The sequence below is a fragment of the Cuculus canorus genome, chromosome 22, assembly GCF_017976375.1.
Source record: "Cuculus canorus isolate bCucCan1 chromosome 22, bCucCan1.pri, whole genome shotgun sequence".
NCBI classification, from domain to species: domain Eukaryota; kingdom Metazoa; phylum Chordata; class Aves; order Cuculiformes; family Cuculidae; genus Cuculus; species Cuculus canorus.
In genome coordinates this window covers 1,222,984-1,466,776 of record NC_071422.1, presented here as the reverse complement: position 1 = coordinate 1,466,776, position 243,793 = coordinate 1,222,984, and the positions used below count along the sequence as shown (strand labels likewise).

General features: G+C 48.3%; 2 protein-coding genes and 2 non-coding genes across 10 annotated transcripts; all 4 read left to right on the top strand.

Moving 5' to 3' along the window:
* Positions 1-1,563: 1,563 nt before the first annotated feature.
* PUM1 (pumilio RNA binding family member 1) lies at positions 1,564-81,286 on the top strand. Of its 7 annotated transcripts, none has more exons than XM_054086181.1 (22): positions 1,564-1,692; positions 6,079-6,452; positions 23,659-23,727; positions 34,264-34,369; positions 36,967-37,145; positions 39,178-39,344; positions 40,293-40,563; positions 46,513-46,606; positions 48,392-48,508; positions 54,224-54,375; positions 57,642-57,780; positions 59,291-59,434; positions 60,353-60,649; positions 62,772-63,008; positions 68,395-68,662; positions 69,188-69,317; positions 70,053-70,181; positions 71,767-71,904; positions 73,473-73,598; positions 74,613-74,734; positions 76,146-76,338; positions 79,526-81,286. In XM_054086181.1, exons 2-22 carry the CDS (start codon positions 6,090-6,092, stop codon positions 79,655-79,657), a joined length of 3,573 nt encoding a protein of 1,190 aa, XP_053942156.1. In that variant the 5' UTR covers positions 1,564-1,692; positions 6,079-6,089; the 3' UTR covers positions 79,658-81,286. The 7 variants fall into 7 exon arrangements, with proteins under 7 accessions (XP_053942156.1, XP_053942151.1, XP_053942155.1 ...); XM_054086176.1 differs by having other exon boundaries at positions 70,053-70,187; positions 79,526-81,285; XM_054086180.1 differs by having other exon boundaries at positions 34,261-34,369; positions 48,407-48,508; positions 79,526-81,285.
* LOC128854339 (small nucleolar RNA SNORD103/SNORD85) lies at positions 51,901-51,984 on the top strand. Its single transcript, XR_008453377.1, has one exon. It is a non-coding gene; the product is annotated as a small nucleolar RNA SNORD103/SNORD85 (small nucleolar RNA).
* Positions 76,673-76,749, top strand: LOC128854340 (small nucleolar RNA SNORD103/SNORD85). The gene has a single exon (XR_008453378.1). It is a non-coding gene; the product is annotated as a small nucleolar RNA SNORD103/SNORD85 (small nucleolar RNA).
* Positions 81,287-87,377: 6,091 nt separating the features above from the next.
* Positions 87,378-132,777, top strand: SDC3 (syndecan 3). The gene is made up of 5 exons (XM_054086276.1): positions 87,378-87,505; positions 124,308-124,425; positions 124,879-125,477; positions 127,139-127,409; positions 128,297-132,777. The coding sequence occupies exons 1-5, from the start codon at positions 87,431-87,433 to the stop codon at positions 128,461-128,463; spliced, it is 1,230 nt and encodes a 409-aa protein (XP_053942251.1). The 5' UTR covers positions 87,378-87,430; the 3' UTR covers positions 128,464-132,777.
* The last annotated feature ends 111,016 nt before the right edge of the window (positions 132,778-243,793 follow it).

Sequence of the window (243,793 nt, the reverse complement as noted above, 5' to 3'; positions counted from 1 at the left end):
TGGAGAGTTGATTTGCTGGCATTTTGGGTACCATGCATGAATGTAAAGGGGAAATATATTCTGTCTCACTGCACACGGGTGGCAGAGTTCACTTCCTCGTGTTGCCCAGGCCTGATAAAGGATGCTTGCTGTCTAAAATTCCAAAAAGATTCACAGAGAGATGATTTGTTGGCATTTTGGGTATCATGCATGCATATAAGTGGGACATACATTACGTCCCCAGCTCTTATGTTGCTGCACGAGTGACAGAGATCACTCCCTCATGTTGCCCAGGCCTGACTGAAGGATGCTTGCTTTCTAAAATGCCCAAACTAGTCTTTATTTGTGTTTATTTGCTGGCATTTTGGGTGCTGCATGTACATGGGAAATATATTCTGTAAGAAGCTCTTCTGTTGCTGCACGTCAGTGATGGAGATCACTCCTTCACATTTCCCAGGCCCGAATGAAGGGTGCTCGCTTTCTAAAACTCCAAAATGACTCTAAGAGAGTTTATTTGCTGGCATTTTGCGTATCACACGCTCATGTTAGGGGGAAATACATTCTGTCCCAAGCTCTTGTCTCGCTCCATGTGAGTGATGGAGATCACTCTCTCATGCTGCCTGGCCCTGATAAAGGATGCTCAATTTCTTAAACTCTGAAAGAACTCCTAGAGTGTTCATTTTGCTGGCAGTTTGGGTATCACATATCCATGTAAATAGGACATATATTCTGTCCTGAGCTCTTGTCTTGCTGTACGTGAGTGATGGAGATCACTCCCTCCTGTTGCCGAGGCCTAACAGCGTGCTCGCATTCTAAAACTGCAAAAGCACTCTTAGAGACTTGATTTCCAGCATTTTGGGCACCACACACGTGTACAAGTGGTAAATATATTGTGTCCCCAGCTCTTGTCTCTCTGCATGTGAGTGTTGGAGATCACTCTCTCATGCTGCCCAGCCCTGATAAAGGACGCTCACTCTCTGAAACTCCAAAAGCACTCTTGGAGAGTTGATTTCCCAGCATTTTGCTGGCATTTTGGGTATCACATATCCACGTAAATAGGAAATATATTCTGTTCTAAGCTCTCGTCTTGCTGTACGTAAGTGATGGAGATCACTCCCTCATGTTGCCCAGGCCTCATAAAGGGTCCTTGGTTTCTAAAACTCCAGAAGCACTCTTAGAGAATTGATTTCCTAGCATTTTGGGTATCACAAATCCTTGTAAATAGGAAATATATTGTGTCCCCAGCTCTTGTCTTGCAGCACACAGTTGATGGAGGTCACCCCCTCATGTTGCCCAGACCTGATAAAGGGTCCTTGCTTTCTAAAACTCCAAAAGCACTCTTAGGATTTCCCAGCAGTTTGGGTATCACATATCCATGTAAACAGGAAATATATAGTGTCCCCAGCTCTTGTGTTGTAGCACATGGTTATCGGAGATCACTCCCTCTCGTTGTCGAGCTCTAACAAAGGCTCCTCGCTGTCTCAAACCCCAAACCCACTCCTTGTCTCCCTGTCCCCTGTCCCCTGACCCCCGTCCCGGGCGGCAGCGCTGGGGCCCAGCCGGTCCTCCCGGCGCGGCCTCGCCTTCCCGGCGTGCCCCGCGGCGCCGTGCCCGCCGCGCCGCCATGTTGTCGGAGTGAAAGACAGGGGGAGAGGCGAGGCGGCGAGCGGCCTGGGGGGGGCCGGCATCCGTCTTCATCCTACCGCTCCGCCCGTGAGTATCGGTACCGGAACGGCCCCCGGCGCGCCGCGCACCTCGGCGGAGCCGCCCGTGGCGCCATATTGGCGTGGGGAGCGGGCGGAGGGGCGCCAGGCCGGCCCGAAGGCGGGCGGCGGCGGGGGCGCTGTGCCCAGCGCTGCAGCCCGGCGCCGTGTCGGGGGCCGGGGCCTGGCCCCTATTGTTACCGGGGAGGGGGGCGCGCTCGGCGCCTTCCCGGGAGCGGCCTCCGCCTGCCGCGAGCGGCTCCCGGGCTGTGGGGAAGAGAGTGTTACGTGGTGGGGGACACGCAGGGGCCGTAGGCCGTGCCGGGCGGCGCCCCCCGCCCCCCCCCGGCCGCGTTCTGCCGTGCGGGCCCAACCAGGGGAGTCGCTGGGCTGCCTCAGGCCTGGCCCTGCCGGGGGGCTGCGTTCCCACCTTTCAATGACTCAGTCATAGGAGACCTCGGCCCTGCCCTCCCTCCCCCCCCCCCCCCCCCCCCCCCCCCCCAAATTCCCCGGCCTTGGGGTCCTCGTTCCCCCTCCCTGAATTCCTTGGCTCTGGGGTCCCCCCCATTCCTTCGCTCTGGGGTCCCAGTGCTCCCGTCCCCCCTAGTTCCTTGGCTCTGGGGGTCGTCGTCCCTCTGCCTCTCTCTTCCCCAGCCCTGGGGGTCTCCGCTCCTCCCCTGCCCCACCCCCCCCGCAGTTCCTCGGCTCTGGAGGCTCCCCTTGTCCCCTTCCCTGGGGATTCCCCGTTGCTCCCCGCCCCGATCCTCTGCTTTAGGGGTCCCCATCCCCTCCCTCAGTTTCCCAGCTGTAGAGGTCCTCTTGTCCTTTCCCCCCTGTTCCCTAGCTCTGGGGGGTGTCGCGGGGTAGGAGGGCCCAGAGCCGGTGGGGAGAATGCACAGACAATGCTGAGGTGGAGGGCGATCCGGAGGTTGTGTTTAGGGTGTGTGTGGGGGTGCCCCTTGTTTTTATCTCCTTTTGCCATAATAACAGCATTTAGCCCTTGTTAATTGTAATTGTAAGATTCTCTCTGTGGCCCCAGCCTGAGAAACCCTCCCCATTTGTTATTTTTCCCCTGGTCAATGTTTAATAACTTTGTTCCTAGCAGAGATTTGATTCGACAGATCATGAGTAAGGAATTTCCTTTATTAAGAGCGAGGGAGATGGGGTAAAGGGGGAGCATTTGTCTCCCCCTGTTTTAATGCTGGTTGAAGCAGTTGGATGGGTGATCGATTTACCCGCTTCCTGCTGCCTCTCCCCAGTATTTCGGGAAAACACAAGGCTTAAACGTTAAAAGTTCCTGTAGGCCGCACAGCTCTCAAACAATGGCTCTGCTTTCATTTCCAGTCGAACTTTCAAAAAAACCCACCCTACCCAAACTCTTTTCTATCTTATGATTGAACTTTTTGAAACACCCATCTTGTGCCGGCTTAATCCTTTAATATTCGCTCTTATTTTTAGATGAATATTTTTTAAGAGCAAGAAGCTCTGAACGTGTAGCTGTGCTCGATGTGGATTAAAGCTGCCTTATTCAGTGTTGTCATCACTTCTAAGCTTAAAACTTGTGTGGAGATGTCTCTGGAGTTTTGTTGCTTGTGGAACATCCCCTAATCTGAAGTATTTTGGTTCTGATGATAACAGAGCAGTTTATTTACATGCTGTGTTTTTATTGAAAAGGAAAATTGTCCCTTTTGTTGCAGTGTATAAGCCTTTGTTTGTAAACACGAAACTATTCCCAGCAATGGTCTGCCTGAGAAAAGCTCATTTATTATATTTGCTAAGGAGTTTGGGAATGGCAAGGTCCTGGTAGCCTTTAGCAGAGGCAAGCCTAGCAGCTGCCAATTCCTAAATGAATGTGCGTTGTGTAGGTGACTGAACATATTTCTGATGCTCTGTGCGCTTTGAATGACAGGATTCAGCTGGCCGCTACATTTAACACGGCATTTCGATCAAAACACGTCTTGGAACTAAACTTGAACTACCCAGAATGCTCCTTTCCCCTTTGCTCCCATTCAAAATGTCGCTTTTGCCAAGTTTTTAGCTCGTGTTTGGAGCTGCCTCGTCTGTGTGAGATGAAAGAGGAAGCGCCCGAGAGCTGGAGGCACTTGTGCGGGCCTGCGGAGTACTTGAATGAAGATACTCGGGTCTTGAAGCATCCTAGTTTTTACAGTAACACAGTTATTAATGATCTGTGTGGAAATTAAACCAGAAATGAGTTTGTGCTGGTGAACAGAGGGGCCTTGCTGTCTGCTGCCTTTTGAGGGACGAGAGTGAGCTTGTGCCTGGGCTGCCTTCCCTCACTGCTTTGTACCTTGTGGTATTTCCAGGGGAAGCAGGGCTTGTCACAGTATAGCAATACTTAAAAGTTTTTGTAGATTCACAGTATCCTCATGGTTTTACAGGCTGCCCTGAGGGAACTCCTAAGGCCTTCTCGGAGGGGCCGCTCAGGTTTCATTGTCTGCAATTAGCACACACCCTGACTTGGTGAGATGTGAATTTCTGACCGGTAATTACCGAGTTATTTTTTTTCTTGTTGTGTAGAGGCCTTTATTGCTTCATTTCATGTTAGCAAAGGAGTTTGTTTATAATGTTTGTTAAAGGAAAGCTAAAGGAAAAATGCCATTGTCATAGCATTGTATTCTTCACAATCAGTGATAGTAGTAATACTGGACGTTGTCACAGTGATTTATGAAGAATTTGAGGCAGGTAGCAATTTCCAGACTTTTAAAAAGACATTGGGGGCTAGTTGTGTTCCGTGTTGCCTGTATTGAAATCCTGAAGGTCTTTGAACTATGAAATACCTTGCAGAGTTGTCTGTTTATGTGGCTATGGAGGCCGTGTGTGTTGACAATTGCGTGTTGTAGGTGCAATAAAGAGTCCTATCACCCCAGTTCTTATAGTCCTTTGCTTCTGGATATTAACACTGGTCTCAATTATTGGGGCAAACCTGGGCAAATTTGATCAAAGATATTACTTGGACCTTTTTTTTTTTGTGTGTGTGTCAACTTTCTCACTCCACTGTTAGAAAATTGTTCTTGGAAGTTGGTTGTAGTAGTTGACTGTTGTTCAAAACTACTACGATGAGCAGAGAGGAAACAGAGCTGCCTTTCAGGCCGCTGGAGCTGCTGGTAGGATCAGGGCCAAGGTTTGCAGCCACCGAGGTACAATAGTAAAAGCATTCTCATGCTGGTGTGCAGCTGTGGTGGAGTCCGGGAGGGCTGAATTCTCCCCCCTCGAGTTTCATACTTGTCACTCTGTGTGGTATTTGTGGGGTTGCAGGCCCTGAAGTCATGAACTAGCAATCTTTTTAAGTAATAATAATAATCCTTGCTATGCCATGCCTTTAAAAACAAATTTGATTTATGTGTGCACTCTGCATTGGCTGAGCATTACATAATGGGGGGCAAACACTTTTCTGTTCACACATGTAATGGCTTTATTGCTGTCAGGATCAGCTGATAAGTCTCTTGAAAGAACAGACCCCGTTGTGTTGTGTGGTTTTGGGGTGCTATCAGTATACTTGGGAGGCAGTAGATCAGTGAGTTGCTGTCAGCCTGGTCTGCTGAGTGCCCTCCTGCACTTTGGCTTTATGTGAAGCATTTGAGGTGTTTTTGGTGTCGGGTGGCTTCCACAACTTGTCCAGCTTTGCCCTGGTGCCATTGGTAGCAGGACTGGCACTGCTGGATGCTCTGGCTCTGGAAGGTTCTGCTAAGATCCCATGCACAGAGGTTAGCTGCTCCTTCTCCAGGGCATCTCGTACAAAACGTGCTGGTGTGCTTTACATCTCTTTTATGGAAGCCAGCTTGAGTTTGCAGGCAAAATGCACCTCGTTTGGGATGTAACTAACTGTATAAGCAGAAATCCAGTGTTTTAAGCTTGCATTTGAAAAAAAATGAACCTGTTGACTTGGTGTTTTGCATGACTGAGTGAACACATCCTGATACAGCGGGACTCTCGTATTGATTGAAGATCTGCCTACTTATTTGTCAGGTGTAAACAATGGCGGGCACTGAGGGTGTAATTTCCGTTGAGGTTTTCGAAGCCTTTTTTCCAGCAATTTTCTGTGGCAGCACTCCAGTTGGTGTTTTGTCCATCGCATAAATTGGCATTCTGATGTCAGTATAATGGGCACCTTACAGGAATCTTGCATATACTGATAACACTTTGCAGCACAAAATGTGGGAGTTTTAGCTAGCGTGCATTTTTATGCAATATTTTAGTTGCTAGGTTAATGGAGCAAATAACGGTGTTAAAAGGAGTCGAGTTTGCATCGTGATGTGTCCCTGCCACTCACAAGGTGGGTGTGTTGTTGAACATATAAAGCCAGAGCTGTAAGGATTTCATATTTTCTTTTCCTTTTTTCTCTCTTGCCGTCTCTCCCCCTCCCTCACCCCCATAGGTGTTGGTGGAATGAGCGTTGCGTGTGTGTTGAAGAGAAAAGCAGTACTCTGGCAGGACTCGTTCAGCCCCCACCTGAAACAGCACGCCCAAGACACAGCTAATCCCAACATGCCTGTTGTGTTGACATCTGGAGCAGGGTCCCAGGCTCAGCAACAGCCGGCTGCAAACCAGGCGCTTGCAGCAGGGACACACTCCAGCCCTGTTCCTGGATCCATAGGAGTTGCAGGCCGCTCCCAGGACGACGCTATGGTGGATTACTTCTTCCAGAGGCAGCATGGTGAGCAGCTTGGGGGAGGAGGAAGTGGCGGAGGCGGCTATAATAACAGCAAACATCGCTGGCCTACCGGGGATAACATTCATGCAGAACATCAGGTAAAAAAAGTTCCATGTTTCCAAACTCGGCACGTGAACGCATCGGGCTTATGATAGAGGCTTTTAATGGCACTTGTTAAAGCTTAAGCTGGTTATTGTGTGTTGGAAAGGCAACAGCTGTACTTTTTGTTTTCTCTTTTCAGGATTGCAGTGCTTTGGTAGCCAAGAGCTGAAACATTTCTGCTCTTGAGGGTGTTGAACTCCAGTCCACTCTGTGTGACAGTCAAATGCATGCTTGCGAGATTCATCGTTCCCTTTATCGATTTGTTTTTCTGATGTGTGAACCAGCGTAGCAGCGACTGCTGCTGCTTTTCAAATCTGTTGCTGTAGTTAAATAATTCTTATGTAATGGTATTACAAAACTGCCAATGCATGTAGGTTGGGCTTTTGCCATTTCCAATATTGAAAACACGGTTCTGGAAGTTGCTGGTAATGTCCTTTCCTGGGTTTCTTCGCTTTTTTGTTTTGGGTTTGGGTATTCGCGTTATGATTGGGAGGGGAAGGTGCTGTTAGTGTGCTTTGCTGAACTGAGAACAGCCTTAATGTCATGAAATAGTGCTTTTCAAAACACTGCTAAACTTCTTACAGCGACTTGCTGTTTCTGAGAGGGTGGTGGGCCAAAGCGTGTCTCATAGTAGTGTTTACTAGAAGGCTTCTCAGTCGTTGCATTGTCAGATGCGCTGCAAGTTGAGTGAGTGCATGACTCACACTGGCTTTCTGTCTGTGACCTGTAAGTAACTCGGCAGAGGAGGAGATGGATGTGCTTCCTCTGCTCTGGGAGCAGAACTTCAGCGTAAGCACATTGTAAAAATGGATGACTCCCACAAATATTGTCAGAGCAGCAGACACAAAGCTTTTGCAACCTTTATGATTATCTCCTGCCTTTAGATTTTCAGCTAAAAGTGGGCAGGCCCTTAGTCTGCTGCTGTGCTTCCCCGGGGGATGTACTGCCATCCGGACCATTTAAAAGCAAATATTGCGTTGGATTTTGCAACCTCGCTGAAGTCAGTGTATACATCAACAAAGAAGTAAACACTAGTGCCCTGTTAATTTGTTTTGGAAGAAACATCCCATAAAATACTGCTATAGGAACCGAGGAGCTACAAGAAGATTGTAGTCATTCCCTTATGTGGAAACATAGCATTTAGTTATCACTTTAAAGGAAATAACTGCATTGACATGGGATGTAATTTTTCTGTTAACTATCCCAGTTTTCAGTCACTAAATGTAAAACTCGTTTTGAGACGTCAGCGGAAGAGATCTTAATGTGCTTTAAGCTGTGTAAGAAACGGTAAACAAAAATCTCTTACTGAGAGGCTGCAGCTCTTGGGTTTTACAGATGAAAACTGTCCTGTGGTCTGCTGTGGAGGTGTTTAGGCAGGACCTGCTCTTCTTCGGACATTTTGTGAAATGACGACTTCATGAATTAAAATGAATGTCATAAAATTTCCAGTCCCTTTTTCCTCCAGCTCATACATTCATCTTCCTTTCTCTGAAAATCCCTAACAGCACAGACAACAAAACTCAGTGGAGGTAGAGGGTTGGGGGACGGTACAGGACACTTAAACCCTGCAGTCATTAGAAGCTGTGCTGTTGTTTGAGCTTTTGTACTGCCTTCTTCAGTAATTAGAAAATCTAAACTTTCACTCAAACAAAGAATCCTCCTTCTTCCAGAGGTTTGCCCTGATGTCAGCAGATGTACTGCTCTTCCTCAGCTTGATTTTTCTTTAGTACCTTCTTGAATGAAATGATGCTAATAAACGTGCCACTTACTGAAAGGGAAACTCATTAGCATATGCTAGTTTAAATGAAATTTAAAAAACAATGCATATATTCTTTGGAGGCAGAATACTTCTGAGAGGGCTGTATGGACACAATATTCCTGCAGGATTGAGTTTATAAGGTTGTGTGATGCTCTGTTTCTCCCTGTGTGTTCTGTGATCTGAAGCTCAAGAAATACCCACTATAATATCATTAACATTGGAGCCTTCTCTGTTCTGCTGCCTGCTGCCTTTCACATTGTCTGTAATGTGTTTGTCACCCAGTCCTTCTGTTCTGCATTCAGTGTGCATCTTTAAACCAATCTTTGTGTTTAATTTCTTCAAAGTCAGCTTTGAGATGAAGTAGGAACTCTTTTCTCCTGTGTCCTGTTTGCTACGGTGTACTCCAGTGATTGCTGGACAGTTTTATCTCTTTTTTTTTTTTTTTTTTAATTGCTTCAGCCTTTCTCAAGTGCCTCTTTTTGCATGGTTCTCCATTTGCCTCAGGATTTTACTCCTGGGAAGCAGAATGCAGGATATATGTAATCCTGATACTGCCATTCCTCTTGACTTTTTGGTCACCTCTGCATCTGCTTCTTGAATTATAAATTCCTTGGAGTAAGAACTAGCCTTATGCGTGCAAAATGATTTAGTTCTATTTGGGTTTAGCTGTGATAGAATTGAATTTGTCCTGCAAGAGTAGAAGTGGAAGGAAGTGCTGGGACTTGAGGAGCGGTGGGGGTCATTATGGGTGTCTGCAAAGTCTTGCTTTCTTATAGATGCACTTGTGTTGCTGTACTTTTGATTTTAGATTTTGGGATAATGCAGTGAGAGGCCCTTGCCTTGTTGCCTTGAAGACTGGTTTGGAAACTGAGTAGCTAAAAGATAATGGAAAGCTAGGAAAAATAATTATACGGTAATATAGGTTAATGCCTGCCTAGAGCTTGGAAGGTCGTAATTAAAGGTAGAGGGATTTTCTTAATTGTTGAATCCCTGTTTCTTCTTTGCTTGTGTAGACAGACATCTATCTCTGGTGATAATACTCCAGTGACTTTTACCAAATGAGAGCATTTCATCGTGTGTTATTAAGTAGCTGTGAGTGTTGTGAGTCAGAACTTATTTGTGGACTCCCTTGCTTTTCATGTTTTATTGTGCTGGCTGTTCCTCCTTGTCAGTTGTTCGTACCTTCACCAGCAGCCGCGAGGATTGAGCTGTGAGTGGCATCCATAGGGATGACTTCAGAAAAAGTTTTCCTGCTCCCAAGGAAGTAGTGCCCTTGTCTTGTGAACAGCAGGAAGATACTAGTTCTTTTTGTATCTTAACTAGAAACTTTCTTCTCCCTTTGCAATTTTCCCTTCTTCTCCAGAAGGCAGGATGTGCAAGTTTTTGTATAAATCCAGGCCATTAAAGATGCTTCTGTCTTTTTGCCTGTTTAGGTACTGGAGACAAGCCATCCACACAAACAAACATGTATTATAAATTCCTCTTTGTCCTTGCAGACACTGAAGTAATGGTGGAATTGGGCTTTTTTTCCTAGATTGGAATCTCTGCTCCTAAGCAAACTCCCAGCTGTCTGTAGCTACAAATACTTAATAGAATCATAGAATGGTTTGGATTGGAAGGGACTTCCTTAACCAGGTCTTGTTTATCCCCAGAAGGCAGCAAGATGAGGTTGAGTATTGATGTCCACTAGTAATTCTAAGATTAAAACTAAACAGGTTTAGGCCGTCATTGATCTACAATGCCTGATTACTTTCTGGGCTTTTTGGGCAGACAGTTACTATAGCGGCACTGGGGTGTTTGTGTGCTCTTTATCCTGCAAGAAATGGGTAAAGGTCAGAACGTCACTTTAAGTAGGTGAGTGAAGAGGTTCAAGGTGACTCCTGATGAGTAGTGTCCTAGGTTGGATTTGTCTTGGTTATTAAAAGTTGCATCTCTTTACAAGTCCCAACAGTCATCTCCTGCCCCTGAGGGGAGAGAAAAGACAGTTGAGATGTTCAGTGGGGAGAAGTTATGAACCCTGAGCACATTGTTAGGAAAATTGGCTGGGTTTTCTTGGATGGGATCTCTTGTGGCCTGTGCACGCACTTATGTTCGTGAACTGGAGAGAGGAGAGATTTTCTGTGGTGGTGGTCCCTTTGGAATAGCAGGGCATGGATATACTTAGAATGCCTGAATTGCAGTTAGGATACCGTGGGAGTTGCTTGGTAGAAGCAAATGATTTTAGGGATTTACTTTCTTTGAGAGCATGTTTAATTAATAATTTGAGACAATAGAACTCTGCAGGGATCGACTGGTTGAATGTGGAGAATTTTTCATGTATAGTTGGTGAAGAATAGCGAGAGCAACAGGGCTGGGACTGGATTTTCTGCTCAGTTTTGCCTTTTGGCAATGTGACTGTGCAACTACTTAACTGGGAACTTTGGAGACAAAAGGTAATTCTCCTGGCAACTGCCCTTCTAGAGCACAACTACTCATACTATGCTCCTTGCTGCTGTGAGAGTGCCTGAATTTAATGTTGTTTGACAATGTTTGGTGCCTGTTGGCAGGCACTATGACCAGAGTTTGTCTTAAAGTCATGGTAAGATCCTCTAAAAAGATCCTGGAAGCTAAGGAAGCAGAAGCTGTAGTGTTCGTTCTTCCAAAGTAAAATCCCATTTAAATGACAGTTAAGCTTCCTAGAGAAAAGGAGGCTGAGGGGAGAACTTACAACTGTCTACAACTGTCGAGAGAAGGTTGTACTGAGACAGGTGTTGGCCTCTTCTCCCAAGTAACAAGTGATAAGATGAGAGGGAATGACCTCAAGCTACACCAGGGTTGGTTCAGATTGGACATCAGGAAAAATTTCTTCATCAAAAGGGTTCTCGGGCAGCGGCAGAGGCTGCCCAGGGCAGTGGTGGAGTCACCATCCCTGGAGGGGTTCAAAAGATGGGTAGACAAGGTACTCAGGGATATGGTTTAGTAGTGGACAGGTACATTTGGGCTTGATGATCTCCAAGGTCTTTTCTAACCAAACAATTCTATGGTTCTATAAATTCCTGCAGACAGAGATTTCCTAATCTGCCTATGGAAAGCTCTGGGTGCATGAGGGCCACTGTGATCCAGATAACCTGGCTTGTTGTCTGTGCTAGTGTTGAAGGCATGGAGTGAACCCTTACTCCCATACACCTCGTTATAGCACACATGGCTCTGTTCTTGAAGATCATTTTCTGATGTGTTTCATTAAATCGGCTGGAATTTTCATGGGTACTTCCTTGTATCACAGCGAACTGGTTGGCTTTTCTTACATTGACACTGGTGACTTGATACCTGGATAATTTAGAACAGAATACCTTGCTGAAATGAAACATCTTGTTTGGCTGATTTGATTCACAGAGATTTCTCTGTAGTAAAGGGTTATCTTGGGAGGGGGGAATTGGAACATTTAATTTGGTTTTCTGCCTTACAATGCCCTTTGAAAATTCCTCTTGAGACAGAAGGAGCATGAGTAGACTGGCTGAGTTGAATATTTAAGGTTGGGTATTGGAAAATCCTTCTCTTCTATAGGGGAGAAAAAACGCCCTGGAATCTTGGAAAGTCAGTTTAAGAATCTGCTTCCTCTGAATCTGCAGATTTTACTATCCCTGCCAGGTAGTTCCAGGATACCTTGCTCTGTCTGGGATTGCAGAAGTGACCCGATGTGCTGGCTTTCGGATTTTGCTGTGGGATATCACTGTTGTAGTCTGCTTCATGGCTGTGATGCTTGCTCAGGAAGAGCAAAGATATTTTCACACTGTTGAGTTTGCAAATTTCAATGCTTCAAGAAGACTTAAAGTATTTCAGTTAATTCGTTGCAGCCAAGCATGTTTTGAATTGAGCTTCGTTAGAGCATAGCTTCTTATTTTCTTCCTCCCCTCTCTCCAGCTTATCAGCTCTCTTGTGGTTTGCTGGGTTGTTGTGACCTCTCTGTGCTGCTGTGGAGCGGGTTGTGATTCTCGGAGCTTTTCTGTAAGTGGGTGACACTTCCCATAAGATACACATGATAAAACCCATCCCCAGCAGCTTCCTCCTCACAAACTGGTATGGTGAATTTTGACTGCTGATTGGAAACCTCCTGAATAAAAAGCTTGCATCCAGGGCTGCCTGTGTCTGAAAACTGGCTTGTAGGTGCCTGCTGAGGCAGTTTTAAAGCTGTCTTCTCCGAATGATGATCTTGCTGGTCTGTGATGAACAAACTCGCCTTTGTGTGCGGATATCATGTGATGCTGCACTCCCTCCCGTCAAGCGATCTGCTCTCAGATATCATGTTACTCCCCTTCCTTTGTTAAGGATAACTGTTGTTCTCGGGCAGTGTTTTTGATTTGGGTCCATCTGGCTGCGTTGCCCTGTCCTGGAGTCGTGCTTCAGGCCTTGATTCTGCGCTGGGCTGAAACTTGGCTGTCATTGAACTCTCGGTTTAGCCCTTGGCCTTGCTGCCAACAGTGAGTGTGGCGTGGGGTTGCTTGCATCGTTCCTGACAGAAGTACTGAGCTTAGAACTGGAATGAGGCACTGCTGCATCCCTTTACATCATTTTCCCCTCAGAATTTGAACCTCGGAAAGTCAGAGCAGGGACGGTAATGACATGAAAAACCTTCCCAGGAGTCAAAGGAGGCAGATCTTAGTGTAGCTGTCAATGCTACATTGATCCTGACACATACATGGGAAGCGGTAGACTATTTTTCCCAAGGTTTTGGGAAATGAAGGTTGCTTCTGTGATCCAGTATTTTGGAAGTTTGCACCCCAACAATGTGTGCCTGAGACATCGCAGGGTAACCCAAATTCCACTTTAATAAAGCACTTCCCTCAGTGAATAAAACCTGAGGAATAACATGATCAGCTACCTAAGCCGAGCCGTGCTGAAAGGCTGCCTTTCTTGTGGTTATTTCTGTACCCTGAATCATTAATCATCTTGGCAAAATGCCACACAGAGCATTAGCCAATCTGCAGTTTCAATAGCTTTTTGCTTCGAATGCTAATGGCAGTAGTAATTCTAATGATGAATCCTTTACTACAAAAATAGTAGTTAAACCACCTAATCCTGTCTAATACTTGTGACTTCACATTCTTTCTTTACCAACTATTGTTACGGGAGAGAACTAAAAATAGGGCTGTAATCAGTTGATGGAATAACATGTTTTAACCCTGGATCTGTTTGGTAGTGCAGGCCTGTTGTTGACTGTGCAGTGTTTTTCTTATTGTCAGCTGGTGAATACTCTTCTTCCTCTCCCGGACGCTCTATCTGTGTGTGTGCACATCCAGGGTGGATGTTTGAACAGCCTGTGTAGCATGTTATTTAAAAAAATAAGACAAACATGGGCAATCTCCCCTGGCTGAGGAGGAGGCGTTTGTTTCGGTATTACATTTGTAAACCTTTAGTTAGTTTAAAAAGCTTTAACAACTTGTGAGTATATAAATCAAGCTCTACAAAGTATTTAGGCTGTTAAACCAGCTATATTTTTCTTTTCCTCTCAGTTCTAAAGATGATTGTTTTCAGGCAGCAACTTAAATGTTTTTGTTGTTCCTTGTTGTTGCTGTCTCAATCCTGGTATTAGTGTAGTAATGCTGACTTTTTTTTTTTTTAGGGGTGTTTTACTAGAAAATAAAGATTTAATTGTTTTATATTACAAATTGAGTAAGACTTAAAATGGGGAGGCCTGATGTGTGATTCTTTACACGACGCTTGCCTTTTCACATGGGCACATGAGCTAAAAATAAATATCCAAATAATAATCATACTTTTCGGGTGCTCTGGGTAAGCCCCCACAATATGTGTGTGCAAACAGGGAGAACTTGGGATTTTTATCTCTTGTCTTCTCACACAGATAAATGCTGTTCATCTTGGGATGAAACATAAGCGACAAATCACAACATGCTGGCTTATCCTGACAAAGTAGAACAGAAACATGATTTCCCCTGTTACTGAAAGGCAAAGCAAGTGGTCTTGTAATGAGATGGTCCTGTCCGGTAAAGCTTGTGTGTGGGGCTGACGTTATTCTAGGGCTCCCTCCAGGCTAGCTGGGAGCACAGTCAGTGTCTGCACAGACCAAGGAGTGAGCCCTCATGTAAGTTCATGGTCGCAGTGCCCAACCCTTACCTGTGCTTTTCTTTTCCAGGATGGCAAATAAATTTAGGGTGTTTGATCCAGAATTCCTCATGGTAGCATCTGTGGGATACTGTGGAGTTCATTTGCTTGGCTTGCAGGACTGCAGGCTGCAACGGGCCATGTAATTTACTATAGATCAAAGCAATGTTGAAAGCAGCCTTTTACATGTTCCAGCTTCACCAAATCCTGACTTTGCTGTGCCCATCCTGCCTCCGATTTAGCAAATGCTCTCCTGTGGGTTCTGCCTCCTGATAAGAAGTGGAATTGAGGGAGAGGAATGGTGGGAGAAAGAGCGCTGTAACCTCAGGAAGGGAGAGCTGGGGCTGGATGGGTCCTGGCATGAGAAAGCAGTGGGGAGGGAGAAAGGCAGCATCTGAAACAGTGCATGAAGAGGGGAAATGGAGGAACTGGGGAGCTGAAGTTCGCAGAAGCAGCCTTCTGGTTTGCTTTGGTTACCCTGTTTAACATAATTGGCTTAATAGAAATAGAGAGTTTAAATCCTCTTCAATTGCTGTTACCACTGATAAATGCAGATGTTTGATCTGTTTAATGTTGTCTAACATAAAAAAAAGAAAATAAAAATCATAAGCCCTCAGGCTTCCTGGTGCACTTACACAGTTTTTTAGCTACTCAGCTAGAATATTTCTCAGCTTCTTTTTCTCTAAAGGACTTTCTAGTTTGTTTATTTGCTTATTTTTTTCTCATGTATGTTTGGCGTTTTTCCTCTTTGTTTAATTCCACCTGTCCTTCCTCTTTCTGGGGAACATCACTCGCATGAGGAGGAAGAAAAAATCCTTTGTGATTAAGGGTGAAATTTAGCCTTTGATAGTTGTGCTGCGTGTCTATGTAGGTGAATATAAATTCTACATAACGAGGATTCCTTAATATAAAAGGCTGGTGTGCAATCCCCTGAGGTAACCACAGCCCATGAAATGCGATACAGTATTACACTTTGAATTTATATGTAAAGGTCATATTAGCAACCATATTTGCTTAATACAACGTGCAGTATTAACACTGATTATTGACATTAATATTTACTTAAAATTGCAATTCAGGTACTCTGCTAGAAACTATCAGTTTGGGCAAAATCCCTTGGATTATTCTAGAATAAAAAACATGATACTGGAAATCCAAAAGGTAAATATACTGTTGCTCTCCTTTTAATTTGTTAGGTCCTTCAAATCCCTGTTTAGTAATTTTACGGACAGTTCAGGGCCCCGTTCCTCTTAATGTAACCGACTGCAGAATTTCTTTTGACAGGTGCCATTTAGCCCTGTGGGCCTTGTTGTTTGCTAGGATAAAATGAATGAGAGCTCTCAGTACCAGCAGTGGGGCATGTACTGTCAGGTGTTGGGTTATTGCTACCTTCAGTGGGCATGCCGGTGCTTTTGCAGGTTTCTCTGCTTGTCCTTTGAGCGCAGGGAACATCAGGCCCCGTTTTGGGATGGTTTGGTAGAGGTGAAAGGGGAGAGGTTTGGTCCTAGTCTCTGTCTGCAAGTTGTCCCTTCCACTCTCAGGCGTGACTCAGCCCCTTGGGTCTTTGGCGATGCCTGGGATGAGTCTGTTTCGCGCTTCCTTAAGGGACAACTTCTGAAGCTTTTAAACACTGGCTGTGTTTGTGACAATGCGTGTTTTGGGAGACTCGGAGGCAGGGAATGTTGTCTGCCTGGGTGCGTGGTGTGACAGGTGAGCAGCAGGTCCAGCACCAAATGGTACCAGCAGATAGGACAGATGTAGCTGATGGATCTTCCTTTCCTTATTTCTGTTATAGCCGTATAAATTCAAGTGTTCCAGATACACACAAGAACTAGTGCCTGTGTAGCTTTGGCACCAGGAAAGCATTTGCTTCCGAGTTGCTGTCATTGAGTTTTGCAACAGTGAGGCCCTCTATTCTTATTTATTTTAAAAAATGTCATTGTCCTGTGTCCGATGGCTCCCTGGCATAAATCACCTGCGTACTGCTGTAGGGGCTGGAAGATCCATAGTGAGAGCATTTGATGCAAAGTTGCATTCTCAGCTCTTCTGCTGCATGGGAGGTTGAGTTTTGAAAGTAGCCATTGACCTAGAGAGCAGTTGGTTTGTATTTTTGCAATCTGTGCTAGGTGAGAGCAGAAAGCACCCCATGTTTTGTCTTGTTCTCTCTAAATTAAGCTGTGGGTGTCTGCTGTTGAAACTTGGAAGGGCCTTTGTGGCCTCGGTGTGTCTGAGGCCAAGCATTTTGATTCAGGAGATGGAAAATAAGATGTGGAGGTCTGCCCTGGAGTGATTGTAATGGGTGACACAGCTGCCACTTGCTTTATCACATGCTTTTGAGAAGAAAGGTGAAAACTGGTAAGAGGGCTTTTGAGAGGCTGAATGGACTCCAGCCTCAGCGAAGCAGTCCAGTGGGTTGACTGGCTTCTCGGTGTGACTTGTGCGTGCGCTGGGTGCATCCCCTCCAGGGTAAGAGCTTCCAGCGTGAAAGCAGGGAATTATTTATGAATCAGTGAAGTGGCTCTAAGCTGGAGTGTGTTATAGTGACATACATTCGTATATCAGTGTGCCTGGAAACTGCTCTTCTTGAATGAGATTCTCATTAATTTCAGTGAGATTTACATAATTCCTGAGTGCATACACAGTGTTTAATGAGAAGGGGAGGAATGTTCCTCTGCAATGATGTTGCTGTGTAACTCATTCAGTAGCAGTTGCTGATGTACAGAGCATGAATTTTGCTAAGTAGGCTTCCAAAGCAAGCCGGCTAGTTGTCTGCGCTATCAGAAAGAGCGAGTCCTTGATAGGAAGGTGTGGAGGTCTGCTCTGTAGTTGACGAGTGTGAGAGCTTTGTGTTTTGCTTTGCAGAGGCTGAAAAGGAAGGCAAGGCAACTGAGGGATGCTGTTGGCTGAGAGCAGGAGTCAGGTTTTGTTGCATCACTTATGAAGCAATTGGGAATACAGCTGACCTCTCTTTGCATGATTCCTGGTGTTTCTTGAGATCACCTCTTCCTCTAAGGAACCAGGTTGTCATGTTGTATCCAGATGTCAGGGCATCTCTTCCTTGTTGCGGCCAATTTATCTTGGCGCTGTCTTCTGGCTTTCTTTCAAAACTCTGGCTCAGTGGTGAACCAGATTTTTCTGGTAATCAAATCTCATTGACGTTAGCGCTCATCTGTGAAGAAGTTCTTTCTCTGTGGGCCTCCTTGTTTCTAATGTTTGCACCATTGTTACTCTGCTCTCTGTGTCTGTGCGTTACAGGTCAGTGATAGCTAATGGGACTAGATCTCGGTGAGGTAGTCGGCCATCAATATTAATTACTATCTCAGAGTATTGCCTGCCATTTGGAATGCTGAGGTGTAGGAAGACCTGAGTTTGACTGTATGTTTAGGAAGCTGTTCTTCTTTTGAATGAAATGAAGGAACCTTCTGATGTTTGTGCAAATTGTGTAAGAAAAGGAGGTGAAGAGGTAATTTCTGTTTCATACGATAGAGGTGGGGACATGAGAAGAGGACTTTCTGGGCACAGTCTGACAAGTCAATAATGAACTAGCCTGTATTGCAAACAGATAACAACAATCAGTGGAGATAAAGGAGTGATGTGACTGAGAGAAAGGACCGAAGTGTTGGTAATTCAGTTTGAGCAGACAGGGCCCAAAAGCCTGGCACAAAGACCTGTGTTAAAAAAATCATTTTATTTTTAATTGTTAGGATTGGTGAGAGAGAGTTGAGTAGCGGTATGACTTACATATCTGAAATGACTAACTTTTCTCCATTACCTGACCTGACTCTGTTAGCAGACAGAGAAGCCAGTATTATGGGTTTTGCTTCTGATAGTCACTGGAGCAAAGTGTATTTGGAGAGGAGAGGGAGGTAGCCTGTTTCCACTGTGCATCATTCAAGTAGAGGAGGCTAGAATGGTTATGTGCAAACCAAGACACATTGGAAGGACAGCGTCCTTCAGACCCTTGAGAGAGGAGTGAAAATAATAGCACTGTGAGGTGTCCAATTAAATCAGCCAGGTATGAAACAGCTTGAGTGCACTTTGCTTTCATGTTTATCCTGCTTTTTGCCCTTTACCACTCTTTTTATCTTGGTCTCTGTGTCACTTCTGTAGTAATCAATTATCATGGTGTACTCTGAAGACAAACGTGCTTCTCCACATTGGAAACGGGCAAATGTTCAACACTGAGAAGAGCTGTATGTTCTTCCTGGACTGTATCTTCTGGAGAAATGAGGATTGCTAAATTGTTGTGATTTCTGGTGAAGGGGCATGAAAACTTGTATGGAAGGCTTTGACTGTGTTGCAGGTGGTGTTGTTAATAGTGACACCAGCTCTAGCCTCTCCACCAAGAATTCAGGGCAGCATGGCAACATGGCCTCATGCATGGGGGTACTTCATGTGTGTGCGCTGCTGTCATTGGGTTAGCAAGATGGTAACATTTTTTTTCTACTCACGACAAATGCTTGAATAAGACATCTGTGAAAATGCTCGTGCATCTAATGTGAGCAAATAAAATGTGATTCTAGCATTTTTAGAAACATTTAGTGGATTAAGAGTGACCATGTAATGTGCTGGACTGCCATAAAAAAGGGTGACAGAAGAGAGAGGCTGAGAAGAGGAGTTTGTTCTGGTTCCAAAACGGCCTGCATGCTCTGCATGGGACTTTCGCCAGGGATGTTGGTAAGGCTGCGAGGGGGGCTCAGCCTGGCAGCTGGGAGTTGATAGGGCTGGGGTATGACCAAAACAATGTACAAATGTCTCTTAATATCCTTCTGATTTATGGTAGGAACGTGATGATTATATCTTTCTGGTAGCTTTGTTTTGAGGTTCCCATAGCACGACATCCACCTTTTGGGAGTGCCGTTGGTTTGGTGAAGCTAGGGGAATGACATCAGGCAGCTTTGCTCCACAACACTGCAACTCCTGGATCAGTGCCACTGTGGCTGCATCTGTGGTTTGCTGGGGCATTGCCATAGCAATGAACATCATAATGAACATCACCTACTGAATCTTTTTGTGTAGTTTTCTGCTCTTCAGATGTCTCACTGAAAGAATAATTTGCTCCTGTTCAGCTTTGTGGCTTAACAAGTCTGTGGGCTGCAGCATTTTCCATGAGTTCAGCTTGAAGTGCTTCATGGAAGAATTTGGTCCCATTAACTTCTGTCTCATGTGAGGCAACTGAGATATCTTAGCTGACAGATCAGCGCTGGAGCTGGCAGATCAGCAGGCCTTTGGTGTTGCCTGCTGCTGTAGTTTGTGGAAGGTGGAGTCCTGTTTTCACCATGTGTTCTTGGTTGATGTGGTAAGTGTCACTGCAGGAGGTGGCAAGACTGAGGCACAACTGAAAATAACTTTGAACTGAGATATGGTGATAGAGGATACCTTATTTTTAAACTGTGATTCTGAGTGACTGGCCATAGAGGATTTGCAAATTCCATAAATAGGTATTAGATAATTTAACAATATGTTACTAATAATTTAACAATATGTTACTTGGTTAGCAAAGTCCCATGGGAAACAGTCCTTCAGGGCAAGGGAGCCCACGAGGGTTGAGCGCTCTTGAAAAATGAAATCCTGGCAGCTCAAGAGCAAGCCATCCCTGTGTTTCGGAAAAGGAGCCGGTGGGGGGAAAAGCCAGCTTGGTGGAGCAGGGAGATCTCAAGATGTGTCAATAATAAGAAGAAGCTCTATGTGCTTTGGAGGAAAGGACAGGCATCTTGGGTGGACTACAGGGACGAAGTGAGATCGTGCAGGGAAAAAATCAGGAGGGCCAAGGCCCAACTAGAAATCAAATTGGCTAAATCTGTGAAAGACAACAAAAAGTCTTTCTACAAATACATTAACAGGAAAAGGAGGACGAGGGTGAATATCCAGTCTCTATTGGATGCAGAAGGAATAACAGTGACAGGGGATAAGGACAAGGCTGAGGTACTTAATGCCTTCTTCGCCTCAGTCTTTAATAGCAAAGAAAGTTGTTCCTTCTGTTTACAAACGCAAGAGTTAGAGGGGCAGAATGAGGCTCCCATGATCCAAGAGGAGGCGGTTAGAGACTTGCTTGCCCAGCTAGACTCCCAAAAGTCTATGGGGCCAGATGGGATCCACCCAAGAGTGTTGAAGGAGCTGGCGGATGTCCTTTCCAAACCCCTATCCATCATCTTCCAGCGGTCCTGGCTGACTGGGGAAGTTCCACTAGACTGGAGGCTGGCTAATGTTGTGTCCATCTACAAGAAGGGTTGCAGAGAGGATCCGGGGAACTACAGGCCTGTCAGTCTCACCTCAGTGCCGGGGAAAGTCATGGAACAGGTAATCTTGAGTGCTATCATGAAGCACATGCAAGAGAACTGGGTGATCAGGCCCAGTCAGCGTGGGTTTACAAAAGGCAGATCTTGCCAAACTAACCTGATCACCTTCTATGACAAAATCACTCAACTACTGGATGGGGGAAAGGCTGTGGATGTAGTCTTCTTGGACTTCAGTAAAGCCTTTGACACAGTTTCTCACAGCATTCTGCTGCAGAAACTGTCAGCCTCTGGCCTGGACAGGCGCACACTCTCCTGGGTTGAAAACTGGTTGGATGGCCGGGCCCAGAGAGTGGTGGTCAATGGAGTTAACTCCAGCTGGAGGCCAGTTACAAGTGGAGTTCCTCAGGGCTCAGTACTGGGTCCAGCTCTGTTCAATGTCTTTATCAATGACCTGGATGAAGGCATTGAGTGCTCCCTCAGCAAGTTTGCAGATGACACTAAGCTGAGAGGAAGTGTGGATCTGCTGGAGGGTAGGGAGGCTCTGCAAAGGGATCTGAACAGGCTGGACCGCTGGGCCGAGACCAATGGCATGAGATTTAACAAGACCAAATGCCGGGTCCTGCACTTGGGGCACAACAACCCTATGCAGTGCTACAGACTGGGGGAAGAGTGGCTGGAGAGCTGCACGGAAGAGAAGGACCTGGGGGTGCTGGTTGACAGCCGACTGAACATGAGCCAGCAGTGTGCCCAGGTGGCCAAGAAGGCCAACAGCATCTTGGCTTGTATCAGAAATGGGGTCACCAGCAGGTCCAGGGAGGTGATTCTTCCTCTGTACTCGGCACTGGTGAGACTGCACATCGAATACTGTGTTGAGTTCTGGGCCCCTCACCACAAGAAGTCTCTGGAGTCTCTGGAGCATGTCCAGAGAAGAGCAACGAAGCTGGTGAGGGGGCTGGAGAACAAGTCTTATGAGGAGCGGCTGAGAGAGCTGGGGTTGTTTAGCCTGGAGAAGAGGAGGCTGAGGGGAGACCTTATTACTCTCTACAACTACCTAAAAGGAGGTTGTGGAGAGGAGGGAGCTGGCCTCTTCTCCCAAGTGACAGGGGACAGGACAAGAGGGAATGCTGCCCAGGGAGGTGGTCCAGTCGCCTTCCCTGGAGGTGTTTAAGGAACGGGTGGATGAAGTGCCTGGGGACATGGTTTAGGGAGTGTTAGGAATGGTTGGACTCGATGATCCAGTGGGTCCTTTCCAACCCGGTGATTCTGTGATTCTTGATTCTGTAATCTTTTGCAAAGTAGTGTTACCACAGAGGAGTAGAAGAATTCAGACTGGAGGGGACTGCTAGAGGTCATCTATGGTGCTTTCTCTACATCTGATAGTCTTGGATGAAGTCTTAGAATAGAAATCATTATTGTATTATAATAGAAAGTAAGCATAATCACAACAAAGTCCTGACTTGATTCTGTTGGAAGTCATGGTGGGAGGATCAGAAGTCAGGACTGAGGTAGTGAACGTGGTGTAATTGCTTACAGCTCTGGTCACTGGCAGGGTGGTGCTTTAGTATCTACACCAGTTTTCACTTTTTCATGATGTAAATCACGCACTCAGTATGACTGACCTCCTTCCCTTGGCCTGGAGGAGGCTGCATCCAAACTGTCTACTCAGTCTTCGGTGCTGACATGACCAGACACTGCGTACTCTTCTTGAGCATCCTGCAAAGAGCCTTTGAAGGACCGCAGTGGACGGAGTGTGTGGATTACTCATAAGTGTTTCATAAACTGTTAGCCCTGCTCAAGCAGGAAGGTGTATTGAGTTTATTGGACTGTGGGGTTATGTAAACACTTGAGTAGGAGGAGGTGGTGGTGTGCCTATGTGCCATGTATTTGTGGCTGTGTAATAGGTGCTATTTGATACAGGTGTGTTATCAGAGGAGGGCAGCCATTTAATCTGAATCCTAGCACGTGGCTGAACCTCTGTACCTTGTCTTCAAGTCCACAGTTAGGTTTTTCTATTTTTTTCTGCATAGGTGCTCAAGCTGCATCTGTAGGGATGCAGCTCCGGATGAGGATTGGGAATGAGGTTTGGGATGAGGTTTGGGAATGAAAGCCAGAAGTGTTTTCTTGTGTTTTCAACATACCTGACTTATTTAGCTAACAGTTTTGAGTTGCTGCTTAATTTCTGTTCTAATTGAATCAATTTCCATCAAATCGTGATCCAAGTAGAAAGAGAGGATGACACAACTGCCCAAGTGAATGTATGGATGCTGGTCCTGCAGGTCAGCAAGGCCGGCAAGTCACCTCTCAGGACTGTCCCATTGCTCCCACAGTGCCCAGGCCCTGCCCTGTGTGGGTCTGGAAGAACCGCACCGTTGCCCTTCCCTTTCTTAGCTGGCAGGTTGTGGGGCTCCCAGCACAGCCCCAGAGCTGCGTGACTGCCATCCTGCACACTGGGAGTGATGAAAAGGCTGTTACCCCATCAGAGGTTTTCTTAGGGTGTTTTGCACCCTGGTCCGTGCTTCTGGATTTCCACTTTGAGATGCTGTGGGTACAGTAACTAAAATTGGCAACTGGTCTTTAGGCGTTGCTCACTCTCCTTTCTTTATTCCCTGCCCCCATTTCAAATGGTGCTATTTAATTTAATTGACCTTTGTGCTGTGTTTTTTTTCCTTTCATATCGGAGTAACTTGAATATAAATCTTACTGTTGTATGTAAGAATGTTTACTTGATTTTCACCTGAAAGGAAATGATGCCGGCACGCTTACTTATACATCAACTCCTGTGCTTGAAATTGTGCAGCTTGCTGTGAAATATTAGTCTCTGCGATACAGTTAGTAAAGGCAGTTGTTGTTAGACTGTTTGTCTTAAAAGTAATTGCTAGTTTTGCTTTTTTTTGTGTGCGTATAAATCTGACACTATAAATGTTTTAGCTTTGGGAGTCTTAAAGGTAAGTCAGCTTTTGGAGCTCAATATCCTTGTTATGTGCTGTAATGTGGAATGTAGTGCTCAGTCTGTAACAGAAAAATTGCTGTGACCTATGATTATCATTAAGAAAAGCCCAAATGCAAGCACTTGCTCATGTATTTTTCTTACCCATCTACAAATAGGTGCGTTCCATGGATGAGCTGAATCATGATTTTCAAGCACTTGCGCTGGAAGGACGAGCTATGGGAGAGGTAAGTGAAAGGCCTGTGGAAAAAATCTGTGTGTTTGGGGTGAGGAGGAGAGTAAATAACAGGTATTGAGGCTGCTGGGATGGTTCTGAACTTGGGGGAGGGTGTGTGTGTCTCGCTGTGTAGAGTGTATGTGTGTGTGTGTGTGTCTGGCTGTGAAGAGTGTGTGTCTGTGCACGTCTGCATGCGCACTTCCAACAGCATAACCTGTCAGGCTAGAACACCTCTCAGGAATAATGGCAAAGCCCTCTGCCTGTTGTATCATCAAACAGTAACATCGTGGTTTTAAAGGAACAGTTAGAAATGTGTCTTGTGACAAGTGTTACAGTACTTGTAGTGTGGTTATTTTGGGATCCAGTGATCTCAGACCCCATAATATTGTGGGTTTGGTCATCTGTCATTGTCTGCTGCTCTGTTTCCACTCCTGGCCACCTTTTGGCTCTTGTCATGAAGCACAGGACCATGTTTAACGTGTAAAGTAGCTGGGGAACATAATCCAGGGTTGCAGAAGCGATAAGTGCTTCGGACAGGTCAAAGGACTGAGCAGGAGCTGTCAGCTAATGTGCCCTTCCGCTCTAACTTTATAGGAAACCGTTGGGAGCTATTTTAATCTCGCAGCACAGTAAGGAGGTGGCAGGTTTAGGGGAGGTGGCTACTGGTTTTCTTTTGAAAAGAGATTTTTACCTGGTTTTAAGATGGCTGGAAAGAGTAGTAAGTTACTGTAGTAGGCTGTGTTAGATTTATGAAAGTTGTATGTAACTGCTTCTTTTCCTTTCTTCATTCCCTTTTCCTTTGTAGTTTGTCCTTTCAGAGGCTGTGGAAGAGGAGACATGAGAATATCATGTCTTACAGAGTCATAGAATAGTTTGGGTTGGAAGGGACCCCAAAACCCATCCACTTCCAACCTCCTTCCGTGGGCAGGGACACCTCCCACTGGACCAGGCTGCTCAAAGCCCCATCCAATGTGGCCTTCAGCACTTCCAGGGATGGGGCAGCCTTGACTTCTCTTGGCAACCTGTGCCAGTGCCTCCCCACTTTCATCGTGAGGGAATGTATTGTAGGAAGATATCGATATGCAGCAGGTCAGCTTGGTCCAGGTGTGTTGTTTAGGAGAGTTCCTGTCTGTGAGATTTGGACCAGTTTATTTTCCCCATGTTTAGTCCATACTAACTCTGTTACCCAGTTCCTGAGCCAGAAAAAATATATCCCCTAGAACCCTAAAACTATGGTTTTGGATAGATGAGGAAACTATATGAGCGTTGCATGGTGGGATTTGTGAGAAAGTGCCCTCTCTTAGGTGAAGGACCTTAGGAAATTTGTGGTGCCTGCAGTGCAGCTTCTCCCCTCCCTTCCTTCCTCCTCTGGAAGATTGTAATACTCAGTTGCATTTTAATTTGACAGTATTTGATACGCAGATCTCTGTTTCTCTAGATTATGTTAACCTGCACCGAGATTGCTGACTGAGAGTAGAGAATGATTTACAAAGGAGAAAACGTGACATTAAAAATCCATCTAAAGCTGCTGGAAACCAGCTGATGTGCCTCTGTATGAAGCGTGACAGCAGAATGACAGGGGTGTGGATGTTCTGTGATATTTTTTTACCACCTCTCTTGGGCAAGACATTCATGTTCAGATATAGAGCATGCAGGCTAAGAGTCAGAGCAGCACGTGTTCTGTACTTATTGTGGCATTAGGTCATGTTAGCTTGAACCCTTGAAGGCATTCCTAAGTGTGCACACTTCTACCAACTCTTGGTTTATTTACTCCTTTCTTGAGAGAAGTGCATTTGGATTTGGGTTTTTGGAGGATGTGAGGTTTGCCTTCCAGTGATGAATCACTTCCCGCTGCACCCCCCTCTTCTTGTGACTGTTACGCAGAAATCTTTGGTGTCCTTTTGTCACTGGTCTTTCCCATGTACCGGAGTGTGCAGATTTTTCCAGGAAAAGTGACATCTCACCTTTTTCTTTAAGCTAAGACACCGTTTCTTGTTTCTCTTGGGGGTTTTCTCCCTCAGTCCCCCAGTTTCTTTCTCTCGCCATTGAATTTTCTCTGTATTTCCTAAGGTATTTCAACATACATCCAGCTGGGTGGTTTAAGGAACTGTGTAAACTGAGATCCCTGCAGGATGTCTCCCTGCTCACTGCAGGGAGGTTGGACTGGATGACCCGTAAAGGTCCTTCGTAAAGGTCCTTCCAACCCAAACCATTCTGTGATTCTGTATGCGTATTGGCTGTCAAGACAGTGTTCTTCAACTGTGGCCTTTGATTTTGTGCAGCGTACCCTGTCTGTTGTTCAGAAGCCTTAGCAAGGCACTAATGGTTTCCTGCCCTCCTCTGCTCCTGGGGTGTGAAGGAAACTCATGGAGAAAGTTGGAGTAATGAGAAAAAATTTAAGTCTGAAATAAAGGAGGGAAAGATGAATTTGATTTGTATTTCTTGATCTTGTGTCTTCTGAGCCTTCCCTGCAGGAAGCATCAATAATATGTTCTGAGTTGATAGGAAAAAACTTAGAGGAGAAAGAAGAGGAAAAGGGTGTTTATGCATTTAGTGTGTCTTCTGATCTTGTTTTCTTGCTCCTGGGTAAGCAACATTGTCATAATTTTAGTGTTTTGTTTGTGCCTCTGAAGTCATCAGAACTGTTTTTTAAAGGATGCTGTCAAACAACTGAATCTCTTAGCTGCATTTTGATAACAGGATGGAGAGTATTTGGTGATGAACAGATACCTCAGTCTGGGAAAACTAAGAATAGTTAAGCCCCCCACAAGTTTCATCTGCCTTGTGGCTGTTCCCATCTTCAAAATCCCACCCTGCCCCCTGCAGCCTGCCTTCTGCCTCCCTAAACGTCTGTGCATGTGGAAGTGCAGTCCTTTCTCAAGTGTGAGGTTGGAAAGAAGAACTACGGAATCCCTTTTGCGCCACTCTAAACTGGAAGAGGTTTGGGTGGTTGATAGTGAATGTGGTTGATAATGTTGTCTGTTGCCTTCTAAAAGAGGTTCTCAGTTTGACCGTGACGAAGGAAGTCAATAAGGAACCTTACTATGAGCCACATAATAATGCAATCTTCGCTAGTTTTGTATCAAACTCCCCTGCTCAGCAGATGTTGAGCTGGAAAGTAATAAAACGCCATGGTGTAGAGCAATTGAAGTCGCTTGTAGGGGCCAGGCAGTTGTGCTGTGTTAGCACACAGACCGGAATGTGGGACTCTGCATGTGCTGTCAGGGTCTGTGATTGCACAGCAGTGATACTGGGGCTGAACCCAAGCCTTGCCAGTTCTCCTCCTTTCTTGGCCTTCAAGATAGGGAAGCTGGGTGTCTGCTATTCTTTCTTAAATCCCTTTTATCTGTAGCTTTGCAACATTGAATATTTGTGCGGTGTTTTTTGGGGTGGTGGTCAATGCAGAGAGACTGCAAGGTGGTGGCTGTCATCAGTGCCTTACATGCATTTTGAACTGCACAGCATTCTCGGTTTGGTGGGGGTTGTGCTGCAAAATAAACCTGCATTGAGAATCAAGGAGCTGGATGAGCAGCTGGCTGGAACTTAATCCAGGCGGATGGGGGGAGGATGGAACAGAAAGACATCGGGCAACTGGTAGGTGTTTCACTTAAAAAATGGAAAGGATTGGACCAAAAATTGTGAAGTATGAGTATTGGAGTTAAAGGTGGATCTCAACCTATACTTGAAGTGGAAAATATTTCTTACCATAATTTCTCTTAATCTGATGAGCATTTAAATATTGCCCACTGTGGCTGTTATAGGCAGTTTTTAGTGTCGAGTCCAGTGTAGGTCTCAGAATTGCTACAACCCCTGTGCTTAGCTGTAGCAGGGCTCTTGGACCTCTGGGTCTGTGAGGTGCAGTGATTCACAGTCTCTGTTTGTCCCTTTGCTGTACTGGGATCAGTCCTGCATGAGGCCCTGCCTCGCCAGTGACCAGTGGTTTTTTTTTAGAGCAGAGTGGTCGTGACTCTGGGCCTGGATATTTTTGTATCTGGGTTGAAAAAAATCCAAATGAAAACCAAGTAAAAAAAACCCAAAACAAATCCTCTAAAACTCTGTTCCCAGTCTCATGATCCTGCCCCTGTTTTGGTGCTATTGGACCCTACTGAGAGCCAGTTCAACCCTCTGAGCCTCCTTGGGACAAGAGCACCAGCCGTCCTTGTGGTGGCTGTCCCGCTGCCGGCGCTGCAGCTCGGATCACTCCTTGTATGCTCAGCCTCCCTATCTTGTTTGGGTTTAAGATGACAACATATTTTTAGGGTAGATAATATCGCAGTATTTGTAAACCTGCGGTGCTGCCCAACTGTGACTTGTAAATACACGCTCTGCCCTCTCCTACCTGTTGCTGCAGATAAACTGAGTTCTCCAACTGCACAGATGGCTTCTTTTATCTTAATATTTGCCTTGTCTGAAGGGGATCAGTTCACTTAATTTGTCTAATTCATAATCTCTTCTCAGCGGGCTCTATATGCGCAGGCTCTGTTCTTGTTGGTTGTAGGATTGCTGTTGTTGGTATAGGGCATCTTCACCCCTCCTCTCCGCTCCGCTAAATTGAATATTGGCCTAACTCTAAGTCCTCCCTAAGAGGGCTTACAAGGATTATTTTCATACTAGATAGGGTCAATTTTAATAAAACCAGGGAGCAAATAAACTTGTTCTACATAGCCGTGTTGTCTTTTTTTAATTGCCAACCTGAAGAATTGGATGATAGTCACTTAAAATAAATCAGTAGGTTGTTTTTTTTCTTATTGCAACTGACGCCTTTCCCTGAGGAAAAATTTGTCATCTTGGCAGCCTGTTGCATAATTCAGTGCAGATGATTCCTGCTTCCTAACCTATTAGTTGTGGTTGGAGCAGTATTTCACAGGACAGGGACCCCCATTGCCATCTGTCGATATCGTCCTTTGTTGTTTCCCTCCCCAATACCTGTAGATACATCCAGGATAATATATAGAACAAACATTCATGTTCTGTTTCTTTCTGCTTGTGGTACAGAGCTTCCAGTTAGAAACTTTGGGGCAAAAGATGAAAATGATAGGGGATAGAGTTGTGGCTGTTTGTGCCGTGAGGGTGTGTGCGCACCAGATAGGGAGGGGTAGAATCGTTCCTAATCCTTCTGTGTCATTCAGTGCAGAACTGTATGAAGGTGTTGGGGTGCAATTCTTCAGAAACTTTTTGGTAAATGGATGTGGTTTGACCCTTAAGAAAGGAGTTGAGTGTAGGTGAAATATTAAAGGTGAAATTATCTCATGTCACCCTTCAGCCAAGGGAAATGGTTTCACTGTCTGTTGTGGTAGTGACCCTGTTTGTATGGGCAGGAGGACTGAAATATTTAAGTGAGCAACCAGAGTACAAATAACAGCTTATTCTGTATTTCACTTAATAACAAAGCTCATTGCTGTGGTTCATGGGCACCTCATATGAATGTGTGTTCATTTGTCCTATCTCTGGTAGGAGTGTGTGCTTGATTTATGCAACTTTATATGAATTGGGTCAGAACCTGGCGCCTCATGTCTGTCCGTGTCCCTTCCCACGCCTTTAGTGCATAATTTGGTTATAGTTGAGATTTGAAAATGTTCTGTGAGACGCAGCCCGCTTGTGTTGGCCATGCTAGTTGCAGGTATCTTTGCTCGTGCAGTGGCTGAAGGTGTTTGCAGGTGGGCTGAGGGCTTCTCCCCTTCCCTCCTGACCCACGTCAGCTGGATTCACAGGCTGCTCACGGTAAGGTCTCTGGGCAGCTCGCAGGACAGACCTGCGAATGATTACCCTTTGCAAAAGGGGCTTTGAGGGGTACACGTGCTCTGGCACCTGGGACGTGTCAGAGAGGTACCTCTGCCTGCTGTTGCGTGTCGAAGCACGGCATCACTGGGGTGCATTCTGCTGGTGTGGAAATGTGTTGGAAATTTTAAAATGGTGGAAATGAAAAATCTCTTTTTGTTGCCACCATTCATATTGTGTGAGAAAGCAAGTACCTCCAAGTACTGATACCAAGGTGGGAGACAACTGTGTTACCTGCAGGAGATTTCCTCGGTAGTGACTACTGGACATTTACCTGTGCTTCCTCCAAATTGACTGTGTTCAGTTCTGGAGACCTCAGCATGGGAAGGACAGGGATCTGTTGGAGTGAATCCAGAGGAGGCCATGGAGATGATTCGAGGGCTGGAGCGCCTCCCGTACGAGGACAGGCTGAGAGAGTTGGGGTTGTTCAGCCCAGAGAAGGCTCCTGGGAGACCTTAGAGCAGCTTCCAGTACTGGGAGGGACTCTTGATGAGGTAGTGCAGGGATAGGAATAAGTGGAATGATTTTCAGCGGGAAGAGGGGAGATTGAGGCGAGATCACAGGGAGAAATGTTTTGCTGTGAGGGTGAGGAGGCCCTGGCCCAGGTTGCCCAGAGCAGTGGTGGCTGCCCCGTCCCTGGAGGGGTTCAAGGCCAGGTTGGATGAGGCTTTGATCACCCTGATCCAGTGGGAGGTGTCCCTGTCCATGGCAGGGCGTGGAACTGGGTGGGCTTTGAGGTCCCTTCCAACCCAAACCATTCTGTAATTCTGTGATGGTTGTGGGATTGCTTTAAAGATGTTGTGACTACTCATTGCTGGGTCTGTGCTGACCAGGCAGCTGCTGGGCTCCCCGCTGCCCTTTTCTGTGCTAGTTCACAGATGCAAATTTCATGTTAGGGTTGCATTATACTTGATTTTTTTTCATTTTTTTTGCTTAAGTTCCATTTTGCATTTTACCTTAAAGTAAAACTAAATTTCTTAAGTTTAGAATTCCTTGTTCCTTTCGTGTGTGTATCAGGAAAACTTATTAACACTTTGGAAACTCAGGAGCTCATGAAAGGAATTTCATTTTTCTGTGAACTATAGGTTCCTCTTTCCTTGAACAGAAAATGCTCTCTTCTGCTCACTTCTTTCCTGCCCTCTTTCTGCAAGCCCATGCCCCTTGTTGTGCTTTAGTTGGGGTGGGACTGCAGAACTGATTGTATCCTTCTGCACTGTGAGGTAGTGTCAAAGGTAATTAGAAGGGTTTGATTGCAGCTGATATTTTGATTAATTGGTCCATATTGCTGCTTTCTTCGAAGTTCCTTGAAATCAAATGAGAGGAGAGCAGTTATTTTTGCTGAGGCAGCAGCAGAAGTGAAAAAGCTGCATTTTATGAAATATGGGAATGACAGAAGCCTAAAAAAATTCGTAACACCTTTGTGTGTTTTGTTTATAAATACCAGAGAACACTGACTTGGCTTTCAGCTCCTTAACTTCCCCCCCTTAGGCGCAGATGGAGGAACAGGTTAGGCTGTGTGTGGTGGAATGGGTTTTGCTGATGAACCGTCCTTGCAGTTGTCTGCAGTTATTTTTGGATTATATAGAAGGGGAGGGCAGTGCAAGTTTTCCTCCCTGCTTTTATCACTCAGCTGGGAGAACCCCAAGCAGTCCTACGCTGTGTATACGCTGCTGTGATAAATCCTGAAGTCACTGACACGTCTCAAAACAGTGAGTGACGTGCTGGTATCTCAGGATGGTTCTTCTGGTTGCGGAGAGGGAGCAGCTGGGGCAAACATAGTGTTTGCCACTTGGTAGTTTGAGAGGTGAAGGAACAAGTTGAGACTTGTCTTGCCTCTACTGAGAGAACAATAAAACCCCACAGGTAGCTTAGCACTCAGATTAAAATGCTTTCTTCAAACCTTTAACCTTTTGGAGAAATTTGGGTGGCAATGACTTGCTGCTGAAAAAGATCTAGATAAGAATGGAATTCTTGTAGAGAAGAAAGGAGGTTAAATGGTGTCACTGAGCTAGACCCTGTAGGAGATGGGGAGGTTGTAGGCATGGGTGGTGTGCCAGCTGTGGAACCAGGGAAACCAAAAGCTGAGCATTTCTATGCTGAAAGGTTCTGATACTCTACAAACATTTGTTTGTAGAGAAAGGATGTTTTTGGTTTTTGTCCTTGCGCTAAAGGGAGACTTCTTGGACACAAGGAAGAAGTTCTTTACAGTGTGGGTGGGGAGGCGTTGACACAGGTTGTCCGCAGAACGCCACATCTCTTTAGGTGTTCAAGGCCTGGTTGGTCCGGGCAGTGTGAAAGATACTGAAAAGCTGTCTCGGGCAGTGTGAAAGATACTGAAAAGTTGTCTGTGCCCATGACAGCAGGGCTGGCGATCTTTGAAGATCCCTTCCAACCCAAACTGTTCTGTGATTCTGACTCTGCAGCTGTAGTAAGTGCTGTAAAGTGGGGTGGATTCAGGTCCTGTGTGTCCCTGACACTGTGTGTAAGCTCTTTCACCCATCCTGGGTACAGCCCAGCTACTGGGGTCCGTACATCCAGATAGGATCCAAGTGCACAAATGCTGAAGGACTTCGGGGAGCACTGTGTCATGGTTGAGTAGAGAAGTGCATCTTGTCCTTAGTTTGAAAACTAATCTGACCCTTTTTTGATTTGTAATTAGTAGGAGGAAGATTACTGAAGTTGGAAGAGGAGGTTAGGATGGGGAAGTAAGGTATACAAGTTTATGCTTTCAGTAGAAGAACAACTGCAGTTTAATTGAGCAGCATTCATCAGTAAATAAGTTTTGGTTGGCTGTGTGGCAGTAAAGAGCACACACGCACATGCATGCTGTCCTCAGCCTCACAGGAAGATGTCAGCTGGTTCAGGAGTGGCAGCTTCTCTGCTGGAGCTCCTGGTGTTCCTGGCATATGTCATCCTAGACTCTGGCCTGTGTTGTTTCAGTCTGAGCTGTTGATTCAGCCTCTGTAGGTGAGGTTTGCTTTGTGTTACATCCCTGTGTGCTTGTATAGACAATGTGCAGGTGTATGCATAAACATTTCAGTTTGTCTGGAAGTGCCCTCCTGCCAGTGCTTGCTTGGGGTTCACAGCCAGCAGCGACCACAAACCGAGGAGTGGGATTCCACTGCTGGAAAACCTGCATGGCTGCACCCAGCCTGTGGTGCGACTGAGCGTCCTGAAACAGCAGCGCTGCCCACATGCCCTGCCTGCCTCCATCTTGTGCCTGTACCAGCTGTTTCCCAAAGAGATTGCACTCATTTATTTATTTCCCCTTGTAGGCAACTGCTGTGTTTCAGTTGTGGATTGATCTTATTCTCTACTGATCTCTACGTGAAAGCAGGATTATTTTTAGTCAACAGGGTTAGTTAAATAGCTGACTCTAACTGCTGTCTTACTTGTCATGGGCTAGGTTTTAGGTTTTTAGAATTTGGAAGGAATTCTGCTTTTCAGGAGTGGGGTGAAATTTATGTTGCTTTCATCATAACACTGGCTTTCTGTGTAATTGGCCCAGTATCCAAATCTACCCTTGGGTTTAATCTCGTATATGCAGACCTGCCTTGCGATACATTTCTGAGCAAACAGATCTGTTAGTTCAAAGTGAGTGGTGAGCACAACTTCTCTGGTTGCCTGTCTTCAACCGGAATGCACTGTGAGCTCTGAAATGCTTTGTGCTCACTTCATCTCCATCCCACAGCCTATTCACTCTGTTAGGCCAGAGCCTGAGATGTGCCCATCTACTGATGGAGAGTAGAGTTCTCAACACTTCTGATACAGAGGAGAATCAACTGATCTGATGGTTCTTGTTTGTTCTATGATAATTAAGTACTTGTTAATCTTCCAGCTCCTTTAGTTTTATTCCAACTTCAGCTCATTTCTTGTGTTAATTTGCTGTGAATGTGCTGTTGTTCCCTGTCTGAATACATCTTGTTCAGCCTGAAAATTGAATTTGGATATTGTAAGCCTGCCATCTAAGGCACTTAAGCAGGGCTGGGAATTCCCCTTGCCATATGTAGATGCACACGGGAGGCTTTTCCTTGTAGAAGCTGGTGTTTTCAACCTAAGGCTGGTTACACAGGGCACAGTGTTCTTTCTGTCATCTCATGGACTTCAGACCAATCTTCCTTGGATTCATTCAAGGCAGGGATGACTTTCTGTCTCGCTCTCAGTAAGTGCGTAACCTTATTCTTTTCAACAACACATGCGCGGCGTGTGCGATGGCCCAGAACTGTTCACTCTTATTAGTGTTTACAAATAACTTTCATCGCATGGAGAGCCCTCAGCAGTCATTAAATAAGCGAGAAGCGAGAGCCCTTGGCACCTCTTGAGCCGTTCTGTCTCTGCTGGCACCAGAACTGTGGTGTTTGAAGGCAGGAATTTGTGGTGGAGGTACTGGGCAGTTTGGGGTGTTCTCCAAGCTCAGGTGGAAGTGATGCTGATGTTCTGATCAGAATGGTTGTTCCTGCTAACTTTTTCCTTCCAAGTAGCTCTTGTGCTGAGAGGCTGGCGAGTGTAAATTGTGTGTGCGTGCTTGCGTGTGTGGGGTTCATAAAACGTTAAGAATGTAAGAGGATTGCAGAGATTGACTCATTATCTCCATTGCTGTGTGGCTTTCACCCTAGAGTATATAAATATTTTGATTATAAAGCATGTATTGGTTTGTGTTTAATGATTGATTCATGTTTAAAAAGGAAACGCTTATGGTTTATGTTTGCATTTTATACTTATTTTAATCATGCTTTGTTTTTTGTTTCTTTTTCTTTAATTGCAGCAGCTGTTGCCGGGTAAAAAGTTTTGGGAATCTGATGATTCCAGCAAAGATGGACCAAAAGGGATATTTCTGGGAGATCAGTGGAGAGACAGTGCTTGGGGAACATCAGGTAGCTCAATTATTTACTTAATTTAGTTGGGGTTGAATAGAGAAATGTGCACCTCACCTGCTCAGAATTGCTGGCTGTGCTGGATGACACAGCTTTTACAGGATTTCTCAAAACATCAATTTTACCTATTAGAAAACTGATAGAAACCTTACATTGCTGTGCAATAAAGTGGAAAGGTTTCTGTAGTTATAAAAAGATTGTCTGGTGTGAACTTGTGTACCCACACATTTATATGCTTAAAAATGTTAGATTGCCATTAAAATTCCAATTGAAACTGTGATGTATTTTCTGCCTTAGAATCGGTCGCTGAAGTTTAAACAAAGGTCCTAGAGAACAAGATTAGTTAAAAAGAAAGCCCAAACCACCCACAGTTTTGTTTTGTTTTGTTTTTTTTTAAACACTGAACCAATCCACCAAAACCCAACAATGTTCAGTTTTAAAAAGAAATAAAAGTGATGTTTTGCGTTAGTGGTGTTGAAGTTTATCTGCCAAGAATTTTGTTCTTGGATCACTGTCCCTTATTTTGAATTTAAGGAGAGAGCATTCGGGTTGGTTTAAGTGGCAAACACTCACATGCATGTGCTGAATTTGAACTGCTAACCGTTTACTTTTTGTTTTCTGTGCTTTCTGTATGTAATGAATGTGTTCTTTAAACCGTGCCGAGCATTCTGTGCAGTTCCCAGACCACAGCTCTAGGGAGGTGGGATTTAGAGAAGCCTCACTATTGTGTGGTTTATTTCCTGCTGAAAATATCTCTTGTTAGAGTGAAGGTACTGGGATAGTGATAAGGGCGTTTTTAATTGTTTAAATTACAAAGTGGCTGTGAAAAAGGGATAAAGCTTCTCAGAATCTCATTGGCTGAACCTTGCAGTTTGGGCACTGGGAAGCTTTTGGGAGCTGCTGCCTCCTGTGGCTTTCTGCAGTGGATCTCCGTAGCAGTGCCTGCATCCAGTCCTCTACACCAGTTTGTGCCCAGTTGTACTGCAGCTAAGGGTGGATTAAAGGGCTAAGCCAGACTGAACAGTGACAGCCAAGAAGGAGCCTTTCTCCTCTGCTGCCTCAGTGGTTGGACTGGTTCCATCCACCAGACAGGCAGGGCGGACATCTGAGGGAGGTGACCTCCTGTGCTGGCTGATCACAAATCTCCATGAATCAAAGCCCTTCATCTCGTCTCTTCCTTTGTTTATTCTCCATTAATCCTGTGCACCTTACGGCCTCCATTCCTGAGCCATGGCCTGCGCTGTTCTCTGAGTCGGGGAGAGAGAGTTTCCGCTTTTGCTTATCTGAAATAAAGAGAATGGCCATGGTATGAGCAGTTGCTCAGGGTCACTGCCCTGAGCAAGGAGCACAGCTTGGAGGTGAGATGTGGGAGCATCCTTGGCCAGAAGAGCAGTTTGTTCCACAAGCAGTGGAACTAATGAAGCCTGGTTTCCTGTGAGATGCCCTTCGCTCCATCCGTTTTCCTTTGTCTGTGTCCACAGTATGTGCTGCAGTCCTCCCTCCTCGCTTTGGTTCTTCACTCTTCTCCCTTGAAGTTGTAGTTGTAAAGCATTCAAAGCCCGTACTGCTAGAAGAAGCTGCCCTGTCAACACAGGCCGCTCCTTCCTTCCCCACCTGGTGGTACAAGTGCCTCTGCAGCGGTGCAATGAAACCTGCTGGGGGGTTCAGTAAGGTTACAACTAGCTTTTGTCTTTTCTGGGATAAAGGTAATGAAGAAAAGTCTCCTCAGTCCACTTTGTGACCCCATAGCTTCTTGTGCTGGCTTGTGGAAGAAGGTAGGGGAGTGCGGCCAGGAGCAACGGTGGAGCAGAATGACTTCACTTGACAGTTTGTGTGTCTTATAAGGAAGCTGCAGTGTCGATGTCAATGTGTGTCCCTTCCACCATCCCCTGGTAACTGCCCTGTCTGCTGTCTCTTGGTACTGACTCTCTGGCCATTGCCAGTCTGAGCAGGCAGGAGTGGAGAGCTGCTTCCCTTCCTCCTGGGGCATGTTGGGTCACCTGCTGCTGCCCAACCAGAGCTTGTAAGGCTGTGGAGACATCTCTCCTTAGCCTGGTCTGAGTGGGTCTCAAACCTTTGGGCTGCAGGTGTGGTAAAGGGATGGGGCTGATGCAGAAGGGCAGGGGATGAGGAAGAAGTGCAGTTCCCATAAACTCTTTCTTGAGGAAATCAAGAGAATCTAAGAGAAATGGTGATAGTACCATGAATGTGGCAGTTCATAGGACCAAGAAACTGGATGTAGGCTGGTGGAACAGTAGGATGATGTTTTAAAGGACAAACCAAGATTGTTTTTTTCACTGTACTAATGCAAGAGTTTTAGTAAAACTGAAATCTAGAATGTTGTTTTTTATAGCAACCTTAACTTGGAGACTTGAATTTTTGAAATGTTATGATTTTAGATTTAAATAAGTTAAGTTCTCTTGTAGATTTGCAAGCTCTAGTATCTAAAATATGAAAAGCTGTCCTACTTTTTCTAATGGACTTCAGAGTGGAAAAGTTAGCACTTCTTAGTATAATTAAGACCCTCGTGCATATTTAATGACTTGCCTCTGAATAGTTGGATTTGCTGATAAGAATTACCCATGTTTTTGTTCCAGATCACTCTGTTTCCCAACCAATTATGGTTCAGAGAAGACCTGGGCAGGGCTTTCACGTGAATAGTGAAGTCAACTCAGTGCTTTCACCACGGTCAGAGAGCGGAGGACTTGGAGTTAGCATGGTGGAGTATGTGTTGAGCTCATCTCCTGGAGATTCCTGCCTAAGGAAAGGAGGATTTGTAAGTGCGCCTGATTCTGACATTTGAGTTCCCATCATGTTCTTTTCTCCATTTGCTGCTTGATTTGTTTTGTTTGTTAATCCATTCCTGAGGGTGGATGTTTCTCACTTTTATTTGCTCCTAGTTTAGGTGTCTGTCTTAAAATGGGTAGGCTAGCAGCTTAACTGTTGTTCCTGGCTTAGGGGATGCAGTGTGGGAGATGGGGTAAAGGATGGGAAAGGTGCTGACCTTCCCTGGTTCTTCAGATAAGCACCTGGCAGTAGTGCCCCAGCTAAGGGTGTTGTTTGAAGAGTATGCAAATATACCTGTGGGTTTCAAATGAGCATGTGGCTGCTTTGTGGCTGGCTGAGAACAAAAACCTTCATGCGATGATGCTAGAAATGTAATGTAGCTACAAAAGCCACTCCAGCTGGGGAATGCTTTCAAAGGCATCTTGTTTCCTATGGAGAAACAGCATTAGTCGCTGTGCTTCGCAGGGTGGGGATGGCAGCACAGTTGCTGCTGCCTCAAATCCAAGGATATGGTGAGAGGCATAATCAAGCCCCATCCCTGTAGTGGGGGGAAAAAAGGGCTGCATCTCAGCTCTGCTTCATCGGCCAAGTGCTAGGTCAGGGATTGTTCAAAAACATAAAAGCAGAAGAAAAAAGTAGGTTTCTTACTGTCAGACTGCTTTGCTCTGTCTCTTCAGGGAGCTGATTTGTGGTTGCCTTCATCCATCCTCTTATTGTTCCTCATTAGTGGGCACCTGATAACCCTGGTGAACCCTGAGCCTGGGAAGGAAGGGCTTTGAGAAATGAGCAGTCGGTGGAAGGAGCCAATTTATCATCGGGCTTGGGGGTTAGGAAGCATTGACAGTCAAGATGCCAAATCTGAAACAAAGGGTGAATATCACCTTGTGTGGGCAAGAACTGGACTCCAAATTTCTTTATAATTGGCATGCTGAAATCTGCTCTCTAATATCATGGAAGCATGATTTGGTTTTATTTAAGAAGCAGCTTCAGAGGATGATTGCTTTTAAAACAATTTTGTTTCTCTAAATATGGGGAAAGGGAATCTTTCCCTGCAGATGGAAAGAATGGGAAGTGATTTAGTTGATACAGGGTTCAAATGCCCTGTTGAATTGAAGTGCTTTTCCCTCAAACGAAGTGGAAGACAGGGTTTGAATGTCTGTCTTTGTGACAGTACCAAAGCTGTCTGTGATAAATATGTTTATATGCCCCTTGCTGTTTTTTTTCATAAATTATGTTGGTTTTCTTCTCCCTTTTGTTGTTCAAAACTCTGCCTCTGGCATAATCACCCTTTATTCTTCTCCCAAGTGAAATGAAGTACAGACATTAAGGGCAGGATTGCCGCAGATGTAACACCAGTCATAAAAAGCTCAAAGCTTAACAGAACAGAAATCCTGTTTGTTTTTTTTTTTTTTTTTACTTCCCCTTTTACCCCTTGAAAAAGATGCTTTAGGATTACATGAACCAATGATCGAGTGAGTAATTGACCTAAGGGCTCCGTACTTTGGAGTTCAATGTGCAAATCCCAGTAATACCCCTCAAAACCAAGGTGATCCTGTTCAGCGTCCCAAACCCATGCATTTGTCCAGTCATCTTTGACACTGAGACAGGGAGTTTGCAGAGACATTAATTCAGTTCATACCCCTACAGTACAAGCTCTTGTATTTAAAAGCTTCTGAATTAATTTTGAACTGCCTGAGTCTGATCTAGAAAGAGGATTTGGATAAGAATTCTTTAAAAATATTTTAGGATGGGATTTTTAGAGGCTGTAGAGTCAAGACCCTGGATCACTAAATAGGAGAAACTCAACAGACAGATAAAACCTATCTTGTAAGAGTGAGAAGTGTTTCTTCCATTACGATTGACCATTTTTCCTCTTTTTAATCTATTTTTATTTGTGTGATCTCCTGTTCGCAAGTGCCTAACTTTATTGTAATGTATTTCTTTGGTTTGTTACCATCTCGGAATAAAAGCAAAATTGATCTGAAAATGAAGCTTATTAAAATGATGTCTCTTTTGCCTAGGGGCCAAGAGATGCGGAGAATGATGAGAATGACAAAGGGGACAAGAAAAATAAGGGCACGTTTGATGGCGATAAGTTAGGAGATCTGAAGGAGGAGGGGGATGTGATGGATAAAACAAATGGTTTACCTGTGCAGAATGGAATCGACGCAGATGTCAAAGACTTCAGGTATGTGCTTTGTTAGTTAATAATTAGTGTTGCACTGAACAGGTTTTTCTAAAGATTTTCCACGCTGTAGTGAAGAAGCCTTTGACTCATTGAAGCAGAGGGATTTTGTACCGTGAACAGGGCAGCTGTGAGAAGGTGGAGGATAACATCTGAGAGCTCTCGTCTCTGCATGCCTGCTTCTGTATTTTGCAATTTTGTTTTATTTTCACACCTGTTTTTAATTCATCTTGTGGAATTCCTATGGAAATACCCACTGAAGATGTTTGCTCTGCTTATATGCTAGTCTAGATTATAGCTGGGGTTTTGGACTTGTTCCTTACAGCTCTCAAGAGATTAAAGCCCTCTGAAATTGTGCCTATTGATGTAATCGATGCGTTTTACCTGCTTGTTGTGCCTCCTCTTGACATAGGAAAGCTGTAAAAGCCACACCAACGTGCTGTGAGGCTGCTGGCCCTGGCTTTGGGACGAACAGTTTCCCACCATAGTCCAGGGCTTATGTTAGGGAATCAGGAAACCGTCGCAGCTCCTACTGAAAAGATTTGAAGTGAAATACGATGCCAGAGCGTTACCTACTTAGTAATTACTGATTTAACTTTATGAAAAAATAACTCTGGCGTTTCTGATATCCTGCCTCGTTGTGGCTATATCTCTTCTCAATTGAGGAGTAGAAAGAAACTTAATTTTTCACACTTCTTACTGTAACAGGTCTTTAAGGCAGGGGAATGAGGTTTTATGGGTATGGTTTTGGCTTTTGTTTTTAAATACATAAATTGTTCTGTAGAATCCATTTAGGGAATTATTTCAGACCCTTCTTTTATTTATTTTCTTCTTTCATCACCACATCTACAAACAGTTCTGGTTAGTACTGTCCATTGCTGTTCATCGACGCTGTGTGACCCAGCATTAAGTGGGGATGCTTAGTGACAAGTGTCTTTTCTCTCTGTGTAGCCGTACACCTGGTAATTGCCAGAACTCTGCAAGTGAAGTAGATCTTTTGGGTCCAAACCAGAATGGATCAGAGGGCTTAGCCCAGCTGGCGAGTACTAATGGTGCCAAGCCAGTGGAGGATTTCTCCAACATTGAGTCCCAGAGCGTCCCTCTGGATCCCATGGAGCATGTTGGCATGGAGCCTCTTCAGTTTGATTATTCTGGCACTCAAGTACCCGTGGACTCGGCCGCAGCCACTGTGGGGCTCTTCGATTACAATTCCCAACAGCAGGTAAAGTGTCGTCTGGCCCTACCGTACTGCTTCGGTTCCTCCTGGAGGGTCACTGTGGGATGAGCATGAGCTCAGGCTCTTGTCTCCTGGGTGGGATGGGGGAAGACTTGGAGTGGTTTCATCCCCTTAATGCCATCCACCTGTCTGGAGTGCTTCACGTGCCCTAGGGAGCTGGCTGCAGATCTGCTTTCCATGGCCACCTGAACAGCAGTCTGAAGAACCTGTAATAAACAGCAGTTACCAACAGCTCTTTCTGTGTGTTGATCTTTTTTAGCTTGAGTGAGTTTGTGTTGGAGAAGAGTAATTAAATTAGTAAAAACTGTTAAACAGCAATGAAGAACCCACCCCACTCATGAGCTCTTAAAGTGTCTTAAAGGTCAGACGACTCTTGAGCTGTGATGCCACCTTTCACCCAGGCTGAAAGAATGATGAGTTTTAACTGGCTTGAGCATGGTTTAACACCTGAGGTCAGAATCCAGTGCTACAAGACTTTATCTCAACCGAAGCGTGTTTGTTTGACCTTTTCTCCCACGCAAGTGGCCCGAGCTTCTCATCCTGGACAAGTAATACAAGTCCTTGCTTTGTTGTTGGCTCTTCTTGAATGCTAGGCCTGGATCCAGGGACCGACTCGTAATCCACTCCTGTTCCTGCTGGTTTGGGTAACAATTGTAAACTTTTATTGCTTTCCTTTTGCAAGTATCATATCGGTCAGAGAAGAATAAAACCCTTTGTTGTAGCTGATTGCAAGGGTGCATAACTGCCCCGGGCTTCCTGAAATATCTGATCCTTGTCAGCAGAACAGCCTGTTGGCACTCGGGATGGAGGAAAGGCTGCTGCCAAGGTTGTGCTACAGACCCACCTTTAGAAAGTTATCAGAGTCTCTAAAGTAATGTAAATATCTGTGTGAGAGCTTGATCAGTTGTTTTATTATATAGCATGTTTGGGAGGTTAATATGGGAGATTTTTTAATGATTAAACTAAACAGCTGCTGTACGTTTCAAAAAAGGAAAACCCAGGTAGTTTCAGGTCTTTGTCTAACTCTGTAAGACCTTGAATGCAAGAGTTACTTTCAGACATTGACTTTTTTTTCAGACAGTTGCTTTTTTTGGAGCAGTGTGTTTGAGCTAAGGGAACTGCTTTGTGAAGAACCGTTAGATATGGGATATCTGCAGGACCTAGAAGCCTGTAACTTGCATTTTATTAATGTTTTCTATATAAATTAAGGCTCATTTGTAAGTTTCAACAGTTTTTAATTTTCTTCCAGCTTTTAAAAAATGGGAGTTAGAATTTGGCATCCCTTGTGCCTAGCTCATATAAATAACTGTGGAAGTAAGGCTGCCCTGGGAAGTATGCTGATTTCAGAATGACCATAGTATGGCTCTGGCTCTGGAGGGCCCTGTTGCCAGGGTTTTGTTTTTTCTTCTGTATAAAGCGGATGGGTAATATCACAGAATCATAGAATGGTTTGGGTTGGAAGAGACCTCAAAGTCCATCCAGTTCTACGCCCCTGCCATGGGCAGGGACACCTCCCACTGGATCAGGGGCTCCAAGCCCCATCCAACCTGTCCTGGAACCCCTCCAGGGATGGGGCAGCCACCACTGCTCTGGACAGGAAGTGCCAGGGCCTCCCCACCCTCACAGCAAAACATTTCTTCCTAAGATCTCATCTAAACTTCTTGAGATCCGCGCAGAACTGGTGTCATCTGCGTGGACTGATACTTGGAACTCTCTAAGGGGCTGTCTGTGAAGCTGTATCTCTCTGGTTGACTTGCACCGTGAGTTGGAGTGGAGCTGCAGGTCCTGGTGCTGGAAGCACAGCTGCATGCCCACCTGGCTCACGCTGAGGACATGTGGGCCAGGCTGGTTCATAAGGGCTGTTACACTTAAGTTTCAGCTTTGTTGCGGAGACTACTTAAGCCTACAGGAAAGGCAACTTGTGCAAGTGTCAGTGCTGTGTTACTCTGCTGCCAAATGGCACCTCTCAGTGCATGTTTGTGTAAACGTGATCTGTCCTGGCTTGGGGTTGTACCCGTTTCCTGCACACACAATACCCAGTAGCCAGTGCTCTTTGGTGTTCCCTGTCTGCCAGTTATGGCCTGTGTGAAAGAAATCTCACTTGGCAGTATAGTCTTTTCCATTCAGTTGTCAGAAAGAAATATGTCCTGAACAAAAGGATCTTGTCTGTAAAAGTGTCTTTCTGGGTCTATTGGGAAGTGTCATATACCCTGCGGGGACTACAGGCAAGTACAGCTCAAGGTGATATTAAGAAGGGCCGGCCTTACCCATGCGTAATTTGATTAGAGATGTCAGATGTTTGTATTGGAGAAGAAACTGCCTCACAGAAATGTAATCTCACAGTGTTCCCATGACTGTAAAATACAGACCACCATGTTCTGGTTTCTCAGAATTCCCTTGGGGAATTCCCCCGTGTGCTGTAAATGATGCTTGGTTTGTGTCCATGTGTGAGTGAGGAAGAGTGTCGCTTTGTGAATGACAGGTGATGTGACTGAACTCCGAATCAGTGTCAGGCACTTGTAGGGGTTCACTCTAATGTGATGATTTCCAATAGGCTAAAATGCTCCATCTGTACGTTCTTAAAACTTCACCCTCGTTTGGCAAATTCCAGTTAATACTGTTATAATATAATCCAGTTAGAAGAGATTTCTCTTCCTTTTTTCCACTTACTGGAGACCACAGTTTAATACTGATACATGGTTTAACCTTGGTTTCCTGTCCAGCAGGTTTCCAAATAAGATGATGAAAAGCTGTTACTGTAATTTTTATTTTTTGCTTTTGTTTTTGGTTTGTGCTGTCAGCAGATGGAGACAGTACACAGAGGCTTTAACCCTCCCTAAATACACACAGCTAATGATTCCCAGGGCTCATGTGGCACAGGGGCTTATCTGGCTGAGTAAAGCCTGAAATGGTGATCGTTTCTATTGGCTCTGCTTCCTTGAGGATGCTACAGACAGTATGAAATCTGCAAAGAGTTTTAGTTGTTCACGCTTGAGTTTCTCCCCGGTAAATTGAGTCCAGAGCCTGGGTTTGCAGGCTTGCAGGAAGTGTGGTTGAAAGCAAAGAGGGAGAGGTTGCTGGCTGGAGTCCCTCCTTGAGCGTGTGGCTTGGATACCAACGTTTGCCCTGTCTTTGGAAGAGGAGCTTCATGAAGACTTGAGAGCAGATTTCCTGCGGGTGAAGGAATCTTGCCTCCATGCTCGCAGCACAGGGTGAACACTGAACATTTGCATGTGGCTCTGGAGAAACTCAAGAATATTGTCTGTGGACACTGTGTTGGAGCTAAGTCTGTAGGTTCGTTGACTTGAGGATTCAGAAATTCTCCCGGTAATTTCCTGAAGTAGATGAAAGGACTCTGCCCAGCTGCTCTGTTCTGTTTGCTTCCCTTCTGTTATACCAGTCGTTATAAGTAAAGGAGCAGCTTTTTAATCTCCGAGTCTTTAGGTAAACTCTGACAGCTGCTGGCAGCAGCCATTTGCGGAGCATTTGGGATCCCGTGCCTTGATTTCAGCAGGAGAAAAATGCACCGAGTTGGTGTGGATACTTGTATGTCTGAAAGTCAAATTTAGCAGTCGTCAGCTGCACTCATACAAGTTGGGAGAGCAAGCAGACAACAAAAAATGCAACAGCAGGTGAAATAGTAATGCTTTGAATAGCTGTGTGTTCTTTTTCTGCTGGTACTTCTGGTTTAAAAATGGATAATTTAGATGCCTTTGGGAGCTGTGGAAGTAATCACGCATGCAAACTGAGCAAAAGGAAGAGTATTTTCAGAGAAGATAAGGGCTTTTTTGCCCTTAAGACAGGCGGCTGATGATCGATCTAGCCACTTCCTTGCCTGCTCACCTTGTTGGAATATGCATTAGCAGACTGGAAAAACAGATCCAGGGATGGAAAGGAATATGAAAATAAAAGGTTTTGGTGAAGTGTTTGGAGCGGTAGAAAGCTACAGTATTGGATTGCTGAACTCAATACAGAAGCAGTAGAGAAGAAGAATAATTCCATACAGACTTGCAGGCTGCTTGTTTGGGATGTATTGATATCCAGCAGTGAAGCATTTATGGATATATTTTTTTTTGCCACGTCTGCAGATGCCAGTCAGCAAACAAGGTGTTGCTGGAGACTCCTCCAGAGCCTGTACTGCTCATTCCGTTTTCTGCAGGTCACACTCTCCATGAAGTCCTTAGTTCTTTTGAAGTAAGAAATGTCAGTAGAGCATCTGATCCAGCTACTAAGGACAGAATGCCTATTAATGAAGATTACACCCCTTATAAGCACTCAGCTTTGTGTAAGAATGAAGTGTTGCTGAATGACATGTTTAAAACAAAAGAGGGAAAAAAAAAAGGTGTGTTCTGCATAATGATTTATTGCTCTCCTTATGTTTGGCCCTGGGAGGTGATAAAGAGCTGGGTTTCAAGTGTTTCTCCATAAGCGGCATTCCAAACCCCCTCGATCTGTGGAAGGGTCCCAGCTTCTTAAGGAGTGGGCGGTTGTGGATATGTTTCTGTACTCAGAAAATATCCCTTCTGGATCCCCTCAGCACTGAGTTTCTGAATCTTTAATCCAGTACCGATTCCTTACATGTTTTTTTTTCCTCCTCTGAACTTGTAAAAAGAGAAGAAAATAAAGGTGACTCACCCAGCTTTTGTTGTATTTTCTCCTTAAACAGCACAGTTGCTCAGATGCTCTCAGGAGAACCAGCTGAAATTTTTGCTTATAAAAACACCCCTTAATTTTCTAAATGATTCCTTGCTACTTCTTAAAGGTTGTGCGTTTCTGCCAAAAATTTGGGCAGAATTATTATTACTGCTTCTGGCAGCTGAAATGGCTCCTTTGCCTGGTCTGAAAGGAGGGCAGAGATAATGGGTGTGAAAATTGAATGTCATTTAGGCCTAGTTTTTTTCCAAGTGAATGGAGAGCGAAAACATTTATCGCAGTAGTTTGTGAAGAAATTCACACCTCGGAAATGATCACTTTTGGGGATGAATGTTGCTTCTGGATGGTTTCAGAATGGCTGTTTAGCTTGTGTATCCTTAAGTGATTTAATTCAGGCTGAGCGATGGTCTGCTAAGGGATTGATTCAGGGAGCATTTTGTTTCAGTATAAGTGTAGGAAGCTGGGGAAATAAGGTTTTGGTAAGGACCTGGATAAAACAAGGAAAAAAACCCAAACTCTAAGCAACAATACTTTAATGTAATCTTCTCATTCTTACTGAGAATGACTGTTTTCAGTGCCATTGCCCTCTGCTTTGCTAGACTGTAGGGAGCTGTACAATGGCAAATGGTGCATGTGTTTTCGGTGGCTTAACCAGATAGTCCCTGGGTCTGGTTTCTGTCTGTCGGCAAGGAAGAGTTCCCATTCCTTGCCTCGATTCCCACAGGAGAATGCTGGAGGTTGAAGGCTGTCAGGAAAAGGAAGCATTTTGTCCAGGAGTTTGTGAGCTGAGGCTGGCATCCCATCTCAAGGGTATTATCTCCCTGACACCTGGCTCTGCAGTCCGCCGGCTGTCCCGCTTGCCACTTCACTCTCATGGGTTGCCACTGGCGTACTTGTGGTTTTGCAGTGCTTGGTGATCTTCAGGATGTGGAAGTGCTGGTGGCAGCTACTAGTGATCCAAAGGCTGCAGTTGGGGGCTGTGTTTGAGGAGGAGCTGGGGAAGAAATGGCTTCAGGGCATTTTGCAGAGGAAACCCTGGCTGTGGTTCAGCTGTACTTCAGAAATATATGTGTGTATATATATGTATCTTTTTCAGATGGATTATCATGGGCAATTGATTTCAAAGGGCTTTGGTTTTTTTCAATCCTTTTTGAAATGTTTCCCTTTAAAGAGGAGTGTCTGTAGCTGTGAAAATAAATCTAGTGTAAAGGAATTGCTTTAAAAAGAAGAATGCTTTTTGTGCATGAGTAAAGGACCATGTTTGTGCTTTTGTCCCTTTAGTTGTTCCAAAGACCGAATGCCCTTGCTGTTCAGCAGCTAACGGCAGCGCAGCAGCAGCAGTACGCCTTGGCAGCTGCCCACCAGCCTCACATAGGTAAGTCTTGCATTTAATACGTAACATTTTACTAGATTTCTGGTAATGCTCTGAATACACTGGGAAAATAGGAGGGGGGAAAAAAAGATTTTTCTTTTTTCACAGAATCGTGGAATGGTTTGAGTTGGAAGGGACCTTAAAGCCCATCCAGTTCCAACGCCCCTGCCATGGATCCATAGTGCTCCAAGCCCCATCCAACCCAACCTTGAACCCCTCCAGGGATGGGGCAGCCACCACTGCTCTGGGCAACCTGGGCCAGGGCCTGCCCACCCCTATTGTGAAGAATTTCTTTCTAATCTCTAATCTAAATCTTCCCCCTTCAAATTTAAAGCCATTCCACCTCGTCCTGTCACTACAGGCCCTTGTAAAAGGTTTGTCTCCAGCTTTCCTGCAGCCCCTTTCAGCACTGGAAGCTGCTCTAAGGTCTCTGCGGAGCCTTTTCTAGTCCAGGCTGAAAAACCCCAAATCTCTCAGACTGTCGTCTTAGCAAAGGTGCTCCAGCCTTTCCATTATCTCTGTGGCCTCCTCTGGACCTATTCCAGCACTTCCATATCCTTCTCACGTTAGGGATTCCAGGTTTTAGAGAAACCTAAATATGTTTTTACAACCAGTAAGTGACAGACTAGCAGGAGTATAATGTTTGAAGATTTACTCCAGAAGTTTTCAAGTACTTCTTGCATGCTTTAAAAAGCTCTGAAGCATTCACGTCTGGCAGGAATGACACTCTTGCCCTTGCTGAACGTGCTGCTTGGTAACGAGTGTGGTGAAGGACTTGCTTGCTCTGATTGAATTGGGATAAGCAGCAGAGTGAAGTGAGGGCAAAATGCAATTTACACTGGGATGTGCTTCCTGTGGCTCAGCCTGCCTGGGCTCAGACTTCGACTTAAAGGTGTAATTTATGCAAACACATGATTCATGTTATTGAAACAGTATGGATTAACAGGGAAGAAAGCGCTTACTCCTGTGCACAGAACACCAGGACAGCTGTAGAAGGGCTGCTCGTGGATGATTGGAGTTAAACTGTCTTAGGGTTAAGTGTTTTTTGCACAGTAAGCAATTGAAGTGGCAGCTCCTCCTGCCTGAAAGCCTGATACGAATGTGTGAGTCTCTGCCCGCTCTGTTTAGTGCACTTGTGTGCTTACTGGAGTTCAGGGATAGACCTGAATTGAAATGGTTTAGCTGTATTAACTGACTCCCCTCCACCTTCCCTTCCCCTCCACACTCCCTCCTGCCCACCTGTAATTTCTCTAATGATTAAACTGTTCCCTTGCAGAGGAGGGCAGTGCCTGCACGGCAGTGGTGGTGCCCTACGATGTTGCCTTGTATGCTCCTGAGCAGCTTCCAAACTCGTTAATTGAAGTGCTGGTACTAGGTAGTGGTCCTGGAATCCACAAAGCAGGGGAAGTAGGGTCGTCATCGACTTGCTATAGAAAACAGAGAATAGTAATGAGCAATTAGATAATGTTACTATCTCACTGGTGTTAACAGTTGCCTAAACAGCAAGGCTGCGGAGATACCTGAGCGAGTATGACTATTACATACAGACTATTTTACCACTTCAGCCTTCCTTAGGGGGCATTTGAATTAGATTTGTTTATGTAAATTATCTTCTGTGGATTGTTCTAATACGATTCTGCAAAATGCAGGGATTGCTCACTGCCTGCAGAAAACAACCTGTAATCAGCTTGAAAATACTAAAGCAACCTGTTTGTGTTTGTCGCCAGCCAGGTACCGGAGGCGTTTTGGTAGGGCTTCAGTTCTAGTTAAGTTTGTTTTTACTGACAGGTATGTTTTCAGCAGGTTTAGCTCCTGCTGCCTTTGTCCCCAATCCGTACATCATCAGTGCTGCTCCACCGGGAACGGATCCATACGCAGCCGGACTTGCAGCAGCTGCGACGTTAGGTGAGATATTTCCAGTTTTCTGTGCATTTGTGACTGTTTTCTGTACCAAAACTGCTCATGGGTCTGTGATTGTGGAAGATAACATTAGTATGTTGTCATTTCTGTGAAGAGATAATTTGGTATCCGTGAGCTGGAACGGAATTTGTGTTGGAGCCCTATTTTCTGTCGATAAAATGTGATAATTCTTGTATGGTGCTTGCTATGGGCTCTCTTCCTCTTGAGAAGTAAATCTGAAACAAAACGCTTGCAGATGTAAATGTTACTCTGTTTTGGGTTTTTTTTGGTAGCTGGCAGCAGCGACGGGTACCTTTGAAACTACTCTTATTAGATGCTAGAAATATGGAAGATGTGTTTTCCTGCCAGGGAAGTTTTATCTCCTTGCTGTTCAGCTTGATTTACTGTAGCTCATCCTGCAAGTGAGATCCTTCCCTTTAGCTGAAGTCTGTTCAGAATTTATGCTTTTGAGGTTCTGTAGGTAAAACCATCCCATATCTGCTCATTCTATGAATATGCAGGTTTCCAGATGGCAGGCAACGATAGTGGCTCTTGTCCTCATGTAAGATCTTTCTCCCAAACGTTCATATCCAAGTTTCCAAATTCTTTCCAACTGTCAGAGCCAAAATTGTTGTATCTGGTGACGACAGCTTGGTAAAACCGCTTACCAGACACAGCGAAGAACATGCTGTGTGTTGAACTTCTGCTGCGTATGCCGTGAAGCTCTTGCCTCACCATTGAGGACAAGGGAAGAATTTACTTTCAGAGGAACGTTTTTGTAACCATGCTTTGCTTTCCTTGAGACACTGGGAGAGGAAACTGCCTGCATTTTGAATAAAAACAGCTTAGTTCAGCCTAGTGTGACTTTTAGTGGAACCTGCGTGCAGTTACCATGCTCCACTTAGAACTTCAGTACTTATTGCCAGTCCCTTCAATTGTGGGATGGCTTGTACTGAACCAAACACATAAAACGCTGGTAGTAGGTGAATCCAGCGCTCTGCCAAGCAGGGATGTGGTTTGGTATGTGACTTTCTGGCATGTTCAGCAGCCCTTACGTAACTGCTGCTTAACTGTTAAGCTTTGAGGCCAATATTAGGTCAAGCTCTGCCATGAGATTTCAGCAGCCGTTCCCCAGTTGGATAGCATTTTTAGTGGTTCGTATGGAAGTACGTAAAGAATTAAGATGATACTTTGAAGGTAGGCTTTGAACTGCCTGGCCATTGTGGATTTTGTATGCTGATTGCATAACAACAATGTAAGATTAAGTTTAGGTAGCAGCATGTTGTTGGCAAACAAATGCTTCTGTGATTAAATGGAATAAAGCCAAGAGCAAGAGTGCAAGGATATTTCTAACAGTCCAGGAGTCGATAAACCACAGTGTGATGATGAATGTGTGGCAGTGAATGAATGACCTGAACTCTTCGTGGCAAATACAAGTCGGAAGCTTCAGTCAGGACTTAACAGGGCCAAAGTGCTAGAACAATTCCTGTTACAGTCAGAAGAAGTGCTTTGTGAATGTATGTCACGAAAAAAAGGAATCTTGTTGACCTTTCTGCATCACCTCAGTACTACTAAAGCCAGTGCTCTTTTAGTAATGCACTGAAGTTCAGTGGAGCAAGAGGTCAGCGTCTTGGTTTCATAGAAAGGCCATAGGGAAGCTCTGCCAGATTTCTAGGAAACAGTGAGCGTGTTTCACACAGGTTTTTTTTTCCCCCCTGTTTTTCTCAGCAGTATTGCAGCTGCAGCTGCCTGAATATCTGATGGGGCCTTACAGATTTGAACTAGGAAACAGCATGTCCCAGGATACCTAAAGCATCTGAAAACTTGGCATCAGGGTCTCTACTTCAATAATTTTTAATCTTTATGACTTGCAAGCAAAAAGATAGGACATGTAACGCACTGCAGTGTCCTCGTAGGGTTACACCACTGAGAAATGAGTTACTTCATCCATCTCGTTTGGCTTTGTGCTGTGACAGCTAGAAATGGCGATATAACAAACCTCACTCCTTGTTGGTGTTTGTTTTAAGAAAAGTATCTTTTCTGTCTGGACTTGAGCAGCTTTGAAAGCCACCTCGGTACTGAGTGTAATGCTGAGGGGTGTGGAGCAGTTTAGATATAGTTTGGTATAAAGTCAGGAGGCCTCCCTGATGCAGATAGGAGCATTAAATTGAGAGGATGTAGAGAAGTTTGAGATGGAACAAATTAATTTAAAGCTGTTGGTAGTTTATTGCTCAGTTACTTTTAGAGCAGAGGGAATACTTTTATGTGTTTTATGGCAGAGATAATTTTGTCAATTAAAATTCTGCCATTATGGCAGCATTTTCATGATTGTGAGACTGTCAGCCTGTGATAATGCTCTTTTCTTCCCAACAATAGTAGCATTTTAAAGAACAAATTTGAATGCAGGGGAAAGGGCTTCCCAGACTCAAGAAAAAATCACTTGTGAGTTTAAACCATGGGGAAGATGCTGCAGTCTTTCAAAAGTGCTGTGAAATTGTCTTCTGTCATTTGAGAAAGATGTCACTCAAAACAAGAAATCTTGCCTTTTGTAAGACAAGCTAGGGAATGTTGATTCCCTCTGGGGTGTTGTGTTACAGGTAGAAAAGTGTTCCTGCTCTTTGTAGAGAAGTGGATGCTGGAATAATCTGCATACAGGAAAAGCTCAATGCTGCTAGATTGCAGGTAGAGTCGGGTTGGATGTGGCTGCACGGTGCTTCTCCAGCTGGGGTTGCTCAGGAGCCTCCTTCACTCGGTGTGATCAGTGTTCCATGTGGCTCCAGCTCAGAGCTGGCCGTGGGGGTGGATGCATGCACACAGTCCGAGGCGGTGGGGCTCGGGGAGCACGCGTGGCTGGCTCTTCCCAGCTGCCTCAGGCACGGTGTTGTGCGAGGGTGCCTCTCGTCTTGGATCTGTGCTGGCCCCAGGGTTTGCGTGGGGCTGCACCAGAGCCCTGCAAGCTCAGCTGTTTCTCACCCCCATCCCTGAAAAGTCACCGCTTCATGGTGGTTGCCGTACGGGTGATTGTGAAATGATCCGCTCCCAAGTCGATAGCATGATAGAGCTGCTGTCTGTGTTTTCAGATGAGAGGTTCTTGAGGCTGTTTAACCCCAGTGGTTGCTAAGCCCTCAGCCTTTGCGAGAGGGGGCTGGCTGTTCCTGCAGAGACTGGAGTGTGAAAGCTGAGATTTAAAGCAAAAAATTCCGTTATGAACACACTTACAGGTGGTTTTGCTAATGTTTCTTGAAAGGAATATTTGTGGCTGTCTGTGGCCAGTGTGCGAGACGTAGCAGTGGGAATATTTGATTTCAAAGACACAGGAATGGCTTTAATTTTCTCATGTGCGTGTATCTTTATTAAAGTAAAAGCAGGTGCAATATTTCCTGAAGAAACTCTGTCAGTCTGGCGATGATGACACACTTGCCCTCACTGAGAACATTGTTCAATAATGAGCCTCACCATGCGCTCAAATGAGCTGAGCCAGACTTGCAGCTCTTTTAAGCCCAGCTGCCTGCAAACTTCAAAGACTTTGTCTCTGTTCTTCTTTTAAACACCCAAGGCTTTTGCGGATCTGATGAGCAACCTCTAACTAGGAGAAAAAACCCATCTAGACTATGCTTGCTTGATAATTAGAGCTGAGATTAAAATAACCTGAAGCGACGCCCACGTTTTGCCCAGATAAAGGGGTTTGCCGCAACTTCCCAGTAGCCAAGGGCAAGCGCAGACTGATTGCTGGCATAAAATGGAGCAGTTGCAGCTGTTTTCCTGTTGAGTGCAGAAGCAACCTAGCAGTTCCTGTCTGATCTGTATATAAGCAGGCTTTAATCCATTGCTTGGCTGTGTCCATACCTGCTCAGGTGAAGATGGGTGGTACTGTTGGGATTGATGCGTTTTCTGCAGGTTTTCCACTGCTCGGAAATTTCCAGTTTGGAAGGTAAGGAACAATTGATTGCTACTCCAAGACAAGCCTGAGTGAGACAGAGGAGTCACCTTCTCTGCCTGGCAGCACACAGTAAATCCTGCATGGGTGGATTTTGTGGCAGAGCTTTAGTGTGTGATACAAATCCGACTGCTCAGCGTGTGTTGCTGAAGTGCCCGGCATTGGTCAAGAGGCTGTTCATAGCATTTCCCTCCTGTCTGTGGGGTGGGCATGTGTTAGCAATGCTACAGCCCCCTAAATTTGGGGAAAGTACAGTGGTTAAAAACTATAAGGAGAATAACTATTACACTTTTGAAATAAGAGTTTGATATTTGATGTTAAATTCACATCTTGAAGTGCTGCTGAATCTCTGCAGTCCACAGTATTGGTTGCGGGAGCAGCATCCATCTTGGCCCAGACCTAGACTGATGCACAGTGGTTGTTTTTATGTTGTGCTGTACCTCATTTGAGACAAACATGTTACTGGATTAAAAAAATCCAAAAGAAAAAAGGACTTCCTGGATTCACCCCCTGCCCCTTTTTTTCCCGAGCTTGCACTCTGCAGCTTCTTTGGCATTTCTTTTCTGCTGTCCTCCTTAATTTGAGGGGGAGTATCTTTGAGTCTCTTGTGTCAGGCAGTTTTCTTTTTACACTATTATTTTCCTTGCAGTGCCATACTACAAGACCAAACTACCAGCAATGCTGAAATGGCTTGGTTAGAACTCAAATGCTAGCAGTCTCTTAAAATAGAAGTTATTTTTACTCTACATAAGAACAAGCTTGTGGTTCAAATTCACTAAAACCCTGTTTATTCTCCGGTATCATATCCAACTGTAGCACATTTTCCTTAGGGCTGGCATGCCCTGAGTTACTGCTGCCGTGGCGAAGGAACCCGTGGGATAGGGGAGGTGTTTGAAAAGAGAAGGAAATACTGCTTCTTTTCTGCTGACCTTTCCAAAAGACACAGAACAGACATATTAAAACTATTATTGTACTCACATTCAGGTTATTTGGTGGGTGGGCTCCGCTGATCAGTGCAGGGTAGCGGCTGCTCCCTCCCTGCTAGTGCTGTTCATCAGCTGGAGTTATTTAAGGATATTGACTGCTATTCAGTTATCACCAAATTAATATGCAGTGTCCTGAGACTTGACAAAACACAGAATCTTTTAAAGCTGTGCTTTTTTTTGTGGCTTTCCAAGATGTTATTGTTATTATTAAGCCTCTTAGATGTAGCCAGCGGTTTAAGGAGGAGGGAGTGGGAAGGATACAGGATCACACAGGCTTTTTTAAGGTGGTTTGTGAACGCAGAGTAGGACTGAGTGGCTGGAAAAATAACAGTGTAGACACTTGAGAACTGATGCTATCCGTCTGCAAAGGGTTTTTAAAATGTGATGGAGAGCTAAATGATAGCTGTGAATGTCAGCTGAGATTAGGAGACTTGCATATCTCTGTGCTTTAAACAGGATTTCTTCTCCTCTGGTTAGAGATAAAGTTCTATTCCTTCAATATACAATGAAGGCACAACAATGAAAACATGGGATTTCAACAGGATCGCTGGTACCAGAATTTGACCTCTTCCAGCAAGCTAAAAGCAAGTAAAGATGAAATTTCAAGTCTGACTTCTAAGCTCTTTAAAAATGAAGAATACAAATGCCAGAATCTCTCTGTATTTGCGAAGGATTTAAAGCTGATCACCTTGGAATAGGATTAGTTACACCAGAGGTTATGAGCAGGTATTTCTAGTGCTGCTTTGCTGTGTAACACTTGTCCTGCTGCAGGAGCTGACAGATTCCCTTGTGTTTCAGGCCCAGCCGTTGTCCCTCACCAGTACTATGGAGTTACGCCCTGGGGAGTCTATCCTGCCAGTCTCTTCCAGCAGCAAGCTGCTGCGGCTGCTGCGGCCACCAACTCAGCCAATCAGCAGACCACTCAGCAAACCCAGCAGGGCCAGCAGCAGGTAAGGGCAGGGTGCTGCGATGTCAACTCATTCCCGGGAAGCACTGTGGCTTTGGAGAACCTGGATTTCTTGCAGTGACTGCTACTGAGTCGTAAGTGAGGAAAAGAGCCTCTGGTCTCTCTTAACAAAAGAAGAAACAGCTATGCATTCTGCTCTGCCATGGAGATTGGCACGCATGCGTTTGAGGTGGTGAATTATTGCACATTAATGCTTTGGAAAACAAATAATCCAGTTTGGGAACACTGCTGAGCAGTGCAGTAGTAAACACATGTGATTGGCTTGTAAGTGGAAATCATCTTGCAGTCTGTTTTCGCACCCATCACTGCAGTTTGAAGGCCATGGAGATGATGATAATGTGTATCAAATACTAAATATCAGTAAGGGTGTTCTTATCTTCAAATACTAAATATCAGTAAGGGTGTTCTTATCTTCAGTGTGCTGCCCAATATAGGGTACGTTTTGATGAAGACTAGCTTTAAGAGGGTCAAAGTAACAGCAGAATGAATTGGTTTGGTATCCAGGTGAGAACTTGAAGACAAAAGATGAGTGTGGAAAGAGAACACCAAATTTGCTGTTGTTATAAGGTGAACTGTGCAGCTGTTTTGCTTTAGTCTGCACAACTCCAAACAGAAGTTTGGAGAATTTGATGCTTAAAAGGACAAAATTAATGAAGTTAGTGCAAGTCTTTCATAGATCTGCTGTTATCCCTCTACGCATGCTAGAGATGCGTATTGATACCGGTACCTGGTGTTTAAATGGTGTTTGTTTTTATAAAGAAAAAAAAAAGTGACAAAGTCACACGGGGGCTGATAAGGGGAAATTTTTCCTTATGTATTTTTTAAATGATGTGTTGGATGAGATTGGCACCATCCACCTCTGCTGTCTTAACCTCTTGGCAGTGACAGCATGTTGGGTTATATTGCCTGTGCTTTTTCTTCCATGGAAAATTATTCTGCTTCTTTGTGATGAATCACTGTAACTTCTTGTTCGGGTGTGTTTTCTATTCCTGGAATTTAATTAAGTTAATTCTCCTAACTTCAGTTAGATAACATAAGCAATTTAAAGGTCTGATATTTAATCGTAGTTGTACCTCTGGTGCAGGCAACACAATTGTGACCGTAGTAACTGCTGGAGCAGAAGGTGGAAGCTGAGATCAGTACAGAATTAACAGGGAAAAATAGTTTTCTCCCTTTACTGTAATGAAAAGCCATCCTAAATGCTTTATGAAGATGTACGGAATGCGTGGTCTTAGCTTGCTGTTTAAATCAGCATTTAAACCCTCCCAGACTTGCAGACTAAGTGGATGTTCGCTAAAGCCATGTAATTAAGTTAAATGCTCGAAGGATGAGAGGTGTCCCACGATCCTTGTTTTGGTTCTTGTTCCTTTGGTAGTGTGGTTTGATGTGCTCCGTTTCTCCCCTCAGACCTCAGCAGGGCCTGTAGTTCGAGTGTCCAGAAGCAGGCTCGTGCTTCTGTTACCTATCCGGCTCTCTGGCACAGCCCCATCCAGTTTGTCCAGTGCTTGGTTAAGTGCTCGTCCTCACCTGGCATTGGCTCTGTACAGTTTTGTCAGCTGCCATCCCATGGTACTTCCTGCTTGGAAACAAAATTGGTTCGTTATCCTATCACGAAGTGAGGCGGCTCCTTTCTCATAGTAACGTCAACCCTTCCTTCCTGATCCTCCTGCGTTTCAGATGGTGATTACAGAAGATAACATTTGGCGGCTGAATGTATTTGCTTCTGCTTTGAAAACTAAAGCAAAACTCTGTGTTTGGTGATATGATAAGGTCTTTTCAGATAGAAAAGCAGCGGTGTTTCACACCAACAATTCAGGACCAGTGATGAGGAGGAGAACACGTTGCTCCTGAAGAGTTAAATCTCAAACTTCCCCCCATGGCAGCAGTGGGGTGAACAGCCCCCTGCACAAACCTGTGCGAGAGTGAAGTGGCATTCAGAGCGGCTTAAAGCCATTTCTGCTCTGGCATTTGACCTGGGAGCCTTTCCCCATGAGGAAGGTGTGTTCTGGGAGAGCTTCTGCAAAGGCTGAGGCTGTAAAAATAACAAATATCAATCATCAGTAGCCTTTTTAATATTTTTATTACTTTTATAGCTGGGAAGCAGGCAGGAGGGGGGATCACTAGGATTATTTTTAATGCAAACCTTCCATAAGCGGATGCAACGTATATTTTTGTAGATGAAATTTGTCGAAGAAATGCTGAGGTGAATGTTTTGGAAAGCTAGAGTGATGATTATGGACAGTTGATTTGTGATGCCTATGACATCTTAATAGCGTATTTATAAAAACCACCACCGTTTTGCTTCCTGCCTCCTGTCATCCATCGCGTGCGTTCCACACAGCGTCCTTGCACTGCGTGTGCTTACCAAGCAGGTGTGACTTGTGGGACTCTCTAGGCCGAAGAGTTCACGTTCTGGCTTAGACAGTGATAGCAGGCGCTGGGATGCACATCTAAACCAGTTCCTTTCAGGATCCTCTTCTCATCTCTCAGTCCACAGTCATTTTTTCCTTTCAGTAACTCCACCGGGTGACACATGCGATGTTACTTTTCACACCAAGCATGGCGTGTACCAAAGGATGGCTTTTTAATAAGCTGACCTCACTGGTGGGTGCAGGCTCTTCATCACTGCTTTGAGTAGAAGGCTTTTGCAACCACAGCCTGTGGCAGGTAATGACAGGAAAGGTCAGTCTGCCATCATCCCTTCTGAGGGCACCATGTGCTTAAACCACAAGAGCTCCGTCTGAAAGACGGTGTCTGATCTTTGGTCATTATTCCCAGTGAGTAAGCATCCTGTCACTGGGTCGCTGTTTTCCATGGGGGCTGGCAGCTTGGAGGGAACCCATGTCATCTTGTGTCATCAGCCCCCAGTTCCACAGTCAGACTTGTTAAGGTTTCTGCTCAAGTGGGCTTTCAGTGGAGCTTTTGTGGCAGAGACCAGATGTTATCTGGGATGGAGCAGACAGAGGATGAGTATTGAATGGCTCAGATGATGAAGCGCTTCCGAATGATGCTCGGTAAGCCTGCGAGGGGATGTGTTCTTTAAATTGGGTCTCCTGCATTTACCCATGGTTGCAGCGTGAAGGCTCGTGGTGGTGACAGCAGAGTCCAGAGGAAAGGGAAGGGTTTTTCACACACTGGTGGTATAAGAACTGAACTGGATTGCTGCTGATGCTCCTGCAAGTGTTTGGTGATTGCGGCTTGCTCCCGGGTCCCGGCATAAACAGCTCAGTGTTCCTCTGTCTTCTCCAGGTTCTACGCGGAGGAGCCAGTCAGCGTCCTTTGACCCCGAATCAGAACCAGCAGGGACAGCAGACGGATCCGCTGGTGGCTGCTGCAGCCGTCAATTCTGCCCTTGCCTTTGGACAAGGTCTGGCAGCGGGGATGCCAGGTAGGGGTTCCGAGGGAGCTGTGGCTTCTCCAGTGCCTAGGGAGAGCCAAGATACATCTTTTTTCTCTGCGTGGTGTCGCATTTGCCTGGTGTTCAGAGTTTTGGTTTTATTGTTTCTAATCTGTGGGTATGCAAGGCAATTTAGAGAGGCTGTTAGATGGGAACCCAACTACCTGTGCAGCATGTAAGTTAAATCAGGGTTTAGGTCCTAGTGTCACAGCTGAAAACAATTGTTACCAGCTGTATTGCTGAACAGGTAGATTAGTTCCTTTGTCTACTCAAAAGAATTGATGGCTCCTGTTGCAAGTTGATATCAGACGTCCCTGTGGCTCATCCTGGCTTATGTGATCTTAGTTTTAAAGCCTCAGAGATCTCTGTCCCCTTCATTAGCCTTGTCTCTCCGTCCCTGCCAGGTGCTTGACTTTAGCAGGATAGGGACTCGCCCTTCATGATTTCTTCAAGAAAAGAAAAGGAATAAAAGAAGCAGGATTTTATTCCAATTTATGATTCTGCAGGAATGGAGCCACTGTGTGAATTCCAACTCTGATCCATGAGCCTGCATGGTACAAATGCTTTTGACATTCAATTATACAAAATATTATTGTAAAGGCAAAGGGCACATGTAAGTATTTTTTTGAATAGTGTGCAAGTCTGTCCTGCTGGTCACATGTGAGAGAACAGGATTATTTCAGCCTCAAGTCTCCTCACTGGAAGCGTCACGTGGTTGGTACATGGGGCTCTTATATGGTTTAAGAAGGATGTCACTGTGTTAAGTTACAAAGTGAACTGTAATGCCCATGTTTCCAAGCGATCTGCAGATTTCCTTAGACCTGCATTATCGGGGTTGTATTTACAGGGCCAATATTCACTGAGAGCGTTCTCTCACCTTGGAGGATCACTCCGCTTTCTCCTGAAAGTTTTATTTAACTGTAGAACTATCTAGTGAACTGCCTGAGTAGCTATAGTGCTGCAAGTCTCTTGCTTTGTGTACCACCAGCATGTTCGATTTAAGAGGTTTTATTTCTATACATTAAAGAATGCTTTGTGATATATTCTTCAGATATATGTAACTTTCACTTCCACATCTTGTGTGCCTGTGTGTACACACTGAGCAGCTCCAACACCCAGTTGGAAGTGTAGTTTGTTCACATGTATGAAAAGTCCCAGCACATGTCTTACTTATAATGGAGAAGAAAGTGGTTTTTTTATGTTAAGATAATTTCTTTTGCCACTATAATTGAATTTACACTGAGAATCATGCGTGTATATTAGGTTTTGGGAGGAAAAAGCTTTCTCTGCATGAAGGTCTCACCGGTGTAAAGTTGTAAGCTGTTAAAACAGCTATTTTTCTTTATTTCTTCAGGGGAATCAGAGTTGTTGTTGCTTTTTCTTTTTCCATTCAGATTTTCCTTTACAAACTGTATTGCACTGTACTCATCTGAAGATGATTGTTTCCCCCCCGTTGCATTGCTTGTTCCCTTACCTGTGTGCCTGTAACCTGCCCCTCCAGGTTACCCGGTGCTCGCTCCTGCTGCCTACTACGACCAAACGGGCGCTCTTGTGGTGAACGCAGGGGCCAGGAATGGCCTGGGGGCCCCCGTCCGCCTGGTGGCTCCTGCTCCCGTCATCATCAGCTCCTCTGCGGCACAAGCAGGTGAGTCCCAGCCCCGTCCCAGCGCAGGGTGGACCTGAACCCCTTTGGGCTCTGCAGGCGATGATGACACCCTTGCCCTCACTGAGATCCATTGTGAGGATTGTTGTTGAGAACATCCTCTGTGCGCACTGTGGGCTGAGCCTTGAGAGCAGCCTCGGAGAGGCAGAGTCACATAAACGCTGTTATTTTTCCAAGTTTCATGACAGTTATTTAAATTTGTCTGCTGGCATCTAGTTTCCCACGTAATAAAAGGTTTTGGCCTGTGTAGAACTCCCAAATGATCACCTTGCATAAATTGTTACGTGCCTGGCCTTTGCCATGAGTGGTTTTGGGTTTTATTAGGGTTCTTTGGGAGTTCAAGGCTTTAAAAGGTTTTTTCCAGCCAGTACCCGGGCGTGTTAGCAATTTTTGCCAGTGTTAGTAACGGATTATGAAACGGGCCTTTTAATTGTTTCCTTGTAGCTCTTGTTTATTTTGCTTTTTCTTTTGCTTTGGAACTGGCTGAAAAACAAAAGCACTCGGGTCTGATGTTCTTAGCACTGCGGGATCACATTTGGTGCGGACAATTTTGCTTATTTGAAAACTTGTTTCTTAATTGGCTTTTGCTGGATGGATTTGAGTCTTGTTTGGATCTTGGGAGAAAGGGAGTGTTTCTGTATATTTGATCTCTGTAGCTGTAATAACACGAGCAGCAGCAATAATGAGGCATTGGTAGTGTTTGTGGCTCTGCACAAGACTTGAGTTCAGGTATAAAGTAAAGAGACTTTATGAAGAGTTTGATGCGAAAGGGAGATTTTCATCTTGAGAGGAAAGAAAAATCTATAATAAATACGAGAACCTGCTAAGTTTTAACTTTTGAAGCTCACTATGAAACTGGATATTTTTTTCAGCCTGTGCTCTTAATTACTTTCTCTCCAGCGGTTGCAGCGGCTGCAGCTTCGGCCAACGGTGCTGCGGGTGGCCTGGCAGGAACGACAAACGGACCATTCCGCCCTCTGGGAACTCAGCAGCCCCAACCCCAGCCCCAGCAGCAGCCCACCAACAACCTGGCCTCCAGCTCCTTTTACGGCAACAACTCTCTCAGCAGCAATTCCCAGAGCAGCTCCCTCTTTTCTCAGGGCTCTGCCCAGCCTGCCAATACTTCCCTGGGATTTGGAAGCAGCAGCTCTCTCGGTGCCACGCTGGGGTCTGCGCTGGGAGGATTTGGGACAGCAGGTAAGAGGAGCAGCTTCTTCATGGTGGAAAAGGAAGAGGAGTGGATAGATCCAGGTGCAGGTGGTGAGCTGCTGGAGTGGCACGGGGGCACTGAGCTGCTCAGCCTCTTCATCCCTCTGAGCTTAAATGGGAATTTTCCTTTAGAGGCTGCTTTGGCTTTCAAAATGGTCAGCGCTTGCTGTGAACTTCTTATTGTAGATGATGTATTAGAAGTACCAAAGTAATGGATTTGTTTGTTATACACATTATCATCCATCTCTCTGTTGCTAAAGTTTTTAATCGGCTCTGAATTTCCTTGGCTTTCACTGCGTGTGTTTGGTGGAGACACTGGATGGACAGAATTCGGCTCCAGACTGGAATCCATCCCTGTGTTAACTCTTACCTCAGAATGATGGCTAAGTAACATCTTGCAAATTTCAAAAAAGCTGATCTGAGGTGATTTCTGTGCTTTATTCTGGGAATTGTTTCTCATACACCAAAAAATGTCACTTTACTGTGGTTGCAGGAGATGTTACGTGGTTTGATTTGTTCATTAGTCAGCTGGAGACAGATTGTTTCAGACTAAAACCAAACCAGAAAGGTGTCTGTGGGTTGATTTTTTTTTTTTTTTTTCCCTTAGGTTTGTTTTTTTTGAAGTAGAACCATTGTTTTAATTACTGCTTAGTCTCAGAGGTAGTAATTATGTCCTGAACTTTCCTGCTTTCATCACTGTGAAGGGCAAGTTCAAACGTGCCTTTTGAATCCGTTCCCTCAGAAAAGCCCGAGGGATGTGCTGTCACTGACTGCAATGAATCGCAGTCTTAAGTAAAAGTCATCCTAAATGTTTTTCTTAAACCCAGCCTGAGAATTTGAACCATCTTGAATTTGGGTATACACAGCATTCAGTTCTTTCCCTTTGGTTTATTTAACTAATGGAATTCAATTACTCGTTTGCTCAATGCCAAGGCGCACAAATGTGCGTTCTTTCGATCAATGAATAAAAGCGCGAGGCTGCTGCATCTAGAACCTGTGTGCAGTCATGAAAAATGATTAGTCCATTACAGTTAACAGTTTCACTATTTATTAAGCAAGATTTTAATGCAAAATTGATTTTTTTTTTCCCCCCTCAAGTTGACAGTGCATTTAAAGAATTTGTGTTTGACCATCAAGACAGCTCTTCAAAAAACCATTGGGTTTCTGCATTCAGTTGAATTCTGATTTCCATCTCAATAAAGCTTGGAGCAAACAGGAGCTGTTTTCTCAGATAATGAAAGGGGAGCATAAGAATTTTGAGTAAATGTACACGGAGCTGTGCTTGCTCTTAAGTAAACATGAATAGATAAAATCTCCTGTTGGATTTGTCTTAGCTCTAATGGCCAAAGAATAAATATGAGTCAATGCTTGTAGGGCAATTTGATATCTTCTATTAAATGAAGTGATATGCTTAGGGGAAAAGGGCTTTGAAGTAAACAAACTGCTTTCTGGAGGTTCAGAAGCGAAGCATTCAGTGTTTGTATCCAAAAGCCAGCACTTTCACTATCTTCCTCTTTGTCACTTCCTTCAGGTATATTTTTTTATCTTTCTGATGTTTCTGCTTGTAGAGTTTTGGAGCTGTTATTTCTTTGTATTCTTTTAGTATAAAAGCTACAGAACTATCAATGCAAAGACAAGATCCAAGCTGAGTTTTTGAATTAAGGATTTCTGCATTATTTACAATGTGGATCAGTGAATGTATTTTATTTGGGCACATGCAGCACCCTTAGGAAAACACCAGCTTGGTGCAATGAATTATAGAATCACAGAATGGTCTGGGTCAGAAGGGACCTTAAAGCCCATCCAGTTGCACCCCCTGCCATGGATCAGGGGCGCCAAGCCCCATCCAACCTGGCCTTGAACACCTCCAGGGATGGGGCAGCCACCACTGCTCTGGGCAACCTGGACCAGGGCCTCCCCACCCTCACAGCAGAACATTTCTTCCTAAGATCTTATCTCAATCTCTTTCAGCTGAAAACCTTTCCTCTTTGTCCTATCCCTGCACTCCGTGGTGAAGAGAAGTTGTTAAGTTGTTCTGGCTCTCCATCTATCTGGTTGTCTGGGGCAGCTTGTTGACATCACGCATTTTTACTCTCTCCCCTTATTCCAGTTGCTAACTCCAACACGGGCAGTGGCTCCCGCCGAGACTCCCTTACAGGGAGCAGTGACCTGTACAAGAGGACATCTAGCAGTTTGACACCTATAGGACACAGTTTTTATAATGGCCTTGGGTTTTCCTCCTCTCCTGGACCTGTGGGAATGCCTCTGCCCAGCCAAGGACCTGGCCACTCTCAGACTCCACCGCCTTCCTTATCTTCACATGGATCATCTTCAAGCTTAAACCTGGGTAAGAGGCACAGTGCGGCTGTCCCCGCGCTGCAGGCGCTGCTCTGCTCTGCCGTGGTGCGGGGCTCTGAGTGCCACACTGCTGGATAGGTGGGGCGCCTGCTGCCTACTTGCTGCTCTCATCCCTGTGTCAGGGCCCTTCCTTCTGCAAGTGAAACACTGAAGCAGGAGTTGTAGCCCCTATGTTGTGTGTTTGTCTCGCACCACAGTTCAGCTGTGAAACGGGAAGATTTCTGTGTTGCCTCCTTGTTCCCTCATCTCTCCATTATGGATAACATTTCCAGGCATTTGAGAAACAAGCCGTTGCTCTTGCACAGAGCTCGATAACAGGACCAATTGTTTGTTATCCTTGAATACAATAGATATGTAAGGCTGATCCTTAACCTTGTGAGATGTTTTAAGATGCCAGTGAAGCTTTCAGTAATAAATTAATGAGTTCAGAATACAGTTTCTTCATTTAACCGAAACATGCAGTGTTGTCTGGAGGAGTATTTAGTTTTTAACTGAGGATTTGGGTAGTCTTTTGAGACTTTCCCATCAGTGTGGCCTCATTGAAAGCACATTAGCGCATGGGAGAGGCTTCCTTGATTTTGGTAGGGTACATGACTTTATGTAAGCTACATCTTCTGGAAGAGGTTCCAGTTGGCCCAGACCTCTTGTGTACAATAAAATAAATCTTTAAAATAGATATAGCAAGTAGTGAAGCAGCGCTCATCTGAATTTCCTAAAGAGCTTATTTCCAGGCCTCGTTAATAAACAAGATGGGTTTTGTTGCATCTGCACCAGATAATTCAGTACTTGCTCAAGAAATCACTCTGCTTTCGTTCTGCCCCTTATCTGTGTGGATTTAACAAAACCATTGGTTATCAGAGCAGTTTTCCATGCATATTCACACTCATCCAATACTGCATTTATTGTGTTTATTACATGCAGGTGTGATAAATTCGGTGCTGGCTAAAGGTGAGCATGGAATAATAATAAATATGATTTTTTGTGATCAGGTTTAGATTTACCATCTTTTTGTTCAGAGCTTCAGTAGAACCAGAAGGGTTTTTTAGCTTTATTTATGCAGCCGTAGAGTCCTTATGCTGCAAGCTAAACAGCTACAATTAATGCTGAAGAGTAACCATATTCCAGATCTGGCACTAGAAAGTCTGGTGCCCCTGCAGGCAAACAAAAGAATGAGTCTTAAAAACTGGATCAGTGAAAGGTTGATCTGTTTGCAAACAAACCCTGGTGAGAAAGTGGAGGTACCATTCACATCACCGGTCTGCGCCCCTGTGCAGTGAACACCGGCCTTCCTGGCTTGACTGAACATTTCTCTGCTTGTAGCCTGGTTTGCTCTGTGGCGGACTTCATGCTTGGTAACGCTGCAAGAGATTTCATATATAGCTTGACATTTGTGTGTTTTTCACCTTGAAATCTGTTAAAGGTCATTTTGTTGTGTTAAGTTTCTCTTTCACTTGTAATGGAAGACATCGTTAAATGTAGTTGTAGTTCCCTTTGGTTGTAGAATAAGATCTAATGCTATAACACCAGGACGGGAATTGTTTTTCCTTTATACAAAGCTTGAGGCTGACGCCTGTTTTGTTTGAGAGTAATACCAGAAGCAGTTTGTGACGGAGAGTATGAGGAGTATTTCTAAATATCTAAAAATGAAAGGAGAGATGGGAACACCCAAATGTTGTTTGCAAAACAGGAAATTGGAACAGTCGCATTTAGAAATGTGTGTGATGTAGGGGGAGACAGCCGGAGGGAATTAATTCCCAATACCTTTGGTTTCAGGATTAGTCAATGACGTAAGAAGTTGGCATCAAATCTGACCTGCAGTCAGCAAGTCTAGGGTAAAGTGCAGTGTAAGCCATGGGTTTGACTTTGTCACTTCTCAAGCCGTTTGTTGGGTCGGTGGTGTGTGTAAAGCTTCAGCTTCTGCTCTTCTGGCTTTCTGAAAGCTCATAGCTGTGAAAAATAGTGTGTATTTATCAAGCTAGGCTTTTCTGGTGGTGTAAAGTGACCTTGTGGAATGTCTGGGCAATCGCAAATACCTGAAATAACCGTTCTGCTGGTTCTTAGGAGAAGAACGACTGGAGGAGGGAGACTGAGCTAAATACATCCTGTAAACTTAGAGGTGTGTGCCACGTACACAACTGTGCAGAGCTAGGGTAGAGCGTGGGTAAATAAACACACACTCTGGGTGCTAAAGCAGCAGGACTCCTCTTTTTCCCCATTATAGAATTATAAATCACTAAATTTAACATGGAGGATGGGTGTGAGGAAGCTTGTACTCATGTGCAGGAATTGTATTGATGAGAGGTTATTTGGGAAAGCTGGCTGGGGAGTGGATAACCCGGTAGCTGTGAGTGCTGGGGGGACCGCAGGGCTGCGTCAGCCTGGGCAGCTGGTGGCACCCCGGCATGGGGCAGTGGCACAATAGGGTGTCCAAGAGTTGAATCTAGCCCTTCCCAGCCCCCGGGGCCCAGAGCTGGGCACGCACTGCCAAGTGCCCCCGCTCTGAGCCCTCTGGAAGGGAGAACGGTGGGGATGTCTTCTATGCCTGTTTTCTCACAGAGCCATCTTTTCATTTTCCTTTCTTTCCCATTGTTCTGGTATTTCTCACACCAGGAACTCCCGCGTTGCAGAGCGTACAAAGTGCCCTGGAAGCTCGCTTAAGAAGTGCTTTGTTTTCAGACAGCAGCCTTTGTGTTTCTTCCCCTGTGTTTTCCCTTTGACTCATTCTTTCATTGCCCTTTCCTTTCCCTGAAATCAGGAATTCTTCCAGGTTAACGTCTGTCTCCAGTGCCCCAGCAAGCACTGAGAAGCTGAGTTACTGTTTCAAAACAGGAGATGCTCAGTTGTTACCGCCACAGCAGGACTCTTAAGTAACACATCTGCCTTGGAGTACCCAGGACAGAGCCTGTGCACTTTGTCCTCCTGGATGCAGATTTTTCCTGACATATCCCAGACACTGTGAAGAAAATACTGTTGATAAGTTCAGAGCCACAGCAGAGCTGTCCCTTCTCTGCAACCTCTGTGTGCTGTGTCCAGCACTGCTTTGCTGTTGTTATGAGGATGCCGAGTGCTTTGCTTTGGGCGGCATGGTGTTAGTGTGATAGGATGTCTCCATACAGTTTGCAGACCCCCTTTTGAAGTTTGCTGTGGCTGAGGATGCAGGAGAAACTCAGTGCCAGGAGCCCTGTCCCTGCTTCTGGGTTTTTGCCCCTTTATTCTACCCTAGTGTCCGTAAGCGCTTCAGGAGCTTCCAGTCTCCCTGCACGGCTCCTGAACATTGTAGTTATGAGTAAGATCCCACTGCCGTGTGGGATCAGGCAAAGTCAGTGTGTTCCCAGCCACAAGTTGGCATAAAAGAGCCTGAGGTGCTCCAAGGCTTCTGGCCGTTGATGGGCTTGCTTGGTTTAGGAAACCTATCCCTGACACGGTCTCTTAATTCCCAATGTGATGTTGAACATCATGGGGAGACCTGCAGTCAGCATCTCCGTTGTAAAAAAGAGGCACAGGTAGAAAATGGGAGTAATTTGTGGTTTATTTTTGATCTCCAAAAAGATCAGAAGGTTTTTCTCAGGAAACCTGACAGAGAAGACTTTGTACCAGTTGTGCTTTCCCTCTTAACTAAGAGATAAGGCATAGGTGATAACTGTGTGAGTACTAAACCCTTCCCTCTTGCAGCTGGTTCTAGAGGAGCAGGAACTGATTTTCCATTTCAGAGCCTTAGTGTTGTGACTCTTGCTCCAGGCTTTCAAAAAACAAGTGGAAATTCCTAGCTCTTTGAATTCCATGGAGTACGCTAGTGCTTAGCTTGTCACTCTTGGGTTTCCTTTACCTGAGAGGTACTTTACTCTTCCTTTGAATATCCCAGACCTTCCAGCAATAAGGAGTATCTCTTGATCACTTTTCAGAGTTCTTGCTTGATCAAGAACTCCAATGGATAGAGAAGATGATGGCCACACCATTGGCAAGGCACCGTGAGAAAGAGATGTGAACAAGAAGCTCTCTTCTCCTCCTCTAGGCTTGGCACAGGCTCTGGAGAAGTCAGGACACGTTTGCCCAGCTTAGGAACAGGGAAACTTGATTAGGCCGTTATCAGACACTTAATTCTCATCCAGTGCTTCCTGCACAGGAGCTTCATTCAGGCAGCAATGGCAGAGGAGTGCGGTGCACTCAGCTCCTGTATTTAATGTTTTTATTTCAGATGCTTGTGCATGGCTGCCAGGAGCAGATCTCTTTGCAGACAGCTCTCCTGATGTTTGCCATCAAGATCTTCCCTCCTTCACAAAGACTTCTTGTAGCTTTGTTTTCCAGGTGGTTTCCCCTCCCTGCTTCGCATTGACTGTTCAGGTTCCCATGCCATAAAAACATTTCTCCTGGGAGGACTATGTCCTACCCAGGAAAAACCACAGGCATCTTGCGTTCTTTGACCAGCAGAGGGATCCCGAGCCCTGCAAGAAAGGCAGGAGTCCTCTGCCGTAGCTTTGAAGCAAATTGCAAACGATTACAGGCAAGGAAACAGCATTTAAAGGTTTGAGTTGGTTCCTGTCAATGCTTGCAGTTTGCTGTCTGTGTGATGAATCATTACCTGTTCCCCATATACCTGTTACTGGTCACCCAGCGGCTGCCTTAATGTGGGTGAGAATCTTCAGGACATTTGTGAAAGCACAGGGCTTTTTTAAAGTATTATTTATAGTTTTAAGTTATTATTCTTTACCTGAATTTAGTAGTGTTTTGGGTTTTATATCCAACATTTTTATGCTTACTTCTTGCTGCCTTTTTTAAATTTGATTTTGTCTTAATTCTGTCCCTATCCTCAGTTTACTACTTTTAAATCTGTCCTTTGCACAGCAGTGGGATAGCTGGAACAAGGGGCGGATGGAGGATAGAGCAATTAGAAACAGCAAGTTAGAAAGAGCTGGGATTGGCAATATGTCTGGTTTGGATACTAGAGTGAGGAACAGGAGTTGTTACAGGCTGTTCTTTGCTGAAATCTCTAGCTGTTGTGACTTCCAGACAACTCTGTGTGGTGCTGAGGTGCCACGCTAAGAGTCATAGAATTCTTTGGGTTGTTAGGAACCTCAAAGTCCATCCAGTTCCACCCCCCTACCATGGAGGGGACACCTTCCACTGGATCCAGTTGTTCGAAGCCCCATCCAGTCTGGCCTTGAACACTGAAGAGCAGTGTTTGAACACATCCCCATTTAAATAATTTTAAGGGTGGCTCATTTAGCTTACTTGAAGGTAACTCCTGGTTGAACCATGTCAACAACCCGTCTTGGTGGAAAAAAAGTAATTAGAAGTAAAGTGGCACACCTAGGTTGTAAACTAACACCTCGGCCGCTTTATTTGATCTTGTGAATGACCCTTGTTGTGCCTTGCAGGAGGGCTCACAAATGGGAGCGGCCGCTACATCTCTGCTGCTCCTGGAGCTGAAGCCAAGTACCGCAGTGCGAGCAGTGCCTCCAGCCTCTTCAGCCCCAGCAGCACGCTCTTCCCTTCGTCTCGCTTGCGCTATGGGATGTCTGACGTGATGCCCTCTGGTCGAAGCAGGCTGCTTGAAGACTTCCGCAATAACCGGTACCCGAATTTACAACTGAGGGAGATTGCTGGGCACATCATGGAGTTCTCCCAAGATCAGCATGGATCCAGGTGGGATTAAAAACCTTGTGCTATGGGAATCTTTTGGGACAGCTGCTCTTTTGAGTTACCATTGTTTCCAATTTGCATTGCATCCTGAAGCAGAGGCAGAACAGGGAAAGGAGGGTGTTAAAAGCCAAGCAGTGTAGCATTCTGACCCTTCGTTTTAAAGACTGAGTACAACTGCTGATAGCAGGAGTTCTTCCTCTAAAGATTTGCTTAGTAATTTGTTTGCCATTCCCACTGGCTAAGCTTAACTCATTTTAAAGAGCTGTCTGGATGCGAGACCTTGCCGTGTTAGTCTATTTAGATCTGTTTTGCTTGGAGTGAGGAGGTTTCTGGGGTACCAACAGTGATGTGTGGCCATGGATCTCATGGCTGCAACCACCCTCAGTCTTCAGATTGATAGAAAGGGCAACTGTGCTTTAAAGATTAGTTTTGCAAGAACTCAGCATGTGAGGCTTTTGGGTGCAATTGTATTAATAAATGTGTTGAGGGCGTATGTGCCAGTGGCATCACCCCAGCCCTATTTTTCAGGTTTATTCAGCTGAAACTGGAGCGTGCTACCCCAGCAGAACGTCAGCTTGTGTTCAACGAGATCCTCCAGGCAGCTTATCAGTTGATGGTCGATGTATTTGGAAATTATGTCATCCAGAAGTTCTTTGAGGTAAGTCCCCACTCCCCTGCAAGACTCACTGCTGTCTGGAGTTATCAAATGAGCTTGTAGAAGCCCAGCTGACTAAAATGGTGGCCATCTGTCCACGCTGACATTGTCACCTCCCCACTGGCTGTTGCATCATTCTTGTTGGAGTGACTGTGGTGTGGGATTTCCTCTGAAAAGTAACACTTCTGCTTTGAGATGCAGAAGGTTCAGGAATAAACAGCAGCATATCCAGGGGACAGAGGTCCAGTGAGGCTTCTCAAGGATCCTGTGCTGAACTCTTGGTACTTTTGTGTTTAGGAACAAAAGAGAAATTTCTCCAGTGAACATAATCCATTGGAAGAAAGTGGTGTGTTTGCATACCAGGAGGCTGGGCAGGCACCCACCTCCCCTTCTTGCAACTGCTCTGCTCTTTCTCCACCAAGCCTTGGTGGTTCTGCTCTCCAGTAATTTTATATCAGCTTTGTCAAGGGTAGCGAACTGTGATACGTGTCACCCCAGTGGAACCAGCACCTTTGGCTCTGAAGTCCATTTCACGCTTGGCAGCACGTCTAACAGACACAGAGCAGCTGCCTGGCTTGTGCCTGCCCACACCCATCGAGGTGTGCTTGGTATTTTCTTTCTTTTCAGTAGGCACAACGTTTTGTGTTTAACACTTTGTCGTGACGGCGTGGGAGTGTTGTCATGCTGCTTGGCCGTGAGTGGGTTGTGCTTGTAGTGATTGGTTTTTTCTCTTCCCAGTTTGGCAGCCTGGAACAGAAGCTGGCCTTGGCAGAACGTATCCGTGGGCATGTTCTCTCCCTGGCTCTGCAGATGTACGGCTGTCGGGTGATCCAGAAGGCCCTGGAGTTTATTCCCCCAGACCAGCAGGTAATTGTAAGTTTCAATTTTAACTTTCTTCTTGATGTTTACTGTTCCTTGCCATTTGGTGACCTGATCTGTGGCCTCCTGTTCCTCTTGTGGCTGGTGTTCTTTTGGTTTGGTTTATAGCATGCTTGTTACGTTTTGTGTGCATGATGAGTATGTGACACCATTCTTGAGTCTTCTTGTCATCAACTTGTTCCGCTTAACTGGCCATAGCGTTGGTTCCCTTTTTATTCCCTGCAATCAGATCACGTGTGTAAGGGAAACATGGTCTATTAGAAGATATTTTTAAATCCCTGGAAGGAAGCAATGCCAGCGTTTTGCCTTTAATATTCCTGAGATATCAGTGCTTTGATATGTGGGTCAGTATTCTGCTTTCCTGCCGTGAGATGTATGAGGAGTTCCTAGTTCTTGTTGAGCCAGGCCTGGCACTGGAGAGATGTGGATGATTGCCAGAGTCCCACTCAAAGCTCATTAATAAAGCAGATACTCTAGGGTTTTATGAACAATGAATTAAGATGAAAAATATGCTAGGCAAGCTAGCTAATAAAGGTGGTAGGAATTGTAATACAAGAATCTGAGTGTAGGTTATTAAATTAAAACCTGACAGAGGCTTTAGGAGCACTCTTTCCTTTTGGGTTGAGCCTGAGCCTAAGCTGTTACCTTAGGGTGTCAGCTGGGTGGTGGCTGAGCTCCAGCACTGCCTGGATTTGTTGTCCCAGGATTCATTGTCTTCCTATGGAATGCTATTTCTGAGTTCTCTGTGCTCCTGAAGTGCCTGGGTTTGCATAGGCTGCAAAACTGAACTCATCTAGTTTTGTGGTATTGTTAAATTCCCCAAACTGTCTTTCTCTGCCGATTGTGAAGGTTTTGGCCTGCATGTGTGGCAGATGAGTCACACCTAAACGTTATCTGCTGTGATTCCTTAATTACCATGCAGTATTACCTTGCCAGTGTGAAGTATAGCGGTTGTCATCCCAGTGCTGACCCTGTTTTAGTGACGTATGAAGCTGATACCTGAAAATTTGTGATGTTTGGGCATTTTAGATAGCTTTCACCTTGAGGAGAACAGAGGAGGAAATGGGGGATTTCATTTCCTCCTGAAATTATGTGCATCAGGAACAGGTTCAGGTTGGATATCAGAAAAAAATTCTTCACAGTAAGAGTCATTGGGTACTGGAACAGCTGCCCAGGGACGTGGTCGAGTCGCCTTCCCTGGAGGTGTTTAAGGAACGGGTGGATGAAGTGCTGAGGGACATGGTTTAGGAAGTGTTAGGAATGGTTGGACTCGATGATCCAATGGGTCCTTTCCAACCTTGTGATTCTGTGATATCTTCAATTTGGACACTTAACTTGTGAGAGGACACTCATGTTTAATGAAAGGAGTACTTCACTTTCATTTTGTAACATATTTTTCCTGGAGGTTTCTGTAGCACAGCTCAGCACGTGGCCACTGGGAGGTGTCCAGTTTGGAATACACTGATGCATCCTTCATACCTTTCGTATTCCTGACAACATTTAGCAGTGAAAGCTTTGAGTTTATCAGCTGTGAATCCTGGTGGTGCTTTCTGTTTGTCTTTCCTCCTAATAGAATGAGATGGTACGGGAGCTGGATGGCCATGTCCTGAAGTGTGTGAAAGACCAGAACGGGAACCATGTGGTGCAGAAGTGTATCGAGTGTGTGCAGCCTCAGTCCCTGCAGTTCATCATTGATGCATTTAAGGGACAGGTAAGTCCTGACTCTCACTCCTTATATTCTTATGCATGGGAGAGGCTGTAGCTTATTCAGCTGTGTTGAATGCTAAATTTTATCAGTTGCAAGGTTTACACAGCAACATTAGGGAGACCAGAAACTCTTAGCTTAGGTCTCTGTTACCATTTTTGTGTGGGCATATGACAGCAAAGCATTTCAAAAATCCATTTTCCTGGAACATCTAGTATTTTTGGTGGGAAAACCAGTTTCTCACTAATTCATCTTCATAGTACAAGTAGTGAGCAGAGCTTTGTGATGGGTAGAGTAAACTTTCATTGTGATCCTCTCTGCAAGGATGCTTAGAGGACAGCTGTTCCCCAAGGGCTTCAGACCAGGGGAAAAATGTGAGTTTAATTTAGAAAAAGGCAGTTTCATTCTCTCAGATTTTGTGTGGTATCCTCTCCTGAATTGATGTCCTGGATATTAAGCGTGTAGCTGGTTTTATTATGCCTGTAGTCAGCTTGTCTTCCATTATAAAAAAGCTGGTTTGGGCGTTTCCAACTTCAACTTAATTGGTTTTAGAGGGGGACTTTGAAGTATTGAGGACTTTGCCACAGGGATGTGAGGATGGCCTGGGGTTGTTAGAGCAGGAACCAGCCTTTATTAGTTTGGCTGCTCCTGGAACAGCCGGGAAAGTGAGGACTTGCTTGGCTGTGTCAAAACAAGCAGGATTCTAGCTGGAAACTTGCTCAGCAGATTTGCTGGTTGGGGTTTAGCTGGGACCTCCCATGAGGGAGTGAGGCGAGGCAGAAATTCCTCTGGGAACCTGGTTGATGGCCCTGACGTTGCTTTGACCAGCCATCCCAGTTTCATCTGAACTTTCATATGGAATATTAAACGTACACCTCCACGCTCTTTTTCTGCTTTAATTGCACTTCAAGTCCTGTTTTCTACACAGTGAGCTCAATAGTTATTAAAAATATGTGAACTGTTAATTCAGTGCTTGGATTTGCTGTTTTTGTTAATTTTGCAACCAAACAGGACTTCGTGCTTTAAAACTGTGCAGCAGTAATAAAGTGTGTCATGGATTACCAGATCTGCTCATAAGAACATTAGAAACGAGAAGGAAGGTTCTTTGTTGTCCCTTCTCTGAAGTTCAGGGTTTCAAACAAATACAAAGAGTTTAGGATGATCCTTTGAATGTTTCATCTAATTCCTTACGCAGCCTAAAATACATAGCTGGCAAACAGTGTGCTGGGTTTGTTCTTCTGAAACAGTGTTTTAACGTAGCTTCTAATAATTCTTGGATGTCCTAGTGTTTTTATCAATAAAGAGGCTTTACCCTTTGTTTTCCTGTTTCATGAATGGGGAAGCTGGGGTACAGGGAGGGCTGTGATGTGCCTGTGGTCACCCAGTTACTCCTGTGGCCGAGGGAGCAGATGTTTCCAGGTCACTTTATGCTCATGGGAGCTGTAGTGCCACAAGCTGGCGTTACCTGCCATGCCCAGGGTAAAACTGTGTTCATTTAGTTCTGAGAAGTTTCTAGGATGCACAGACTAACAGGTGTGTTGCTGCCTGTGCTTGCCCATCTCTGTTGAATGCAGGTTTTTGCGTTGTCTACACATCCGTATGGCTGTCGTGTGATCCAGAGGATCCTTGAGCACTGTCTTCCTGAGCAGACCCTTCCCATCTTGGAGGAACTTCACCAACACACCGAGCAGCTTGTTCAGGTCAGTGTGGGAAGGGAGAATAGGGGATGGGAGTGCTGGGAGATGCTTCTAGATTTCTGCTTTGTATGGGGAAAGCTCCAGACAGTGTGTTTGGGACCCCAGCTGTAGTGCTGCGGGGTCGTGTGAACGCAGGGACTCCATTCCTGAAGAAGAATGGAAAGGACGTGGCAGACACTGAATGCATTGTCACTAATTGGTTTGCTTATGTGCAAATATCCGGCAGGTATCAAAGTTGTTGTTACTTTCCATTTTGAAAAGGATCTGAAGTATTGAGTGGGCATGTGTCCTGATGCTTTGCTCTAGAATCATAGGATGCTTTGGGTTGGAAGAGACCTTAAAGATCATCCAGTTCCACCCTGCCATGGGCAAGTACACCTCCTACTGGATCAGGTTGCTCCAAGCCCCACCCAACCTGGCTTTGAACACCTTCAGGGTTGGGGCAGCCATGGCTTCTCTGGGCAACCTGGGCCAAGGCCTCCCCACTCTCACCGTAGTTGATGCAAGGAGCTGATTAATTCTAGGAAAAGAAAGCGCCAAGTAATTGGGGTCCTTAAAATGGGCTGGTTTTATGCACACCCCCATGCCTGGCTGCATTTCCTCTTCTGTCCAATCCTTCTGACAACTTGTTTTACTAAGATTCTGGTATTGAGGCATGATGGAGCCCTGTGCTGTATGTGCACGTGTTTAATTCGTGGATCGTGGGAAGAGGTTGGGAGGTGAGGCATCAGGGAATGCCTCTGGTATCATGAAGTGGGAAAATGCCTACCTTGTGGTGTGGCTATGCACATGTTCAGAATATGAACACGTGTAAGGACAGTTTCCTGTTCAAGGACATTGTTTTGTGTTTATAATCAGTACAAAGATGTGTAGGATTTTACTTCTAGTAAAACTAATGCGCGTTTCTGTAGAGGTAGAAAGCATTTACATGATTTATTTAGTAGCTATTGGGAACTGGTTTGATATTAATGGTTCCTGTCCACCTTTTGTCACACGCTTCTGCTGTCTCCCAAACAGGATCAGTATGGGAACTATGTTATCCAGCATGTACTAGAACATGGTCGGCCTGAGGATAAGAGCAAGATTGTAGCAGAAATTAGAGGCAACGTGCTCGTGTTGAGTCAACATAAATTTGCTAGGTATGAATTTGTCCCTCGGAGTCCCCACACCCTGTGGGAGCATGGACACATGCTAGAACTGCAAAAGAGTTAGGGGTGGGGTAGTAGGTAGGTGAAAAGAGGGAAAAATAACTTCTTGCCAAACAACAGTGCTGTTTGTAGCTTCTTATAAACTGGGACGTGTGACTGGCAAGGTAAATTTTACCCGTAATGAAGGAGGATGAAGATGTGGAAGAGCAGCTCTAATCCAAGGTCTTGAACTTGACCAAGAGTTTTTGTGTGTGTCGGTGTTTTGTTTGTTTTGATGTTTTTGAGCAGTCACTATCCCTTGGGTAATATCCTACCCTAAGAGAATTTCACTGCCCCTGGGATGCTGTTTAGAAACCAATGTAGCAATGATTCTTTTTGATCCCACTTTTCAGAGAAGAATCTGAGCTTTTTCTATCCCAAATATTTTGGTCCTTTCTGAGACACCTGCATAATGATATCCTTGTGGGGAAGCTACCGCATTCTGAGGCTGTCAGTCCAAATCCTACAGAGCTACACATGGGTAGAAGCAAGATCCAGTGGATGTCGAGACAAAGGAATATTTCACACATCTGTAAATCCCTTTTGTGTGTGTTTCCATCCATTTGAATATGAAGGCTGAGCTCTTCAAAGGCTCAGTATTCCCCCTTTTTTATGATTAGTGAAATAGTGCTTTAATACTTCTGGACACAAGGGAAGTATAGCGTTAACAAGAATTAGAAGAGCGTGGTCTTTATGTTGTTATTTCAGATCTTTCCTCCCTGAGTTGCCTTGGTCTGTTTTTCTACACTCCTTTCCAGAAGGAGCATTAGTGAGTGCGGGGTGGCCCCTGAATTCAGCACTGGCTGCAGCAAACCACTGCATGATGTTATGATTCAGTCAGGGATGCAGAAGAGAAGACTAGCAAAACTCTCTCTCCCCTTCCACATACCCTATTTAACTTGGCTCTCCAGAGAGCAGGGATTAGTCATCTGATATATTCAGGAATTTTGGAAGTTCTCTGCCTTTGCTGAGATCTTTCATTCCTGAAGAAGCATTTCCCTGTTGTTCTAACCTTGGACCTCTGTTCCCGTCAAGCTCCAGTATGGAGAAAACCAAACAAAGAACAACGCATTGGCTTCCCTGATGGGCATGCTGTAAGCACAGGCACTGATCTCATACAGCGTCACTGTGGAGCTGCATGAATTTGCGTGAAATAAAACCTGAACTGATCCGTTCACCAAATTCCCACTCGTATCCCAAGTTCCTTGGACTGCTCTTCACATTGCTAAACCTCTGTGCCAGCACATATATCTGTCCCAAATGGTCTGCCCTTGCTAGAAGCGTAAGAGCTCTCCTTGGGGTTGAACAAAAAGCCCAGTAGGGATGATGCTAATCACAGATTTTCCTTGTTTTATTGTTACAGCAACGTGGTGGAGAAATGCGTCACCCACGCCTCCCGCACGGAGCGCGCCATGTTGATCGATGAGGTGTGCACTATGAACGATGGCCCTCACAGTGCCTTATACACCATGATGAAAGATCAGTACGCCAACTACGTGGTACAGAAGATGATTGATGTGGCAGAACCAGCTCAGCGCAAGATTGTCATGCACAAGGTAAGCAGCTACCGTCGATTGATGAGGATGTGAGGCTTGTCACTGCCACACTGGTTGCAGAGAGAAAATAGAGCTGAGGTGATTGCTTTTGCCGTTAGAATTTCCTAGTAACAGAGGTTTTTCAAAGTTGCTTGTTTCAGTAGTAGCTGAAATATGAAAATAGGAAATAACGAGATGCCATTTGGATTTAAAACTAACTGATTGCTTCTAGCAATCTCTCCTGACCCAGTAACCTACTTCTGCACTCGTGGTGTAGTGGGCGCTGCTGAAAACCGCCAAGGCTTTCACTGCAGTGGTGCCGTCAGATCGGTGCCTGGCGAGGGGCCCTCCGGAGTCTGGCGATGACGACACACTTGCCCTCACTGAGAGCTGATGAGAGCTGTTTTATGCGCTCAGTGGAGCCGAGCCAGACCTCAGCACTGCTGCCAGAGCTGCTGGCTGCATTCCGGAGGGTGGCCAGCGCTGCCTTGTCACCTCACATCCCGATCAGGATGGACAGGTTGGCTGGTAACACCACGCTCGCGGCGCTGCCTCTGTAGTGCCTGAGCCTGGAGCCATTAATCAAATTCTCTCTTTCTCAATTCTCAAGGAGGTTTTGATGAGAGACTTCCATGCTTTAGCATTGTGCTGCAGTGTTTGAATGCGTAACAGTTTCAGGACTTAATATTTGTCAAAAATGAAGACATTTTAGAATTAAATGTGCATTGCTGCCAGTCCTGCCTCCCAAAGCTGTATGCCTCCCTCGGGACAGCAGGCTCTAAAAGCCAGGTGATGTCTTCATTTTTCTGCTTTTAAAAGTCCCATTTGTGGCTCTTTATAACTGTAATGAATGGAAAAAATTAGACTTTTAAATGTATAGTAGAACTGAGATTATTTTCTCAACACCAGCTGGATCTTGGTCTCTTACTGGTAATAAAATACTTACTGACTGGCTTGGGAAACCCTGTATTTGTTTGGTTTAAGAGGAACTGTTAGGAGCTCAAATCCCAGTGAGATGAAGTGTAATTAAGTAAAATGGACCAAGTGATTGTTCTGTAAAAAGAAGTGGGTATTAATGTGCGAAAGAGCTGGGTTTTGCCTACACGAGGAGGTCGATCAGTTTGTAAACAACATCTATGCAGCTGAAATAATCCTCAGGGAGGTAAATTCCTAGGTTTAGGAATCATTCGGAGTGGTTCTTTGAAACCAAAACCTGTGTTAGTGCAAAAGAAATAATAAAATTGATTCAATGAGGCTGTGTGCGAAGGGACTTGCACAGTTGAACTGTATGCGGCTGACCTGTGGCTTTGCTAATCTATTTATAGAGGGGGTTATATTAAAAAAAAAAATCTATGAATGATCTTTACTGACATGTTCTTTTTCTTGTCAAGCAAAGCCTTTTGAATAAAATGCTAATGAGGGTATCAGTGTGGTCCCGGCTCAATAGGATTGGCTGCATACAAGTATTCCAGTTACATTATCAAGCTGAATGAAAGGCTGGGCAAACCAAGCATATCAGCTGTTGCTTTTGGGTTGTAAAAATGGCCATCTGTGCAAACAAGCAGATTGTGATGGTGTTAAAGATGGCAGCCTTTAACAAAAAAAAATAAATAAAATAACCAATTATAAGTTGGTTCTGTCAGAAAAAAAAAAAATCTTAGAAATGAGGATGAATAAAGACCAAAGTCTTGGATCTGGGAAGTTTTTCTTCTCCTTAACCCCTGAGCAGTGGCCAGATCTGCTTGGAAATGGGATGCAGGGAGGGCCAGGGGACCAATGTGTGATTGGTGCAAGATGGGTCCTTGATGTGAAATAGGGATGTAAAGGTTTCAAGGCTGAGCTGAGGAAATAGGATAAGTTTTATCCTGGCTGCAGTCGTTGCTGTGGCGTCGAAAGTGGCTTCTGCTCTAAAGCAGTGTGAGAGTGTGAAGTTCGCTTCTACAGCCTGCATCTCTGCTTAGAATAAATGTTTAGATATCAGATTCAGAAGTGAAACTGCTCCTCAGCCCAGGAGCACTGCGTGCCTCTCCCAGTAGCTCTTGCAAATGTACTGCTGAATTCATCCCAGCAACTCTTCTGGGCCTGCAGCAGTTGGATGCTCAGCCTGTAGCCTGGAAGAGGCACAGACCCTGCTGGTGCTCAGCAGAAGCTGCTCCATCCAGTGCCATTTCTGCCTCGGTGCATGTGTCCCCGGGCTGGGAGCAGTGTCGGGTCATCCTTGGGAAGTTTGGGTGCCCAGGGTCCTGTCTTTCCAGCTTCCTCTCTTTGGCCGAACCCTTGTGTTCATCCACATGCTCAGTTCCAGCTGGATTCCGGTGGTAAGGCTCGAGACAGTGCCACCTGCTTGACCAGAAATTCCTGCTAAAAATGACCTCAGTGAAGTTAGGGAATCTTCACTTAATTCACAGTAATTGATTGTAGAGTCATGGAATGGTTTGGGTTGGAAGGGACCTCAAAGCCCATCCAGTCCCACCCCTGCCATGGGCAGGGACACCTCCCACTGGATCAGGGGCTCCAAGCCCCATCCAACCTGGCCTGGAACCCCTCCAGGGATGGGGCAGCCACCACTGCTCTGGGCAACCTGGGCCAGGGCCTCCCCACCCTCACAGCAAAACATTTCTTCCTAAGTTCTCATCTCAATCTCCCCTCTTGCAGCTGAAAACCGTTCCCCCTCGTCCCATCCCTGCACTCCCTGATCCAGAGCCCCTCCCCAGCTTTTCTGGAGCCCCTTTCCGTACTGGAAGCTGCTCTAAGGTCTCCCCAGAGCCTTCTCTTCTCCAGGCTGAACAGCCCTGACTCTCTCAGCCTGCCCTCGGACAGGAGGTGCTCCAGCCCTTGAATCATCTCCATGGCCTCCTCTGGACTCTCTCCAGCAGCTCCATGTCCTTCCCTTGCTGAGGACTCCAGAGCTGAATGTGCTCTGTAGGTGGGGTCTCGCCAGAGTGCAGTAGAGGGGCAGAATCCTCTCTCTCAACCTGCTGGCCACACTGCTTTGGATGCAGCCAAGCATACGGTGGCCTCCTGGTGCCCATTGCTGCCTCATGTCAATGTTGATGTGATTAAAGTAAATGGCACTTAAATTTCAGGCATCTTTGCGGTCTCCTGCTGGTGGCCAGCGCTGACCGTACGGTACCCTAGAGCTCACTCAAGGTAGATATGGTCTTAATTTGGGTTCCTCATCTTCACTCGCTCTTCTTTTATCTCTTAGATCCGGCCTCACATTGCTACCCTGCGCAAATACACCTACGGCAAACACATTTTGGCCAAGCTGGAGAAGTACTACATGAAGAACGGGGTGGACCTGGGGCCGATCTGTGGACCCCCCAACGGGATTATCTGAGGGAGCAGACTGGGAGCAGCTCCCTGGCCAGCCGGCACCACAACCAGCAACCGACACTATTCCAGGCTACAGTCAGATAATGTTTTCTGGTTGCTCGAAAGGAAAAAGAAAAAGAAAAGAAGCCTTTGTAAATTTCTTTAATTTTATTATGCATAACATGTACTAATTATTTTTTTTAATTAACTAATTGCCCTGCTGTTTTACTGGTGTATAGAATACTTGTACATAGGTACCAAATGTACATGGAAGGCCACATTTTTTGTTCACTGTTGTATCTATATTCCAAATGTGGAAACTTTCAGGGTGGTTGGTTTGAAGAAAACAGACAAAAAACCTGTTTTTAATTCATCTGCCTCGCAGGCGACTTTTTTGCAAACCCCTTTTTTCTCCTTTTACTCAAAAGTCGGCGAGAAGTTTGAATTTTAGTTAAATGGCATTGAAAGCTGTTTATAATAAAAGACAAAAATCAACTTGCTAAAGCTTCGGTTTAAGAAAAAAAAAAAGAATTAAGTTTTTGAAACTTTTTAATTGCTTTATATATATTTTTTTTTTTGCTCAAGGAGGTGGCATGGGTGTTGTTTGGGGGCAGAACCCCCCACACTCAGAAGGTTTTTTAAGCAGGGGGACGGGTGCGTTTACTGCCTACTCGGTTTGTTCTGTTACCACAGAGAGACACGATTTGATTCTTTAGCATGAGGAAACAAACAAAATCCGACTCGGCTTTGGTCTTGCTTCTATAAATATCTAGTGTATACTTGGTGTAGACTTTACATATATAAAAATTTGTAGTATTTTCTTGTTTTGATGTCTGATCTGTATCTATAATGTACCCTAGTAGTGGAACATATTTCTGACTGTACAATTGTACATTTGTAAACCTCTGTAATGTAAATGTGGAGAAGTTTGAATCGACATAAAACCCGTTTTTTGGTAAGAAAAAAAAAAAAGAATAATTAGCCAAACCTGTGCATTTCAGTGTATATTCACACCTTTTATGGTCGTAGCATATAGTGTTGTATATTGTAAATTGTAATTTCAACCAGAAGTAAATTTTTTCTTTGGAAGGAAATGTTCTCTTTATACAGCCTAGTTAATGTTGAAAACGAAATACATGCTTGGGTTGATTTGTCACCTAGTGGAACGGTAGCGATCCTTTCTAAATGTTACACAAAAACCTGATTCAGTTCCAACTAGTGTTTTTTTTGAATCTTCAAAAGTAATGTTTTTGCTTCTTTTGTGACGGTAAGAAACAAAAAAAAAAAAGTGCAAAAGTACAGCCTCCCCTAGTTTTCCTTACAATCAGAGTCCCCTCCACCTTGTAAAGTGTGAATCACCTCCCCTTTTTGTACAGAAGATGAACTGTATTTTGCATTTTGTCTACTTGTAAGTGAATGTAACATACTGTCAATTTTCCTTGTTTGAATATAGAATTGTAACACTACACGGTGTACATTTACAGAGCCTTGTGTATATTTCCAATGAACTTTTTTGCAAGCACACTTGTAACCATATGTGTATAATTAACAAACCTGTGTATGCTTATGCCTGGGCGACTATTTTTTGTAACTCTTGTGTAGATTGTCTCTAAACAACGTGTGATCTTTATTTTGAAAAATACAGAACTTTGGAATCTGGCTTCATGTTTCGTGGAATGGGTTGGGGTGGAAGGGACCTCAAAGCTCATCCAGTTCCGCGGCAGGGACATGTCCCACTGGATCAGGGGCTCCAAGCCCCATCCAACCTGGCCTGGAACCCCTCCAGGGATGGGGCAGCCACCACTGCTCTGGGCAACCTGGGCCAGGGCCTCCCCACCCTCACAGCAAAACAGTTCTTTGAATCGCAGAATGGTTTGGGTTGGAAGGGCCCATCTAGTCCACCCCCCCTGCAGGGAGCAGGGACACTTTTCAACTCAATCAAGTTGCATGTGCTAAGATCTCATCTCAATCTCCTCTTTTTCAGCTGAAAGCTGCTCTCCCTCATCTTCTCCCTCCACTCCCTCTGAAGAGCTGCTCCTCAGCTCTCCTGGAGCCCCTTTGGGCCCCCTTAGCACAGGGTCATTCCCACGGCTTCTACCTTGTGGTTGTTTCCGAGCAGCTCTCACACCTTGGCTGAGGGCAGCTGTAGCTCCATGTGGGAAGGTGAAGAGTGGAGCAGCGCTGTATGCACCTGTGCCACTGTCAGGGTCTGGGGTATGGGTTTTCCCCCTCTTTGAGCACACCAAAAGTTGTTCAGCACCCATACAAACTCAAAGCACCCCCAGCCTCTCTTCCAGGAGCAAGTTGGAGCTGGACAACCAACCCGTGTCTCCTGGTCAGTGAGGGGCAGGGGGTGCCTTTCCTTGGTACCTCCTATCTTGGAATCATTAAGGTCAGAAAAGCCCTCTCAGCTCATCCAGTCCAACCGTCAGCCCGACACCACCAGTTATGGAACCATGTCCTGGAAGTGCCACAACCATGTGTATTTTTGAACCCCTTCTGGGATGGAGACTCCACCACTTTCCTTGGCCAGCAAGTGGTTTCAATCTTCTGCTCGTGCTTTCCTCTGCTCCTTCCATCCTCCCCTCCCTCCCACCCCCTCTGCAGGCTGCGTGCTGGGGTGCTCCATGAGTTGACTGCACAGATATAATTTGTATCCTCATCTTCCTCCTCACCACTTCTGGGATGTGGGGCGGAAAGGTGTTGGGAGGGAGCTGGGAGCTGCACCTGGCAGTCGAGGTGGGGATGCAGCAGTGGCACTGAGCGCTGCAGTGCTTTCTGGTTCATGGAGAGTGAGAGCAACCGCTGAGCTCGTGTTTCCATGGAGACTCCCCAGTCCCAAGTTCTCCTCCCAGAGAGGAGACATTCCGCTTGGAGCCCAGCACTGGGCGAGCACTGGGGCTGCCCTAGCCTGCTTCACCTCTTGCTCCCTTGCTCCATGTTTGTCATCTGCTGCCCAAACCGTGTTCTTGTGCAACATCTCAGTCTGCCTTTGTTCTTGATTCCCCGGCTCGGGGAAGTTCCAGCTCTGTTTCATCGACCCTGCTTGAGGAGAAAATTGGCATCCAGGACCCTGCAGTGCAGTCAGCGGCTGCTGGGTTTGAAGACCTTTCCCTGAAGGTCATTGGAGTCATGTGGGAAATCTCAGTAAGTCCGAGCACTTGTGCAAACGTGTGATAAAGCGAGGGAGAAGAGACTTACCATTTTGCAGGAAATCAGTTTTGTTTTTGGCTCAGAACATTAAAATGTTTGATTTTGGAGCACGTGTCAACCTCCTGATCCTTCTCCTGCTCCTGTTCTCTTCTCCTTGCCCCTCAAAGCCCAGTGCCTCTGAGGCCCAGCAGCGCTTTTAATCTGTTTTCACACCCGTAGTTGTTAAATCTAGCGAGGAGCTGACTTGGGGTTTCCAGCACCTTCTTTTTGCCCTGGGTTTGAAGCCAGGTTACACCTCTGCAAGAACCAAGAGCCGTCACAGCGAGCCCATGGGTCCCAGCAGCGCTCGGGTCCCACATCCTGGACCCTCCAGGGCTCTTGGAGTTCTTCTACTCTTCGTTTAACCCTTGGGGTTTGAGCAGCTCAGGGAGGCAAGAGCATGGCTGGGGATTTGGGGCAGAAAGTGGTGAAAACAATATATATATATATATATATATATATAAAGTTTGATTTGGTTTAGCCCTGATCACACAACTCGGGTGTGAGGTTGCAGAGCAGGGTGAGGGGCTGCCCAAGGCTCTGACTTTCTCCTTCTGGACACTCCTGGGTGAACCCTGGGCACCGTTCCCAATGAAGCAGCAGCAGCAAGTGTTCAGGAATGGATTTGGCTCTTGCCCAGACCTGCAAAAACCCCTTCTCCGTGTCTGACCTGGAGAAGGATCCAGCCAGCAGCACCCGAGCACAGCACGTCTGGGGCAAAGCCCGGGCAGGTGCCCCATGGCCAGCGGCGTCAGCCCTGCTGGGCAACGGAGGGGACATGGCCAGGGCTTGCTGAGAGGGACATCTCCCACTGGATCAGGGGCTTCAAACACCATCCAATCCGGCCTGGAACCCCTCCAGGGATGGGGCAGCCACCACTGCTCTGGGCAGCCTGGGCCAGGGCCTCCCCTCCCTCATTGTGAAGAATTTCTTCCTAATGTCTCATCTAAATCTTTCCCCTCCCAATTTAAAGTCATTCCCCCTCATCCTCTCCTTGCACTCCCTGATCCAGAGCCCCTCCCCAGCTTTCCTGGACCCCTTTCAGCACTGGAAGCTGCTCTGAGTTCTGCCTGCAGCCTTCTCTTCTCCAGACTGAACAACCTCAACTCTCTCAGCCCGTCCTCGGACGGGAGATGCTCCAGCCCTCCAATCATCTCCAGAGCCTCCTCTGGACCCGTTCCAACAGCTCCACATGTCAGTCAGAATCCATCACGACACCCAGGGTCGGTCACACCAGCCGGGATCTGCCACGACAGCCGAGGGCTACCACGACACCCGGGCTCCATCACACCATCCAGGTTCCGCCGATCTCACCCTGACCCGTCAGGACAATCTTCCCTGCTCCCAGCGAGGCTGCGGGTGGAAACGGACCCAGTGGCAGCCGGGCAGCATCCACCCCCTCCCGTGGGACCGGGATGTGTATGCAGACCCCTCTCCCTCCAGAAGTGGTCACAGCCCCTCGGGGGGGGACCTGCAGGACCCCGTGTCCTCCTCCTCGGTCCCTGCAGGGGTGGTGTTGGCCACAGCGGGGCGGTGCAGCCCCAGCAACAGCGGGTCCCGTCCCCTCCCCTGCCTGGGGATCCCCCGCATCCAATCCCATCCGCATTCCATCCCATCCACGCCTCATCCCACCCCACCCCACCCCATCCTATCCCATCCGCATTCTATCCCCATCCCATCCCCACCTCATCCCAACCCATCCCCATCCCATCCCATCCCACTCCCATCCCATCCCCATCCCATCCCATCCCATCCATCCCATCCCACCCATCCCCATCCCGTCCCATCCCATCCGCATCCCCATCCCATCCCACCCCCATCCCATCCATCCCATCCCATCCATCCCCATCACATCCCATCCATCCCCATCCCATCCCACCCCCATCCCATCCCATCCATCCCATCCATTCCCCATCACATCCCATCCATCCCCATCCCCATCCCACCCCCATCCCATCCCATCCCATCCATCCCATCCCATCCATCCCCATCACATCCCATCCCCATCACATCCCATCCGCATGCCCATCCCCATCCCCATCCCGTCCCATCTGCATCCCCATCCCATCCCATCTGCACTCCCATCCCCATCCCACCCCCATCCCATCCCATCCCATCTGCACCCCCATCCCCATCCCATCCCGTCCCCATCCCGTCCCATCTGCATCCCCATCCCATCCCATGTTTCTGCACCACCCCAGGTTTCGCCTCCCCCCCCCTTTCGCTGCTGATGTTAATACACCTTTTCATTAGTATTAATTAGGATCCCACTGATGACAGCGCAATTACACCCGCGGGCTGGCTGAGACCCCGCCCCGCCCCCGCCGAGGAGGCTGCTCTGCGTTCCCACCGAACCGGGAGGATGTTCTGCTCTCCCCATCCAGGGGCTGCATCCCCGTTTTGGGCTGCATTCGGCTGATTTTGGTCCATGTCCCCTCCCCAAGCGGTGATGCCGGGAGAGCGATGCCGGTCACTCGAGCTGATCCCCTCTGCTCCCCCCTTTTCCCCCTCCCAGAGGGTATTTCGCATTCAAAGGAGCTTTTTTTTTTTCTTTTTTCTTTTAGGAGAATCGGAGTATATTTTTAGGCTTCTCCCAGAACGCGTGTGAACGCCATTAGGAGGAATCACACGCGTATGAGAAACAACTCCTTTATAGCCCATCCCATCTGTTCGCAGCTCCCCCGCAGCCCCCCCCCGGGGTGACCGAACACCCAAATTCAGAGCAAAGTCACCTAAGAAGCCACGCGGGAGCCTCCCCCGTGAGGAGGGAGAGCCCCGTCCCCTGGGATCGCTGTCATCGTCTTGTCTCGAGAGGGGAAACTGAGGCACAGCGCGGTAGAGCTGCTCGAGGTGTTGGCGCGGGGCTGGGAGCGAGTCCTGGCTCGTAGCTCTGGGGTGGCCCTGGTCCCAGACGGGGTGACTGGAGGTCCTCCCCCAGGGATTGGGGCAGCGCGGGTGTCCCAGAGCCCTGGTTCCTCTCCCCCGTCTTTCCTGAGGTGACTCCATCTGCCCCAAGATGCCCCCACCTACTGCTGCCCCTCCACCTCAGGGTCCCCCCATTGCCTCAGCTACCTTTGAGGCCCCCCACCTGCCCCAGGACCCTCCCATCTGCCCCAGGTTCCTCCCCATCTGCCCCAGGACCCTCCCATCTACTCCTGGATCCCCCCATTTGCCCCTCAGCCCCCAACACTTGCCCCTAGATTCCTCCAGTCTAACCCCTGGTCCCCCTCAGTTTGCCCCAGTCCCCTCTTTTGCCCACCCCAGTGTCCCCCATCTACTCCCAGATCCCCCCGGTCTGCCCCAGGTCCCACAGTATCTACCTCAGGGTCCCCCACCTGCCCCCAGGACCCCCATCTACCTCAGGGGACCCTCAACCTGTCCCAGTTCCCCCCAGTCTGCCCCAGAGTTCCCTCCATTTGCCCCAGTGTCTCCCATCTGTCCCAGTGCTCCCATATCTGTCACCATCCTAGCTCCCTCCCAAATGTCCCAGTGCCCCCTGTTGTGTCCCAGTTCCCCCCAATCTGTCCCTGCTCCCCCCATCTCCCCTTTCCTCTTTACCCCAGTTCCCCTCATTTGCCCCAGAGCCCCACATTCTTTCCCAGTTCTCCCCCATTTACCCCAGTTCTCCCCAAGAGACTGGGGATTCTTTCCCAGTTCCCCCATATCTGCCTCAGAGTCCCTTCCTTCAGTCCCAGTTCCCCCTTTTTCAGTCCCAGTTCCCCCTTTTTCAGTCCCAGTGTCCCCAGTCTATCCCACTTTCTCCCCATCTACCCCAGCTCCCCTCAATTCTGTCCCAGTTGCCCCCATTTATCCCTGGATCCCTCCGTTTGCCCCAATCTATCCCCATCCCCCCCATTCAGTCTCAGTGCCCCCAGTGTATCCCAGTCCCCTCCCATTTACCCCAGCTCCAGTCCAGTGTGCCCCAGTGTCCCCAGTCTCTCCTAGTCCCCCTTTTTGCCCCAGTGTCCTCAGTCGGTCCCAGTCACCTCTTCTGCCCCAGTGTTCCCAGTCCCTTCCAGCACCCCATTTACTCCAGTCCACTCCATTTTCCCCAGTGTCCCCAGTCTCTCCCAGTTCTCTCCATTTACTCCATTGTCCCCAGTCTATCCCAGTCCCCCCATTTACCCCAGTCCCCCCATTTGACCCAGTGTCCTCTATCCATCCCAGTCCACCGCTTTGCCCCAGGGTCCCCAGTCTATACCAGTTCCCCCCATTTACCCCAGCCCCCCATTTACCCCAGTGTTCCCAGTCCCTCTCAGTCTCCTCTTTTCCCCAGTCCCCCCAATCCCTCCCCCTGTTCCAGCGGTTTAGGGGCGCCTCTCCCCCGTCCCTTTTCTCCCCTTTCCCGTCTCCCCTCTCTCCCCTCTCCCCTCTCTCTTCTCCTCTCCCCTCTCTCCTCTCTCTTCTCCTCTCCTCTCCCCTCCCCTCTCCCTTCTCCCCCCCTCTCCCCTCTCTCTTCTCTCCCCCTTCTCTCTCCCCTTTCCTCTCCCCTCTCCCCTCTCCCCCCTCCCCCCGCTGTCCCCCCGCCCCCCGCGGGCGGCACAAAGCGCAGCCCCCGCTCCGCCCCCGCCGCCGCCGCGCCCGCAGCGCTGCTCGCGGCACCACGATGCGCGGGGAGCCGGGGCTGCGGGGCCTCGCCGCGCTGCTGCTGCTGCCGCTGCTGCTGCCGGGCACCGCCACCGTGAGTGCCGCACCGGGGGCCGCCGCCGGCACCGGGCGGGGGGCGGCTGGGGGGGGGGCCGGACCGGCACCGGGGGCTGCGAGCCGGGGGGCTGCGACCGGCGTCTTGTAGGGCATCGGCACCGGGAGCGACGCTGCGGGGCTGGGACCGGGCGAGCACCGGCACCGGGCTGGGGGCGCTGCGACCGGCATCGTGCGGAGATCGGCATCGGCACCGGCACCGGGCGGGGGGCGGCTGAGACCGGGGGGGCTCCACCGGCATCGTGCGAGCATCGGTACCGGGCGGGGGGCGCTGGGGCCGGGGAGCTGGGACCGGCACCGGTACCGGGGGGGTGGGACTGGCACCGAGCGGGAACTGGGGGGCTGGGACCGGCATCGTTCTGGGCATCCGCACCGGGACCGGCACCGGGCTGGGGGCGGCTGGAACCGGGAGGGCTGGGACAGGCATCATGCGGGCACCGGCGGATGAGACCGGCACCGGGCTGTGGAAGCTGGGACCCGGGGGCTGCGAGCGGCATCGTGTGGGGCACCGGCACCGGGCGGGGGCGGCTGGAACCGGGGGGCTGGGACCGGCATCGTGCGAGCATCCCTACCGGGTGGGGGGCGCCGGGACCGGCATCGTGCGGGGGCGGCTGGAACCGAGAGGGCTGGGACAGGCACCGGTACCGGGTTGGGGGGGCTGCGACCGGGATCGTGCGGGCATCGACACCGGGATCGGGGCTTGGACCGTGGGGAGGGGGGAGACCGGCAACGCGCGGGGACCGGGGGGTACTGGGACCGGCATCGTATGGGCACGGGGACCGGGCATGGGAAACCGGTACCCGTACCGGCACCGTGTGTGCCCCGGGCGGGGCGCTGGCACGGTGTGGAGACCGGTACGGGGGGTCTGGCAGCGGGAGGAGGGGGCGAACCGGCCCCGGCATCGTTCGGGGGGTGCGGCACGGGCTGAGGGCGTGGAACCGGCACCAGCACCGGGGGGGCGAGAGTACCGGGGGGCACCAGCGTCACCAGCCCGTGTTACTGGGACCGGCATCGGCTGTGGAGCGGCACTGGGTGGGAGTGTCACCGCGCTGCGACCCACACTGCGCGGGTACCGGTACTGGGATGGGGAGGGGGGATGCGGGAGCAGCCCCGAATGTGGATCGGTCGCAGGGCAGGGAAAGGGGGGGCTGGCAGCCGCAGCCGGGGGGTGACCCGGAGCCTGCACCCCTTGCTGGAGGCCCTGGGACTGCAGCACCCCGCTTTGGGGCGGGGGTCCCGAGGGGTTCCGCTCCCCAGCACCCCGCTCCGTGTCCTCCTGCCCCCCCCCTCCCCATCCGAAGCCCCCCGGGGGTGCCGGGCCCGGCCCTGGCTGTGGGGAGGGGGCTGCAGACAGATGCCGTTTGAAGGTCGTAGGGAAACGCCTTCAAAACAACCCCGCTGGGAGAAGAGGGTGGAAAATCTCGCTCCTGCTTTCCAGTGGCAGAAGAAACTTGAGGAGGGGGATTTGCCCCATCCCTGCCCACTCCCAGGAATCTCCCTTGCCCCCCCAAGCCCTGAGCAGGGGAAGGGGCAGGTGAGCCCTGACTGCTGCTCACGCTCGTCCCAGGTTTCCCAGCCCCGCTCTCGGGAGGGGGTTCGGATGTTGTTGGGTGGAAGGAGTCTGTGGTTCCCAAAGCCACTTCTCCCCACTGCCGAAGCTGGGGAGCCTCCACCGGAGCCACTTGGGCTGCCCTGCACAGCCTCGTGCCACACGAGCCGTGTGGAGAGCGTTTGGGGGACCCAGGATGGCTTTCTGGGGCGCTGGCTGTTACGTGATGCTCTCCAGCAAGGATCCTCCTGCAGCCAGGAGATGCTCCTGCCACGCAACCGGTTGCACACCAGGGTCTTGGGCGAAGCAGCCACTCCAGGAGGAATGGGAGGAAGGCTGCCTCCTCCTCCTCTTTTAAGAGGGAAGCATCCCAAGCCCTGGCTGATGGCACACTCTGCTGCATTTTCCTAGCCCAGAGCTCTTCCCCATCCTCCTGGGGCTCCGGTTTGTGGGTGCCGCAGGCTGGCACCCCTATTTCTGCGGGGCAGTGGGTGCACACAGAGGGTTCACTTGGCTTTCCTGGCAGCAGTCACTCCCCTTCCCGAAGAGCCAGCTGCAACTTTGGTGTTTCTGAGGACGCTGCTGAGCCTTTATTGAGAAGACCATCGGCTGTGTGATTTATTCTTTCCAAGCAGTGATAAATATTGTGGCTCCCAGCGCTGCTGCTTACACAGGGCATCAAAAGGCGGTTTATTAAGCTGAATATTGCGCTTTGCCATTGATCTGGGGAAGTCGGAGCTCCCCTGGCAGCTCCCCCTCCATCGCAGGGCGCCCCCGGCAGTGAGAGGTGTGTGCGACCATACCAGCGTCTCCATCAGCTGCGATGAGTGTGCAGTCAGCTGCTTGGGCACTCGCTCCCTTCCCCAAATAAGCTTTTCCCCTTCCCCATTTGGGGCATTTCAGTTGCTGGTGGACGGCGATGCAAGTCGATGCAAAGGATGCACCAGGATGGGAAGCAGTGATTGTGGAACAGCTCTGGAGCATCCCAGCTGGCTGCTAGGGCAAAGGGACGGGGGATGGATTTGGGGACCCCATCCCCCTGGCGCAGTTGTGCGGGCAGCTGGGGTGATGATGTGCCACTTCTTCATCCCTTTTCTGGAGCAGCACCCAGAGAATTAATTTATTAATGTTTGCATTGTGGAGAATGAACAAAAAGCTCTGGTTCCCGTTGGCCTCGAGCCCACGAGCTCCCTGGGATGGGCCCAGTGCCCCGTCTCCTGTTCCCAGCCTTGGAGAGCACGGAGGGACAGGGGGCCACCGGCCTTGGGACAGTGAGTGTTTGGGAACGTAATGAGTCTCCTGGGACTTGGTGCTTCCCTTTGATCTCGTGGTGCTGTCATCCCTCCTGGCCCTGGGTTTGGGGAAGCCGGGATCAGTCCCGCTGGGATCGGTTGCCTTAACCCTTCGTGTGCCTCCATGGGAGCTCTGTGGGGTGAGGTCCCCTGCCAAGACCTGATCCTGGCTGGGTTTTCCTGACAGCAACACAGTCACGCAGGTTTGGTTTTGGCCAGGATTCCCCAGGGCTATGAAGTTCACGAGCTCACCCTGCTGACCCCATCCCCTGCCTCGTCGAGTTGGAGTGGGCTGTGGAACAGTTTGAGAGAGGATGAGGTCTGGATCTGTTTGAGACATGCAGGCAGCGCAGTGGCGAGGAGCCCCACAGCAGCTGTGCCCATAGTGGGGGTGAGCTCAACCACTTAATAGACACCTGAGAATCCAAGAGCGGGCTGTTTTCTGTGTGGCAGAGAGAGCTGGCTGCTCCCCACCCACAGACCACCCACGGGCCGAGAAGGTTGCTCCTTCCTCCTCCTATTCCTCCTCCTGCAGGGCTTTGGTGGGGAATTGGGATGCTGGCAGCTGAGCGGCATCCGGGGATGGTTTTGGGCCGGGGCAGAGGGCAGCGCCGGGCAGCCCTGCGCACGTTAATTCGATGCAGGCGGAGAGTGGGCTGATGAGCTTTATTCAGCGAGGGTGGCCGGCACGCTGGGCTGTGGCGAGGTGCCAGGGCAGCAGGAGCTGCCAGCTGTGGGACCGTCCCAGTCCGGGCACCCAGAGTCCCTCTCTGGGGAAGGATGCTTTGCCTCCGCCCTGGCTGGCAGAGCTGCGAGCTTAGGGATCAACTCATCACCTTAATTACTGAGAGCATTGATTAGCTGTAACCTTTCCACAGGTCCCGGCTGTTCACGTGTCCCTGCTGGAGCTTTGCCTGGGACGGCTCGGGCACTGGCTGCTTTGCGACCAGCCTCATCCTGCTCCGCTTTGCAGAGTGTTGGGGCAGTGATTTTGATTTAGTTCTGGTGTGTGTTTCCACAGGGCTCTCCCAGCGAGGCTCAGTCTGCGATGGCATTGTTTGCTCCTTGCAATCCCTTAAAATCCAGCCTTGGCACAATCCAGAGGGATGATGGGGAATGTGGGAACCCAGAGAAGCCCCTGCAGAGCTTTGGAGTGGAGGATGAACACCCCTTTGCAGTGGATTTGGGGGTTCCCAGCACCTCCACAGCTCTGGGTCCCACCAGTACCAGTGTGGGGTCTTGGGGATTGCAGGGCACCCTTGTTCCCACAGTATTTGCCAGTGGTCTGGGGTCAGCAGCTCCAGTGGAGCTGCCTGGTCTTGGATCCAGAGAGTATTTTTCCCCTCCAAGGTTTGTGGGTGCTCTGGGGGCTGCTGTGAAATTGTGATGAGTTTGCTAGAACTCAGCCTGGCTACAGGGTGGGTGGATTTGAGCTCTCTGGTGTGAGCTTGGGTAACCAGTAGGGACATTCCAGCTGTCCCCATCCAGCCATGCTCAGCACCCGGCTCCTTCCTCTGATGAACAAGAGGTGAAGAAAGGTTATGGAGAGAAAGTGAGCAATAATGATAATAATAATAGATTCCCAGAGCTTCTTGAGGAGTGCAGCGTCCTCCAGCTGCTGGCACCTCCTGTCCCTGCCTGCACATGGTGTGGGCGAAGTGGGAGTTAAGCCCCCAAGTGTTCTTCAGGCTCCTTTTCCCTTTGGAAGAGCAGCCAGGAGACACTCACGGCAGCCCTGGGAGACGGCAGCCAGGCCAAGGGAATGACCGTCCCTCGTGCAACGTGAGCCGGGTACCAAACTTCTGGGAAGGCACTGAACCAGGGGCTGTGCCCTAGGAGATGGGAGTCTGTCCCTTCCTGAACCTTTAAAGACTTTAGAATAGTTTTATGTTGAGGCATTAATTCTGTACCCACATTTTCTTCCCACTGCGCTTTCCCTATGCTCAGGGCAGGGCGGGGAGGCCAGGTCCGATCGCATCCTTGCACCATGCATGGCTCTGGATGTGTTTCTTTGCTTTTATTCTGCTCCCTGATGTACGAGCCAGGTGCTCAGCATCTCTGCACACCCAGCCTCGGTGCCCAGGAGATGGGAAGCAAATATTTGGCAGGAATGCCCTTCAGCACATGTCTTGGCATCATGTGGGAGCAGGGGACAGGTACCTTCCTTGGACCTGTGGTCCTTGGCATCCCTCGGCATCCCTCAGTATCCTCCTCACTCCAGTTAATGCCTGCATGAGGCTCCTTTGGCTCTGGACCCCCGGAAGCTGCTGGAAAAGCATTTATTCTGACAAAGAGTGATGCTATTGAGCATCTTGTGGGCAGAAAGGACGATGTGCCTCTGTTTTTCACCCCGGTGGTGTCAGCCTGGCCCTGGCAGAAGATGCTCGTCCCTCCCACCCACCCGTGTCCCTAGGGATGGTGCCACAACTCATATATAGAGGGAGGAACGGTGGCTGCTGGAGAGGTTTTCTCACTGTTTCCGTCCTTGCTTTGTGCTTTTTCCTGTTCCCTTGATGCGGTACTTTATAGTAGAGAGAAATAATTTGCCATTGGGAGTGTCCAGCAGTGCTTCGCCTCCCCTGGCCGCGGCTTTTGCTGTCTCCAGCCAGCGTCTGGCGCTGGGGAGAGCGGAGGTGGGAGGAAGGGCAGTGGGGCGAAACAGAGGGCTTTTTGTGGCAGTGCTTACATCTTTCTCAGTTAATTAATCTGACATTTATGCCAAGCTTCTCGTGCAAAGCTGTTGAGCGTTTTTGCGACCTTCATGTGCACAGTGTGGGGCAAAGGGCCCTTCTTTGTGCCCAGCCTTGTGGGGCAGGATGGGAGCTGCTGGGAATCAAGGCACGGGGTAGGATGAGGCTGGATACAGACAGATGGCAGATCCCGGAGGAGCCAAACTGTGCCTCCTTGCACTGACTGCCCCCTCAAAATGTACCTTTGGGGTCCTGCTGTGGTTGGGAAGGAATAGGATTGCACCTAGGGCCATGTGAGTGGCAAAAGGATCTTGGTTTTGCCCTTTTAGAGCTTATTCTTTCAAGGCTTTTTGTTAAAATTGACTCAAGGGGTTAATTCTGATCCTGGTTAATTCAGTGTTTAACCCGATTTGGGAGTGAACAGCAATGGGGTACCGCTGTGGTCCCCACCATGGGAGTGATGCTCTCCGGACTATGCATTCTCCTTTTCCACCTTGACATCCCAGAATAGGAGATTTCACCTCTCTCTGGTCTGGATTGGGATGTTTACTCTGCCCTGGCCATGCGATGTGCTCCTGCCAAGACAGAGGCCGTGTGTGTTTACATCTCTGTGGCCACGATGCAAAGCATCTCCCTCTCTCGGAACAGCTTGGCCGCGGCTCAAACTATTTATTTCAAGATAAAAATAACAGCAGCAACCTCAGGGCTGCTGCTTCTCTCCCAGCTGATGGCAAAACAAGGATTATTTGAGCAAAAGAGGGGCAGAAAACCTCACTCTGGGGAGCGTGGATGTGTCCCCACTGCTGCTGCCCCAATGGGAGACCAAATTGGGCCCCATCAGGGTGGAGGAGGCTGGGACCAGGGAGCAGCAGTGTCTCTCAGGCGGCACGGAGCACAACTTGTTGGCAAAACAGCTTGATTTGCCAAAAAATGCTGTTTACTGGAGGAGGGGAATGAAGCTATTTCATGAGCCGCGTTGGTTGGGCTGAATAACTGCAGAGGAGAGCGTGCAGTCCTGAGCGTGAGTTTGGCTTAGGCTATAAGTGATGCTCGCGTTGCCAAGTGTCGAGAATAGAGCGGAATGGTGTGTTTTGCGGGAAAGAGAGTGGGAGTTTTGGTCCAAAATGAGCATTTTAAAAAAAAAATCTTACTTATTTCTTTATTTTTTTTGCAAGGAAAGCTAGAACTGAACAGAAAGGCTCAGTGTTCCTCTCCTGCCCCAAAGCAGTTTTCCCTGCAGAGGCAGCAAGTGATATTGGCACGGAGCATGCAAGGAGCTTTACCACGCAAAATGAGGTGTCAATCCACCATTTCCAGCTCATTTAAGGCTAATTTAGGTCCGCCAGGGTCCTACAAATTTTCTGGGTGCTGCCTGTCCTAGGGATGTCTGTTGTGTCCTGAGATGCTGCTGGGAAGCTTCTCTGCTGCAGCCCATAAAGATTACTCAGATAAAGCTGGAATAATGCATTTGATTCCCATTTTGGTTTTTTTTTTTGGCGAGTAGCATCATCCAGCCTTTAATTTTTCTTCTCCCTGGCCCATGGGCTGTACCTGCGCTCGCTCAGCATGAGGTGAGGATGGTGTGGCCATCTCCTGCCACTGGGGTGAGGGTATTTAAAAGCTGGAGCTGAGATTCACTGGAGATGGCACTTATGGGGAGCGTGGGGAGGAGGCAGGGACCAGCACTTAAACCGCTCTGAAGCCCTGGCTCTGGCCCAGTGGAAAAACCCAGAGCTGCCAGGTATTTGTTGATGAAATGGCATGATTTTATGCAGCTCTGGCAATGCTTTAACCCGCGCCCGGCAGACTGGTCTGAGCGTGAGGTTCCCTTTTTTGGAGGTGCCGTGTGAGACAGCCACCGCATCCCGGTGACTTCGGGGTGCGTTGGTGCTTGGCCGGTGTCGCCGCTCCCTCTCCTCACCTCCCCCTCTATGCTAAATAATGCAGAATATAATAAATCCACTTTGCAGGGTGCTCCCTTCCACCTGAGGCTTGATGAGCTTGGCTCACCTCGAGCTTGGGTGCCAGGGGGCTGTGACCTGGAGCACCCACACCTCGTGCTCCTGTGCACTAGTGAGTGCTAATTAAGCCCTAATTAGCTACCAGTGCTTGCCACTCAGTGCCCCGCCAGTGTGCATGGCTCGTGCCCTGTGCGGTGCTGCCATTGGCCTCTGTCAGAGGATGATTACAAACCTCCCGTGCAAACCTGAGGGGAATCCTGGTGTTAATTATGCTGGTGTTAATTAGGACGTGTGCCAGCATTTATTTGGAGGTGTTCAAGGCCAGGTTGGATGAAGCTTTGAGAAGCCTGGTATAGTGGGAGGTGTCCCTGCCCATGGCACGAGGTGGAACTGAATGGGCTTTAAGGTCCCTTCCAACTCAACTAATCTATGATTCTACGACTAAACAATGCCTTCAGTCCCTGTTTTGATGCCCAGGTCCTCAAGTGCAGCGACCTGGAATAAAATGGGGTCCTGTTCTGGGCTCAGTGGCTGTGGGGCATTGCCATCCCACCAGGCTCCCTGTGACCCACAAGTGCCGGAGGATGCCAGCTGGGATGCTCAGGTGAGCAAAGCTGCCTGCGATGTGGCGCCTGGCAGCAGCCAGACTCTGTAATTCATTGTTTTAGTTGTCTCCTGGCATGGCAAAGAGTTGTTTCTCCCTGTTTATCAGTAAATAATAGTTTTGGGTGCATCTTGCTCATTAGCTGCCTGGCAAGCTGCAATTAAGCTGTAAGAGAGGGCTGTAGGGAGATTTGGGAAGCTGGTGGGGCTCCTCAGGGTGTCCCCTGAGGCACTGGAGCATCTCCTGCTGTGTGGGGGTGTCAGGGCTGGGGGGGCTTGTGCTGCTGGGCAGGACCCCATAGAGTTCTGGGGTGTTAGTTATGAGCCGCATCCTTCAGTGCTGGAACTGGGACAGCGCAGCTGGTTCTCCCTCTTGCCGTGAGCTGGGATTCATTAATGCCTGTTCTGCCAACCCAAGGTGCCCATCCCATCTCCAGGCTGCAGCGTTTAAAGCTGTGCACAGAACCTTGCAGCATCGGTCATGCCATCCCTAATGTCCCTACGCAGATGTCCTTAAAGCCACTATGGGTGATCTCCAGGGATGTTCATGCAGGGGTGGATGGGTGTGCTCCATGCCAGGGGCAAGATTGCAGCCCTGGTCCTGCATGGGAACAGGTCCTGGCTGTGGACCATGCTGAATCCCTTTATTTCCCATGCTGCAAGCCCTTCAAACACCCAGCCAAAGACTGGAGGAGGAGAAGAGTGGGAGGGAAGGTTTTGCTGTGTGGTAGACGATAGAGGGAACCCATTAAACGTAGTGCGGGGATTGGGTGGGCACAGCTGGGTTACCCGTTACCCTGGTCCCCGTCCCTGGAGGATCATCCTTGTGGGGATGTACACATCTCTTGGGCAGCCTGATCTGGTGGGATGTCCCTGCCTATGGCAGGGGGTTGGAACTAGATGATCCTTAAGGTCCCTTCCAACCCAAACTATTCTATGATTGCTATGGTGGTGGCACCCACAACATCTGGAGCGGCTGTGCCTCCTTGCCTTTGGACTGAGCTCAAGCTCAAGTGCCTCCTTACTCTGGTACTAAAAAAGGGCTGCAAAGAGTCAGCAGGAGGATGTGCCAATGGGGTCTGCATCCTTGGAGCAAGAAACTCCCCTCTGCTGGCCTGAAATCTTCTGGATCCCTCAGCTGTTCACGGAATGTCCCTGCTACCCACGTGGTCACCCAGCCAGGGACATGCATGCAAACGATGCTGTTTCCAGCATTTGGGCTTGTTTCGCAGACAACCAGCCTTTGTTTCTGTCTGTAGCATCCCAAACGAGGCCCAGAAATATCCCACTAGGGGCGCGTCCTTTGAGTATTTTTGAAGAAGTGTGTGTGTTGGGGAAAGCCTGGCCAGGCTCTGGATGCAGCAATGCAGCTTCAAACGCACCCCGACCCAAGAGGAAACTGGAATTACACTGGCTGGAAAGGGAAGGCAGCAGGCAGGGGGCAGCTAGGGCTGAAGTAAGCAACAACTTTGTCTCCTGCCTACCTCCTTCCAGAAGAATGAGGTTTTTTGGGGTCTAAACTGTGACTTTTTGGCTCTAAATGCCTGGGGCTGTCTCCTTGGGATGCTTCTGTCCAGCTGATGGGCGCTCTGGATTTGTGCTGAGTTAAAAGCAGCAGCAAAGGGACTGGGGAGAATCAGCCCTGTGGGCTCCTCTGTGTGGACACTAATACAATATTTGGTGGAAAGAGTTTATTTCCAATGTTTTTCCAAGGAACTTTTTTGCTGCTTCGTCCCACCAACCTGCTGTGAGGCTGAGGATCTGACTGGGGCCATCCCAGCTGTAAAGCACCTGTCGGTACAGGAGAAGGTCCCAGGAACCCGAAAGTGGATTTTTTTCCCTTGTGACCCAGCTCCAAATTTGCTCTCACAGCTCCAGCAGAAGCAAAGAATGTGGGTAATTCCAGGTGCTGTGCATGCTGGTGCCATAGCTCCTGGATAAAAAGCATTACTGATTCCGTGCTGGCCAGCTTCATGCTGCTAGCGATGCTGGGGATGCTGGGACAGAGAAGAACCACAGAATCAGAATCGCTAGGTTAGAAAAGACCTTGGAGATCATCAAGCCCAACTGTACCTGTCCCCTGCTAAACCATATCCCTGAGCACCTTGTCTACCCATCTTTTGAACCCCTCCAGGGATGGGGACTCCATCACCTCTCTGCACAGCCTCTGCCGGTGCCTGAGAACCCTTTCAGTGAAGAGATTTTTCCTGATACCCAATCTGAACCCACCCTGGTGCAACTTGAGTGATAGGACCATTCCCTCTGGTCCTATCACTTGGGCAAAGAGACGCAGAGCAGCTGCTTTCCGTCAGGCAGGGTTGGGGTGCAAAGCCCCCACGCTCCTGACTTGCCCCTGTCCCTGCTTGGCTCCCGCCAGGATTTTTGCATCCCCTGGCTCAGGAAATGGCTGCTGCCTGCAGGCAGCCCATCCTCCTCCACCCCATCCCTCTCCCCCCTGTATTTTCCTCCCTTCAACAGAAGGGCTTTGCCTGATGGACTATATTAAAGTCAGGACATGAGGAGGACAAGCTGGTAGCAATTAGGCTGCGTGAGCCCTCCCCAAGCTGAGCATGTAAGAGGAGCAGGGCTGGATGCCAAGGTTTTGGGAGAAGGGACCATTTTCCCCCTTCTATTCCACTTTTTTTGCAGCAGATGAGAGGTAGGGTGAATCTCCCATCGCCTAGGAAATTGTCTTGATGCAATGAGTTGGGCGCCTGCTTTTTTGACTAGGAGGTGTAGACCAGCAGCTGGGTGGTTTCTCAGCCTCTCAGCTCTACTGCTCATCCAGATTTGGCGCAAACCCACCAAATCTATCCCAAACCTCCTGACCCCCAGCAGGCGAGTGTCCCACCCCTTCTCTCCCAGGGCAGTGCTGATGGTTTCTGGGTTGATCTTGGTTGCCAGGGAGGATGCTCAACCCAGCACCAACTTCCCTGCTGCAGGCATGGGCTGGATCCTGCCTCTGCCGGTGCAATTCCAACTGCTCCCGGTGAGCACAGTAGGAGTTTGCATCCAGTTATAAATATCTTGGAGTCCCCAAAGGGTTTAGGCACTATATATAGGTTTTCTGCAGCAGAAAGACATCTTGAATGGAGGCCGGGTGGTGGGATCTCCTGCTTCCTTCTAGGAATGGAAGGAAGGAGAGGACACAATGCAGTGGGATGATGGCTTTCCATGTGGATGTGGGGCTGAATCCTCTCCCTGTGGCCAGTGTCCCCGTCCCTTTGTGCCCTGTCCCTGGCAGCGCCCAGCTGCTCCGCTCCAGGTCTTGCTTACACTGAGCATCAGCCAAAGTTGCTTGTCTGAGAGTAGAGAAAAGGGACATAAAACATTTATAGCCCTTGAAAATCGTCAAGGAAATGTCTGTCTCAGTTAAAATAGCAAGAGCAATTAGAGGTAAAAAAAAACACCCAAACCAACAACACGGTTTGTGTGTTATTCCAGCTCTTTTCTGAGTGCTTCCCGTCCTCAGCCAGGGTTACAGGCTCCCTTCTCCTCCTCTCATCTCCCATGGTGGTGGTTCTGGGGGATGGGGCAAGATCCAACCCCTCCTCCCATCGCCAGGAGCACCAAACCCATCTGAAACCCCATTTTTTTGGCTCTCCCAAGCACATTAAAAACCCACTCTTGACTTAAAATGAACGGGGACCAAGAAGTTAATTGAGTTCCTTCTTCTTTTTGGTGTTTGCAGTGCTGCTGGAGCGAGGTTGGTGTCTCCTGTGTGTCTCTGGACACTGTTAATTAGGGAAGTCCCAAGCTTGAACTTCCCCAGTGCTGTTTCCAGCTTCAGTGGGTTTTATCGTGTGAGAACAGGTCCTTCCCCTCCCCGGGCTGCAGTGGGACCAAGGACAGGGCAGGAGATGAAGGAAAACAGATGCTCCAAAGGGAACAGGCTGAATCCCATGGGTAAGGGGAATTTCGATGTTGCTTTATTTGACCCAGTATCTTCCAGGAAAAAGAAAAATCCCCATTTCTCCAGTGGGCAGCGGGGCTCGAGGATTGGGCTTGTTTTGTAGAATCATAAAATTGTTATGGTTGGAAAAGCCCTCTAAGATCAACCAGCCCAACCCCCTCAGCCTGCTTAGCCATATCCCACAGTGTTGTGTCCACACGTATTTTGACCCCCTCCAGGGATGGAGACTTCCCCACTGCCCTGGGCAGCCTCTGCCAGGGCTTCACCACTCCTTCACTGAGGACATTTTTCCTAATCTCCAGTCTAAACCTTCCCTGGTGCAACTTGAGACCATTTCTTCTCATCCAATCACCTGTTATTTAGAAGAGTTACTTGTTTGCTCAAACCTTGCCCATCCCTGCCTAAAAATCAGTGGTTTAGTGGGTTTTTATGATTGTTTCTTTCCTTCTGCAAAGGTTTCAACCCAACTGAGAAGTACGGCTGCTTCTCTGGGGTGAGAAGGTGGAGGTTCAGTGTCTGCTGTGGTCTGAGACTGGGCACGGGTTGGGGTATCGCTGCTGCAGTGCCCGGGTTTGCATCATTTTTCATTACCAAAGGTTTTGGGGAGCAGGGCTTGTCTTGGCAAAGAGCTCTGAGCGTTTGCGCTTCGGGACCAAGTGCCGCGGATTGAACCTTGCCTGTATGAGAAAGAGGAAAGAAAATCCCAGGAGGGGAAATCCGAGCAGGAAGGGCAGGTCTGGGTGAAGCGGCCAGGGCGTTGGGCGGGTGCTGCCCCGGGTGTCAGCGGGTCCTGCCTGTGGCTGGTGGGGAGGGACCTAGAAAGCCACATTTTTCAGGATATGACAGTCCTGCTGTAGGATAGGAAAGCGTTTGCTGGGGGAGAAACCAAAAGAACCTGTTGGGAAGATGTGCTGGCCTGTTCTGAATTGGAAAGGAAGGGTTGGTTGGTCTCAGTTTCAGACTTAGAAGTGTCTGTGCTTCTCTATGTTCAGCTTTGTAACAACGTGCTTTCCTGATGGGATCACGCCGGTAGCGAAACCCTCATCACAATTTTGTGAAATCTAAACTGTGGGTCCATTCCGTTCCCCGACTGGGCTGTGAGAGCTTCTCGGTGTTCCATTTTCAAGCTCCGCCTGCTGAGTTCAGAGCTGGAAGTACTCTTCCAAGCGCAAGGTGAATCCCTCGTCTCGCGGAGCTGAGGCTCTACGGAACACATGGTGTGTGGTGGGAGATGATCACTGCACAGAGAAGTTCTTCCTTGCTCTGTAGGGAGACCAGAAACATACCCCCAGGGAAGGATGTTGAGCATGGGGTCAAACAAGTCCAGTGACTTCTCCTTCCAGGGGTTTCTGGGGAGCCATGAGCCTCCCAGTGCCCTGGGAGTGTGTTCCTGTGGGATAGGGTTCTCCTTGCTTTAATTTTCCTCCTAGTCTGATGGCTTCTGGGTTGTGGGTGAGAAGAACAGCAAGGCTTGGGAATGGTGAGCCTGGGTCCTGTGTGCAGGTGGGAGGTATTTGCCAGAGGATGCTGGTACTCGTCGCTGTGCAGGAGTGCTGGTGCATTTGACTGACCCTCTGCAAGAATGCCAGTACCCATCGCTGGGCGGTGATACAGGTACTCGTTCTCGTGTGGGGATGCTGGTATGTTTGACCTTCCCCATGCGGGGATGCTGATACCCGTCCCCGTGCTGGGATGCTGGTACATCTGACAGTCCTGCCATGTAGACGCAGGTACCTGTCCCCCCATGGTGATGCTGCTTTGTGCAGCAGCATGCTGACCACCCACTCTCAGGGAAAGGTGTTTCTTTTCTTTCTTCCTTCTCAATGCTCTCAAGCCCTGATGCCAGAGGAGAGCTGGGCAGAACATTTCTCCCTCCTTTTGTCTCTTCCTCTTATATTTTCAGCCACTAGGCACTAAAGCAAACTACTCTGGATGCAAAGAAGAGGCCTCAGGTGCAGTGAAACACCCTCCTCTTACATTGGTTGATTGTTCTTCACCTCCTTCTGGGGAAGTATGAGAGCTGGTTGAGGTGGATTTTATTTTCCTTCTCCAATAAGTTTTTCTTAAGCAGCGGAGACTGGAAGTGCTGAATAGCTCAGAACAATTAACACAAAGTGTGTCAGGAAGGGTATTGTCACCAGTACACTAGAGCTGCTTTGAATCCTTCCTATTGTAGTAAGATGGAGCAGAAACGTTCTTCCTGCCTGGTATTTGCTGAGGGAAACAAGAGGGTGTGAAATAAATATCAGCATTTCTCCCCTCGGGGATTCCCGGTGCCATCCCCAATTCAAACCACAGGTGAACGCTGCTGAAACACCTGCAAGCGAGAGGATGCTCAGCAGAAGTGGATTATCGTTGGGCTTTTTTTTTCCTTCTTAATGGAAAAAGCCATGTTTGTACAGAAACCAATCGGTTTCTGCAGTCCTTAAGGGAAGGAGCATCCCAAAGGCTCTGGTAAAAGCTTATTGCTTTATGCTCAGTGTTGCAAAAAGGCTTATAAAATCAAAAATAGCATGTGGAGGATGCGTGGGGGTCTTTATACCACATGCTCAATCTTGCAAGAGCCTTCTGCTTGCGGACTCTGGCAGCGAGGACTGGAAGATGGAGACGTGCAAGAGCTGAGCCCCCACAGCTCATGACATGTGTGGGAACCGGGTCCAGAGCTTGCTCAGAGCTTCAGAGAAAGTTGCAGCAAGTGTGTGATTAAGCCCAATGGATGCTCTGAGCCTCCTGGTCCCTTCCTGTAGGTATCGATGCTTTGGAGGCGTGAGCAGCCGTTGCATCCCCCAAAAGCTGCCAGTTTGGGTGTGAAAACCCGAGACTGTGTCAAAAGCGGGACTCCCAACCTATTTCTGTTTTTCATAAGGGGATGGGATGCTCTGGTGGAGCCGATCTGAGCCCATCGCAGCCCCCAAACACACCCACGTCCCGCCGGGACTGCGGGAAAGTAGGTCGTGGCCGTGCTGGCGTGGCGGGCTCCGTCCTATATATGTAAATTGGGTCTATTTATGGGTGTTTGCATGACTGCGGGCTCAGGCGGCTCTGAGCAACACCTCACTCGCCATCCCCTCCGTGGGGTTCATCCTGGTACTGCCGAGGCCCTACTGGTGGCCCCAGTCCTGTTCCCACCTTGGCGGGAACAGCGGGTGCTTGTGGGTCTGCAGTTTGGGGCGAAGCTTTGAGATTGCATCCTGGTCCAACGGGGCAGGAGAAGTGAGGTGAAACCTCTCCCCTCTGGGATGGGTGCTGAGCTCCCTGCCTCCATCCCTGCCTCCATGGGGCATTTCTGGCAGCAGTTGCTGGCGGATCCCACCCTGGCTCTCTGCTTCCAATATTTTGGGGTTTTATAATTCCTCCTAATGCCAGGGCAGAATAAAAAAAAAAACCCTTTAAAGCTGCATTTGCAAAGCATGAAGCTGTTCTGGACGGACTTGGGGCATCTCATTTGTTTCTCCATCCCCATTAAGGAGCTGGGTTTCCCTCCAACAATTCCCTTTTAGCCCAGCGCAGGATTTACTCCAGTTAATCTCCTTGAGGCTGGAGTCCCTCTGAAAACTGCAGCACGTTTGCATTTGGCAAGCACAGCATCTTCATCACCATCCATTACAATTTCCATGACAACTCCGGGGAAGGTGGGCAGAAACTCCTTCCCGTGGAATACGTGCAAGATTGCAAATACCCGAGCCTACTGCTGGGGCCAGTAGCACTACCCTTGATTAATTATTCCTAATTAATCACCCTAAGGAAACGGGCTGCCTGGGAAAAAGCCGCCTTCGTTTTTGGGGGACCTGCTGGTTGGGAAGGGCAGTCAGTATTAATCTCCAGCTGCATGAAAGAGGCTCTAATAGATTCCTGATTAATGATTATTAGGTTTATTAGCTGTGGCTCAGTGCATGAATGTATTGGGAGGGGCACCAGGGCTCCCATAACTGAACTGTAACGGTTTTCGGAGCAGGTAGGTGATGGTTATCAGGGTCTCAGGACAGCGATAGCTTTTCTCCTTTCCATGCTGCTTAAATTCTCCTCTCTGTGGAGAGTTTCTTCCTAGTGTCTCATCTAAATATTCCCCCTTCCTATTTAAAGCCATCTCTCCTCGTCCTATCACTCCAGGCTCTTCTAAAAACCCCCTCCCCAGCTTTCCTGGAGTCCTTTCCATACTGGAAGCTGCTCTAAAGTCTCTTTGCAGCCTTCTCCAGGCTGAACAAACCCAGCTCTCTGAGCCTGTCCTTATCACAGAGGTGCTTCAGCCCTCGGATCATCTCCGTGGCCTCCTCTGGACGTGCTCCAACAGTTCCACATCCTTCTTGTGTTGAGGATTTCAGAACTGGCCACGAGGACTCCAGGTGGGGAGTCAGAGCTTAGGGTTTGTTCACCCTCCGGTGGCTGGAGGTGATACCTTGGGGGGGCTCCTGTCTGAGGAGGTAGGAGGCTGGGGGGGCATTTCCAGAGCATTACAGGCTGGTGCATCAGGAGCAGCTTTGGGAAGTGGTTTCCCAAGTGCCGATATTGGTGGGGTTTGCACAAAGCACTCAAAGAGCCATCAAAATGTAGGAACCGTGTGGCTGCGCTGGCACAGCTTCTTGCCCTCGCCTTCCCCAGCACCCCCGCTCCGAGCTGCTGACCCGGTGTGTTCAGAAACGGCAGAAAAAGTCCCCCTTAAAGATGAGAGTTGCATTGCTCTTGGAGCTCGTGGCTTAGGAAAGTGTTGGGTCCCACCAAATGTGTCTTCTGTGACTTGTGGAGGACTGGCTGCCACTGCTACTCCTTGGATACAGAATGGGGAAACTGAGGCAAGAGCCAAGAGGAAGAGGAGCCAGCAGCAGAGGGGGTGCTTGGGAGAAGGGGGATGGTTTTGTAAGGTTGGAGGAAGAATTTCTTCACCATGAGAGTGGTGAGACACTGGCCCAGGTTGCCAAGGGAAGTTGTGGCTGCCCCATCCCTGGAGGTGTTCAAGGCCAGGTTGGATGGGCCTTGGGCAGCCTGAGCCAGTGGGATGTCCCTGCCCATGGCAGAGGGGTTGGAACTGGATGATCTTTAAGGTCCCTTCCAACTCAAACTGTTGTATGATTTTATTATCTTCCCTCTGAAAGTGAAGGGGCTGAGATCTGTGCCCACAGCCCAGCCCATGCCTTGGAGGCTCAGTGCTCCCCTTGCAACCTTAGTGACCACAATTAAGCCAATCCCAGAAAATGAAGAGATATTTAAAAAACAAAATGAAATTAAAAAGCCCATGGTTGCTTTTTGTGGTCATTAAGAGGCTTTTACTCCTCAGGGATGCCTCTCCTGTGGTTTCAGTGGAGCATCCCCTGGTACGGTGACAGCACCCTGGCTCATCTAAGTTGTCCTATGCTCCTGGAGAAGCTGTTTTGGGGGTGTCTGGATTTCTCCTTAGTCCCATGGGGGACAAAAATAGTTATGGTGCATCCAACCTGTGCCAATATCCCCTCCACAGTGGGACAGCTTGCCCCACAAAGGCGTTCCCTGTAGGTGGAGGGGACACGGTGGTGGCCTTGTGCCCTGGAAGGAGGTGGCCTTGGAGCAGGGCAGTTGCTGCCTCCTGAGTCACCCTGGCTGCTCTGGCTGAGAAGGGCATCATGTGCCTGAAAGCAGAAATGGTTCTCAGCCCGGCTGTGTCCCCACGACCCCAAATAACCGTGCTGAGCTCATCGCGTCTCTGCCAGCCCTGGGCAGGGCTGAGCTCTTGCTGTTCCCCATCAGAAACCTCATGGAAAAGAGATTTAGGTGCGGTGTGGCCAGTTCCTGTGTCCCACCTCTGTTGGTGGCTGATTTCCCTTGGCGCGCAGGCTTTTCCAACGGAACCCTTTTCTTCCACAAACAGCCATGAGCTCATTTTCTTCTTTCCAAAACACAATGGAGCATTGTCCTCCTTATTCCACTGAAAACTGAGAAGGGGATATGAGCTAAAACACTGCCATCAGTGGCCTGATGGCTGCTGTTCCCCTTCCCAGCATCAAAACAGGCTCTCAAAGCCTTTTTCCAGTGCAGGAAAGGTTTTTGCCCTGGGAGAGAAGGGGGCCTGCTGGGTTATGTGCACAAAAATCGACACAGCTGGTTCCTGCTTGCATCTAGGCACTAGGACCAGCCTAGTGGTGCGAGGGTTGGGGCTGTGCTTGGCTGGCTTCTAAAAAGGGTAATTGCTCTTTTCCTTGCCTTTTCATTATGTAGCAGAGTGCTGTTATCTAAGCAGGCAGGGGACAGTCGGCTGGCAGCACTGCTGCTTGGCTGGAGGGAGCGATTCAACGTGCCCGACTAAACCAAGTCTTTGGGTCAGAGGTTTAGGGGATAAGAAAATAACATCCCCATCTTCTGTGGATCTTTGAAGAGTCAGCCCAAAGTGGGAGCCAAAGCTGGGCTGTGTTGCTTGGGAAGGGTGAGGAAGAGGAGGGTGTAAAAGCTCCTAGGAGCCCTCTAAAGCCAAATGCTGCTCGTAGGGTGCACATCTGGGTGCATGCAGAGGGTCCGGAAGGGTCCTGGTGTTGCAATGCAAAGCCTGTAGCATCCTTACGTGATGCTGGTGGGCTTGCAGACTCCCTCTTTTCCAGTTGAAAGGTATTTCTGTGCTGTCTGGGATTCAGCAATAGGGAGAGCATCTCACTCTTCCTCTCACCCACTCACCTCAGCCAGCATACATCGTGCAACACCTTTCTCCTCCATACACTCCCAGAAATGATGGGACGCACACCCTAGGACACAAAGACATCCCAAAATCCCATTACCCTGAGCTGGGACGCCCATAACAGCTTCACCCATGGAGCCAGCGCAGATGTGCCACCAGTGCATCTTTGCAGCCCATCTGCTCGGCATCCCAGTGCTGACTGCGCTTTGCCAAGTCCCCGTGAGTCACCCATGGCTCGTCCCAGCGTGGAGTATTTTTACATCCATCTCTTCAGGCTCCCATGTTGCACATCTCCCTCTACAGCTTTCCTTTTTTTTTTACTCCCCTTAATTAATGGAAACCATCCAGGTGTGTAATAATAGCGCCGGGTGACCTGTATTTTGCATGCTCTGCATTGTAATTAGGAGCTGGAGCACAGACACTGCGCTCCCCAGCATGGCAAACCTTTCCTGGCCATAATTAGGGAGAGAAAAGCAGGGGATTTTATTTTAATCCATGATAGGAAATGTGGCTGTAGGGGACCAAGCCAGGATCCGACACCGCTGCCTCCCACCCATTTCCAGCAGCTCCATCCCCGCTGTGCCACGCCAGGGTGTACATATGGTGGGATAGATGTTGGTTCATAGGTTTTTAAGTCATCAAGTCTGGGATTTTCTGCAGCTCCTGCAGACTTGGAGGCTGTTTTTCCTCTGAAGGATAGGGGGTGCAGAGCCTGCCGTGGCCTTGGCTCCCTCCATATGGAGAAGGCGTGTGCCAGCAGTATGCAGCCAGGGCTGAAAATGCACCTGGGGCAGCAGCCTGAGGTGTTAGACCTGACTTACGCTGGGATGCTGTCCTGTAGCTTTCTTGTGGCATCGTTGCACAGAGAGGGGCTTAACGCCCAAGAGCATCGCAGAGCAGCTGGCAGCCCCCAGCCTGCAGCCTCCCCCCTCCAAAGTGACACTGATGTGACTTGGTTTGGGATCTTCCTACCCCTGGCATTGCTCTGCCTCGCAAGCTGTCTGCCCAGAGCTCCCAGACACCTCCCTGTCTGCCCCGGGCAGGATTAGGCTCCCTTGTGCCATCTGGTCCCTGCAGAGGCAGACCCTGCCTCAGCTCCCTGCCAGTGCCGGGCTGCTCCTGCAGCCCAAAGCTGGGGTCAGCGTTCTGCAGCATCGGTCCCGGGCACATCCTGGTGATGGGAGAGTCATAGAATCATGCAATGACTTGAGTTGGCAGGGACCTCAAATCCCATCCTGTTCCACCCCTTCCATGGGCAGGGACACTTCCCACTGGATCAGGGGCTCCAAGCCCCATCCAACCTGGCCTGGAACCCCTCCAGGGATGGGGCAGCCACCACTGCTCTGGGCAACCTGGGCCAGGGCCTCCCCAGCCTCACAGCAAAACATTTCCGATCTCATCTCAATCTCCCCTCTTTCAGCTAAAAACCATCCCCCCTCATCCTATCCCTGCATTGCCTGATCCAGAGCCCCCCTCCCAGCTTTCCTGGGAACCCTTTCAGTACTGGAACTCTAAGTTTTCCGTGGGCACCTTCCCGTGTGTCCCTCGAGACTGTGGAGGGAGTCCCTGTGCCACCTTGGGGTAAACACCTTGGTTTGAGGCCTCTGGGGGTGGCAGGGATGGATGCCAACCTTCGAGGGCTGAGTTTGGAGCCAAGCATGTCCATGCTGAAGGAAACAGAAAAGGAAAACACCCCATGGACCTCTCCCACCTGTGTTTAGGGAAGGTTTGGACCCGACCCGCCTGCCGTGGTTGCGATTAAGATGGAGAATAAGGGGACCTGTCTCCCCGCGCTCAACAAGGAGCTGTGAGGAGGATGCTTTTAGCTAGGGGCTGCTCTAGGGTGGCACCTTGGCTCCTGCCTTGCTGCCGCCACCGCCTTTAAGCAGTGGCTCTAATTTCATTTAATCCTTGCAGGCAGGTTCATGGTGCAGCCTGCAAAGTGCCACCTGCCTCACCTGGCGGCGGCCCCAGCACCGGTGGTGTCACCGACAATCAGCTTAAGGAAGATAAAGCTGCAGGGACAGAAGAGACAAAGGGAGGTGGTGGGGTTTGGAGGGAGGAAATTAGCCACTGAGGGTCTTGCAATTAGAGCTTGGGGCTTCCTGGATGGTGTCACCCCAAATGACATTGGGAAGGTCACCCTGAAGAGCTGCTTTGCCTGCTCTGGACGTGGAGCTGAAGGGTGGGCTGGGACCAGATGATGGATGCTAGCGTCGAAGAGCATCTTTTTGGGGGGTAAGGGAGCAGTCCTGTGCATGTGAGAGGGAGATTGTGGCTTTTTTGACCTCTCTGGGTAAAGCCTTACCTCGAGACCCCTGCCCTGCCTTGCTTCTGTGCTACGGTTAGAAGAGTTGGGCTCAGGCAATAGGAACTTCAAGCTGGTTGGGATTTGCCAGGGTAAAGAATAAAGGAGCTGTGGGATGCTGTGCAAACACTTTGCTGGCTTAGCTCAGCACATCGGAAACCAGAGCTGCGGAGCCGATCCTGACCAAATGATGGTTTTGGGCAGTGAGTGGGACTTGGAGGAGCCCAGCCAGGTGAGCAAAGGGCAGGAACTGGGATTTCTATGCAGTGCCTGCAGGCAGCATCCTCTGTAGCATCCCTACAGCAGTATGAACTGAGGGAGGGAGCTACAATAGGAATTAATCCTTTTGCATTAATCCTTGGTGTTTGGACAGGCTGCATGCTCAGCCCAGTCCTGTCATGGTTTCAGAGCCATCACCACTTCACCAGTGTTCCCACTCTCAGATTGGGATATGGCCAGAAATGCCCATATTTAGAGCAGCCTGGAGTGTGTAAACTTTATTTTGATAGCTGGGGATGAGTGTAGAGGACATTGCCTTCTCCACAGCAGCAATGTGCAAATTTATAACCTCATTTTTTCATTCTGGCTGATGTAAGCGTGTGTCTCCATCCCCAGGTTTGATACTCCCTTCTGAAAACCTGTCCCTGGGGGGTGCCACGTGTAGCAGCGAGTCCCAGAGGTTAATGATACAAAATGCTAAAAATAGCACTTTTTATCTACAGACACACGTCCTTTTGCATTTCGGGAAGCGGGAAGGAGGGGAGGTGGAAGAGGAGCTGGGATGAGCACGAGTTCTGGGCTGCTGGGTGCAACGTGGAGGGTGGGGTGCTCAGGGGTGCTGATGCTTGTGATTGTAGGGAAGAGCAAGAGAGATTCTGCTCATCCCTGAGGTCTCTCATGGTGAAGTTGATGGGAGCATTAACTTGCAGCCATGGTGGGGATTTGCTCTGTGACTCAGTTTCCCCATGGGTGAAAAGGGGGTGGAACCTTACTGAGCTGCTTGGAGACTGGCAGAGAGTTATGAATTCCTAGGGAAAAAGTCCCTCTTTGGTCAGAGAAGGATTGCTCACTGATTGTTGTGTTAGAGTGGATGTTGCTTGCTTCTGCCATCGCATGCGCACACCCCTGGTGTAATTTTAGCGTTTAGGTAAATCCTCCGCTTTATTACACTATAAAAAATCCATCAAACGCAAAGACATGAGGTTTTATGCTGCCCTTCCCCCACGGCACAGGCAATCTGCTGGGATCTGAGCACCCAGCGAGGGCTGTGGGTAATCCCCTCCTCTATCGCATCCTTAATCCTCTCCCTGTCCCTCACTGAACTGGCTGTGGGACAGAGGAAGAAAGCACGGGGGGCGAGTTTGGGTTTGCTTTCAAGTGGTCAGGGTGTTGGGTAAGAGTGCTGCCCAGATGGAGCCAAAATCTGCTGGCGGGGGGCAAGGAGTTGTTCAAGCTCAGCTGCTGGGGTTGCTTTGCAATATTCTGCCATTCTCCTTGCAGAAGGGAAGGCTGGAAGGGGCATCCAATACTCATGTCTCCAGCGGGTGGGAGATATCCCAGCTCTGGAGGACCTGGGAGCTTGATTTACAGGAGCATTGCCATTCCAGCCTGGGATCTGGGGACTGGGCACTGGAAGAGTTGGTCTGTGAGACCATGGTCCCCTGTCCATCACCTGTGCTGCATCCCAGTGGTTTGGTCCTCCATCCCCAGCTGAGCATCCAAATGTGTTTCCCTCTAACGTCCACTCTAACACAAATGTGTTTCAGTCCTCCATCCCCAGATGAGCACCCGAACGTGCTCCCCAGCACAGACCTGCTTCCCTGTGTCTCCTGCTCTTCTCACTCACAGTAAAATGGCCATGGGGATGCGGACACAGCCAGGCAGCTGTCTTCATCGAAGGCTGGGCTCTGGCCTCACTTTCCCATCTTTCTTGCACAAAACCCTTGCTGCTTCCTTTGCATCCAAACCATTTCCCATGACTTTTCATAGAATCACAGAATGCCCTGAGTTGGAAGGGACCCACAAAGACCATCGCGTCCAAATCTTGTCCCTGCACAGGACACCCCAACATTCACACCGTGGGGCTGAGGGTGTTGGCCAAATGCTGCTGGAATCTTGTCAGGCTTGGTGCTGTGACTGCTTCCCTGGGAGCTGTTCCAGGGCTCCACCACCCTCTGGGGGAAGAACCTTTTCTAATGTCCAACCTAAATAGAATCATAGACATTTTCCTACATTGTGTCTAGAGCTGTGAAGGCACCCAGGGTTTGTGCTGAGCCCTGTGCACGGCTGGGAAGATCAGCATCAGCCGTGAAAATAGGTAGGGAGAAGGAGACGGGTTTTTGAAGGAGTCAGGGACCTCACTGCTTGCTCCAGCCAGCGGTGAAGTCAATGGTAGTGGTAGTTGTATGGGTGGAAGCATGACAGTGAGAGGATGTGAGTGCGAGGAGATTGGCAGGGACAGGCTGTATCTTTTATTAGAGCAAGCGATATGGTAGCTCTAAAGCAGATAAGCTTTTGGGCTCAAAAGTCTTTATTCAGATCCTAAATAGAAACAGCTAAGTCAGATCACTGGGTTTATTTTAATCAATTTTAGATCCGAAGAAAAGAAACCAACAACCCAACCCTAGTGAGCCCAAAATCTTTTTTCTTTCCTGGTGACGTGGTGAGGACTCAAACCTGCTTCGTAGAATCATAGAATCTAGTTTGGGTTGTAAGGGACCTCAAAGCCCATCCAGTTTCACCCCCTGCCATGGGCAGGGACACTTCCCACTGGATCAGGGGCTCCAAGCCCCATCCAACCTGGCCTGGAACCCCTCCAGGGATGGGGCAGCCACCACTTCCCTGGGCTTCCTACCAGTGCTGCCCAGTTGTAGGCACTGGATTATCTTGCTGTGTCCAGCCGACCCCTGCCAGTGTGAACCGGTAGAGAAAAGCAAAGACTGCCCTTATTTATTAAGAAGGTGCTGGACTCTGCCACTGGCACCCATTTTCTTGCTTTGCCTCAGTTTCCCTCTCCCTGTGAAGCACAGGGGGATGTTTTTCATGTTATCACGAAGCGCTTTGGGATGGGTGAGGTGGAGCTACCAGGAGAGGCTCTGTAAGGGGCATTTTCCTCCAGAAAACTCAATGACGTATACCAGCTCCAACGCATGCAGCCTCCACCCCTGCACCCAGTCCTAGCGCTTCGCTTTGGCTGCTTATTCCCTGGCAAAATTAAATACCTGCTGTGATGATGGTAATATCCCACACAGGGAAGTGGGTAAACAACAGTCAGGGAGTCATAGCATAGTTAGAATAGTTAGGGTTGGAAGGGACCTTAAAGATCACCTAGTTCCAACCTCCAAATGGAATGGGGTGAACCTGGCACAGAGGGACCCTTGCTCCAGGACTAGTGATGCCATCTCAGCCCCATGAACACCCCGGCCAGGCGGATGGAAGCTGGGATCCCCAGCGAGGTCACATCACTGAAATGCAAACCCTCTTCCTAAAGCTTTGATGCTGCCTGGTAGATGTTGCCTTAGGGACGCTGGTTTTCATCTCTCCAGCGGGGTGTTGAAACGCTGCCATCGCGCTTACTGTATCAGCCGTAATTATCGTTGGAAAGGCAGAATGGAAGCGGCTTGTTTAGTTACATTTCATTAGGAGAACTTCATCTGGGGGCAGGAAACAAGGAGGCTCAGGCTGTATAAATATTTGAACAACTCTTTCCAGCCACACGGCCCCCTTTCACACATCCACCCATTGCACGCGGATGAGGTACCTTGAAACATTTCCCACTGCATATAAAAAGCCTTTCCGGTGTGCGGGCAGTGAGGGTGTGGAGTGGTTTTGTCCGCTGGCAGAAGCTTTGCTCATTTCTAAGGCTTGAAGCCTCCAGCTCTTTTATTTTCTCGGTAAGCTGAGCCCTGCGGGACTGGCGGTGTTTCCTGGGCAAGGACCAGTAACTGGAGATGGGCAACGCTCAGGTCAACGCTCTGATATTCAGAGACATTTTCTTTCGTCTCAAAACCTTAGATTTATTGGCACCGTGCAGAGCCTACATGCTTCCAGATGGACACATCGGGAACCCAGTCCCAGTGTCCCAGCGGTTTGGGGTGACCCCGTTACTGGGGGCTGTCCCAGTGTTCCTGCAGCCGGTGGGTCTCCTTTCTTCTCCCTTTGCACAAAACAGGGCAACATCTCAAAAAGCAGAGCTTTAACAAATGCATGAGTTGCCCTGTGTGAGGAAAATTGTTTTATTTAATGGCCTTTTAATTTTTTCTCTCTGACACATCAGGTCTGATAGCACAAAAGCCTTTGGATGCAGAGGGGAGGGCAGCTGTGCAGCTGAAGGGGCCGATGCTGTCGGAAGGGAGATTGATTACATTTCCAGATGAATAACTGCAGCAGATAAAGTCCAGGGCGGATAAATACAGGTTGAGGGCTCTTTGTGCTCAGACTCGAGAGAGGAAATACCTTTTCTTTTCTTCTAAATCGAGGAACTCCAGCGGTGTTCTGCCAGGGGTGGGAAAATGCTGAGCACTTCTAGAGGGAGTTACGCCGGGTTTGCAGCTGAAAAATGCAGATGAAATGAATTTTGTGGCCTGGATGACCACTGTCCCGCTCAGAGGGGCTGGGTAGAGCCAGGATGTGGCCCCAAGCTGGCTGCTGGCCTCAATGTGCTTCGCGGCATCACCTCTCCTCCCTGGGCATGGCAGGGTGGGCAGTGTGAACTCCTCACCCTGCTCTAATTCTTACTGGAGAGCTGAGTGATGAGGCAAGACAGCAGAAACTGGGTTACTCTTGGACCTGAGAAGAGTTTCCATGTGTGCTGGGAACTGCTCGCTGTTTGCGAGGAGCCTGAGCTGCGGTTTTCACACCCCCTCTGCAGCGCTAACACCTGGTTGCTCTGAATCCAATCACCCATCGATCTATTTTTAAGGTGCAAAGTATTTGGGTATTTAAGTGCCAAACAAACGGAACATTTCGCATTTGCACATCTTTCCCTTGCTGGTTGATTAACTCTGACACCCCTGAATTGACACCCCTGAAATCAGATGTCTTCCCCTAATGATAGTGGCACATTGTCCCATGAAATCACCGAGTATGGGGATAGAACAAAGGGGAAAGGCTTTCAACTGCAAGAGAGGAGATTGAGATGAGATTTTAGGCAGAAATGTTTTCTGTGAGGGTGAGGAGGCCCTGGCCCAGGGTGCCCAGAGCAGTGGTGGCTGCCCCATCCCTGGAGGGGTTCCAGGCCAGGTTGGATGGGGCTTGGAGCCCCTGATCCAGTGGGAGGTGTCCCTGCCCATGGCAGGGGTGGCACTGGATGGGCTCTGGGGCATCATCCTTCCAGCACAAACCATTCTATGGTTCAATGACAGGAACACAGCACATACAAAGTCTTGCTCCATCCCTGCCTTGCTTTTAACGCACCGGTCATTAAATCATTGCATCTCGAGGGTTGGCACCACTCTACTATTTAGTTAGCGCTGCTGCCTGCCTGGTCAGTGCTTTAACACAGGAGAGCCGGGAAATCCGAGCACGGAGAGAGAGGGATTACGTTTCCCCAGGCTCTGGCTGTGCAGTTTGGCCTGTGGAGGACAAGGACACCAGTGTCCGAGCTGCCATGCATCAAACCATCCCAGCACCTATTTTTTAACCCTCCTTTCTGCTGCTGGGGTTATGTAGAAAAGCTGAACTTGGGAGAAACACAATTGCTCTGTGAGGTTTGGGAGCCTTGGGTGCCCGGCAGTGCCTTTTCCCTGGCTGTCGTGCCCGTCCTTCCCTGACTGTGGAGAAGGGAAGCCAACGGGCTGGTGTTGGCAGCAAATAGGGTGGAAAGTTAAAGTTCTCCCTCCTTATGTGTGGCTGGCAGAGTATGCATTTTCTTCTTGCCCAGCAGCTCATGGGCCTGTAAGAGGGCTGGTGTTGCCCTTACATGACCTGGGAAGTGTGTAATCAGCCCAGCCATCTGTCTGGGGAGATTTGGATGCACAGAGGAGCTCAAGCTGTCACCAAAAACCACCCAGCACCCCACAGGGCTGCCACCCAGCTGCAGGCAGGGCTGCTGGTGTCTTTGCAAGAGCTGAACCTCTAGTGAGTGGCCAAGAGGAATCAACCAGTCCTTGGGATTGAAAACCCCTTACGAGGCCAAAATAACCAAGGAGCTCTTTAGTTTCACCTGCCCTTGATGGGCAGCAGGGAGGAGGACACATGAAGATGTCATGTTAAGTGGGCGTAATTAGTTCAGGTCCCCACCAAGAGCCTCTCAGGAGTAATTAGGAGAGTAATTAAGAGAGGAGGCTGCTTTCCAGTAAGGTGCAGCACATCAGTTCTTCACCACAGCTCCTCCACATCAGATTGGTTTCATTATGGGACAAAACTGGGTGCATTTGTCCAGCTCACCGGCTGTGTTCTCAGTGTCAAGCACCTGCCCCGGCTTTGTGGGTGCTCTTAGGAGTGGAGACCAGGGCTCTGCTCCCCTCCAGCCCTCTCTGCATGGGCAGGCACCTCTTCATTCCCCTTCGAGCTTGCAAACACCATCTCCAACTCCAGCTGTTTGGATGTGTATGGGGAAGGTTTTTCCCCTCCAGAAGGAAAGATCTCTTTGCCCTGTGCCCAGCAGCGGGTGCAGGATCCTGCCCAAGGCCAGTGCCCAGGGGATGCTCCCAGCGGTGTTGGCCACCACGGTGTTTGCATAGCTGGAAACCTCATAACAGGGTTTTTAACCTCTCTCTAATGTGATGGTGGCCTCTGGCGTCATTCAAGTCTCAATTAGAATCTTTTAGTACCCACTCTAATGGCGAGGCTCCAGTGCACTGGGGCCCTGGTGAGGTTAAAGCAAGACACAAAATAAGCCACCAAGTCCTGAGCAGACGTTTCTGCTTGTCCTGCTCCAGCTCTGCCATCCAGCTCATCCCTGCTGTTGTCCCACCTCAGAAGTCCTGCTTGGAGAGGACATCGTGCCTTACGCCCGTGGAAAGGGAAGGGGGAAAATGAGGCAAGGGCTGATGATGCCTTTCCCTGCCCATTGGCACTAGCAGACAGGATATAACCCATGGGACAGAGTTACTTCTCTGCCTTCCCCGGGAGGCTGCTCACCCTTTTATATTTCTGGTTGGTGGGAAAACTCTGCCTTTCAGCCCAGAGTTGCGTCTGGGAGAGCAAGAGAGCAAGGGACCACGAGCTGCAGGGGCAGCAGGGTGTGAGATGTGGATGCCTCTCTGCAGAGGTGTCCCGTGGTCTGCAGAGCCCTGGAGATGGGAGAGAAGCTTGTTCCCATCTCATGGCATGTATTACTATATTTGCACCTATTTTGCAGGCAGGTAAACTGAGGCAGGTGGTGACTTGTCCTGTGTGTGCCACACAGTCCTATGTCCATAGCTGCAGCCCCTTGACAACACTAAAGATCTTTGTCTTGGCCAAACTTCATCTCCACAGCCTGGATACAGAGCGTGGGACCGTCTTCTCCTGAGCTGAGTAGGACAACAGGGACCTGTCTGTGCTGCTGGGTCTCTGCAGAGGAGCCAGGGGCGCGACGGGGAGCGTGCGAATCCCAAAGGGCCAATTCCCAATGTCCTGCTGCTGGGGAGGTGTTGAACAGGCACAGCAGCAGCCCCTGTGCCAAGAGCTCAAGGAAGGACAGGGAAAAAAATAGAGTGAGCTGAGTCTTGGGGAGGGAAGTGAGCTTTGAAACGCGTCTTTGTAGCAGGTGAGAAAAGCTCGAAACAGTTTTGCATGTAAAGCTGCAATGGGATTATGGAGCAGAGCAAATTAAATCAATTCTGTAATGACCCAGGGGGAGTTCCTGCTGACGGCAGCTCTGAGTCCTGGGAAGGAAGCAGTGGGTGGAGCTGGGGGGGTGGAAGCCCACCATGAGCATCCATGGATGGTGGCCTGGGGTCTATGGGCAGCGTGCCGGGAAGGGCTGGATGTTCCTGGGGCTGCCTGCATCACCATGGCAATGTGCGATCCCACGAGAATTAATGAGTCTGGAGCACACCGTGAATCCTTTGGAGCGGAAGAGAAATCAGCTGGGCCAGGTAGAGCAGGGAGTTAGGGAGGGCAGCTGGCAGAGCTGGGGGTGCAGGTGAACTGGCTGCCCGAGCCCTGCCCGTCCCTGCCTGCCAGCCTGGTGGTTTTGCTCCATCCCATGCACGCTGTCTCCGTTGGACTAGCAGGATGATCTCAGTAGGATGGAGGGTACTGTATGCTTGGGATTTTTCATGAGCAGATATCACCACTTTTGGGTACCAAAGGGGTTCTGTGTCCATCTTGGCTTTCCCCCTATGGTGAAGGCTTGGGGGAACCTCCTGCCCTGCTGCCACCTCTGCCAAGAGCATCATTTCCAGCCAAGTGCTCTGTCAGCTCTGCCCAAACCTGCAGCCATGGGGCAAAGGACTGTGCTTTGAACCGCTGCGGGTGCAGCAGGAGCTGAACTCAGTGGTCCCTGGAGTGCTTAGGGTTTGGGGTGACCTCCCACCCCAGGGGAGCCCCAAGAACCCACCTCAGCTGCCTGATGCAATCCGAGCCACTGCAGGGCAGAGCCTCGCTGGGTTCCTTTGTCCCTCTTCCTCTGGTGTTTTGCGTGCAGCAGGAGGGGGAGCTTTTGTTTGTGTGTTTGCTTTTTTTTACTTCTCCATCTCCCTGGAGGTAAAAAGTGGAGCGTGCTGGGAGATGAGGTGTTAGCAACAATTTACGTCGGGAGGTTTGCTATTTTTCATGCCAACCCTGGCTCGGGGATATTTATTGTGTAGTGGGGTAGGATCTGGCACTAATCCACTGAAGAACTGGGATAAAAAAATGACAGTGAAGACAGATTATTGTAAGGAGGAAGAGATGCTGTTTGAAGAGCCGAGTCTGGTCCAGAGTACCTGAACCCAGCAGTTCATTTTATTCCCCGATTGATGATTAAACTATCAGGAGCATACATGTCCAAATGCAGGTTTTGGGGAGCTCCCAGCCAGGCTTTCACAGCGATGCCCTCACTGGCAGTGGAGAATTGATACAAAACCAGAATAATTGCTGCTTCTCAGTAAATGTTAATGATTATTTTATTTGCATAAAGTAACCGGCTTATTAAATCAAAATGCACTGGGGTTTAGGCAGCTGTTATTCAGGGGCTTAATTAATCTGGGGAAGAATGAAGTTATACAACATCACTGGCTGCTGCTTGGCCAAGCTCACACCACGTCTTGTAAGTGGGATCTTTGCTGGCTGAAAGCGTCTGCCCCTAATTTCCACCAGCATCCTGCACCCCCAAACTCCATAGCGCTGCCTTCCAGCCCAGCCTCCTCACCTCTGCCATGGGCATCTCCATCTCAGGCAGCTTTGGTGGTCTCTAGCATCAGTCCATGGGCAAAGTCTTGGCTTGGACTGACCATGCTGGGACCCTGAGGTCTTTTCCTTTAGCAGCAGGTCCTGGTGACACTGAGACGCTGTCTGGAGCAGCTTTCCAACAGATTTTCTTTTTGATTTGCAGCTTTGGATCAAAGAGTGGAAATTCAGTGATTTTTTTTTTTTGGTGGGAAAAGAATTGTGAAGTCTTTAAGGTTCAGAGACAATGTTTTCATTCCAACTTTATGTGTGAGTTAGTATTATTTCAACTGTTTATAGTATCACTAAATCAAGTGTTGGGGTGAGTTATTAAAGTTTTCTATATAAACCACCAGAAGATGCTTTCAAGGGGTGATCAATTGAAAATATCATATGGAAAATATCACAGAAATAATCAACACTTTTCCTGTGATATGTTCTCAGTTTAAATGTGTTTTCCTGGAGAAAAAGGCTCTCAGCCCCTGATGACCCTTGCTGCATCCTTCTCAGCTTTCCAGCTCAGCTGGATTCGGCGTCTCCCTTGGCGGACACAGCATGAGTTGCTGTTGTTCTTGCACGCTGCCATTGCCATGTGCATCGCTCTGTCCTGGTGAGGGCATCGTCCTGCCCACCGTGTCCTCTCCCCCTGCCCTCACAGTGTGCAGGGCTGCAGGGCTGCTGCTGGGATCAAGGGGTTTGGGCTCCCCAAAGCTGTCTCACTGGGTTGAAATGCAACCAAATCTTTGGGGCTTTCTGGTTTTGCTGTTCGTTTTGCAAGCAGGATGGGCAGGGGATGGGAGGGGATACAGAGGGAAGAACCTGTGCTTGACGCCAAGGGATGGAACAGCAAGCTGGTCCCCGTGCTCACCTTCACCAATCCATCCTGTTCTCTGGGCTGCTTTCACACTGATTCAATCGTCCTTTTCCTCTTTAACTGTCCACTTACTGGGACATGGAGTAGGCTGGTCCCCTACATCGCTGCTGATGCTCTGCTCTGGCATCCCTTTCCCTGCTTTGGCCCCATCTTGTGCCCCAGGGTTGTGCCAGAGGCTGCTGGAGGGCCATGGGCGTCCATATCATGGAATAAAATCGCATCCACCCCTAGCTTACTGTGCCAGGTCTCCCTGCAGCAGGAGCCTTCTCATCACAAACCCCAGGTGTGGTCCTGGGGGCTGCAGCAGGACCCAGTGGAAAGAGGCATGTGGGCTCCTTGGGCTGTGAGGGGGCTTCCTGGGGTTTGCTTCATCCCTGGGGTTGCTTGGCTCTGGTCTCTGTGCATGCTGTCAGTGAGACTTAGACGTGTGCCAAGGAAAGGATTTTACCACCCAGCCTCACGCCCCATCACTGCCAGCCCAAGTCTCAGGCACGAACCAAGCCTGTGTCCTGACTGCCTTAGGAATCACCAAATTTCAGCTCTTTTTATTTCCCTTCTGATTCTCTCAGGGAAAACTCTTGAGGTCCTCTCCACAGCCAAGAGGGCTGGAAACCTCGACAGCCTTCAATCACTTCCACCACCCAGACTGGGGCAGATAACTCACAGCCAGGGCTGCTGGGGTGTGGGGAGATGCTCTCAGCCTCCTCAGAGCCCCACAGACAGCAGATGCTGGGACCTGAGCTGGGATTTCTCCCCTGGATCAGACCACTCCCCTAGGAGCTCATCCATGCTTTTGGAGAGGGCTTTTCTCCCCCTCTCCCCCTGCAGCCCAATGCCGTGAGTCCGTTTCATTCCTCCTTTCCCACCCCTTTGTCAGGGAAGGGACCCCAGACCCGGTTTAGGTGGATGCGCTGCAGGACACCACCCATTGCTCCGCAGCAGTGATGGATGCGTCGCCATGGAGGCGGCGGTTTCCTTGGCGACCGTTGCCATGCTGATGGCTACCAGTGAAGGGCCTGAGAGCATCCCAGAGAGGTTCACCAGCCTCTCCCCGTAGTTAAGGATGGATTGATTTATAAGTCTCCCTTTCTCCCGATATGAAAGCCAGCCACTCAGCAGTGGATGTTGCCTTTCGCCATGGCAGCACGTTTTGGATTTGATGTTTGAGGCAGGGGTCAGGGATTTTAAAGGTCTCTGTGAAAGCCGTGGAGTGGAAACACCCTGAAGCATATAACACCCTAATCCTCCCTGCCTAGGGAAGGAGGGACGTGCAAGCAAGAGTGGGCAGGGGTTTTAGGAGGACCCCAACCAAGTGGTCCTTCTTCCCCACGACAAGTCCCAAGATGTAAAGGGCTCTGTACCATACATAGTGGTTGCGGGCAGGTCCACTATCTGCCCTGGTTTCTCCGTATTTCAAGTTGAGAAGCTGGAGTGTGTCCGGAGGAGGGCACTGGAGCTGGGGAAGGGTCTGGAGCACCAGTCTCACAAGGAGCGGCCGAGGGACCTGGGGCTGTTGAGTCTGGAGGAGGCCGAGGGGAGACCTCATCATCCTGTACAGCTCTCTGAAAGGAGGTTGTGCTGAGTTGGGTGCTGGGATCTTCTCCCAGGTGACAAGCAACAGGACAAGAGGAAATGGCCTCAAGTTGCTCCAGGGGAGGTTCAGATTGGATATCAGAAAAACGTTTCTGCATAGAAGGAGTGGTGAAGTCCTGGCAGAGGCTTCCCAGGGCAGTGGTGGGACTTCCAACCCTGGGGTTCAAAAACATGTCATTCATGACACGACATGGCACTTGGGGACGTGGTTTATCAGGCATGGTGGGGTGGGCTAACGATTAGACTGGATGAGCTTAGAGGGCTTTTCCAACCTTAATGATTCTGTGATCTTTGATTGTCCAGATCCTCTGGTGCACATGGCAACTGCTCATAGAAGGGCTGAGTGTGTCCCTTTTCCTGAGTTTTACACTTTTTCCTCTGTGAAGTGGTGTCCCCCGGCTCAATACAGGGAGAGGGGAGGGAGAGATGGGGCATCCACTGTGCTAGGGGGCTCGATGTGCATAGGCGGTGGAGAGGGACTGAAGCCTCTCTAATCTCCCTGCTCAGCTCCGATGGTGTCAGGCCAAAGGGCCTGAGCTCTCGCTTTCCAAGGCTCTTAGCACAGGATTTGGGTGTGATTTGTGCTGCTGTGGCCCTTGGCTGCTGTTCCCGGCTGGTCCAGCCAAGCCACAGAGTGAAGGCATCGAAGAGGACGGCGAGTGGCTGGGGGGCATCATCATCTGATGATCTTGCTCAGCCCCAGGGCAGCTGCAGGAGCAAAAGAGTCTTCTGGGATCAAGTGGGTGATGTTTTTCTTACTGGAGTGCAGTGTAGTGGCCATAACATCCCCAGAGCTGCTAACATCCAAATCCTTTGGGTCTGGCCCTGATTTTGGGGTCATTTAAAGGTCTGGAGGAATGTTTATTGAAATTTAACCTTCTAGCCCTGTCCTATGGAGAGTGCTTTGCACCGGGGCTTGCTTTTATAGCAGTGCATCTGTGACCTTTCTGGATGTTGGAGGAGTGGGAATAGGGCAAGGGATTGAGATCTGGATGATGCCAGAGCTGGATCCTGGTCTGGGATCCATGGCTGGTGTGGCAGTGACCTCCCATTGCGCTGAGCCACGGGGATGTGGCACAAGGGGTTCCCTTTCTGCAGGACATTCCTTAGCATGGCTCAGTGGAGAGACAGCAGCTCACAGGGTGCCTTTGAATCTTTCCACTCCTTTTTGCCTCTCGCAGGCTTGGACATCACCAAAGGCGACGCAACCCCCCAAGCCCAGCTGGTGTCTTGGCCCCTGCTGCCTCCGGCAGCTTTGCCTTGACCCTGAGTTTAATTTCCCTAATGAAGCCCATCCGGGGGAAGCAGGTCTGAGCTGGTTAGCGAAACCCCCTGCCAAGAGCCATTAGATGGGAAATGGTAATTGCACGGATGGGAGCTGCTGTCCCTTGGCTCGAGCTGGCTAATCGGTGGCTCTCAGCATCCCACTGCGGGCAGGGGCTGATGTGGGGCAGAGGATGAGCATCCTGCTGGGGTTTCTTCTCTTTCCTGGAGACGCTCTGCCCACCTGGCCCAGCTTTGCATTGGACAAACAGGGAGGGATGCACAGAGGAACTCAGAGTCTTGCAAGCTTGTTGCCTCACCCCAGCCATAAGGAGATCGATCATGGGTGTGGATGTGGCTCGTGTGACTCCTAGCCCTGGGAAGCATGAAATTAGTGCTGTGGCAAACCCTCTCTTGGGGCTGGCAATCCTGAGCGGTAGCACAGGCTTCCCAGCCCGGTGCTGCAGTTCTCTCTGGGGTAGCAGCAGCCCCATTCCTCCTGCCACAGGGTCAGGACAGACTCTGACACCATCCTTGGGGAGCAGGGACTGCAAGGGACGGATTCAGCACACCCATGATGTCCTGCCAGTAGGCTCCCTCCAACCTTCCTCTGGCCACGTGGAGCCCGCAGGGTCGGGGATAGAGTCATAGAATCATAGAATAGTTAGGGTTGGAAGGGACCTTAAAAATCATCTGGTTCCAACTCCTCTGCCATGGGCAGGGACACCTCCCACTGGATCAGAGGCTCGAAGGCCCATCCAACCTGGCCTTGAACCCCTCCAGGGATGGGGCAGCCACCACTGCTCTGGGCATCCTGGGCCAGGGCCTCCCCACCCTCATGGTGAAGAAATTCTTCCTAATGTCCAGTCTAAATCTGCCCCTCTCCAGTTTATACCCATTCCCCATTCCCTACAAGCCTTTGTGAACAGCCCCTCTCCAGCTTTCCTGTAGCCCCTTCAGGTACTGGAAGGTCACTGTAAGATCTCCTCTGAGCCTTCTCTTCTCCAGGCTGAACAACCCCAACTCTCTCAGCCTGTCCTCATAGGGAAGGTGCTCCAGCCCTCCGATCATCTTTGTAGCCTCCTCTGGACCCGTTCCAACAGCTCCATCTCCTTCTTGCGTTGAGGATTCCAGAACTGGACACAGGATTCCAGATGAGGTCTAGCAAGAGAGGAATAGAGGGGCAGAATCACTTCCCTCGCCCTGCTGGCCACGCTGCTTTGGATGCAGCCCAGGATAAAAGTCGGGGTGAAGTTTCTCTTATGGGACAAACCCAGCCAGTCCTGTCTTTGCTGTGATGCAGGCTGTGACGGATGGGGAGGCAGCCACAGGTCAGGAGGTGGGAGCTGCCGTCCTATGTGATTTGTGATTTCCTGAGCTGGAAAAATCCCCGTTCCTCTCTGCTTCATCCCAGCCGTGCAAGGGGGGAGCCCCATCGATGGTGGGGAGGGGACTGGGGGCCGTGCACAACTGCAGTGCTTGGTGCACGTGGAGTATTAACGATCTAAGCAGCAGTAAATCCAAATAAACACTGACTGTTCCCAAGACTTATTGCATGAGCCTGACCTAATACCATCAGGGCTGCAGCTGGGGCAGCCTGGCCAGGAGGAGGTTTACGTCAGTGCCTTGGAGTGGAGGGGTATGGGGGACTTTTGGGGAATAGCCATGTCCTAAACACCCCCCTTCTGCACTGGGAACATCTGGAGGTGTTTCACAAGTCTTATCAATCAGTCTTTGTGAAGCTCGGTGGGCTGGGGCTGCACTTAGTGCAGTCAGGGCATTCCCCCATGCCTGGTCCCAGCTGTGTGGATATCTAGGGGTTTATGCTGGGCAGATGCCGTCCTAGGATGAAGGAGGCTGGAGAGGAGCAAAGGATAGTCCAGCATCCATTGTTACTTGCTATGGTTTTGTATCACCAGCTCCTCCTGCATGGAAGAGCAGATCGGGAGGGGCCTTTTTAGACCTACCAGCTGATGGGCTGCAAGAGAGAGGAGAGGAGACAAAATATAGGCACAAAATATGCTTTAAGTCCCAAATTTCTATGTCAAGAGACCTTATGCCTTTTCAAAACTCCTTTCTGTCCCCATCTGGAATGAAAACACAGAAACTTAAAGCTGTTGTTAAAAGGAAAAATGCTGTAATAGGTGAAGGGGACCCTGCTACCCCTTCATTTTAAATTTAAGCACTAACCTGGCTTATTACATCTTGAAACATCTGATGCTATCTTGCAGATCAAAGCCTCCTTGTTTGGGTTGTAATGAAGTGTCAAACTGCTTCTTTGCAACAACTTTGATCTGCAAAACAAGATGCTTAAGAGCCCTACTAGCAAGGGTTCTTCAAGTCTTAGCAGGCTGCAATGTGACGGAATATTTGAAGTCTGATACTATTTCACATTGAGACTTTCCAAGTCCTGGCAGCTGATGGTGTGTGTTGCTGTCACACCTGTGCCAGGAAGCACGTGAAAATCAGCTAAAACAAACCAACGGCCACTTGGAGAACCAAACTGATAATTTTTCTTACAGTTCCCAAAGGGCTTGTTTCCATGGGAAATGTTATTGGAGTCAATGTGAGCTCTCCACAAACCATCAGCTTGTCTGGAAGATTTGCAGCAGACAATTGTTTTTTGGGAAAAAAAGATATGATTCTGGTGTTTTTGCACTCCTACTCCCTTGGCCTTGCTTTTCTCTGGCCCGTTTAACCTGGGCATCACCCCACAAGTGCTCTCTGGGGCATCTGTCCAGGCACCGGTCTAGGTTTGGTTGGGCAGGAGCTACTCATGTGCCTCTCTCTGCTTGGCTGCAGGCTCAGCGCTGGCGAAACGAGAACTATGAGAGGCCTGTGGACCTGGAAGGCTCTGGGGACGATGACCCCTTTGGGGATGATGAGCTGGACGATGTCTACTCAGGCTCTGGCTCAGGGTGTAAGTAGCTGTGGGGTTCTTGGGAAAGGGTCCCTAGGGAGCCTGGCCGTGGGTTTTGGTGGAACTGGAGAGAGACTTGCAGTGGGATGTGAGGGGGGGATCACCCTTTATCCATCTCTGGAGCTGCCCTCCTGCCCTCTCCTAGACAAAAGGAAAGGGAACTGTCCCAGATGTTGGGCTCAAGTGCCTCCAGTTCCCGTTTCAGTCTCCAGCCCTCCCGGGCAGGATTAGCTCTTCCCCAGCCCAACAGCACGTGTGTGTTATAGGGGTTTCATCGAGCCCAGAGAGGGGCTTTGACCCTTTCATAGGAACCTGCAGCCCTTGTTTTCTGCTGAGCCTGGAACCAATCCATGCTCCTGCTTTTTTGGGGGCGGTGAGGCCAGGTGCCTGTCAGCCCTGGGAGATGCAAGGACAGCAGCAGCTTCACCTTTCACTCTTCTCCTCCTCTTTCAGATTTCGAGCAGGAGTCGGGGCTTGAGACGGCAGTTAGCCTCACCACGGACACGTCCATCACGCTCCCCACCACGGCGGCCGTGCTGCCCATCACCTCGGTGCAGCCCGTGGCAACCCCCTTTGAACCATTCCCTGCTGAGGACACCACCCCTGAGCAGACAACCAGCATCTTGTATATCCCCAGGGTGACAGAGACACCAGTGATCCCCAGTTGGAAAGCAACTACCACCAGTACCACTGCCAGTGACACCCCCACCACCACGACAACGACAACGACCACCACAGCCACCACCACCACTGCCACCACCACCACCAGCACCACTATGGCCACTGCCAAGCCCACCACCATCCGAAGGTTCCTGCCCCCCTTGGTCACCAAGGCAGCCACCACTCGGGCAACCACCCTGGAGACACCCACCACCTCCGTCCTCGAAACCAGCACACCAACAGAGGTGGCCACATCACGGCTTGTCCCCACCAGCACAGCTAAGCCCAGGTCCCTGCCAAAGCCAAGCACCACCAGGACTGCAGAGCTCACAGAAAAAAGCACTGCCTTGCCATCCCGTCCTACCACGCTGCCGCCAACAGAAGCCCCCCAGGTAGGAGACAGGAGCCCTTCTCACCTGCTAACAGGGTTGTGGGCCAAGTGATGGTGATGGGAAGCCTTTGGGGTTGATCCGTCATTAGTCAGTTGCTCAGCGGGAAGTCAAGCCAGGTTGGGCTCTTCTCAGCTCTGCAGAGAGGGGAACATTTGGGGAGCTGGAGAAGGGAGATTAAAGGGTGGGGGGTTTAGCAGAGCATGATGATGGGGCTGGCGTGAGAGTGAGGGGGGGCACCAGGGCTGTGCCACGTGTCCCTGGTGTCCCCACTGCTCCAAAACAACTTCCCCAGACAGGAGGGGAGCAGGGCTGGGGGTACCACTGCCTCAGGGGGAAAGAGCAGCTTTCCTCTGGGCTTGGTCCCTGGGCTTATGGTACCATTCCCAACCTGCAATCCCTCACTGGGAGCCCCAAATACTCCACGATTATGGCTTGATGGTGCAGTTCCAGCCTGTCAGGTGCCCTGAGCGGGGGATTTAATCCACTGATCCATCTCTCGTTCAGAGCCCCTCAGGGCCCCTTCGAAAACATCTTTGACTGAAAGGTGGAGTGATTTGTCTAAACTAGTCCCTCTTTTCCATGGATGTATATGTATGTATAGCGCCCTGGGCTCTCGCTGACCTTCAATTAATCTCTGTCATAAAAACGCTTGCTTGTGGGAAGCAGTGAGCCATGCGCTCACGCCAGGGGTAGTGTGATGTGGAGAGGGCTCCTGCTCCCCCATCTGCCTTCAGCCCATCGTGCTCTCTCATCCCAACTTGTAGCATCCCAAGGCAGCTGTGGAGGGGGGCATTTGCCCCACGAAGGAGAAATCCCTGGGAGCTTTTCTCTGGGATGCTCAGTGTGGTCCAGCTCAGAATGTGGACACATAGCAGGTCAGGCTGTCAGGGAAGGGGGGAAGATGTTGGGGGATCTGGTCTTGAGAGAGCTGCAGGTGTAGGGGTGCACAGGAGGCAAGGAATAGGTCACAGCTGGGCTGGAGGAGAATGGAGAAGCTCATCTGCCCGACCCATGTTTGCTAGCCAGGCTGGGTTCACCTCCTTGCCAGTGGGGGTTGGTCAGGGGCCACGGCAGGGAGCTGGGCTGGCTCCATGCCCTGCTCTTCCTGCTCTTGCCCTGTGCCGCAGGGCTGAAACCATAAGAGCGGTTGAAGGGAGAAAAGGGAAAGGCAAAGGCCACTCATGGGGCTCATCTGATGCATCCAATCCTTACACTACCTGTGTTTCTGTTTCACAAATGGTTACATCATTTTGTGTCCAGCGGAAAGTGTCTGTGAGATGTTTCAGACACTCTGGGGACAGAGAGCCTACATGAGAGGCTGGGATGGGGGGGACCCCTTTAGGGGAAGCTACAGGAAATGGGTGAGAGTTTGTGCATCTCAAGGGCACCTGGGATGGGGACAGACAGGAATGGTCCAGCTCAGCCACGGTGGCCTCAGCCTTTTCGTGACTATCTTAATGTGGAGTTGTGTTGCTGCAATATAATCATCCACTTCAGCAACATAGGGAAGGGACACCCCAACATCATCCCCCCGTTCCCTACTGGGAGGGCCACCCTGTCACTGGTACTGTGATGTCCTTCCTCTGGACGCATCTGGGCTGCTGGAGGCAGGAACCACCCTTAGGTCTTTGTCTTCTGCTCCACCTTGTCCTTTCTCCCAGATGGAGCCGGGGGAGGTGACGACAGTCCTCAACAACGAGCTGGAGGTCCCAGTCAGCAGCGGCCCCAGTGGGGACTTTGAGATCCAAGAGGAGGAAGAGACAACCCGTCCTGAGCTCGGTAACGAGGTGATGGCTGTGGTGACGCCGCCATCAGGACCTGGGCTGGGCAAGAACGCGGAGACGGGGCTGATCGACAACACAATAGACTCCGGTAACTCGGCCGCTCAGCTCCCCCAGAAAAACATCCTGGAGAGGAAAGAAGTATTGATAGGTGAGACCAGAGGCCGTGGGCTTGTGGGGAAAGAGCTGGTGTGGATGGGGCTGAGGAGGGGGCAGATATTGGAAAGTCCACACCCAGGGAGAGGGGTTGGTCTTTTGTAGGGCATTGAGGTGGTGGAGACCCTGAGATAACCCACACTAACCTGCCGAAACAGCTCCAGAACCTCTGCTGGGCTGTTCCCAAAGGTCTTCATGTCCTCGCCAAGAGAGTGTAGAGCTGTTCACAATTTGCTTTTGCTAAGATGGGTTTCCAGGACAAAAATAGGATGTTAGTGGAAAGCTAGGCTATGGTGCTGACTGAATCACCCGGCCACCTCTGACTGCAGGGGAGGAGAGAGGTGACCTTTGAGGGCCATTTGTCCCAGCCAGAGGGTATCAGGGATAAGGCAGAGGTGTCGGTGTCCCAGCACCAGCTAAAGGGAGCCAGAAGTGATGGCACAGCAGAGCAGCTGTTCTGGTGGTCTTTCAGTGTGGTCAGTGCCAGCAGGTACCCAAATGAGCAGTTCTTTGGAGACTTTCTGTATATTCCTTCCACGAGATTACAACCTGTGCAGGGTCCTCTCTCTATGCCTGGACTGCCTCGTGTGGGTCAATCACCCACCATGCCACGGTAGACTAGATGCCTTCAGGTCCTACCACCACTCAGCATTGCTGCTCTTGGGAGTTCTTTGAAGCTCCTTGAATCACACGATTGCATTAGTCCCCTCACTTCATTTTCAGTTGTCTTAACCATAGATTTCATGAGAAAAGTTGCTCACAAGCTTGCAAAGCACAAACCCAAGTTGGAATCTAAAATGATCCCCCTCCGATTTTTGTGCTGAAAGCCAGGCTGGAGCCACGGGGCAGCACTGACAGCTGTGCCACTTCTCTGTGTTGCAGCGGTGATTGTGGGCGGTGTGGTGGGAGCCCTCTTCGCTGCCTTCCTGGTCATGCTGCTCATCTACCGGATGAAGAAGAAGGACGAGGGCAGTTACACGCTGGAGGAGCCCAAGCAAGCCAACGTGACGTATCAGAAGCCTGACAAGCAGGAGGAGTTTTACGCATAGAAGGAGAGCCTGGCGTGCCTCACGCTCCCTCCCTCCCTGCTCCAAACTCTCCTTCCTTCTCTACTTCATCCAATCTTTCTCTTTCTCTCTCTCTCTTTCTCTCTCTCTCTGTTTTTGGATCAGACTGTGAATTTAAAAAGCAAAACCTGCAAAAACTAAAGGAGAAACATCTTCGGCATCATGAAAAATCAAGTGCCCAGAGCATCGCTGAGTTCAGACCAAGCACCGCTGGCCTTTCTGCAGCGGGAGGGATGGGGCAAGGAGCCAATGCCAAGGAACCCACGCCCTGGCAAGTGCGGGACAGGGCAGTCGGGCTGCCGACGACGCCTGGAGGTCACTGGGCTTTTCCCACCAACACAACAGACTCTGGGATCCAGACACCTTCTACCAGCCCTGGGGCACAGGGGGGTTGGTTTGGATTTATCTTCCTTCCCCCCTCCTCCCCTTTGGAAAGGAGGGAGGTTTCTTTCCCTCTCTCTTGTTTTTATTTTTTGTTTTCTTTTTGAATGGGGTCGGTTACTTTGCAGGAATTACCTTGCTCCCTGCTTCTCTTCGAAGAGAGGATGCGACTCTCGAATACACTTCGAACCTTGAAAAAAGCACAAGGGGCTGGAATACCTGATACCCCAGGGTTTGCTCTTGGAGTGAGGAAGAAGAAATAAATACAAACATGGCCAGTATGCTGGAAATGATCTCTGTAGATCAACTTCTCAGAGAGTTTGTGGAGCAGCAAGAAGCTGCATTGGGGCATCTCATCTGCTCCCCTCCTGCCACCACCTCGCTTCACTGCCTCGCTGTGCTCAGCCAGAGACCTTAAATCTATAGAAACTGTGTGTCACTGGCCGCTGAGGGGTTTGGTTGAGAAGGGACCTTGCTTTTGCTGGGTTTTCACTGTGACCAATAAAACTCAGCTTGCGCAGTTCGACTGACAGCACTGGTTTGAAAACGGAGCGGGATGTTGCTTGGTAGGGAGTTTGCAGGGAGAGGAGTTGGAAATGGAGATGCTAAACCCTCTCCCCAGTTCCTCCAGAGGGGATAACAAGGCTCCACAAGGCATGACACACAGCATAAGGAAAGAAATGCAAAGCAGAGGCAATGCTCTGTCCCCTCGGGCCTGGGCACCCAGAAGGTGAGGGAGGTGAGGCAGCGTGGTGGCTTTCCACTGATCAGCCCCAGGGCAGGTTGGCTGCTACATGTCTTTTGCAAGATCCAGGACTGATGGTTTGTGTTTCTTTTATTGTTGCCTAAATTCCAGTATAAGCCACAGGACGCCCAGGAGCCTGAGAGCAATAGATCCTGGAAGCATCATCACCCAAGTGCAGTGGTTTCCCCTCTGAGGCTACCTAAGGTGCAGAGCGGCAGAGCCTGAGCCAGACCCCAATGGTGCCTTCTAGAAAGGCTAGGGTTTTTTTTTCCAGTTAGCTCTCTGCACAGAAAAGTCAGATATTTCAATGAGTTGGCTTTTAATTAGGTGAAGCGCTGCTTGCAATGCAGTCAAGGAGCTTTGTTATCGTGATGGTTGTGATCTTGATGGTGTCCCGTGGAGACCTTGGCTTTGCTTTTAGAGCAATTTAAACAGGAGAACAGAAGAAAATGAGTTCCTTGGACTCTGTTGTATCATGAATTAACCTGCACAGACACAGTGACACTTTGTCCCCTCAGGGTGTTGGTAGATATAGGGATTCACGACCGTGGTAGAGGCTACAAGGCAGCAGCGCTTCTTTAGGGTAGGGAAATGAGAGGCCAAACACATATTTTCTATATGTATATATATATACACACTCACATACATACACAGTTATATATATATGAAATGGATTCCCTGTAAATTTTCATTGCACTGCATATGATGGCTGGATGGGACTTTGTGGTTGGGAAGATGTGAGGTTTGGGCTCCACTCCCTTCAGGTGTGTGATGCAGGGAATGTGACCCAGAATGCTGACTGGGTTTTAATTCAGGGTAGGGAGCAGAGGCCCTGTGCACAGGCCAGCTCTAAAATCCTCCTTTTAGAGATGTCAGCCTGAAAATTGCCATCATTTTGATTCTTTTACTTTGGAGAAGACAGTCCTGTTCGACGTCTTGGATGGTGATGGTGAAAGGTAGATGGTGTAGAGCGTGTGTGTACATGCGTGCACGTGTGTGCCTGTGCCCATTTCTTGGGTCCATTCTGGCTGTGGAGGATGAGGATGCTGTGAAAACCACACATCTGAAGAAGGCTGATGCCAACCTGGCTCCAAGGACCACTTGTTCCAAAGAGAGGGTTTTGACTCATGGGATTGATGGGGTTTTGGTCTCGTTAGGACTACACGAAGGGCTCTGTCTGTTTGGGAGTGGCAAAAAATCAAGCCTCTTCTTGATTTAATGAGTTGGGCACAGTAAGTATCAAGGCCACCTAAAATCACCATATTCTGGAAAAACATGCACTTAATCTTTTGAGCTTGCATTAAAAAACCCTCCCAGCTTAATCTTTTAAATGCTGCTTTTCTTAGCTGCTTCTCTAATCTTCTTCCTTCCATTTTTTCCTCATTTAATGGTCTGAAGTTCTATAATACAATTTTTTTTATTCACTCAAGCTTAACCTCGGTTCACTCAGCTGGTGTTAAAGTTGTAATCCTGGCACTTAAATCTGTTACAGTTTCTGAAGCGAGGAAGGGTGGAAGTGGGAGGGCGAGAGGAGGCTGGGCAGCGCTTTCTCTTGCAGTAATTAAAAGCATGAGCCGATCACATGCAGAAAAAGAAGGGGAAGGCAATTAAAGTGGTACTCAGAATTGACCAAAGTCTTAATTCATTGTATGTCTGCTGCTGCCACGTGTTTGCTGTATTGCTCTCTGCTTGGAGAGGGGACATCAGCTCAAGGAGATTGGCTTTTGGACTTGGAGCCCACTTTTTTCTGGTGATAAATCATGATGGAGCCTTTCTTGTCACCTCAGCTCCCCAGGAGCGCTGGGTTGGGTGTTGGAGGTGATGCTTGCAGGAAAAAAAGCCTTGTCATGCTGGAGGCTCATCTTGTGCTTCCCTTGTAGTGTAGAGGATGGTGGGATGGAGATGAAACAGGCTGTGGATGTTCTGGGAAAGCCAAAAAGTAGATACAATGGGGTCCTTATTAGCAGGGCAATGGGGATGGGTAAAACCCCAATCGAACTCAGATGAGTGATGCTGCCAGGAGGTTGTGGTGGTGGTGGGCTGCAGCGTGGCTGTCCCCAAGGCTGTGCATGATGTCATGTGAATGTGGTGTGTTGTGGCTCTTGGCCCCATGCTGGGCAATGGTGCCGAGGGCAACCAGAGGTGGGCGGTGGGCAGCTGGGTGCAAGCTCCTTCCTCAAGCAAATGCTTCGGCATGGATATATGCACCTTGCCGTTCTTTGGGGCTTTTGAGGGGTCCCTGGTGTGAAGATGGATGGGGAAGGAACAAAAGCATCTTTTCTCAGCTGTTGATTTGGCTGCAGGGCAAGTTTCCCGGAAATCTAACTCTAATGGTAGCCTGAGCTTCTCCAGCATCATCTCCTCCCAAAGCCTGTCAGGTGTGGCATCGGCATCCTCTGCACAAACTGAGCGCTTTCCCAGCCTGTACGCATCCTTTGTAGCCATCTCACTTACAGATGGCTGCACTGTCCCAGCTGTGCCCAGATGTGCTTGTCCTTCCAGCTGTGCACCCTGAGGGCACGGGCAGCAGTGTGTGCATAAAGAAGGGCTTCTCCACTTGCTTTTCCATTTCTTTTCTGCATGCCTGTGTGTGTGTGGATGATGCACCGAAGGAAGACTCTTTGCCATGCGAGTTCCATAGGTTTAGGAGCCTAGTGACTACAAGGTGTGGAAGATGGTGCTGGCTCCTCTCCCAGCCTTGCTGGGTCTCAGTCTCTGTCCCTGCAGTGATTTGCAGCAGCTGATGTCTCAGAGGAGAATGATAAAGTGACCAATAACTCCTGGGACACGTGGATAAGGAGGAGGCAGGAGGAGGGCTTCAAAGGGAGGAGAGGACTAGAAAATGTGTGTGGAAGCCCAAATGACGGCTGGAACAGGAGGGTGGGAAGGGCAGGAGATGGAGTTGGATCCAGCCCTGGGCAGGTCTTGCAGGGCTAGGAGAGAGTTGTCCCTTCCCTCCAAAAATCTCTGATTTTTGGCCTTCACAAATAAACCACAGGACCATGCACCCAGGCAGAGTCCCACTGCAGGGAAGGTAACGGTGCTGGGCTGGATGCGTGCCCTGGTGTGCTGGTTTGCCTCTAAATATCCCATTCCCTCCCCATTGTGCCCGATGGGTGCTGAAGATCCCTGTGCAGGAGCTTTGCTTATTGCGAGCCTTGGCTCCTGCTCCCCAGACTCCTGACTCAAAGCTCTCCGACCCCTGCGAGAGTCACCAGGAGGCTTTAAAAGGGAGAAATCCATAGAATCGTGGAATGGTTTGGGTTGGAAGGGATCTCAAAGCCTGTACAGTTCCACCCCCTGGATCCGGGGCTCCAAGCCCCATCCAACCTGGTCTGGAACCCCTCCAGGGATGGGGCAGCCACCACTGCTCTGGGCAACCTGGGCCAGGGCCTCCCCACCCTCACAGCAAAACATTTCTTCCCAAGATCTCATCTAGCTAAAACCAAGAATGGATTTGTTTTAATTATATTTCATTCCCTTCCCCACCATTTTTATGGCTGTAAACATTCCTGGGCTTGGAGGGTTTCTGTAAGGCTCTGGCAGCTCCTAAAGTGACGTTGAGTGTTCAACACTGAAAGGTTTATTGGAATAACTGGCGTCTCTCCGGGCGCTTGGCCAGCCGCTCGCCCAGGCTGGCGGCTGCGGTGACAGGGATGCGTGTGGCGTGCGTGTATGTATGTATATAGATGTGTATGTAATTAATATATAGGTGTATATATGTATAGACGTGTGGGTGCAAAGCACACGCGTGTGCACGGGTTCAATGCAAACTCGGCACCTTACGAGAAGGAGGGGGTTCAGCCGGGTCGTGCTGCCCCTGCAGCCCGTGGATCCCAAGACCCGCGCGAGCTGCAGGATCTGGCCCCACTCTTTGCTCTGTCCTAGCAAGGGCCTGACCCTGGCCACGTCGGCACTGGGTCGGGGTCTGCCAGGGCTGGGGGAAAGGAGCCTTTTAGCGATTTCGGGAACTGAAGTGAAGCCTTGCGGGGTGGCGACACAGCCGAAGCCCCTCCGAGGCTCTGTATTCACTCCAGTTTGTCCCACACCCCTTGTGCCCACACTCTGTGGACGCCTCCACATCCACTCTCTATAGAGAAGTCTCAGTTTGGAGTATACAAACTTTTTGGTTGGTTTTGTTGTTATTTTTTTAACTATTATTTTTTGAGGAAAAAAAAATACCACCCTAGGAGATGCCTGCGTGATGCCCAGATTTCTTTTTCCCCCCACGTTCCAAACAGCTTGTCCACCACATCCCCAAAGACCTCAAGGGCACCAGTGACTTTATGTGCGTAACCAACCCTTTTCTGGGTCCCCCCTGGTCTAAGTTGTACAAATACAGCTGACAATCAAACCAGACAGACCTGCTGACTTTAGAATAATAGAGATATCCAGTTTGATAGAACTACTTTTTAAACCCACACGCTCACCTCTCACTAACACTCACCACCACCACCACGTGTCCAGGCTCAGCCGCCACCCATGGGTTCTTCTGTAAATAAACATGAAGCGTTCTTGTATAAATTAAACAAAAAAAAAAAAAAAAGGAAAAAAAATCAACCAAACAAAAAAAATCCCATCGATACACATTCAAAAAAAATATACCCCTTTCCAGAAGATTTAAATGATTCAAAGAAAAACCCAACAAGTGAGCCCCGCTTTGCTGCTTCTTTGGGTATAAATTCCCGGTAGGGCAACAACAAATCGTTAACAATAGAAGAAACAATGAGTGTTTTACCTTTCAGTGAACACGGGAGGGGGAAAAATGCATGTAAATATTTTTAATAGGAAACATATCTTAAACAGAACTTTTTTTTGTATGTACATAACTCTTCTAGAGTTTAGTACTGAAATTGCTTCATAGTGTCTGTTAAAAAAAATGGAAAAGAAAAGAAAATAAAATGTTTGTTAATTGTTTTTGTTCTTACTCAATGGCCAAAACTTTAAAAATAATAAAAAAAGACTATAAAAAATAATCTTTGCCAATGGATCTAGCACTGTAATGGTACTGTCTATTTTTTTTAATTATTTCTGTGCTGTGCCCATTTATAAAAGAAGAAAAACAAAAAATAAAGTCATTTAAACATAGTCTGCCCAGGACTTCGCCTGCTTTCTTCTCGCGGACTGCCTGCCCCTGGGTTTTTGTTTTGCCAGTGAACGATGAAGGCGAAGGGAGAAGATCTCGCTTGTTCTTACGGCTCGATACCATCGGGCAAGGGTGATGGTTAATTAATGTCTCCATGGCAACTCGGCAGCGATGCTTGAGGAGCCAGCAGCAGCGAGGACCACCCCAGCGCAGCCCAGTAGCGCCTGTGCTGGACCACGGGGGAGGCTGGGATGCAGGGGGTGCTGCGAGAGCTACAGGCGTGTCTAATGGCATGAAGAGCTGTGCAGCTGAGCCACCACATCCCCACGTCCCACCAGGGCCACCAGCAAGACGGAGAAGATGCCCAAGGTGTACGAGCCATTCTCTCTCCAAGTAGGAGGTGGAAGCAGCTCTGGCTGTGGTCCCGGTGTTCCTCTCCCTCAGCTTTTCTATCCAAAGCGATTCCTGGAAGCAAACGTGGTGAGAAAATTGGCAGTGATGCTGTTGGCCTCCAGAAGGAGATACTTGGAAGTATTTAACTGGCTCCTGCATTGCAGAGGCTGGACCTCCATGGATGTGTCCCGACTCAGGGCAGAACGCATGGTTTGTATGGTCTCCTGCTGCCTGGAGGGCTGAGGGCTAATGCTGTGCCCCAGAAGGCTACGAGAAGTGTTTCCTCAGCTCCACGGGCTGGACGTGCTCCGTGTTCTAGTAATTGTTCATCCAGTCCCAATGATGTTGAACTGCTGGCATGAATTTGAGGGCACACCACTTTGTTTGGGTTTGAGGTGTGTTTTTTGAAGTGTTGCTGGGTTTTATTACCAATCTGGACCCCGGTCCCCTTATAGATTTCTGGCTGCAGGTTCTCATGCTCCATCACCAAGTGCATCATCCACTACAAAGCTGTTCTGTTCAACCCAAAACTCGGCTGTTAGCAGGGCTCACAGACTGCTACAGTGGACAAACCCTATCGTCCCTTTGAGGCCAGAAGTTACCTTGTAGGATGGTGGAAGCAGAGCTCCAGATCCCTTCCCATTTTACCCCAACCATCAACTCTCGGGGCCAGGCAGGTCCGAGTTACTCTCAGTCTCTACACCCCCCCCCCCCCTCCCCCCGGACTGCTCCCTGCAGCAGCTCTCACTGCCTACAGAAGCATCTCAGATTTACCAGGGCCACCCATTCAGCTTTTCGAGCTTGTCCTCAGCCCCAGTAATAACGATTTCACTGTGCTGGGCGGTCAGACTACCCGGACGCTTGGCAGCAGCTGCCGCCAGCTGCCGTTACAAGCGAAGTGAATAACTGCTTGCAAGTGAGGTGTTGGTATTCAGGCTGAAGGCTTGAAACAGCCTCTAATTATATCTCCATGTCTTGCATACTTTTTCCCCACAACAGACGTTATGGGAACGTTCCCTTCCCACTGCACCATTGCAGACCTCCAGGATTTGGTAGGAGAATGTCAAGTGGTCCAAATGGGTTTTTTTCTGCAGCAAAAGGGGCTCCCTGTGACTCACCCATTATATAAATCTCTGTGGCACGAGCCAAGAGTCCAAAAATAACATTGCAATTGAGATTTCACCTTGCAAATGAACAGGCCAAAGGCACAACCCCCCTCAGTCTAAAGGGTTTTTAGGGAATTGCATGAGAACAGCCACGACGCACACTTGAGTGTCCAGCTCATGGAGACACAGCCAGTAAAGAGCTTCAGATACCAGCCCTGAGCTGAAAACAGCACAGAGAGAAACAAGATATCCTAGATAAACCATCCCCAAAGCTTTCAAGAGCCAACGGTTGGAGCAACCTTTGTGCCTATGCTCTAGAAAGCTGAATTGTAAATTACTTGGGGGGGTGAAACTAGGACCCCAGCTTAACCTAAGTCTGAGGAGGGGAGATCCAGGCCCATAAGCAGTGCCACTTCTCCTTGAAATCGGGATATGAAGGAATAAACCTAAAGCAATAACCCTAAATGCAACATTGTCTTCTAGTCAGCTTTTGGAGGTGTCTAAAAACACTGAAATTACTTGCGTTGATACTAATGGGCTTCGGATGGAGTGGGAAAATGCCCTGCTTAGCCTCCAAAGGAAATGATTAAAGAGCAGCAAGGCAAAAGGTTAACAGTTGGCTTGGGTTTTCAGGCACTTTGATGACCTAGGCTCTCACGTTTGGCTTGCCAGTCATGAGGAATTGAAAAATCAAAGCTAATTTATCCCAGAAAAATGAGAGTAGCTTAGAGAGGGTGGAAGTGGAACAGCTCCCCAAGTCTTGTCCCTCTGCTCAGGGGGTGCACAGTGAAGCAGAACGGCAGCAAAGCCAAACCATCAGGACCACCAAGGTCCACAGGTCGCACCTCTCAGCCCTGAGGTCTCACCAAGTCTTCACAGAGAAGATCAGATATAAGTGAGGAGCCAAATCAGGAGGTAAGGAATGAACAAACTGTTCAAAGATGGACATTTTCAAACATCCTAGACCCGATAAACATTTTCAAAAACTGGCTGAGCCAATTGGAAGCTTTAGTTCCCATTAAAGACCTCTGAAAGGGCTTCCAAAAAGGTGAGGGAAAGGGAACCAGGCTGCTTTAAATTTCCCAGTTTGCTTTAGAAACTAGAAAATATTGGATTCAATAGTCATACTGCTTGTAAGCACCCTGAAGATGATGAGGACCTCAGCCTTGATGGACTTGACAAGGCCCAACGTGTCAAACCAATCTAATGTCTTTTTGTGACCTTGCTCTGTGCACAGACAACGACCTGTCTGTGTCAAACACAGTCGGGGCAGTGAGGTTTTGTCATCATCTCATAGGGGACCCTCATCTACATGCAGGATGCAGGAAAACCCTGTTTGTAAGGTACCTGGGGAGCGTTTATCAGCACTTCACTGTTAAAATGGGCAGATGGATCGAGTGGGCTCCCAGACAGGATCTCTCCTGGGCAAGGTTTATTCAATATTTTCATTAACAGCTGAATGATGGCAGAACATGTATGATTATTAAATTTGCAGACAATACCTTGCCGGAAGGGACCGTGAGTACATCAGAGGACAGGGCTGGAATTCCAAGTGATCTTAATAAATTGGAAAACTATCAGAAAACAAAAAAAATCATCTCCATGATCAGTAGAGAGGTCAGTGCCACCAGAGGGTAATCCACCATGGTCTGTCCAAGTATCAAATACAGAAACCTCGAGCAGACAGTTTGCCCTGCCTGTTTCTTTGCTGAACGTAGCAGGGGGTGAGAGATTTTCTTCAAAGCAATTTAATGCGTTCTAAAATTTGGTAGATAACATTTATTGAGATGCAAATTAAAGTACTGTGCATCTCTGATACACAGCCAACAAACCACAGCAGACCACCGCAGGCTCCATGTGGCATATCCATGCCTTCACTTCATCCCAGGCAGTGCCTGCAGATGAGTGCCATCCTCTGTTGTCTCCAGCCCAGAGACGTCCCAGATGGCCTTGCCCAGGACCCCAGGATGTCTGCTGCAAGGACCTGGCTGCTATCTGGCTCATGGAGAGCCCATTCGGCTTCCACCACCCGACGCCAGCCCTCTGGTGGCTCTTGCTGTCTAATGTACCTCAAGCCCAGAAATAGGTTTAGGGTTCCCAAGTGCCCCTCACCAAGGGATCAGGCCACTGGGATGCTCACGCGAATACAGCCAAGGCAACAACGGTGCAGAGGGGAACCTTGTACAGCTGTGAAAGATGCATTAGCACATCCAAACCCCAGCACATCTGCACAAATTCCCTCACTAGTTCAGTTGGCTTTGGCTTTTTGTTACTCGCGCCTGCAGTGGAAATATGCTTCAAACTGCTGGAGTCAGAAGTCAGGTTCCAGGGACATTTAGATGAGATTTTAGGAAGAAAGGTTTTGCTGTGAGGATGGGGACACCCCAGCCCAGGTTGCCCCGAGCAGTGGTGGCTGCCCCATCCCTGGAGGGGTTCCAGGCCAGGTTGGATGGGGCTTGGAGCCCCTGATCCAGTGGGAGGTGTCCCTGCCCATGGCAGGGGATGGAACTGGATGGGCTTTGAGGTCCCTTCCAACCCAACCCATTCCATGATTCTATGACTGGCATTGTAAGATGCCACGTGTGAATGTTCTGGCAGTACCCAGAGCCTGAGCAGGTGCCCCGGGGGGACCAATTGCAAAGGATATTTGGGTGCAATGGGAGGGTGCTGCCAGGGGCTGGAATGCTGGATGGGGACCTCCTACCTGAGCCACTGGGGCATGCTGGAAGGGTAGCAGAGCAGAGAGGGAGCTGCTTGGGGCTTGTGAAGACCATAAATCCACCTAAACATTCAAGTATTAAAGAATGAGGTCAGGCTCAAATACTTTCAGGGCTTTACCCCCACTTCCAGACTTCACAACACACCACCCCAGCACGCTGCATCTCAGCAGTGAGTGAGCTGCTCTGTGACAGATCCTTAGAGGGTTACAAATCCTTTCTGAGCTTTTCTGTGTACTTCAAATAAACAGCATTTACCAACAACTCTAACGCTGATTGACTGCTCCCAGGGCAGCTTCGCTGCAGGCCCTAATAGGCTGTCCTGCCCCATCCCGGAGAGCCAGCAGCTGCTGCTCTACTCCCACCTTGGTACACGGACATGGTGGGTCATCTCCTGCCTCCCTTTCCCTCAGCTCCCTGGCAGGACCGATTCTTTATGTACATGGTACTATTTTGGAGTCCTTTTCATTGCTTTAAATAAATAACCCCCGCATCCTCATTCGCATCTTTTCCCATTCCATCTGAGGTGCCTCCCACCCAGCTCATCTCTGGGGTTCACCAAATCCCACTCACTCCAGTGTCCTCCCTTTGTTTCACCTCACATTTCATAGCTCCTGGACTATCTCCCCTGCTCTTCAAGGGCAGGAAGTCCTCTAAAAAACAAAAATCCCAGCATAGAATGGCCGGATAAAACTCCTTGTCCTGGTCTGCAGGACAGGACTGCCTGATGGGAGCGATGGATATCTGGGCACAGCGGACACCAGTGGCTCCAGAATGCCGCCTTGGAGTATTTTTGGTCTATTGTACAGGATTTGAGGCAAAGAGCAGCCTATTCCTGCTCTATGTGACAACATTTCCTGAGCATCAGCAGATATTAATAGTTGGCTAATACAGCACTCAAACATTTCCCATTATTTACCTGTTTCAAGACAATTGGCATCTCTGCTGATAAAAATACCTTTGGGATTTGCATGCATCCCTCACCTACTCCCAGCCCGCTCAGACGTATTTCCTCCCCTTCACAAACCAGGCGCTGCTTTTCCTGAGCCTGCATCCCTCCCTGTGATGGGTGGACAGGACACATCGCCCTGTGTCCTATATCCGCGAGGACAGAGAATTCCCAGGTGGGTTGTTTTTCCCTACAGAAAGATTGAGAAAAAAAACAGAAAGCAGCATTTTTCCAGGACTTCTGGAGCCTGGATTTGATGCCTGGATTTGCATTCAGTGAGAAATTCTGCTGGCTGACAATCTGTGTTAAATCTAATGAGGAACAAAGCCAATTAAAAATAATAGGGACCCTGTGCTACTGCCTGTAACAAAACAATAATAATAATAATAAAGGCTAAATCAATTTAAAATGTTCCATTTAGATAAAATCCAAACATACCAATCTGATTCTGTCTTTCTCATTATTTTTTGTAATCCTCTCTCATCAGCACTAAGTCATTGGAAATAGAGAACAGGAACAGCTGGTTCTGATAAAACTCAGACCAAATTTCATCCCTGGCAATGACTTCCAGAGTAAAATACGAGCACCCCCTATCCTCCCACTGTGGATGGTGTTTCCTGACACGACCAGGAGACCTTAGAGCAGCTTCCAGTACTAAAAGGGACTCCAGGAAAGTTGGGGAGGAGCTCTTGATCAAGGAGGGCAGAGGCAGGATGAGAGGGAATGGTTTTCAGCTACAAGAGGGGAGACTGAGATGAGATCTTAGGCAGAAATGTTTTGCTGTGAGGGTGGGGAGGCCCTGGCCCAGGTTGCCCAGAGCAGTGGTGGCTGCCCCATCCCTGGAGGGGTTCCAGGCCAGGTTGGATGGGGCTTGGAGCCCCTGATCCAGTGGGAGGTGTCCCTGCCCATGGCAGGGAGTGGAAATGGGTGGGCTTTGAGGTCCCTTCCAACCCAAAGCTTTCCATGATTCTATGGGAAGTGAGTTTTTTCTTCATTCCCTTACCCACAGCTTCTACAAACAGCTCTGGTTCTACTGTCTACTTTTGCATGCTGGCAGGGAACACCTTTATTTGAATTTTACCTTAATTGGGCCTGAGTTAAAAGTGATTCCAAGGTAATTGGCTAATGATAAGGTTTCAGCAGCCAAGGCTGTGCCAATTGTCCACACCGGGTCACAGGAGAGGCTACACAAGGGGTGTACACCCAGGGGTGCTCTGCAGTGACTCCAGAGGAGCCGGTGAGGACAAGGAGGGACTGGGGAAAGACAGGGTGTTTTCTAGCAAGATCCTAACATCATAGTCAGGAGGGTTTCTCAGTTTCAGGCTTTTTGGCTGAACCATTTTTTTCCCCACATCCCAGAGAATCTGAGGCACAGGCAGTGATTTCTCTCCTGTCTCTCTAATTCAATAGTTCCCCTAATAGCATCACCTAGAGATGAGGTTGAAGATGGAAACGATTCCCTCTGCTGCTCTCTGAACTGCAGCTGAAAGTTTCTTCCTGGCTGCGAACAATTAGGAGTTAATTCCTGCTCGGAAATATTAGGTCTTGTGCCCAGTCTGGGGCTCAGATTTCAGTCTGGATCCCTATTACTGTACCCCAGGGCATTTCTCTGCAATAGCCCAACACTCTCTGAATCCAAACTGACACAACATGATGAGTTCAACAGCTCTGTGAAAAACTTCTAAAAGTGGGCTGCTTTTTAGGTGCTTCTTGCCTATGTGTTTTGCATGAAGAGTGGGATGTCCCTGAGAAGGGACACCTCTGAAACTTGGTGTTAGAAGATCACAATGGGTTGAGAAGGATGGTGTAGGTGGAGAGACCACTGCATGTCAGCCTGGATATGCACACAAAGCTCTGTTTCTCCAAGGGAGGATAACATATGTACATAGAATCATGGAATGTCCTGAGCTGGAAGGGACCCACAAGGAACATCGAGTCCAACTCCTGTCCCTGCTAAGTACACCCCAACATTCACACCGTGGGGCTGAGGGTGTTGGCCAAATGCTGCTGGAATCTTGTCAGGCTTTGTGCCCTGGGAGCAGTTCCAGGGCTCCACCATCCTCTGGGGGAAGAACCTTTTCCTCTGTGACTTCCTGCTCAACTAAGAAGATTTTCAACCACGACCTTCGCATCTTATCCGGATTTCTGCTTCGGCTCTGAAAAAAACCCACTACTCGCATTCTTAAGCTGTTCTCTACACTGCTATCACCTCTCCTATAAGATCCTAGAATCATGGAATGGTTTGGGTTGGAAGGGACCTCAAAGCCCATCCAGTCCCCCACCCCCTGCCATGGGCAGGGACACCTCCCACTGGATCAGGGGCCCCAAGCCCCATCCAACCTGGCCTTGAACATCTCCAGGGACGGGGCACCTCCTGGCATAGATGGTATAGGTTGTGTAAGCCTTTAGGTCAGGAAATGTAATACACATGGAAATCCTGGGCTGCTGCTTTTTCTGGCGGCATGTGGAGAGCCCCTCTACCTCCTTCTCCTCCTTCCCCCACTCATGCTCAGCTCAGGGCATAGTGTGGGGCAGGGTTATAACAAGATCATTTCTCCTCATGGCAGGCTCTTGCCATCTGCAACTGCAATCCTACCAGCTGGAGCTGAGCCTGGTGCTGAGCAGTATGTCAGCAGTTAATCATTATAATAAATTAATGATAGCCTAATTAATAAATTTTCATTATTTCTACCTCCTCAAGAGCTCCTGGAGGCACTGAATAATCTGCTGAAACATTTTGTAGTACGAGTTCAAACAAGCACAAGTGTTTGGGAGGCTGAGCAAGCAGCAGCTCCTCTCTGAACTAGAACACCAAGGAGGTACAGCCCAAAGTGAGGACATGAGGACAACCGCTACAACCTGGATCCCCCTTGCATTGGAGGGATTCTGCCTTGTGAAGAAGAAAACACTTCTCTATATGCATAGATCTATGCTAACAGCCAAGGTGGATTTGATTGGAGGAGATATTTTCTGCCAGATCTGGTGTTTTGTGTGCCTTCTTATCTATAACCTACGATACAACACACCCAGTCAAACGTGGGTTGTGCCCTCTAAAAGCCACCTAAAAGGCTACATCAACCCAAGCCCCATCGTTGGTCAGGGAAGAGGCTTGCTCCTCCAAAGAGGAATTCCGCTGTTCTTTGGTGGTTGTTTGCATCACTCCCTGCCCTGAGTCTTGAGAGTAGCTTGGGCCAAACACCTGAGTGGAAGGAAAAACACTAACATATTCACATTAGCAAGGACAGTGAAGTAGTTCTTTCCCTTAAAAAGTGTTGATTTTGTTGAATATTAATTGTATGATGAAAATGAAATCTAATGTTTGATGTCTGTGGTGAAGAAGACAAGACACCAGGAGTTTAAATTAAAACAAGAGGGAAAAATAACTTCCTAGAGCCAGGGATAGCAGAGCAGAGGCCTAAGAAGTAGAATCATAGAATGGTTAGGGTTGGAAGGGACAGTGAGGGTCATCCGGCCCAACCCCTTTGCAGTGGCAGGGATATCTTCCACTGGATCAGGTTGCTCCAAGCCCCATACAACCTGGCTTTGAACACCTCCAGGGTTGAAGCAGCCACCACTGCTCTGGGCAACCTGGGTCAGGGCCTCCCCACCCTCAACATAAAATATTTCTTCCTAGGATCTAGCCTAAACCTCTCATCTTTTATTTTAAAACCATTACCCCTTGTCCTATTGCTACAGGTCCTGCTAAAAAGTTTTACCCTATCTTTCTTATCAGCCCCCTTTAAGAATTGAAAGGACACAATAAGGTGTCCTCTGACCCTTCTCTCCTCTGGACTGAACAACCCCAACTCTCAGCCTGTCTACATAGTAGAGGTGCTCCAGCCTTTGGATCATCTCCACAGCCTCCTGGACTCGCTCCAACAGCTCCACGTCCTCCCTGTGCTGAGGACTCCAGAACTGGACACAGGTGGGGTCTCGCCAGAGCGGAGCAGAGGGGCAGAATCCCCTCCTTCACCCTGCTGGCTTCGCTTCTTTTGGTGCAGCCCAGGACACAGTTGGCTTTCTGGGCTCCAAGTGCACACTGCCAGCTCATGTCCAGGTGGGCATCCGTCAGGATGGCTGTGGGATCTCTACCATTTAGCCTTTTGATTTTTAATGTTTCTTTCTAGTTTGAATTTCCCTATTTCTATAGCTCCAATGTAGGGAGCCACTGTCGCACACCCCCAACAAACCTGTGTCCTGTCCTAAATTGAAGGGGGAAATCGACATTGCAAGTAAATCTCTGCTCCACAGCCACCTCTGAATCACCTCAAATTTCCCATTGTTTTGCTTATTCTGGGCAAGATGAAGGGCAGGGAGCTGAGGTATACAGAGAAGCCTTCACCTTTGCAGCCTAAGGACGTTGCTTCGAATAAATCATCTCCTGTAAGAGATGGTGAGGGCAATGGATGGAAAGGCAAAACATCATTTAATTTTTACTATTCAGTATATTAAAAATAAAGCCAGATGTTATATTTACACCACCCTGCCCCTTTAAAAGCAAGGAACATTTCCTTGCCTCCATCAGAGAAGACAAAAGCAGATGGTGCTGCAAAAAGGGAAAGAAAAGCTTTTAGCATCCTTCACTCTATCTCGCCAGGCACTCAGCAGTGACAATTACTGCGCAGGTAATGAAGACAGAGCAGAAACACTGATTTGCTGCTTGCGGAGAACAAACGAAATTGCCATGTTTTTTTCCCTCTCCATAGATCAGCGCAAACAAACAGCTTCTTTAATAATGAATTCTGCCTTGATGTGCCCAAGATAGGATGTCTCCTGCTGGGATGAGGTGGTCAGCTGATAACAGGCAGTTTTTCTTTATCACTGCCCCCAAATGGCAATGATTATATCTCATGGTTAATGTACTAGAGGCTGCCAGATCAAATACGGCATAAAGAGATTTAGAGAAGGGAAGAAGTATGTTTAGTGCTTCTCCTTCCTCAATACCATAGTTTGCACATCTAGGAGCATCTTGACTGTGCTGGGCCATCACTTTGTCCTTCTGGGGGTAGCTGAGGAGAAGACATACAACCGGAGAGGTGTCCAGGATGGGAAGGGGAATGCACAGCAAATTTGAGGAGATTCATATTATAATAACAGAGTAATTCTTATTTGCTAAAATGCAGATAATCCCACTGTGTCTTGGTATCAAGAAGGTAATGTTATCTCATATTTATCATAAAATCATAGAATGCTTTGAGTTGGAAGCAACCTTTAAAGGTCCAGCCTAGAGCAAACCCCTGCAGGAGCGGGAAAGCTTTCATTGTGAACAGGTTGTTCAGAGCCCCATCCAAGCTGGCTTTGAATTTTTCCAAGGATGGGATCTCCACTACCTTCTAGCACTGAGGCCTGGAGATGGCCACTCTGGTGCCAGGACAGAGTGGAGGGATGGACTTGCCAAGCTGAAGAGTCACCTATGGTGCAAGACCTCCCAGGTCTGGAAGAGCAGGGAAAGGGTTCTTTAACTAAGCTTCTTTCCAGGTTGGTTAGGAACGTGGAGGAGAGGAAAATCATAACACCACTTTATACACTGGTTTTCAGCGAGTGGACAGAGGGATTCATCATCAGGTGCCCACTGAGGCTTTACATCCGCTTTGCAGCCCGTGAGAACAAGAGGAAATAATCCCCTGAAACGGCAGTTATTTCAAGAAATGAGAGAAAACTCTCAATTCCCGCTACATGTGATGGAGCTTTTAAGGAGCAGCAAAAGCAAAGCCTGGGGGCTTGAGCTTGGCTTTGGTAGGAGCCTCCTGCTCCAGGCCACCTTGGACATCTCTAGAAGACCGATGACTTTTTTTTTCTCTACTGAAACCCCAAATCTTTAAGATGGAGAAGAACCTGGAAATGAAAATTCAATTGGAAGGACTAGTTGTGGCTAAAGGAGGGAAGCCCTCAGGGATGTGAGACGCTGAGGTTTCAGACTGGCCAAGGAGGAGGGTAATTTGGTGGGTGGTGATTGGTATAAGTTTCTGACTGGCAGAGAAGAGGATAATTAAGTGGGAGTTGATCCCTTGGTGGTTTGTTGGGCAGAGAAGAGAAGAGAATAACTTGCAGTGAGAGCCTCATGGGCAGGTTCTCTTTAGTTTCAGGCTTCTTAGTAAGTTCCTTTTTTAACCTCAGGACTGTCTTCCCCGGGTGTCTCCTCTATTTGTTTTTTTCAGATGCTTGATTAAAAAGCAGCTCTTTGAGGATGCTGAATGGCTCAGGGGAGTGGGAGGGGGGAACAGAGACTGTTTCTAACCCATGGTGCTACTGACCCTGTGGTGGTGTGTCAGAAGGAGCTGCCAGCTCAAGGTCCTCCTTCCTGGGGCTCTGCTGCCATTTCATAAAACCCACCAGTGTAACTGGCCTCAGCAAAGAGGTTGGGCTGGATTATTTGATCCCCATAGCCTTGTCTTATGGAAAAGTTTGTCTCTGAGTACTTCTCCAGGTCTGATGCTTCCTTCTGCAACACTGGAGTGAGAATTTCAGCATCACTGAGGGGCTCTGAGCACTTTAACTGTCTTCCAACCACAGCAGCACAGGTAAAGGCCTCCATTCTAGAGAGCTCATGGATCAATCTTCTGGTCAAGCCACAGAAAGGAAGATTTCCTTATGTCTGAGACATTTAATTTGGCCTGTGGCCTTGAAAATAGGGTGTAGAGAAGGACCTGGAGATGGTTGATGTTGATGAATCAGTCTCACTCTCTGTTATATGCTCCTTTTCCTCCTGAGTCAACAGTCAGGAGCCAAAAAAAGGCTAAATCCTTATGGTAGCATTTCCCTCAGAATTTTCTTATGACTTATTTCCACTAAATCGGCAGAGAAATTCTTTCCTTGAGACTTCTTACCCTCTTTCAAATGGTCTTGAAATGAGCCAGCAGATTTGCAAGTTACTCAGGACAGAGACATGCAGTAGTATCTGCTGGTGTGATCACACACCCTGTTTCCAGCAGGGAGAAGACTCAGTGCGTGCTCTGGTCTTCCAGCTCTCATGTCCCAGACTCCGTTCAACAAGTGCATGGACAATGCTCTTGGAAGAGAACAATTCCAGCAGTTCCAGGTCCAACTCCTCTTTCGTTTACCTTCCTGCTTAAAAGACACTCAAAGCAAACTTCATTTCCCTCCTCCCAGAGGGCAAGGCTGAGGTGTTTCTGAGCCTGGTCTCCAGACCGAGCCTTGGATGAGGGTGAGATGTCTGGGCTGTAGGGTCTGGAGCTGCCAAGGCCAGGGCAAGGGGACTCCAGGCACCGTGGGCTTAAGTCAGTACTGTCATGAAATGCATCAAGGGCACAGAGCCTCACAGGCTCACTAAGGTGAAAACTACCCCAAGCTTTGGCTATTTAAATGTTAGATGTCTGTTTTATGAAGTCCCCTTTGCTGAGAAGAGAGAGGAGCATTTCAGGAGTGTCTGAGATGGGGAGGCTCAGCAGCCCTCTGGCATTGGTTTTCTCTTGGGAAAAAGCCTTCCATTTTAGACAGCTACAGTTGTTCATACAGCGCCTAGTGTAGGCATGCCCTAATCCCTCGAGAGCTTCCAAGATGCTCCTGTCATATGGTTAATATTTAGATTAAATCCCTCTTTTGCTAAGTAGCAATATCACTCAAACTTCATTTCCGAACACCCCACCAGAGCCTAATTTCACAACAGTTTTTCCTGCTTTAACAGAGAGCTCCTGTCTATTTATATACATCTTCTCCACACCTAATAACCACAAGAATAACTAATAGGAAGTGCTTGAAGCATGTCTTAATTAGTCTGACATTAGCAAGCTCCAATGTCTTCAGTTAATTGATAGATTTTAGCATGATTGAATCTCTGAAATTGAGTGAGGGCTTCATCTAGCTTCATCAGAGGCTGAACAAACCATGTTCATATCTCTGGGGGCAAGAATATTTGACACAACAGCAGTTGATTGAATGCAGAGGAGCCACCTCTAAGAGCAGGTGAAGGAGTACCCAGAAATGCCTCCCCTCTGGTCCGAATTAGGTGTGACTAAACGCAAAAGATATTATTCATGCTTAGTTAACGGCTGGAGGATCTCTGGAGTGGAGCCAACGCTTGCCTTACAGCAGTCGTACTCTCCAGGGACAGAGCATAAAACAGAGAGAAAGACTGATTCATGCAGCTCCAGGTCCCTCTCTGCACCTCATTTTCAAGGTCACAGGCCAAAGTGGACCAACACATCATACAGGGAGCAGGGATGGCATTTGCTGGTGCCAATGGGAATGGAGAGGGCATTAAGTCCTTAGGATCAGCTTCTGTGCTTGTACCTCTCTGGGGTCCTAGTCATCCAGCTGTGGTGGATTGAGAACTGGTTGGATGGCACTGCTCAGAGGGTTGTGAATGGTGGCATAGTCTACTTGGAAGCCTGTAGCTCATGGTTCTCCAGGGGGTCAGTACCAGGCCCAGTCTTGGTCAACTTCTTCATCAATTACCTAGATGAGGGACAGAGTGCACCCTCAGCACACTGGCTGATGACACAAAACCAGGAGGAGTGGCTGATCCACCAGAAGGTTGTGCTGTCATTCAGTGAGACCGGAACAGGCTGGAGAGTAGGGTGGAGAGGTACCTAAAAAGTTTAACAAAGGCAAGTGCAGAGTCCTGCACCTCAGGAGGAACAGCCGCCTGCACCAGTACAGGTTAGAAGTTGACCTGCTGGAAAGCAGCTCTGCAGAGAAGGACCTAGTGGAGTCCTAGTGGACAACAAGCCAACCATGAGCCAGCAATGGGCCCTTGTGGCCAAGAAGGCAAATTGTGTCCTGGGGTGTGTGAGGTAGAGTGTAACCAGCAAGGAAAGGGAAGTTCTCCTCCCCCTCTACTCTGCCCTGAGGAGGCCACATCTGGAGTTCTGAGTCCAGTTCTGGGCTCCCCAACTCGAGACAGACAAGCAACTACTGGAAGGAGTCCAGCAGAGGCCACAGAGATGATGCCCAGCAACAGGACAAGGGGCAATGGGTGCAAACAGGAGCACAGGAAGTTCCACCTGAACACAAGGGAAATATTTCTTCCTGTGAGGGTGATGGAGCTCAGTGGAGTTGAATTCATGGGGCTCCAGAGCTCCTAGGGCTTGACCAAGCCTTTGCTGGGGGTGACATGTATGGTAGCAGAATGTGTTGAGTCTACTTGCTGTCCTAACAGAGCAACTCATATTTAGGTCAGTCATCTGCACTGTCCAATATCTGCCAGGAGTGGTTTCTCTTAGCAGCTGGCATCACCAGGGATTGTGGAATTTTCATCCTCGGTGCATGAAAGGAGGTGTGACGAGTGGGTCAAGGGCGGCGATTCTACCCCTCTGCTGAGACCTCACCTAGAACCCTGTATTCAATTCTGGAGTCCTCAGCACTGGAAGGACATGGATCCATTGGAGTGACTCCAGAGGAGGCCATGGAGATGGTCCCAGGGCTGGAGCACCTCCCATACTAGGACAGGCTGAGAGCAGTGATTGTTCAGCACGGAGAAGGCTGCGGAGAGAACTTAGCACAGCTTCCAGTGCTGAAAGGGACTCCAGGAAAGCTGGGGAGGGGCTCTGGATCAGAAAGTACAGGGACAGGACAAGAGGGAGTGGTTTTCAGCTGAAAGAGGGGAGATTGAGATGAGATCTTAGGAAGAAATATTTGCTGTGAGGGTGGGGAGGCCCTGGCCCAGGGTGCCCAGAGCAGTGGTGGCTGCCCCATCCCTGGAGGGGTTCCAGGCCAGGTTGGATGGGGCTTGGAGCCCCTGATCCAGTGGGAGGTGTCCCTGCCCATGGCAGGGGATGGAACTGGATGGGCTTTGAGGTCCCTTCCAACCCAAGGCATTCTGTGATTCTATGGAAGCAAGCAGTGCCGAACATCTTCCAAGAGCTGACCCTACAGATAAAGCCGGGCTCTTAGTTCTGCAGACCGCTTTTTCAGCCTGTAAAGGGGGTTCCTCCCACACTTGTGAGAAAGCATTTTCTTGAGAGCCATAATCAATCGGCCATCCTGTCCTTCCTTCATCTCCAAAGAACAGGCAGCAAAGAGAGACCCCACGATTCGAGGCAAACCTCAAAGCTTTGCAGTTTATTTGCAAAGAGACTGCTGTGCTGCTGGACTCATTTCACTGAATAAAAGACCCACAAGGAACATCTCAGGCTTATTTGCTTTGGATTTATAATGACATCTCAGCAAGTTAACCCAGCTTTGGAAAAAATTTTTCCTGTGTTGGAGTCTGCAGAGTACGGGAAGGAGGGGTGATGAAAACATTTAAAGGAAGCCCTATGGGAATGACTCCAGATTTAAGCCCTCATAAAATGCAACTGGTTTTCCAAAACATGCAGAGCCAGATTATTGTGACAGCAAATAAGAGGTGAGGGGGAATCGGCCAAGTGGAATCGTCTTAATGGCCACTAGAAAAGCAACTGCTGTGTAAATGGTGTAAAATACGTTAACAAGTTGGATGCTGCTGTTTTGACAAGCTGCAGGTGTAAAAGTGAGCAGAAATTCTTGCAGCACCTTGTTTGCAGCATCCAAGTCCTCAGGGAGTGTGTTGTGACTTAATCCCCATCACATCATGCTGACACTGGGATGTGGGGGGGTGTCCCTGTTAGGGACTTCTACTGTGATTCCTTGTTTATTCCATGCACCATCAAAGCTCATTTGTGCAGTCTAGCATCACTGATATCATTGCCATGATGTCTCAATACTTACTTGATTTAATATTGAATAGGAAATCAGTTTCTTGCCTTAATTTATTAGAGTGTTGGAGCAACTTCAGACTCAAGGATAGAAATATTTTCAGTGGTTAAAACAAGTTGCCCCAAAAATAGTTAGGGGTTGGGATACTGGATTTCCTTTTCTTTACCTCTCTTACCCTGTGTGATTTTTGACTAAAACTTCTCTGGGGGTTGGATATAGTCATAGAGTCACAGAATGTTTTGTGTTGGAAGGAACCTCAAAGCCCATCCAGTTCCATGCCACGGGCAGGGACATGTCCCACTGGATCAGGGGCTCCAAGCGCCATCCAATCTGGCCTTGAACACCTCCAGGGATGGGGCAGCCACCACTGCTCTGGGACAGATTGTTGTTTCTCTGGGCTCAGATACTTCACACAATGCAAGGTCACATCCTTCTCCAGGTGCTCGAAGCTCCCTCCCAGCAGCCAGAGGAGGGCAGGAAGGTGTGCGCGTTTACCCCCGTGTCCCACTCCCTCTAAAGCAACTGCAACTCCTGACTGATCCTCCAGCCTTCCCCCTGGTTTCACATGCGTTCCATGGCTGCGACAACAAGAATAAAGATCACATTTCTAGCAGCTCTGCTTCACCCTTTGGGCTTTCACGAACGAGGCCTTGATTGACACGGTGCACCAGCAGGCTCCATGCCAGGCTGATGAGAACCAAGAAGATTGTAATGAGATTCCTTTTGTAATTCTTGTCAAGGTGCAAAACCAGTGAGCCTTGGTAAATCAGTGAAGCCTTTCGTGTTTCCCGTCTTGATGGAAACATCAGTAGAGAGACACTTGGTGCTAAATTTTCTGCTCGTTGGCAGGGATCCAGTCCTGAGAGCAAAATGAGGGTAGAGGGAAATAGAGGAGGATAATGCATGGGATGAGATCCTTCCTCCACCCTCAAGGGCCAGATCCAGCCATGTGGTGGTCTGATGAGGCACATCCTTGTAGAAGAAAAGTGCCCTGCAATTAAAACAGTGGGGCTCTGTGAGGTGACAGCACCAGGAAAAGAGACCCAGGAGCTCAGCTCAGGGAAGGATGAAGGGAAAGAGCAATGGCCCTTGTGTCAGTGATCACCAGGGAGATTACCACCTCTTTTCTTGTCCTGGACCATGACAATCACAGCAAAATCACAGAAAAAACAGCAGAGGTGTCCACTAGCAGCATCATGTTTTCTTAGGGTTTAGAAATTACCATGTGTATATACATATAAAAGGCAGAGAAGAGAGATGAGGACTAGGGTTTAAGGAGGAGTCGAGTCCTCAGGACCCTGGAAGTGGTTCAGGAACTGGCTGTCTTGCCCTGAGGACATGTGGATCTCTATTTTCAGCCTAGCTTTGCTACTAGCTCCATGACAGCAGGATGGAGCCTCTGGCCACTGCTTGATGAATAGCACCTGTGGGGGCCAAATCAACATGGTCAAGTGCCAGGGGGTTGTCATTGCTGCTGATGTGATGGTTCAGATATTGCTGGGCTTTCTCAGAGCTGTTAATTCAACTCCCTTCAGTCCTCTCACCTACTCTGGTCTTGTTTGTTGAATTATTTAGGTCTCCTTGCTAAGATTTAAAACATCTCCTCATTAGCCTGGTGAAAAATATACCTAGTTAGCGACATCCTGCCTGAATCCATTTCAGGTATGTCCAACAGTGATGGATATGGAGACTTGGAAGGCTTTTATCCTCCCTTTCTCCAGCCCCAGCCTTGCATATTCCCTGCCAGAAGATGCTGTTCCAGATACTTTATTTATTTACCTTTGAAAGGCTGTGCATCTCCTGCTGTGACCCTGCTGGGTTTATGAGCCACCCAGGCCCTCAGAGCCTGGCGGCCTGGATCAGCATCCTGAGATCCTGATGGCCTTTGGAATGGAAGGGGATGAGGTGGATGGGACTTGAGGATGCTGGCTGATAAGAAGGTCAACATGAGCCAGTGATGTGCACCCACAGCCTAGTAAGCCAACCGTGTGCTGGGCTGCATCAACAGAAGTGTGTCCTGCAGGGCGAGGGAGGGGACTCTGCCTCTCCACTCTGCTCTTGTGAGTCCCCACTTGGAGTCCTGTGTCCACTTCTGGAATTCCCAAAAAGGCTGTGGAACTGCCGGATGGGTCCAGAGAAGGCCACGTAAATGATCTGAGGGCTGGAGCACCTCTTATACGAGGACAGGCTGAGAGAGTTGGGGTTGTTTAGCTGGAGAAGAGAAGGCTCCGGGGAGAATTTAGAGCAGCTTCCAGTGCTGAAAGGGGCTCTGGGAAAGCTGGGGAGGTGCTCTGGATCAGGGAGTGCAGGAATAGAATGAAGGGGAATAATTTTGAGCTGAAACAGGGGAGATCCAATTTGATGAGGTCTTGGGAAGAAAAGTTTTGCTGTGAGGGTGGGGAGGCCCTGGCCCAGGTGGCCCAGAGCAGTGGTGGCTGCCCCATCCCTGGAGGGGTTCGAGGTCAGGATAAGGCTTTGAGCACCCTGATCCAGTGGGAGCCCCTGACAGGGTTTTGGAAATGGATAGGCTTTAAGGTCCCTTCAGACTCGAGCCATTCTATGAGTCTATGAAGTAGACATTCATCTGCGCTGACACAGGTCCTGATTCAACTGAGCCAAGAGGACTCGATTCAATGGCCCACTTGACAGCGAGGATCCTTCAGCACCAGTTCCTGCGACTGGCGGTCTGGGGATAATTAGCTGTTTTTCTCTCTTGTGACTGCATATTGTCTGATTGTGCTCAGCTCTGATCTGCCATTCGACAGTTCCTGGCTTGATGGAAAATGTTGCAATTAAATAGTCTTTCAGGTCAGACTGTATTTCAGGGCAGAAAACAGTGACTGGCTCTAACTGGAGCGTTAAAGGCTGCTGGATGACTGTGCATGCCCTCATAGTTCTGTGCTGGGAAGTAACATTTGGCACCAAGTCTTTCTGGCATCCCTACAAGGAGGCAGAAAACCCATGTTTCTATGTCAGTTCAATCTATCAGATGACTTTTTGGATGTAGTGGGATGAGTTCTTGAAGGGGAATTCAAGTAATTTGAAAATCTGTCTCTTTTCTTCTGCCCCAGCTATTGCACCAGGACTGTTCCTACATGCACTGTGTATCATCCTGATGCCTGGTGGCCTTCTTGATCTTCTTCTCCCTGTTGTCCTAAGCCTTTACCTTCTCCTCTGTACACAGAAGTATAACTCTGTGATAAGTGTTTACAGATGAGAAGTGACACCTGGGACAGCTGCACCAGAGAATCATAGAAAGTTTTGTGCCAGAAGGGACCCTGAAGCCCATTGAGTTCCATCCCCTGCCATGGGCAGGGACACCTCCCACTGGATCAGGGTGCTCAAAGCCCCATCCAACCTGGTCTGGAACCCCTCCAGGGATGGGGCAGCCACCACTGCTCTGGGCAACCTGGGCCAGGGCCTCCCCACCCTCACAGCAAAATATTTCTTCCTCAGATCTCATCTCAATCCCCTTCTTTGAGCTGAAAAAACTTTGCCCCTCATTATCACATCAGATCATGCCATGATGGGAGGCTCAGTTAACATTTAGGGGCACATGGAAAAGGCCTTTACTCTTCCATATTGGGATATAGGCTGCACTTTTCTACCTGCACCTGAAAAGATGCTGAAGACTTTGGGAAGGTTATGCTGGAGAAATGCCCAAGTGTGTCTGTGGGAGTTTCTGCTTTAAAGCTCTGTTTCACTGCATTTAGTTTCTGTAGATTAAGTCAATGCAGCGAACAGCCACCCTTAGAGCTTTTACCCACCATTCCCCTCCTCCCCCCTCTCTTGCAGGAAAGCAGAGCAAAGCTTTGTATAAACTGCTGCTCTCCAGATCCCTTTGAACATTGTCAGAGCCCCCTTGTTCTCTGCGAGCAGAGCAGGTTTCAATATACATGAGACTAACCAGGCACTGGAAAAAAAAGATATCCCAAACCACAAACATCTGGGTGAGCTCTTGAAAAAAGGATTCTCTTCCTTTAATTTTCCCTTTTTTAAAAAACAAAATTACCACCAGCAACACAACAACAAAACGCTTTCAAGTCTTTTTCAGACACGTGTCTAAGATTTCCGCCTTTGACAGAGGATGCTTTGCGTTGGGTGCCTTGTGTGGAACTGCGCTCATTTCAGATGTTTCCTAAACAACAGATGCTTGTAAAACAAGAGCAACAAAGCCAGACATCACTGATCCTGCTTTGTCTTAAAAACTAACTTGCAAGACACTCCTGTCTGCTCTGCTTCTCTGGAGGCATAGCAGGAAAGGCTCTGCCCACTTGGATGGCAGTGATGGCTTCTGACTCTGTTGGGTGAAGCCTGGATTTAACCCACAGAAACAAGTGCAGTCTGGCACAGTTTTGGAATAAAGATGCTTAGAATGAGGCACGTATCCTCAGACATTTGGCTCCAGGGCCTGACGCTCAGCCTTGCCACCCATGTGAAGTTCCTCTCATTGCTGGCCAGGATCCTGGAGAATAAATCTCTTTGAACATCAGGGCCTTAAACTACAGTTTTGCGTGTCAAGACTTGGAAAGGGCTTTGCCTTGGAGTCTGCTCCTGTAATCCCAAAGGATGTGTCTGCCAGCTCCTCACAGCCACGTTGTGCTTTCATACATATTGGGGTCAGAGTGGCAGAGGAACCGCAGCCCAGGTGTGATTTCTCTTCCACAGAAACATTCCACTCATTTAAGGAATGGCACGCACTCTGTAAGCACCCTGGGAGGGAGAGTCATAGAATCGTGGAAGGGTTTGGTTTGGGAGGGACCTCAAAGCCTATCCAGTCCCACCCCCTGCCATGGGCAGGGACACCTCCCACTGGATCAGGGGCTCCAAGCCCCATCCAACCTGGCCTGGAACCCCTCCAGGGATGGGGCAGCCACCACTGCTCTGGGCAACCTGGGCCAGGGCCTCCCCACCCTCACAGCAAAACATTTCTTCCTAAGATCTCATCTCAATCTCCCCTCTTTCAGCTGAAAAACACTACCTCTTGTCCTGTCCCTGCACTCCCTGACCAAGAGCCCCTCCCCAGCTTTCCTGGAGCCCCTTTCAGCACTGGAAGCTGCTCTAAGGTCTCCCCAGAGGCTTTGCTTCTCCAGGCTGAACAATCACAGCTCTGTCAGCCTGTCCTCATACAGGAGGTGCTCTAAGCCCTTGGATCATCTCTGTGGCCTCCTCTGGACTCGCTCCCTCAGATCCGTGTCCTTCCTTTACTGAGGACTCTGGATCTGGATGCTGACAATTGGACAGCGTGCATGGAATGAGGTCCTGCAATGTCTTGTCTCTCTTAAAAATCCCCCCTCACGTAGACAACATGAAAAAATTGCAGTCTCAAAACCATCATCTAGAACCGCCTGTGTTCTTCCTCCCCCAGCTCCATGTTCCTTCTACGTGGATCAAATGAGAGCTCACATTGTGGGATGTTTGTCATTAAGTTGGAGTGATCCAATGGGAGATCTGTGGCCTATGGGGCTTTAAGTAGCAGGTAGGTGAAGGGTTCAATGGCTGGAGTTCAAGAGGAGCCTGTTTATGGGTGTTAGAGTAAAAATACGTAAGGGCAGCCCAGGAAACAGGATTTTTTCAAGTGTAACATCTGAAGTGTTCAGGAGGGGGATGGGAAAGCAGCAGAGAAATGCTGCAGCTCGTAACACGCCTGCTGGGAAGGATGGGTGTCTCTCCCAGTGCTTGAAGAGGACTCCAAGCATCCTGAGTTCCCAGCTCTCCTCAGGATCTTCCCAGTCAGATGGGATCAATCAGCTGAGGCCCCTTTTTGCAGGAGGACCAAGGAAAGAAGCTAGCTCTGGGCTGAGCCCCAAGGGTTAACCGACCCCACAGTCAGCTCCTCTGGCACATCAAAGCGGCTTTTCTCCCCAAGCCCTGCCTTGGCCATGTGCTTTGTGGTGACTCCATTGTATTCCCTTCACAATGAGAACTCTGTGGCAGACGGGAAACCCCAGCATGTCCTCACCAAGAGACTGTCACGCTGAGGAGAGGTTTTGCCTGCATCCAGGCCCATGAAAGGGGAGTCACGCAAAGGAGATGATGTCTCCATTTGAAGTCTCTGGCAGGACAAGTGCTGCTGCCTTACAGGGTTTGGGCGCACTTCCTGCTGGTGTGGGGGTGGATGTCTTCTCAAGGACTTTGTCTTTCAAGTGGAGCCTGGTTGGGTTCAGCTGCCTTGCTGGCTTTTGGTGCTGGGGCTCAGCACTGAGTTGCCCCGCTGAAGCAGCCAATGGCTCAGCGCTTGCGGATGCCAAGAGGAAAGGACTTGGCCCAGCCCAGCATGGTGGCAAAGACGGCATTGAGTACTCTGATTCCTGCTCCTGGATTTATGTGGCGTGTAGTGACAGGATGAGGGGGAATGGCTTCGCATTGGAAGGGGGATATTTAGATTAAACATTAGAAAGAAATTCTTCATAATGAGGGTGGGGAGGCCCTGGCCCAGGTTGCCCAGAGCAGTGGTGGCTGCCCCATCCTGTAGGGGTTCAAGGCCAGGTTGGATGGGGCTTGGAGCCCCTGATCCAGTGGGAGGTGTCCCTCCCCATGACAGGGGTGGAACTGGATGGGCTTTGAGGTCCCTTCCAACCCAAACCATTCTATGATTCTAAAATGCTACCTTTGCACGCGGATGAGAACATAAAAGAAGTGCTGTCTGATGAGCTCTGTTTGCCAAATCTCTGCCATCCAGAGCACACCTGATGGTCTCACCAATGCCAGGCTGATGGAAAGTGCCTGCTATACAGAGTCCCCATGCTCTGATCAACAGCTTTTTCAGTTTTCATTGCATATGCAAATCCTTGCAATGTGATTTCCAAAAGCTCTGAGCATTTGCCTTCACAAAGGGCTGTGCACCGAGTTACTGCGAATTTACACTTGTGTAATTGAGACCAGGATTTGGCTGTCTGTCTGTACATCATGGGCTTGTTAAGAACAGGATGTGGCAATCCCGTAGCCACTGCATTTGGAATGAATTAATTCTAAAATGTGGTTACTTAGTGCCAATGACTGATCACACAGATAGCTATAGAAGAAATTATATCGGGTGGGTAGTGGTAGCATCCCCCCTTTGCAGTCTCCCTCTCCAGTCCCCATGGTGAAGTTCTGATCTCAATTGTTCTTCGTTTTGACAAGTGTTTCATCTTTGTATTGAAATGTCCCCAGCTCAGTTTTTACTTCTGGTTGAAAGCTGGTGAAAATGTTCAGAAAAAGCAGCTCAGCTTTTGTGGAGTAAAGATGGGTCAGGCCACAACACTGACCTGTTTTTAAAAACAGATCCAGAGGAACGCAATTGTGAGAAGTTGATCTGGAGGTCAGGAAGATGTCTTTTGTTCAGCCTTGGAAACCAACTCCACATTGGGTCAAAGCAGGCTCTGAGGATGCTTTGCTGAGTGTTTTGGAGACTCTGCACTGTGAACATGTTGCTGTTCCAAGTAGCTTCAAAAGGTGATGGTGATCTCAGGCAATCACTGTCTTGTGATTTGGCTTCTGGATGGAATGACTTGAGGTTAGTTTCATGTAAGGCCTTGACAAAAGGCACTGATCTTGTGTCTCTGTTGACCAATGACAGGACCCGAGGGAATGACAAGAAGATGCCAGGGGAGGGTTAGGTTGGACATTAGGAAAAGGTTCTTCCCCCAGAGGGTGGTGGAGCCCTGGAACAGCTCCCAGGGAAGCAGTCACAGCCCCAAGCTTGACAAGATTCCAGCAGCGTTTGGCCAATGCCCTCAGCTTTGGTATGAATCTTGGGGTGTCCTGTGCAGGGAGAGGAGTTAGACTCGATGATCCTTGTGGGTCTCTTCCAACCCCGGACATTCTATGATTCTAAACATGACCTTCTGCGACTTTGGTTTCCCAGCTGCCCATATTGGTGTCAATCTCTATCTCTTGCTTTTCTCCTCAGAGAAGGTGCAGAGTTCATCCAAACACAGCTCCGAGTTCACCTAGAAAAAGGATTGGATAGGCAGCTGGAGCTGGAGCTGGAATTGCTCTTGACTGCACAATCTCTGTTGATTTTATCTAATTTCTGATTGCATGGGTTTGTCATCGCCTTTGCAATCGCGTGTCCCTGTGACAAGCAGAGACGCCACAAAGCCGTTTGCTCAGCCCATCGGCTGCCGGCTGTCAGCACCTGAAGGGGCAACATCTCACTCACAAAAAGCAGGGGAAAAGCCTCAAAATTGTTATTCCCAAATAGTTTCTGTCTTCCTTTGGGGCATATTGTGCCAGGCACTGAGAAAACACAGGGAGACAGTCCTCTCCCACTGCAAAAAACATTTTCCAGGCCCTGGTTCAGCAAATCACGCTTAATTTCAGATTTTGTGCATAATCCCCTGGAAATCATTGGGAGTTAAGCATTCGCTTAAACGCTTCGCTGAGTTGGGCCCCAAGCAAACAAGCAGACAAAGAGGGGATGAAGGAGAGATTTTGATTTTCTCCTGGGAGTGGCAGCAATGAGAATCCTTTGCTTTGAATCATTACCTTGCTGCTCCTGTCATGCTAGATGGGTTCCTTCCTCTCTCATAGATGGTGCTGGAAGCCTGGGGTACCTCCTGAATCAGCCAACTCCATCTGGGGAGGAGAAGGAACCCTTGGAGGATCAGAGCTCTAGTAGGGTGGCTGCCACAGCTGTAGGCATGTACATCTCCACACACGCAGGCAGATGTGGTTTAAACAAAAGCAGCAAGTTACAGCAGACGAGAATACAAGCAGGAAATCCTCTTCCACTGCACAAATCTGGCCTTTCGCCAAATACAATGTCATCACTTTTTGCCTATGTTAAAAAACCTGACCTTCTGCTGCCTTTGCTTGCAGCGAGTTTAAATTACTTAAGACTTTTTTTTTCCCAGATGCTGTTTTCTTAAATTACTTACTGAGAAAGCCAGAGTCAATCTACATATTAAACATCCTGGAGATTGGAGTCCAAGTCAATGTGGCTCACGACAGTCCTGGGAAAGCAAATCTCTCTCCCTGTGAGCCTGCGCTCCCCCTTCTCTTACTCCTTTAGCTTAAGGCGATAAAACTTTGAAGATGTAATCTAGGCATTATCTGCCTTTTTGGATAATGTTCAACAGTAATTTTAGCATCGTCTTTATCTCCGAAATGGTTGCTTTAAATTCAGATGCTTCCTTCCCAGAGGCTGGTGTGATTTTCAGGAAGCAAAGTGTCTCTCCCTGTGCATTTCCTTCTCGTGGGTCAGAGTTTTTTGGTCCTATTTGTTTTACCTCCTCTCCCATACCTTCTCGTTCGCATTGTTGAGCTTTTATTATACTGTGCTTTAGTCTCCCTTTGAGAGGATTTGTCCATACAGAAGAGCTCAAAGCATATTTCAGAGGTGGGACCTGGAGTTATTCCTGTTTCCCCAGCAGCGCCCTTCCAGCACTTGCTGCTGGAAAGGATCACGGCAAGAAGACATCCTCTCCCAGGGGTTGACCCACATTTTCAAAACCTCCTCTCGAGGCAGATAGTGCAGGATATTACCTCTCATCCTAGGCTGTTTCCCTCCTGGTTTAAGTTCATTCTGATTTTGTTGTGCCTCTCAAAGCTCATATGTTAGGTTAAAAACTTCGGTAACAAGGTTTACTTCTCTCTGCTTAAAAAAGCCATTTGAAAACTGGGTCAGTCCCTATTCCCCCAGTCGAGATAATTTTCTGTGGGGAAGCTGAACTGTCTCCTCCTTCCTTTTTTCTTTCCTCCTGATAAATCCTTTAGCATTAGCATGCAGCCTCAAATATATATTACCTTCCTTCTTGCAGAGACAGAACCTGTTTCCAACAAACCTTCCCCTGAGACACTGGATCTGGCTTTGACTTTCCTGATTAAATGGGCTATGGATTTAATTTGACAAGAGAGGGAACTGATTTAGCAGATAAAGTATCTTGTTCAAAAGGTGATGTTTCTATTGCAGCCCGATCTCTATCAGGTCCCCCCTGTCATGTGTGGTTGGAGCTGACAATGAAACATTGCCTTTTGCTGGGTTATATTTACTGTAGCCTCTCTCTTATCCCCATATTTCTGATTAGATCTGTCTGAAGCTGTGTGATTTGGTAGGTGACGTGGCATGGGTTTCTCCGAGCTATGGGCAGGCTGCAGGGCCCTCCTGATGAGGGGGGACATGTTCCAAAGCCACAGAGAACCTCACACACTGCTCCAGGCTTGGGGAAGAGTGGCTGGAAAGGTGCTGGTCAACAGTGGCTTCACATGAGCCACTGGTGGCCCAGGTGGCCAAGAAGACCAACAGCATCCTGCCTTGGTGTGGCCAGCAGGAGCAGGGAAGGGATTGTCCCCCTGCCCTCGGCCCTAGAGAGGTCACACCTCGAATCCTGGGTTCAGTTTTGGGCCCCCTACTACTTCACTCCTTCCAGGGGCTGGAACGTGTCCCGAGGATGGGAATGGAGCCGGGGAAGGGTCGGGAGAACAAGGGTTATGAGAGGTGGCTGAGGGACCCGTGGCTGTTTAGTCTGGAGAAGAGGAGGCTGAGGGGAGACTTCATCACTCTCTGCAGCTCCCAGAAAGGAGATTGTGGTGAAGTGGGTGCTGGTCTCTTCTCCCAAGCAACAAGTGATGGGATGAGAGGAAATGGCCTCAAGCTGCACCAGGGGAGGTTTAAATCAGATATCAGGAAAAATTTCTTTACCAGAAGGGTGGTGAAGCCCTGGCAGAGGCTGCCCAGGGCAGTGTTGGAGTCACCACCCCTGAGCAGGTTCAAAATATGTGTAAATGTGGTGCTTTGTACCATGGTGGGCATTACACTGATGTATGGACTGGATGAGCTTAGGGGACTTTTCCAACCTTAATGATTCTGTGATTCTGTGACTTAGACAAGTGCCAGGAACTTGTCTGATGGGTCTGGACACGGATCCACCCCTGGCTCAACATAACAAAGGTTTATGTGCATGTCTTACTTTTCAGCCTGGCTCTGCTTTTCCCCTTCTCCTCTGATTGCATCTGCGTGGCTTAGGCAGGGTGAGTCCTTGCCTTTTGGAGGACACAGTGGGGTTTGGAGACCAACTGTGACCTTGAGGAGGGGATCATGCTATTAGCAGAGTTTCCAAAGATGAAATACCTTCCCAAAGAGAAGTCTGGAGATGTTTGTCCTTGTCAGTGGGCAGTTTCATGAAGGATATCTTTGGCAGAGATTGCTTGCAGGCACTTAATGCTTTGCCGTGGGAGGGGCAGGATTTGAGCACATCCAGCTTTGCTGCTTCACCAGGATGGGAGCAGCTCAGTGTCAGGGAAGGGCAACGGTCCTTGTGGTGCTAAAACAGGGAGTGTTGACTAGGGAGGGTTTATATGGAGTTCCCAATAAAACCCACTCATCTGCTAATGGCACCATTTGCTTAACTGTGGTGTCAGCAAATTGTGCGTGATTGCATCCTCTTTCACACAGGCTACTCTCCAGCATTTGAAATACTCCCAGCCTTGGTGGTGGCAGGTGTGGGACAGACCCCATTTCACCCATAGCATCTCACCAGAACTCAGCTTCAGCACTGGCACACACTGATGCACTCCTCCATGTCAGGAAACTGAGGCATCAGCATTCTCTGCCAACAAGGGTTGATGACCCAGGAAGAAATCTTCCATGTGTGTCTCTACAACTGAGCCGAGGCATGTCTCTCCCATCAGCTCTGACTGGCATCCACTGCGCACAGCTCATATATAGGTCACTAGTTCTGAAATAGCGTGGAAGTCAGACACTCGTGTTCCTGGCGTCTGCCTGCCTACAGGAGGTCTGGCTGGAAGTACATTGATGGCTGAGAGAAGAGCTAGTGAAACCCAAGCTCATCCTGATTGCTGGTGCCCATACAAAAGAACAGATTCTTTGGGGAATCAAGACCAGTGTTGAATCCACCATAGCTTATCACCATGGGTGTCTCTTAATGCTTCTTACAACTGCTGTTGTAGCCTCTTATATGTTCATACATCTGTGGCACACGTACTGCCACCACGTTATGCCTACCTACAGACCATTTATTACTGCGTTACCTGAGTGTTGCACATGAAGGGTCTGGAACACCAGTCTTACGAGGAGCGGCTGAGGAACCTGAGGCTGTTTAGTCTGGAAAACAGAAGGCTGAGGGGAAACAACATCACCCTCTACAGCTCCCTGAATGGAGGCTGGGGTGAGGTGGGAGCTGGTCTCTTCTCCCAAGTAACAAGTGATAGGACAAGAAGAAATGGCTTCAAGTTGTGCCAGGGGAGGTTTAGAGTGGATACTAGGAAAAATATCTTTACAGAAGGAGTGGTGAAGCCCTGGCAGAGGCTGCCCAGGGCAGTGGTGGAGCCTCCATCCCTGGAGGGGCTCAAAAAGCGTGTAGATGTGGCACATGGTTTAGTAGTCGCAGAGGTGTTGGGCTCCTGGTTGGACTGGGTGATCTTAGAGGTCTTTCCAACTTCAGCGATTCTATGATTCCATCAGACCCTTTATCCAAGTGGGCATTCTGGGATGATGGAATGAGAATGGGCACCTGTAGTCACTTAATTCCACAGATGTCCTATGACTACTTAAAGTGTTGCCCAGCTCTTTTCAATGCTGAATTATAACCTCAGGCTTGTTGAGGTGGAAGACTTCCATAAATGGACGTCCCGGCTAAGAATGATATATGTGGGAACCACGTGAAAGGGATTGCTAGGAAATGCTCTACATGAATATCTCCTCTTCTGATCATCTTCCCTCAGGAACTTCTTCAGAGGGAGAGGTCTCTTCTTTTAGGGCTGTTCTCATGGGTTTATAGCATTTTTTTTAGCTACTCTGGTAAAACATTTCTCCTTCCTGTGCTGATGATGAAGCAAAGCATCAAATTCCTGGTCATGTCACAGGTAATAGCTACTTCTTTGATTAAGGGCCACCTCAGCAAGCAGAATTTCACTGGAGGAGACGTCTCTCAAGAAGATGCATTAGTGCACCTGAGCAATTTTTTGCAAGGCTAGCAGAGACTCATTGCCCTTTTGTCCGGCCTGCTGTAATTTATCTGCTGGTTATACTCTACAGTGTTAGAGACACAAAGTGGCGACTTTACCCTTCATTCCTGATAGCTGCTTTAAAGAGAACACTTTGGAAAGCTGTAGTTTGTATTAGAAATGAAGAGAAAGCTCTTTGCCATAGGTGAAGGTAAACTGAAGATAAACGTAGGCGGTTTCCTCATCACCAGCTGCAGGGACAGTGTGGCGGACAGAATAATTTGTGGTCTCCCTGCTCCTACGCTGTTTTAGTCTTGGGTGATGGTTGAAGAGTCAGATTTTGTACAATGTATGTCGCTGTGATGTAGAGTCTGAAAGTTCTTCATCCAATAGACCATTGTATTGGGACGAGGAAAGAACTGCTTAGCTGAAGGACTCTATCTGATAAGCAAAGGCACTGGAATGTGGAATAGTTATTGCAGTTTAATGAAAAACATCCTTATGGGAGGTGCTATTTTGCCCACTTTGTACAGGCATATGAATAAAGACTTTGCTCTTATAAACCAGAGATAGGATCCACCTCTCCATAAGCAGACACCTCCCTCTAATCCAGACCCGTAAGTGCCATACATGGTCTGTAGAGACAAATAGTGGACTCTGATATACTTCAGCTTAGCTTTGAGCAGACCTGCAATAACACAGTTAAGTAAGCTGTGATCTTTCCTGAGAACCCCTTGGTCAGTGGGAAGAAGAGGAGACTGAGGGGAGACCTCATCATGGTCTGCAGCTTCCTCACGAGGGGAGCAGGAGGAGCAGGCTCTGAGCTCTTCTATCGGACAGCCAATGACAGGACCTGAGGGAATGGCAGGAAGATGCCAGGGGAGGGTTAGGTTGGACACTAAGAAGAGGTTCTTCCCCCAGAGGGTGGTGGAGCCCTGGAACAGCTCCCAGGGAAGCAGTCACAGCCCCAAGCCTGACAAGATTCCAGCAGCGTTTGGCCAATGCCCTCAGCTTTGGTATGAATCTTGGGGTGTCCTGTGCAGGGAGAGGAGTTAGACTCGATGATCCTTATGCGTCTCTTCTAACTCCAGACAGTCTACTATTCTATAATTCTATGAGAGTAAGAAGTGAGCCCAAAATGACTGTCTCTGGTGCAGATAAATACACCTTAAAGATCTGAGTCTGCCACTGGCTGTCTGTATGGCTTTGGTTTAGTTACTCCCTCTTTATGGACTTCCTTTCCCTTCCCTACTGTCTGGTCTTTAGGATGATAAGCTCTTCTCAGCAGGGAGTGCCTTGAGTGTAAGCAGCCACCAGCTCGGTAGGGTCAGATCTCAGCTGGGATGACTCACACAGCAACCCTTAATAACAGCAATGTGTTACTGGAACACCAAGATGAGGAGACAGTAGAAGAATTGGTGAAAAAAGGAACAAGAATAAGAACATCTCATGTCCCATGTCAGTGGAAACTGCTAGTATCTCTGAAAGTGCTGTGTGACAGTCAAGGGCTCCAGTAACAGGAAAGGTGAGTCTTCTGGCTGCTGAAGAGAAGCCTGCATGGCTTGAAAGTCACTGCACAGAGAGTGCTCACAACGGCAGCCACAGCCAGAGAAGACTGGGGCAAGAGGTGATGCAGAAGAACAGAGTATGTGGCATCCCTGCAATTGTACCCAGGTCCGTGCCTGCTTCAGCAGCTTTTTACAACCCAGTAGAAAGTTGATAAAATGTCTCTTTAACGCCCATTACCACCAACCTTTCTTAATTGCATCCTTCTAGGAACATTTTGCAATAGCATCATTAAAAATATAAGCTTCATGACTCATTAGCATTGCCACAAACAAGTGGTTTGTATGAAGTCACTACCGCCACCTCACTTCAGAAATGACAGCTCCAATGTTCATCAAACTTGACTGAAAAAACCCTGACATTGTATGGGGCTTTGCAACAGCTTTGATTTATGGAGAGGTGCTTTCTCTGGACTATGGAAAGCAGCAGCACAAGGTTTGGAAGAAAGCACATGTGTATGTGTGTGCACATATTCCCACACTTGTTTGTACAGAAAGAGAGTCTGATGCTCCTTCTTACCCCCAACCTTCTCGCTTCCACCTCACCTCACTGCAAAGTCCATCTTCAGAATTATCATAGAATCATTGAATTGTTTGTTTGGAAAGCCTTCCAGTACCTGAAGAGGGCCTACAGGAAAGCTGGAGAGGGGCTATTTGTAAAGGCTTGTGGGGATAGGACCAGGGGGAATGGGTATAAACTGGAGAGGGGCAGATTTAGACTGGACATTAGGAAGAATTTCTTCACCATGACAGTGGTGAGACACTGGCCCAGGTTGCCCAGGGAGGCTGTGGATGCCCCATCCCTGGAAGTGTTGAAGGCCAGGTTGGATGGGCCTTGGGCAGCCTGATACAGTGGGATGTCCCTGCATATGGCAGGAAGGGTTGGAACTGGATGATCTTTAAGGTCCCTTCCAACCCAAACTATACTATGATACTATGAAAAGTCCTTTGATACCATCAAGATCAACTCTGCCTGTCCACTACTAAACCAGATCCCTGAGCTCCTGATCTACACACTTCTTAAACCCCTCCAGGGACTGGGACTCCACCATCTCCCTGGGCAGGCTCTGCCAGTGCTTAAGAACCCTTTCAGTTAAGAAATTTTTCCTGATATCCAATCCAAACCTTCCCTGGTGCAACTTGAGGCCATTTCCTCTCATCCTATCATTTGTGACCTGGGAGAAGAGATCAAAATTAATCAGGCTCTGCTTCCATCTTGCTTTTCTTCAAAAGAAATAGTGCGTGTTGCAGCAAAGCATGAGTAAAGGGACGGCAGAAGTGTTTAATCCCTCCCTACTGCAGCCTGGGAATGCCCATAGTCTGCATTAACAGCAGCAGAGCCTGGTGTGAGCAAAGCAGAGAAGCCAGCTTGATAGATGGGAGCAATTACTGGGGGCCTTTTCCTCTCTGTCATCTCTGACTATCTCTTTACAAATGCCGTACTTCCTGCTTGTTTCAAATGCTGTTGAGGCATTGAGAAGCTTCAGTAAATAATGACCAGTCCCTGTAAACAGAAGAATAAATGAGAGTCGTGCCTCAGTGATGGCTCCCAGAAGGCTCCCTGTAATGGAAGGAGAGGATAGCAGTCAGCCAGTCCTGCACGAGCTGTTATTCATGCTTCACTAGGAGGGTGGCTTAGATCAAAGAAAGGTTCTCTGTGCATTTTGCCTCTTCCAAGATTCATAACCCTCAGGGTCTTCGTCCATCTCATCTGACTTCCTGGAGATCGTAAGTCCATCTCATCTGCCTTTCTAGTATGGTGTAACTGTTCTTTCCTCCTGTTTCTTGCACAGAACAAAGCAATTAGTATTTTGGCCAAAGCATTTTCTCCCTGCTGTGTCCCAAGGTCCAGCCTCCACCAGCCTATTACAAACGTGCTCTTGAGTCTGGCAAATATAGCAGGTTGGTGTCAGCCCTCCTCCCTTTTTCTGTGCCCAGCCACTACTACATACTTTTTGAACGCCTTCAGTGATGGGGACTCCACCACTGCCCTGGGCAGCCTCTGCCAGGGTTTCACTAGTCCTTTGGTAAAAAATTTTTTCCTAATATCCTATATAAACCTCCCTGGTGTAATTTGAGCCCATTTCCTCTCATCCTATTGCTTGTTAATTGGGAGAAGAGACCAGCACCCACCTCACCACAATCTCCTTTCAGGCAGCTGTAGAGAGCGATGAGGTTCACGCGACCAGCCAGGTTCCTTGGCAGCTCATGCATCACTGGCTCGCAGGCTGAAGGGTTGTCTCTCCCCGTGGGGAGCCCAAACAGAAAGAGGGACACTGTCTCAAATCTGAGCTCCTCCACTACAGGCAGGAGGAACACAACTATCCTTAGTCCTTTAAATCTTGACCTTGGTTTGAATTCACCTCCTCAAGGCCAAACAAACTGAATTTGTGAGGTTTTCAGGACTCTGTGAAAGGCCAGACCATTCCAAGCATGAAGAAGACAAGCATGGTCTTCCTTCAGAGCAGCATGCTCCAGTTCACTGAGGACCGCACTATTCACGCCGGGCTCTGAGTGTTCTTCCAGTTCTCTGATCCACCATGACCCTATTTGATCCAAGCCTCTCCTAAAAGCATGTGGAATGCCCTATCAAGAGAGAAGTCTCCTGAGATCCCTGCTTGAAAAGAACCAAGGCAGCACTAAGTCAAGCTGTCAGGAGTAGTTTTGTCACTCACATGAAGCACAAACGCTGCACGCTGTTTTTTCATGTTGTATTTGGTGTGAATTTACTCTGGTGGGAGATGCCAGGCTGTTGACTGTGGAGACTACAGTCCTCAATTTGTCCAGAGGGCAGGCGCAGCACAGATGCGATCAGCTTTCAGATGCACCTCTACGTGGATGCTTGGGAAATGAGATGGAGACGAGGCCATTAGTGTGTGGGAATTACTACTTACTCATTACTGTATTGTTACCTGGCTGCTTTGCTGGCTGTCTTTGGTATTCGCTGGCTGCCTTTCATCTTTTATTTAGACTGTGTTGACTTGCTGTTCTATTTTTATACAGCATCTATTACCAGGGGACAAGGCCGAAATGATCCATCAAGTTTTCCCCAGTGGGATTCAGCCTTTTCTGTCCTTACCCTGATCTTTCTGCAGTTTCTTTTTATTCCTAAGACACACACTTTTCTAGGTTTTCTGTAAATAAGGATCAGAAGTGTGATTTTAGAAGTTACCTTGTTTCGTCTAACATTGTCTCCATTAATTTCAGTGTATTTTGAAGTATAATTGAGTTGTCCTGACTGGGGTTTTAGGAGCTGCTCAATTGTATCCAGGGGGACAACAGCATCTAACACCCTTTCTTCAAAACCAAGGCTGCAGCAGCTCCCATACGAGGACAGGCTGAGAGAGTTGGGATTGTTCAGCCTGGAGAAGAGAAGGCTCCAGGGAGACCTCAGAGCAGCTCCCAGTGCTGAAAGGGGCTCCAGAAAAGCTGAGGAGGGGCTCTTGATCAGAGTGTAGGGAGAGGGCAAAGGGTGATGGTTTTCAGCTGAAAGAGGGGAGACTGAGATGAGATCATATGGAGAAATGTTTTGCTGTGAGGGTGGGGAGGCCCTGGCCCAGGTTGCCCAGAGCAGTGGTGGCTGCCCCATCCCTGGAGGGGTTCCAGGCCAGGTTGGATGGGGCTTGGAGCCCCTGATCCAGTGGGAGGTGTCCCTGCCCATGGCAGGAGGTTGGAACTGGATGGGCTTTGAGGTCCCTTCCAATCCAAGGCATTCTATGATCCAGCACCATACCAGAAATTCCCATCCATACCATGGCCAGCAAAGCTCTGTCCTCACAGCATTGTGGCCCCTTCAGGACTGGCTGATGATGGACATATGTCTGAAGTAACCAGCCCAGACTGCCATCTCCTCATTACCCAGCTAGAGTTGCAGGAAGCCCAAGGATGCCTGCAAAACATGCAGTAATGAGGCCGAATGAGTGTTGCAGAATTACATTTCCAATTTCAACTTCCTGCAGCCCTTCCTCATGCTCCCTGTATAATCCTGTGCCCTGAAGGAGTGGGTGGATAAAGAGGACACCACTGGCTCTTCCTTCTCTCTGCCTGTTCCTACTTGGCCCTGGGAGAGGAGATGTGAAGCCAGAACAGCTTGTAGGTGGAGGGAGGGAAAGGCTGTTAGCATTTCTTTGCTAGGAAGGCAGACAGGTTAGCCTGATATTCCACCCCAGGCACTCTGCTGTTTTCTTAGGAAAACAAAACCCACATGTAGCCAGCAGCACAAGGGACAACAGTCAGCTCTAGAGCAATGCTGGTCATTCCCACGAGGATGCTGATTCTGCCCACCTCTTCCTTCTCTGCAGCTGAGGAACCAGCTCATTTACTCTGCTGGGTTTTAAGACCTCCCTTATTAATGAAGTGCGATGCTTGTTGGCTGAGCAGAAAGGGGCCTGCGGCAGGTGAAACCCCTTGAGACCTGAGGATCCTGGGTCACTGAATGACTCCAGATGATAATTTTGCCTCCAGAAGATGAACTGAATTTACTGCATTTGCTACAGATTCAGACTTTTCCTGTGACTCCCTTTACTGAGCAGGAAGGGGTCTTTGTTTCATTGAAATATTTCTTGATTCCTCCTGTTCTGGAGAGGCTGACACTGCGGTGATTGGCGAATACATTACCAACAGCCCCCAAACCCTCTAGGGGCAGACAGGCTTCCCCCACTAAGAACTGCAATCGTTATACAATATTGCATTAAATAATGTTCCGGATACAGACCATGAAAGTGGTGGATGCAGCTTGTTACCAACTAGTTGATGAGTTCAAACTGTTCATCACCCATGAAGCACTGGGATGGGAATGGGCTTAGAGATTTAAAGTGACCCAGCCTCTGACTGACCCTGAAAGGAGACTACGTGTTCTGTAAATGCAGCTGAACTCAGGCTCTCTGGAAGCTGTATGGGAAGTCTTCATCCTTTCCATGCTTCCATCACACCAGGGGGATGATTAGCAGGTTAATTATCTCGGTCATCATCTGTTTTCACACCCCTCTTCTGGCTCGCTAGTTCTCATTATTTCCCCCAGGGAAGATCATCCTCCACATATCTGGCTTTGAGGATCATCCACCTTGACCTGTGCCTGGAAGTGAGGTCAGACAGCGGCGTCAGGAGGATGGGAATTCACTGGATGGTTTAATGAGCAACTTGGGATCATTACCTGTTTTCTAAGACAGCCGTTGAGCTACATAAAAGACAGCAGCCAAGGAGGGAATAGCTCAGTCCATCTTGCCTGCCCTTTGTGGAGTCCCATGTCGTGGTCTGTGGGACACAACCAGATGTGGGGATTTAGTCCCCTCCTTCTTCCTTGTTAATTTCCCTTCCTTGTAATTCATTCATCTCTAGGAAAGCTTCCCCTGTTTACAACCTCTCTAAAACATAAATGATATATCAAGAGGGATATTAATTGCACATGCAGCTTGTTCCATTCATAATGTTCATCTCACAGCGAGCATCACCTCGAGTCCACTCATGACATATTAATAACATAGATGACAGACTTGACATTCACAGCACTCTTTCTAAATGACTTCTCTCCCTCCCAGCCCTACTCGTATTGGTTCAGGAGAGAATACACCATCACATATAGCTTTCTGATGGAGAGGGTAATACATTTAATAGATCTCATAAAACTATACTGAGTATCAGTATCAATCTTTGAATCTGTTGTGACTGCAAATATGTAGATGAGATGTCTATATAAAATGTTGATATATCAACACATCAGCCCTCATTTACATCTATTGCATTATTTACAGTGAAGGGGGGGTTGTGTTGGTGATGTCTGGATTTATGAAGCAGGTGCTGGTGTGTCGAGTCTTATCTGCCTGGTGTAACAGTCCCCATCAACTTTGTTTAGTCCCAGAATCATGGAATCGTAGAAAGCGTTGAGTAGGAAGGGACCTCAGAGCCCATCCAGTTCCACCTCCTGCCATGTGCAGGGACACCTCCCACTGGATCAGGGGCTCCAGGCCTCATCCAACCTGGCCTGGAACCCCTCCAGGGATGGGGCAGCCTCCACTGCTCTGGGCAACCTGGGCCAGGGCCTCCCCACCCTGACTGTGAAGAATTTTTTCCTAATGTCTAATCTAAATATTCCCCCTTCCAATTTAAAGCCATTCCTCCTCGTCCTATCATCCATACCCTTGTTAAAAGCCCCTCCCCAGCTTTCCTGGAGCCCCTTTCAGTCCTGGAAGCAGCTCTAGGATCTCCCCGGAGCCTTCTCTTCTCCAGGCTGAACAACCCCAACTCTCCCAGCCTGTCCTCGTACAGGAGGTGCTCCAGCCCTCGGATCATCTTCATAGCCCTCATATATATGGGAAGAACTGGAGATTTTCCATTGTCAAGTGTTCAGAAATGTCACCCAATTCAAAATGTGTTGGGCAATTTAGTTCTTTTCCTTGACAGCTGTGTTGAGCTAGGAATGGCATAGGATGTTCAGTTGTGGGCACTTGGCATCACGGAGAAGTTGATAGATTGGAGTGCGTTAAAAGAAAAGCAACAGAAAAGGACTTTAAGATTTGAAGATTAATGGGAAAGATAAAAGGGAATCAATGTAGAAGGAGAAGTCTCTCAGGCTCTGGTACTTAGACAAGCTTCAGGGTTTCTCGGCTCTTGTGTCCTGATGCCTTTCTGAGAGGGAAGCACTTTCATCTCACTTTACTGAGTCCAGACCTGGGAAAATCCAGCTGTTTGCTGAAGCGACAGAAGACAAGAAGCACCCTGGCTTCTCTCAGATCAAGCCCTCCTGCCCTGTTTTTACACCCTTCTTTGCCTTTCAGCCTTTTGCTGTTGGAAGGGCTTGCAGTAAGATGCTGTCAGGAGCAAATTCCCTCATAGCGAGTGTTTTGGATGTCCCCATGGAAGCCCTGAGGGTAAAAGGGTGGGAGCCAGAGATCCCCACAGCCTGTAACCATGGGTAAACAGGGCAGAGATGATGTGGTGTGGTTCTCCGCTCCAGAGTGGGGCTTTATTGGGCACAAACCTGGAGTAACATGGTGATAGATCAGAGCCATGTCCTGGGTGGAGGTGGGCTGTGAAATTTCCTAGAGAAGGAAAAGTGAAGGGGAACATAAGGACAGGACTGGGCTCGTTGCTCTGGGATCATCCTGCTGGAGATGAGTTCAACCCTCCAGCCTGGCAACGAGTGCTGCGATTGCTCATCTGGTTATAACAGTACATTGGAGAGGTCCGAAGGAAGGTTGCAATGTGTTAAAGATGCCGGTACAATTTCTGCATTCACCCAAGGCCCTAAGAGCTGCAGAATTGGCTCCTCCTGAAACCTGGAGGACAATCAATGATCTGAAGGTTGTTCATGTACGCTCCCGTTAAACAAGCGTGGGATGAGATGAGTCTGTGATAGTTTTCTAGGCGTTTCAGGGCAGCAAATGGGACACTGATCTGAAGAAATTGTGATCTGCCAGCCAAGTGGTAGGAAGCGAGGAAGGAGCTGAGAGTCAGAGCTGCGCATGTGGCTTTCACACCAGCACCCATGGGACACTGAAGGGTTTGCTAGGAGGAGGGAGCTGGGCTCCATCCATAATGACAGGGTAATTCATGGTGGAGGAGGTAGAGCGCTTGCTCTTGCTGTCTTGTTTTTCTTCAAAGCCCTTCACATACCCGATGCTGTGTCCACGGAATCGAGGCTTTCTTACTTCTGGCTTTCTTGCATTCCATGGTCAATGAGAACCTTCTGAAGATGCAGGGTTTCAAGGAACGCTTGGATTTTCCTGCCTGGAAACCCACAAACTCTTGACCCAGGAATGCATGAGAATTCCTATTATCAGCAGCTCTTTTACCATTTCTGATTGTGCCTGGGAGAGCACTGGTTTCAGATCTACATGTAAAACACATGCACCCACACAAGGTGCAAAAAGGTTCCCCTGCCCACACAGAACAAAACGTGGCCACACCTAAAATATTGCTTCAGAACTACAAAAATGGCAACAGTGGTTTTCTTCAGTAAACAGTAATGCAACCACTCCTCAGTAAGCTAAATGTGTCACCCAAAGCAGCTAAACGTGCCTTTTACAGAGCTGCTGGCATGGACTGAAGGAGAGGAAATTTTGGGGCATTTGTGAAGGTTGTTCTTTTTTTGAGCATGCGAGGTGATTAAGTGATGAAGGTCAGGGAGCAGCGAATGGGGCTGTGGATAATAGATTCTAATTTTCAGCCATTCCTTGTTTTTCACTGCCGTTTCCCAGCTTCTAGTCTCCAGGGAATTAATAGAATTACAGAATCATAGAATGATTTGGGTTGGAAGGGATCTCAAAGCCCATCCAGTCCCACCCCTGCCATGGGCAGGGACACCTCCCACTGGATCAGGGGCTCCAAGCCCCATCCAACCTGGCCTGGAACCCCTCCAGGGATGGGGCAGCCACCACTGCTCTGGGCAACCTGGGCCAGGGCCTCCCCACCCTCACAGCAAAACATTTCTCCCTGAGATCTCATCTCAATCTCCTCTCTTGCAGCTCAAACCGTTCCCCCTCACCCTGTCCCTGCCCTCCCTGATCCAGAGCATCTCCCCAGCTTTCCTGGAGCCCCTTTCAGTCCTGGAAGCTGCTCTAAGGGTGCTCCAGGGCTGCTCTGCTCAGCACAGGGGCTCACAGAGCAGAAGGTGCCGGTTCTGTTTTGCTCAGGGATGTACGTGGTCCCCTGGGAAAACAATTTTAGCTCCTTCCTTTCTGTAGTCTCTTCATCTTCACCCTTTCCCTCCCTTCACACTTGCCTTTGAAATGGAGATAGAAAAGAAAACAATTTTAATTTATTAGCATTTGCAAAAGGCTTTGAGATCTTTAAATGAGGGAGAGAATGCATGGCAGTAGCCGACTGTAGTGATACTCAGTGTTAGACCAGAATCACCTTCCTGGGATATTGAAAATAATTTCTGCTCTAATTAGTGCGCTAAGTACTTGTCTTCTGTTCACGTTTGAAGTGTCAGGTTTTCATTACAGCACAAACAGGCGACTCCTTAGAAAATATTCCCTCAATTAGTAGCAAGTGGAAACGAGCTTAATTGTTTGAAATGGTCAAAATAAAAGTGCAATCTGTATCAGTTCCTGTGTTTCCAGTAAGACATGCTCTGTCACGCTATGGCAGCAGAAGCAACGAATGCGTCCTGTTCTTCCTGTCACCGCTAACAGGGAGTGGCATGTCATATCATGTACTGTCACCAAAGTTGTGTCGTTAAACACTAGAAACATCAGAAAACCCACACACAATTAAAAAGATCTTGGGGTGAAAAAAATCCATTTAAAAATCCATTAAAAAATATATCAAATACTACATTTTTTTCCATGAGATTAATTCAGTTTTGTTTACAAAAGAATTGCCACAGGAGCTGCTACAGTTTCCTGAAGATCTTTGTCTCCGCTTCAATTATTTCCTGCTCTTGGAGATTTTGACAACGCTGTTCAGACCATCACAGCGGAAACATTGTAGAGCCCATCAGCTCCTGTGCTGGCAGGTACTTGTCTGTCTGTAAAACCCTACGGGAGACCAGTAAAATGTAGGTTTTGCTCAGATGTTGCCGGAGGAGATGAATCCTGTTCTCTCAGGCTGCACACCTCTACCTGATGTACAGCCTGGGTAGAAAGACATATCCAGGTGAAGACTGGGAGGTCTTGTCTCCTCAGCGTTCTTTGCATGACAGCTACCTGTATTCATTATCTCAGGGCTTCTTCTCTCCTCTGAGGGCAGGAAGACGCACAGCTACAGTACCAGTAAGGAAACTGGAATAACCTGGATCTTGCCCACCAGGAAAAAAAATTCCCTTCCTGATGCAAGACTAATTCATGGCTTTATAGGACTGATTTGAGTACATGGAGGCATTCTCTGCCCCTTTCTCAAGTTGCCGGATTGTGACACTCAGGCTGGTTCTGAGACAAGAGTTTCTGGGATAGTTGGGGTATAGAATCATGGAATGGTTTGGGTTGGAAGGGACCTCAAAGCTCATCCAGTTCCAACTCCCTGACATGGGCAGGGACACCTCCCACTGGATCCAGTTGCTCCAAGCCCCATCCAACCTGGCCTTGAACCCCTCCAGGGATGGGGCAGCCACCACTGCTCTGGGCAACCTGGGCCAGGGCCTCCCCACCCTCACAGCAAAACATTTCTTCCCAAGATCTCATCTCAATCTCCCCTCTTTCAGCTCAAAACCATTCTCTCTCACCCTCTCCCTGCACTCCCTGATCCAGAGCCCCTCCCCAGCTTTCCTGGAGCCCCTTTCATCACCGGAAGCTGCTCTACGCTCTCCCTGGAGCTTTTTCTTCTCCAGGCGGAACAACCCCAACTCTCTCAGCCTGTTCTTGTACAGGAGGTGCTCCAGCCCTCCAATCATCTTTGTGGTCATGGAAGGGGACTCTCAAAAGCTGAGGTGAGGAGATAACTACTCTTACAAAGCCACTTCAGCTTAGGCAGACTGATTCCTCAAGTCTGACCAGTCAATTGAAACACTAGTACTCCTTCAGCTGCTGATTCAGAGCAAGAAGCCAAGGTGTCTGCTCCACATCCCCTCCTGGAAAATTCCTTTCTTGTCCCCCTAGGCTGCAGAGGTGCCAGAAGGGGACTTTCTGCTTCAAGAACTCCCCAGATCTCTGCCTGGTCTGCCCAAAGAAGCACAGGAGCAGACGCGAAGGCTTTCCTTGGGCAGAGCAGCACATCGTGGAGACATGCTGGGCAGGCACGAGAACCAAGGGACGAACTGGCCCGTGCTCAGATAGTTACAAAATGGCCATCAATAAAACCAAGTCAGGAAATTAGAAGGTCTTGAAGCTTGGAGGAGTGAGGTCCTGGAACAGGTTCCAGCAGGAGCCGGTGGCAGCAAGAAGCCCACATAGTTTAAAATGGAGCTTTATGAATAGGTTTTATTATGTGGCTGCCAGCAATAGCAAGGGCTGAATTGATGGCCGGGAAACTTCCTTTTAAGGCGTTTTGGTCTTTGCTCCATGCTTTGCGTTCTCCTGGGATTTTTTAAGGTGACCTTCAAAGGACGTCTTTTAGAAAGCGAATTCTGCCACACTGTGATTTCTACGAAATGTATAAAGAACCCCTGAAAGATTTTTAATATATTTGTGTTAGTTCATGCTTGATGGTTGCTTTCGGACAAGCAGGAAAGTTGAGTCTGTGTTTGCTGGAAGCCCTGCTGGTCTTCTAATGTGTCTGCTGGGAGAGAGGCTTTAATGTCTGGACTCCTCTAGCGAGTTCACTGTTCAAAGAATTTAAGGTAGGCAGAATCTGGGAAAAGAATACAAAATACTTCATGAAACCCTCTACCTTTTTTTCCCTATATTATGAAGACAAATACCTTTTGTTTTTCCTTCCTAGCTTCTCATTTAGGTGACTCAGAGAAATGTCTTAATCTCTTTATTGATTTCCCTTTCACTTATCTTTATCCTCTATTAACTTTTTTTTTTTTTTTTGAAAGCTGGTTTCTTCCTACGCTTATCTGGTCACCAGTTTATGAAAGTGAACTCAAAGATTGGCTGATTATCTGGATAATAAAGGACAGTGTTAATCAAGAAGATGTTGATGTCAGGAGGTGATTTTTGCCAGGCTCTTCAGACTGTGCTGGAGCTGTCGTGCAAATACAGGGAGGTATGCGTACCCATCGTGTGATTAATCTTACATATCCTTGTGTTATAGCAGCTAACAATATATACTTAAAGATCTCCTGTAATTCATATCGTTATAGGAAGGAAGGTCATTTATGTCAGGCTGTGAACCAAATTCCCATGGTGCTTCAGCACTGATGTCAAAGCTGTAACTAAACTCTGTGTAACCTCTGTATCTTAAAAGATGCCAAATGCACTACAGTTTGGAATCTGCAAAGGTGATTTCCCAGGTGCAGGTGATGCACATAGTCTGTGCCAGCAATAATTTGGCACCAGAACTACAGTGCCCTTGTGGATTAAATGTAAGAGTGTATTGCAAGACAGAACAAAATGGATTATGCCATTGATTTCCAGCAAGCACGTTCCCCATGGTGAGGCAGGTGAGATCAAGCTGCCTCTGAGCTTTGCTCAGCCTCTCACGTGTGTTGTTGGAAATGAAATAAGAACCAATAAGCACTTCACAGGCATTTAGCAAAAGTACGGCATATTCCACCACTATTTGTGGTGGGAGCAAGGGATCTGAGTTCAAAAACTTCCAAGGGTGGCTTGGCCTGGCGTGCGGCAGGGATGCTGCTGAGCCACAGCACACAGGGATGGTGATATGTGCTTTATCTAAATATATATTTGTGTTCATATAAACAAAGCAGCAACATAAAGAGCTTTATTTACCAAAATCAATAAACTTGTTAACTAGGTCTTCTCTATCAGAAAAGATTAGTAACTAATCCTTTCTCCTTCATCTTGGGGGCAGTTCAGGCATATTTATTACAGAATAGAAACCTTTCTGCTTCAGGTTGGTGGATGAGAAGCTCCACATGAGCTGGCAGTGGGCGCTCACAGCTCAGAAAACCAACCATGTCCTGGGCTGCACCCAGAGCAGTGGGACCAGCAGGTGAGGGAGCGGATCCTGCCCCTCTGCTTCACTCTGGTGAGACTTCACCTGGAGCCCTGTGTCCAGTTCTGGAGTCCTCAGCACAGGGAGCACTTGGAGCTGTTGAAGCTCATTGAACACACATCAAGCAACAATAACTGGTGGCGAATAAAAAGGTACTTTATGTGTGAGGTGGATAAAGGACGTTGGCTAAGGGAAGCTGTACATCTGACATAGTAAGCCAGGATGAACTTTTAATACTCAGTTTAAAGATCCCCATATTTATTCTTTATTTTAAAGGACGATTTAAGATAAAATCCTGGCTTTGCTTGAAAAGCAGCAGTGGTTTAACCATTGATTTCAGTGAGGCTGGTTTCTACCTCCTGAAATTCAAATAGAAATTATTATAGTTGTTCGAAAGGGAGGAACAGAATCACTAAGAGGAAGAAGATGGGAGAGAGGAGGGATGAGAGGCAAAGCTGCCTGGGGAAAAGCGGAAGCATCCTGGAAAAGGAGAGTCAGAAGCTGAAAAAGATCTCAGAGAAGCTTTCAGGAGAAGGCCCAAGCCAGTATACTTTCTGTAGGTTCTGCACCTATAAATATGGGGAGAACACCTTCCATGGGTTTTAAAAGGGAGGTTTCAAAAGGGAAGGTAGACTGAGTTATAGAATTGATAGAATCATAGAATGGTTTGGGTTGGAAAAGACTCATCTTACTCGAAGATCATCTGTTTCCAGCCCCCCTGCCATGGGAAGGGACACCTCCCACTGGATCAGGTTGTTAAACTGAGGGTCAGAGACAGCTAATCTTCCCACACAAAGAGAGACTCAGGTCCTTATTCCACTAGGCTACAGACAGCCACAACCTCACCTGCTTTATGTTGAAGAGGCAGAAGTCCACTGGAGTCTGGTTCCACTCTGTCCCACACCACTCTTTCTAAATCCTCAGGGAGTGAGAAACTGGCTCACAGCCTCTTGTTGGGAAAGCACTGTCTGTCTCTGACCAGAAAATGGTTATAAAAGGCAGCCTAGAAATCAGCAGAAATGCATCAGGAGATTTTTTTTGTCTTTTCCATTCATCAGTCAAAGAATCTGTTGTAATTGGTCTTTAGTGGGATGATTTATTCACAGTGTTTTAATGTGACCTAAATCCAATCTTACTCATCATCAGCAACCATTGTTCTTGGCGCTCGTTTTAATCAGATGTCTCGCTAATCCAGACTGATTGTCTAGTGGCTTTCGCACATGTTGAGATGGGGTTCTTCAGAGCAAGGAGAAGTTCTTTTCTTTGCAGTTGTCTGGTGCTAGACCTTGTGTGCCACGTATTTCTCAGCTGTAAGACTACCCTGTTGTTGGATGTTTCCATCCCAGGATGTTGTGCGGGTTTGCTCACCTGCTGTTGAACCACAATCCAGGGTCACTTTTTCTCCCCTGAGACCACACCAGGACTTCCCAGCAGCATGAGGCAGGGATTTGTTTCTCCTTTGCTAGCCACCAAAGATGGGTTTAATCCCAGGTCCTCCCACTGGAGACAGCGGCACATCATTCTAGCTATTGCAAAGATGTATTTTGGGATGAAGCAGCATCTCTGAAGGGCACCAGAGCCACCTCAACCCCCCTGATACCCCAGGGGTAAGAATTTAAAGGGAACTTTCCATTAGCCTGACGCAATTCAGATAAGGCCGGGAAGGGGAGGAAGAACCCTGAGCTGCTGAGACGTTGCTGCTTGGGTCATCCTGCAGCCAGCTTCAGGTGAAGAGGTGCCAAAATTTGGCATGTCCTCCTTTCTTAGCTCAATTTTGCTACTTTACAGGCGTTGCTGCTTTTGAGGCAACGTGAAGGCTAATAAGTAAACACCCTTTGATTATAGAAGACTAATGGGAACCCGGACTGTAGGAGATCCCACATTGAGAACAGAGAACGGGAAAAGCTTCGCTGGCCCAGTTTACCCACACTGACAGCTGGTGGGTCCTCGGTGGCGGGGCCCAAGTGCTGGGGTTTCAGCTGCTGAGGAGGAGCTGACAACCTTCACCTCCGTGCTGCAAACAAGGAGCATGGAATAGGGGGCAGCTGGGGCGCTGCGGCGCTGGTGACAGCATGGGGGAAAAGCAGGAGGCTGATGAGTGTTTTGATTAAAAGTGACAGCAGATCCCTATCTAGGTTGGGGGGTGGTGTTTGTTTCTTATTTTTTTAGTGTTATTAATCTTTGCTCAGGAGGATGCCATGGGCCTGTTCTAACATGCTGCGGCTTGCGTAGGTGTGGGGAAATGCAACTGCAGACAGAATGGCTTCTTAAGTGAAGTAATGGCTGCATTTTTAATGGTTTTCTTCACTCCTATTGTATTTTTCAATCCCACGCTGCTGTGGAGCTGACCTTGCAGGGCCCACGCCAACTCGTGACCATGCAGAGCAAGCTTAGGGCTCCTGGTTCAGTTGTGGGGAACTGAAAGTCGTTTCCAACTGACGTCTCCAAACAGAAATGGTTTTTTTCTCTAATTTCCCCATGTCCTGCATTCCTTGCCCTGCTTCTTAGGTGGCTGTTGATCAAATGCTCATAGAAATAAGAATGGCAGTAAAGGCTTGAAATCCTTAGGGTTTCATCCTGGTGAGCTGAGTGTCCTGTCTGGTCCGTTGTGGCTTTTAAATACATGAATACCCATTAGCTTTGATTAGCACCATAATTTTGCACTGCTCTGCACCGTTCAGAGCTGACCCTCCATATTCTGTACTGTCTGGTCAAAGATACGGAGAAGTGGCATTGCTGTTTCAAGGTGGGGGAAACTGAGGTGCAGGGAAAGAACTGGCTTCAACTGTATTGAAAGCATCGGTCAGGAATTTAGTGCTGATGAGGCTGAAATAGAGATGACCCGGGTGTTCCTACCTCCCAGCTATCTCAGGGGTTAGTAAAGTCTTTGTGTACAAAGAGAAGAATCCTTCTGCTTCTGCAAATCTGATTCCCATTGAGAATTGCTCCTGTGGGCTCTGCTGGAGACATCCGAACAGACTGCACACGTGGCCACAAGATCTTCTTGCACACAGATCCCATTTATATGCTCCTGCCAGGCTTTGGCCATTTGAGGGACCTGTAGGAGGAGGTTGTGTTTTATCCAAGCCAAAGTGGGATGAGGTGCGTCAAATCCTACAAGTGAAAGAAAGCAATTCCCTGAAAGCCTCTGTCCTCCACCGACCATGCAGGCTTGGCAGATGCTCCCCATTAAAATGCGCAGAGGTATAACGCTGATCTTGGCATCCATTCCTGTCATGATCTGGATTCTCAGATGCTTCATTTGTTTATGCTTAAAAGCATTCCCATTCACCTTTCAAATAATCTCTCTTTCTCTTGTTCCCTGCCCCCAATGACTTGAGCAGACAGAGATGCTTTAAATTCCCTCTCCCTCCTCTCCCCCCACCACTGCTCCACCGCCTCTGCGATCAGGTAGCTGTGTGCATGCATTATTGGCCGTCTGATAGTCCTGCCTGATATGATAGCATAGCTAAGTACCCTCCGAATGCTTAATGCTGCAATTATTATTCTGGTGGGCATCTCCAGAAACTTCTCGCAGTTGGATGAGTCTAGCCTTTTACCTCAGCTCCATTAACAAACATCTTCATCATCCTGAACGCTCTAATGGCCTACAGAGCACGTGCCTCCAGGAGATGCTCCTGTCTTCCTCCCCACAGAGAGGACAGAGCACCTCGTTTGAGTGCAGGGATCTCTCCTGTCAGTAATCATCTGCCAAGGAATCTTAAAATAACATCACCATTAGCACACAGAATCACAGAATCACAAGGTTGGAAAGGACCCATTGGATCATTGAGTCCAACCATTCCTAACACTCCCTAAACCATGTCCCTAAGCACTTCATCCACCCGTTCCTTAAACACCTCCAGGGAAGGCGACTCGACCCCCTCCCTGGGCAGCTGTTCCAGTGCCCAATGACTCTTACTGTGAAGAATTTTTTTCTGATATCCAACTTGAACCTCCCCTGACGGAGCTTCAGGCCATTCCCTCTAGTCCTGTCCCCTGTCACTTGGGACACTTCCCACCCCTTTCTCCGTGCCAGGCTGAGAGCCACGAGGAAACTCCTGACCCTGCCCCAGCCGTAAGTCTGTGCTGTGTGGTGCATGTTACATGCAACATATATTTATCACACAGATGTGCTGCTACTGAGCTGAATATTTCATGGCAAAACATGTGTATCAGTGCCCAGCTCTTCCACCTTGAGCACGCCAAGGTATTGATCACCACTACTCCTGTTTCTGTTGGATTATTGTGTCTAGAATGTCAGGCACCAGGAAAATGGGAAAAGATTTTACTCCATCCTTTCTAGTCCAGCACTCTACTGCCCATCCCATACAGCCATAGAATGGTTTGGGTTGGAAGGGACCTTAAAGCCCATGCAGTTCCACCCCTGCCATGGGCATGGACACCTCCTGCTGGATCAGGTTGCTCAGAGTTGCTGTTTCCCATGGCTGGTGCAAGCCAGTGAGATCCATGGAGCAGCGCGTTTGCCAGGTGATGCTGCGGAACATCTGCTCAGAGCAGCTCACAGTGGTTGTGGCCAAAACTCTTCCAGGAAGCAACAGGGACCAGGAGTGACTGGTGTGTGCTTCTCCCTTCCTGCATCTGCATTTGCTCCGGGTGGATTAATAGGACAGGCTGAATGTTTTCTGTTGGTTTATTCATTCCTTGGCTTGTTTTGTCAATTGAGCAGCTCTTGTTACCCCAGAAGGAGCCTGGGGAATGATATATGGCCCTGACAGCAAGATTAAACATCCCATTTACTGTGTCCTGTCTGTAGAATTCAGACAGTGGAGGCATGGGGAACAGGAATAGGAGTCACGATGCAAACTGAAAAGAGAGAGCTTTTCATCTTTAGTTCGTTTCTTTAGGGGGAAAAGGGCAGGGAAGAAAGGGAAGGAGAAAACTGAGGGAGAAGGAGAAATGGCCTGGAAAAGAGAGAAGATGGGAAAAAAGTATCAGAGTGGAAAACTGAAGAGGCGTTATTAACACTTGATTCAAATGAGCTCACAGTCAGCTCTGGGTTAGTGGTTCCTCTCTCAGAGCTGTAGCAGAGTAGCTGTGGGCTGTACGACTTGGAGCCTTCACCGGTGCACGGCCCCATCACTTGTGCCGAATGCTTCTGTAAGTGGCACCTTCTGACACTTTTTTTTTTTAGGAATTGCAGCTGCTCTGGGCTGAGTGGGAGCTCAAGATGTGTGATATGGCTTAGAATGCAAAGCGGGCCTGGGTGGCAGATACCCAACACTTTGCCTTGCTGCTGCCTCTGTGCCAGAGAGCGGCAGATGGGAGAAGAGCTGAGAGCAGCTTTGGAAAGGCAGAGCTGTTCCGGTTGAGCTGCTCTGGGCTGAGCTGCTCTGGGCTGTGTAGGGCTGGAGCTGCGCCTAGGACCCTCTCCTTGATGAGAACCCACAGATTCAGGCTGAGGCAGGATGGAGCGACCTTTTGTTCTTGTGCAAACTGAGGGAGAACACCACCAGTTACTTTGCTGGCCGACAGGTTCCTGTTCCTGGCTTCCAAGCCTTTCTAGGTTCCAGGAGGAGGCTTCTTCATCCTTGAGCCTGGCTGTCACTGAAGGTCTCTTGGCTGCAAAAATAAGGTGCAATGGTAACATTCCGTAGGTCCACCAGAGGACAGCAGATCTATCGGAGCAGGCTCTTCCCACAGCACCTTCTGATGCCAATTTGCTCTGGAACACCTACGGAGAGGGAGGGAAGTGAAGATCAGAGTATTGCCACTTTCTGGACACTTGAAGTCTGGTCTTAAAGTGAGGGATATGACAGGTCGTTAACTACTTGCTCTAGGCTGCATCCCCTCTTCTCTAGGGAGGGGACCATTCCCATGAGATGGGAGAGCATCCAAGCCCCTTATCTTCTTTTGGGAATTGTTGAGATTCTTTAAATATAAAACATAAATAAAGGCAGAGGGACAGCCCTGGGCACTGAATGGGTCCAGCCACCTCAGCTGGAGCATTGCTCAAGTCCTGGAGTGAGTTCCCACAATGTGGTTATCTCTTGCTTGGGGCTGGGTGTGAAGTCAGAGGAGATGGACACTATGGATGAATGGATGGGGGACACTGACCTGCTGGATCTGTTCAGAGTTGTCCCTCCTTGTTTTCAAGCTGAGCATGGGAGTGGCTTCAGTGGGAATGGTGCTTTTTTTCATGGCTTAGTAAATGTCACCATGAAATGATCACATCTAACCATGTGTGATGTATCAGCAACAAAAAAAAGGTCAACTCCAGCTGTAAATATTTCAAGCCTTGTAAAATATTCATCGCTAGCCATGAATACTGAAGAGGTGGGATGGGCCAGGAATCTTCCAGGCTCTCTTTCTCCTACCAGCCAGGCTGCACGGCTGCTGCTGGGTGAGACCTGTCTCATTCTGCTGCCTTTCAACACTGATTCCCAGCAGCATGTCCTCTGCTCTGCTGGATGCAGATGTTTGAGGAGTGCCTCAGATTTCTCCAGATATTTTTGGCTAAGCAAGGCTGTCTTTCACAGTGGATTGTGTGAATTCTTCCCACTTGTTTACTTAGATGTCTGCTACTAGATTTCTGGACATCCCAACACACACATGCCCAGACTGACACCATGGCAAACGCACAGAAGAGCTGGGTTCCCCGGGGGGTTGTGCATCTCTGTGCGCACACACGCGTCTCCAGGGTCTGAAAATCCCAGGCAAGGTTTCCAGTACAAGAGTATGATTTTCTTAAGCCAGCAGATGTCGTGGGAAGAAACCAGACTGGTTTTAGGGCTGTTATCATAGGATCATAGAATCACTAGGTTGGAAAAAACTTTGAAATCATCAAGACCAACTGTACCTGTCCACTACTAAACCATATTTAAGCACGTGATCTACCTGTCTTTTAAACCTCTCCAGGGATGGGGACTCAAACAGCACGCTGGGCAGCCTCTGCCAGTGCTTCATAACACTTCCAGTGAAGAAGTTTTTCCTAATGTCCACTCTGAACTCCCCTGGTGCAGCTTGAGGCCATTTCCTCTCGTCCTATCACCTATCACTTGGGCAAAGAGACCAAAACCCACTTCATTACAACCTCCTCTCAGGCAATTGTAGACAACGATAAGGTGTCCCCTTGGCATCCTCTTCTCTGGGCTAAACAACCCCAGGTCCCTCAGTCACTCCTCATAAGACTTGTAGTCTTCCAACTGAAACAGGAATGTCCAGAGCAGGTAGAAACCAACCGCTCTCAGTTTGGTTGGGTTGTACTACCTGTTTAGTTAGACAGCACAGGAGAACAGGCTGGCAAAGGAAAAGGAGAGGTGCGAGGAGGCAGAAAGAGATGGGGAGCTCCTGTAATCTCTCCCCACAAACCACTGCCTTTTCACTTTAACAACGGTACACCTTCAGCAACACTTCTCTTGGGAAACCCTGCACTATTCCTCCTCATTCTATCCCTGCATCCCCTGATCCAGAGCCCCTCCCCAGCTTCCCTGGAGCCCCTTTCAGTATTGGAAGCTGCTCTAAGGCCTCCCCGCAGCCTCCTTTTCTCCAGGCTGAACAACCCCAGCTCACTCAGCCTGTCCTTGTACAGGATGTTCTCCAGCCCTCGGATCATCTCTGTGACCTCCTCTGGGCTTAATCCAATAGCTCCGTGTCCTTCCTGTGCTGCGGACTCCAGAACTGGACACGGGGCTTCAGGTGAGGTTTCATGAGAGCAGAGCAGAGGGGCAGAATCCTCTCCCTGAGACCCCTCAGCTCAAGATCAGGCCTGGTGTTTGACACTGTACTGAAAAAGATGGCTTCTTCCCCACAAAATAACGAGAAGCCGTGGATGGAGACAGACTCGCGGCTGTATAGGACAGCGGGGTAATTTTTTTTTATTTTATGTAATAGGTAGCAATTTTATTTAATAATGTATTTCCTGCCCCTTGGCAAAATCCTAATCAAATATCAATAGATACCATCACTTTTGCTTTTACTGGACCAGCGCTTCAATAAATAATCCCCATTTTCCTAAGAGCCATCACAAGGTCTTAGATCTCAGACTGAGCATTTCTGTCTTAATGCCTGCTTTTACTGAGGGATGAGAATGGGCTGATAATCAATAACCAATTGAACAGTAGTAGTCCTTTCAAAGCAAGACCCTTCTACTCCCTGATCTGCCAAGGCAATTCAGCCGTGAGGAAACAGCAGTGCCTCTTAATTATAAATGCAATAAAGCCTTGTGGAAATAGCCTGTTTCTCACTGAGTGGAGTCACTGTAGAGTCCATACAGAGGGTGGAGGGAGAGCAGACAAAAGACATCTTGACTCTGTAGAGCAGAAAACAGAGTTTTGGCTTTGTCCACTGGTCTTGCTGGTCTTTAATTTTTCCCAACAGAGGCTTCCCACGTGCCCTTAGTGGGTCGGTGTCATCCCTCTGCACAACACTTTTTCCCCCAAGAGGATTTAGTGACTCCAATTTCTCACCCTGAGGGTGAACACGACGCTTTTAACAAACACCTACAAACAGTTCTTCCTTTTGAGAAAGGTCTGTATAGCAAAGCAGTTCTAGCACAGACAGGCAGTGCATACAAATCGCGCTGTCTGTTGGCTTCTGCACCCAGGGTGTATTGTATTTCTTGGCTGGATGCTTGTCACACACAACCTAAATGGATTACTTGAGCTTTCCAAAGACTGTCTTAAGAAATTACATATTTTGTAAATATTAACTATTAACCCCAATCCTTTTGCCCTTCTCCGCGCATCACCAGACTGACCTAACAATATTTTGGAGGGCAGGTTTGGATTCTTTGCTCTTTCCTCATATCAATTCAGGTGAGAGGATGTTCAGACCCTGTGATGGAGGAAGAATTACTTAAGAAATATGTGAACACTGCCTGAGAATGAAAGATGTCATCTGGCCAGGAAAGCTAAAACCGTGTGCCAGAAATATCAGTGGGTCAGGAAGTCAGGCAAAAAGCAGGCACATTTCTCATGATTTCAGAACCAGCTGCAGTGGCTGGGGATTTGTCTGCAGAAGCATCAAAATTAGGTGTTGAGGCTGTGGTGGATACACTTGCAAGGACGAAGTGGGGAGATGAGAGCATCAGTGCTCACCCTCAGGTGCTTGGAGAGCAGAGCTCTGGGGTCTTCCCAGGGACTGGCAGAACAGAGCATCCCAGCCCCTCTGTTTGCTCTCCAAGAGCTCCAGACCAATTAGGCTCAGTTCGTAGTGTTGGTTTTATCCCGTCCCCAGCTGTCAGAATCACTGATGCTCCTGACACTGGAGATCTGACAGCTGTGCTGGGAGCATCCCACTCCTTACATCACGGCTCGTGCTGAATCCCCTGCAGACACAAACACACACCAGCCCTCAGACCTGCAAAATGCCACTGCCTTCAAGTAACATGTCCAGCTGAAAGCTGACAGGAAGCTCGTGCTGACCCACCACCAAGCTGGGGTGCTCATATGCAACTGGTTATAAGCCTAGGAAGTCACCTAAACCCACCTTTATGGATAGGACCATTCGTTTTTCCTGCTGACAGCATGCAGGAGGGCACCAGCCCCACCCCACCAGCTCTGAGCAGCCTCTCTGTGCAGGCGTACAAGCAATACAGTTCATGACTAGGATGTGTCAGGGGAATGGAGATGTTCAGCAAGGTGCTATATTTCCAGTCCATTCTCTGAGCAGTTTGATGGTCATGAGTGGTCAAGACCTCCACTTCATATCTCACTATTAAGAAGGATGTCCTGAGAGGCAGAAGCTTCCCCTAATCCCACAACCTGGGGCACTGATTCCAGGTGAAGAGCACCACCTGCTGACTCCCCTCCCCGTAGCTCCTTGGATTTTCGGTGAAGGTCCCTAGCCAAGACCTTGCCATGCACAGACTCAGGCTTTGCAGAGCCTGGAGCTGCCTGTGCAGGCTTGAGAAGCTCTTATCCTGATGGGCGCCTTCGTTTCTTTGCTGTTTTAATTGGAAATCTGTGGAGTCCGGCAGTCCTAGAGGAAGGCGGCTGCTCTGTTGTGTGTGTCCTACCAAACGATCCTCCCTTAGCATCACTGTGATCTCCAAAATTCCTCTCCCTGCCTGTCTGAGCAGGCTGTTGTAGTCCAAGACTCACTGTAGGACCATTGACGAGTTCATCAATGATGGTGACTTTTGTGACGAAAATATTTGACCCTATTCCTCAACCCTTTTATGGGAAACTTTTTAAAATGCTGTAAGGAGATGGTGATTCTTGTCTGCCACAAACCCAGGCTGGATGTGAACCCAGCACTGTATCCTGCAAGTCGTCTCCTGACTGTCCTTTGTCGTGGCGTTAAAGGATGGGCTCTGTTGGTCTGAGGCTTTTTCAGAAAGGAGTTTCTCTCATGCTGCATGCCATGCTGCAAACTGAGGATTGAGGTGTTTTAAATATGTATAAGCTAATGGAGAGCAGTCATGAAAGAAAGAACGTGGCTGATGAGTCTGTGTGAGGTTTTACTATTCCTGAATTAATTGGTGTAGGAGATGAGGCAGACGCACATTGAATTGTCTGCCTTTCAGAGCACTTTAATAGAAAATACACACAGATCCACTCTTTGTCGCTGCCTCCACCCCCTCGCCTTGCCTGTTCTGTGGCTATGCTGGCCCTGTGTCTGCTTTTCCTCTCTCTAGCCATGTGCTTTGGTATTTATTTTGCTTTTGTTCATCCTGTATCAGAAGCTTTCTTCTGTATTCCTCCCCTTCCCCCCTCCCTTCAGTCAGCCTGGAGGTCTGATCCATGCCGGCGGCTCGCGGTCACTTTGCAAACCCACTCAAGAGTGTCTGGAGCAAGTCGTGTTGACCAGCATGCCCGCAACATCCTGCTGCTTTGGGATGAAATCCTGTGAGTTCTGGACAACTGATTCCTCCTCTCCCAGGAGGAAAGGCTGGATGGATCAGACTGAGGGTGTGGATCTTCCCCCTCTAGCAGCGTGTACTTTGGACAACCCACTCCTGCTTTTATCCCACACAAGCGGTGGTTCCAGTGTGGCACCTGAGACCTACAGGCACTGTGTCCGGAGCCACAACCCAGTTCAGAGCTGCCAGGACCTGGTGACACCTGAAAGCAAAGGAAAAGTCTGACTGAGGCTCATGGAAACCATGGTTCCTGCCAGTAATTAGGCACAGTGTTCACTGTGCAGGTGAGATGGACATCGGCCAAACTGGAATCAACTCTCCGTGAGTCGAAAAGTTATTTGGCAAATGCAGGCAGGGGCACGTGCCGAAGGGCTTGGTCTAGCTGGGATGCACTAGGAAGTACTGGGATACACTGGAGTGTATTGGGATGTACGTAGTTTGAAGCCTGAAGACTTTCCTGTTGTTGCTGGAGCAGGATGCTGGTTTTCCCTGCCAGTGAAAAGCATGGATTGAGGCACCAAAATGCTTCCAGCACACCTTCCTCCTTCCCCAGCTAAAACATGTGAAAAAGGACCTTGCTATTTTCTTTTTACATTCAGTGTGACCTTTTCAGTTTGGGCTTCTCTTCATTTCATTTTTCAAGAGTTTAAAGGAACACTTAAAATCCGAACAAAACCCAGTCCTTTTTAATTTGCCTGGAGTTTTTCTCTCTGATTGACCTACATTCAGTCCCTCTCGTCACCCCTTGCCCCAGTTTTTTTTGGACCTGGCAGTAAGCCAAAAGAATCAAAAAAAAAAAGAAAGAGAAAGCAAGAAAGAACCCGAGGAAAGATATTCACAAAGCCCCATTTGTTATATTTTCTCTGAGTAGATTGATCCGAGCTCTCCTGCTCGGCTTTTCTTTGTGTACAGACAATGAAGGTGCACTTTTCCCCACTGGCATAATTGGCTACAATTAAGCTGTGGACAAGATATTTGGTTAACGATCCCCAGGAGGCACAATTTGGGGAATAGGGGAGATACTGTTTCCTGAGCTCGGGCCATCAGCCTCTTCTGTGTCTGCTTATTGAATGTCTGTGGCACCAGAGCAGGGACTCGAGCAAGTTTCTCTTCCTCTCCCTGAGCAACACTCCTTTTGCATTTCATCTGAGGATCATGAAGGGCTTTGCAGGTCATGGTTAAGTGGAGACAGCCTAGAATTTTGGCCAGTTAAGCAACATAACCAGGGAAGCAGTCACAGCACCAAGCCTGACAAGATTCCAGCAGCATTTGGCCAACGCCCTCAGCCCCACGGTGTGAATGTTGGCTTGTCCTGTGCAGGGACAGGAGCTGGACTCGGTAATCCTTGTGCGTCCCTTGCAACTCAGGACTCTCTCAGGTTCTATGATAACCATTGGCATCAGGGATAGGAGCATTGCAGAGGAGATTTGGGATGGGCTGAGAATGGCTTCAAAGTCCAAATGAAAATTTGCACACGGTTCCTCAAATGAGGGAGACCCCCATCAAGGTCTCCATGTGTGACCACACTCGTGCATTGCCCCCAGCCTGCTCCAGCATGGATGCTTCTGGGGGAAAAAAAAAAAAAAAACAGTGTATGGCCCTCATTTCCTATAGCTCCATCTTAAGTGGAAGTCGGTTATCTTGATTTGACACACACAACCACCCTAGACCATCTGCACAAACTGACTCCAGGGATGTTTCCAGTCTGTGGATCCCCTGAAGCCTATGAGGGGAGGTTCTGTGATCCACTGTATGTCTGGGAATTAAATTCATGGTTTGCTCCTGGCTTGGATGCAAACAGCCCTGCTAGGATGCGAGTTGTCATCCTGTGTCAAAGGGCTCAATGTTTTTCAAAGATCTGAGGGGAGAGGGATCACAACAACCAAATGGGAACTGGGTACTCCAGAGCTTGACCTTTGGCTCAGCTGAAACTGCATTTGTGTTGTTTTTCACCCACAGGCAGGTCTGTCCTTGGAAGAGCTGGCAGACCCTAGTTGCTTTATGAGTGTGAATTGTGCAAATCTCAAGCAAACAGTGTGTGTGAAAGCACTGCTGAGATGGGGGAGCTGTGCCTGGGATGCCTCTGGGGACCCCAGGATGTGGAACGGGTCCCACTGCAGAGCCAGACTGGAGCCAAGAAGAGCCAGACCACCTCTCCCCACACATGACACAGGACAGAGCCACTTCAAAGCATTGCAGCACATCACTGAGCCCTGTTTTAGGCACAACCCCTCCAACTTCCTTTGCATTCACCCCATCTGGGGCAGCTTGTCCTTGGCTGGAGGCAGGATTTCCTCCTGCTGGAGCCTGGGCTGCCTGCAGGATCTCAAGCACACTGCTGTCTCTCTTCCACTGCCCCAGCTCTTGCTGCTCCCAGCCAGCATCCCCCTTCACTGCCTCCCCGGTGCTGGCAGCTTTGCCGGATTTGCTTGGCAGATGCAGCCCATTACAAGGCAGAAAGGGTTGAGCAGGGTGATGGGAAGAGGGGAAATCAGCCAGACCTCCCCAAGACATTAAATCTAACAGTCAGGTAATAATTAGAAGGTCATTGAACGAACAGGCTATAAAATCAGCCGATGCCTCAGCCCTGGATGGGGTTGTTTGTGAACCTCAGCAGCTTTTCCTCTTGTAAACAGGCAGAGACAATCTCCACTGCCCAGAAACCCCTCCCAGAAATTCTTCTTTTTTTAGGGCATGTTTCCATTTCTATCCCTTGACCTTTCAATCAAGTGAGCTCTGGTGCTCACAGAAGCGCCTTGACCCTGGGCAGGGCTCCCAGCGCCACTGCAGCTGAAAGAACCGATACTGGGGGAGGAAAATCCCTCTGCAAGGGTGAGAGAGGCTGAGAGCACTGAGCTTCCTCCCTGGCTTTGTATAAATCAGGACTGCTTGAAAAATGTCTGACAAGACCATTCGACAGAGGCACATTGGGTTTTGGCTAAATAAACATTTCCGTCTCTCTGGAGAATGTCACACTGTGCTCATAAAATCTCTGGGTGAAGCTCTGTCTGATTGTAAATCTGGGGAAAGGTGCTCAGCTTGCTTTTCTTTACTGTAATGAATACAATTTGTCCATTTTTTTTTCCTTAATTGCTCTCCAGGAAAGAGAGGGTGAAGAGTTTATGTCTTTGACTTGCTGCATCAAATGATTTTATCTGTGCCTCGGTTTCCCCATCTCTGATGAAAGGACTGTAATGATCCCTCCCTACCCAATGAGGATCAGTGAGGTTTCATTACTAGGTGGGGTCATTGAATAAAGCAAAATATCCCTTTTCCAGTTAGTTTGATGGTGGGAATAGCACACAGCTTGTCCTGGATGTATTTTGGATTGAGCCTGTGGCCAGGTCTCAGCTCCGCAAGCTCCAGGAGAGGAATGGCTAAGCACGAGCGTGCTGAGGCTGATGCCTTTGCAGCGTGAAGCCTCTTTGTCTCAGCAGTGAGGGAAAGGCTTTGGGATGGCTGGGGTAGGGTGATGGGTGAAACAAGCCCGTCCAGCTCCCTTTCTGACACTTTCTAATGTGCAATTGTGTTTCTGTCAGAAATGTTGACATCCAGCTCTCTGCAGAGCACATGAAGCAGAACTGAAGGGGCAGCACCTGAAGTTGCTACAGACTGGGGGCTGTGAGGATCTGATGGCTGCACTGTTTTCAGCTAAATCCAGGTAATATTTGTCTTCTCCATCCTTCTTACTGTGTTTTGCCTCCTTCTCCTCTCACATGTAAAATACCCTCTAGTATTTTCCAGCTGGAGAGACACAAAATGGTCTAAAGGCACAGGGTCTGTCTTGTCTGGGAAGAAATCAGAGCCCCATGTCTCACCCGAAAGTCCAACTTTCTCTTCCTGCACTAATTGCTCCATCAATATTTCCAGCCCAAATGTTTTCTGGGAAGTCTGCAAGCAGATGGGCTGGTTGTGAGATAAAAGCATGTGACAAGATTTGAGTCTGCAGTGCTTCAGTGCTATCAGTTCCTCACAGGAGCCAATGCGAGAGTAGATATTTGTTCTGGGTCATACGTGGGTACATGATGGTATTTAATTAATCAGAGTTTTTGCCATATTAGTGATTTTAATCCGGCAGGAGAGCACGGACAATAGCTGCTCTGGAAGAAAGGAGGGGCTCTTGATTAGGAAGTGCAGGAACAGCATAAGGGGGAATGGTTTTCAGCTGAAAGAGGGGAGATTGAGATGAGATGTTAGGAAGAAATGTTTTGCTGTGAGGGTGGGGAGGCCCTGGCCCAGGTTGCCCAGAGCAGTGGTGGCTGCCCCATCCCTGGAGGGGTTCCAGGCCAGGTTGGATGGGGTTTGGAGCCCCTGATCCAGTGGGAGGTGTCCCTGCCCATGGCAGGGGGTGGGACTGGATGGGCTTTGGAGCTCCTTCCAGCACAAACCATTCTATGATTCTATAATACCTCTGTGGGTAGGAAAGCTGCTGGCACAAAGTGAAAACCAATCAATTTTTCTCAAAACATTTGAAAAAAACAGGTGAGTTTTATACAGTCCTCGGCATCATATAGTTGCAATCATTTTGATCTGATATTAAGTGCCCTAAAGCTGCCTTTAATGAATTGGTAAACCAGGATTTGTCTTTAGGCATGTGGCTTCTAAGACAAATTATGTGATGAAGTTTGTGTCTGGGAAACTACAGAATTCAGTCCAGTATCTTTCTTGGTACCGGAGGAGGAAGATGTGTTCACACGGACATGGGGGCTCAGAAATATTGCTGCTTTCCTGGTGTTTTAGAGCAAACTTAGTAATTTTCTTGAAAATCCCTTGACATCAGTAACAACGGGTGTGGTATAAAGCCTGCAAAGAGCAGAAGGCAAAAGGCATCAGCGATTCTGGTCTCAAGCTCACAGCAGAGACTTCCCTCTGTGCTGAAAATCCCATCAACTATTGACAAGCTTCTTTTGAAAGGAGGAGGTTTGTTTGCAACAGATTTCTGCTGGAAGAAAGGAAAAAAAGGAGGCTTGAGGCATCTTTGGTAACCTGGGCATGAGATATGCTCGGCTGATCCGACAAGTGGCAAATAAATCACGCTTATAAACCCCAGTGTCACAGCAAAGAGGGACCTAACGCAGTATCTTTGGATCTGCCGGTACTCCCAGAGATGCAAATGGAGAAAAGCACATCAGGTCCAATTTGCATAACAGTATAGTTTATTAAAAACACTGCTGGCCAGGATAGGTGTCCTGGATGAGATAATTGAAGTGTTTATGATCTTCTTGACAGCAAGTGATGGGAGTGATGAAGCGTGGGCTTGCATAGAGTAGATGATTTCCTCTGAAAGTGCCTCTGGTTGTGGAGGCAGAGAAGGATCCCAGTCTGGAGGGAATTTCAGCCTGAATTAGTGGCTAGACCAAGGAACACAGAGGGTGCACGTCCAGTTCCTGATCAAGGTGAGGAGCAGAGCACAGAATACAGCCTTTCCCAGGTTGGGTTGTTGCAGGAGCCTGCACTGTGCTGCGGTGGGTGGATGGCTCTGGCACAGACAGAGCCATAAAAATCAGCTGCACAATCACTATTTCTTTTATCTTCTTGTAACCTCTGCAGAGATGACTCGAAATGGGATGGACGGGGGTTAGCAGGGAGGTCAGTCACGATTTACAATCCAGTTCTTCAGCTGCTCTTCAGCATTACAGCAGCAGGCACAAATGCTGTTGTCTTCTCTTCCAGCACCTTTTGAGCTCCCGGCATCCTTGGATGACAGACAGGTGCTGAGGAGGGCTCAAGCCAGTCCTGGACTGAGGAGACAGCAGTTTCTTCTCCACGGGCTGTGTACTGATAACGAAGCCCTATGGCATCTCTGCCGCCCATACGTGCTGTAAAGACGCTTCCTGCTCAGTCAGGGACACTGTGAGCTGCTCTTGTGGACAAGCAGCCTTACTGAGCAGAACTGCCTTTGCTCAGGTCTCCCAGGGGCTGTCATGTCTTTGTTTTTTTTGCTCCTGGCTGCATCCCTCACTTTGGGCTGGAGGAATCCCCACTTTGTCTGAAAAAGCCACATTTTTGAGTCAAAGTTTGAAAGGTGAGAGTCAAACGTGAGAACCTGCATGGATTCTCCCCCTCGGGACATGCACACACTGGTGGATGGGTAGATGTTACTTCTGCAATGAATTCAGTGAGCTGTAGGACAGGTTAAGCACCAGGATCTGACTCCCACAGCTCCCAGGAGGAGGACAGAATCGCAGCCGAGCCCAGATGCGCTGTCCAGAATAACTGTCCTTAACCACAACCAGTGGCTTCCTGAGCTTCCCAGGGCTGACCCAAGGTCTAGATCACAGCCAAGTGGAAGTGTTAAGGCTGACAAACCATGGACATGATTGGTTTAGGTGAAAACAGCAGTAAATGTCACCAAAAGAGGCTGTGGCAGAGCGAAGGGCTGAACCTGCACTCCCTGCTTGTCAAAGAAGGGCTGTTACACCAGGGTTGTTCTACTGCTGGTAAAATCAGCCACGAGTGGAGTTAATGACTCCTCTGGGGAGAGGCAAGCCTGAAACAAAAGCAGGACTTGAGCTGAAAGGCAGCTCTGTGAAGGAAAAGGGGAAACTATGAGTCTTCTGGCAAAGGACAGCACAAGGGGATGTGTGTTGAATAGAGCACGCCCCGGCATACTGATCAGAGGAGAGATTTCAAAGGTATTGTAAGAGGAAATATCTCCAAAGCCTTCATCCTCCCCTGCACTGGGTGGGTGGCACTGTACAGTGGCAGAATGCAGATCAGGGCAGCACCAGCTGCTCTGCACAGAGGCCTTAGCATCACCACTGCCCGGTTGGGGTCCCATGCTGCAAGGGACTTTGCGCAGCATCGTGCTGAGCATGGGGAGATGCCCTGGGCTGCAGGGGTGGACTGTTTCCTTCTGGATGCAAAGGGAAACAAACGGGGTTTTGCAAGAAAAATGCTGCACCAGCACATGAAGACAAGTAAGCGTCGGGACCCAGTCAGAGACGAAACAAGTCTCGGGGATGGAGCTGGTCTGTGAGTGCCTAGGGCAGACGTTGGTGGACACGGGACGGAGCTAACAGACCTCCAAGGCTTGTGGTCCTGAGCTGGAGTTCCTGTGGTCCTCAGAAGCTCTGCCAGACTGCAGGCTAGGGCACCGGCACCAGTGCGGGCAGGGCAGATCCAAGTACCCCCAAATCAATGCAAACCTGAATTTTGAACACCTTTGTGTAACGAAGTGGGAGCCTACATAGAGATGAGTATGTTCTCAGCATTAGGGAACTGCTTGCAGCTTCCTCCAGTCCCACCTAAAGCCATTTCTGCATGGATGGATGGACTCAGCTGCCCCTGTGGCCCAGGCAGAGCTGCTTACACTGCAACGAGAGCTACTGCAATCATCACAGATGGGTTGAACTGGTGCTCATGGACTGCTCAGCATCTGGAGGGGTGAGAAGAGCAGAGCAGGGAGACCCTTGCCCAGAGATGGGAAGGCTGGGATATTTCTGCTTTCTAAGCACAAGACACAACATGATACTACTGTGCTCATTGTACCTTTAGATGGTGCCTCTGAGTCCTACATGTCCTCGCCTTGGTGCAAAGGCAAGGTCAGCACCTGAAGACTGGTTGGATATGACAGGGCAAAGCCCAGGGCACCCCAGTGAGTCCTGTACCCCCCAGAGAAAATCAGGGCAATAGTGAAAATGTTATTTTAGATGAAATCCCTGTAAGGAACAAATGCAATCCAACAGCAGCGCCATTTGCTGACGAGAAGGTTTGGGAGAGGGCAGAGATCTCCCAACAGCCCTGAATCAAACAGCCACCTGTGGGAAAGATGCTGATGGGAGAAATGCAGCTGGGTGGGTAAGGCATGGGTATCCAGTTTTAGTCTCTCTTCCAGCCTTCAACACACCCCGAAGCTCTTTCCTCTGTACCTTCTCCTCATGCACCGTATCTGTCCTGTTCATGGATGTGTTCCCTGGAAGTGTTCAGGGCCAGGTTGGATGGGGCTTTGAGCAACCTCATCCCGGGGGAGATGACCTGCCCATGGCAGAAGGGTAGAACTCGATGGTCAACCCAAACTGTTCTATGATTCTATAATTCCTATTTCATTTGGCCCAACCACTACCTAGTACCCTTGGTGCAGGAAAATGCCCAGAGGGGACAATCCCAGCCCCAGCAGCCCAGTCCCAGGGTTTCATTGCAGCACAGTGTGCGCTTCCTCTAAGGTGAGATTTCACCATTGCATGGTAAAAAACATATATTAAGAATAATTGCTGTTGCTGCTGCAATTATAATAACAGCACTGCATAATAAGAAATCTGTGCTTTATATAAAATAGGTGCATAAGTCTTCATTTGCTTGTGCGGTATTTTTTAAAACAGAGGCATAATCTTGTATTATAATTCTTGTTTGTGTCTGTGATCCAGACACTAAGCCTCTTCCTAAGCTGCAAAGCAGATCTGAAAGAAGGAAGCTGTCTCTTCCAGGGTTCCTGATGAGACCCAGAGTTTGGAAGCAGCAGCTCTGGATCTGTTGGTTGCTGACTTTTGTTGTAAGTTAGAAAAGGGGAGGAAATGGGAGGGAGGAATGGGAGAGTCTGTACTTTTAATAACAAAGCTTGTGCATTTAAAAAATTAACATCAGAAGAGGCAGAAGAAAAGTCTTGTAATGTATTTTTCCATAGTTGACATTTCCAGACAGTGATAAATGCATTTTGCAAGACGCATTCAGCTAATGACGGTAGAATAAGTGGAAAATAACCATACTTCACTTTTTATTCCTGATAAAGAAAAATGTGTGTGTTTGTGGAGGTTTCATTTTGATGAAGTTGCAAGTGGTAGTGAGCTACCAGAGGGCACAGTCCCTGAGGATGAGGGGCTGTTCCTCCCCCAGCCTGGAGGTGGGAGGAGGTGTGATGGATGAAAACACATAACTGGTCCAGGAGAGAGATCTGAGGCAGGTCTGCCTGTCTGGAGGACTGTTTGCAGTGGCTACAAGCCAGAGAGGAAAGCGGACTCCCATCCTCTCTTGCAGAATGTGCTTAAGTCCTTTGTCACCTGCTTTCTTGTCCCAGCAACCACTCAGGAAACCCACAATGCCTGGTTTTGCAGGAAAAGAGGGGCTGAGTCCTTTATTCCCCACAAGCTTGGAACCCTCAGACCAAAGGCAAAAGTGTCATCAGGCATCCCATGACTCAAAGATGCTCTGGGGAGATCCTGTGAAGACGTGGACAATGTGTAGTGGCTGCACCAGGCATAGAAAAAGGCAGATAGAAGTCAAAGTGATCCATGGAGGCATTCAATCACCCAGCCCATGCAGCAGGGCTTGTTCTGCCAGCAGCTCAGCATCTGTGATGCTGAGTCTGGTGACCAATGACAGGACCTGGGGGAATGACAGGAAGATGCCAGGGGAATGTTAGGAGGGACATTAGGAAAAGGTTCTTCCCCCAGAGGGTGGTGGAGCCCTGGAACAGCTCCCAGGGAAGCAGTCACAGCACAAAGCCTGACAAGATTCCAGCAGCGTTTGGCCAACACCCTCAGCCCCATGGTGTGAATGTGGGGGTGTCCTGTGCAGGGACAGGAGCTGGACTCGATGGTGCTTGTGGGTCCCTTCCAGCTCAGGATATTCTATGATTTTATGAGTTCCAGGAGCCTCAGGGACAGAGAGGGGAGCCTACGCCTGGTTCACACCATGCAGCTAGTGGTTTGGGACTGGCACCAGTATCCCAGGCGTCGGCAGCAGTCGTGGTGCATAGTGCCTGCAGGGCTGCCCCACAGCTCGCTCATCATCGCATCTGTGTCCCGATGGCCTTCCAGAACCGCCCTCCTGCTCCTGGTAAAGGGGAATTAAATTCCATTGGGTGGCCGTAGCTAATGGACTGTGTTGCCTCCCTTTAGCCTTTAGTTTTCAGATAATTAGCTGATTTTGAATTATTTATGTTGTGAATTTTCAAATAAATAATGTAATAAATGCATCTCAATTATTTACCCTGTTACAAAGCTGATGGCCAGGCAAATATTTCCATGAATCATTGATTTTATGAATTTTGCAATATTAAAAAAATATAAATGATCCAATTTGTAAGGCTCTAAATTATTCTTTCATTTCCTTAGCCTTACATTCTGTTTTTGGCAGTCCTCCCTGGACTTCTATCTTTTAAGATATTCTGTAATGCATTTGGAAAACTGCAATTATTTTTAGCGTGAAAGTCAGTCTGGAGAGCTTGATACGGCATTTAGGCTGAAAAGCTGTGAGTTCAGGTCACCAGTGTATAGCAAAACGGTTACTTTTTCCCACCAGGGTACTTCAGGAGATTATATTCCTCTAGGTGGGTAACTGCCAAGTGTGAATATTGTTTGCTTAGAGCATGTCAAGTGTGTGCTTCCCCCTGTGGACTTTTGGTTGGGAATATGAGATTTCAGGTAAAATCTGAATGCGTTGCTGATAGCATTGAATTACCCTGAATAAAACAGGCATAGAGAACTCTGGATATCGGAACCTGAGGTGTAGCAAACTGCACAAACAAGCCTCTAGCAAGAAAGAGTATTGAAAGTTAAAGATATTCGTAGGTTCAGTGAGCATTGCTGCAACCTCAGAGGAAAATGGAGAGAAGGAAGAACTAGAGCGGATCATAGAATCATAGAATGTCCTGGTCTGAAGGGACTCACAAGGACGATCAAGTCCAGCTCCTGTCCCTGCACAGGACACCACCCTCTGGGGGCTTTCCTGGTGTCCAACCTAACCCTCCCCTGGCATCTTCCTGCCATTCCCTTGAGTCCAAAGAGAAGAGCTCAGCACCTGCTTCTCCTCCTTCCTGTAGAGGAAACTGTAGCCCCTCAGTCTCCTCCATGCTGAACAGACCAAGGATGCTTACAAGATGCTTACCCATCCTGTGTTACGGTCGTAAAGCAAGGGTAGAAACACTGTGGGGTGCAAAGCGTTTCTCCATAACCCTCACTGCCTTCCCTTGGAAGGGGAGCTCCTGCCTGCAGATGGACCCCAGTGGTCTCCTGGGACCTGTGCCCGCTCCTCCTAAGGTCACAGCCTTGGGGAAGACAAACCTTCTTCCAGGTGCTGGAAAGATTCAGGTCTTTTGGCTGCCTGCTCGAGAGCAGAGATGGAGCTGCTTAGGGAGGATGCTAACAGTTCTGCTCACTCTCAGGGTGCTGGGGTCACAGCGGAGGCGATCGAGGTCCCTTGATGTTAGGCTGAAGAAGGGACGTAGGACAGACAATAGATATATTATATCGTAGGGAACTTATTCAAGGATGTAAGGAGCTTGGTGATGTCTGTCTGTTTGAACTGAAACAAGCTACAGCAAGCGAGCAAATCCTGGCTGTTGCCCTTCCCTGCTTTCCTCTTGCCCCTGAGAACCCGGCTTTCTATGCTGTGGGATGCTCAGACTTACCGGTGAGGCAATGCTGGTCTGACTCCAGCGACAGCAATCTTCCATGGAGATTAAGGTCTCCAGCTTTGTTCTGCTCAGGTTAGCTGGGAGATACTCGGAGGAAAGCGATGTGAATGAACTGAAAAACAACTGGCAGCTAAGTGAGCTGGATCCTCAAAGGATCTTTTGATACAGCTGGTGTATTCAAACCTTTTCTCCAGCGCATTGGCAGAAAGGGGCTTTTCTCTGAGTTTTACTCTGCTTTTCTCTCACTCTCCCTGGTGTGTGGGGCTGACTCTGCGTAAGGCTGGCCAAGAAAGACAGGCTGGTATCTCTCCCGGAGCACAGGGCTGTTCTACATCGAATGGTTTGGGTTGGAAGGGACCTCAAAGCCCATCCAGTTCCACCCCCTGCCACGGGCAGGGACACCTCCCACTGGATCAGGGGCTCCAAGCCCCATCCAACCTGGCCTGGAACCCCTCCAGGGATGGGGCAGCCACCACTGCTCTGGGCAACCTGGCCAGGGCCTCCCCACCTTTCCAGGAGAACATTTCTTCCTAAGATCTCCTCTCAATCTCCCCTCTTTCAGCTGAAAACTGTCCCCCCTCGCCCTGTCCCTGCACTCCCTGATCCAGAGCCCCTCCCAGCTTTCCTGGAGCCCCTTTCAGTACCAGAAGGAAGCAGATCAGACCCTTATGCCTGTGCCTACGTACTTGAGCTGATCAGAGAAGAGAGGCTGAGCACGTGTGGGGTTAGCAATAAAACCCGCATCCACAAACCCTGCTTGCAGGAGGAAACTGTTCTCCTGGTAACCTCCGAGAAGCTGCTTGCACTGATGAACTGACAGAGAGTAATTACCCATGGCTGCCCACCCTCCTTCCCTCCTTTCAAAATAAACATACTATTAGTGCTAGGAAGATTAGTGTAGCGATTTACACTTCAGCACTGATTTTCTTCCCTCTTTCCTCCCCTCCAATTATGGAATTAGAGGGAGAGAAAAGCAAGGGTGGCCCTTTGGCTGATGCGTGATGATTACTGGTGGAGGTGCCTGCACATGGGAGGTGGGATAATTAATGCTAATAACATGTAACAACCTGCCTCACTGCCTTGCATTCAGAGCACAGTTCATCTCCCAGGAGGAGTTCATCTTCCACTTGGAGCTGGAGGTGGGGTGTTGTTCTCTGAGCACCTTTGCATTCCCCATTGCTGGGCAAATTCCCTTGTTTTGTTCCTTACATCTGGTACGGAGCCACTGTTTCATCTCAAAATGAGACATGAGCAAGGGTGAGAGTGCGAGATGGCAAGAGCTGCTGGCATTTCAGCATCTCTGACAGCTCAGTCACTTACGGAAGTGCTTCAGGCTGCCTAAAAATGATGAACCACTTTGAATCCCTTCTTGATTTGCATCTGTTCTTTGTACGTCTGCTCTCACAGCTCCATCTTTGCTCATTGCCCTCCCTTTCTGCAGATCCAGGTCCTGTTACCACTTAAGGTGAAGGTGTTCAAGTCATTCTCCTTTAAATGCTATTTTTATGAAGGTTTAGGGCCTTCTTTTCAGTCCATCTCTGAATTCCTGAGCTGTGTAAGAGGAGGGGATAACTTGTGTAAGAGATTGGGTAAGGAAAAGCTTCTTGGAGAGGAGAGGGGCAGGAATGAAAGGTGCCATCACTCTCATCAACTGATGAGGCTTTGAGCAATCTGATTTAGTGGAAGGTGTCCCTGCCCATGGCAGAGGTGTTGGAACTGGATGGGCTTTAAGGTGCCTTCCAACTCAAAGCATTCTATGATAACTCTGTTGAGGTTGGTCAGAGGTGTACCTCTGGCTGTGCCTTGAATTTCCGCAGGCCCCGTCAATGCCCTCAAGGCTCCTTCCAAGTGCATCCTTGTCCATGGGATGCTGCTCTTGCAAATTCTGTGGCTGCTGTGTCCTGTCTGTGAAATCCTGCTTTTCCTCTGTCCTTCAAGACAGTGTGCGAGACCGTACAGGAGCCAGTGTGCCGTTATGGTTTCCAGTTCAATGCTCTTCTTAATGCCCTCTGCCAGTCAATGACCCACAGGCTGCTTTCCGTTCCCAAGGACACCCCTTGTAGTCAGCTCCACGTTGGTTTTATTAGTCAGCAATAGCAGCAGTAGACATTACATTTGGCAGCCTTAAACAAGAGCTATCTATCACTTTGCAGGGTAGGAAGGATCCGTAGACCCACAGTTGAAGGTCCTTTAGCAGGATACACAATCCACTGAACCGGAGGCAGATTTGGGGGCAAAAAGGAGGTTTTGCATGCAGAGATTTCCATTCATGTGCTGCACAGACATACAATAGCTGATCTTTTCAGCAAAAACTTTTCCTCCCCAAACGCAGTGTGGGGAATGCACGTGGGCTTCTTTGGGGCAGCTTTTGCACCAATATCTTCCACCTTGAAAAACAAAACCCGCATCACATTATCCCACACTCTGTATTTAGCATTCACATCAGTGTGAAGTGAACTTAAGGTCCTAGGAGATGAGAACAGATATTAGCGATCCCTGATGCAAGTGGTGATAAAAGAGGTCAATGTTATATCAGGTTGTGAATTGTGCACAAGCAGAAAGTGGTGGAATAGCATTGTCTTCTAGGAGGAGGAAAAACAACCTCCATCCAGGGAGTCTGAGGAATTGCACTACTGTGTTAAATGAATTCAATAGCTTTGCTGCAGTACAATGTATTGAAAAGGAGATCCCAGACCTCTTGATCATGTCTTGGCAAAGCAGATTTCTTTCAAATAGCGTTGTTAGCAGTGCTCTCTTCCTGGATGTTAAAAGCCTATTTCTTCCATTAAGCAGATAAAACCCCTTTTCTGGATATTCCAGTTCATTCCCCACCTCAAACTTGTTCCTTTAAGGAAGTTTTCTTCAACTAAGAGAGATCAAAGGGGTTGTTGGGACTGTGTTGTGTAACCAAGAACTGCAGAGCAAGGGGACAATAGTCAGAATGAGACAGGTGGAGGTGGCATTGAGCTGGTTAAGTTAATCCTCTTAAGGAGATGGTTCGGAAACTGTAGTGGCTTTAGGTTTAATGCTGGGCCTTAAAGGTGTGTCTGGGGGTGGTGAATGGATCAGAGAAAGCTGCACAAATTGCCTGGCTTGGCTGAGATATCCCATGGGCTGTGGAGACACCTAAACCTGAGAGTGGTGGTGTCTCCATGCATACAGTCTTAGTGATGACTGGGAGGTGTGCTGCAGGGACAGGTTTGGGCTGGTAGCTTCTACAACAGCACGTTGGAACAGACATGGAGACATTCTGTTTGCAGACGGGCACAGCTTGGTTTTGGAAGTGAGTAAGGGCATTCTTGGGGCATCTGTCTGCAAAGCAATACAGGCTGCTGAAGAGCCAGGCAAAGGGGAAGCCACAGCCCTAAGCAGGAGCAATCTTTCTCTCCTGGTTAATTCTGCACCCAGAAGGTGTTTTGGGGATGTAGCTCCAGTCCTTGTAAGAGACCTCTAAGTCTGGTGCCCCACAAGTGAGCATCGCCCAGCCAGACTGGGGGACGCAGGTCTGAACTCAGCCAATGCGTAGAGTGTGGTCTTGGTACAGACTTCGGGAAAAGCGTAATCTCCACTGCTTTGTGGATAATTCATGCAGAGCCTGGATTTTCCAAAATTATTAATTCCCACTGAATAATTTAAAAGTGGCTGGGGAGGAGCGATGTCCCTTCCAGACCGACCTGTGTTTCCTTCCCTGAAGGAATACTGCTGGGAAAAAGTATCTGACTCCCAAACCCCCTCCACGACTGGGCATTGCAGAAGACACCAAACATCCTGGCCAGGTAGGAGGCGGTGCGGTTAATCCCTTTGGTACCATAATGAGGTTGGTGGCAGAGCCTCTGTGCTCCCATCACTGCATCTTTGCTGTTTAGGAGATAACAAAATAAAAGGAGCAACATGTACAAACAAAATCAAAGGCATCACAGAACGGACTCTACTCTGCTTATTTATTTTGACAAGTCTAGTTGAAGTTTAATAATTTACAATACTTCACAGAGCACCACGAGACGATCTGTCACACGTTTTGTAAGAGTAATGAGGCCTTAATAACAGCACTTGGATGTTAAATTCACAGAGAAGAGGGGCAGATGGGAAGATTTTTTTTTTTTTTTTTTTTTTTTGTGTCAATAACAAAGTGAGATTTAGGAAAATGTTGTGTATCCAAATAGACCCCAAAGCACAGAGAGAAGAGTTTCCCCTGTGTGGATGTGTGGCTGGCTCTGGAGTGAGGATGTGTAGATAAACCTCCATGTAACGTTGTCTGCTGGCAACTGGGACTCATTGATGAGTTAGATGTTACGCTGAACAGGAGCCCTCTTGCATGAATGGGAGGGTTGATGCTGTCTATAAGCAATCCAGCATCTTTAGGATTTGGTTTAGGAAACACATAGCCCCTTCCTCTAGTGCTGCTGCTGTCCTGGCCATGCTGGCAGCCACTCCATCATCATGTCCATGGGCCCCAGGAGACATCCCACCCCGTGAGGTCTGCTTCATTTTCAAAAGCCTGGTCTGTTCCCTGAGGTATGGGAGAGTCAAAAGGAGGATCTGCTCCTCCTTTGATTTGCTGTCTGCTTTAATTGGAGTTAATTTGTCACTCTGCATGGCTGTTTAACATCAGTGCAGAGCTGCTGCTCTGACATCTCTGCCTTGATGGGCACAAAGGGTACAAGAATTAAAGCAGAGCAACTCTGTCGCTCTCCAGGCTTGTTCTGTGCAAACAGGGTGTTGGTGAAGGTTTAAGGTGATGTTCTCCTTAGACGCTATCTCCTTACTGCTGGAAGTGGTGCTGGTCTGGAAGGACCACTGCTCCAATCCAGTAGACAATTTCTTCTGCAGTACAATTTTATTGCATGACAAAGCTTCATTTTCAGTCAAAAAGGATGAAGAAGGATGGGATGGAGCTGACTACAGCAGCTTCTCTGCTTGGAGTGTGAGTTGCAGGGTCATGGGGGGCTCAGGCGCCTCCGGAAGGACCCAGGGTGGTCAGATAGGCTCTGGGCTTTCAGGTGACGACAGCGATCTCCTCTAATTTAATTGCAATCCCCTGGACTGTTGAGATCTATCTCTGCTGGCAGCTCAAGAAACAGTTTATGAAAGCAGAGGTGATCAAAAGCATCTAATCTATAAAGACAAGGACATGGCAATCTTTGACACTTTCTCAGCCAAAACAAGTCGGGTCTCCAAAGCTACAAGGAAATCCCCCTGATATTCCAAGACATCAGTTTAGTCTTCAAGAGAGTTTATTGAGCCACTTCGCAGGGTGCCAAGGGATGTTAGTGTTATGTGTGCATGCTTTAGAAGTTCCACAACCTTTTAAGCAGATCTGGGACACACTGTGTCGTACAATACACTCTAAATATTGGGTGATAGGCCTGTTCGGCAACGCTTTTGGCACTAACATTTATAGATGGATGAGGTATGTTAGTGGATTTATGCAACCTATTATGCTACATGAAACACATCTATGGGCTAAGATGACTTTTCCATATGGAAAGAACTGTAAATGTCTACATTTTGGAGTGGTAAAACTAAACTTGTCATTTTAGTGCCCAGATCTCCCCTATTTCGAAGAAAGCTGTAAGATGTTAATCGTTTGGAGACCTTTTCCCTTTGTCAAATTTGGCTGAAATAACCCAGTAACATCAAGGATTAAAGGACATGGGCTGTAACAGCACATACCTTGGCTTTTAATGCTGAATATGTCGTGCTCTGGGTCCTCTGGAAAATGCTGGACACCTCTTCAATATGTAGATGAATTAACAGTAATATACCTGTGACCTCGGAATGCTTCACTGTAATTAATCAAGTCTGTCCCTTTCCTCTTAGGGGATGGTTGTGTATTTTTCTGCTGTCTTTTATTAAAAAGAATTGCAAAACTCAGGCCAGCAATCATCACCCAGCAAAGGAGGAGAGCTCACAACAGGAGGAAAAAGGTCCAGCTTGGGTTTCAGACTCTGATGAGTGTGGGTATTTTTTCTCTACACATTGAAAATTTTAAAACCAACAGGACCCACGCGTAATAGGGATCATAACAAGATTTCTGTCACCCTAGATGAAGGTAGGTAAATGTCGGTGCTTTGCACCACCTGAGGGTTCCCCTTTCTGTAAGCCAGGTGTGTGATGACAGCTAACGGCGGGCAGGAGATGAAGAGCAGCGTTTCAGCCACAAGTAGACAGTGTTGTCCAAAGCAGTGGGACCAGCGGGGAGGGAGGGGATTCTGCCCTCTGCTCCTCTCTGTTGAGACCCCACCTGGAGCTCTGCGTCCAATACTGGAGTCCTCAGCACAGGAAGGACATGGAGCTGTTGGAGCAAGTCCAGAAGAGGCCACGGAGATATTCCGAGGACTGGAGCACCTCCTATGGAAGAACAGGCTGAGAGAGATGGGGTTGTTCAACCTGGAGAGGAGAAGGCTCCAGGGACACCTTAGAGCAGCTTCCAGTGCTGAAAGGGGCTCCAGGAAAGCTGGAGAGGGGCTCTTGATTGAGGGTTGCAGGGATAGGATGAGGGGGAACGGTTTTCAGCTGCAAGAGGGGAGATTTAGATGAGACCTTAGGAAGAAATATTTTGCTGTGAGGGTGGGGAGGCCCTGGCCCAGGTTGCCCAGAGCAGTGGTGGCTGCCCCATCCCTGGAGGAGTTCCAGGCCAGGTTGGATGGGGCTTGGAGCCCCTGATCCAGTGGGAGGTGTCCCTGCTCGTGGCAGGGGGTGGTACTGGGTGGGCTTTGAGGTCCGTTCCAACCCAAACCATTCTGTATTGGACAATCAGTGACAGTAAGAGTTGTCACACACTGCTGATACTTCACTGAGTTTAAATTGGAGCTGTCTGGAAAATGCCCATTCAGCTTGGGTGAGACTTTCATGGCATTGAAATTTGCTTTTCTGTACTGATGCAGCTTTTTGGTATGGGGAGAGGGCAAAGTAGAAAACCTGTCTTTGTGCCTGAACTAATGGTGCAGCATCTCAATGCTTTTGCATGTGCAATAACTACAACAGCCTCTCTCCAAGGGTGATACAGATATTAAGAGGGCTTTTCCTCATGGCTTAATCCATATCCAGGTCTCTTGGCACTAATTTCTGCAGGGGAGGAGCCCCTGGAGTAAATTAACCCTTCTTGTAATAAAAAAAATGCCAATTTTCATCACTTCCTCAGCATGGGAACTTGATAGTAACAAGTCTCGTTAGGAGTTTGTTTGGATACAGTGTGATTTCATTTAAATTTCATATCTAATTAATGAATTAAATACCTGCTTGGCACTGCTGTGATGGGTTTTCTCCAGACTGAACCATTTTACATAATAAAACCATTAGGAAGAGACTGGGTGACGGGAGCAGTTTGATCGTATGTTTGTACTTATGAAGCTGTCTGCTTTGGTTTATCCCTGCATTTCATGCAACATTAGCTTTAAAGAGCCTGTGTAGACTTGTTAAATTTCCTAAGAGTGAATAACAAGCAGAAAATCTGATCCAAAGGCATATGAAATGATAAAAGGTGCAGGTCCCGGTCACTGCCAAACAGGAAAGGAGATGCAGACACAAACCTGGGTCTCTTCAGCATGAACAATTGCAGTAAGTCACTGGGATGGAAAAGTGTTATTGGGTTTTAATTAATGACTTTGCTATTAGGATTCCATTAATGACTAAACAGTGTTTCCACTTTTGACAGTGTTACTAGGTTAAGCTTCATTTCAGAGGCAATAACCCAATACGTATAGCTAGCACTATATACTGTTCTTAAGGAGGGGAAGTATATGGGAACCAAAATCATCGCAGAGCCTGGATTTATAGTTAGAAATTATATGTTAGCCTTGATGTGGTATTTTCTTTAGGCAGAAATATTCCTGTTTTCTCCCTCTGGTACAGTTCAGCATCGCTCATAGTGTCACTCTGGTTAGAGTCGTCCCTCCTGTTCCCCATCCCTCCATCTCCATCTCGTCCTCAGTATGGGCAGCTTCTGGTTGGCACTCAGAGAATGCGGGATCAGAGCTCTCCGTGCAGCAGGCCACCTCTCTGACATGTTCAATCTAGATATAAACCTCTCTAGCTGGCCGGTTTAACACGTTGCTTGGAGTTACACTGCTCTGTGGCTCTCAGTGCTTTGCAGCCATCAGTTAATCCTACCTTTTGATGCCTGGGGAGAAAAAAAGTTTACGCTGCTTTAAACTGAGGCAGAGAGAAGATGCCTGGTTTTATAGGTCCCCTATAACTAAGTGTTATGAGTAGAGTTGATGAAAGGACTCGGATCCTTCAGTCTAAGCACGAGACGATGCTCCCTGACAGGCTTATGTGGCCCAAACAAGCACATGGCTGGATTTGAATTGAAGAGTTTAACTGTCCTTGCAAGAACGGCCCTACCTTTCATCCTTCAAGCTAATGAACAAATAAACCTCACTGCAATCCTGCCCAAAGGCAGATTCCCACTGGTGACAGCCCCTCAAGTAACAAAGTCACGGTAGTTGCACTTTGCCAGCTTTTTCCCCTCCTTTGGCTTTAGTAGGATAAGCCATAGCCAGAAAGCAAAGCCAGAACACTGGGAAGTCTGCTTCTACTTAATGGGTCCTTATTGGGACCTCTGGGATCAGCAAGTGTTTCTCCAGTCCAAGAAAACACTGGCAGAGCCACAGATCACCATAACAGCAACTTCATGGGGGTTCGGTGCTTGGTTCCATGAGTGTCTGGGGAGCTGCACTGAGCTGCGTAGCAGAGGCAGGGAGCCAAGGGCAAAGCTGGGAAATACAGGGAAGCTCTGCTCTCTGCTGCTGGTGGGATGAGACACCGATATCAGAATAAAAGAATCATGGAATTATTAAGGTTGGAAAAGACCTCCAAAACCATCAAGTTCAACCACCAACACAGTACCAACATGGGCACTAAACCATGTCCTGAAATGCCCCATCTACACGTATTTTGAATCCCTCCAGGGATGGAGTCTCCACCACTGCCTTGGGCAACCTCGATCAACAAGAGTCATCACTCTGTCAGTAGAGAAATGCTTCCTAATATCCAATGTAAACCACCCCCAGCATAACTTGAGGCTTTTCCTCTCATCCTATCACTTGTTACGTGAGAGACACCTCAGCCCAACCTCCTGTCGTGAGCTGCAGAGAGCAATGAGGTCTCCCTTCAGCCTCTTGTTCTCCAGGCTAAAGAGCCCCAGGTCCCTCAGTCACTCCTCATAAGACTGCTGCTCCAGACTCCTCACCAGCCTCGTCGCCCTCCTCTGAATGCGCTCCAGCAGTTTTTTGTCTGGAGACATCCTTGATCTGGAGACAACTTTGGAAGAAATTCTTGCAACCGCCCTCCTGCCAGACAAAATACTCTTCCAGGTGCCAGAAGCGCTGATGGCATTCGGTGGCTGCTTTGGTTTATCACTTGGCTCCTGCCCAAAGGAACACGCTGTTATCACACAGGCCTGTTTCCGCATTGAAAGAGGCAGATGCAGGCACTGCAGTGGGGGAAGGGGCTGAGTGCTTTGCAAAAGGTTAACAGCAAAATAAATATTTTGCAATTAAAAAAAAGCTGCAGCAGCGATGGAGGCTGGAGTGTTGGAGGGAGGTGATTAATGATGAGAGTTGATGCCTGCTCACCAGGGGCCTAATTAGGAAGGTAAAGGCAACCTTGATTTCTGGTATTTCCAAACTTCTGCATATTTGACTCTGCATTTCTAATAATGATCACCTCATATGAATTGCTGCACGTGTGCAATAACTCATGCCTCAACAGCTCTCTGCACTGTCCAAAGAGAGAATGAGGCATGAAATGGAGCTGAAGGCGCTGCCAAGTGTCACAGCAGCAAACTCTGTTTTAATGGTCTTTCCCTTTGGGATGCGATGGGTTTTGTCTGTACAGGCTGTAGGCTTTCTCGCTGAGTGCTGATCAGTGAGGATGAGGAGGCCTGGGTATTAAAAAGAAAGTCTCAAATGCTTTTAGTTTTTCCTTTTTCCAAGAGTCTTTAAAACTCTGGTTTTGTTATTACTTGCATATGTGTGCATTTTGGATCTTTATGATTTCCTTTAAGGGCAAGGTGAAAAGAGGTGAAGCAGGGAGCTCAAGGCAACACAGTAAAGCAAAAGCAGGAAAAAACTGGAGTTCATTTTAGCATCGCTATGCTGAGAGGGTTGAACCATTGTTAAAAGGCAGTTATCTATCCCTCCGCTTCATTCTCGGCAAATCTTGGGTTGATTTGGAGTAAAAACCAGACAGTGGGAGCCACATCCCAACCTGGCCTTTGCCGAGGCTTTCAGGGAGGTGATTTGCCTTCATGAAGGGATGCGAGGGGCTGTGCGTGGGCAGGCGCTTTCAGATGCCGCTGTCTGTTGGATGTGATAGCAGCAAAACCAGCTGGCAGAGAAACTCCTACAGCAGAGCCCAGGCGGCTTCCTTGAGCAAAAAAAAAAAAAAACCCAAAAAAAGAAGAAACAAATCTGGAAAAAGGCTTGAGATTTTGAACCAGAAAACTTTCATGACTTCTAATCTTTGCGTGCTCAGGAAGCAAGAGGCAGCTACATGTTTCTCCTCTTACAAATGTCGCCGCTGTTTTCCATTGATTCCTCCCCCCCATCCCAGGTCAGAAAATTCAAGAAAATGCCCCCAAGATGCCCTGAAGTCAACATTTAAATTAAAAAATCAGGATTCCCAGCCTATAACCCCTTAAATCTCATTAAGAAATCCTCAAAATATTACAGATCGCATACCTGCATTTCCCTAAAGCAAAATGTCAAATATCAGAGAGGTTGTTAATGAATTGGCAAATATAACCTGGTGAACTGTACCGAAATATATTAGAGGAGAAAGCAGGAAGATTAAATTGCAATTAAATGACTTCAGAACATCCAGCCCCAATGCGAAAATGACGCTGACTGTTAAGAGAAGGCAACTTTAACAAAACTGCTGCCTAGATCCTCACATTTAAGCCGCTTCAAAGCATTTTCTCATCTCAGAGCAGCTCCAAAAGAAGAGACAAACAACTGAAACCCATAAAGCAAAACAATAAGAGTGCCGATAATTAATCTTGATGTGATTAAGAAGTTGCAGGAGATGGGAAACCTAATTGTGCAACAATTACTTTTATTTATAAGTTTTATAATGAAGGGCTGAGGAAGAAGTTTCTTCAGAGATCCATTCAGCTGTGGGATATTTTTCCAACCCTCATCCAAGCGGTGCAGCCATCTGTTGTGCGGATAAACCAGCAGCCTGGCGAGCTCAGCAGCTCCCGGTGCCGATAGCTGCCTCCTCAGCTTGCAGAAAGCCCGTGATGGGTGTTGGGGTTGTGCAGGTGCTGCAGCCAAGGGGTTGGGATGATTTAGGGGTTGACACGTGAGAATTCATGGCAGGATCAGATTCCTGTGTGTCCAAACCTGTCTGAGTACTGAGGTTCTGCCCACTAGCCTGAGGACTTCCCTTAGCAAGGTATCAATGAGTTGGTCCAAAAAAGCCTGGGATCTTCTCAGGTTTGCGTTGGGGTTTATAGAGGAAGCAGAGCTTTCCCAAAACCTTTGAGAGGAAAGGATCAGGCTCGCTCAAGACATTTTCTTTTAATAACATGGTAGTATTTCTTCTTCACTACGACAGTGGTGAGGCTCTGGCCCAGGTTGCCCAGAGCAGTGGTGGCCGTTCCATCCCTGGAGGTGTTCCAGGCCAGGTTGGATGGGGCTCGGAGCCCCTGATCCAGTGGGAGGTGTCCCTGCCCATGGCAGGGGACGGAGCTGGATGGGCTTTACGATCCTTTCCAACCCAAGCCATTCCATGATTCTATTCTATGATTCTGTGGAATACACGCACCTATGACTCATGTGACTTCCGTGGTACGTCTATAGTGAAGCTTCAGTAAAATCATTCCAATATTGCTGAACTTCCTGGAATTATCTACCTATAAAAAGTTAAAAAGCTTTTCCCGTTGCCCCTGAGGTTCCATAGCCTGTGGACACAGTGTGGTGCAAGTTGTGCCATGAACCCTGGGTACATGGTGAGCATCCTTCCTGCTCCTGGCCCCTGGGCTCAGAGACAAAGCTGAGAAGGAAGCGAAGCCATTTGGGGACCGCAGGCGGCTGGAGGAAGGACAGCAAGCTCAGGACCCTGAACTCCACACCATCATCTTAATGCCTCCTTCAACACACTCTGAATAGACTGAGGTGACCCTGAATGGGTTGCGGGGTTGCTGACTCCTGCAAGCTTGCCTTACAGCAGAAGAATAAACACAGAAACAATCTTGCCTTCACATCCACAGCTTCAGTTTGTGTGTGCTGGGCCAGAGCAAACCCCCTCAGCTGTTGTGCAGAGCCTTGTTCAACCCTGTGGTGAGAGGGACTTGGTGCAAGTCCTCCTTGTTTTCGCTCATTGGAAATATTTTCCAGCAGGACAAAAGAAAGAGATTTTTTCTCTGAGTAACTGGTGCAGATCTGTGTTTAGAAAAATTCTGTTTAGAAAAACCCTGTAGTCCCAGTGACCTCTACAGCCACCATGTTTCTGTTTACTCCCTGCCACCAATGCCTAATTAGCCCTTTTATACTGCTCTGCGTGGAACTTCTGGATCGATAGCTTGGCAGATTCATTTCTAGGCTTTGCTAAAGCCTTGATAACCTTTCAGCTGGCTGAATGAACAACCTGGAGCCGCAGCGAGCAGCCTGGCAGCTAAGGAGGAGCACTGCCAGCTAAGGAGGAGCACAACTCAGCGCTTGACCTTTTGCTGTTTTTTCATCCTGCAGCCTCAACCCCTGTACCTGCTGCTGGGATCACAACCATCCAGAGTCAGAGCGGGAATCTAGAGGAAAATGGAAACCCTGGCAGCTGTGAGTGCTTTTGAAAGTGCTGTAGGGCCATGTGGTTTGAATACTGCCTCCTCTCCCCTTTCCTGATCAATAATGCATTGTCCTGGGTGGGGTTTCATCTGAGAATGGGGATGTTGGAAAGGGACTTCAGGACTGTCTTTTCTGGCATTGCATGCGAAGTGTGCATTGGAATGGAGCTGGGACAGGGAACAGAGCGTGGGGGAAGCTGAACAAGAGGCTGTTGTTCACATTCTTTCTCAATACAAGAAGTAAGTTCAGTGAACAACCGGAGGCTGTTCCTTCTCAAGAGGCACTTATCCGGTGGAACTCCTTGCCGCAGGATGTTGCAGAGGTTGATTCTTTGAGTTCAAAAACATCCATGTAAGGTGCTGGAAGAAAAAATCCACTAAAGGGCTCAAACACAGAAACACCCCTCCTGCCTTACAAAGTCTCTCATGTGTGCTGGGAGTTTAAATCATTCTGGATGAGGAACATCACTGCATAACTGACCTGTTTATACATCACTGGGTGACTCTGAAAGCCAGGATCAGGCCAGATGAAACACAAGGCTGCCCCAATAAACTGGTATTGGCATGCAGATCCAGCTGGGTTACTTCTATCAGCAGCTGTCTCCCTCTGCCAACTGTTTCCAGATGCTGCTTTGAGTCCTGTTTTCCTGTCAGTAATTCCCTCATTCCCACCTCCTTGCCTGGATATTCACATTTTAACAGAACTGTCTTGACCAAGTTGCTTGGTCTCCCTGATGCGTGAAGTGTATGACTATGCAAAGAGTCTCGGCTGGCTCCAGCGAGGCAGAGGGAAGTGAAGCAGGAATACCAGATGTAATCGGAAGGCTGGGGGCTACTGTACCTTATAAACCTTGGATGGGTACCATGGGACAACAGATAAAAGGCAATTCTTATTCTTTAGGCCAGGAGTACGCATGTCAAACAAAGACAAAGCTGTGATGCGCCCAAGGGCAGATTCCCAGTGCAATATGGGAATAGGGACCTGTAAATAAAGGTTTTCTTGGCAGCCCGTCTGAACAAGAGCAGGTGTTTGAAGTATTTCCTGGCTGCCCCGAGGCAGTGATTATTTGTGGAAGGAGAGCTTTCTGCCAGTGCCTCTTAAATAGGGGCAAAACACATTTTTAATGAACTCTGGGTAGTGATCATCCCACAGAGGACCTGTTGGGGTTCTGCTCTGGGGACTCTGGGGAGCTGCACCCTTCCCACAGTTGTTGTTTCTAACAGGGAGCCACAGGCTCTGGGCAGCTCTTATTCATGACGGAGCCTGGCACGTTGGCATTTCCTGTTAGTGGCTAGATCTGCATTTTATTTCTGCTCAGAGAGGCACTTTTAATCAGAGAATGAGTTGTTTTTCCTCATGTAATAAAGGTGCTTCCTGTGCGCCTGACCCTTTGAGCTTTGTCCCCATGGATGAGCCCCCCCTCAAGGATGTGCTGGCTGGGGCATCTGAAAACCAACCGCTGGAGTCTTTCCTAGTGCCCGTACGGTATCTTGGGCAGCAGCAACCTCCACACCAAGAGCCACGGGGCAGCCGTGCCAGCTGCTGCCAAGCAGGCAGTTGCAGTGCAGAGGCTGAGTGCCGGTTCTGGGCAGCACTGGAAGCCTGGATCTGGATGGATACAGGCAGCGAATCTGTGTGAGTGCCCACTGGGGGTTTGGCATTGCAGCAGGGATGAGCACTGCAAGGAGAACTGGTTACGCATGATTGGTTTTCCTGGGACAAGACAGCCAGGGATGGTCTCTGCCCAACCCTATCATAGAATCATGGAACAGTTTGGGTTGGAAAGGACCTCAAAGCACATCCAGTCCCACCCCCTGCCATGGGCAGGGACACCTCCCACTGGATCAGGGGCTCCAAGCCCCATCCAAGCTGGCCTGGAACCCCTCCAGGGATGGGGCACCACCACTGCTCTGGGCAACCTGGGCCAGGGCCTCCCCACCCTCACAGCAAAATATTATTATCACTATATGGTAGTGAGAAACATTTGTCCAAGAGTAAAGGATAAGGATAAGGATAAGGATAAGGATAAGGATAAGGATAAGGATAAGGATAAGGATAAGGATAAGGATAAGGATAAGCAACGCACTTAGAGCATTGTTCCAAAGTTTCTCTTCCTTCCCAAAACAGAGGTTAAACACACAGTGGGAGTTCAGTAGGAGCTGGCTATCATGCCCTTCCAAATCTGCCCAGGGCTCATATCAACCAGTTACACTTTAATGTGCTACCATCCTGGGTCTGTTCCACCTCTGTCTGAACCCAAAAACCTTTTGAAGTGTTTTTTTCCTGATAAGCCTGATATTCCAAATCCATAGATGGCTCAGCAGGACATGAAAGTGCCTGTTTGAATCCCCACTGCAGCTCCAGCAGTGCTGAGAGTTGAACCAGGCTCTCCAACAGGTGGAGGAACCATCCCGGCTTACCAGCTGATCGGCTCTTTGAAAGGATGCTGTCTAGGCTGGAGTGCTCCCGTGAAAAGTTTTAGCATCAGCGAGTCCATGTTTTCAAATGGAAAAAAAAACAAGTAAACAAAAGTCCTTTATTAGGAACACCTGTGGATATCCCTATAAGGGGTGCAGAGCATACCTTTCTCCATCTCACGCTCTTTCAGTCTCTCTCCCCTTCCTGATCACCCCATGGGTCCTTGTCACAATATTTGGGGACCTTGACAGGCTTGAGAGTTGGGCCTGGGTGAAATTCAGCAAATCCAAATGCAAGGTCCTGTGTCAGGGTAATCCCGAGCACAAATACAGGCTGGGTAGAGAATGGATTGAGAGCAGCCCTGAGGAGAAGGGCTGGGGCAGGAGAAGCTCCGCATAAGCCAGTAATGTGCGCTCACGGCCCAGAAACCAACCATGTCCTGGGCTGCATCCAAAGCCGTGAGACCAGCAGGGTGAGGGAGGGGATTCTGCGCCTCTGCTCCGCTCCCGTGAGACCCCACCTGGAGCCCTGTGTCCAGTTCTGGAATCCTCAGCAGGGGAGGACATGGATGATTCTATTATATTAATGAGTTTATTTGAATTGCTGTGTTTGCTGGAGGATACCCTGGTGCCTTGCTGGGATGTGGTTGGGAGTGAGGTCAGAAAGCCTCCAGGAGTTTTGGGTTTTGGGAGGCACCTGCAAAGCTGGATTTGAATATATGCTGCAGAGAGGGATTGTTTTGGCTGTTGTCACAGGGCTTTCTCAAAGACAGATTGAGTTTTTTTGAAATAGGAGGAAGTCTCAGGACCTGAGGAAGTTGCCGTGTATTGACAGCCTGCAGACATGATAAACAAATTGACATTGCAGGAATCAATTCATTTTAATTTGGGAGCAAGAGCAGGGAAATTACTGAGTTATCTCCTTGCACAGGGATGGTCCCAGCTGCACCAAGGAATTGGATTTGTTTTTAACTTTTACGGTTATTGTTTTATTGTCTGTATTTCAGGGAAATATATGGAGGACTCCAATGGCCACACCTCACAAGGGAAGCATATGGGGATGATAAAAATAATCGCACTTTTCAATGATAGGTATTGAAGTAGTCCACGAGGTTGGCTTTCCTTGCCTTACAGACAAGATCCTTGCCAAGGTTATTTCAAATTTGGTGGCACAGAGCCACAGGGATGCTGCCTCAGTCTCTTTTCCGCTGTTGCAAGCAGAAGCAAGGGAAGATAAGGACTCATTTCTCAAACTCACCCCATGCATTCACCATGGATGCTCTTCTTCATCTCTGATTGCTCTATGGCCTCTTTGGGCCATTACTGACCTTCATCAGTGGATGTAGCATCAATACTGTAGGCGGGGTGAGACTATGTTGGGCTGATGTTTGGACTGGGTGATCTTAGAGGTCTTTTCCAACCTCAGTGATTCTGTGATTCTACTTATCCCACAGTAATTGGTGCTCCTTTCAGCTTTGTTTGCAATCGCTTGCCTTGCCTTGCAGCCCTTTGCAGAGGGATGGGGAGAGGATGCAGGCGAGCAGCACCGTGGCATGGTTGCCTTGGGAGCTGGGAGAAGGACAAGGCAGTCAAAAGTGGATGAAATCCCACCCTGTCTGTGAGAAGCAAATCCAAACATCTGCTCCTTCTGCTCTTTTTTCTATCCCCTCCAGGCAAATTACAGGAGCCTCTGCCACAGCAAAGGGCTTTTAATCAAAGCTAATTACCCACTTCAAACATTTTTTCAGGGATCTTAGGGTCAGTCGTAGTGACGATGTCCCTGTGATGGAGCACATCCTTGGCTGTGTTTCCCTTGAGCGGAGGAGGAAAGCAGGCTCCGGGCTTTGATGGAAGCCCTCTCCTACACCACAGAGCAGGTCTCCATGGATAAATAGCAGAAGAGAGCTGATGGGTTGCTCAGTGAGACGATGACATCCATTAGTTCAGCTTGGAGGGTTTAGCAATGCTGGCTAACTTAATTAGATTTTAGCGTGACACAAATCTGTCCAGTCTGGAGCTGGGGACAAAATTAAAGCAACTCAGGGGCTTTCAGCCCTACGTTTCCTTGAGAGCACTTGGCAGAGCACAACTCCCGCCGAGGGCATGACGCGGAGGGGATTTTATGCTGCTGGTGATGAAGATCAGGCTGGGGCCAAGTGGAATGGATGAAACACCCCATAGTAGCTTTTCTGGCCTGTAGACTGAAGCAGTGGCTGCACGGGCTTGTCAGGAATATACTCACTATAACGTGGCGGTTACCAGTGCCCTGTACAGGGGTCAGCAGGTGTTTGGATGGTTGAACTCTTTGAGGAAAGCCAGGCAGAGATCAAGCCCAAATTCTGCCATCCCTTGAATGTATTTTGACCTTTAAGTCCTTCTCACATGTGCTGCTTTTTCTGCTCAAGATATACTATTAAAGCAACGATTCTGGGTCAGAAGCCCATCCAGCTCTGTGCTGTGGCTCCAGCAACAGGCACAAAAGATGAAAAGGGAGGGGCAAGTCCACCCATGCCACATTCCCTGGCTCCATCCCTGGCTATGCTGTGTAGCGTACGCAGGTTTCCACAGTACACGCTTCCTCTTCCACTCCCATCTCCCTCACAGGACCCAGGGCTCTTTGCCTTAACTGGAAATTGTCCCATGTGTTGCAGATCAAAGGTCCAGCTCTGGCTCTTTGGGAATCAGGGAGGAAATCAGTGGGAGCCAATGGAATTCCTCAGTCCAAGGTGTACTGGAGAAGACAACAGTAGACATCACTGTGTTTAAGTCATGCCCTTGATTTGCACATCCTGGAAGAACAAAATGTGTTCCTGATGCGCAGGAGAGCTTCTTGAGCCGGGACTGACTGTTAGTGGCTTTTCAGCTCCCTCTGCAGATATAATTAAAGCAACTTCTCCGTGCCCAGGTCAATTCACTCTGTCTTGGACCTTCTCCTCCCAACAATAAAGACAGATTAAGTTTGCAACTGCCTCTGACAAATCAGCTCTGTGGAGGCCGAGGGATGGGAGGCTCTCCTGCTCTCGACTGGACCAGAAGCACAGGCTGTCACCAGCTCTGCTTGGTGCACAGTTGCCTCTTGCAATGCTTTTGGCACCCTAAGATGCCAGTCGGCAGAAGATGGGTTGTTTCTCCTGCCTGAGCTGCCGGGCCCAGGGAGGCAGGGAGCAGGCAGATGGTGCGGGCAGGGTCTGCCGTCTGCCTGATGCCTTGCATCAGCTGTGCTTTTGGAAGCCTTCTGCAGCCTTGCCCTTGACGCGCTGCGCGGATACTCATGCTGAGGTCTATTCTTTACTGTTAGTGCCAAAATTCAGCAGCAGCCCCAAACCCCCTTCCCCATGGCTGGTCTGCTGTGGTGCTCTCCCTGGGACGTTTGCTGGGCTGGCAGTCCTGCAGCCATTCGGGCAAGCAATAGCAGAAGCTACAACCGTTGCCCTCAACAATGAAGACTTGTCTCCTGCTTTAGATAGTGATAGTTGTTGTTGACTGGGATCAGCATGTGATGATGTTTTGGGCTGGGGCTCTTTGCAAGGAGGCCACATCAGACCCCATCCCTGGAGGGGTTCCAGGCCAGGTTGGATGGGGCTTGGAGCCCCTGATCCAGTGGGAGGTGTCCCTGCCCATGGCAAGGAGTGGAACTGGATAAGCTTTAAGGTTCCTTCCAACCCAAACTCTTCTGTGATTCTATGATGGGATGTGTTCACACTGGGTTTGAGGTGTGCCCACCCTGCAGAGAACTGGGCTGAGAATCCCACGGTTCATTGCATGGGGATACCTGAGACTCCTTGAAGCCTCTGACTGGTCCAACTGCTTGTGCAATGGCAGCAGTTTGCATTTTCTTTCCAAGGAGAGGAAGTGGCTACACAAGATATGAAACAGTGGGACATAGAGTCCTTTGCCTTCCACAGGAGATATCCCACCTGTTGATAGCTTTCCCCTTCTGTCTCATGGTCTTCTTGACCTAACAAAACCTAAGATGATCCATGCTAATTCAGACAAAAGCCCTAAGGAGGAGAAAATAGGACAGAGGTATTCAGAGACCCCTCTTTTAGCAAGGCCCGGGCTCTGTAGCACGTTCTGCTCTGAGAGAGAGAGAAAGAAACACTGGAAATACATTACAGTGAGTAAAATCAGCTGCTCCAAATGGTATCCAGTTCTGGCCATTGTGTCCAAGAAAATTTAAACAAAGGCTGAGAATCTGGAGAGAGGCGATGAGGGATTCAGGGAAACCTTTTCTGTGAAAGATTAAACAATTGAAAGAGCAAATGGTGAAAGCATGCAAAGAAGATGAAATATCCAAAGATGGGGAAGGTGTGTTCCTCTGATTGTGGATACACGAGCATGAAATTATCAAGCAGTAATTTCAGAGCTCCTCCAAGGCACTATCTGCCCCATGGCAAGGACTCAGGCCAGGGAGATCATCAGCATCTGATGTGACACAGGCAGAGGGAGTTCAGCTTGATAAAACTAATGGCACAGTCCAAATTCACTCCAGGTGCAAGCCCAGACTTCCTAAGAAGCACTTTTGTGCTTTAGAATCAAATCTTTCATGTTCATTTGGCTTCTGGCTGTCTAGGTGGCTGTGACCTTGTGGAATGTGAAAGGTGTTGAAGTTGTGGGCTCATCGCAGTTTACTTTGATGCATCTTTTACAGCAAATTCAGCAGAAATACTTCCAGATTTTCTCTCTTTTAATCTCCTTTCCCTCTCTCTCTCTGTCTCAACTCTCTGGCCAGAGCTGTCGTGTCTATTTTGACAACATGATCTCTGCTGTTTCAAAAATGGAGAAAGGGGGAGAAAAAGGTGCTTTTATTGATGTTATTTTTTATGCATCGTGCACTGCGATTATGGTTCTTCTGGAAAACCCATTCCTTTGCTGTGATTCACAGGGAGAACTTGCAGCAAGAGAGGGAAATGGCACAGGAAATATTGAGGATATTCTGAGTTTATTCCTTCTGTACTGGTAGATGACATTAAGTCCAGGTAATACGTGTGAGACTGATACAAAGTCAAATACAGAGAATCAAATTTTTCAGTTTTCAACAAAATCCTTAGCTCATAATGAGCTATCGAGATGACATTTAAAACTCCCCTGTTGTACCCATTAAGGTGGAAAACCTCCTCTGTTTTATTTCATTCTTGAAATCATTCAATTCAATCATTTGTTCAATCACAGCTGCTTGGAAAACTGGGATGAGTTTTGACTTAAACTTCATATGTTTTCTGTGATGATCCAGATCAAGAGAAAGACACCTCCAGAGGAGGCCATGAAGATGGTCTGAGGGCTGGAGCACAACCCAGATGAGGACAGGCTGAGAGAGTGTTTTTAAGCTGAAATTATTTTAATGGCTTTCAGCTGAAAAAGGAGAAATTGAAGTGAGATCTCCATAGGATCATAGAATAGTTCGCCTTGTAAGACACCTTAAACATCACCTAGTTCCACCCCCCCTGCCATGGGCAGGGACACCTCCCACTGGATCAGGCTGCCCAAGGCCCATCCAACCTGGCCTTGAACACCTCCAGGGATGATGGGGCAGCCACAGCTTCCCTGGGCACATGTGCCAATGTCTCACCACTCTCACAGTGAAGAAATTCTTCATTATACCTAGTCTAAAACTGCCCCTCTTCAGTTTATATGCATTGTCCCTAGTTCTATCACTACAAGCCTCTGTAAAAAGCCCCTCCCCAGCTTTCTTGTAGATCCTTCAGGTACTGGAACGTTGCTATAAGTTCTCCTTGGAGTCTCCTCTTCTCCAGGCAGAACAACCCCAACTCTTTCAGCCTGTGAGATCTTGTGCTAATTATGTGAGCTATACTTGTTGTAACACCTTGCTGTATAGAAGGTGTGTTGGATTAAGGTCTCTTGCCCTTGGATTAGGGTTGAAGCTAGTCTGCACTGGTCCCACGCGGACAGGGAGCTTGCTTTTCAGCCTGCCATCCCCTGAGGAAGCTTGTTTCCCTCCCAGATTAGTGCTGCCTTTACTGGTGGTGCCAAGGAGTTCATCTGCCAGCCACATTCATCACCTCAGACGTTAGCTGGTCTTTTCGGTGTTTGAACCTGGATCGCCAGGGAGGTAAGGATGAAGACCTTGAGCCTGTTTTGATGTGCTACGAGGAGTGTGAAGGTCAGCTTTGCCATCTCTCGGTGTCTCAGCAGCATGCTAAGGAGTTTTCTTTTGTGTTACCATGGGTTATTGCTATTCCGCAGTTTGCTCATCCTGATACAACCCAAGCAGCTCAGCTCCAGCTTTCACCCTTGCTGCCAACATCCCTGTCAGAGGAACGGCAAGGTTTTGTATTTAGCTTCTATCAAAGTGATGATGCCACTGGGTTGTCTGAAGAAACTGTACACATCACTTGCTGTGGCCCACAGTTTATGACTACAGCGAGCTTTTCTCATCCACAGGTGCTTTGGAAAGCACCAGCCTGTCTGTCAGCAGAGGCTCTGCCAGATGGGGGAACTACCTGTCGTCTTACATGGAGCATCTTTCTAGAAGGCTTGAACAGGAGGCAGAGATGCTTCATTTCAGGTACTTTCTCCTGATTCTCAGCCAGCTGAAATACAACTATGGCTGTTTCATTATTGACACCTACAAGTGCGATCTTAGCAGCAAGGAAAATACATCTGTCTGTTGTTTGCTGGGAAAATTACTGCTCCTAAATGAGCTATCAGAGCTGGCTGCAGCTGTGCTCAGAGACAGGCTGGTTGCATGAAAGCACAAACCTTCATAGTAGATTAACATGGTCAAAAGTTTGTATTATGCCACAAACTCTCCTGATGAACTCGGGTAAATCCCTTGGCCACTGTTCAATTCTTGGTTGGCCACTAAGGGTGATGGCATGGCTCTGGCCACACGGCTTGTAAATCAACTAAACAGCTCAGACTCCCGGGCCCCTTTAGCCAGGTACCAGACACCTGATTACATCCATAAACTGACACTGGAGAACATCTCTAATTAGATTACACTATTATTGAGTGTACCAAGTGCGTGGATCCCATTTTAATGGTCTTGAGGGCCAGTTATTATCCCATGGATGTAACGCCCTGGGGCCAGCTAAGCATTTTCACTAATGCCGATGAGTTTATATGAATTACTTTTCCATTGAATTGAGTTACTTTATTACAGTGAAAATCTTGAAAGGAAAAGAAAAGGGGAGCTGCCATAGAAGAAGCAGCCTGCTGAGCCCAGAGCTCTCTCTCCCTTCTGCAGCACTGTCATCCCTCTGCCTCTGGTGCACTGGGGGGAGAGAGGAGAGATTTCAAAGTCATGGTAATGCTGCTGCTGCTCCTACCTTTGGCAGGATTCGAAAGCATATGGGAATCCCACCTGAGACTGCAATTCCCTTCCCTTCGTCATTCAGTTTAAAGTGCTTCTCAGGCAGCACCATGGGGGTCACAAACACCCCTTGTGTTGCAGGCAGATGCAGGTAGGATCTCAGCAAACCTCTCAAAGCTGTTTCACCAGCAGCTCCTGTGTGAAACGAGTAAGGGCAGACCAAGAGTACTCCATGTGCTTTTTCTCCAGGAGACCCCAAGAACATGAGAACTAAACTGAAATATCACACTATTTCCCATGTGAGAAACACAAACAGGGTTTTCCCTTTCTTCTTTCCTACAGAGACGGGGGACAGATGCTCATGAATATAACAGGACCCAAAGAAGATGATAGCAGTGACTGCATTATTCTCTCCCACCAAGAAGCAGTTAGATTAAGAGATGCCTCTGGCAGCTGGATGTGTTGCTGCTTCAGAGCCTACGCTGCTGAAATCTCTGCTTTGTATCTCAATAAAGGATGTCTCTGCTTCTCCTTCCTCCGTAAAGAGTACAACCTATATTTAGAGCGTTTAGAGTTGCGTATTTAGGCAGCAGCTTAATTAAATTCTCCTGGTGAAGGAATCAGCCCCTATTGCCTCTTCATGACCCTAACCACAGACTGCTCTGCTGTAAACACAGCCTGCCCAGAGCTGGAGGGTGACCAAATTCAAATGGGGACCTTCTGCTCTGGCCTTGGAGCAAAAGTGTTTGGACCCCAATGGAGGATCCCAGATCAGTGGAACTGCTGGGCTTAACCCAGAGCTGCTGTTCAGGAGGAGGATGAGGATAAAACTCTCTTCTCACCTTGAAGCCTGGACAAAATAGAGCCTTTTTCTGGGTGTTTTTTACCAGCATTAAGAGAAGGGAGGCAATTCTCTGCTCTTTCCTGCAGGATGGTGCCCAGAAGATATCATTATACATTTGTTTATTGAATTAAAAAAGAATGTAATCCTCTCCTAAGCCTTCTGCCATTCCTCTATGAGGGCATGCACAAATAATGGAAACATGTCTTCTTCAGTTATTTATCTGAAGAGAAATGCTTAATGCATTATGATTTATTCCACTTGGAGTCCAGCATCCTGCACTCAGTACATTAAGCCGTACAGAATTACACCAGGAGCCAGAGTCCTAACGAAGATCAGGGCCTGCTGGGGTCAGCAGGAGAAAACTTCCTTTGTTCCCGAGATCTCAGACTGAGGAGGGCTCTGTCCCTCTTTCCCATGTCCAAAGTGAGTATGCCCTGTAGCAACAGGACAAGGAGTAAGAGGGTTAAACTAAAAGAGGGGGAAGATTCAGGCTAGATATAAGGAAAAGATATTTTATGATGAGGGCAGTGAAACGCTGGCCCGAGATACCCAGAGGGGCTGGGAGGTGCCCCATCTGTGGAAATGTTCACGGTCAGGTTGGGTGGGGCTCTGAGCAACCGGATTGAGATGAAGATGTCCCTACTCATGGCAGAGGGGATGGACTGGATGACCTTTAAAGGTCCTTTCCAACTCAAACCATTCTATGTAGCACGAAGGACATTTCTCTGCCATGTAGCATCACATAAAATCTGATAACAAATGGGAGCGAAGAGTGAGGGAAAAGCTGTATCATTGCTCTCATGAGACAGGGCAATGAGGCTTCCAAAATGCTTCACACCAGCCAAAATCAGCCCAGGCAAAGGAACCCAGGTCCAGCCGTACAACAAGTCCAAAGGTGATTTACCTGTGGCCATGCAGGAGATCTGCAGGGCAGTGAGGGTTTTGGGGTCTCGAGAGCTCCTGACGTATAAACCTTCTTCCTCAGCTGTGCTTGGGAGCAATTTCCAGATCTGCCTTTAGGGCAAGGAGCCCATGTGGTTCCCAGCTCCGTATGCCAACACTGGCCAATGTACTGTGAGGAAAAGTTTAATGTATAGAGCAGGAGGAGCCTGGTGAAGATCCTGATAGATGTGAAAGCTGATCTTTGCTCTGACAGTGTGACCCAGCCTGTTCCTCTCCTCCCTGGAAATTTGGATTTGAATGCACAGAAAGCACGTGCACATCAGCTATTTTTGTAGCAGAGAGCCAGCAGCCAGTGCTCTTTGCCACCTGCCAGGGATCAGACCCGAGAGCAAACGTTGCACCACATCAGCGTTGAAAGGACCTTGGTGCCCCTTCCTGGATAAGAAACAGCCTGAGCCCCAGCTGTGTGCGTACTTGCAATTCTCCACTGACTAAAGCAGGAGGGGGAGCTTGTTAATCCACTGCTGTCGAGATGCTGTCATACAGCTCAGCTGGAGAGAGCAGGGGTTAGCCTCTCCTGTGCTGTTTGTTCACCTCTGCACCTCCCCAGGTAGGACTTGCCAGGCTGATTGAAACACATACGTCCATGTTTCTGGCTGGAACATCCATGACACGCTCCATTTTGGGCACTTTGGGACAATGATGGCACAAGGATGCCAACACTGACAGGGATGTTACTGTTCCTGTTCTTCAGGCCAGTATCTCAGGTAGGATGCTCTGTCTCCCAGAGCTAATGCTGGCAGAGTTAAACACAGCACCCACACTCTGCCAAAGCCCCAGAGAGATGTTTTTTTTTCGGTGCCTGCTGTTGCAGATCATGTTCTTGCTGTACTTGTAGAAATAATATGCTTTATTGATGACTTTTTATTTCCTGTTGGAATGGCATAAATATGTATATTCACATTGTGAGTGCATTTATACAAGTGAAAATTATTGCTAAGCCCCAGCCTAAGGAGAACATTAAAATGAAGCTGGATTTGATTTTAAATAAAGACATAGGGGAATGGCATTCAGCTTCCCTAGGATCTGCCTCTATTTGCATTCTTAATGTGTTTCTAACATCCAGAAGGGACGAACACAGGGACTAGATTTAAACTCTTGAGGGGTGACAAACTTCTGTACTCTCAGGCTGGGAAGCAGTCCCCTAAATATGTGCAGAAGGCTCTGGCTTGGTTCCTGCAGGCACTGGGCAAGAAGGGGGACACAGGGCTGCCCTTAGAGGGCTGTCAGACTCCCAAACAGGAGTGCCTCTTTTCTGGCCAGTGGAGTGGGTGTATTGGATGCTCCTAGAAATGGAGTTGTCAGAGAAGGTGACCCTGCTTTTTACAAGGATGCTCCCCAAAGAGCCAGTTGCTGGACCCTCTCCGCCTGCACCCTACCCATGCCCCTCTGCTGTCTTTTGATGTCAGCATGGTTTGACTGGCAAAATGACCCCTCGTGTTCTGCAGAAAGGAGGCCACCGTGCCTTGACAGTGTAATCATGTAAGCCTGTCAGCTTACAGCAAAGAGGGCAGCAAGGATCATCTTGAAAAGCTACCCACTGTCTTACGAGCCAGCTCAAGTCATATCCTTCCTTAACGCACTAAAAAACACAACACATATACACAGCATGACTGAAATGGGAGCATGGCTAAAACACTAGTTAGCAGGGAAAAGCAGGGCAGGCTGGAGTGGCCCTTGTAGGCTTGGAAGACCCTTGAGCTGAAAGGTTGTGGAGGAGCTCTTTATAAGGCTGTGCAATGATAGACTGAAGTGGAACAGTTTTAAGCTGAAAGAGAGGAGATTTCTTTCTCTTTTCTTTTCTTCTCCCCTCCCCCCACACCCCCCCCCCCGCCTTCTCTTCTCCAGGCTGAACAACCCCAACTCTCTCAGCTTGGCCTCGTACAGGAGGTTCTCCAGCCCTTGGATCATCTCCGTGGCCTCCCCTGGACCCGCTCCAATAGCTCCATGTCCTTCCTGTGCTGAGGACTCCAGAACTGAACACAGGGCTCCAGGTAAGGGACGCTAACAGACCTTTGTCTTCTCACCCTTCCGAGAGGGGCTGAACTTCAACTTAACTTTAGCTCATTGCCCTGGTTTATGAGGGGAAATAAAAACCATTACCATACAGGAGGATTTCTCTACCAGGTGGTTGTGTGGCAGGAGTGACAGCAGCAACACAATATTAAGGATTTGCTCTAGCAATTTCTTCCACCTCCTCCTTTTCAGTAGCGACAATCATGACGTTACTCAGTCTCTTAAGAGCTTATCTGCTGGGAAAACTTTTGGGATTTCAGGTCCTACATCACCAATGCGTTCTTAAGGTTTAAATCTGAGTTTGAACTTGTAGCTGTGGAATAAACCTCAGGGCACATTTTCTTTCTGCGGGGGAGTGGGATGTGCAAAGCCCAGCCAGCCCTGCCTGGTGCACGAGTGGGCACAGCACCCCTGGGCCTTGCAGTGTTGGTTCCAAGCAGACACAACCCCTCTGAGGGGTTCACGAGCTCCAAATCTGCACTACGCTAATGCTTCATACCCTTGCTGCTGTTACATCTCATCTTGGCTGCATCCTTTTAGCTCCTCAGTGCTTCATGTCTGTGTGTGTGTGTGTGTGAATCATGCTGTTACCTTCTCTCCTTCACGGGGGTATTGAGGAGGCTGGGTTCATTGGGATCCCTAGATGAAAGAGCCCTTAGAAATGCAAAGGAGGAATACTCCTTATTAGCAAATGCAGCGTGGAAAAGACAACACGGCAGGAAAAGGCTGGAGTGAAAAAGACAGCACAGATGAGAGCCATAGCAGAAACACCCATCAGGGAGCAGATAACACAGGTGGATGTGGCAAGGAGAGAGCCAAAGTGGGCACTGTCTGTTAAAATTCATTAATGCAGCAAAGCCATAACATATCGGCTCTGTATCAGAGAGAAAATAAATTAATATGTTTCATATGAATTAAATGGAGAGTGTCTGGGAGAGCTCAGCCCACCCCGAGCTCCAGCAGTCCTGGTCCAGGTGCCTGTAGTTTTCTCTGTGTGGTGACAGGTGATGTGTTTTGTTCGCTCTCCTGATGGGCCCCAGGTTTGCTGCAGCTTCTGACTCCTGCAGCTGGGTGGTGATTGATCTTGGATTCATACCTGCAGCTACTGAGGTGTGACAGGCCGGTGTTTGGGGTGAGGGGATTTGAAACCACAGGACAGAGGCCAGTTCACAGCTAAAGCAGCAGCTTCTTTGGTGCTGCGTAAGTTTGCCCTGTCTGCTGGTTTCTCCAGGTAAGATATCTAGTGATGTTAACCAGCTCACAACAGCATCTGCAGTGACTCTGGAAGTGGCCGGGAGATGCTCTGATAGCTGCTGGCAGACGTCCTCTCAGAACTGCACAGGAGAGCACTGTGGTTCCTCTGCTGCAGGTGTATGATGTGTGATGGACGTCTGTGTGATGGAGAGACAAAAGGGCAGAGTCCTTCATAGCAGTCAGGACTCTCATCTCTGTTCAGTAAATCCTCTTGGCATGCTCTGGGTGTTGGGTGCTGCTGAATTTTGCTGGATCAGTAGAAAAGGGTCCAGCAATTCACAGGATTAGACCCCTTGCATGCTCAGCAAAGTCATGCAGGTTGTCCATAATAAAACAATGACACGAGTCCCAGTCTGCCAAGTCCCATTTCTGCGCCTGAGGATGCTATTTGCTGCTATGTAAAGATTTCTTATAATCTGTAGCTAAGCATGTCTTTGATGACAGCATTCGATTGTGCTTTTCTTTGCAACTCATCCAACACTGTAAAATGGCCTTTATCACACTTGGATATCTCTTGTTAATAAAGTGCTAGGAATTCATTAAGCACAAGGACTGAATGGGGTCAGGATGACAAGGAGAAACTCCACCACAAGAGGAAGTCAAGAGGCTGAACCTTGGCAGAGCAGCTCACAGCAGCATTGCTTGCAGAGAGACGGATGTCACTGGGGGCCACTGGGAAGGATGCAGGATCCTTCAGCCTCTTCAACAGAATTAATTGTTGACAGCAAGCTGAAGGCCGGACCTTAGTGCTCCACAGTCTGGGGATTTGTAGGGAAATGCTCACACTGCTTCGGCCTTCTGTAAATGTTTTCTAGGTGTGAGGAGTTTGAAGGAATAGGCTGGGGGGTGAGCAGTGGGATTGGCGCTGCACTGCACAGCTGGAGCGTGTGCTGTGTTCCCAGGAGTGGAGAGTTACACATCTCCTCATAAAATTCAAGTGTGTCGTTTAAAGAGCAATACGAAAAAATACTAACCCTGGAGCAGCAGTGGTGACAGCTGCTTCCCAGCTCCCCACAAAGCCTGTCCTGCTGGAACCATTTCCAAATGCACCCCCCCTCCCCCGTATTCCTCCCAGTCCAGGCTGCAGAGGTGCCTTGGCTCTCTGGAGTCCGCTACCCCCTCAGTTCACCCACTTCACAAAGCAGCTGCCAGTTCGCCCGCACCAAAGAGCACAGAGGGGCAACTCAGGCCAAGTACTCACCTGGAACCCTGTCCATTTCTGGAGTCCTCAGCACAGGAAGGACAGGAAGCTGTTGGAGCGAATCCAGAGGAGGCCATGGAGATGATCTGAGGGCTGGAGCACCTCCTGTAGGAGGACAGGCTGAGACAGATGGGTTTGTTCAGCCTGGAGAAGAGAAGGTTCCAGGGAAACCTTAGAGCAGCTTCCAGTGCTGAAAGGGGCTCCAGAAAAGCTGGGGAGGGGCTCTGGATCAGGGAGTGCAGGGAGAGGGTGAGGGGTAAAGATTTTCACCTGAAAGAGGGGAGATTGAGATGGGTTCTTAGGAAGAAATGTTTTGCTGTGAGGGTGGGGAGGCCCTGGCCCAGGTTGCCCAGAGCATCCCTGGAGGTGTTCAAGGCCAGGTTGGATGGGGCTTGGAGCCCCTGATCCAGTGGGAGGTGTCCCTGCCCATGGCAGGGGTGGAACTGGATGTGCTTTGAGGTCTGTTCCAACCCAAACCATTCTCTGATTCTGAAATACCTGTTCTCACCACTGGGTTCAGGCTTTTGGCAGCTGCATGATGCCTCTGTTGTCCCGCTGTCCAAAAGACCTTCACAATAAGTAGTGTAGAAACCATTTTAGCTGCAGGCATCATTAAGAAGTTCATTGCTTGCACAAAATAACTGCTGTCTGATTCCATAGTTACCACAGTGTTACATTATGCCTGAAACGGAGAACAATTTTGTGGTGATTTGTGATTTCAAAGAGGAATAGATTTTGCTTTAAAGGATGAGATCCAAGCTGCTCAAGAGCAGGTAAGGAACTGCCTGCTCTCGAAGTTTTCAAGAACTGGTTAAGCAGCCCTTCAGATCCATGATTTATACCTTGTTTGAGCTGCTTTTTCAAGTATATGAACAAAAAGTCTAATGTGAGTTTGATAACTAAGTTTCTAAAACCAGAAATCCCCACAGACCACTATAAAAATCACAGAATCATTAAGGTTGGAAAAGACCTCTCAGCTCATCCAGTCCAACTGCCAACCCAACCCCACCACGCCTACTAAATTATGTCCCCAAGTGCCATGTGTACACATTATTTTAATCCCTTCCTTGGACGGAGACACCACCACCGCCCTGGGCAGCCTCTTCCAGTGCTTCACCACTCAAAATGGACAATGTCATGATAGAACTGGCCAGTCACAAGTAGCACAATTCCGAACACTAAAATTTCCATAAGCAATGAAAAACTCCGAGTATCTCAGCTTTGGATCATGCAGCATTTTCCAGGAATTCAGGTTGGGCTTCAATAATCTGAATTTTTCAGTCCACGTCAGAGACTCCTGGGGGTTATTCCATGCCATGCCATGCCATGCCATCCCACCCCATCCCATCCCACCTTATGCCATGCCATACCATCCCATCCCTTCCCATCCCATCCCTGCTACTAATGGCCTCATGGCATCAAGCCAAGGCAGAGGATAAACCAGATGAACACATTTGAATTAACAAATTAACATTGATTTGGCAAAAGACCTTGAAAGAGAAATCAGAGAAGGCTGGGAGGAATAAAAGAGAAAAACCTCCAAAACAAATCAACAGCCTCAAAGCTGAGTAAGTCACTTCTCCTACCACATGACCAAATTATCTCCTAATAGTTCTGCAAACCCTAGGAAAGGAGTGAAATCACAGCCAAGCACTTGGTGTGGGAGCATGCTGTGCTGCTTAATGAATTCCTATTGTTCTTTACCTGCTTTGTTCCTGGGCCACTGTGCTGGCATGTTCCTGGTGGTTGGAGGCAGTCTGTTGTATTAAACTTGCTGGAGGGTGCGGATGCACCTGCAGTAGCTGCAAATAGTTTGTAAATCACTCCAGAGAGGGATAGCAGTAGAAGTAGTTGTCGTTCTTCCATCTGCCTTTCTGAGCTTCATCTGAGCAAATGGGACAGGGATAGGGACGGGAACGGGGAATTTCTTGAGTGTGACCTGTCAATACGTAGACTTTTCAGCTGTCAATAAGGTCCCTGGCCTGTGCCAATGGGTGCCATCCCAGGTGATGCTTGTGCACAGCTTGAAAATAGCTCAAGAGAGGAGCCTTATCTTCTGAAACGGGGACATCTATTTGCTGGCAACCCAAATATTTGCTGGGAACTCCACTATGGGTCATTTTAGCAAACAGCAGCAGCAAGAGCCCTGTTTGAGGGCCCAAGCCTATGACGGAGCATTGCCCAGTTTGCTGGTGTAAATGTACTTGTAGGCTATTCACAATTACCGGTGCTTCAAACATTGTAGAGGGAAGTCTCTCTCTTCCATTGCCTCCGTAGAGCCCTTTGATGGTGCTACACATCCTGCACAGCTCCTCTATTTTTGATGTCTAGATCCAGGACTGGCAGAACAAGTGGAAGGGTGTCACTAGACTACACTAGGTGTAGTAGCCTTTACATCAGGCAGTTGGCCCCACATGATTGGGAGAGGCTTTCTCTGGTTGCCTAACTCAGAGCAGTGGCAGTGGTAGCAGTGCTGAGTGTTGCCGTACTATGAGGTCCTGGCTGGTTTGAAGCCCCAGTGGCCTTAATATAGTGGAAGCATCTTGCTCTGCCTTCATCTCCAGTGTCTGTTCTTCTCATGGATCTGTCTTTCGTGATGTGACTGCTGTCCATGAGATGCTAAGCTAGAAAGTCCTTCAAATCTGTCTCCTCTAGATCACTTGGCAGCAAAAGGACAGTAGCTTCTGCTCACTCTGAAAGTGGATCTGAGCTACTGCCTGAAGCAGGACTTGTACATTTGGTATTTTACTCCATGCTTAGCATCTGAAAACCATCAGCCTTTCTGTGAGCCCTCCCTTGCCAACGCTGCTTCTGAACTGAGTGCCACGGTGCAGGTGTAGGCGCAGTCCCTGGAGGATATTCGTTCTTCCGTCTCTATCCATCGAAGTGAAATACAATCTCTGTTGCTGCATTGCGAGGAGCATGGGAAGGATTCTGCCTGTCTGGATATTCTAGTTAATCAGATTTGGTTCAGTTCTCTCATCTTGGCTCTGACCTGTGCATTACTTCACGACTGAGAGCTGCACCAGAGAAGGCTGATGTTTTCCCTTCCCTCCTGCCAAGCCAGGGAAAGCAATGCAAGAAGGTTTGGAAAGCCACTGCTGAGTGATCTTGTTCTTAATTGTGCTCCACGGGCTGGGTTCATAAAAGCGGGATGACACATCAGATTGTTCCTGCTTGTTTTTCTGCTGAGTTCATTTACAAGCAGAGGCTCTCATCTTTGTACTACAGAAACATCATTTGTTGCTCTCACTGCTGTGGCTGGTGAGGGTTTCAGATAGAGGGGAAGGAGGGAACAGTAGAAAACCCAGCTTAGACCCAGGGTGGCTTTTATTCACACTGTGAATAAATAACAAAGGCAGGAACTAAGACTCTTATACGTGTGTGTTTGCTTGGCTGCAAAGATCACAGTGGCTGGTGGCACTGCAAAGCTCAGCCTCTTGACGTAGTATCTCAAAAGGGATGAAGGGCTTTTGGTTCCCAGAGGCTCAATTGGATCAAGTAAAATATTGCCAGCCTGTGATGCACTCAGACAAAAGTCAGTCTCTGGTCACAAACATCCAGATCTTATTCATCCTTGTGAATGAATCCTCTTGTGTGACCTTCCGACCAGTGTGTGCTTCTTGCCCACACAACCAGGGCAGGAAACCTTGGGGTACATCCAGTTTTATCTGTGTGTGGGTCACTGTTTACTTCTAGCCCTTTTCCACCCACTGTTAAAAATTCATCTAAAGCTCCTGTCTTGTTTAACACCAAAGTTGCTGGCACTGATGCTGGTTTGCCTGGAACTTCTTTATGCTTTGGGTCCATCCATAGCACAGTCTGATGCCAGTCTCCCAAACCCCACTGTTCCGCTGCTGGCTATCAACTTCTGTGCAATCTGCAATAGTACAGAGAGAAAAGAGTTGAGTCATAACCAGCAAAATCTGAATCCAAGCTGAAATGCACATATCAGTGTGAGGGAACTGTGTCTTATCTCCACCATCCTTCAAGTCTTTAGCCTGACTCTTCATGCCAGGTCTGCATCTCAGTCCTGACATGGTTTTCACCCCTTGGAGCAGGTCTGGCTCAGCTGCAGAACAGCATCCATGTGCATTTTAACCTGGGCAAGAGCAGGAGGTGAGAGTCTGAGATGTGCAGTGGCTCAGTTGTCCCAGGCAGAGCCCCGTGCTGTCCCTTCTCTGTGCCAACGAGCGCTGATGTGGCTTGTCATTATGGATAGCTGTTGACTCTGACACTTGCCCAGCCATTCATTACAGAATACGTTATCTCAGCCAGCTCCTCTCTACAACATGAAAATGTACATTATCCCTACAAATTGCTTTCCCAGGAGGCTTCATATGAATATGCATTTTCCCTGTTCTTCCTTACTTAAATCAAGGATATCTCTATCCACCCCTTCCCAGACCTCTTGTTAATGCTTCTTCTGATAACTCCATTGCTAATATGCGTTTATGTTCTCAGCCATGCAGGGGTTAGGGGCAGTTTGCACACTGCTTAATTAATCTCTGAACTGATGGGGAAGCCAGTCCCGCAGGGCTGTGCTCCTTGTTCTGAGGAGTGGTGTGGGGGACAACCAGTGTATGCAATCTTAAATGTTCTCCTGGGGGGGACACAGCTTCCTGCTAAATGCAAAATACAGAAGAAACAATAAAAACATATGATGGTATTAAAGAAACCTGAAACCCAGCTTGGGAATTTGGGTTTAACTCTGTCTTAGCTACACAGGGGGTTGGGACAGTGGGTAAATCTGCTTGTGTCGCTCCTTCCTTCCTCCTACCCCTCTACTGCTGGATGGAAGCACATTTACTGCTGCAGGGAAAGGTGTGGAGGCTTTGTGGTCACCTCATAGTAGATCTGGAAGCTGAGATTTTCATTTATTAACAGAAACAAATATTAAGGAGGAACACTGTATGACCTCTAGATGAAAACACGTATAATCTCTTCAGAAGAAAAATTTGAATTTTTTGTGTGTTTTGTTCTCATTTAAGCACCTTGAGAGCCCCTGGCTAGGCTGAATGCTGAAACAAAGAGCTGTGGCACGCACATGCCTGTTCCGGGCTTTTAACATCTCCCTTCTGCTGCCATACAGGGTGGGGTCATAGCATCATAGACTCATAGTGTCGTCAGCAAACATGCTGAGGGTGCACTCAATGCCACTGTCCAAACACAAACTTGCCTGACATCACTCCTGGGCTTGAGGAGGTCATCTTTCACTACTAGCCAGCTTCCTTGGGCCCCTCTCCCCTCCATATCTATATCCCGTGGTACTCTACCAAGCACATCCCTGAAGAGGCCAAAGTCTGTATTTCAGAATCAGAGAATGGTTTGGGTTGGGAGGGATCTCAAAGCCCATCCAGTCCCACCCCCTGCCATGGGCAGGGACACCTCCCACTGGATCAGGGGCTCCAAGCCCCATCCAACCTGGCCTGGAACCCCTCCAGGGATGGGGCAGCCACCACTGCTCTGGGCAACCTGGGCCAGGGCCTCCCCACCCTCAGTGTAAAAAAATTCTTCCTTATATCCAGTCTAAATTTATCCTCCCTCAGTTTAAAATGCATGCTTGTTTCAATGGAGACTGGACTGTTTAGCACCTCCAGAGAGTCAGGTGGTGATCTGTAGTGGGAGATAAAGAGAAACGAACAACCTCCATTTGTGTTTCTGGTGGATCAATGCCTCCTGAGAGGCTGCGCCAGGGCAGGAATAAAAATACCTCCTCTCTGTTTGCAAAAGCGTTTTGGACTATAATGAAGAGGCACTGTGTGCCTGTCCATGGAGGCTGAACATCTGCACAGGCTGATGCAACTCCCCTTGCTGCCAAAGACCTAGTTATAAAGCACGTTTCTAGCAGCATTATCATTATTTATACATTTGCTGAAGAACCAGAGATGATCTTGCTTGCAAATGGCTTAAAGAATGTGTTTTATTTTAGAGGAGGCAGGGACATAAATAGACCCCATTATCTTCCGATGCTGTAAGCAGGTCTGAGATAAGGCTGCATGGAGCTGATTTTTTTTGGAGAGTTTGTGCTGAGATCAATTATGCTCCCGTTTTCTTAAAAAAACACAATAAATTGTGGCCTGGGGTGTGATTTGGCTCTGTTCCTGAAACTGTTTATATCCAAGGACACAAGAGGCTCTTAAGTATGTAACAGCTTGAAATCTAATATGCAGGTCTGCTCTTGTTAGCTGAGGAGGGCTACGTCTTGCATTGTGTTCAAAGACAAGGAGAAAATGTGGATTTGGGGGCACTGTAACTATTTGCAGTCATAGAGGGCATTTGCTGCTCGGTGTTGTGCAAACACAGAGCAAACCCAGCACTGCTGCCTCAGGATTTGCTGTCCCCTGCTAAATCCACTGCACTAATGGTGCTGATATCTTCTCCTCAAACATTGCTTGTTGGTGTCTCCTGAAAAGTGCAAAATGCTTGGGAATCTGATGGCATCAATGGTGCTCCGGCTTCCTCACAAAGGGAGGAGGAGGAGCAGGTGCTGAGCTATTCTCTCTGGTGACCAATGGCAGGACTTAAGCGAATGGCAGGAAGATGCACCACGAGAGGTTTAGGTTGGACACTAAGAAAAGGTTCTTCCCCCAGAGGGTAGTGGAGCCCTGGAACAGCTCCCAGGGAAGCAGTCACAGCACCAAGCCTGACAAGATTCCAGCAGCATTTGGCCAATGCCCTCAGCCGTATGGGGTGAATGTTGGGGTGTCCTATGCAAGGACAGGTCTTTGTGGGTTCCTTCCAACTCAGGACGTTCTATGATTCTATGCTGGGGCTTCTGTGTGTATGAGAGATCTCTCTGCCCCTCAGCAACTCTAGGAAACTGAAGTATCAGCCATCCCAGGTAACTCACTCTTCGCTCCTACGTTTAGAGAAACTTAAGATGCAAAGCTGATATTTTCAACTAAATCTCTTTCCTAAGAGTTTTCATAATCCCAAGATCGTTGTGTTGCTTAGTGCTGGGCTGAAATGCTACAGAGCACAGTGTGTAAATACAAATGAATACATTGAAAAGGCAGAGCTTGGGGAAAGTTAACAATTTCATTAAATTACCTTTAAAAGCTATGTTATTTGTCAGGTGTCAAGAGCACGCTAACATTAGTGGTGACGTGAATGGTACTGATGGCCTGCTCCTGTGGTGGAACTGGCGTTATTTTTAGCCTGATTAGTCCTACTTTAGATTTTAACCTAGTTACCAAATGTAGATAAAAACAAAACGAACACGGTCTGGTCCCTGCAGCGCGATGTCCTCAGGCTCAGGCGCAGGCTGTTTCAAGAGCGAATGAAATGCAATGAACAGTGTACAAGAGAAGACGTAAGAAGATTGGGTTTGTTTTAATAGTTTTCTATAAATATCCTGTCTGGCTGCTAAATGGAAGCAATTGTTCTTGTGCTGGCCCCCAAAAGCCTCTGATGGCCCCTTCTACCCAAGACAAGAGCAATATCTAGGGAATAGGCGGTGCTGACGTGCCATGGGAGTGTTGGTATGTGTTTCTGCGCTCTTTGGGGCTGCTCCTGCTGGGCTTTGAGTGCGGGTGACTTAATTGCATGATGACAGTTTGGAGCATGCATAACTTCAAGGGCTTTGGGAGTTCCCCAAGGATTTCTGGGCTTTTTCGTTTAGCTTCATTCTTGTATCTTTTGACTGAAGGTTGTGTTGATGCCTATTGCTAGAGATGCCTGGCACAGTGGTTGTGCCTCGGCAGCTTCCCAAAACATTATCTGGGAGTACTTGCCTTGCTCATCCCAAGGGGATCACTGTTGGCCACCATAATGGGGTCTAAAGACTGCAGCAGATGTGATCCGGCTGCCCTAATGCAAACTACAAAGCAAAACGCCCCTCGGAGCTAGAGAAAGAAAAGGCTGTATCCATCACCCTGCCACTCCTTATGCTATCAGACAGAGGCTGTCACAGCTGATCAACATTTCCTCCCAGCACAGGGCCCTGACGGGAAATGAGCGATTTTTGCTGCATCCGTTGAAGAGGACTGTGCCGAGCGATGTCCACCCTGAGCCTGCACACGAGATCCCTGCCCAGTTGGGAGCAGCACTTTGCTGCTCGCCCAAAGAGCAATGGAGGCGATTCATGTGAAAGGATAGAGCAGGGGCATGTCCCCTTGTCCCCATCCCTCTGGGGGGAAGGCTGAAGTTGCACGGTGAACGGCTGAAGATGATCTTCCCTAGACCCAATTAAAAACTACAATGAACATTTACCTGTCTGAAGAGCAGGTGAATCTCTGCTTAGCTCTGTTCCTGCCTAGGATATGCTCCGTGACCTTATATCTCACCTTGCCTCTCCCTGCCTATGTTTCCTTTTCTGTTGAAGGGATTTAATCTGACTTACGGGAATATGGAATGAGGAACAAAATAATTTAATGTCCTATAGCAGGAGCTGGACAATGTGTACAAAGTGAATTCTATATGAGGGTCTGCAATAATTGTCATCAACCAAACCGCTATAATTGCTTTCACTTTTTTAATGGAAAAATAAAACTGGTCACAAAAGACTGTTGGCAGCTGAAATGTGACCATGTTTGCATCAGGTTTTGGTCCTTTTCCTATGCTTTTTCCATTAGCAGAAAGAAGGAGAGGAGTGAGCAAGCACTGGGATGTGTGGATGGGAATGTTTTATATTCACATATGCTCTCAGATACGGTAATTAAACGAACATGCATTCCCAAAGCTTTTCTTTGGAAAGAAATTGGTTTTGATTAAAAAAAATCCCAACTTTGATTATGTTCATGTTCTTTGATTTTAGTTCACATCGTTGCTCCTGCCTGTCTGTTGTGTTCACATTTGGGTAACTGCATCGCTACTCCTTCCTTTTTCACATAACTGCTTCTTTCCATCAGAAACAGCCAGATGGCATCAAAGCAGCCGCCCCTGCTGGCTGGCAGCTGGGCAGTGACGGGGTTGGTACCAACTGCTTCCGAAAGGGATGTAAAACGCAGCACCACATCCATTATGCCAGGCTGATGGGGAACATTGTCCTCCATCCTCTTCTGTAAGCTTCATCCCCATTGCTGCAGGCTTGCTACCCCAGAAGGAAGATCCTGTCAAGACTTGTACGGTGGGGTAAGGTCGTAATGGTGGGAGGAGATAGTTTTCATATGAAGATCTAGGCCAGGCAGACCCTTCTTTGACCTAATGACTCACATGCAAAATGACTTATTGGTTTCTCATTAGGAATTAATTAGCTCTGATGAGGAAAACACTTTTATTTCTTGTCATTGAAGGAAAGCCTACGACCTGGGTTGCAGAAATCATAGAATCATAGAATCGTTAAGGTAGGAAAAGACCTCCAAGATTAAGTCCAAGCATCAGCTGAACACCACTGTGCACACTAAACCGTATCCTAAAGTGCCGCATCTATACAGTTTTGAACCCCTCCAGGGATGGCTAGTCCCCCACTGCCCTGGGCAGCCTCTGCCAGGGCTTCGCCATTCTTTCTGTGCAGAATTTTTTTCCTAATATCCAATGTAAACCTCCTGTAACACAACTTGAGGCCATTCCCTCTCATCCTATCACTTGTCACTTGGGAGAAGAGCCCAGCACCCACCTCACCCCAACCTCCTTTCCGGGAGCTGCAGAGATCGATGAGGTCTCCCCTAAACCTCCTCTTCTCCAGGCTAAACAGCCCAGGCTCCTCAGCTGCTTTTCATAATACTGGTACTCCAGACCCTTCCCCAGATCTGTTCCCTTCTCCAGACCCATTCCAGCCCCTCAAAGTCTTTCTTGTACTGAGAAGCCCAGAACTGAACCCAGGATTCGGGGTTCAGCCTTATCAGTACCAAATACAGGGTCACAATTCCTTCTCTCCTCCTGCTGGCCAGAAAGCCCTGAAGCACAAGGTTCGATATCCATAATGTTGCCTCTGGACTGTGTGTTTCTTCCTCCTGATATTTTTTTCTCACTCATTGAGTATTAAGTGACCTATTAAATTTACTTTGAAATTAATAATAAGATCACGACTCTAATGCTGCCCGCTTCACCAGCATCAGACTTGGCACTGATGGGATCTATGCTGACATTCTCCCTTCTTTCTTTCTTCTTATGAAATGCAAGAGACGTAAAAAAAAAGAAAAAAAAAAGAAGCAAAAAAGAAAGAAAAATAAAAGCAAGATACTTCTAGATTTAAACTCCATGAAAGCAGTTGTGTTCAAGACTAAAATCTCCCTGCATACTGGCAGACACCATGGAAATGCTCCTGACATCCAAACTCCAGCAGCAGCAGGAACATTCACTGCAGATTTAGGCTGTGATTTTTCACTCCCCTTGAATGTTAATGGCTCTTGGATATGTCATTGTTTTGGGTTCTCTTAATCTTGGCCTGAATTAGGGTGTGCTGGGTTTTGCCTGGCTGGGTTTCACAGTTTCCTTGTAAGGAGGAGGCGGTGGCTTTGTGCCCCAGGTGGGGCTCAGTAATGGGGTATAAATGGCCAGAACTGTTAGGAGTCATAGAATATGGAATGGTTTGCGTTGTAAATGACCTTTAAAGGTCATCCAGTCCAACCTCCCTTCAAGGCCAGGTTGGATGTGGCTTTGGGCATCCTGATCTAGTGGGTTGTCTCTGCCCATGGCAGGGGTGTTTGGAACAGGATGATCTTTAAGGTCGCTTCCAACCCAAACGATTCTGTGATTCAGCAAGCAGGGGCATCTTCAACTCGAGCAGGTTCCTTGGGGCCCCATCCAACCTGGCCTTGAATGTTTCCAGGGATGGGGCAGCCACAACTTCTCTGGGCAGGCTGTGCCAGTGCTCCACCACCCTCATGATAAACGATTTCTTCCTTATATCCAGTCTAAATCTCCCCTCCTTTAGTTTAAAACCATTACCCCTTGTTCTGTCATCGCAGGTCTTACTAAAAACTCTGTCTGAAGAGCCATTTGGGCATCCTCTTGCCTTATGTGTCCAAAGGGACACATTGTCTCCTGTCTCTCTCTCCGCAGATTGGGGTTTAGGATCTCCTGCAAAGACAAAACACTGGACGAGGCTGTTAAGAAACTAGAGGTGATTTATACATTTTTAATTTTTTTCAGAGGACTTGGGCGTGAACCCTGGTGCCTGGGAGATCTCACAAAGATACACAAACATGCTCCAGTTATGGCATACATAAATTTTTCTGAATTACTTATCATCTCAGGCCCACAGACCCTCCTGGTGTAGAGAGAACAGCCCTCCTGCTGCAGAAAGAGGCTTCCTGCTGAGCTCACTGAGTCCATGCCTGCCTTCTCTTTCACACCATGTGGTATAGATGCTCTGTGGTGCACATACATCTCTGTGTTTTGACAGGGAAGTCCAGAAAGATGGAGAAATGGGCATCTCTCAAAGGCATTGCACACTCCCATGGCCCCCCAAGTGTTGGCTCAAGGGTTTTATGCTGCACTAGGCAGAGAAAAGCTGCATCTCCTGCTCATGCTGGCAGAAATTCAGAAGAGACTGGGAAGCCTGTGGCTCCCTGCTTACAGGATTTAAGGCTCAAGATTCAGAAAACACCAAATTACCTTGCTCTGATCACTCCTGCACTGAGAAACCCTCATTGTAGTGGCAGGAGGTGTTAAGCAATGGGACTTACTGCATTTCTTAGAGAGCGGAAACCATCTACCCCAAGTCCTTTTGTCTTCCCCTTGGACCAGGCTGTCTCCAATCCTCCCCCAAACTACCTTCAGTCTTTGTGGTACAAGAGCCTCTATGGGTGGGAGCTTTCCAGCTGTGGGACCTTCACATGGGACTCCACTAGTTCCTGACAGTCAGATGTTGACTGACTTGTCAGAAATTGGCTATTCCACCTCTTTTCTAATTTTCTTTTATTTACTAGAGCGTTCAAGCACCACTGGTCAATTTATCTGGGGAAAAGGGAAGAGAAATCCTGGTTTAGAAGGAGAAACCCCGCAGTTTCATCCAGTTCATCATTTTCTCAGAGACTGACAGGTAATTTTGTCCAGGCAGAATGTTGAGATGTTGCCAGGGCAACCCACCTTTCTCGTGAAGGCTGCAACCTTAAAGAAAGAGCTGAAAAAAAGGAAGGCAGGGGGGTATTCTGCAAAGTTTTGGAGCAGTTGAGCTGCATCATCTATGTCCTTTCATTGCCGCAAAGATCAGGGATTGATCTTGGGATTATTTGTCAAAGCCACGGGAAAGACAGAGTAAAGATTCTTATCTGGGCTGAGATACAGCAGACATCAGTAGGTCCAGATATCAAAAACCCCAGTCAACCTGGATTCATGTGGATGAGGCTGCAAGTGGTGGATTGCGGGGTGGTTCACGTCTTCTCTTGGCTGCTTTGTGCGCGACTCATCTGAAACACAGGCTCTGGGTTCTCTTGCAAAGAAACCCCAGTGGAAGAGCTGAGATGCTTTAAGTGAGTAAAAAGCTCTTGGAAAGTGATAATAGTAATCTTGGTTAAAGCCATATTCATTAGTGTGAAGGAATTCCCCCAAGGCTGCACAAACCTGGAATAACTACAGAGCTTAAAGTATTTGTGAGGAGCTACAGGTGGATTTAGATGGACGGGGCAGAGACGATGAGGCGGTGCTGGCCAGCTCTGCAGTTACCGTGCTACACTCAAGCCTTTTGTGATTTTTTTTTATCACAGAAATATTAGAAAATGGGTTGGGAACTCTGCCACAGGCACGAAGATGAAACAGCTGCCTGAGGAAGGAAGAAGTGTTTGCAGCTTCCATTTCTGTGGTTCTCCATGGCTTTTTCCTTCTTCCAGTTTGTCACAGATTTGAAAGACATGCATAGCTAGGAATTGCAATCTGGGCACTTCGGAATTTGTCAGCATCAGGGATTTCCCTCTGTGCCTCAGTTTCCTACCTTGTAGATCCTGACATTTGTCCAATGATCAGTGAGTCCTGGAGGATAGTCATCCTATTCCCCAGTAGCAGCTAGAAAGCACGGAACTAAACCCAGTCTCCTGTTGCTATACCAAGACCACGTCAATGCTCTGACCTGACAGACCGCCCTGCAGCATGAACTCTTTTATACAAGAGTGCATGGTAGTTGCTTTTCTCTCTTTCCCATCCGCACTCACAGCACTGAGGCACCCAGTGCATGGAATGAAAATAACACCAGGGAAAATTTTCCAGAGCTTTCTTAAAACAGTTTGGCTCACCTGGACTTTTGTGTTCAGCTGTGGAGTCCTCACCACAGGAAGGACATGGACTGGCTAGAGTGAATCCAGAGCAAGTTTTGCTGTGAGGGTGGGGAGATCCTGGCCCAGGTTCCCCAGATGGTGGTGGCTGCCCCATCCCTGGAGGTGTTCCAGGCCAGGTTGGATGGGGCTTTGATCACCCTGATCCAGTGGGAGGTGTCCCTGCCCATGGCAGAGGGTGGGACTGGATGGGCTCTGAGGTCTCTTCCAACCCAAAGCATACTACGATTCTGTGTTCGCAGTGTGGGAGTTAAGGTGATGCTGGCATTTGTTGGGCTATATCTTCACGGCCATTTAGCAGAGATCTTCCTAGCGCGAGGTGTGTGAGCACTGCCAGCCCCAATAGCGCTGCCTCTGCCTACGCACGCTCAGCACTGTCCCAGTAGAGTACAGCGAGATCCAAGTCCTCATTTTCTCTCTCTGTATTACCCACCCCCTCGATCCACCTCCAGCCCGTGCTGGGAGCCCACAGCTATTTCCATGCCTCCCTAGAAAGATGAAACTGGTGAACATGTAAATCAGCAGAGGCAGCCGCAGCTGAGCAGGGCACTTGTTGCTGCCTTTGTGGGCTCAGGAGAAAGGACAACAGAGGGATGGTGGAGGTAAGATGGCATGAAAATGCATGGAAAAGCTCAGCAAAGAAGGGATCCTTAGGCTCTGCATCCATTTGGTTTTACTGAGGGCTGAGAGTTCGCCACCGTCTAAGTCGCTTCTGTTGCTGCAGAGGCCAACTCACCTGTGGATCGCTGTTGAGATTAAAATATTGGGCAGATCCTCAAAGGACCAAGGAGGGATTTCTCTCTCTCAGCTGGAGGAAAGGAAAAAATACAGCCCAGGAGCTGGAAAGTCTGCTGGTAAATATTAAATATTCCTTCTCCTTTTACTTTTCTGCTTTTGAACTTCAGTCTTGGTCTTTTGTTAAGAAATGTGAGTATCAGCCCAGAGCAGTAATGTGAATGGTACAGTGGACGCGAGAGCCTTTGAGCTCCGTCCCTGGGCTTGACAGTAATTCACCCAGTGACCTCAACAGAGACATTTCACCCCTCTGCCCTCCAGGCTTGCCAAGCCGGGTGATGGATTTCAGCTCCTGAGAAAGCTGCAGGGATGAAATGATGTTCATAAGGAGTCCCTAGCATGCAAAAGCAAGTGGTTTCTCTGCTTGGGGGGGGAGGGGGGGGACAGGGGGGAGGGGGAAATCATAACCCTGCTCTGACCTTTCCAGCCCATCTACAGAGTTACCTTGGAGTTCATGCCCCTGAGCAGCCTCCCACATCCTCTGTTGTTTAGAAGGAGCATTTTGAGTTCATGCATGCCCTGGATGCTGAGCTGCATTTCACCCTGTAACCTTTAAGTAAGGCTCTGCCCTTCCAGAGGATTGAGTTTCTTTGCTTGTAAAACCAGGATCAAAGATTTGTGAAGATGGGAGTGGATTTCCAGCCCCTCTGGCGATGTGGGGAGGCTTCTCTTAGCTTTCTTCTATGGACCTAGCACGTCCCTACTTCATCGATATCCTTGCAAAGATAAGGATCAATTAATGACAGTAATAAGTCACCTAAAAAGCCTCAGAGAGAGTAGTGAGTTAATGTTTTAACTTTCTTCTTTAGAGCAAAAACCTCTCTGGAGGCTATTCAGAGTTAATTGTTGGGAATTAGGGTAACTCTGTGCTTCAAACTGATCCATCTTGTGTTGGAAAATGCAGGTTTGTCTCTGTTTTCTTTATAAATAAAAACTTTCATCACCAATTTCAACGATGTTTTCCAGAGAAATTGAAAACTCTGATGTTTTCATTTCAAATAAGTTATATAAATTTTTTTAAATTCATTAAATATTGTCTCCCATATGATTGTGGAATATGAAGGTTAATATTCAGGTGTATATTTACAAATCTGAATATATAAATGCTTAACACCATCCATCTTGCACAGATTTTTAATAAGAATGACATTTTATATATGAGCACAGTCTTGCAGTGACAGGAGTGGAGAAATTTAATCCAGCTGCAGCTACAACCTACGCTCTGCTCTGCAGAAACACTTTTTAGCAGATATGGAATCCTAGAATGGTTTGGGTTGGAAGGGACCATCCAGTTCCAAACCCCCTGCCATGGGCAGGGACACCTCCCACTGGATCAGGTTGCCCAAAGCCTCATCCAACCTGGCCTGGAACACCATGAGGGATGGGACAATTTGTATAACTTGTACCTAAAATCCTCTAGAAACTGAGATTTTGCAATCACCTGCACAACCTGCTTCAGTGCT

Bases quoted from the DNA above. Each gene is read 5' to 3' on its own strand.
- SDC3 (XM_054086276.1), top strand. From the start codon at position 87,431: ATGCGCGGGGAGCCGGGGCTGCGGGGCCTCGCCGCGCTGCTGCTGCTG. The intron at 87,506-124,307 runs GTGAGTGCCGCA...GCTTGGCTGCAG, and splicing joins TGCTGCCGGGCACCGCCACC to GCTCAGCGCTGGCGAAACGA. The intron at 125,478-127,138 runs GTAGGAGACAGG...CCTTTCTCCCAG, and splicing joins CGCCAACAGAAGCCCCCCAG to ATGGAGCCGGGGGAGGTGAC.
- PUM1 (XM_054086175.1), top strand. From the start codon at position 6,090: ATGAGCGTTGCGTGTGTGTTGAAGAGAAAAGCAGTACTCTGGCAGGAC. The intron at 23,728-34,260 runs GTAAGTGAAAGG...CTTTAATTGCAG, and splicing joins AAGGACGAGCTATGGGAGAG to CAGCTGTTGCCGGGTAAAAA. The intron at 59,435-60,352 runs GTGAGTCCCAGC...CTTTCTCTCCAG, and splicing joins CTCCTCTGCGGCACAAGCAG to CGGTTGCAGCGGCTGCAGCT.